General features: G+C 49.8%; 11 protein-coding genes and 1 pseudogene across 25 annotated transcripts in view; 7 read left to right on the top strand and 5 right to left on the bottom strand.

Annotated features, from left to right (window-relative positions):
- ypel5 (yippee-like 5) overlaps positions 1-4,250 on the bottom strand; it is a 6,845-nt gene extending 2,595 nt beyond the window's left edge. Inside the window, exons 1-2 of one of the 2 annotated variants that reach the window (XM_088626038.1) lie at positions 4,079-4,250; positions 870-1,042 (exon numbers count right to left, since the gene is read on the bottom strand). In XM_088626038.1, coding sequence (XP_088482164.1) covers positions 870-1,010 — 141 coding nt within the window. In that variant the 5' untranslated portion in view covers positions 1,011-1,042; positions 4,079-4,250. The remainder of the gene's footprint in view (positions 1-869; positions 1,043-4,078) is intronic. The other variant, XM_088626037.1, reaches the window with a different exon arrangement.
- Positions 4,251-9,890: 5,640 nt separating this feature from the next.
- Positions 9,891-52,253, top strand: plb1 (phospholipase B1). Its single transcript, XM_088625975.1, has 44 exons — positions 9,891-10,089; positions 10,647-10,720; positions 11,770-11,830; positions 12,640-12,692; positions 14,113-14,153; positions 14,710-14,744; positions 16,122-16,197; positions 16,527-16,578; positions 18,322-18,396; positions 18,705-18,770; positions 19,217-19,290; positions 20,656-20,734; positions 22,634-22,741; positions 23,174-23,248; positions 24,030-24,083; positions 24,462-24,623; positions 26,274-26,334; positions 26,961-27,019; positions 28,281-28,354; positions 28,585-28,628; positions 29,272-29,380; positions 29,640-29,691; positions 30,154-30,234; positions 31,053-31,118; positions 31,912-32,012; positions 32,131-32,212; positions 32,492-32,596; positions 33,210-33,305; positions 36,073-36,144; positions 36,585-36,662; positions 36,748-36,808; positions 37,742-37,800; positions 38,023-38,090; positions 38,774-38,817; positions 38,984-39,083; positions 39,427-39,478; positions 40,682-40,762; positions 43,536-43,601; positions 43,736-43,830; positions 44,100-44,181; positions 44,451-44,555; positions 48,963-49,058; positions 49,166-49,240; positions 50,882-52,253. The coding sequence occupies exons 1-44, from the start codon at positions 10,020-10,022 to the stop codon at positions 51,128-51,130; spliced, it is 3,468 nt and encodes a 1,155-aa protein (XP_088482101.1). The 5' UTR covers positions 9,891-10,019; the 3' UTR covers positions 51,131-52,253.
- Positions 12,724-13,974, top strand: LOC148675049 (uncharacterized; annotated as a pseudogene).
- Positions 52,254-53,154: 901 nt separating the features above from the next.
- On the top strand, positions 53,155-65,043 carry ppp1cb (protein phosphatase 1, catalytic subunit, beta isozyme). Its single transcript, XM_088625972.1, has 8 exons — positions 53,155-53,310; positions 55,904-56,035; positions 57,418-57,648; positions 58,093-58,197; positions 58,866-58,937; positions 59,636-59,787; positions 62,873-63,007; positions 63,542-65,043. Exons 1-8 carry the CDS (start codon positions 53,259-53,261, stop codon positions 63,644-63,646), a joined length of 984 nt encoding a protein of 327 aa, XP_088482098.1. The 5' UTR covers positions 53,155-53,258; the 3' UTR covers positions 63,647-65,043.
- Positions 65,044-66,622: 1,579 nt separating this feature from the next.
- bpnt1 (bisphosphate nucleotidase 1) lies at positions 66,623-85,953 on the bottom strand. Of its 2 annotated transcripts, none has more exons than XM_088625973.1 (9): positions 85,801-85,953; positions 80,183-80,310; positions 77,745-77,849; positions 77,406-77,513; positions 69,547-69,595; positions 68,172-68,263; positions 67,817-68,014; positions 67,579-67,684; positions 66,623-67,500 (listed from the first exon to the last, which is right to left on the bottom strand). In XM_088625973.1, exons 2-9 carry the CDS (start codon positions 80,297-80,299, stop codon positions 67,349-67,351), a joined length of 927 nt encoding a protein of 308 aa, XP_088482099.1. In that variant the 5' UTR covers positions 80,300-80,310; positions 85,801-85,953; the 3' UTR covers positions 66,623-67,348. The 2 variants fall into 2 exon arrangements, with proteins under 2 accessions (XP_088482099.1, XP_088482100.1); XM_088625974.1 differs by having other exon boundaries at positions 80,183-80,330; positions 85,801-85,938.
- A 9,181-nt stretch (positions 85,954-95,134) lies between these two features.
- On the top strand, positions 95,135-121,496 carry iars2 (isoleucyl-tRNA synthetase 2, mitochondrial). Its single transcript, XM_088625958.1, has 23 exons — positions 95,135-95,486; positions 97,370-97,492; positions 99,539-99,692; positions 101,088-101,236; positions 102,578-102,627; positions 103,010-103,119; positions 103,678-103,768; positions 104,492-104,607; positions 104,993-105,162; positions 105,658-105,748; positions 107,251-107,402; positions 107,683-107,843; positions 107,981-108,083; positions 110,299-110,392; positions 110,845-110,953; positions 111,477-111,579; positions 113,206-113,331; positions 114,722-114,853; positions 115,271-115,377; positions 116,393-116,538; positions 119,731-119,921; positions 120,018-120,162; positions 120,815-121,496. Exons 1-23 carry the CDS (start codon positions 95,247-95,249, stop codon positions 120,961-120,963), a joined length of 3,012 nt encoding a protein of 1,003 aa, XP_088482084.1. The 5' UTR covers positions 95,135-95,246; the 3' UTR covers positions 120,964-121,496.
- A 207-nt stretch (positions 121,497-121,703) lies between these two features.
- On the bottom strand, positions 121,704-164,983 carry rab3gap2 (RAB3 GTPase activating protein subunit 2 (non-catalytic)). Of its 2 annotated transcripts, none has more exons than XM_088625956.1 (35): positions 164,673-164,983; positions 162,050-162,120; positions 159,798-159,915; positions 159,626-159,707; positions 157,217-157,264; positions 156,921-156,996; positions 152,170-152,271; positions 149,211-149,310; positions 148,550-148,648; positions 148,088-148,236; positions 146,545-146,624; positions 146,267-146,359; positions 143,045-143,184; positions 141,335-141,530; positions 139,992-140,135; positions 139,422-139,504; positions 138,088-138,152; positions 137,730-137,820; positions 137,502-137,620; positions 136,864-137,074; positions 136,673-136,770; positions 135,610-135,715; positions 134,151-134,311; positions 132,989-133,181; positions 132,721-132,894; positions 131,534-131,649; positions 131,270-131,336; positions 131,087-131,157; positions 130,932-130,967; positions 130,134-130,208; positions 129,655-129,873; positions 127,043-127,132; positions 126,256-126,459; positions 124,699-124,857; positions 121,704-122,178 (listed from the first exon to the last, which is right to left on the bottom strand). In XM_088625956.1, exons 1-35 carry the CDS (start codon positions 164,776-164,778, stop codon positions 122,026-122,028), a joined length of 4,095 nt encoding a protein of 1,364 aa, XP_088482082.1. In that variant the 5' UTR covers positions 164,779-164,983; the 3' UTR covers positions 121,704-122,025. The 2 variants fall into 2 exon arrangements, with proteins under 2 accessions (XP_088482082.1, XP_088482083.1); XM_088625957.1 differs by having other exon boundaries at positions 131,543-131,649.
- A 749-nt stretch (positions 164,984-165,732) lies between these two features.
- On the top strand, positions 165,733-169,605 carry saysd1 (SAYSVFN motif domain containing 1). The gene is made up of 2 exons (XM_088625970.1): positions 165,733-166,036; positions 168,026-169,605. Exons 1-2 carry the CDS (start codon positions 165,812-165,814, stop codon positions 168,305-168,307), a joined length of 507 nt encoding a protein of 168 aa, XP_088482096.1. The 5' UTR covers positions 165,733-165,811; the 3' UTR covers positions 168,308-169,605.
- An 805-nt stretch (positions 169,606-170,410) lies between these two features.
- On the bottom strand, positions 170,411-256,510 carry LOC148675041 (dynein axonemal heavy chain 8-like). Of its 6 annotated transcripts, none has more exons than XM_088625954.1 (93): positions 256,375-256,510; positions 247,174-247,358; positions 246,777-246,911; positions 245,967-246,051; positions 244,479-244,630; positions 243,050-243,239; positions 242,520-242,683; positions 240,523-240,699; positions 239,547-239,660; positions 239,337-239,444; positions 236,603-236,704; positions 235,931-236,077; positions 234,914-235,111; positions 233,937-234,013; positions 231,357-231,456; positions 230,928-231,047; positions 229,622-229,757; positions 228,406-228,593; positions 227,709-227,789; positions 224,892-225,008; positions 224,570-224,689; positions 224,005-224,146; positions 222,415-222,515; positions 221,387-221,493; positions 220,752-220,848; positions 218,741-218,906; positions 217,989-218,185; positions 217,740-217,866; positions 216,986-217,221; positions 216,735-216,839; positions 216,182-216,295; positions 214,933-214,995; positions 214,393-214,493; positions 212,704-212,841; positions 212,231-212,471; positions 211,824-212,023; positions 210,608-210,761; positions 209,667-209,830; positions 209,453-209,555; positions 208,925-209,029; positions 208,318-208,479; positions 207,172-207,396; positions 206,790-206,962; positions 205,249-205,427; positions 204,561-204,748; positions 203,930-204,016; positions 203,731-203,838; positions 202,891-203,025; positions 201,579-201,740; positions 201,110-201,356; positions 200,653-200,894; positions 199,958-200,098; positions 199,154-199,385; positions 198,682-198,824; positions 198,321-198,455; positions 197,010-197,132; positions 196,216-196,429; positions 195,715-195,824; positions 194,580-194,743; positions 193,905-194,097; positions 191,722-191,844; positions 191,253-191,383; positions 191,007-191,160; positions 190,423-190,587; positions 190,089-190,315; positions 189,472-189,590; positions 188,312-188,415; positions 187,625-187,801; positions 186,494-186,661; positions 184,477-184,692; positions 184,093-184,230; positions 182,448-182,575; positions 180,907-181,078; positions 179,999-180,154; positions 179,698-179,853; positions 179,201-179,383; positions 178,574-178,679; positions 178,022-178,274; positions 177,272-177,462; positions 176,747-176,868; positions 176,378-176,496; positions 175,998-176,200; positions 175,768-175,841; positions 175,230-175,382; positions 174,990-175,145; positions 174,724-174,840; positions 173,192-173,293; positions 172,928-173,088; positions 172,493-172,649; positions 172,236-172,388; positions 171,490-171,679; positions 171,282-171,403; positions 170,411-170,807 (listed from the first exon to the last, which is right to left on the bottom strand). In XM_088625954.1, the coding sequence occupies exons 1-93, from the start codon at positions 256,418-256,420 to the stop codon at positions 170,520-170,522; spliced, it is 13,950 nt and encodes a 4,649-aa protein (XP_088482080.1). In that variant the 5' UTR covers positions 256,421-256,510; the 3' UTR covers positions 170,411-170,519. The 6 variants fall into 6 exon arrangements, 5 of the variants coding, with proteins under 5 accessions (XP_088482080.1, XP_088482077.1, XP_088482079.1 ...); XM_088625951.1 differs by having other exon boundaries at positions 247,174-247,355; XM_088625953.1 differs by lacking the exon at positions 256,375-256,510 and adding an exon at positions 248,340-249,056.
- On the top strand, positions 249,766-253,817 carry glo1 (glyoxalase 1). 4 transcript variants are annotated; one of them, XM_088625966.1, is made up of 6 exons: positions 249,766-249,920; positions 251,067-251,149; positions 251,799-251,939; positions 252,913-252,980; positions 253,320-253,409; positions 253,517-253,817. In XM_088625966.1, the coding sequence occupies exons 1-6, from the start codon at positions 249,852-249,854 to the stop codon at positions 253,606-253,608; spliced, it is 543 nt and encodes a 180-aa protein (XP_088482092.1). In that variant the 5' UTR covers positions 249,766-249,851; the 3' UTR covers positions 253,609-253,817. The 4 variants fall into 4 exon arrangements, with proteins under 4 accessions (XP_088482092.1, XP_088482093.1, XP_088482094.1 ...); XM_088625967.1 differs by lacking the exon at positions 249,766-249,920 and adding an exon at positions 250,056-250,197; XM_088625968.1 differs by lacking the exon at positions 249,766-249,920 and adding an exon at positions 250,057-250,182.
- Positions 256,511-256,564: 54 nt separating the features above from the next.
- btbd9 (BTB domain containing 9) lies at positions 256,565-271,725 on the top strand. Of its 4 annotated transcripts, none has more exons than XM_088625964.1 (11): positions 256,565-256,707; positions 258,168-258,380; positions 259,257-259,620; positions 261,411-261,675; positions 263,358-263,577; positions 264,231-264,350; positions 266,338-266,447; positions 268,502-268,691; positions 269,124-269,231; positions 270,196-270,274; positions 271,153-271,725. In XM_088625964.1, exons 2-11 carry the CDS (start codon positions 258,196-258,198, stop codon positions 271,351-271,353), a joined length of 1,842 nt encoding a protein of 613 aa, XP_088482090.1. In that variant the 5' UTR covers positions 256,565-256,707; positions 258,168-258,195; the 3' UTR covers positions 271,354-271,725. The 4 variants fall into 4 exon arrangements, with proteins under 4 accessions (XP_088482090.1, XP_088482087.1, XP_088482086.1 ...); XM_088625961.1 differs by having other exon boundaries at positions 256,697-256,830; XM_088625960.1 differs by lacking the exon at positions 256,565-256,707 and adding an exon at positions 256,712-256,842.
- An 8,885-nt stretch (positions 271,726-280,610) lies between these two features.
- The window catches only part of zfand3 (zinc finger, AN1-type domain 3), a 21,781-nt gene continuing 18,121 nt past the window's right edge, over positions 280,611-284,270 (bottom strand). Inside the window, exon 6 of the mRNA XM_088625965.1 lies at positions 280,611-282,148. Coding sequence (XP_088482091.1) covers positions 281,994-282,148 — 155 coding nt within the window. The 3' untranslated portion in view covers positions 280,611-281,993. The remainder of the gene's footprint in view (positions 282,149-284,270) is intronic.

The raw sequence follows: 284,270 nt of genomic DNA, 5'->3' as shown, positions 1-284,270 counted from the left end.
AGAGAGCTCCGTCCCATCACACACCGCTCTGCGCTCCTAGAGAGAGCTCCGTCCCATCACACACCGCTCTGCACTCCTAGAGAGAGCTCCGTCCCATCACACACCGCTCTGCGCTCCTAGAGAGAGCTCCGTCCCATCACACACCAGTCTGCGCTCCTAGAGAGCTCCGTCCCATCACACACCAGTCTGCGCTCCTAGAGAGCTCCGTCCCATCACACACCGGTCTGCGCTCCTAGAGAGCTCCGTCCCATCACACACCGCTCTGCGCTCCTAGAGAGAGCTCCGTCCCATCACACACCGCTCTGCGCTCCTAGAGAGAGCTCCGTCCCATCACACACCGCTCTGCGCTCCTAGAGAGAGCTCCGTCCCATCACACACCGCTCTGCGCTCCTAGAGAGAGCTCCGTCCCATCACACACCGCTCTGCGCTCCTAGAGAGAGCTCTGTCCCATCACACACCGCTCTGTGCTTCTAGAGAGAGCTCTGTCCCATCACACACCGCTCTGTGCTTCTAGAGAGAGCTCTGTCCCATCACACACCGCTCTGTGCTTCTAGAGAGAGCTCTGTCCCATCACACACCGCTCTGTGCTTCTAGAGAGAGCTCTGTCCCATCACACACCGCTCTGTGCTCCTAGCCCACCCCCAGAGACAGCTGTTGTGTCCTTTCACACTGCTCTGCGCTTCAAGCTCAGCGAGCTCCTATCCCGTCACACTCTGCTCAGCTGGTATACTTGAAAAATCCTTCAACAGAACTGCCTTTACTTTCTTCTTAATTGCATTTGTGTGGCAGCATGCTAGTGCCTGGACTACATCAGTGCTCCTCAGTAACTGGTCCCAGCCCTGCGAGGCACGGCGGACGGGGAGGCATGCCTTGTTGAAGAGGAAGGCGCGGCCAGTGGCGCCGGTGAAGCGCGTGGAGATGAGCTCGGAGCGGTTGGTCAGGATGGTGTCGCAGTTGGCGCAGGAGAACAGCCGTGTTCCGCCGATGTGGTCCAGGAAGATCCGCCCCATCGCGCTCAGCTGTGCTGTGGACACGCCTACAGCTGGGGCAGGAAAGGCAAGAGGAAACAGTGAGACAGGAGGGCCACAACCCCAGACTACACCAGCAACACTGCAAAATGTGGCTGCTGCCCTCCGTTCAACACTAGCCAGTTAACAGGAGGCCAAAATATAACTGACTTGCTTCTTTCCAGCTGAGCATAGAAGGAGTGGTTTAATGTGGTCGGCACTACTTTACCCAAAGAGTAGTGGGTGTATGGAACAAGTTACCCAGCAATGTGGTTTCAGCCAATCCTGATGTCACATGAAAGAAAGTAGGACATGTGATCCCGGGATCAGCCCAATACTCAAAACTAAATGGGTCAGATGGGCTGCAGAAATATGTCCCCTGATCTGACAGCTAAGATACGGGGACAGAATAACCCGTAACTTCAGTTTGTAAGCCCAAGTATTTACAAACAACCTACATATATCCCCCCATTATTCATGCTATTAAGACATCCAACAGTAGGTTAAAGGAGCACAACAGTTCATGTTAGACAAGTGGATCAGTTCTGGGCCAGCTGCTCTGGGTGGAGTTTGCACGGTCTCCCAGGTATGTCTTGTTTCCTCCCACAGCCCTGATAAATGCACCACTGGCAGGTTAATTAGTTCTTGGGAGAATTGGCCTTGGTATGAGTGTGTCTGTGGGTGCCCTGTGATGGACAAGCCTCCCAACCAGGGGTATCATGCTTTGCACCTGTTGCTCTATGGGATAGGCTCCAGCTCCCCTCATGACCCTGTACTGGATAAAGCGGTCAAAAAATAGATGGATTAAATCTACATGATTTGCCAACAGAATTAACAAAATCACACATCAGCTGTTACTAATCCTTTCCAGTTGATCCATACAGATGTGTAATCCAGCTTCTATGCCATCACAGAGGAGATGCAGTCACTCCTGGTCCCACTTGTTCACTGGAAGCTGAAGGGAGGAGCAGCCCCACCTGGTCAGAGACTGTCTCTATAAGACTTCAGTTGAGGACAACCCTGCTACTCCAACTAATACCATCTCGGCTCCTCAAAGTGCTACTACTGCCAAAACTAAAACTGAAATAATACTGGTAGCATTTTTTAAAACACTCCAAGGGCCTTACAATACACAAAGCACATGCTTCCCACAAAGTGTTGACAGTGGCAGAGTCTCTAATGGACTCGGGCAGTGAGCTGCACAGACATGTTGCTGCTCCGTCCCCCTGTGTGGAGCCGGTCTTCATCAGGGCGAGAGGCTCTGTCCCCCTGTGAGGAGCCGGTCTTCATCACAGCGAGAGGCTCTGTCCCCCTGTGAGGAGCCGGTCTTCATCACAGCGAGAGGCTCTGTCCCCCTGTGAGGAGCCGGTCTTCATCACAGCGAGAGGCTCTGTCCCCCTGTGGGGAGCTGGTCTTCATCACAGCGAGAGGCTCTGTCCCCCTGTGTGGAGCCGGTCTTCATCAGAGCGAGAGGCTCTGTCCCCCTGTGTGGAGCCGGTCTTCATCCGGGCGAGAGGCTCTGTCCCCCTGTGTGGAGCCGGTCTTCATCAGAGCGAGAGGCTCTGTCCCCTTGTGAGGAGCCGGTCTTCATCACAGCGAGAGGCTCCGTCCCCCTGTGTGGAGCTGGTCTTCATCACAGCGAGAGGCTCTGTCCCCCTGTGGGGAGCCGGTCTTCATCACAGCGAGAGGCTCTGTCCCCCTGTGGGGAGCTGGTCTTCATCAGAGCGAGAGGCTCTGTCCCCCTGTGGGGAGCTGGTCTTCATCAGAGAGAGAGAGACTCTGTCCCCCGTGTGGAGCCGGTCTTCATCAGAGTGCAGATTAAGAAATGAGATCCTGCTGATGCAATAAACCCTGAAGATTGCTTGGGAGTTGAATCACCCTGGCTGCCATTTTGATTTGGGTCTTTAACCGATTTCAGCTCCTTCCCTACAGAAGGCATACAGAGAAGGATCACTACTGAAGCACGAGCAGCCGCAGGGTCAGAGATGCTCGTCTGAGGAGCCAGCGGAGCGAAGCTGCCGTCTGTGGGACCAAGACTGAGGACACCAGAGCCCCCTTGTGCTCCCCCTTTACTTCCTGTACCTGTGCAGTCCTATACTACAGAGCTGTTCACTGCAACTGTGCATCTGGTCTACCTGCGGGCACGACATTGTTCTACCTCTGTGAAAAACACAATTGGGAAAGTGCGGTTTTGAATGCGTCAGCGACACAAAGAGAGAGAGAGAGAGACCCGGGACTCACAGCGGGGCCTCTGTACTAACTGTACCTCTGTGAAAAACGCACTTTTTCCAGTCCTCACAGACACAAAGCCCGAGGGACAGAGACAGCTGACGCAGCGATGATCCTGCGCCCAGAGAGGACTGCTGTCCAGGGCGCTTTACAAACCCACCGCATCCTTCAGGACGGGGACAGCACGGCACGGCAGGGCAGAAACACGCAGTGAAAGCTGCGTTCTCACGAGTCTGTCCCCCCCACTCCACTCGCGGCTGTACACATGTACACAAACACACGCGCACGCGTGACGCGGCCGCCGAGAGGGGGGCAGCCACGCCGCTGCAGCTGACGAACCCCCCCCCACACACACACAATCGACACCCCCAGAAGAAAACTCGACGAAACGACCCGCAGGAGCGGAAGTGCTACACTGCTGTCGTTGTTATCATTAAGCAGCAACAGACAGCCCGTCTCGCACTCTGGCTGCCTGTTGCTGCCTGAAGACAACAGCCGTCTCTGTCCGCCCTTATCAAGCGAAAACACGCACACACACACACACAAGGCCGAGTGGGGTCGCCCGGAGGCGGGGGGAGCTCCACAGACCCCCCCCACTCGGGACTCCACACCAGTGGGTTGTCGCTGGTCCGTCCGTGCGGCTGGAAGCAGGTTAGTACGGCCCTGCCCCTAGGCCACCAGGCGTCTCGCCACACAGCCGAGCCCGACGCTTCGAGCGGATTTACGCCAGCTAGCTGGCTGCCGGGCCCGGATCTGTGTCGATGACCCGCAGCCCCGTCACGGAAAACGGCTCGGAACCAACCCGACAACCAGCGCTGGGAGGTGGGGGCTCAGGACCTCACCTCTCGACGGTGTGTGTCTGTGAGGTCCTGGGCTCGGTGCCGCCCGCTCTCTGGTCGTGTTCCCGCTGTCGGGGTGCGCCGTGAACCCCGGGTCTGTCCGCAGCGTCTTGTTGTGGTCTGGCTCTCAGCTGTTCCTGCTGCCTCCACAACAACATCCGGCGCGCAGCCGCGGCCCCGCCCCCGGCCGGCAGGGCGCTCTTAAAGGGGAGGAGACTGTGTGTGTGGAATTGTCACGCTGTGGGCACGCAGGAGTTCCGCTTGTGCCCAAGGGGACTCATTAGGAGGGCCTGCACACCCACTCTCAGACTTAATTTCTCCTGTCCTGGGGATCTTAACTGGGCCAGCTGTATGTTTAATCAGTACTTAGGAAACGGTTCGGTTCTTTTTTAAGTAGCAGCTGCCGACCTGTGGAAGATCCACACTGATTGCAGGTCCTTCAACACGCAGCCCTCGTCCTGCAGAGAGTAAAGACATGGCCTTTTTACTGAGTGTCTCTGGGGCTGACTGCCAGAGTCCTCCGAGTCCCACCCAGATACGCTCCGTGTTTTTACCACGTCCACAGAGCATCGGCCGGTACTGACCATCCCTGTCTGCTGTAGGAGTGACATCCTGAGTGACAACGGACACGAGCAGGATCAGGGCTCCGGAGCTGGAGACGGGGGCGCTCAGGGTCCAGTGAAATCCGATAGGACATGCTTCATGCAGTTTATAATAATAATAATAATAATTGCTTACGCTTTTATATAGCACTTTTCTGGACACTCCACTCAAAGCACTTTACAGGTAATGGGGACTCCCCTCCACCACCACCAATGTGCAGCCCCACCTGGATGATGACCAGCTCGCCTTCTCTGTACAGAGGAATTAAACTGGAACAGTTTGGCTGTTTATTAAATTATCCAAGTTTGTTTTAATCAGTTCATCAAGAGCATGAGAAAGTTTATGTACAAGAACGGTCTTTCAGCCCACTCAGCTCATTTGGCTGCTAGTAGGCAACATGGCTGGGTGGCTTGTTCCACACTCCCACCACCTTTGGTGTAAAGAGCTTTCAGTTTTTAGTTTTAATGGTCTTTCCAGTGGTTTCCACTTGTGTCCTCTAGTTTGTATTTCACTGTGCTTTTTGAAGAAATCTACTGTTCTCGTTTTGTCAGTGGCTTTGAGAAACTTTGAATACTTGTATAAGCCCCCCTCTGAGTCTTTTCGGTTCATATCTAAATCTCAGTGCCTGCAATCATCCAGGACAAACTGGACACACTGTTCCTCAGTAGTTTGAGGTGAGGTCACTTTATACTTAATACTTGTATGAGGTCTGCTCACAGTCTTCTGTGTTCAAGACTAAAGAAACTCAGTTCCTTATGCCTGTCAGTGTAGGACAGTCTCTTAGTACTTGTATCAGTCTCCTCACAGTCTTCTCTGTTCAAGACTAAAGAGACTCAGTTCCTTCAGCCTGTCAGTGCAGGTCAGGTCCGTAAGCTTTAGAATGTACCTGGTTGCTCTTCTCTGTAATGATTCCAGAGCAGCAATATCTTTCTATAAATGATAACCCTAGCTGAGTTTTACAGGTCACTTTCAGTGTCTTTTTGTTGTTGTAATATTAGATAGTTTAACCTCATTATTTTATAGATGACCAGAGTCATTCCCGGTCACACAAACACGTTGCTCATGAACAAGTTAAAGGAACTAAAGCTCAGTGCTGAGGGTAGGATGAGCTTGATGAAGCTGATCCAGTCTTGAAGGAGACAAGGTCCTGACGCCCAGCAGGATGTTAAGAGAAGGGTGCAGGTCTAGTTGAGGTGTAATATTATATATTAATAATATATGTAATTATATATAGATATCTGGAAATATGACCCATAATCACAGTAATGTTTCAGACACTGTGGATTAACTCTGGTCCTCCCAGCAGACATCCAGCTCCATTCTTTAACCTGACAGAGTTCAAGCTCCACCAAGTCCCTTCTGTACAAAGATAGGACAGCAGGTGGCAGCACTGAGCTGGTCAGGTGTCATGTGACTCTCACGGCGCCTCATATCAGCACTTTATGAACAGCTGTATGAGAGGATGGCAGATGGCAGTACAGGACCACTGGTCCTACCTCATGTTTATCAGGTTCGTCAGGTTTTGTGGGTTGTTTAAAGCAGTGCCATTTGCTTTTAAAATATATTCTTCTTTTCTTCTGCATACTGTGAACACTCCATACCACATCATGAAATGAAATTCTCACTTTTCTCCAAGATTTCTTAAAGTCCCCAAAGTATTTCACAGACAGGAGGGAACGCATTTCATCCCTCACTACACTGGAGCCAGGGAGACACACAGCACCATTCTGTACCAGCAGCCCCACTGGAGACACACAGCACCATTCTGCACCAGCAGCCCCACCTGGAGACACACAGCACCATTCTGTACCAGCAGCCCCACTGGAGACACACAGCACCATTCTGCACCAGCAGCCCCACTGGAGACACACAGCACCATTCTGTACCAGCAGCCCCACTGGAGACACACAGCACCATTCTGTACCAGCAGCCCCACCTGGAGACACACAGCACCATTCTGTACCAGCAGCCCCACTGGAGACACACAGCACCATTCTGCACCAGCAGCCCCACCTGGAGACACAGTGGCCAGTCTGTACCAGTAGATCAGGGAGAGGAGAGAGAAAATGCTACAGCATCTGAATTAACGGGGAAATTTAGGGAGGAGAGACTGGACACCAGGGTGACTAACGCTCCTCTTATGAACAGCAATTGATTCTTTAATGACCAAATAGTCAGTTCAGTTTAAAGAATCTTTAAAAAGTTTTGCTTTTTGCCTGGAGAAAGCAGAAGATTTTGATATGTTATCAGTTTGAAGTGTTGCCAGAGTGGAATCATATAATCAGTGTGTGTCTCCTGTATAATCTAATCTCGGATCAATGACAGCCAGGTCCTTGGACTATCAGTGCAGGGACTCTTCCTGGTGAAAGAGTAAACAGCATCACGGCCTCTTCAGCTCGCTGCTGACAGCAGCTGCTCTCTGCTCCTGCAGTCTGTCCCTGGTCTGTCCCCACTGTCCCACAGCCGGTCCGAGACCCCCAGTCTGTCCCCACTGTCCCACAGCCGGTCCGAGACCCCCAGTCTGTCCCCACTGTCCCACAGCCGGTCCGACACCCCCAGTCTGTCCCCACTGTCCCACAGCCGGTCCGACACCCCAGTCTGTCCCCACTGTCCCACAGCCGGTCTCAGCCTCCCAGTCTGTCCCCATTGTCCCACAGCCAGTCTCAGACCCCAGTCTGTCCCCACTGTCCCACAGCCGGTCCGAGACCCCCAGTCTGTCCCCACTGTCCCACAGCCGGTCCGAGACCCCCAGTCTGTCCCCACTGTCCCACAGCCGGTCCGACACCCCAGTCTGTCCCCACTGTCCCACAGCCGGTCTCAGCCTCCCAGTCTGTCCCCATTGTCCCACAGCCAGTCTCAGACCCCAGTCTGTCCCCATTGTCCCACAGCCAGTCTCAGACCCCAGTCTGTCCCCACTGTCCCACAGACGGTCTCAGACCCCAGTCTGTCCCCACTGTCCCACAGCCGGTCCGACACCCCAGTCTGTCCCCACTGTCCCACAGCCGGTCCGAGACCCCCAGTCTGTCCCCACTGTCCCACAGCCGGTCTCAGACCCCAGTCTGTCCCCACTGTCCCACAGCCTGTCCGACACCCCAGTCTGTCCCCACTGTCCCACAGCCGGTCCGAGACCCCCAGTCTGTCCCCACTGTCCCACAGCCGGTCCGACACCCCAGTCTGTCCCGATTGTCCCACAGCCGGTCCGAGACCCCCAGTCTGTCCCCACTGTCCCAGTGCAGAGATGATGCAGACTGCAGTGACAGGCCAGGAGGGCAATCTGATAAAGACAGCAGCCCTGACCTTGACTGTTTCACCCTTTATCTCTTTATTTCCTTCTCACTCTCAGTCCCCCCACCTTTATCTCACAAGCTGATAAACTCTTGTCATGCCTGTGAGAGATAGAGCTCCTTCCTGGTTCACCGCCAGGTCTCACCGAGCTGAAGACAGCCAGTCATCTTCCCCTCTCTGTGACCAGAGACCCGAGAGTCTCAGTGTGTCAGCCTTTCCCTCCACTCAGCAGTTCTCGATTTTACTGTTTTTTGAGTCGCGATCACGAGTTACTTAGCTTCTTTTCCCAGCTTGTTCTAAGTTCACTCACAGGCGAACCCAGTACCAAGTGGCCCCACCTCAGTTATCCACACTGCCCCCCCCAGGTCAAGAAGAAACTGCACCCCGGGACTCCTAGGTACCTGGACAAACCATCTCCTGTCCTCGATCAATGACAGCACTGCAAGCTCACAGGTGTCCCACACTGCTCAGGCGTCCCACACTGCTCAGGCATCCCACACTGCTCAGGTGTCCTATACTGCTCAGGGGCCCCACACTGCTCTGGTGTCCCAAATTGCTCTGGTGTTCCACACTGCTCCAGTGTCCCACACTGCTCAGGCGTCCCACATTGCTCAAGGGGCCCACACTGCTTAGGCTGAGCAACAAGCTGCTTGTGTCTGGACCTACTGACTTGAAATGGGAATAAACTCAGGTTACTGGTGGGTTGTTAGACGCAGTTACCTCACAGCTCCTGGGTCTGGGGTTTGATTCTGGATCCTGCAGCCCTGGTTGAATGTATATTTTCTCCAGGTGCTCGGGGTTTATGTGAGCTAGGTCAGTTTCCCTTTCCCTGCAAGAGCAATGGACTGGCACCCTGACCAGGACGAGAACAGCCATGTGCTCTAGGGCATTGTGTTGCCTCGGCCCTGAGCAGGATGAAAGTCTTCAGAAGCGTGGGGACAGAGTCTGCCCATCAGCCCCGCAGGGCCACCAGTCCGGTCTCAACTCTGAACGAGTCTACAACAGCAAGGCCACTGGACTGGAGTCTGCTCTCTGCACATGGAGTGAGCGAGAAGCCATCTGTCACATACATTCACACACACATTAACACAATAACACTCACACATTCACACACAGACATACAAAAACACACATTAAAACACATAGACTGACACACTAGCACACTCACACATAGATATTAACACACACACTAGCTTACTCACACATAGATATTAACACACACACTAGCACACTCACACATAGATACTAACACACACACTAGCACACTCACACACATGCAAAGACACTAACACACACACACTGACACAAGTGCTCAGGATCAGTGCAGAGACGGAGACTCCAGTGCCTAGATTGCTGCCGGAGGGAGGAACTAGAAACCATGAAGAATGGAAAAAAGCCCAGCCCCTCCCCAGCCCTCCAGGACACATATATCTAGAGGGAGCAGCAGGCAGAGTCCTCCTCACACACACGCTCTGGAGCAGCTCAGACACACACACTGCACTGTGGAGTACATGGGAGACATACACTGGCCTCTCTGGAGCACCTGGGAGACACACACTGACCTCTCTGGAGCACCTGGGAGACACACACTGACCTCTCTGGAGCAGCTGAGAGACACACACTGACCTCTCTGGAGCACCTGGGAGACACACACTGACCTCTCTGGAGCAGCTGAGAGACACACACTGACCTCTCTGGAGCACCTGGGAGACACACACTGACCTCTCTGGAGCACCTGGGAGACACACACTGACCTCTCTGGAGCAGCTGAGAGACACACACTGACCTCTCTGGAGCAGCTGAGAGACACACACTGACCTCTCTGGAGCAGCTGAGAGACACACACTGACCTCTCTGGAGCAGCTGAGAGACACACACTGACCTCTCTGGAGCAGCTGGGAGACACACACTGACCTCTCTGGAGCACTTGGGAGACACACACTGACCTCTCTGGAGCAGCTGGGAGACACACACTGACCTCTCTGGAGCACCTGGGAGACACACAGTGGCCTGTCTGGAGTAGCTGGGAGACACAGTGACAGATAGTCGGAACACAATGGACCCAACTCACTGTGCAGTACTGGTGGTCCTAGTGTCCTTGCTTGGACATCTGCCTGCTCTCACAGGTAATATTTCAATAGTAGTACAGTCCCAGTGCAGTAGATCAGTCCTGTTACAATAGGAGCTACAGTCCCAGTGCAGTAGAACAGTCCTGTTACAATAGGAGCTACAGTCCCAGTACAGTAGATCAGTCCTGTTACAACAGGGGCTACAGTCCCAGTGCAGTAGATCAGTCCTGTTACAATAGGAGCTACAGTCCCAGTGCAGTAGATCAGTCCTGTTACAATAGGAGCTACAGTCCCAGTAAAGTAGAACAGTCCTGTTACTCAGAATCCCTGCAGATCTCAGCTAGACAAACTTTGCTGATCATGTCCAGTGTTGTGTTTCTACTGTACAGCTCACAGCACTGACTAACAGTCACAGCACAGTCTCTGTCCCCTCAGGAGATTCATCAATATCTCTCATCCCTACTGATATCACAAAGTAGCACTGAAAGCCCCAGGAATGTCTGGGGACAAACGCAGGAGAAAGAGGACTGGTCTGCTCCAGTCTGGACACTCACAGAGGACAGATCTTCCTCTCTCGGTGTCTCATTTCTCTCCTGCTCTCCGTTTCTTCACAGGCTCTCTCCCGCAGTCTGGACTCCAGCTCATTAGAAGGCTGGCCGACCAAGTCTCAGCAGAAGGAGAAGAGAGGGTGAGGCCACTGAGTGTCTGGAAACAGAGAGACACACTGAGACACCTGCCTTGTGACTGTGTCAGTGTGTCAGTGTGTCGTGACAGAGGAGATGTGGAGGCTATATCCATGTGACTTTGTCTGTGTGTCAGTGTTTCGTGACAGCATCTGTTAAACTTGACTGTTTCAGTGTGTCGTAACCGTATCTGTATGACTTGCCAGTGTGTTGTGACAGGGTCAGTATATTGAGACAGACAAAGTGTCCTGACAGTACATGAGACTGACAGTGTGTCGGTGTGTTGTGACATTGTCGATGTGATGAGACAGAGAATGTGTCTTGACAGTAGCTACATGATCTGAAAGTGTATCAGTGTCTCGTGACAGTACCTGTGTGACTTTATAGTTCGTCAGTGTCGTGACAGTACAGTATATGTGTGTGCTACAACGGAGATTGTGTGGTGACAGTACCTGTGTGTTGACAGTGTGGTAGAGATTGTGTGGTGACAGTACCTGTGTGTTGACAGTGTGGTAGAGATTGTGTGGTGACAGTACCTGTGTGTTGACAGTGTGATAGAGATTGTGTGGTGACAGTACCTGTGTGTTGACAGTGTGATAGAGATTGTGTGGTGACAGTACCTGTGTGTTGACAGTGTGATAGAGATTGTGTGGTGACAGTACCTGTGTGTTGACAGTGTGGTAGAGATTGTGTGGTGACAGTACCTGTGTGTTGACAGTACCTGTGTGTTGACAGTGTGGTAGAGATTGTGTGGTGACAGTACCTGTGTGTTGACAGTGTGATAGAGATTGTGTGGTGACAGTACCTGTGTGTTGACAGTGTGATAGAGATTGTGTGGTGACAGTACCTGTGTGTTGACAGTGTGGTAGAGATTGTGTGGCGACAGTACCTGTGTGTTGACAGTGTGGTAGAGATTGTGTGGTGACAGTACCTGTGTATTGACAGTGTGGTAGAGATTGTGTGGTGACAGTACCTGTGTGTTGACAGTGTGGTAGAGATTGTGTGTTGACAGTACCTGTGTGTTGACAGTATGTGTGTGTTGTTCCTCTTACAGACAGACACCCACCTTGGTGTGTCCTGCCCCCGCACTCTCTCCTGGCCCTCGCCTTCCTCAGGTGGGTCTCTCCTCTTCCTCTCACAGCTGCCCTGGCCCTTGAACCCGGGATGTTGTCATGTCTGATGTATATTCTGTAACTATACTGTTGTCCAAGTCAATACCCTGGCTTCTTTCAGAAACAGCTCAGTGAGATCCTCCATCAGGTAGCTATTTAATACCAAATAACGAACTCTGATTTCCAAATTCCTGAGATCTGTGTTCTAATTACCCATGCAGTATACACTGGAGTATTATATGTATTGTGAAGATGTTTAAATATGAGTTTTGACATCCCTGTCAGGTGCTGTCTATCAGTGTTACTGAGCTTGACAGAACCACTGGGCTTGAAAAAATAACCCTTTTTCTTGTGGTGAAGCATTGTGAGCTAGCTAAAACTGTAAAAGTGACAGGTGAAAGAAACACAGTGTGGTGTTTTGTTTCAGGGTCTATCTGTCGGTTTCAGGATTCATCTGTCTTCCTATTCTTTCCTTTTTTATTTATTGTCCCAGGTGGGAAATTTGCTTTGCGGGCAGGTAAAAGACACAACACAATACATGTATCACAACACGAACCCATTAACAAATAAGAAACATTCATGCGGAAGATTAGAGAAACAAGTAGGCAGCTTAAGTAATTTCAGAATTTTGAAAAAAGAAATTGAGTCATTAGTGTGTGAGACAGATAGATAGGCTAAATGCATGATAAAAAAATAAAGTGAAATATACAGTCAGTATTCACGGTGGGTATAAAGCACACAGACTCTGAGCAGTCACTTGTACTGTTAGCACTATCTATGAGTCCGTCTCACTGTCTCCCCTTGCTCTCCAGTTCACAGTCTAAGACCATCGGACATCACTACACTGGCTGCCATTGGACTCCAGGTGAGTCTCAATAATCTCTGAATCAGCACACAGTGTGGTGCAGTATAGTGACACTGTGGTGCAGTATAGTGACAGTGTGGTGCAGTATAGTGACAGTGTGATGTAGCACAGTGACAGTGTGGTGCAGTACAGTGACAGTGTGATGTAGCACAGTGACAGTGTGGTGCAGTATAGTGACACAGTGATCCAGCACAGTGTCAGTGTGATACAGCACTGTGGCAGTGTGGTGCAGTATAGTGACAGTGTGATGCAGTACAGTGACAGTGTGGTGCAGTATAGTGACAGTGTGATGTAGCACAGTGACAGTGTGGTGCAGTACAGTGACAGTGTGGGGCAGTACAGTGATAGTATGGTGTAGTATAGTGACAGTGTGGTGTAGTATAGTGACAGTGTGATACAGCACTGTGACAGTGTACTGCAGTATAGTGACAGCGTGGTGCAGTACAGTGACAGTGTGATGTAGCACAATGACAGTGTGGTGCAGTACAGTGACAGTGTGATCCAGCACAGTGACAGTGTGGTGTAGTATAGTCACAGTGTGATACAGCACTGTGACAGTGTAGTGCAGAATAGTGACAGTGTGGTGCAGTACAGTGACGCAGTGATCCAGCACAGTGTCAGTGTGATACAGCACTGTGGCAGTGTGGTGCAGTATAGTGACAGTGTGATGCAGTACAGTGACAGTGTGGTGCAGTATAGTGACAGTGTGATGTAGCACAGTGACAGTGTGGTGCAGTACAGTGACAGTGTGGTGCAGTATAGTGACAGTGTGATGTAGCACAGTGACAGTGTGGTGCAGTACAGTGACAGTGTGGGGCAGTACAGTGATAGTATGGTGTAGTATAGTGACAGTGTGGTGTAGTATAGTGACAGCGTGGTGCAGTACAGTGACAGTGTGATGTAGCACAATGACAGTGTGGTGCAGTATAGTGACAGTGTGATCCAGCACAGTGACAGTGTGGTGTAGTATAGTCACAGTGTGATACAGCACTGTGACAGTGTAGTGCAGAATAGTGACAGTGTGGTGCAGTACAGTGACGCAGTGATCCAGCACAGTGTCAGTGTGATACAGCACTGTGGCAGTGTGGTGCAGTATAGTGACAGTGTGATCCAGCACAGTGTCAGTGTGGTGCAGTATAGTGACAGTGTGATCCAGCACAGTGACAGTGTGGTGTAGTATAGTGACAGTGTGATACAGCACTGTGACAGTGTGATACAGCACTGTAACAGCATGGTGCAGTATAGTGACAGTGTGATGTAGCACAATGACAGTGTGGTACAGTATAGTCACAGTGTGGTGCAGTACAGTGAGAGTGTGATACAGCACTGCGACAGTGTGGTGCAGTACAATAACAGTCTTATGAAGCACAGTGATTGCTAAGTGCATGCTGTCAGTCTCACTCACTGTCTCTCACTCCAGCCCCCTGTACTATCCTGGCACCCTTGGGATGTGACAGACAGGTAGGTTTTCTACTGAGCTGTCAGAATCACAGTACAATTCAGCAAGTATCCTCACCTCACACAGAGCTGAATTTACTTCTGTCCCACCCGGGGGCTGTGCACTATTGAAAGGCTGAAGTCTTTTATTGGAACGGTGTCTAGAAAAATGAGCTTTAAGGGCAGATCAGCCATGATTTATTATTATATTAATCTCAGTTCCTAAGAAGTAGGTGATTTCAACTTAACGATTTATGATTAACAGGAAAACTGCAACTTTTGAAACCAGCTCCCTCTAGAGGTGAAGATACATAATGACTTACCTGCACTTCAGAGCAGATCAGAGGGTTCAAGAACAGCCCAGGCTGGACTGGACCCCTGGAGCGTTGGCTAGGACAGGAAACGATTGCCAGGGTCTCATCAAGCCCGCTCTTAGTTATGTGAGGGCTCAAAGGAGGGCCGGAGAGCTCTGCGATAGGCTGGGGAGCTGTCCTGTTCCGGCTCAGAGCCTGAGTCTTTATTCCCACCTGGGTCAGCTGGGTCCAGCCCTCACATCCCTTCTCCCTCTGTCCCTGTCCAGGGCTGGGCTCTCCGGCGTGCTGGACCGGCTAGCAGGTAGGTCTCCAGCTCCTGCTCACTAGCACGGCCGTGTGATTGGAGGGGTGCACGGGGGTATTTTGGTGGGAAATCGGGGGCGCCTAGACCCCAGGTTGTCCGGAGAGCAGATCTGTGAGAGACAGCAGCACTGCCCCTGCAGTCAGGAACGAGCCAGGTTAAATCTCTTCTCATTCCTGACGCAGCTTCATTTACCTCACAGGAAAGATGTGTGCATGAGAGATCTCTCCAACTACAGCAGCTTGTGAGGCCTGAGCACATTCAGCTCATGATGGAGGGAGGACAGCAGGGCAGGGAGGATAGGTTCACCAGAACACCAAACAAAACCTATTCTACAACTACGTGACACCAACTACCCCCGTGCACACCCTTTATCTCCCAAACACTCCCAAGCCTTCACCAGTTATCTAATGATGACCTAATTCTCCTCAAGCGTGTCTCTACACAGGTCCCGGGACAGGGCAGGTTCTAGTGGCAGGTCAGCTGGAGCTACAATCCTCACAGCAGCTGGTCTTCTACACTACTTACAAAAATTCCAACACAAAATACAAGACACACAAATGTCCGGTCCAGTTCAGGAGTGATGCCAGTTTCCTTCCAAGACAAGAGCCAATGTTAAAGTGTGAGAACCAGAGACACAGGCTCTGCCTGCTGGGTACTAATTTTTGACAGATCTTTCCTGAAATCTAAAGGAGAGGCTGAAAGAACTGAGCCTCCTTAGTTTATAGTTCAGGGACACAGTCGCCAAGTAAGAGTTGTTGAAACTCCTCTTCCAGCTCTCCTCGTGCTCATGGGGGACTGGGAAGAGGAGGTTCCTAGTTCAGATCCTGGCTGTGCCCCTGCCTCTGTCACCCTGAGTCTGGCTCTCAGAGGTGCATGATGGGATCTCTGGTTAAAAGCTGTCTATGCCACAGTTCACTCCTGTGCTCTGTAAACCTGATAATTTTCATAAGATCAAATGCAAATTAACTGATTATAATCACAGCAATGAAGTTGTTATAATTTTATCCATCAATGTCTGAGATATCTACATTACTAACAAGCAGCTCTTCCCCTGCAATAATAAGTGACTTTGACTCAGGTAGACCTATCTTAAAGCAATTTCACAATATAACCATAAAGATAGTTTGATACTATAACAGTGTAATGTTTCATTTTTATCACAAATGACAGAGATAGATCAAAGCTGCAGTAAAACAGCTCTGATCTCAATCTCTGTCACATGGACAACAGGGCACCACACACCCATGGTAGCCTCCCCTCCTGCGACCTTCAGAGACAGGAGACAGTCTGCATCAGGTGGCATGTGTTTGTAGAAGAGTGTCACATGTAAGTGTGTGTGTATTCAGTTCTCTGACTGCCCTCTCTTTCAATCAGAGCTCCTGGCGCTGTTTAATCCAGACCTCTCCACACTGCAGCCTGACAACACACAACAGCCCCCCTCGCAGTTCAGGTATCACTCTAATCACACTGCCATCCAGCTGGAATAGTCTCTGATCATGGCCAGTAGTGTGTCTTCACGTCAGTACAGTGTGTGTTCAGTCAGTACAGTGTGTGTTTACTCAATACAATCTCTTCACTCTCAGTACAGTGTGTCTTCACTCTCAGTACAGTGTGTGTTCAGTCAGTACAGTGTGTCTTCACTCTCAGTGCAGTGCGTGTTCACTTTTAGTACAGTGCGTGTTCACTCTCAGTACAGTCTCTTCACTCTCAGTACAGTGTGTCTTCACTGTCAGTACAGTGCGTGTTTGCTCTAAGAACGTGTGTGTGTCTGTCCTGCAGGGCCCTGCTGGATCAGGCTGAAGATCTTGCACTCTCTCTCCAGAGCAGTGAGGTAATCACTTCACTTTTTTAACTCAGTCTTTCTCCTTCATTGTGTCTCTCTGTGCCATCTGTTCAGAGAAGAGAGAACAGACTGTCTCTCTCAAATTCAAATTCCAGCAGCAGTACTGGCATTACCGACAAATTACAAAGCGGAACTCAAACATAAATTCAAAGCGGAACCGTAAGTAGGTTCGAATCTGACACGGTCCTGGTCTTGTTTCAATAATTCTGATGAATATAATAGAGATAACATGCTCAATCATTTTACTTTATCTGGCCTTGCTAAGGAAATGACAGTGCTGGTTGGAGATTAGCTCTGTCATATTCCCCCAAAACACAGACACAGATTTCAAACACTAAGGACCAAGGAGAATGTACACGTGGCACGTGAAAACATGTAAGATGCAGTCTTGTGCCTGCTTGAGCCAGTGGATTTGGATGTGGTGCCTGAGAATCTCTGAGAAGCTGTGCGTGACAGAGCTTGAGTCAGTGAACAGGTGGCAACACTAGCAGCTCACAGCAGTAGCAGGACCGGCTAGCTTGAACTGGAGCTCTGCAGTGGGCACTGGAAAACCCTGGGTAATTGGAAGAGTGGGTTAACATGGAAAACAGGAGAGGACTGCTGCTTGTTAAATTTATCTAGATAATAAGAAACGCATTTTGAGATTAGCCCCCGAAAAATTTAATATCAGCTACATGTGTGTCTGGAAGCTTTAGGAGGGGGGAAGAGTTGAGGGCTGACACTGATCAGTTGGACGCCAACTGAGAAAGGAAAGATAAATGGGGGTGAAACTCAACAAGATGCGACAGAGAAGAAACTGCTGCTGTAGGGGGCTGAGTGCGAGGGACAGCATAAGGAGAATGAGGAAGCCTGGGTCTGGCGCAGACTGATACCATGCGCTTCCATCCATGGAGCACATTGGGACTCGGCAACCAGGAGCTACTCCGGAGAGCAGAGGCTGTAGGCTCTAGGCTGTGGCTGTGGGTGCAGTGGGAGTGGGTTGGACAACATGTGGAGAGAGGAGAGGGGAGGAAGGAGAATGGAGCAGGAGAGAGTAGGAAGGGAAAGGTAGAACAATACTGCTGAAGTTGCCTGGAGTTTCTAAGAAGCTTGCTGACATCCAGAGACCTGAAGGAAAACAGATGAAGGTGGGAGCAGAGTCAAGTATTTTGGTGGATGGCTGGGGCAGGCAGGGAGAAAGAGAAAGCGAAACTAAAGATTCACTTGCAGAGAGGGTAGTGGTACTTCAGGTGGGAGTTAAGCCGAACGGAAGAGATTGCAGCACAAGGGGGGAAGTCCAAACAAAGGTCAAATAACAGGCAAAGTTCAAAAACATGAGAAGCAGTCCGAGACAAAATCCAAGGCAATATCAGCACAAGAAGAGACATCTGGAGAACCAGGAGTAACACAGAGCCGAAGTCAGACAGATTTAAAAGCCAAAAGATCAAAACAAACCCTGTAGAACACAACCTAGACCCCAGGAAGGAACTTGGTGCAGACTGAGTTCTGTCTGTATGCATGGCTTCTCAGCTCGTCTGTCATAAAACCTCTGATTTCAGTAGTGCACAGCTCTGGTCCATTCCTCTGGTGTGCTGCTTGCAGGTTCCCCAGCAGGCTCACCGTCTGTTCCTCAGGCTGCATTTCTGGCCAGTTTCTCTGGCCAGGCTGTAGTCACTGAGCTTATTCTCTCTCCTCACAATGGGGGGAGCCGGGCTCTACCCACTGCCCACTGTGTCTGTGCTCTCTCTGCAGGCCATGGACTCCAGCCGGGACTGGAGGCTGATCCTTGTGTTTGGCAGAGTGGAGGTCTGTTCCTGCGATGACCAGGTAGCCTGCTAGCACTGTCCCATCAGCCCTGCAATCCCCAGGCCTCTGTCTGCCTGTCCTGTCTTCCCTCTTCAATCTTAGGGTCCATCTCTTTTTTTAGACTCTGTCTCTGCCACAGTCAGCCTACCTTTCTACCCTGTCAGTCCTGCTGAGGAGGGTTTCAGGTGGAGCAGCAGACCGGCCCAGTAAGAGCCACACCCTTACCCTGCACAGTTAGTCCTGCTGAGGAAGAGTTCAGGTTGAGAAGTGTGGTAGCCTGTGTGGTGCTGCTGTCAGTGTCTCTCTCACTCTGTCTCTCTGTGTCCCAGGTGGGCCCTGTGGTGCAGGCAGCAGTGCAGCAGGTGGCTGATGCCCTGCAGGTGCTCCACAGACAGGTGAGCCTCTCACTTCCTGACAGAGGGCAGATGTTTGGGATGCATCATTTTGTGTATTAATCAGGGCTTCTATCCTGGTCCCCAGGCTCAGATCACAGCAGATGCCAAATCCCACTAAGTCCACAGTCAAAAAGTATTTTTGCATTGTATGCTTTTTGCTTTAAAATAACAATATTGTATGTTTGGGTAATTAAATTTAGATTTTTTGAGCCCTGACTGTGAATGTGGTTTTGACTGCTAACCAGGTGTGTGTCAGTCTAGGAGGGTAGCTGCAGTTAACACACAATTAAACATCCTACCTGCCACAGAATATACAAAAGCCATTATCCCCATGTGGTTTTCTTTGCTATATTGGTTGGTTGGTAGACAGAGTTTCTGTTTGCTGGATGTAATATGGCTGAAAGGCAGTTTAGGGACTTTTAGTTTTGCTGTCTGTGTGTGTCCAGGTCCCATGGGCTCTGGTCACTGTTGTACCATGGACAGGACAGTACCCATCTGGACATCATGGACAGGACCAGAGGTGGGTATAGATATACTGTGTGCTCCGTGTGTTTCACTGCACAGCTGTGTCTGTACAGTTCCCGTGTGCTCTGTGTTTCTGTACAGTTCCTGTGTGTTTCACTGCACAGCTGTGTCTGTACAGTTCCTGTGTGCTCTGTGTGTTTCTGTACAGTTCCTGTGTGCTCTGTGTGTTTCTGTACAGTTCCTGTGTGCTCTGTGTGTTTACTGCACAGCTGTGTCTGTACAGTTCCTGTGTGCTCTGTGTGTTTACTGCACAGCTGTGTCTGTACAGTTCCTGCGTGCTCTGTGTGTTTCACTGCACAGCTGTGTCTGTACAGTTCCCGTGTGCTCTGTGTGTTTACTGCACAGCTGTGTCTGTACAGTTCCTGTGTGCTCTGTGTGTTTACTGCACAGCTGTGTCTGTACAGTTCCTGCGTGCTCTGTGTGTTTCACTGCACAGCTGTGTCTGTACAGTTCCTGTGTGCTCTGTGTGTTTACTGCACAGCTGTGTCTGTACAGTTCCTGTGTGCTCTGTGTGTTTACTGCACAGCTGTGTCTGTACAGTTCCTGTGTGCTCTGTGTGTTTCTGTACAGTTCCTGTGTGCTCTGTGTGTTTACTGCACAGCTGTGTCTGTACAGTTCCTGTGTGCTCTGTGTGTTTACTGCACAGCTGTGTCTGTACAGTTCCTGCGTGCTCTGTGTGTTTCACTGCACAGCTGTGTCTGTACAGTTCCCGTGTGCTCTGTGTGTTTCACTGCACAGCTGTGTCTGTACAGTTCCCGTGTGCTCTGTGTTTCTGTACAGTTCCTGTGTGTTTCACTGCACAGCTGTGTCTGTACAGTTCCTGTGTGCTCTGTGTGTTTCTGTACAGTTCCTGTGTGCTCTGTGTGTTTCTGTACAGTTCCTGTGTGCTCTGTGTGTTTACTGCACAGCTGTGTCTGTACAGTTCCTGTGTGCTCTGTGTGTTTACTGCACAGCTGTGTCTGTACAGTTCCTGCGTGCTCTGTGTGTTTCACTGCACAGCTGTGTCTGTACAGTTCCTGCGTGCTCTGTGTGTTTCACTGCACAGCTGTGTCTGTACAGTTCCCGTGTGCTCTGTGTGTTTCACTGCACAGCTGTGTCTGTACAGTTCCTGCGTGCTCTGTGTGTTTCACTGCACAGCTGTGTCTGTACAGTTCCTGCGTGCTCTGTGTGTTTCACTGCACAGCTGTGTCTGTACAGTTCCTGCGTGCTCCGTGTGTTTCACTGCACAGCTGTGTCTGTACAGTTCCTGCGTGCTCTGTGTGTTTCACTGCACAGCTGTGTCTGTACAGTTCCTGCGTGCTCTGTGTGTGACACAAGCTGGTCACACCTTGCTGACTCTGCTGTGTTTCGGTGCCTCCAGGCTGTGCAGAGGCTGTGACAGTGGCCACAGTGCAGCAGAGATCAGGCTGCAGGAGGCTGTTCTGAGCAAAGCTCTGCAGGTAACCTTCACCTCCTCACAGCTCGATTGTAAACACCCTCCTGGGGGCGCCATGCTGGAAAGAGGGCTCTACTCCCACCATGTAACAGGGGGAGCAAGCTCATGGACGAAAACAAGCAGCACGGTCTCCCGAACCCCGCTCAGCGCGGTTCTGAAGGAGGTTTATTAACTGATGGCGGAACAAACTCAGTGTTCAACTCTGCTCTGGAATACACAGGCATTTACTGGGGCTCAACCTCTTGTGTCACCAGAAATGACACGTTCAGGACAAGGACACAACCGCTGTTACACACAGAGTGTAGAAGGACAGACAGGTAGAAGAATATATTTCAGGATGTGTACCCTGCTGTCCAGGACTGTCACTCTCTCTTTCAGCCAGTTAAACCAGAGCTGCTCGCTGCTGGAGTCCAGCAACAGGTGTGCTGCCTGCCTGCTTTTATCTGCCTGCTTTTATCTGCCCGCTTTCTTCACAGAAAGAAACCTTGTCTGAATGAACTCTACACCAGAAAAAGAGACGGTTAAGAAACTTTTCAAAGCCAATGAATGGTGTGAAAATCCTTTCAGTCCAGTATGCGATTACAGACCTGTTAATGTGTAATAAGACTGCATGAGAGCTTAGTTATCTGAAAAGACAGAACACAGACCACCACGTTTCTCAAGACAAAGAATTAATTACTGTACATCACCGTGAGTTAACGTGAATTATAATACAAAAATGTTAGAGTACACTGTACAGTTGTGCAAATGAGCGTGAATCTTAATGTGAAAATGCTAGAGTACAATGTACAGTTGTGTAAATGAGCGTGAATCGTAATGTGAAAATGTTAGAGTACACTGTACAGTTGTGTAAATTAGCATGAATCGTAATGTGAAAATGTTATAGAATACTGTACAGCACTGTAATAAGTGGTCGCCTTTTAATGCACCTCTGTTAAGCCCAAACCAGTTGGTGGCTGCTTAGTAACAGATCTAGCAGCCATCTAACAGATCTAACAGATCACCAGCAGCCATGTCACCCTGCAACTCACAACCGGCAGCCCACTGAAGCTCAGCAGGTGTGAGCCTGGTCAGTACCTGGATGGGAGACCTCCTGGGAAAAACTAAGGTTGCTGCTGGAAGAGGTGTTAGTGGGGCCAGCAGGGGGCGCTCACCCTGTGGTCCACGTGGGTCCTAATGCCCCAGTATAGTGATGGGGACACTATACTGTAAACAGGTGCCGTCCTTCGGATGAGACGTAAAACCGAGGTCCTGACTCTCTGTGGTCATTAAAAATCCCAGGGCGTTTCTCGAAAAGAGTAGGGGTGTAACCCTGGAGTCCTGGCCAAATTTCCCATTGGCCTCCTAATAATCCCCCTCTATGAATTGGCTTCATCACTCTGCTCTCCTCCCCACTGAGAGCTGGTGTGTGGTGAATGTTCTGGTGCACTATGGCTGCCGTCGCATCATCCAGGTGGGGCTGCACACTGCTGGTGGTGGAGGGGAGTCCCCATTACCTGTAAAGCGCTTTGAGTGGAGTGTCCAGAAAAGCGCTATAGAAGTGTAAGCAATTATTATTATTATCACAGATGATGTTGTGAGAAAGGGGGTGTCAGTTATTTGACAACATGAAAGTGGAACAACATGATAATAATAATAATTGCTTACACTTCTATAGCGCTTTTCTGGACACTCCACTCAAAGCGCTTTACAGGTAATGGGGACTCCCCTCCACCACCACCAATCATATAGCGTCGGAGTAGATCTATATACTGTAAATCATTTTACCGTGGATTACCAGATGTTTTTCTCAATAATGTACAGCCAAGCACCTAGCTAGACACACCGACACTAGAATGAAACGTGAATGAAATATTAATTATGTGGTTTTTTAATGTTAATTATGTGTGCCCGGTGTCTGCAGGAGGCTCTAGAGCACCACCTGCTGGAGAACAACTGGTATAGCGACAGAGAGGACTTCACTGTTGTGCTCCAGCCTCCTCCCGCTGCCTCAGGCCCATCTCACACCCTGGTGAGGGACAGACAGCAGACTGCCAGGCAGTCAGAACTCAGCGCAGCCCAATGCCATGGCTGTGTGAACCTTCTGTATGGAGTTTGACAGTTGTTTCCATGTTCATGTGAGTTTTGTTCAGGAGACAGAAGTGCCTCCCAAGGACATGCTGGATGCTGCGATTCTAGATTGTCGCCCATGGGTTTGGTGTTATTTATTAAAAAGGCAGATGCTTTCATCCCTAAGCAATTTACAGTGATTACAATTACTTCTTTTCTTTATATTCCAATTATTTATTTTCTGTACATACAAAAAATGTGGGCATGTTTGCCAGTCAAAAATATGCAGGCAGATTCACATACAGGCAGGTCTTTATCAAGAAGAGAGACAAACCAGCACAACACTCTGCAGTTTTCTCCTCAGGAGCCTCACAGCTTCCTCTCCTCTGTGCAGGGAAGGAAGGACCCCCCCGTGGGACACAGCGCCCCCCTGTCGGACAGCCTGGTCCTGCAGCTGTGGATGAGCCTGGTGAGTATGTGCATGGACCCCTGGAGGTACACACTGACCCCTGCAGGGCAACACTGGCAGGGCACCTGGATCATACTAGATCACTGAAGGGAGAGAATCCACAGACAGTAGCAGCCAGTGGAGGCCATGTGACCTGCTTGTCTATTTAACGACTCAGGAACTCGAGCCTGTAACCTGGTGAAGCTGTATCTTGAAAACTCTCATTACAAAGATCCCGGAACATTAAAGTAGATCCCAGTTGATTGGATTGGATCACATTTAATTGAATTAGATCATAGAAGGTCAGATAAAAACATAAGGACTATCGAATATCAGAAGAGGTCATTTGGCCTACCTGGCCTAACTATTAATGAATCACCCAGCTGTTTCTTGAAAGGAAGCAGGGTATCGTTTCTCCACCATGGGTGGGGAGCTTGTCCCACACTCCCTCCTGACGCAGTTTTAATGCTCTTCTCTGGGGTTTCCACTTGTGACCTCTGGTCTATTGTCAACAAAACACATCAGATTGAGGTAGATGGGATGCTCAGGCTCTTGCTGGTTCACACTATCTTGAACTTGAACACAGAACAGCATTGAGTGGTATGACAACACTTTTACCACATCTTACACTAGGGCACAAGGCATAGGCTGAGGACGACAGGCAGATGTGTGCAGTAGCTCTGACCACAGGACTTCAGGAGAGAGTGAGACAGGGATTACTGGGTAGCCTGAGCAAAGTTCATGTGCCCACCTTGCCTGTTTGGTAGTTAACAGTTAATTACAACTACATGGTCTCTTCCAGCTGCAGCCTGCCACAGAGGACAATGACATCAGCCCTGTTCAGTGCCCCAGTGAGGTGAGACTGATGGTGTGTGTTCATAATATTGAAGCCTGTTCTCTCTTTTCAGACTCTTTTTCCACCTGCTTCAGAAGCTTAATTCCTCAGACAAGCTACAGGTGTGGAAATAGAGCTACGTAAAATAGGAGCTGATCTACAGCTCTGGGAGACCAGCCCTGGACAGTGAGAGAGTCTGGGCTGCTCTACAGCTCTGAGTGTCCAGCACTGAACAGTGTATTCTGCTGTGCACTGGTACTGCTGGAGCAATAGAGCTACAGTGGTCTCTCATGTGAATTAATTCCATCCCCTTCAGTACATGACAGACTTCAGTGCCCTTTGGAAGAATGGCGCTATATAAATGCTATTAAACATTTCTCATTTTTACCTGTTTCTCAGGATCGGCCATACCTCCGGACTCACAGGAACACACACTCAGAACGCGAACAGCTGATGCTCCAGGGCAGCAGAACAGTGACCCCCACAGCTCCGACAGGAGGATACACTAGCACACCCACTCCCACAGTGACACGGACACCTACACCCAAGCCCTTGGACCCCGTGAGTCTGTCTTTCCAGACCTGTGTGACAGTGCAGGAGTGCAGTTTGAGCACTGGTGTGTGCCTGCAGACCAGCACAAGTCACTACCAGAGAGCACGCCCACTACCCCTCCTGCCAGGCTGTAGTCCAGACACAGACTGAAGTCTGTTTTCTTTTCTTATTTTGTACAAAATCAACACACAATCCTCTTTTCTTTTACATAGACACAATAACAAGTGTAACGCTTACGGCCGACAGGCACTGTGTAAGAGCCGGCGTACCAGAGCAGGTGACGTCACTGCCCTTCCCTGTGATAGCAGGACTACAGCTACTGGGCTGTAGAGAGATCTCTCTTTAGCTCACGGGGCTGGGTCGCTGCAGAGAGACGCGGGAGTCCCGGGTTCGAGCCCCCGACGGTGGGGGGCCGACCTAATGCGGCAAGGGCGCCCGCCTGAGCCCCCGTTGCGTTACACAAGCATAAAAAAATTCAAATTCTCACATTATATTCCCCCAAATCCTGGGTGGAGTCTGTCTCTGTCCCTCGATTCCCCAGATGCACTGCGACCTGGAGACAAGACTTCCTTTCCCATCAGCCTTCAGGGCCTCTGGCCAGTGACACCCCCTCCCTCTACTGGGCAGGATGGCTCACCTTTCCTGGGCAGATTACACCGCACAATACCAGTCAGCACTGGGGTTCCCAGTCACTGAAGCAGCCCCCCGCAAAGCATCTCTCCGTGGGCAGGCACACTTGCAATAGATCTCCTCACCCAGGTGCTGCTGGGAACTGCAGTCCAGGAACTGGAGGTGTGGTTGTGGGCAGGTGATGGGCAGTGAACAGGTGTGCTGTGTTTGTGCAGGTGATGGCAGTGAACAGGTGTGCTGTGTCTGTGCAGGTGATGGCAGTGAACAGGTGTGCTGTGTCTGTGCAGGTGATGGCAGTGAGCAGGTGTGATGTGTTTGTGCAGGTGATGGCAGTGAACAGGTGTGCTGTGTCTGTGCAGGTGATGGCAGTGAACAGGTGTGCTGTGTCTGTGCAGGTGATGGCAGTGAGCAGGTGTGCTGTGTTTGTGCAGGTGATGGGCAGTGAGCAGGTGTGCTGTGTTTGTGCAGGTGATGGCAGTGAACAGGTGTGCTGTGTCTGTGCAGGTGATGGGCAGTGAGCAGGTGATGGGCAGTGAACAGGTGTGCTGTGTCTGTGCAGGTGATGGCAGTGAACAGGTGTGCTGTGTCTGTGCAGGTGATGGCAGTGAACAAGTGTGCTGTGTTTGTGCAGGTGATGGCAGTGAACAGGTGTGCTGTGTCTGTGCAGGTGATGGCAGTGAACAAGTGTGCTTTGTTTGTGCAGGTGATGGCAGTGAACAGGTGTGCTGTGTCTGTGCAGGTGATGGCAGTGAACAAGTGTGCTGTGTTTGTGCAGGTGATGGCAGTGAACAGGTGTGCTGTGTTTGTGCAGGTGATGGGTAGTGAACAAGTGTGCTGTGTTTGTGCAGGTGATGGCAGTGAACAGGTGTGCTGTGTTTGTGTAGGTGATGGCAGTGAACAAGTGTGCTGTGTTTGTGTAGGTGATGGCAGTGAACAGGTGTGCTGTGTTTGTGTAGGTGATGGCAGTGAACAGGTGTGCTGTGTTTGTGCAGGTGATGGGCAGTGAACAGGTGTGCTGTGTTTGTGCAGGTGACGGGCAGTGAGCTGCTGTGTTCTGATCGCAGGCCATCTGACACGTCCCCATCCTCAGGTAAGGATCGACTTGCACTGTCATCAGACAGAGAGACAGTGTGCAAGGTACAGAATGAGTGTGAGGGTGGGATACATTTGGAGTAAATGGAGGAAAAGTCCAGAGCTACAGCTCTTGGAAGAACATGATTAAGATGGTGCTGCAACTTGGTTTGTGGTGTTTTAGCTGTGCTGTCCTGAGGCTGGCTGATGTCAGTGAGCCTCAGGACCAGCTGGCTCAGAGGGCTCTTTGTTGGGCTCAGCTCTTGGCTCAGCAGGGCTTTGTGATAGTAGGAGTTTTGGTCAGTATTTTATAGATGTAGACAATACTTTATTACTCTGTTCTGTATGTTTATTAGTAATGGCTTTGGCCTAATTCGGCACTGCACACATTGTTAGTTTTTCTCTGCACACAGAGGCTGTTTCTACAGATCTCCATGTGCAGAGTTTCTGTGGGCTGTTTGGCCCATTGAGTGTACTCCTGGTCTGTGAGGGGACCCCACACTTCACTGCCGTATAGGGCAATGGGATGGATTACTTTCAAATATTCACAACCAGTTCCTGTCATCACTCTCCTGTCTCCATGTCCCACTTTCTCCTGTCTCCATGTCCCTCTCCTGTCACTCTCTCTCCTATCTTTTCTCTCAGTTCACTCCCTGAGGCCAGGAGATGTGAGGGTGGTAGCAGCTGTGGGCGACTCTCTTACAGTGAGTAACTGTCAGCCTGTATGTCTGTGTGTCTCCCAGCGTGTCTCTCTGTAAGTCTGTACTGTGTGTCTGTGTGTCTCAGCATGTCTCTCTGTAAGTCTGTACTGTGTGTCTCTCAGCGTGTCTCTCTGTCCTGTGTGTCTGTGTGTCTCTCAGCATGTCTCTCTGTAAGTCTGTACTGTGTGTCTGTGTGTCTCTCTGTAAGTCTGTACTGTGTGTCTGTGTGTCTCTCTGTAAGTGTTTGGTGTGTCTGTGTGTCTCTCTGTAAGTCTGTACTGTGTGTCTGTGTGTCTCTCTGTAAGTCTGTACTGTGTGTCTGTGCGTCTCTCTGTAAGTCTGTACTGTGTGTCTGTGTGTCTCTCTGTAAGTCTGTACTGTGTGTCTGTGTGTCTCTCTGTAAGTGTTTGGTGTGTCTGTGTGTCTCTCTGTAAGTCTGTACTGTGTGTCTCTGTGTCTCTCTGTAAGTCTGTACTGTGTGACTGTGTGTCTCTCTGTAAGTCTGTACTGTGTGTCTGTGTGTCTCTCTGTAAGTCTGTATGGTGTGTCTGTGTGTCTCTCTGTAAGTCTGTACGGTGTGTCTGTGTGTCTCTCTGTAAGTCTGTACTGTGTGACTGTGTGTCTCTCTGTAAGTCTGTACTGTGTGTCTGTGTGTCTCTCTGTAAGTCTGTATGGTGTGTCTGTGTGTCTCTCTGTAAGTCTGTACTGTGTGACTGTGTGTCTCTCTGTAAGTCTGTACTGTGTGACTGTGTGTCTCTCTGTAAGTCTGTACTGTGTGTCTGTGTGTCTCTCTGTAAGTCTGTACTGTGTGACTGTGTGTCTCTCTGTAAGTCTGTACTGTGTGTCTGTGTGTCTCTCTGTAAGTCTGTATGGTGTGTCTGTGTGTCTCTCTGTAAGTCTGTACTGTGTGTCTGTGTGTTTCTCTGTACGTCTCTCTGTAAGTCTGTATGGTGTGTCTGTGTGTCTCTCTGTAAGTCTGTATGTTGTGTCAGTGTGTCTCTCTGTAAGTCTGTACTGTGTGTCTGTGTGTCTCTCTGTAAGTCTGTATGGTGTGTCTGTGTGTCTCTCTGTAAGTCTGTACTGTGTGTCTGTGTGTCTCTCTGTAAGTCTGTACTGTGTTTCTGTGTGTCTCTCTGTAAGTCTGTACTGTGTTTCTGTGTGTCTCTCTGTAAGTCTGTACTGTGTGTCTGTGTGTCTCTCTGTAAGTCTGTACTGTGTGTCTGTGTGTCTCTCTGTAAGTCTGTACTGTGTCTCTGTCCCACAGGCTGGTAATGGTGTTGGAGCTGCACCTAACAACCTACTGGACGTCCTGAAGCAGTACAGGGGTCTGTCCTGGAGGTGAGACAGGGAGGGAGGGAAAGGGGCCAGAGGAGGCAGGTGGGAGACAGAGGGGGGAGGAGAGGGAGATGAAAGAGGGATAGGGAGAGGAGAGAAGGAGGAGGAGAGGGAGATGGGAGATAGAGGGATAGGGAGAGGGGAGAGGGAGGAGGAGAGGGAGAGAGAGAGAGAGGAGTAAGACCAGGAAATGTGGTCACACCTGAGCAGTGTCATTATTCTGTCTGTTTCAGCATTGGAGGAGAAGAGACCCTGAACACTGTCACCACACTGCCCAGTGAGTGACAACTTCTGTCTCTTTCATTAATCTTTCATTTCATTAATCAGATGGTGTGCCAGTCTCTGTGTGTCCGTGTGTCAGTCAGATGGTGTGCCAGTCTCTGTGTGTCAGTGTGTCAGTCAGGCGGTGTGCCAGTCTCTGTGTGTCAGTGTGTCAGACAGGCGGTGTGCCAGTCTCTGTGTGTCAGTCAGGCGGTGTGCCAATCTCTGTGTGTCAGTGTGTCAGTCAGATGGTGTGCCAGTCTCTGTGTGTCAGTGTGTCAGTCAGGCGGTGTGCCAGTCTCTGTGTGTCAGTGTGTCAGTCAGGCGGTGTGCCAATCTCTGTGTGTCCGTGTGTCAGTCAGATGGTGTGCCAGTCTCTGTGTGTCAGTGTGTCAGTCAGGCGGTGTGCCAGTCTCTGTGTGTCAGTGTGTCAGTCAGGCAGTGTGCCAGTCTCTGTGTCAGTGTGTCAGTCAGGCGGTGTGCCAGTCTCTGTGTGTCAGTGTGTCAGTCAGGCAGTGTGCCAGTCTCTGTGTCAGTGTGTCAGTCAGGCGGTGTGCCAGTCTCTGTGTGTCAGTGTGTCAGTCAGGCGGTGTGCCAGTCTCTGTGATTGAGTGCTTCAGCTGGTCAGTCCTGATGTCAGTGTCCATGTGCCTGTCCAGATATACTGCGGAATTTCAGCCACTCTTTGACTGGTTTCTCAGTGGGCACTGGAGATGCCAGCTCACCCAATGCCTTCTTCAATCAGGCAGTGCCTGGGGCCAATAGTGAGTGAGTACTCTGATCTCTCTCAGTACTCCCAGTCTCTCCCAGTCCTCTCCTGTCTCCCAGTCTCTCCCTGCCCTTTACTCTCCCAATCCTCCCAGTCCTCTACTGTCTCCCAGTCTCTCCCTGTCCTGTACTCTCCCAGTCCTCCCAGTCCTCCCAGTCTCTCCCTGTCTTGTATTCTCCCAGTCCCCCCAGTCTCTCCTCTGTCCTCTACTGTCTGTCACTTTGTCCCATGTCTGTTTTGACATGCCTGTTTCTGCAGTGACATGCCTGCTCAAGTGCGCACTCTGGTGGACATGATGAAACAGGACACGGTAAGACTTCAAGCACAGTTAGCTCTCATTCGGGCACAGACACCAACACCGATGTGCTCACACCCCCACGTGCACTCCCACACTCCTGTACTCTGGTACACTGCAATATCCACTGCTGGGGAGTGAACCAAGCAGGGGCCCGCTGCTGCACAGATAAGCCCAAGAGCAGCTGAGGAGAGAGGCAGAGCAGCAGCGAATGGGCAAGCTGACACGAGACGGGTCTCAGCTCGGAGCTCTCCCACTCTGGCGCGGCCTGGGTCTTGGGACAGCCTTGGGACCTGATATCTCTCAGTTTGGGACAGCCCTGAGCTCTGATACAGTTCAGGAGAAAATGCAACTAACTACATCTTACTGATGGTACCATGGGAATAGGAGCACAGTGTGGCCATCTGGTGGTCAGTATGGGGAATTAAAAACTTGTCTCATTACCGTTACCTTATTCTCCCTCTCTTGTCTTCACAGCGTATTGAGTTTCAGAGCGACTGGAAAGTAATAACTATGTTTGTGGGAGGAAATGACTTATGTGACTTCTGCACTGATTCTGTAAGTACAGATTGTGACACGACTCTCTGTTTCCTACACTAGACAGGGGACAGGGCTGGGACAGTGTTGGTCCTGGGTAGGGAAACTCTGTACAGAGGACAGGGGACAGGGCTGGGACAGTGTTGGTCCTGGGTAGGGAAACTCTGTACAGAGGACAGGGGACAGTGTTGGTCCTGGGTAGGGAAACTCTGTACAGAGGACAGGGGACAGTGTTGGTCCTGGGTAGAGAAACTCTGTACAGGGGACAGGGGACAGGGCTGGGACAGTGTTGGTCCTGGATAGGGAAACTCTGTACAGAGGACAGGGTTGGTCCTGGGTAGGGAAACTCTGTACAGAGGACAGGGGACAGGGCTGGGACAGTGTTGGTCCTGGGTAGAGAAACTCTGTACAGAGGACAGGGGACAGGGCTGGGACAGTGTTGGTCCTGGGTAGAGAAACTCTGTACAGAGGACAGGGGACAGGGCTGGGACAGTGTTGGTCCTGGGTAGGGAAACTCTGTACAGAAGACAGGGGACAGGGCTGGGACAGTGTTGGTCCTGGGTAGGGAAACTCTGTACAGAGGACAGGGGACAGGGCTGGGACAGTGTTGGTCCTGGGTAGGGAAACTCTGTACAGAAGACAGGGGACAGGGCTGGGACAGTGTTGGTCCTGGGTAGAGAAACTCTGTACAGAGGACAGGGGACAGGGCTGGGACAGTGTTGGTCCTGGGTAGGGAAACTCTGTACAGAGGACAGGGGACAGGGCTGGGACAGGGTTGGTCTTGGGTTAGGAATCTCTTTAACAGGAAACTCAATGTTCTCTCCTCTCTGGTGCTGCAGGTTTATTTTTCAGCAGTGAATTTCAAAGCTCGACTCCAGCAGGCTCTGGACATCCTACACAAAGAGGTACAACTCTGCTGACCACTCCCTGGACTGAAACTCTTGCAGTATTGTACCTGTCTCTATGTGTCATATTCTTTTTCTGCGTAGTACTTGTCTGTCTTTAACTGTGGTGCCTGTGTGTTACTGTGATATACCTGTCTGTCACTCAGTGTAGTACCTGTCTGTCTCTCAGCACAGTACCTGTGTGTCTGTCAGTGATGCTGCCGTCTGTCTCCCAGCACAGTACCTGTGTATCTGTCAGTGATGCTCCTGTCTGTCTCTCAGTGTAGTACCTGTCTGTCTCTCAGCACAGTACCTGTGTGTCTGTCAGTGATGCTCCTGTCTGTCTCTCAGTGTAGTACCTGTCTGTCTCTCAGCACAGTACCTGTGTGTCTGTCAGTGATGCTCCTGTCTGTCTTCCAGCACAGTTCCTGTGTGTCTGTCAGTGATGCTCCTGTCTGTCTCCCAGCACAGTACCTGTGTATCTGTCAGTGATGTTCCTGTCTGTCTCTCAGTGTAGTACCTGTCTGTCTCTCAGCACAGTACCTGTGTGTCTGTCAGTGATGCTCCTGTCTGTCTCCCAGCACAGTTCCTGTGTGTCTGTCAGTGATGCTCCTGTCTGTCTCTCAGCTCAGTACCTGTGTGTCTGTCAGTGATGCTCCTGTCTGTCTCTCAGTGTAGTACCTGTCTGTCTCTCAGCACAGTACCTGTGTGTCTGTCAGTGATGCTCCTGTCTGTCTCCCAGCACAGTTCCTGTGTGTCTGTCAGTGATGCTCCTGTCTGTCTCTCAGCACAGTACCTGTGTGTCTCCTGCCAGGTGCCCCGAGTGTTTGTGAACCTGGTGGAGCCCCTGTACATCATCCCTCTGCGGAAACTGCACCAGGACACCTCTCTGGGCTGCCCCACATCACTCGTCAAGTAATTGACTAAGCGATGAACTCTGATTATGCTGCTCTGGTCAATAAAGCCAATCCCAGCACATTTCTGACAAGGCCCTCCCCACCTGTCCTGCATTAACTTGGTCTCTCCCCCCCAGACTGCTGTGTCGCTGTGTGCTGTCACCGAAGGAGGGCTCAAGGGAACTTCAGACATTGATTGACACGAACAGAGCCTATCAGGTGAGAGTTCCTCTGCAGCTGAGCCACAGTTGGCCAATCAGGTACTAGACGTGGGAGACCAAGTGAAAACACATCCAATCAGGGAATGCACACAGTGGGTGTGGAGAGTCTCAAGCTGCTCAAACTGTAATTGATTGGTATGAGTGCACCACATCCTGACCCTTGCAAGGGCTTTAAAGATGACTGTTGAGCACATGTCCGGGGTGGGCGGCTGAATCTGGAGCCTGGGCAGTGTGGGAGTCCCGGGTGTGTGACCTGCGCCCTGTGTTGCCGTGGCAGCGGGCGGCGCAGGAGCTGGTGGACTCTGGGCGCTACGACGCGCGCGATGACTTCACCGTGGTGCTGCAGCCCTTCTTCAGGCAGCTGGAGCTCCCCCTGCTGGAGGTGAGGTCTCCGTCCTCCTGGTGCTCCTCGAGCTGCTCTCTCCACCCCTTCTCACCACCTCCCTCTCCCCTGTTTCTCCTCAACCTCCCTGCTCTCCTCCTGTGTCCCGTCTCTCAGTCTTTCACTCTCCTCCACTGTGCACCTGTCTGAATTCAACCCAAGTCAAATCTTATCTATCTATCTACAATCTACAGACATTTACAATAAAGATACATCATAAGACATTTACATACAAACATATGGAGCATTATCGAGAGACAGGCTCACTGTTCCTCAGGCTGTGACAGGAGATCACATACTGGGCTGCCAGTTCCACTGAGTTCCCTCCTCCCTCTCCCAGTAGGATTGGGAGTTGTTGTGATTCTGGCAGGTGTGGGAATTCTGGGATTAGATTTGTAAATTTGGGGAAGACTGTTTGTCACAGTGCAGTAGGAAGTGCACCTCTGTCTCTGTTTCTCTCTGCTGACAGTAGAGTCTCTCCTTATTCTCTCTCTCCTTGACCTCTCTTTCTCCCTGTGAGTCCAGAATCCAGCCTGTCTCTCCCTCTCGGGACGTGTCCGTCTTTCTGTTTGCGGTTTGCTAATTCTGTCCCCCTGTCTCCCTGCCTGTCCAGGATGGACGCCCTGACCGCGCCTTCTTCACGCCAGACTGTTTCCACCTCAGTCAGAGAACACACGCCATCATGGCCCGAGCACTCTGGAACAACATGGTGAGACACAGACACACTGGTGCACTGAAGTACAGACACACTGACCTGACCTGCTGGTGTACAGACACACTGACCTGACCTGCTGGTGTACAGACACACTGACCTGCTGGTGTACAGACACACTGACCTGACCTGCTGGTGTACAGACACACTGACCTGACCTGCTGGTGTTCAGACACACTGACCTGACCTGCTGGTGTACAGACACACTGACCTGCTGGTGTACAGACACACTGACCTGACCTGCTGGTGTACAGACACTGACCTGACCTGCTGGTGTACAGACACACTGACCTGCTGGTGTACAGACACACTGACCTGACCTGCTGGTGTTCAGACACACTGACCTGCTGGTGTACAGACACTCTGACCTGCTGGTGTACAGACACACTGACCTGACCTGCTGGTGTACAGGCACACTGACCTGCTGGTGTACAGACACACTGACCTGACCTGCTGCTGTACAGACACACTGACCTGACCTGCTGGTGTTCAGACACTCTGACCTGCTGGTGTACAGACACACTGACCTGACCTGCTGGTGTTCAGACACACTGACCTGCTGGTGTACAGACACACTGACCTGACCTGCTGGTGTTCAGACACACTGACCTGCTGGTGTACAGACACACTGACCTGACCTGCTGGTGTTCAGACACACTGACCTGCTGGTGTACAGACACACTGACCTGACCTGCTGCTGTACAGACACACTGACCTGACCTGCTGGTGTTCAGACACTCTGACCTGCTGGTGTACAGACACACTGACCTGACCTGCTGGTGTTCAGACACACTGACCTGCTGGTGTACAGGCACTCTGACCTGCTGGTGTACAGACACTCTGATGTGCTGGTGTACAGACACTCTGACCTGCTGGTGTACAGACACACTGACCTGCTGGTGTACAGACACTCTGACCTGCTGGTGTACAGACACACTGACCTGCTGGTGTACAGACACTCTGACCTGCTGGTGTACAGACACACTGACCTGCTGGTGTACAGACACACTGACCTGCTGGTGTACAGACAGAATGACGTACTGGTGTACAGACACACTGACATGCTGGTGTACAGACAGAATGACATGCTGGTGTACAGGCACACTGACCTGCTGGTGTACAGACAAAATGACGTATTGGTGTACGGACAAACTGATGTGCTGGTGTACAAACACTCTGACGTGCTGGTGTACAGACACTCTGACCTGCTGGTGTACAGACACTCTGACCTGCTGGTGTACAGGCACACTGACCTGCTGGTGTACAGACACTCTGACGTGCTGGTGTACAGACACTCTGACCTGCTGGTGTACAGACACTCTGACGTGCTGGTGTACAGACACTCTGACCTGCTGGTGTACAGACACACTGACCTGCTGGTGTACAGACACACTGAAGCACTGAAGTACAGGCACACTGACGTGCTGGTGTACAGGCACACTGACGTGCTGGTGTACAAGCACTCTGACGTGCTGGTGTAATCACACTCTGACGTGCTGGTGTACAGGCACACTGACGTGCTGGTGTACAGACACTCTGACCTGCTGGTGTACAGACACACTGACCTGCTGGTGTACAGACACACTGAAGCACTGAAGTACAGGCACACTGACGTGCTGGTGTACAGGCACACTGACGTGCTGGTGTACAAGCACTCTGACGTGCTGGTGTAATCACACTCTGACGTGCTGGTGTACAAGCACTCTGACGTGCTGGTGTACAGGCACACTGACGTGCTGGTGTACAAGCACACTGAAGCACTGAAGTACAGGCACACTGACGTGCTGGTGTACAGGCACACTGACCTGCTGGTGTACAAGCACTCTGACGTGCTGGTGTAATCACACTCTGACGTGCTGGTGTACAAGCACTCTGACGTGCTGGTGTAATCACACTCTGACGTGCTGGTGTACAAGCACTCTGACCTGCTGGTGTACGGACACTCTGATGTGCTGGTGTACAGGCACTCTGACCTGCTGGTGTACAGGCACTCTGACCTGCTGGTGTACGGACACTCTGATGTGCTGGTGTACAGACACACTGACCTGCTGGTGTACAGGCACACTGACGTGCTGGTGTACAGACACTCTGACCTGCTGGTGTACAGACACACTGACCTGCTGGTGTACAGACACTCTGACCTGCTGGTGTACAGACACTCTGACCTGCTGGTGTACAGACACACTGACCTGCTGGTGTACAGACACACTGACGTGCTGGTGTACAGACACTCTGACCTGCTGGTGTACAGACACACTGACCTGCTGGTGTACAGACACTCTGACCTGCTGGTGTACAGACACTCTGACCTGCTGGTGTACAGGCACTCTGACCTGCTGGTGTACAGACACTCTGACCTGCTGGTGTACAGGCACACTGACCTGCTGGTGTACAAGCACTCTGATGTGCTGGTGTAATCACACTCTGACGTGCTGGTGTACAAGCACTCTGACGTGCTGGTGTACAGACACTCTGACCTGCTGGTGTACAGGCACACTGACCTGCTGGTGTACAGACACTCTGACCTGACCTGCTGGTGTACAGACACACTGACGTACTGGTGTACAGACACACTGACCTGACCTGCTGGTGTACAGGCACACTGACGTGCTGGTGTAATCACACTCTGACGTGCTGGTGTAATCACACACTGCCACATTGTCTTGCTGGCAGTTTTACAGTGGCTGTACGTGCCTGTCAGGGCCATGGTTGCCTGTTAGTTCTTTATCTCTGCCCTTCAGCTGCCTGTCTCTCTTTCCCAAAGCTGGAGCCCCTGGGCAGCAAGACCTCCTCCCAGAACTTCTCCACATCTGTGGTTCTGCACTGCCCCTCCCAGGTGAGTGACAACAGCACTGCTGGAGTCCCCTGGGCTGACACTTCAACGCGATTTACACAGACAAGACACTGGATAGGACTTCCACACAACACACACTCTGAGAGCAGTTTCCCACAGCACATACAAACTATAAAATAGGTATACTCTCTGTGTGTATGGGCTATGTAGGATCTAGTGCAGTTCAACATTCCTGTTACAACAGGAGCTACAGTCCCAGTACAGTAGAACAGTCCTGTTACAATAGGAGCTACAGTCCCAGTACAGTAGAACAGTCCTGTTACAATAGGAGCTACAGTCCCAGTACAGTAGATCAGTCCTGTTACAATAGGAGCTACAGTCCCAGTACAGTAGAACAGTCCTGTTACAATAGGAGCTACAGTCCCAGTACAGCAAGAGTGTTGTAAGCTGTATAGAATTCTATCTTCTTGTTGTTGGTTTAGATTGTGCCTTTCTTGAGGACTTATCAGAACAGCAATTACACCTATCCTGGCCCTCCCCCAACACAGCCACCTATCAAGGTAAGAAAGCTGGCTGACGTTTCAACTCTGCTACAACCGCTGTTTAACCACCCTGACACTCAGATCAGTGAATCTGTTCTCACAGAACTGGGGTAGTGACCTCGCCTGCACTGGCCTCGCACCCTCGGACTCAGTACCCACATCAGGTGAGGCAAGGAGGCAGTGTGGGCTAGTGGTTAGAGCTGAGGCACTGGGAGAGAGAGAGAGAGGCAGTGTGGGCTAGTGGTTAGAGCTGAGGCACTGGGAGAGAGAGAGAGAGGCAGTGTGGGCTAGTGGTTAGAGCTGAGGCACTGGGAGAGAGAGAGAGAGGCAGTGTGGGCTAGTGGTTAGAGCTGAGGCACTGGGAGAGAGAGGGAGGCAGTGTGGGCTAGTGGTGAGAGCTGAGGCACTGGGAGAGAGAGGGAGGCAGTGTGGGCTAGTGGTGATAGCTGAGGCACTGGGAGAGAGAGAGAGAGGCAGTGTGGGCTAGTGGTTAGAGCTGAGGCACTGGGAGAGAGAGAGAGAGGCAGTGTGGGCTAGTGGTTAGAGCTGAGGCACTGGGAGAGAGAGAGAGAGGCAGTGTGGGCTAGTGGTTAGAGCTGAGGCACTGGGAGAGAGAGAGGCAGTGTGGGCTAGTGGTTAGAGCTGAGGCACTGGGAGAGAGGGAGGCAGTGTGGGCTAGGGGTTAGAGCTGAGGCACTGGGAGAGAGAGAGGCAGTGTGGGCTAGTGGTTAGAGCTGAGGCATTGGGAGAGAGAGGGAGAGAGGCAGTGTGGGCTAGTGGTGAGAGCTGAGGCACTGGGAGAGAGAGAGAGGCAGTGTGGGCTAGTGGTTAGAGCTGAGGCACTGGGAGAGAGAGGGAGAGGCAGTGTGGGCTAGTGGTGAGAGCTGAGGCACTGGGAGAGAGAGAGAGAGGCAGTGTGGGCTAGTGGTTAGAGCTGAGGCACTGGGAGAGAGAGAGGCAGTGTGGGCTAGTGGTTAGAGCTGAGGCACTGGGAGAGAGAGAGAGAGGCAGTGTGGGCTAGTGGTTAGAGCTGAGGCACTTGGAGGGGAGGCAATATGGTCAGTTTTGGGATACAGTGTGATATCAGTCTCTCTCAGTTCACAGGCTACGTCCAGGAGATGTGAAGGTAGTAGCTGCACTCGGAGACTCTCTCTCTGTGAGTATGTCTGTCTCCTCTCTCACTGGACTCCTCTCTGTGCCTCTCTTTCGTGTCCTTCCCATTTCTTATATACCTCTCTGACAAGGTGACAGATCACACTATTAATATTATTATTATTATTATTATTATTATTATGGCTCACTGTCTGTTCCTCAGATCATACCCTAATCTATAATTAACTCTGTGTGTGTCTGTCTCTGTATGCACGTCTCGTTCCAGGCAGGGTTTGGAGCTAAGGCGACCAGCATCCTCAACCTGCGGACGGAGTGGAGAGGACGGTCCTGGAGGTGAGGGGTCAGGCGTCAAAGGTCACTCGCAGTCGGACATGTACACCTCGTCCTGGACAGAGAAAGGGCTTTCAGGGATCTTAATTGTAGAATAAACCAATTTCAGGCTTAACCGCTTATAACAGGGCAACTGGGACTGGTCTGTAGAAACCACCAGGGGGTGGCGCTGCAACTGAATACTTTCCTCCCGATCTCACGAGGAAGTTAGGGAACTGGCTGCCCCTGGGGACACCCTCTCCCCGTACAAACACTCACTGGGGAGACAGACGAGTCTGACCAGACCCTCACGGTCACTCAGGACAGTGAGATTGTGTGTCCTCAGGGTGAGACCTCTGGGGAAACCTTCTCCAATGCTGCTCTGTTGGGGGTGAAAGTGAGGTTACGACTATTCCTATTGGGTAGCAGCCTAGTAGGGCGCGAGTTTGGCCAAGCAGAATCGACTGGGTGAGGAACTTCCGCTGCTACTGGACTCCACCAGGGAGCTCATCACACAGATAGAAGGGCGACTACAGGGGAGGAAAGGGAGTGTGACATCGGGGTGTTGAATCTCCCTGATCGGGCTGGGTTTGTGTGCAGATCCCCCTGCTGTGCTGCAATCAGACCCACTGACTAGACCTGCTGACAGACCCTGTGTGCTCTGGCTGTAGTGACTGGGACCTGAGTGTGTGTTTGTGTCTCTGCAGTATCGGGGGAGATGAGAGCCTGGAGAAAGTCACCACTCTGCCCAGTGAGTGCCACCCTCACCTCTCACCTCTGACCCTTCACCTCTCTCCTATGCCCCTTGTCCACTGCAATCCAGCTCTCGGTCATTTGTGGATCTTTATTTGGTGTTTTAGTTGAACTGTCCATGTGGAGTTCTCAACCTTCCCCTCTCTCCCGTCCTGCTCTCCCAGATATCCTGCGCAAGTTCAGCTCCTCTCTCTACGGCTTCTCGCTGGGTAGAGGAACAGCCAACAGCCGCTTCAACATGGCAGTGAGCGGCGCCAAGGCTGCGTGAGTCTCCCAGACTTCCTGTCGGTCTCTGTGTCTCTGTGTGGGCAAGGCTGTACGAACACAAGACATGTCACAGACAAGAGGAGCCGTTCGGCTCCGCCAGCTCATCTGGCGGTGTGTTTGAGAATTTTGAATACTTGTATCAGTCTCCTCATTGTCTCCTCTGTTCAAGACTGAAGAGATTCAGTTCCTTGAGCCTGTCAGTGTAGGACAGCCACTTAATACTTGTATCAGATCTCCTCACAGTCTACTCTGTTCAAGACTGAAGAGTCTCGCTGAGTGAGTGGGACTGTAGGCTTGTCTATCCTTCTGCTATATCCTCACTGTGTCTGTCTCTCTGCAGTGATATTCCACAGCAGGTACAGAAACTCATCCAGGCCATGAAGGACAACAAGGTAAGTCACCGTGTCCTGACTCTTCCCTCAGACCTGTGTCTCACACTGTCTTCATTTAAAATTCTTTGAAAAAGCTTTATTGGTGTGACCAATGAACATTTTGCAAAACATTTAAGACTTTAACAGCAATAAAATAATATCATCATTAGACAGACTCCCTGTCTGTTCCCCAGGCTGGGACAGATCACACACTGTATTATTATTATTGAGAGTCAAGCTCACTGTCTGTTCCTCAGGCTGGGACAGGAGATCACACACTGTATTATTACTATTGAGAGACAGGCTCACTGTCTGTTCCTCAGGCTGGGACAGGAGATCACACACTGTATTATTACTATTGAGAGACAGGCTCACTGTCTGTTCCTCAGGCTGGGACAGGAGATCACACACTGTATTATTACTATTGAGAGACAGGCTCACTGTCTGTTCCTCAGGCTGGGACAGGAGATCACACACTGTATTATTACTATTGAGAGACAGGCTCACTGTCTGTTCCTCAGGCTGGGACAGGAGATCACACACTGTATTATTACTATTATTATTATTATTATTATTATTATTATTATTATTATTATTATTATTATTATTATTATTATTGAGAGACAGGTTCACTGTCTGTTACTCAGGCTGGGACAGGAGATAACACACTGTATTATCATTATTGAGAGACAGGCTCACTGATAATCTAATCACTTCACCTAATCACTTGAGGTTAACTCTATTGAGTTTCCTCCTCCAGTAGAATTGGGAGCTGCACTGATTCTGGCAGGTGAGGAAATTTTGGGAGGAATGTTTATTGTGGAGGAATGTTTATTTAATCTCAGAGTATTTCTCACATTGCATCTGAAAGTGCATCTCAGTCTCCGTTTCTCCCCGCTGGCAGTGGGAGCACAGCCTGTCCTCTCTGGGCAGCCAGGTCTGCGTGTGTCGCCCAGTTTCTATGGCCAGGCTGTGGTCACTGGGCATGTCTTCTGTGGACAACCAGGTTTGTCTGTATCCTGGTTTCTGTCTAGACTGTGGTGCCTGTCCTCTCTGGACTGTGTCCAGTGTCCATGGTCAGGCTTTGGTCACTGAGCCTGTCCTCTCTGGACAGCCAGATTGGTCTGTGTCACCCAGTTTCTCAGATTCAGGCTCACAGTGCTTTGTCGCCATTAACAATTGCAGTTGGAATATTATTGTAATTCCTATCCCTGTCTCTCCCAGGAGGTGGATTTCCAGAATGACTGGAAGATGGTGACTCTCTTCATTGGGGGGAATGACCTGTGTCAGTACTGCCTGGACCGGGTGAGGGCCAGTCTGCAGAGAACAGAGCCAGAAGGTTACGTGTAGAGAATTGTGTAGCAGGTGAATTCAAAGATGCTGCACTTAGGTGTTATAAGCTGTAACAGGATGAGCAGGAGTTATAGTGTAATATTTTCAATAAGCATGACAGGAACAGAGGGTGTTCTGGGTTCACGAAGGTGTTCCAGGTACATGACGGTGATCCAATTGAAGGACTAGGTGAACATGTATTGTTCTAGGTGTACGAGGGCGTTTCCAGTACACAAGGATGTTCCAAGGGCATGAGGGTTCCAGGTGTACAGTAGGAGGTGTTCCAGGTGTACGAGGGTGTTCCAGGTGTAAAAAGGGTGTTCCAGGTGTACAGTAGGGGGTGTTCCAGGTGTACAGTAGGAGGTGTTCCAGGTGTAAAAAGGGTGTTCCAGATGTATGAGGGTGTTCCAGGTGTACAGTAGGTGTTCCAGGTGTACGAGGGTGTTCCAGGTGTAAAAAGGGTGTTCTAGGTGTACGAGGGTGTTCCAGGTGTACAGTAGGTGTTCCAGGTGTACGAGGGTGTTCCAGGTGTACAGTAGGAGGTGTTCCAGGTGTAAAAAAGGGTGTTCTAGGTGTACAGTAGGAGGTGTTCCAGGTGTACAGTAGGAGGTGTTCTAGGTGTACGAGGGTGTTCCAGGTGTACAGTAGGAGGTGTTCCAGGTGTACGAGGGTGTTCCAGGTGTACGAGGGTGCTCCAAGTGTACAGTAGGAGGTGTTCCAGGTGTAAAAAGGGTGTTCTAGGTGTACGAGGGTGTTCCAGGTGTACAGTAGGGGGTGTTCCAGGTGTACAGTAGGAGGTGTTCCAGGTGTACGAGGGTGTTCCAGGTGTACAGTAGGGGGTGTTCCAGGTGTACAGTAGGAGGTGTTCCAGGTGTAAAAAGGGTGTTCTAGGTGTACGAGGGTGTTCCAGGTGTACAGTAGGTGTTCCAGGTGTACGAGGGTGTTCCAGGTGTACAGTAGGAGGTGTTCCAGGTGTACGAGGGTGTTCCAGGTGTACGAGGGTGTTCCAGGTGTACAGTAGGTGTTCCAGGTGTACGAGGGTGTTCCAGGTGTACAGTAGGAGGTGTTCCAGGTGTACAGTAGGAGGTGTTCCAGGTGTAAAAAGGGTGTTCTAGGTGTACGAGGGTGTTCCAGGTGTACAGTAGGTGTTCCAGGTGTACGAGGGTGTTCCAGGTGTACAGTAGGAGGTGTTCCAGGTGTACGAGGGTGTTCCAGGTGTACGAGGGTGTTCCAGGTGTACAGTAGGAGGTGTTCCAGGTGTACGAGGGTGTTCCAGGTGTAAAGTAGGAGGTGTTCCAGGTGTACGAGGGTGTTCTAGGTGTACGAGGATGTTCCAGGTGTACAGTAGGAGGTGTTCCAGGTGTACGAGGGTGTTCTAGGTGTACAGTAGGGGGTGTTCCAGGTGTACGAGGGTGTTCCAGGTGTACGAGGGTGTTCCAGGTGTACAGTAGGAGGTGTTCCAGGTGTACGAGGGTGTTCCAGGTGTACGAGGGTGTTCCAGGTGTACAGTAGGAGGTGTTCCAGGTGTACGAGGGTGTTCCAGGTGTACAGTAGGAGGTGTTCCAGGTGTACAGTAGGGGGTGTTCCAGGTGTACAGTAGGAGGTGTTCCAGGTGTACGAGGGTGTTCCAGGTGTACAGTAGGAGGTGTTCCAGGTGTACGAGGGTGTTCCAGGTGTACAGTAGGAGGTGTTCCAGGTGTACGAGGGTGTTCTAGGTGTACGAGGGTGTTCCAGGTGTACAGTAGGAGGTGTTCCAGGTGTAAAAAGGGTGTTCTAGGTGTACGAGGGTGTTCCAGGTGTACAGTAGGAGGTGTTCCAGGTGTACGAGGGTGTTCCAGGTGTACAGTAGGAGGTGTTCCAGGTGTACGAGGGTGTTCCAGGTGTACAGTAGGGGGTGTTCCAGGTGTACAGTAGGAGGTGTTCCAGGTGTACAGTAGGAGGTGTTCCAGGTGTACGAGGGTGTTCCAGGTGTACAGTAGGAGGTGTTCCAGGTGTACGAGGGTGTTCCAGGTGTACAGTAGGGGGTGTTCCAGGTGTACAGTAGGAGGTGTTCCAGGTGTACAGTAGGAGGTGTTCCAGGTGTACGAGGGTGTTCCAGGTGTACAGTAGGAGGTGTTCCAGGTGTACGAGGGTGTTCCAGGTGTACAGTAGGAGGTGTTCCAGGTGTACAGTAGGTGTTCCAGGTGTACAGTAGGGGGTGTTCCAGGTGTACAGTAGGAGGTGTTCCAGGTGTACAGTAGGTGTTCCAGGTGTACAGTAGGGGGTGTTCCAGGTGTACAGTACGAGGTGTTCCAGGTGTACAGTAGGTGTTCCAGGTGTACAGTAGGGGGTGTTCCAGGTGTACAGTAGGTGTTCCAGGTGTACAGTAGGGGGTGTTCCAGGTGTACAGTACGAGGTGTTCCAGGTGTACAGTAGGTGTTCCAGGTGTACAGTAGGAGGTGTTCCAGGTGTACAGTAGGTGTTCCAGGTGTACAGTAGGGGGTGTTCCAGGTGTACAGTACGAGGTGTTCCAGGTGTACGAGGGTGTTCCAGGTGTACAGTAGGGGGGTGTTCCAGGTGTACAGTAGGAGGTGTTCCAGGTGTACGAGGGTGTTCCAGGTGTACGAGGGTGTTTCAGGTGTACGAGGGTGTTCCAGGTGTAAGAGGGTGTTCCAGGAGCATGAGGGCGGACCAGGTGTAGGAGGGGGAAGAGGGTGCTGTGCAGACTATATTGTGACAGTGTTGCTCTCTTTGTCTCCCTGGGCAGGAGACTTTGTCAGTACAGAACTACACCAGACACCTGAGAGACAGCCTGGACCTGCTGTACCGGGAGGTGAGAGTCAGCTCATCCAGACCTGTTCAGACATAGTCAGCATCCTGAAACCTGCACCCTGCCTTCAATAGCCCTTTCTCCTGCCTGCCTTCCTCCTCATCTGCTTCTCCCACCTCCCTCTCCTGTGTGTCCAGGTGCCACGGGTGTTTGTCAATGTCCTGGAGATCCTGCAGATTGAGGGGTTGCGGAGAATCAGGAGCGACACCCTGGGCTGTTCTCTGCTGCAGAGGTGCGTCTGTTATGCTCAGTTATGTACAGCTGTGCCCCATTTGGGTTTTGAACCTGCAGGCATTCAGAGTGTTCAGAGTGATGCCTTTGCTCTACACTGGACTCTCTGTCTGCTGGCTTGTCTGTCTGACTGTGTCTGATTGACCTGTCTGATTGACTGTGTGTCCATATCACTGTTTATACTGTATGTCTTCTGGACTGTCTATATTTGTGCCTGATAGTCTTTGTCCCTCCAGGAACTCCTGTCCATGTTAGTCTTTGTCTCTCCAGGAACTCCTGTCCATGTTTCCTGATACCAGGTGAAAACTCCCTGGAGCTGACTGAGATCAAGAGGATCAACCAAGAGTACCAGGTCAGTGAGGGGCATGCCGGGTCACAACATATGACTTCTTGTATATCAGTGTGTACTGGTGTGTTAGTGTGACTTAGCGAGTATTGGAGTGTGTAGGTGTGACTCAGTGTGTATCAGAGTTTGTTTGTGTGTATGGGTGTGTAGTGGAGTTTTTCTTTGTGACTCAGTGTGTACTGGTATGTATCAGAGTTTATTAGTGTGACTCGGCGTATATTGGAGTGCATGGGTACACAGTGTGTCATTGACTCTCACTCTCTCTTCCTGTCCAGGAGGAGACAGAGAGGCTAGTCTCTGGGGGGCGCTATGACGACAGAGAAGACTTCGCTGTGGTCACTCAGCCATTCCTGAAGAACTCTATCATCCCCCTGGCAGCGGTCAGTCACATGGCACACACTGATGCAAAGTGATAGGGGACAATTGTGTAAAAGGGTGTTTAAAAAAAGTTTGGGATATATCCTCTGTGTACCATGAAGCTCACTGTGATGACATTAATGATTGGAAGAGTTACAGGACTTCCAGAACTCTCCTGGAGCAGGAGTGTGGAGCTCTGCTCTAGAGAGGTGTGTCAGTGATGGAGGGGTCTCTATCTCTTCTGGAGCAGGAGTGTGGAGCTCTGCTCTAGAGAGGTGTGTCAGTGATGGAGGGGTCTCTCTCTCTCCTGGAGCAGGAGTGTGGAGCTCTGATCTAGAGAGGTGTGTCAGTGATGGAGGGGTCTCTCTCTCTCCTGGAGCAGGAGTGTGGAGCTCTGCTCTAGAGAGGTGTGTCAGTGATGGAGGGGTCTCTCTCTCTCTCCTGGAGCAGGAGTGTGGAGCTCTGCTCTAGAGAGGTGTGTCAGTGATGGAGGGGTCTCTCTCTCTCTCCTGGAGCAGGAGTGTGGAGCTCTGCTCTAGAGAGGTGTGTCAGTGATGGAGGGGTCTCTCTCTCTCTCTCCTGGAGCAGGAGTGTGGAGCTCTGCTCTAGAGAGGTGTGTCAGTGATGGAGGGGTCTCTCTCTCTCTCTCCTGGAGCAGGAGTGTGGAGCTCTGCTCTAGAGAGGTGTGTCAGTGATGGAGGGGTCTCTCTCTCTCTCTCCTGGAGCAGGAGTGTGGAGCTCTGCTCTAGAGAGGTGTGTCAGTGATGGAGGGGTCTCTCTCTCTCTCTCCTGGAGCAGGAGTGTGGAGCTCTGCTCTAGAGAGGTGTGTCAGTGATGGAGGGGTCTCTCTCTCTCCTGGAGCAGGAGTGTGGAGCTCTGATCTAGAGAGGTGTGTCAGTGATGGAGGGGTCTCTCTCTCTCTCCTGGAGCAGGAGTGTGGAGCTCTGCTCTAGAGAGGTGTGTCAGTGATGGAGGGGTCTCTCTCTCTCTCCTGGAGCAGGAGTGTGGAGCTCTGCTCTAGAGAGGTGTGTCAGTGATGGAGGGGTCTCTCTCTCTCTCCTAGAGCAGGAGTGTGGAGCTCTGCTCTAGAGAGGTGTGTCAGTGATGGAGGGGTCTCTCTCTCTCTCCTGGAGCAGGAGTGTGGAGCTCTGCTCTAGAGAGGTGTGTCAGTGATGGAGGGGTCTCTCTCTCTCCTGGAGCAGGAGTGTGGAGCTCTGCTCTAGAGAGGTGTGTCAGTGATGGAGGGGTCTCTCTCTCTCCTGGAGCAGGAGTGTGGAGCTCTGCTCTAGAGAGGTGTGTCAGTGATGGAGGGGTCTCTCTCTCTCTCCTGGAGCAGGAGTGTGGAGCTCTGCTCTAGAGAGGTGTGTCAGTGATGGAGGGGTCTCTCTCTCTCTCCTGGAGCAGGAGTGTGGAGCTCTGCTCTAGAGAGGTGTGTCAGTGATGGAGGGGTCTCTCTCTCTCCTGGAGCAGGAGTGTGGAGCTCTGCTCTAGAGAGGTGTGTCAGTGATGGAGGGGTCTCTCTCTCTCCTGGAGCAGGAGTGTGGAGCTCTGCTCTAGAGAGGTGTGTCAGTGATGGAGGGGTCTCTCTCTCTCCTGGAGCAGGAGTGTGGAGCTCTGATCTAGAGAGGTGTGTCAGTGATGGAGGGGTCTCTCTCTCTCCTGGAGCAGGAGCGTGGAGCTCTGCTCTAGAGAGGTGTGTCAGTGATGGAGGGGTCTCTCTCTCTCTCCTGGAGCAGGAGTGTGGAGCTCTGCTCTAGAGAGGTGTGTCAGTGATGGAGGGGTCTCTCTCTCTCTCTCCTGGAGCAGGAGTGTGGAGCTCTGCTCTAGAGAGGTGTGTCAGTGATGGAGGGGTCTCTCTCTCTCTCTCCTGGAGCAGGAGTGTGGAGCTCTGCTCTAGAGAGGTGTGTCAGTGATGGAGGGGTCTCTCTCTCTCTCTCCTGGAGCAGGAGTGTGGAGCTCTGCTCTAGAGAGGTGTGTCAGTGATGGAGGGGTCTCTCTCTCTCTCTCCTGGAGCAGGAGTGTGGAGCTCTGCTCTAGAGAGGTGTGTCAGTGATGGAGGGGTCTCTCTCTCTCTCCTGGAGCAGGAGTGTGGAGCTCTGCTCTAGAGAGGTGTGTCAGTGATGGAGGGGTCTCTCTCTCTCCTGGAGCAGGAGTGTGGAGCTCTGCTCTAGAGAGGTGTGTCAGTGATGGAGGGGTCTCTCTCTCTCCTGGAGCAGGAGTGTGGAGCTCTGCTCTAGAGAGGTGTGTCAGTGATGGAGGGGTCTCTCTCTCTCTCCTGGAGCAGGAGTGTGGAGCTCTGCTCTAGAGAGGTGTGTCAGTGATGGAGGGGTCTCTCTCTCTCTCCTGGAGCAGGAGTGTGGAGCTCTGCTCTAGAGAGGTGTGTCAGTGATGGAGGGGTCTCTCTCTCTCCTGGAGCAGGAGTGTGGAGCTCTGCTCTAGAGAGGTGTGTCAGTGATGGAGGGGTCTCTCTCTCTCCTGGAGCAGGAGTGTGGAGCTCTGCTCTAGAGAGGTGTGTCAGTGATGGAGGGGTCTCTCTCTCTCCTGGAGCAGGAGTGTGGAGCTCTGATCTAGAGAGGTGTGTCAGTGATGGAGGGGTCTCTCTCTCTCCTGGAGCAGGAGCGTGGAGCTCTGCTCTAGAGAGGTGTGTCAGTGATGGAGGGGTCTCTCTCTCTCTCCTGGAGCAGGAGTGTGGAGCTCTGCTCTAGAGAGGTGTGTCAGTGATGGAGGGGTCTCTATCTCTCCTGGAGCAGGAGTGTGGAGCTCTGCTCTAGAGAGGTGTGTCAGTGATGGAGGGGTCTCTCTCTCTCCTGGAGCAGGAGTGTGGAGCTCTGCTCTAGAGAGGTGTGTCAGTGATGGAGGGGTCTCTCTCTCTCTCCTGGAGCAGGAGTGTGGAGCTCTGCTCTAGAGAGGTGTGTCAGTGATGGAGGGGTCTCTCTCTCTCCTGGAGCAGGAGTGTGGAGCTCTGCTCTAGAGAGGTGTGTCAGTGATGGAGGGGTCTCTCTCTCTCCTGGAGCAGGAGTGTGGAGCTCTGCTCTAGAGAGGTGTGTCAGTGATGGAGGGGTCTCTCTCTCTCCTGGAGCAGGAGTGTGGAGCTCTGATCTAGAGAGGTGTGTCAGTGATGGAGGGGTCTCTCTCTCTCCTGGAGCAGGAGCGTGGAGCTCTGCTCTAGAGAGGTGTGTCAGTGATGGAGGGGTCTCTCTCTCTCTCCTGGAGCAGGAGTGTGGAGCTCTGCTCTAGAGAGGTGTGTCAGTGATGGAGGGGTCTCTCTCTCTCTCTCCTGGAGCAGGAGTGTGGAGCTCTGCTCTAGAGAGGTGTGTCAGTGATGGAGGGGTCTCTCTCTCTCCTGGAGCAGGAGTGTGGAGCTCTGCTCTAGAGAGGTGTGTCAGTGATGGAGGGGTCTCTCTCTCTCCTGGAGCAGGAGTGTGGAGCTCTGCTCTAGAGAGGTGTGTCAGTGATGGAGGGGTCTCTCTCTCTCTCTCCTGGAGCAGGAGTGTGGAGCTCTGCTCTAGAGAGGTGTGTCAGTGATGGAGGGGTCTCTCTCTCTCTCTCCTGGAGCAGGAGTGTGGAGCTCTGCTCTAGAGAGGTGTGTCAGTGATGGAGGGGTCTCTCTCTCTCTCCTGGAGCAGGAGTGTGGAGCTCTGCTCTAGAGAGGTGTGTCAGTGATGGAGGGGTCTCTCTCTCTCCTGGAGCAGGAGTGTGGAGCTCTGCTCTAGAGAGGTGTGTCAGTGATGGAGGGGTCTCTCTCTCTCCTGGAGCAGGAGTGTGGAGCTCTGCTCTAGAGAGGTGTGTCAGTGATGGAGGGGTCTCTCTCTCTCTCCTGGAGCAGGAGTGTGGAGCTCTGCTCTAGAGAGGTGTGTCAGTGATGGAGGGGTCTCTCTCTCTCTCCTGGAGCAGGAGTGTGGAGCTCTGCTCTAGAGAGGTGTGTCAGTGATGGAGGGGTCTCTCTCTCTCCTGGAGCAGGAGTGTGGAGCTCTGCTCTAGAGAGGTGTGTCAGTGATGGAGGGGTCTCTCTCTCTCCTGGAGCAGGAGTGTGGAGCTCTGCTCTAGAGAGGTGTGTCAGTGATGGAGGGGTCTCTCTCTCTCCTGGAGCAGGAGTGTGGAGCTCTGATCTAGAGAGGTGTGTCAGTGATGGAGGGGTCTCTCTCTCTCCTGGAGCAGGAGCGTGGAGCTCTGCTCTAGAGAGGTGTGTCAGTGATGGAGGGGTCTCTCTCTCTCTCCTGGAGCAGGAGTGTGGAGCTCTGCTCTAGAGAGGTGTGTCAGTGATGGAGGGGTCTCTCTCTCTCTCTCCTGGAGCAGGAGTGTGGAGCTCTGCTCTAGAGAGGTGTGTCAGTGATGGAGGGGTCTCTCTCTCTCCTGGAGCAGGAGTGTGGAGCTCTGCTCTAGAGAGGTGTGTCAGTGATGGAGGGGTCTTTGTCTTTCTGTCTCTTCAGGATGGGGAGCCAGACCTGAGCTTCTTCTCCGTGGACTGTTTCCACTTCAGCGAGCGTGGCCATGCGGAGATGGCCATTGGGCTGTGGAATAACATGGTGAGACAGCCAGGGTCAGAGGGCAGGGTGAGAGTTCGTGTGTCCCTGAGTGAGAGGCTCTGAGAGGGCGTGAAGTGTGTGTAGTTAAGGGTGTTGTGTTGTTGTAGCTGGAGCCAGTGGGGAGGAAGCAGAACTTCAACAACTTCACACACGACCGGAACAAGATCCGCTGCCCCAGCCAGGTGAGACTCAACACACAAATACACACACTGATATTGACGCAAACATACACATGCACTGCTACACAAATACACACACTGATATTGACACAAACATACACATGCACTGCTATACAAATACACACACTGATACTGACATAAACATACACACGCACTGCTACACAAATACACACACTGATATTGACACAAACAAACACACACACTGCTACACACATACACACAGTGATACTGACAAAAACATACACATGCACTGATACACAAATACACACACTGATACTGACATAAACATACACACACACTAATAGACATACTCTGACACACAAATACACACTGATATACAGACTGAGACACAAATACTTACTGACACAGACACAATGATACACAAAGTGCACACAAAAATGACATACAGATTGATGCATGAATACACAAACTGTTACAAACCACACACCTACTAACTCTAAACACAGAATGATACACACAAAATAAGATACATATATGCACATAAACAGTAACATGCATAAGAACAAAAACATAATGTGATACTCACACATGCAAAGTAACACAAACTCACACAGATGAAAGCACACTGACACACAATTCTATAAGTGATGGAGACCGTAGAAGAGTGAGGCTGTATTGGAGTGACATTACAGAGGAGTAAATCTGTAGGGAGTGAGATTGAAATTATTGAGGCTGTAGGGAGTGAGATTGAGATTATTGAGTCTGTAGGGAGTGGGATTGAGGTTATTGAGGCTGTAGAGAGTGGGATTGAGGTTATTGAGTCTGTAGGGAGTGAGATTGAGATTATTGAGGCTGTAGGGAGAGATTGAGATTATTGAGGCTGTAGAGAGTGAGATTGAGGTTATTGAGTCTGTAGGGAGTGAGATTGAGATTATTGAGGCTGTAGAGAGTGAGATTGAGATTATTGATGCTGTAGGGAGTGAGATTGAGATTATTGAGTCTGTAGGGAGTGGGATTGAGATTATTGAGGCTGTAGAGAGTGAGATTGAGGTTATTGAGTCTGTAGGGAGTGAGATTGAGATTATTGAGTCTGTAGGGAGTGAGATTGAGATTATTGAGGCTGTAGAGAGTGAGATTGAGATTATTGATGCTGTAGAGAGTGAGATTGAGGTTATTGAGTCTGTAGGGAGTGGGATTGAGATTATTGAGGCTGTAGAGAGTGAGATTGAGGTTATTGAGTCTGTAGGGAGTGAGATTGAGATTATTGAGGCTGTAGAGAGTGAGATTGAGATTATTGATGCTGTAGGGAGTGAGATTGAGATTATTGAGGCGGTAGGGAGTGAGATTGAGATTATTGAGGCTGTAGAGAGTGGGATTGAGGTTATTGAGTCTGTAGGGAGTGAGATTGAGATTATTGAGGCTGTAGAGAGTGGGATTAGAGGGTTGAGATGAGGTCTGAAGGCTTCTTTAAGAAGACATAAGTGTCCAAACTTTGTGGACATAGTCTTCAGGCTGTTGAGCACAAGGCTATACAGACACAGATGATCTGTACAGAGAACCAGAGAGGTAATTGTGCACTCTTACCTCTCTCTAACACAGCACTGTCGAACCCCACAATGAGTGAGTTTCACCACGACCTCTCTCACACCCCGACACCCCCTTCCTCTCTCCTCTGTCTCTCAGGATCAGCCCTATTTCTTCACCAGGATCAACAGCTTCCCCATCCAGCTGACCACGCCTCCTGCCACCTCAACCCCGCCCACCCTGCCTCTCCAGCCAGTCAGCACCGTGCCTCTGTGGGCACCCATAGTGACGGCTCTGGGGGGGCTGCTGATTGGCTGGGCGGCCACATGGCTCCTCCTCTCGAGGAGAGTGCGGCAGAGACTGGGGGAGAAGGAGAAGAAACTGGAGATGAAGGGCACTTCCTTTTGACACCCTGTCCTGCCAAACAAGACCCCCAAAATTATTGTAACTCCCACCCAATAATAAAAGGCACACTGAGCTGAAAACTGGAAGAGATCTTGGAATCATTATAGGGCAACTAAATGGGATGGATGGGCCAAATGGAGCTTCACGTGTTTCCCTTCTGGGGTTCCTGTCCCCCAACAATCCCGCTCGTAAAGAGTGCCTCCCCAAGGAGCAGGGGTTGTGCGAGGGCAGGGTCTACATGCCCCTGAAAGCCCTGCCCTATCTGCCCTGCCCTGCCCTGCCTTGCCCTGTCCTATCTGTCCTGCCCTGTCTTCTCCTGCCCTGCCCTGCCCTATCCTGTCCTGCCCTGTCCTTTCCTATCTGCCCTGCCCTGTCCTGTCCTTTCCTATCTGCCCTGCTGTGCCCTGTCCTTTCCTATCTGTCCTGTCCTGCCCTGCCCTGTCCTGCCCTGTCCTTTCCTATCTGCCCTGCCCTGTCCTGTCCTTTCCTATCTGCCCTGCTGTGCCCTGTCCTTTCCTATCTGTCCTGTCCTGCCCTGCCCTGTCCTGCCCTGTCCTTTCCTATCTGCCCTGTCCTGCCCTGTCCTGCCCTGTCCTTTCCTATCTGCCCTGCCCTGTCCTGTCCTTTCCTATCTGCCCTGCTGTGCCCTGTCCTTTCCTATCTGTCCTGCACTGTCCTGCCCTGTCCTTTCCTATCTGTCCTGTCCTGCCCTGCCCTGTCCTGCCCTGTCCTGCCCTGTCCTTTCCTATCTGCCCTGCTGTGCCCTGTCCTTTCCTATCTGTCCTGCCCTGTCCTGCCCTGTCCTTTCCTATCTGCCCTGTCCTGCCCTGTCCTTTCCTATCTGCCCTGTCCTGCCCTGTCCTGCCCTGTCTTTCCTATCTGCCCTGCCCTGTCCTGTCCTTTCCTATCTGCCCTGCTGTGCCCTGTCCTTTCCTATCTGTCCTGTCCTGCCCTGCCTTGTCCTGCCCTATCTGCCCTGCCCAGGCCTGCCCTGCCCACAGAGACACGCCAGGAGAGGCGATGTGGTGACAGGTGATCACCCATCATGCTCTGCTCTCCAGCCTGCCGGACTGTTCTCAGTAGTGATGGTGTCGGGTTGATGGCGATGAATAAAGTCAGAAATGAGCTCCCTGTGTCCTGGTTTGTGTGCGATGCTGCCCTCTCTGTGCCGGGCGGACATTGACAGCCCAGGGGCCCAGCTGCTGACTTGGAGATCTGCTCGGGGTTCTGGCCCATGCAGGACTGGCTGAAGACGGTGCCGTGGGTTGTGGGTCAGACGGACGGGCCCGGTGCTCTCCTGGCCCGTCCCATGAGTGTGCAGGTGTGGCAGAGAGCTCCCCAGTGTCACTCCCCCATCAGGTTAGTTCAATGGGGGGAGAGACCAATCGCTCCTTCACAGCACAGCAGGCCACAGCAGACCTGGACATTCCTCCAGGCAGCCATGTTATTTTATCATATAGTTTAAAATATCTTATAGTAAATCACATATCACAGAGTATATTGGAGAGTTTACTGTATATATCATATAGTTAGCATATTATATATCATATAATTGTAACCTAACAGCTGCTCATCACCTATGTGGCTGAAGGAACTGAGTCTCTTCAGTCTTGAACAGAGAAGACTGTGAGGAGACTGATACAAGTATTAAGGGACTGTCCTACACTGACAGGCTGAAGGAACGGAGTCTCTTTAGTCTTGAACAGAGAAGACTGTGAGGAGACTGATACAAATATTAAGGGACTGTCCTACACTGACAGGCTGAAGGAACTGAGTCTCTTTAGTTTTGATGTGTCATGAACCAGGAGTAGCAAGCAGGAGAGTACACCCTTCTTGGAGTACAGGGCTGTCCACCTGATCAGGGTATCCTGGACAGAATATATGCTACACTGGGCCCACATTACTAAACCACTCAGCACACTGGACACTACCTGCCTGAAGACTGGGAGTGCCCTGTCCACTCTGCTCCCAGACGCCAGTCCCAGTTTCACCCCCGCCCCCGACTCACTCTGTGTAGGAGCCGTACGGGTGACGGGGGCGCACTCGTGCGGGAGCGGCGCTGCGCCGTTTACTTTAGCGCGGTTTTTGGCGCCGTCTGGCGGTGAGCGGGCACAGCTTTTCGGCTGGGAAGATGGCGGAGAGTGACCTGAATGTGGACAGCCTCATCTCTCGGCTCCTGGAAGGTAGGAGAATCGGAGGGTCGGGGCCTCCGTCTTTGTAGCGGACACCGTGAAGGGCAGTACGGACAGGTGTGCAGTATGTAGTGTGTCAGCCCCGTCTCGCTGTGCCTGTGTGTCGGGACACGGAAACTCAGGTACGGGGGGTTGCTGTGTTCACAGCGGCTCACGGACACAAACTCCCACTCGGGAGCGCTTCCCGGCCACTCCGTGTAGTGTACTGGGTGTCTGCCCACGCACCGAAGCTGGTTCTGACGACGTTAGCCGCGACCGGGCCGGTAGACCGGGCTAGACCGGACCGAGCTGGTGGAGCCTGTGGAGCCAGACGGCACCGCCAGAAGCCGGTTTAAACCCGTCTTCTCCCCGGACGCGGAACAGAGAAATAAACACAGGACACGCACCGCAGCTGCAGTGTTTTACAGCAGTTTTACTGCTGCTCGGGACGAATGTGAGGGTAATCGCGTGTAAAATGGAGTCGCGATATAAGACTGTAGGAGGCGATATTTTGTGTTTATAAGTGGCCACTTGTTAGTGTATCGATGGCGACGGAGGACTGTGGTCCGTGACGCAACAGGGCAGGGATACGCTAACAAACACGGCAGGGCCCTGGACTGTAAACACCAAGCAGATGGTCAGGGACAGACTGGACACGGGCAGACCTAGCTGTCCAGAGTGGACCTGTGGTAGCCGCGTTAACCTGTCTCTCCGTGTTGAGCTGTTTTAAGCCCTCTCTTTCTGTGTATTAACCTCTCGCAGTGCCTTGCTGTGTTACCTGTTTCTGCTCTCTCAGTACTTGTTAACTTGTCTATGTATTAACCTGTCTCTTCCTGTTGTAACCTCTCTGTGTTAACCTCTCTCTCTCTCTCTCTGCATTGATCTCCCTCTCTCTATGTTAACCTGTCTCTCTCTCTGTTTCAACCTCTCTGTGTAGTAACCTGTCTCGATTCAATTCAATTCAAGGTGCTTTATTAGCATGACCGATGGGTACAATCAGTGTTGCCAAAGCAAATAAAATAATGAAATTCAGATGAAACAACAAAAAATAAAAGTAAAATAAAATCTAAAGACATATTACAGATATTTACAACAAAGACATATTATAAAATATTGACATATACTGTAGGCGAATGGAGCATTATTAAGAGACAGACTCACTGTTCCTCAGGCTGTGACAGGAGATCACATACTGGGCTGCCAGTTCAGATGCGTTCCCTCCTCCCTCTCCCAGTAGGATTGGGACCCGTTGTGACTCTGGCAGGTGTGGGAACTCTGGGATTAGATTTCTGAATTTGGGGAAGAATGTTTCTCTAATCCCAGAGTATCTGTCACAGTGCAGTAGGAAGTGCACCTCTATTTCTCCCCGCTGGCAGTGGGAGCACAGCCTGTCCTCTCTGGGCAGCCAGGTCTGCCTGTGTCGCCCAGTTTCTATGGCCAGGCTGTGGTCACTGAGCTCTCTCTCTGTATGTTAACCTGTCTCTATTCACCTGTCTCCCTCTCTCTCTGTGTAGTAACCTGTCTCTCTCTGTGTAGTCACCTGTCTCTATGTTAACCTGTCTCCCTCTCTCTCTGTGTAGTAACCTGTCTCTCTCTGTGTAGTAACCTGTCTCTCTCTGTGTAGTCACCTGTCTCTATGTTAACCTGTCTCAGTTCAGTTCAGTTCAAGGTGCTTTATTAGCATGACCGATAGGTACAATCAGTGTTGCCAAAGCAAATAAAAATAATAAAATTAACATAGAACAAAACAAAAATAGAAGTAAAATAAAATCTACAGACATGTTACAGACATTTACAACAAAGACATATTATAAAATATTGACATATACTGTAGGCGGCTGGAGCATTATTGGGAGAGGGACTCACTGTTCCTCAGGCTGTGACAGGAGATCACATACTGGGCTGCCAGATCAACTGAGTTCCCTCCTCCCTCTCCCAGTAGGATTGGGACCTGTTGTGGTTTTGGCAGGTGTGGGAACTCTGGGATTAGATTTCTGAATTTCGGGAAGAATGTTTCTCTAATCCCAGAGTATCTGTCACAGTGCAGTAGGAAGTGCACCTCTGTCTCTATTTCTCCCCGCTGGCAGTGGGAGCACAGCCTGTCCTCTCTGGGCAGCCAGGTCTGCCTGTGTCGCCCAGTTTCTATGGCCAGGTTGTGGTCACTGAGCCTGTACTTCGTCAGGGTCTGTTTCTGTTTGTTATTTTTTATTTTGGTCAAATATTCAGCTAGTGTGTATTGTCTATCTAGGGTTCTGTAGCATTCCAGTTTATGTTGTGTTTGTGTGTGTGTGTACCAGTGTGTGAGATATTGCTGTTTGATCTGTGCTGTGATGTGGTTGAGTCTGGGTTGTGGTGCTCTAGCAGTGCTGTCCTGAGGCTGGTTAGTGTTGGTGTGGCTCAGGTCAGTGAGCCTCAGGACCAGCTGGCTCAGGGGGCTCTGTTTTGGGCTCAGCTCTTGGCTCAGCAGGGCTTTGTGGTGGTAACCTGTCTCTCTCTCTCTGTGTAGTCACCTGTCTCTGTGTTAACCTGTCTCTCTCTCTGTGTAGTCACCTGTCTCTGTGTTAACCCGTCTCTCTCTCTGCGTGTCCTCCTGTCCCTGTCTCAGTGCGGGGATGTCGCCCAGGGAAGATCGTACAGATGACGGAGGCGGAGGTGCGGGGCCTGTGCCTCAAGTCCAGGGAGATCTTCCTCAGCCAGCCCATCCTGCTGGAGCTGGAGGCCCCCCTGAAGATCTGTGGTCAGTGGACTCGCACTCACACTCAAGACACGGACGACGAGTTACAGTGTTGCCCATTAACACAACACTTACAGACACCTCACTGGACTGTCATTTACTGTACATCACATAAAACATTATTGAGAGACAGGCTCACTGTTCCTCAGGCTGGGAGAGGAGATCACACACTGTATTATTATTATTGAGAGACAGGCTCACTGTCTGTTCCCCAGGCTGGGACAGGAGATCACACACTGTATTGTTATTATTGAGAGACAGGCTCACTGTCTGTTCCTCAGGCTGGGACAGGAGATCACACACTGTATTATTATTATTGAGAGACAGGCTCACTGTCTGTTCCTCAGGCTGGGACAGGAGATCACACACTGTATTGTTATTATTGAGAGACAGGCTCACTATCTGTTCCTCAGGCTGGGACAGGAGATCACACATTGTATTAATATTACTGAGAGACAGGTTCACTGTTCCTCAGGCTGGGACAGGAGGACACACACTGTATTATTATTATTGAGAGACAGACTCACCGTCTGTTCCTCAGGCTGGGACAGGAGATCACACACTGTATTATTATTATTGAGAGACAGGCTCACTGTCTGTTCCTCAGGCTGGGACAGGAGATCACACACTGTATTGTTATTATTGAGAGACAGACTCACCGTCTGTTCCTCAGGCTGGGAGAGGAGATCACACACTGTATTATTATTATTGAGAGACAGGCTCACTGTCTGTTCCTCAGGCTGGGACAGGAGATCACACACTGTATTATTATTATTGAGAGACAGGCTCACTCTGTTCCTCAGACTGGGACAGGAGATCACACACTGTATTGTTATTATTGAGAGACAGGCTCACTGTCTGTTCCTCAGGCTGGGGCAGGAGATCACACACTGTATTATTATTATTGAGAGACAGGCTCACTCTGTTCCTCAGACTGGGACAGGAGATCACACACTGTATTGTTATTATTGAGAGACAGGTTCACTGTCTGTTCCTCAGGCTGGGACAGGAGATCACACACTGTATTGTTATTATTGAGAGACAGGCTCACTTTCTGTTCCTCAGGCTGGGACAGGAGATCACACACTGTATTATTATTATTATTATTATTATTATTATTATTATTATTATTGAGAGACAGGCTCACTGTCTGTTCCTCAGGCTGGGACAGGAGATCACACACTGTATTGTTATTATTGAGAGACAGGCTCACTCTGTTCCTCAGACTGGGACAGGAGATCACACTGAATTATTGATCAGCTCTGTGTGCTATCTCTCTCTCTATGTTATTGATCATTTCTATGTGCTCTCTGTGTGTGTGGTATTGACCAGTTCTGTGTGCTCTCTTTGTGTTATGGATCAGCTCTGTGTGTTCTCTGTCTCAGGTGATATCCATGGTCAGTACACAGACCTGCTGCGGCTCTTCGAGTACGGCGGCTTCCCCCCTGAGGCCAACTACCTGTTCCTGGGCGACTATGTGGACCGGGGCAAGCAGTCCTTAGAGACCATCTGCCTGCTGCTGGCCTACAAGATCAAGTACCCTGAGAACTTCTTCCTGCTGCGCGGCAACCACGAGTGCGCCTCCATCAACCGCATCTACGGCTTCTATGACGAGTGTGAGTCACGGGGCGTGAAACTGGAGCTCACGTCTGTCTGGTGGCAGGGTGCACAGGGAGCTGGGTGTGCAGTGTGTGGACAGGGTACCCCCAGTCCTCAGGCAGGTAGTGCCCAGTGTGCTGAGTGGTTTAGTAATGGGGGCCCAGTGTAGTGTATGTTCTGTCCAGGATACCCTGGTCAGGTGGACAGCCCTGTTCTCCAAGAAGGATGATGCATCAAAACTAAAGAGACTCAGTTCCTTCAGTCTGTCAGTGTAGGACAGTCCCTTAAGCCCCAGATTATATCTGGTTGCTCAAGTCTGGATTGATTTCAGAGCAGTAAGATTTCTTCTAAAACATGGTGACCAAATTGTACGCAGTATATAAATGAGGCCGTACCAGTCCGTTACACAGTTTTAACCCTTTGAAGTGGGAGGTTAATGTCCATCTCTCTCTGCCTCCTAGGCAAGCGCAGGTTCAACATCAAGCTGTGGAAGACCTTCACAGACTGTTTCAACTGCCTGCCCATTGCCGCCATCATCGATGAGAAGATCTTCTGCTGCCATGGGGGTTAGTGCGTGAACGACTCTTACTTCCTGTCCAGTCGTGTCCAACGTCCTGTCCCGTCATGCTGTGGTCTCTTCTTGTAAACTTGTGCGAGCAGTGAGAGGACTGACTGCCTCAAATTCAAGAGCTGTATTGCCATGATCAATGCCTGAGACAGGAGATCACACACTGGGCTGCAACTGTATTGAATTTCCTTTCCCAGTAGGTTTGGAGCATTGTTTGATTCTGGCAGATGTGGGAATTCTGGGATTAGATGTGTTAATTTGGGGAAGAATGTTTCTCTAATCTGTCACAGTGCAGTAGGAAGTGCACCTCTGTCTCTATTTCTCCCCGCTGGCAGTGGGAGCACAGCCTGTCCTCTCTGGGCAGCCAGGTCTGCCTGTGTCCCCAGTTTCTATGGCCAGGCTGTGGTCACTGGGTCTGTACCTTGACATGATCTCTGTTTCTCTTTGTTGTGTCTCACCCTGTTCGGATACTCAGTGTGTTTTCTGTTGTTGGTCTGGTAGCATTCTAGTCTGTGTTGTATTTGTGTGTTTGTCCCAGAGGGTAGGGTATTGTTGTTTAACTTGTAGTGTGATTTGGTAGACTTTGATGCCCATTGGTTTAGTTGTGTTGTTGGCATCTCCCTCTCCAGGCCTTTCTCTTGACTGACTCTCTCTCTCTCCCTCCAGGCCTCTCTCCAGACCTGCAGTCCATGGAGCAGATCCGACGCATCATGAGGCCCACAGACGTCCCGGACACAGGTGTGTGAGGACCAGGCCGGGTAAGAGGCTGTGTGTCTGAGCCAGGACACAGGTGGAGTGTGTCACAACTCCTACCATCACCAGAGAAGAGCCCCCTCAGCCAGCTGGTCTGGAGGCTCACTGACACCAGCCAGCCTCAGGACAGCCCTGCTACAGCAACACGAATCAAAATCAACCACATCACAACACCACCTCACCCACTGGGACACACACAACACAACACAAACTGGAATGATGCAGGACTCTTAAACACAAGAGCTGAGTATTCAATTCAATTCAAGGTGCTTTATTAGCATGACCGATGGGTACAATCAGTGTTGCCAAAGCAAATAAAAATAATAAAATTAACATGGAACAAGACAAAAAATAGAAGTAAAATAAAATCTACAGACATGTTACAGACATTTACAACAAAGACATATTATCTGACTAGGGTAAGAGACAGCGAGCTCAAATATTCTGAGATTAGACAAACATACCTCTCTGAAATAACAAATCTAATCCCAAGATTCCCACACCTGCTAGGGAGGAAACTCAGTAGAGCTGCAGCACAGTGTGTGATCTCCTGTCACAGCCTGAGGAACAGAGTTAGCCTCTGTTTCTGATGTAAATGTTGTGTTTCTGCCATGGCAGCAGTGTAATTCATCAGTCATGGCAGCCAGGCAGTGTCTCAATAAAAGCCCCTCTCTCTGTCCCAGGGCTGCTGTGTGACCTGCTGTGGTCAGATCCCGATAAGGATGTCCAGGGCTGGGGGGAGAATGACCGCGGGGTCTCCTTCACCTTCGGGGCTGATGTGGTCAGCAAGTTCCTTAACCGGCATGACCTGGATCTCATCTGTAGAGCACATCAGGTGTGTACAGACATGTGTATATATATCTCCACTGTGTGTGTACACTGGACAGCATCTGTAGAGCACATCAGGGATGTACAGGTGTGTGTGTGTGTATATATATCTCCACTGTGTGTGTACACTGGACAGCATCTGTAGAGCACATCAGGTATGTACAGACATGTGTATATATATCTCCACTGTGTGTGTACACTGGGCAGCATCTGTAGAGCACATCAGGTATGTACAGATGTGTGTGTGTGTATATATATCTCCACTGTGTGTGTACACTGGACAGCATCTGTAGAGCACATCAGGTATGTACAGATGTGTGTGTGTGTATATATATATCTCCACTGTGTGTGTACACTGGACAGCATCTGTAGAGCACATCAGGTACAGTGCCTTGCGAAAGTATTCGGCCCCCTTGAACTTTTCAACCTTTTGCCACATTTCAGGCTTCAAACATAAAGATATAAATTTTTTATTTTATGTGAAGAATCACCAACAAGTGGGACACAATTGTGAAGTGGAATGAAATCTATTGGATTTTTGAAACTTTTTTTAACTAATAAAAAAATGAAAAGTGGGGCGTGCAAAATTATTCGGCCCCCTTGCGTTAATACTTTGTAGAGCCACCTTTTGCTGCGATTACAGCTGCAAGTCGCTTGGGGTATGTCTCTATCAGTTTTGCACATCGAGAGACTGAAATTCTTGCCCATTCTTCCTTGCAAAACAGCTCGAGCTCAGTGAGGTTGGATGGAGAGCGTTTGTGAACAGCAGTTTTCAGCTCTTTCCACAGATTCTCGATTGGATTCAGGTCTGGACTTTGACTTGGCCATTCAAACACCTGGATACGTTTATTTGTGAACCATTCCTTTGTAGATTTTGCTGTATGTTTGGGATCATTGTCTTGTTGGAAGATAAATCTCCGTCCCAGTTTCAGGTCTTTTGCAGACTCCAACAGGTTTTCATCCAGAATGGTCCTGTATTTGGCTGCATCCATCTTCCCCTCAATTTTAACCATCTTCCCTGTCCCTGCTGAAGAAAAGCAGGCCCAAACCATGATGCTGCCACCACCATGTTTGACAGTGGGGATGGTGTGTTGAGGGTGATGAGCTGTGTTGCTTTTACGCCAAACATATCGTTTTGCATTGTGGCCAAAAAGTTCGATTTTGGTTTCATCTGACCAGAGCACCTTCTTCCACATGTTTGGGGTGTCTCCCAGGTGGCTTGTGGCAAACTTTAGACGAGACTTTTTATGGATATCTTTGAGAAATGGCTTTCTTCTTGCCACTCTTCCATAAAGGCCAGATTTGTGCAGTGTAAGACTGATTGTTGTCCTATGGACAGACTCTCCCACCTCAGCTGTAGTTCTCTGCAGTTCATCCAGAGTGATCATGGGCCTCTTGGCTGCATCTCTGATCAGTCTTCTCCTTGTCTGAGCTGAAAGTTTAGAGGGACGGCCAGGTCTTGGTAGATTTGCAGTGGTCTGATACTCCTTCCATTTCAAGATGATCGCTTGCACAGTGCTCCTTGGGATGTTTGAAGCTTGGGAAATCTTTTTGTATCCAAATCCGGCTTTAAACTTCTCCACAACAGTATTACGGACCTGCCTGGTGTGTTCCTTGGTCTTCATGATGCTCTCTACGCTTTCAACAGAACCTTGAGACTATCACAGAGCAGGTGCATTTATACAGAGACTTGATTACACACAGGTGGATTCTATTTATCACCATCAGTCATTTAGGACAACATTGGATCATTCAGAGATCCTCGCTGAACTTCTGGAGTGAGTTTGCTGCACTGAAAGTAAAGGGGCCGAATAATTTTGCACGCCCCACTTTTCATTTTTTTATTAGTTAAAAAAGTTTCAAAAATCCAATAGATTTCGTTCCACTTCACAATTGTGTCCCACTTGTTGGTGATTCTTCACATAAAATAAAACATTTATATCTTTATGTTTGAAGCCTGAAATGTGGCAAAAGGTTGAAAAGTTCAAGGGGGCCGAATACTTTCGCAAGGCACTGTATGTACAGATGTGTGTGTATATATATATCTCCACTGTGTGTGTACACTGGACACCATCTGTAGAGCACATCAGGTATGTACAGATGTGTGTGTGTGTATATATATATATCTCCACTGTGTGTGTACACTGGGCAGCATCTGTAGAGCACATCAGGTATGTACAGATGTGTGTGTGTGTATATATATATCCACTGTGTGTGTACACTGGACAGCATCTGTAGAGCACATCAGGTATGTACAGATGTGTGTGTGTGTATATATATATCTCCACTGTGTGTGTACACTGGACAGCATCTGTAGAGCACATCAGGTATGTACAGATGTGTGTGTGTATATATATCTCCACTGTGTGTGTACACTGGACACCATCTGTAGAGCACATCAGGTATGTACAGATGTGTGTGTGTGTGTGTATATATATATCTCCACTGTGTGTGTACACTGGGCAGCATCTGTAGAGCACATCAGGTATGTACAGATGTGTGTGTGTGTATATATATATCCACTGTGTGTGTACACTGGACAGCATCTGTAGAGCACATCAGGTATGTACAGATGTGTGTGTGTGTATATATATATCTCCACTGTGTGTGTACACTGGACAGCATCTGTAGAGCACATCAGGTATGTACAGATGTGTGTGTGTATATATATATATCTCCACTGTGTGTGTACACTGGACAGCATCTGTAGAGCACATCAGGTATGTACAGATGTGTGTGTGTATATATATCTCCACTGTGTGTGTACACTGGACAGCATCTGTAGAGCACATCAGGTATGTACAGATGTGTGTGTGTGTATATATATCTCCACTGTGTGTGTACACTGGACAGCATCTGTAGAGCACATCAGGTACTGTACAGATGTGTGTGTATGTATTTATATCTCCACTGTGTGTGTACACTAGATAGCATCTGTAGAGCACATCAGGTACTGTACAAAAGTGTATACAGTATATCTTCACTGTGTGTGATGTTGTGTAGTGTTGTCTATTGTTGTGTTTCTATGTTGCAGAAGACAGGTGTGTATTGAGCAGTGACTTGATGTACAGTGTTGTGTGTTGTGTTTCCAGGTTGTGGAGGATGGGTACGAGTTCTTTGCGAAGAGGCAGCTGGTCACTCTGTTCTCGGCTCCTAATTACTGCGGAGAATTCGATAACGCGGGTGGCATGATGAGTGTGGACGAGTCGCTCATGTGCTCCTTCCAGGTGACCAGCACACAGGGCTCAGTCAGCGATGGGGGAGGGTAGAGGGCAGAGGTCAGGTTAGGAGTTAGTGACAGGGAGAGGTCAAAGGGGAGAGGTCATGTCAGATGTGCAGGTGTGATAGTGACTGGGATTTCAGAGGGGAAAGGCCATTTGTGACAAGGGGAGATCAGAGGGGAGAGGTGAGATTAGGTGTGACAGTGACTGGGAGAGGTGAGATTAGGTGTGACAGTGACTGGGAGAGGCAGAGGGGACAGGTGATATTAGGTGTGACAGTGACTGGGAGAGACAGAGGGGACAGGTGAGACTAGGTGTGACAGTGACTGGGAGAGGCAGAGGGGACAGGTGAGATTAGGTGTGACAGTGAGAGGGAGAGACAGAGGGGACAGGTGAGATTAGGTGTGACAGTGACTGGGAGAGGCAGAGGGGACAGGTGAGATTAGGTGTGACAGTGAGTGGGAGAGGTCAGAGACTGTTGCTGTCAGTAAAACCTTACACCTTGACAGGAGCTGCTGACCCCTGCTCTCTCCTCCTCAGATCCTGAAGCCATCAGAGAAGAAGGCCAAGTACCAGTATGGAGGAGTGAACTCGGGGCGCCCTGTCACGCCACCCCGCACTGCCAACGCCCCCAAGAAGAGGTGAGCGGTGCGGCCAGACCGCCGCCCCTCTTCCTCCTCTTTTTCTTCAACCCCAGACATGTGCTGCACCCCGACAGTCTCCGCTCCAGTCGGGGCGTGTCGGCGCTGCTGGGGGAGCCGTGTGTCCTGCCCTTGCTGACTGACCAATTGACTGCTCTCTGTTGCTGTCTGGGCACCCTGCTCCTCCTCGCCTGCTCTTCCTGCCTGTACAGACACGCTGCTGAGACCATGTCGGTTCTGCGTTTCTCCTTTGGTACTTCATCAATTCAGCTTCTCAGCCCAGCAGGGAGAGGCACCTCTGACCCTCTCCACCCTGTGGCCTCAGGGCAGCTGCGGTAGTTAGTGAGACTGGAACCTGTCCCCGGCTGGGCAGGGGCTCATCCTGGCCAGTCTCTGCCTTGAGCTGTATTGAGGTCACAGTGTCTTTGTGAATGAGGGGTCACTTGAGTCACACAGGGGTCTGTGGGCTCTGAGGCCCAGAGAGACGGAGACAGGGCTGGGAGGTGTGGGACAGGTGACGGGGGACGGGGACTGAGAGGGTGAGGAGATGACAGGGTGAGGAGAGTGAGGAGTTAGGGGGGTTAGGGTGAGGAGTCAGGGGTGACGGGGCCTGAGAGGATGAGGAGTCGGGGGTGTCAGGGTGAGGAGTCAGGGGTGACGGGGACTGAGAGGGTGAGGAGAGTGAGGAGTCAGGGGTGACGGGGACAGAGGGTGAGGAGTCAGGGGTGTCAGGGTGAGGACTCAGGAGAGTCAGGGTGAGGAGAGTGAGGAGTCAGGGGTGAGAAGGATTGAGAGGGTGAGGAGTCAGAGATAATGGGGTGAGGGGGAGTGAGGAGACACTGGGAAGGGGAGAGAAGGGTGGGAGAAGTTGTGTGAGGGTGTGGTGGGGAGACAGTGTTGAGGTAGTTGTGGTACAGTGAGAAAGCTCCTGACTGACGCTCTGGCCCTCAGAGCCTGCTGTGGAAGTGTGTGTCTGAGAGCTGTGGGCTGGCAGCAGGACGTTAGCCTGCACTGGTGCGGGGAGAGCGTGGCAGAGAGAGCTGTCCCATCCAGGGCAGGAGGAGACACCCCTGGCTCCTGTGTGACCAAGTGTCCGGGCCGAGCGAGACAGAAGTGTTCAGTGTTCAGTGTTGTTGACTTCCTGAACGGGCCCGCGCCTCTTCCTGGCCCCTGTGCTCTCTCTGCCTCACGTCAAGAGTCAGAGACGTCGGCCTGGGTTGTGTCTCGCGCAGCGTGCAACACCAACAGCGACCATCCCACTGCGTTATGTTTCTTCACACACTTTGTCTTGTTTGTGTTTTTGGATTTTTCTGGGGGTGAACTGTAAGAAACCCTGTTTTGAGATTTGTACCAGTTAGTTTTGAAGTCTTTGGTTTCAATAAATGTAACAGAGTGGGGTAAGACTGCCTGTCGGCTCTTTTATTTCCGGATGGCCTGTCAGTGTGCACACAGCAGATACAGCCCTGCACGTCTGCAGACACCCTGATCTCCTGCCCTGCTCTACAAGGCCAAGAGCTTGCATACAGTCTTATCCATCGCATTCCCACTTCGAGCTGTTACACTACACTACAGAGAGATACAGTCACCCCACTGCTCTGTCCTGTAGGGGAGAGAGACAGTCACCCCACTGCTCTGTCCTGTAGGGGAGAGAGACAGTCACTCCACTGCTCTGTCCTGTAGGGGGAGAGAGACAGTCACTCCACTGCTCTGTCCTGTAGGGGAGAGAGACAGTCACCCCACTGCTCTGTCCTGTAGGGGAGAGATAGTCACTCCACTGCTCTGTCCTGTAGGGGGAGAGATACAGTCACCCCACTGCTCTGTCCTGTAGGGGAGAGATACAGTCACCCCACTGCTCTGTCCTGTAGGGGAGAGATACAGTCACCCCACTGCTCTGTCCTGTAGGGGAGAGATACAGTCACCCCACTGCTCTGTCTTGTAGGGGGAGAGATACAGTCACTCCACTGCTCTGTCCTGTAGGGGGAGAGAGACAGTCACCCCACTGCTCTGTCCTGTAGGGGAGAGATACAGTCACTCCACTGCTCTGTCCTGTAGGGGAGAGATACAGTCACCCCGCTGCTCTGTCCTGTAGGGGAGAGAGACAGTCACCCCACTGCTCTGTCCTGTAGGGGGGAGATACAGTCACCCCACTGCTCTGTCCTGTAGGGGGGAGATACAGTCACCCCACTGCTCTGTCCTGTAGGGGAGAGAGACAGTCACCCCACTGCTCTGTCCTGTAGGGGGAGAGAGACAGTCACTCCACTGCTCTGTCCTGTAGGGGAGAGAGACAGTCACCCCACTGCTCTGTCCTGTAGGGGAGAGATAGTCACTCCACTGCTCTGTCCTGTAGGGGGAGAGATACAGTCACCCCACTGCTCTGTCCTGTGGGGGAGAGATACAGTCACCCCACTGCTCTGTCCTGTAGGGGAGAGATACAGTCACCCCACTGCTCTGTCTTGTAGGGGGAGAGATACAGTCACTCCACTGCTCTGTCCTGTAGGGGGAGAGAGACAGTCACCCCACTGCTCTGTCCTGTAGGGGAGAGATACAGTCACTCCACTGCTCTGTCCTGTAGGGGAGAGATACAGTCACCCCGCTGCTCTGTCCTGTAGGGGAGAGAGACAGTCACCCCACTGCTCTGTCCTGTAGGGGAGAGATACAGTCACCCCACTGCTCTGTCCTGTAGGGGGGAGATACAGTCACCCCACTGCTCTGTCCTGTAGGGGAGAGAGACAGTCACCCCACTGCTCTGTCCTGTAGGGGGGAGATACAGTCACCCCACTGCTCTGTCCTGTAGGGGAGAGAGACAGTCACTCCACTGCTCTGTCCTGTAGGGAGAGAGATACAGTCACCCCACTGCTCTGTCCTGTAGGGGAGAGAGACAGCTTGTCTCCAGCTATTACTATTGAGCAACTTTACTACGAAACTTTTATTCAGCAAGTGGCAAAAGCAATGAAACACATCCCGAAACAAAAATAATGAATTATTCCTGTAAACAAATTTGGTCCTTTATTAACATAAAAGTTCAATAAGCGAGAGCAGGCAGATTCCAGAAGGTGCACATGAAATTATCATAATCATTAAAGTCACAGTGTCTTCTGTTGCTGTGAAGGAGGATGAGAATAAGGGACTGTTCTCAGTCAAGAAAGGGGTACAGGTCCTGCAGACACATTCTGCCTCGAGCCAGGGGCACCAGGGGACCAGACAGGGGTGGAGGTCAGAGGGGTCAGGCGTAGGGCCCAGGGCTCAGTGACAGCGGTCAGTCAAGGGAGAAGGGGTCAGGGGTCAGGCCCAGGGTTCAGTGACAGTGGTCAGTCAAGGGAGAAGGGGTCAGGTGTCGGGCCCAGGGCTGAGTGACAGCAGTCAGTCAAGGGAGAAGGGGTCAGGGGTCAGGCCCAGGGTTCAGTGACAGTGGTCAGTCAAGGGAGAAGGGGTCAGGTGTCAGGCCCAGGGCTCAGTGAAGTGACAGTGGTCAGTCAGGGGAGAAGGGGTCAGGGGTCAGGCCCAGGGCTCAGTGAAGTGACAGTGGTCAGTCAAGGGAGAAGGGCTCAGGGGTCAGGCCCAGGGCTCAGTGAAGTGACAGTGGTCAGTCAAGGGAGAAGGGGTCAGGGGTCAGGCCCAGGGATCAGTGAAGTGACAGTTGTCAGTCAGGGGAGAAGTGGTCAGGGGTCAGGGGTCAGGGCTAGGGCCCAGGGCTCAGTGACAGCGGTCAGTCAGAGAGCAGTGCTTTCTTGACAGCCTCCGGCACACGGCTGGTGTAGTACTCGTGGTTCCGCAGGGTGGCCAGCACCCCCGTAGAATTCATGTGCTTCACGTGGCGGTCGTACCGATACGCTTTGCCATGGATATCGGTCAGCTTCCCTACAGAGGGAGAGAGAGGGGTCAGCACTGAGCTGAGGGCCGAGGGCCAGGGAGACGCAAACAGCAGACGTGTCTCACCCCCCACGGCGTGCAGGATGGCCTCAGGGGCGCAGGTGTCCCACTTCTTACATCCCGGACTGGCAAACACATAGGCAGAGGCCTTGCCCTCCACCAGCTGGATAATCTGCAGAGAGGCAGGGAGAAGAGGCTTCTACACACAGGCACCAGACTCAGAGAGGTCAGGGCGAGGGAGGGGCTCAGAGAGGGTCGTGACTCCTCCCACAGTGGAAATAGAGCTCCGCCCCCGGCACCTCACCTTGTTTCCTGCCCCGCCCACTCTGATCACATCATGCGGCTGCATGGCTTGGACACACTCCGTCACCAGCTTGTTGCTATGGGAACGGGTCGTTGTGATGATGCGCTGCCCTCCCGGCACCTCCTGCAGCTGGAAACCGAAAGAGCCCAATCCCAGCATGCCCCACAGTGTCCGCCCGAGCGCAGCTCCTGGGCCCAGCTACAGGGAGAAGGAAGGGCACGGGGATCAGGGTGGGGAAGAGACAGGAGATGATCACAGCAGAGCACTGCAACAGTGAGAGAGACCGGTGGGTGTGTCTTCCTCTGGCTGGAACGCTGCGAGTATCTATCTGGAGCCCCCAGAGCAGCTGCTGTACCTGATAGTTGTAGAAGGGCTGGTTGATCACTCCAGCGATGGCTGTCCCATTGTATGCAATACCAATCAGCACGGTCACGTGATCCAGGAGTCCTGGAACACAGTGTAACATCATCACGTCAAGTGAAGGATCCCTCACCCACCCTGCTCGAACCCTTCTCACCCAGAGTGCACCCACCCTGCTCGAACCCTTCTCACCCAGAGTGCACCCACCCTGCTCGAACCCTTCTCACCCGGACTGCACCCACCCTGCTCGAACCCTTCTCACCCAGACTGTAGGCACTCTGCTCGAACCCTTCTCATCCGGACTTGTCAAGGCTTGTCAAGTGTAGTCTAGTATAGTGTTGTGTATTGTTGTGTATTGCTGTGTTTCCAGGTTGTAGAGAATGGGTGTGTAGTGTTGTGTATTGTTGTGTTTCCAGGTTGTAGAGAACAGGTGTGTATTGTTGTGTATTGCTGTGTTTCCAGGTTGTAGAGAATGGGTGTAGTGTTGTGTATTGCTGTGTTTCCAGGTTGTAGAGAACGGGTGTGTAGTGTTGTGTATTGTTGAGTTTCCAGGTTGTAGAGAACGGGTGTGTATTGTTGTGTATTGCTGTGTTTCCAGGTTGTAGAGAACGGGTGTGTATTGTTGTGTATTGCTGAGTTTCCAGGTTGAAGAGAACGGGTGTGTAGTGTTGTGTATTGCTGTGTTTCCAAGTTGAAGAGAACGGGTGTGTAGTGGTGTGTATTGCTGTGTTTCCAGGTTGTAGAGAACGGGTGTGTATTGTTGTGTATTGCTGTGTTTCCAGGTTGTAGAGAACGGGTGTGTATTGTTGTGTATTGCTGTGCTTCCAGGTTGTAGAGACAGCTGTGCTCTTATTGTGTGTGTCGAGACAAGGGGGCACAGTGTCCTCTCCCCCCCCGCCCTGGGCTCTGATCACAGCACTAGAGCTCACTGCAGCACAGCAGGGACTGGAGGAGACAGCGAGGAGACCCCAGCACCCCAATCACAGACCCCCGTCTTCACTCCCACCAGGGCTCCCCCAGACACAGGCTTTCAGCCCCAGTCATGCCTGAACGTCACTATTCCACTCCTGACACGCAGACAGACTGGATCTTTCACCAGCTTTTCACCAGCTCTCTTCACCAGGAGCACGCAGCACACCGGTCTCACAGAAACCTGCAGAGACACACTCAGGCTCCTGACAGCTGCTGACTGCAGGCACGGCCAGGGAGACTGGAGTCCGCCCCTGTTCTGCTGCAGGTCCAGTCTGGTCCGGATAACGTCCCCGTGAATGCCCTGGGTCCCCACAGCTCGCAGGCGCAGTGGGTGATGATGAATACTGTCCTCTCCAGGAGAGGCGCTATATAAATAAGAGCTGATGGATCCAACTTACCCTCAGTGTACTCCTTGGTGCCATCCAGAGGATCGACCCACACCACCAGCTGAGAGAGAGAACTGGAGTGAAACTGCTGAACTCTACAGCACACTGTTCCCCTCTCTCACTCTCTCACACTGCTGTACTCTACAGCACACTGTTCCCCTCTCTCACTCTCTCACACCGCTGTACTCTACAGCACACTGTTCCCCTCTCTCACTCTCTCACACCGCTGTACTCTACAGCACACTGTTCCCCTCTCTCACTCTCTCACACCGCTGTACTCTACAGCACACTGTTCCCCTCTCTCACTCTCTCACACTGCTGTACTCTACAGCACACTGTTCCCCTCTCTCACTCTCTCACACCGCTGTACTCTACAGCACACTGTTCCCCTCTCTCACTCTCTCACACCGCTGTACTCTACAGCACACTGTTCCCCTCTCTCACTCTCTCACACCGCTGTACTCTACAGCACACTGTTCCCCTCTCTCACTCTCTCACACCGCTGTACTCTACAGCACACTGTTCCCCTCTCTCACTCTCTCACACCGCTGTACTCTACAGCACACTGTTCCCCTCTCTCACTCTCTCACACCGCTGTACTCTACAGCACACTGTTCCCCTCTCTCACTCTCTCACACCGCTGTACTCTACAGCACACTGTTCCCCTCTCTCACTCTCTCACACCGCTGTACTCTACAGCACACTGTTCCCCTCTCTCACTCTCTCACACCGCTGTACTCTACAGCACACTGTTCCCCTCTCTCACTCTCTCACACCGCTGTACTCTACAGCACACTGTTCCCCTCTCTCACTCTCTCACACCGCTGTACTCTACAGCACACTGTTCCCCTCTCTCACTCTGCTGTACTCTACAGCACACTGTTCCCCTCTCTCACTCTCTCACACTGCTGTACTCTACAGCACACTGTTCCCCTCTCTCACACCGCTGTACTCTACAGCACACTGTTCCCCTCTCTCACTCTCTCACACCGCTGTACTCTACAGCACACTGTTCCCCTCTCTCACTCTCTCACACCGCTGTACTCTACAGCACACCGTTCCCCTCTCTCACTCTCTCACACTGCTGTACTCTACAGCACACCGTTCCCCTCTCTCACTCTCTCACACCGCTGTACTCTACAGCACACCGTTCCCCTCTCTCACTCTCTCACACCGCTGTACTCTACAGCACACTGTTCCCCTCTCTCACTCTCTCACACCGCTGTACTCTACAGCACACTGTTCCCCTCTCTCACTCTCTCACACCGCTGTACTCTACAGCACACTGTTCCCCTCTCTCACTCTCTCACACCGCTGTACTCTACAGCACACTGTTCCCCTCTCTCACTCTCTCACACCGCTGTACTCTACAGCACACTGTTCCCCTCTCTCACTCTCTCACACCGCTGTACTCTACAGCACACTGTTCCCCTCTCTCACTCTCTCACACCGCTGTACTCTACAGCACACTGTTCCCCTCTCTCACTCTCTCACACCGCTGTACTCTACAGCACACTGTTCCCCTCTCTCACTCTCTCACACCGCTGTACTCTACAGCACACTGTTCCCCTCTCTCACTCTCTCACACCGCTGTACTCTACAGCACACTGTTCCCCTCTCTCACTCTCTCACACCGCTGTACTCTACAGCACACTGTTCCCCTCTCTCACTCTCTCACACCGCTGTACTCTACAGCACACTGTTCCCCTCTCTCACTCTCTCACACCGCTGTACTCTACAGCACACTGTTCCCCTCTCTCACTCTCACACCGCTGTACTCTACAGCACACTGTTCCCCTCTCTCACTCTCTCACACCGCTGTACTCTGCAGCACACTGTTCCCCTCTCTCACACCGCTGTACTCTACAGCACACTGTTCCCCTCTCTCACTCTCTCACACTGCTGTACTCTACAGCACACTGTTCCCCTCTCTCACTCTCTCACACCGCTGTACTCTGCAGCACACTGTTCCCCTCTCTCACTCTCTCACACTGCTGTACTCTACAGCACACTGTTCCCCTCTCTCACTCTGCTGTACTCTACAGCACACTGTTCCCCTCTCTCACTCTCTCACACCGCTGTACTCTACAGCACACTGTTCCCCTCTCTCACTCTCTCACACCGCTGTACTCTACAGCACACTGTTCCCCTCTCTCACTCTCTCACACCGCTGTACTCTACAGCACACTGTTCCCCTCTCTCACTCTCTCACACCGCTGTACTCTACAGCACACCGTTCCCCTCTCTCACTCTCTCACACCGCTGTACTCTACAGCACACTGTTCCCCTCTCTCACTCTGCTGTACTCTACAGCACACTGTTCCCCTCTCTCACTCTCTCACACTGCTGTACTCTACAGCACACTGTTCCCCTCTCTCACTCTCTCACACCGCTGTACTCTGCAGCACACTGTTCCCCTCTCTCACTCTCTCACTCCGCTGTACTCTGCAGCACACTGTTCCCCTCTCTCACTCTCTCACACCGCTGTACTCTACAGCACACTGTTCCCCTCTCTCACTCTCTCACACCGCTGTACTCTACAGCACACTGTTCCCCTCTCTCACTCTCTCACACCGCTGTACTCTACAGCACACTGTTCCCCTCTCTCACTCTCTCACACCGCTGTACTCTACAGCACACTGTTCCCCTCTCTCACTCTCTCACACCGCTGTACTCTACAGCACACTGTTCCCCTCTCTCACTCTCTCACACCGCTGTACTCTACAGCACACCGTTCCCCTCTCTCACTCTCTCACACCGCTGTACTCTACAGCACACCGTTCCCCTCTCTCACTCTCTCACACCGCTGTACTCTACAGCACACCGTTCCCCTCTCTCACTCTCTCACACCGCTGTACTCTACAGCACACCGTTCCCCTCTCTCACTCTCTCACACCGCTGTACTCTACAGCACACCGTTCCCCTCTCTCACTCTCTCACACCGCTGTACTCTACAGCACACCGTTCCCCTCTCTCACTCTCTCACACCGCTGTACTCTACAGCACACCGTTCCCCTCTCTCACTCTCTCACACCGCTGTACTCTACAGCACACCGTTCCCCTCTCTCACTCTCTCACACCGCTGTACTCTACAGCACACTGTTCCCCTCTCTCACTCTCTCACACCGCTGTACTCTACAGCACACTGTTCCCCTCTCTCACTCTCTCACACCGCTGTACTCTACAGCACACTGTTCCCCTCTCTCACTCTCTCACACCGCTGTACTCTACAGCACACTGTTCCCCTCTCTCACTCTCTCACACCGCTGTACTCTACAGCACACTGTTCCCCTCTCTCACTCTCTCCCACCGCTGTACTCTACAGCACACTGTTCCCCTCTCTCACTCTCTCCCACCGCTGTACTCTACAGCACACTGTTCCCCTCTCTCACTCTCTCACACCGCTGTACTCTACAGCACACTGTTCCCCTCTCTCACTCTCTCACACCGCTGTACTCTACAGCACACCGTTCCCCTCTCTCACTCTCTCACACCGCTGTACTCTACAGCACACTGTTCCCCTCTCTCACTCTCTCACACCGCTGTACTCTACAGCACACTGTTCCCCTCTCTCACTCTCTCACACCGCTGTACTCTACAGCACCGTTCCCCTCTCTCACTCTCTCACACCGCTGTACTCTACAGCACACTGTTCCCCTCTCTCACTCTCTCACACCGCTGTACTCTACAGCACACTGTTCCCCTCTCTCACTCTCTCACACTCCTGTACTCTACAGCACACTGTTCCCCTCTCTCACTCTCTCACACCGCTGTACTCTACAGCACACTGTTCCCCTCTCTCACTCTCTCACACCGCTGTACTCTACAGCACACTGTTCCCCTCTCTCACTCTCTCACACCGCTGTACTCTACAGCACACTGTTCCCCTCTCTCACTCTCTCACACCGCTGTACTCTACAGCACACCGTTCCCCTCTCTCACTCTCTCACACCGCTGTACTCTACAGCACACCGTTCCCCTCTCTCACTCTCTCACACCGCTGTACTCTACAGCACACCGTTCCCCTCTCTCACTCTCTCACACCGCTGTACTCTACAGCACACCGTTCCCCTCTCTCACTCTCTCACACCGCTGTACTCTACAGCACACTGTTCCCCTCTCTCACTCTCTCACACCGCTGTACTCTACAGCACACTGTTCCCCTCTCTCACTCTCTCACACCGCTGTACTCTACAGCACACTGTTCCCCTCTCTCACTCTCTCACACCGCTGTACTCTACAGCACACTGTTCCCCTCTCTCACTCTCTCACACCGCTGTACTCTACAGCACACTGTTCCCCTCTCTCACTCTCTCACACCGCTGTACTCTACAGCACACTGTTCCCCTCTCTCACACCGCTGTACTCTACAGCACACTGTTCCCCTCTCTCACTCTCTCACACCGCTGTACTCTACAGCACACTGTTCCCCTCTCTCACTCTCTCACACCGCTGTACTCTACAGCACACTGTTCCCCTCTCTCACTCTCTCACACCGCTGTACTCTACAGCACACTGTTCCCCTCTCTCACTCTCTCACACCGCTGTACTCTACAGCACACTGTTCCCCTCTCTCACTCTCTCACACCGCTGTACTCTACAGCACACTGTTCCCCTCTCTCACTCTCTCACACCGCTGTACTCTACAGCACACTGTTCCCCTCTCTCACTCTCTCACACCGCTGTACTCTACAGCACACTGTTCCCCTCTCTCACTCTCTCACACCGCTGTACTCTACAGCACACTGTTCCCCTCTCTCACTCTCTCACACCGCTGTACTCTACAGCACACTGTTCCCCTCTCTCACTCTCTCACACCGCTGTACTCTACAGCACACTGTTCCCCTCTCTCACTCTCTCACACCGCTGTACTCTACAGCACACTGTTCCCCTCTCTCACTCTCTCACACCGCTGTACTCTACAGCACACTGTTCCCCTCTCTCACTCTCTCACACCGCTGTACTCTACAGCACACTGTTCCCCTCTCTCACTCTCTCACACCGCTGTACTCTACAGCACACTGTTCCCCTCTCTCACTCTCTCACACCGCTGTACTCTACAGCACACTGTTCCCCTCTCTCACTCTCTCACACCGCTGTACTCTACAGCACACCGTTCCCCTCTCTCACTCTCTCACACCGCTGTACTCTACAGCACACCGTTCCCCTCTCTCACTCTCTCACACCGCTGTACTCTACAGCACACCGTTCCCCTCTCTCACTCTCTCACACCGCTGTACTCTACAGCACACTGTTCCCCTCTCTCACTCTCTCACACCGCTGTACTCTACAGCACACTGTTCCCCTCTCTCACTCTCTCACACCGCTGTACTCTACAGCACACTGTTCCCCTCTCTCACTCTCTCACACCGCTGTACTCTACAGCACACTGTTCCCCTCTCTCACTCTCTCACACCGCTGTACTCTACAGCACACTGTTCCCCTCTCTCACTCTCTCACACCGCTGTACTCTACAGCACACTGTTCCCCTCTCTCACTCTCTCACACCGCTGTACTCTACAGCACACTGTTCCCCTCTCTCACTCTCTCACACCGCTGTACTCTACAGCACACTGTTCCCCTCTCTCACTCTCTCACACCGCTGTACTCTACAGCACACTGTTCCCCTCTCTCACTCTCTCACACCGCTGTACTCTACAGCACACTGTTCCCCTCTCTCACTCTCTCACACCGCTGTACTCTACAGCACACTGTTCCCCTCTCTCACTCTCTCACACCGCTGTACTCTACAGCACACTGTTCCCCTCTCTCACTCTCTCACACCGCTGTACTCTACAGCACACTGTTCCCCTCTCTCACTCTCTCACACTGCTGTACTCTACAGCACACTGTTCCCCTCTCTCACTCTCTCACACCGCTGTACTCTACAGCACACTGTTCCCCTCTCTCACTCTCTCACACCGCTGTACTCTACAGCACACTGTTCCCCTCTCTCACTCTCTCACACTGCTGTACTCTACAGCACACTGTTCCCCTCTCTCACTCTCTCACACTGCTGTACTCTACAGCACACTGTTCCCCTCTCTCACTCTGCTGTACTCTACAGCACACTGTTCCCCTCTCTCACTCTCTCACACTGCTGTACTCTACAGCACACTGTTCCCCTCTCTCACTCTCTCACACTGCTGTACTCTACAGCACACTGTTCCCCTCTCTCACTCTCTCACACTGCTGTACTCTACAGCACACTGTTCCCCTCTCTCACTCTCTCACACTGCTGTACTCTACAGCACACTGTTCCCCTCTCTCACTCTCTCACACCGCTGTACTCTACAGCACACTGTTCCCCTCTCTCACTCTCTCACACTGCTGTACTCTACAGCACACTGTTCCCCTCTCTCACTCTCTCACACTGCTGTACTCTACAGCACACTGTTCCCCTCTCTCACTCTGCTGTACTCTACAGCACACTGTTCCCCTCTCTCACTCTCTCACACCGCTGTACTCTACAGCACACTGTTCCCCTCTCTCACTCTCTCACACCGCTGTACTCTACAGCACACTGTTCCCCTCTCTCACTCTCTCACACTGCTGTACTCTACAGCACACTGTTCCCCTCTCTCACTCTGCTGTACTCTACAGCACACTGTTCCCCTCTCTCACTCTCTCACACCGCTGTACTCTACAGCACACTGTTCCCCTCTCTCACTCTCTCACACTGCTGTACTCTACAGCACACTGTTCCCCTCTCTCACTCTCTCACACTGCTGTACTCTACAGCACACTGTTCCCCTCTCTCACTCTCTCACACTGCTGTACTCTACAGCACACTGTTCCCCTCTCTCACTCTCTCACACCGCTGTACTCTACAGCACACTGTTCCCCTCTCTCACTCTCTCACACTGCTGTACTCTACAGCACACTGTTCCCCTCTCTCACTCTCTCACACTGCTGTACTCTACAGCACACTGTTCCCCTCTCTCACTCTCTCACACTGCTGTACTCTACAGCACACTGTTCCCCTCTCTCACTCTCTCACACTGCTGTACTCTACAGCACACTGTTCCCCTCTCTCACTCTCTCACACTGCTGTACTCTACAGCACACTGTTCCCCTCTCTCACTCTCTCACACTGCTGTACTCTACAGCACACTGTTCCCCTCTCTCACTCTCTCACACTGCTGTACTCTACAGCACACTGTTCCCCTCTCTCACTCTCTCACACTGCTGTACTCTACAGCACACTGTTCCCCTCTCTCACTCTCTCACACTGCTGTACTCTACAGCACACTGTTCCCCTCTCTCACTCTCTCACACTGCTGTACTCTACAGCACACTGTTCCCCTCTCTCACTCTCTCACACCGCTGTACTCTACAGCACACTGTTCCCCTCTCTCACTCTCTCACACTGCTGTACTCTACAGCACACTGTTCCCCTCTCTCACTCTCTCACACCGCTGTACTCTACAGCACACTGTTCCCCTCTCTCACTCTCTCACACTGCTGTACTCTACAGCACACTGTTCCCCTCTCTCACTCTCTCACACTGCTGTACTCTACAGCACACTGTTCCCCTCTCTCACTCTCTCACACCGCTGTACTCTACAGCACACTGTTCCCCTCTCTCACTCTCTCACACTGCTGTACTCTACAGCACACTGTTCCCCTCTCTCACTCTGCTGTACTCTACAGCACACTGTTCCCCTCTCTCACTCTCTCACACCGCTGTACTCTACAGCACACTGTTCCCCTCTCTCACTCTCTCACACCGCTGTACTCTACAGCACACTGTTCCCCTCTCTCACTCTCTCACACCGCTGTACTCTACAGCACACTGTTCCCCTCTCTCACTCTCTCACACTGCTGTACTCTACAGCACACTGTTCTAAGCCAGGGTCTCTCACTCTCACCTCCTCCTCTCTCAGGCCGCTGTACTCTGCAGGACAGTGTTTCTTCAGGACCTCCTCAGACTGCCTGCTCTCAATCAGGTCCTCCTCCACCTCCTCAGGAGGAAGATCCTGGACAGATGGAGAGAGGGGCAGAGTTTTATGGTTTTATCTGATTCTACGCGTCAAACCTTCACCAGATTAATCTGGAATCACAATTACTCTGAAGTCATTTGGCTGATAAGACAGAGGTGAGGCAGAGAGATCAGTCACTGGGAGACAGAGATCGGATCAGCAGAGACTCATACAGAGAGTGATGAAAAACGAATACATTAATATACACTAATAGGCAGACGGACTGACCTCCTCTCCGATGATGGTGATGGTGGGGAAACTACGAGACAGCGAGGCGACGATACTCTTCTGAACCAGTCGATCAGCCTGAGTCTGCAGGTCACTGGCCCCAGTCTGAGAGGACAACAGCAGGAGCACAGCTGTCTGATCAGTCCGCACATAACAGGATTTTCAAAGCAGGACAGCAGCTAACTGCCCCAGTCTGGCAGGACAGCAGCTACCTGCCCCAGTCTGGGAGGACAGCAGCTAACTGCCCCAGTCTGGCAGGACAGCAGCTACCTGCCCCAGTCTGAGAGGACAGCAGCTACCTGCCCCAGTCTGAGAGGACAGCAGCTAACTGCCCCAGTCTGATAGGACAGCAGCTAACTGCCCCAGTCTGGGAGGACAGCAGCTAACTGCCCCAGTCTGATAGGACAGCAGCTAACTGCCCCAGTCTGGGAGGACAGCAGCTACCTGCCCCAGTCTGATAGGACAGCAGCTAACTGCCCCAGTCTGGGAGGACAGCAGCTAACTGCCCCAGTCTGGGAGGACAGCAGCTAACTGCCCCAGTCTGGCAAGACAGCAGCTAACTGCCCCAGTCTGATAGGACCAGCTACCTGCCCCAGTCTGGCAGGACTGCAGCTAACTGCCCCAGTCTGATAGGACAGCAGCTAACTGCCCCAGTCTGATAGGACAAGCAGCTACCTGCCCCAGTCTGACAGGAGGCAAGACAACAGCTAACTGCCCCAGTCTGACAGGACAACAGCTAAAGATTAGCTACAATGACTTAAACACACAATTAACAATGATAAATCTTAAGTAAAGGATCAAGGCACATAACACAGACATGGGGAGAAAGAAAAAAAAGATATCCATCCAGTTGATAAAATGATCCATTCTCTCATCTTGAAAGTGTTTTATCCAGTACGGGGTGTGTGGGGAGACCGAGCCTGTGCTGCCAAGCAAGGCAGGAGACACAGGGCACACACACTCACTCACACACACTCACACACACTCACACACACTCACACACACTCACACCAGGGCCACGTCTACCTGAAGCCAGCATGTCTTTGGACTGCAGGAGGAAACCCATGCAAACACAGGGAGAACAAACAAACTCCACACAGACAGCACCCAGGAACTGAATCCAGGGCTCCAGCACTGTATGGCTACAATGCGAACAACTTACCAATACAATTGTAACAAATACCTTCATTTTGTGGAATTTAGACAGAAGATATACAATTCATTTTTTCCACACCAAAGACCTTCCTTAATCCCTTCTTCCCTCTCCCATCCCCCCTCCCAAATCCCTCGTTCCCTCTCCCAAATCCCTTCTTCCCTCTCCCATTCCCCCTCCCTAATCCCTCCTTCCCATTCCCCCTCCCAAATCCCTTCTTCCCTCTCCCATCCCCCCTCCCAAATCCCTCGTTCCCTCTCTCATTCCCCCTTCAAAATCCCTGGTTCCCCCTCCCAAATCCCTCCTTCCCTCTCCCATTCCCCCTCCCAAATCCCTCCTTCCCTCTCCCATTCCCCCTCCCCAAATCCCTTCCTCCCTTCCTCCTCCCTCCTTCCCTGTCACTCTCCCATTCCAAATCTCTCTGAGCTCTACAGGGACACTGAGCCCTGATTAACACCCTTACTGCAACCTGCTGTAAATGAAAGGACATCTTAGGACACAGCCGACTTGGATTTCGGAAGGGAAGGTCTTGTTTCACTGCTTTGTCAGAATTCAGGAGATAACACAACTGCAGCCAGGTTCATTTGTTTGCCCGGGTTGCAACTGTGATCAGAGCCATTGGCACGGATTCAATCCGCTTCTTGTCTGGGCTGGAATGGCCACACAGGAAGCAGGTGCCCATGGTGATGTCACTGTGTCAGGCACACACACACACCCACGCACGCACACGCACACGCACAGACACACACGCACAGACACACACGCACGATGTCTGAGGTTCTCCACCTCTGTCCCATCACACAGCTCCTGCCTGATGACGTCACAGATCGAGTATCTGACAAGAGACATGAGTCTTCGTGGGGATGCTGATGTGTCCTCATCAAGACAATGTGGAGAAGCAACTGAACCTCAAACTAAAAGCTTGGTGAAAGAGCAGTGATCCAGTGATCCTCTACCGCTACAACACACTAGAATACAATAACCTCAATTAGAGCACCGCGTCCAGTTTTGGTCATCATACCATGAAAATGATAATACTAGAAAGAGTTCAGAGAACAGCAACAATGACTGCTGGTCTCGGAGGACAGCAGAATACCGACAATTTGTACCGTTGTTGAGAACAGAGGAGATTGAGAGATCTAATCAAATTCAGGAGATCTTTCCAGGAAGTTTCCAGGTTTACCGAAGCTAAATGGGAGTCCATTAACAATGAGAGTGGGAACACACGTGTGTCATGTACCGCGGGCTCCGACAGCTGTGACGGCCTGTGTCCTCTCCCTCTCACCTTCTCCACGATGCCCAGATCTCCGCTGTGCAGCACCTTGCGCACGATGCTGCCGGCTCTCTCCGCCACCATGAAGGCCGAGGCCACCACCCGCATCACTGCCGGACTGGACGCCATCCTGAGACACACTGAGAGACAGCCAGGTCAGCTGGAGAGGAGGGCGGAGGAAAGATCATCTTCAGCAGCACACAGCACACAGGGACACCGCAGTACGGGACACTGCACAGAGCTGACACCGCAGTACAGGACACTGCACAGAGCTGGCACCACAGTACAGGGACACTGCACAGAGCTGACACCACAGTACAGGACACTGCACAGAGCTGACACCACAGTACAGGACACTGCACAGAGCTGACACCACAGTACAGGACACTGCACAGAGCTGACACCGCAGTACGGGACACTGCACAGAGCTGACACCGCAGCACAGGGACACTGCACAGAGCTGGCACCGCAGTACAGGGACACTGCACAGAGCTGACACCGCAGTACGGGACACTGCACAGAGCTGACACCTCAGCACAGGACACTGCACAGAGCTGACACCACAGTACAGGACACTGCACAGAGCTGACACCACAGTACAGGACACTGCACAGAGCTGACACCACAGTACAGGACACTGCACAGAGCTGACACCGCAGCACAGGACACTGCACAGAGCTGACACCACAGTACAGGGACACTGCACAGAGCTGACACCGCAGCACAGGACACTGCACAGAGCTGGCACCACAGTACAGGGACACTGCACAGAGCTGACACCACAGTACAGGGACACTGCACAGAGCTGACACCGCAGTACAGGACACTGCACAGAGCTGACACCACAGTACAGGACACTGCACAGAGCTGACACCGCAGTACAGGGACACTGCACAGAGCTGACACCGCAGTACAGGGACACTGCACAGAGCTGGCACCGCAGTACAGGACACTGCACAGAGCTGGCACCGCAGTACAGGACACTGCACAGAGCTGGCACCGCAGCACAGGACACTGCACAGAGCTGACACCGCAGTACAGGGACACTGCACAGAGCTGACACCACAGTACAGGGACACTGCACAGAGCTGACACCGCAGTACAGGACACTGCACAGAGCTGGCACCGCAGTACAGGACACTGCACAGAGCTGGCACCGCAGTACAGGACACTGCACAGAGCTGACACCTCAGCACAGGACACTGCACAGAGCTGACACCACAGTACAGGACACTGCACAGAGCTGACACCACAGTACAGGACACTGCACAGAGCTGACACCGCAGTACAGGACACTGCACAGAGCTGACACCACAGTACAGGACACTGCACAGAGCTGACACCGCAGTACAGGACACTGCACAGAGCTGACACCACAGTACAGGGACACTGCACAGAGCTGACACCACAGTACAGGGACACTGCACAGAGCTGGCACCGCAGTACAGGACACTGCACAGAGCTGACACCGCAGTACAGGGACACTGCACAGAGCTGACACCGCAGCACAGGACACTGCACAGAGCTGGCACCGCAGTACAGGGACACTGCACAGAGCTGACACCGCAGTACAGGACACTGCACAGAGCTGGCACCGCAGTACAGGACACTGCACAGAGCTGACACCACAGTACAGGACACTGCACAGAGCTGACACCGCAGTACAGGGACACTGCACAGAGCTGACACCGCAGCACAGGACACTGCACAGAGCTGGCACCACAGTACAGGGACACTGCACAGAGCTGACACCGCAGTACAGGACACTGCACAGAGCTGACACCACAGTACAGGACACTGCACAGAGCTGGCACCGCAGTACAGGACACTGCACAGAGCTGACACCTCAGCACAGGACACTGCACAGAGCTGACACCACAGTACAGGACACTGCACAGAGCTGACACCACAGTACAGGACACTGCACAGAGCTGACACCGCAGTACAGGACACTGCACAGAGCTGACACCACAGTACAGGACACTGCACAGAGCTGACACCACAGTACAGGACACTGCACAGAGCTGACACCGCAGTACAGGGACACTGCACAGAGCTGACACCGCAGTACAGGACACTGCACAGAGCTGGCACCGCAGTACAGGACACTGCACAGAGCTGACACCGCAGCACAGGACACTGCACAGAGCTGACACCGCAGTACAGGACACTGCACAGAGCTGGCACCGCAGCACAGGACACTGCACAGAGCTGACACCACAGTACAGGACACTGCACAGAGCTGACACCGCAGTACAGGACACTGCACAGAGCTGGCACCGCAGTACAGGACACTGCACAGAGCTGGCACCGCAGTACAGGACACTGCACAGAGCTGACACCTCAGCACAGGACACTGCACAGAGCTGACACCGCAGTACAGGACACTGCACAGAGCTGACACCGCAGCACAGGGACACTGCACAGAGCTGACACCGCAGCACAGGGACACTGCACAGAGCTGGCACCACAGTACAGGGACACTGCACAGAGCTGACACCGCAGTACAGGACACTGCACAGAGCTGGCACCGCAGTACAGGACACTGCACAGAGCTGGCACCGCAGTACAGGACACTGCACAGAGCTGGCACCGCAGTACAGGACACTGCACAGAGCTGACACCTCAGCACAGGACACTGCACAGAGCTGACACCACAGTACAGGACACTGCACAGAGCTGACACCACAGTACAGGACACTGCACAGAGCTGACACCGCAGTACAGGACACTGCACAGAGCTGACACCACAGTACAGGACACTGCACAGAGCTGACACCACAGTACAGGGACACTGCACAGAGCTGACACCACAGTACAGGGACACTGCACAGAGCTGACACCACAGTACAGGACACTGCACAGAGCTGACACCACAGTACAGGACACTGCACAGAGCTGACACCTCAGCACAGGACACTGCACAGAGCTGACACCGCAGCACAGGGACACTGCACAGAGCTGACACCACAGTACAGGACACTGCACAGAGCTGACACCACAGTACAGGACACTGCACAGAGCTGACACCACAGTACAGGACACTGCACAGAGCTGGCACCGCAGTACAGGACACTGCACAGAGCTGACACCGCAGTACAGGACACTGCACAGAGCTGGCACCACAGCACAGGACACTGCACAGAGCTGACACCACAGTACAGGACACTGCACAGAGCTGGCACCGCAGTACAGGACACTGCACAGAGCTGACACCGCAGCACAGGGACACTGCACAGAGCTGACACCGCAGTACAGGACACTGCACAGAGCTGACACCACAGTACAGGACACTGCACAGAGCTGACACCGCAGTACAGGACACTGCACAGAGCTGACACCACAGTACAGGACACTGCACAGAGCTGACACCGCAGCACAGGGACACTGCACAGAGCTGACACCGCAGTACAGGGACACTGCACAGAGCTGACACCGCAGTACAGGACACTGCACAGAGCTGACACCACAGTACAGGACACTGCACAGAGCTGACACCGCAGTACAGGACACTGCACAGAGCTGACACCGCAGTACAGGGACACTGCACAGAGCTGACACCACAGTACAGGACACTGCACAGAGCTGACACCACAGTACAGGACACTGCACAGAGCTGACACCACAGTACAGGACACTGCACAGAGCTGACACCGCAGTACAGGACACTGCACAGAGCTGACACCACAGTACAGGGACACTGCACAGAGCTGACACCACAGTACAGGACACTGCACAGAGCTGACACCGCAGTACAGGACACTGCACAGAGCTGACACCACAGTACAGGACACTGCACAGAGCTGACACCACAGTACAGGGACACTGCACAGAGCTGGCAGACAGTATAGTGACCTTGGGTGTGAGGTTTAAATCTATTGTGGTGAAATCGGTGATTTGCAATCACAGTATAGTGATGATTACACACTGACCACAGCATCTCCTGTTTCTCAATGGTGTGTGTGTGTCCGTCAGTGGAACCCCACAGACACACAGCTCTGAGCTGCTCCTGACTCTACACACAGGAGACACACTGTCTACAGCAGACACACAGCTCTGAGCTGCTCCTGACTCTACACACAGGAGACACACTGTCTACAGCAGAGACACAGCTCTGAGCTGCTCCTGACTGCACACACAGGAGACACACTGTGACACACTGTCTACAGCAGAGACACAGCTCTGAGCTGCTCCTGACTACACACACAGGAGACACACTGTCTACAGCAGAGATACAGCTCTGAGCTGCTCCTGACTGCACACACAGGAGACACACTGTCTACAGCAGAGACACAGCTCTGAGCTGCTCCTGACTGCACACACAGGAGACACACTGTCTACAGGAGAGACACAGCTCTGAGCTGCTCCTGACTGCACACACAGGAGACACACTGTGACACACTGTCTCCAGCAGAGACACAGCTCTGAGCTGCTCCTGACTGCACACACAGGAGACACACTGTCTACAGGAGAGACACAGCTCTGAGCTGCTCCTGACTGCACACACAGGAGACACACTGTGACACACTGTCTCCAGCAGATACACAGCTCTGAGCTGCTCCTGACTGCACACACAGGAGACACACTGTGACACACTGTCTACAGGAGAGACACAGCTCTGAGCTGCTCCTGACTGCACACACAGGAGACTGGTGAGCATGAGATCAGGCTTCATTCCTGGGGTTCTGTCAGACTTGTCTCTGACTCCTGTGACAATCGACTACTGTCAGCCTTGTGTCTTCAGTGACCATAGCTCTCAGACACCTGGAGGGACTGATCTCTTCTGAATTGTTCAACAAACGATTAGCTTTCTAATACTCGTACGGCACGTTTTCTCAGGTCCTTACAGCCAATTACTCGAATCATTCCCATCGTTTAAGGTACAGTCGCCTATAAACACCCCAGAGCCTCGTTAGAACTACAACCGTGCCATGAGTTAAATAATCATACCAGGTCTGTAACAGAGAGCTCAGGAAGTCCAGTGCAGAACACTCCTCGCCCTCCAGAAGCCCTGACCCGACCTGTCGGCACAGCGCAGAGACCCGGTTTAACCCAGACTGTGTTCACACTGCCTGGACCTCCTGAGACCCTCCAGACACTTCAAACTGAGAAACTCCGTAAAAACACTGGAGGTTTTAAGGAAGAAAAGGAGGTAAAACCACAGTTGAGTTATTTTACATTTTATGTAAAAATCAGTTTTTGCATTATAGAAACTTTAAGCAAATCAAGATAGACCACGTAAATTTCTTGAGGGGTTTCCTGTACTTTTACAGGTCCAGCACTGTGTGCGTAGTTGTGTCGGACTGACGACTGTATTTAGTATCTGAAAACGGATTGACGATTGACTCTGGACGCTGGACTCACTCGCGGTCACCGTGCTGACGGACAGGTGCGCTGTAGCCACGGAGCTTCTCGCTGGCCATCCCGGGCAGCTGGGCACCAGGAGCAGTGACCCCTGCCGAGAGGGCCGCCCGGAGGTAACAGGTCAACACCTGCTGCCTTCAGGTCCACCGGACCTGCTCAACACCTTATCACACTACTTCGGCACCGCAGTGTATCTATTTCACCGTGACACCGCGCTATCCCACAGTAATCGCGCTGTCCTGTGGGTGTAAATAAGGAAAACTCACCGAGTTTGCAGACTGCAGTTAGAGACTTGATATAGGGAGCCGATCGATGCTGATCCGGGAGAGTCCGGGCTGTTAGTGCCGGGAGCGGCACTCATAACCACAGTCTTAGTTCCCAGCCGGAAACTGTACCGAAGGGGACTGCGCAATCACAAACCAGCTTCCCGTCACTTCTCCGGGTCCTAATGTTAAAAGTGTCACTGCAAATCTCGCAGCAGCTGTCGGTACTGTATATTTCTATTTTCGACGGACATCGAGTCTTAGTGTTTGTTACAATTGCCTTAAAAATGAAAAAAAGAATATCCCGTACATGGGACAGCATAAAAACAAAATCTGTTACAAACCAAAGAGACTATTCGGATCATCTAGCCTTTCTGTATTGAGAAATTAATCGATCCCTGTCACCCATCAGTTTCTGGGATGAAGCAGGGTATCGGCTTCAACAACACAGTAGAATAAACCGTTCCATACTTCCACAACCCGTTGTGTGAACAAGTGCCACCTGTTCTCACTTTTAAATATACAGTAACTCTCCTGTGTCTGCTGTAGACAGTGTGTCTCCTGTGTGTGTAGTCAGGAGCAGCTCAGAGCTGTGTCTCTGCTGTAGACAGTGTGTCTCCTGTGTGTGTAGTCAGGAGCAGCTCAGAGCTGTGTCTCTGCTGGAGACAGTGTGTCTCCTGTGTGTGCAGTATGGAGCAGCTCAGAGCTGTGTCTCTGCTGTAGACAGTGTGTCTCCTGTGTGTAGAGTCAGGAGCAGCTCAGAGCTGTATCTCTGCTGGAGACAGTGTGTCTCCTGTATGTGCAGTCAGTAGCAGGTCAGCGCTGTGTCTCTGCTGGAGACAGTGTGTCTCCTGTGTGTGCAGTCAGGAGCAGCTCAGAGCGTTGTCTCTGCTGGAGACAGTGTGTCTCCTGTGTGTGCAGTCAGGAGCAGCTCAGAGCTGTGTCTCTGCAGTAGACAGTGTGTCTCCTTTGTGTAGAGTCAGGAGCAGCTCAGAGCTGTGTCTCTGTTGGAGACAGTGTGTCTCCTGTGTGTGCAGTCAGGAGCAGCTCAGAGCTGTGTCTCTGCTTGAGACAGTGTGTCTCCTGTGTGTGTAGTCAGGAGCAGCTCAGAGCTGTGTCTCTGCAGTGGACAGTGTGTCTCCTGTGTGTGCAGTCAGGAGCAGCTCAGAGCTGTGTCTCTGCTGGAGACAGTGTGTCTCCTGTGTGTGCAGTCAGGAGCAGCTCAGAGCTGTATCTCTGCTGTAGACAGTGTGTCTCCTGTGTGTGGAGTCAGGAGCAGCTCAGAGCTGTGTCTCTGCTGTAGACAGTGTGTACTGTTGCCTGTGTGTAGAGTCAGGAGCAGCTCAGAGCTGTGTCTCTGCTGTAGACAGTGTGTCTCCTGTGTGTGCAGTCAGGAGCAGCTCAGAGCTGTGTCTCTGCTGGAGACAGTGTGTCTCCTGTGTGTGCAGTCAGGAGCAGCTCAGAGCTGTGTCTCTGCTGTAGACAGTGTGTCTCCTGTGTGTGCAGTCAGGAGCAGCTCAGAGCTGTGTCTCTGCTGGAGGCAGTGTGTACTGTTGCCTGTGTGTGGATTCAGGAGCAGCTTAGAGTCAAATGTTTAAAAAGTCAATATCAGGTCATCATCGTCAGGTGTCACAGTCCATCAACACAGTACTGAGCATATGCTGACTGTAAGAAAGTGGGTTAAAAAGTATGTCCGTAACATTTTGTTTTTAATGAGACAACATATATTGTTATTGTTAGACAGCTTCTGAATGTTAAACTGTACAGTAACACAAACAGCTTTTAACTGAGCACCACTGTGTGAAACATTGTAGAAAATCCTGATCATTCTATACTGTAAATGTACCACCCAGATTGAATGCTGAATTCAGAATGGATTCCTTTATACCAAAAGTGGTGGCTGTCTGGGGCAAATGACCATGCACCTCGTAGCTGAAGGTGGTTCAGCTCAATCTGTCGGTGACATGAGTATCTGGGAGCAGCAGTCAGAGGGCTGTCACTGTGTGGCACAATATGTCTTTCCTGTGATGTGATTTGTCACTGTGTTGATGGTGAAGACAGAGCTGGACTTGAGAAACTCTGTGGTCAGGAGTGGTGACTCCTGCTTCCTGTTTGTTCAGCCTGCGGTCTGCAAGATGTAGAAATGGAGCTTGAGAAACCTGTACAGCTAATCTGAGTCCAACTGACTGTCCCATCTCACAAAGCCCTCAGTGTCTCTGAATCATCTCACAGAGCCCCCAGTGTCTCTGAATCTCATCCACAATATCTTCAGTGTCCCTGAATCTCATCTCACAGAGCCCTCATCATCTCTGAATCTCATCCCTAAGAGCCCTCATCATCTCTGAAGCTATCAGAGAGCCCTCATCATCTCTGATTCCATCCACAGAGCCCTCAACATCTTTGAATCCATCCACAGAGCCCTAAACATCTCTGAATCCTATCCACAGAGCCCTCAGTGTCTAAATCTCATCCACAGAGCCCTCAATATCTCTGAATCCATCCACAGAGCTCTCAATATCTCTGAATCCATTCATAGAGCCCTCAATAACTATGAATCCATCTCACAGAGCCCTCAATATCTCTGAACCCATATACAGAGCCCTCAAAAGCTCTGTATACATCTATTGATCCTAAACATCTCTGAATCCATCTACAGTGTCTCAGTGTCTCTGAAGTCCTCCACAGTGTCCTCAGTGTCTCTCAATCCCATTCACAGTATCTTCAGTGTCTCTGAATCTCATCCACAGTATCCTCAGTGTCTCTGAATCCCTCCACAGTGTCCTCAGTGTCTCTGAATACTGTCCACAATGTCCTCAGTGTCTCTGAATCCCGTCCACAGTATTCTCAATGTCTTTGAATCTCATCCACAAAGCCCCAAGCATCTTTGAATCTTATCCACAGTGTCCTCAGTGTCTCTGAATCCCGTCCACAGAGCCCTCATCGTCTCTGAATCTCATCCACAGAGCCCTCAACATCTCTGAATCCCTACACAGTGTACTCAGTGTCTCTGAATTCTGTCCACAATGTCTTCAGTGTCTTTGAATCCCGTCCACAGCATCCTCAGTGTCTCTGAATCTCATCTCACAGGGCCCTCATCATCTCTGAATCTCATCCCTAAGAGCCCTCATCATCTCTGAAGCTATGTCACAGAGCCCTCATCATCTCTGATTCCATCCACAGAGCCCCCCATATCTCTGAATCCATCCAGAGCCCTAAACATCTCTGAATCTTATCCACAGAGCCCCCAGTGTCTCTAAATCTCATCTACAGAGCCCTCAATATCTCTGAATCCATCTCACAGAGCCCTCAACATCTTTGAATCCATCCACAGAGCTCTCAATAACTATGAATCCATCTCACAGAGCCTTTAAAATCTCTGAATCTGTCTATTGACCCTAAACATCTCTGAATCCATCTACAGTGTCTCAGTGTCTTTGAATCTCATCCACAGTATCCTCAGTGTTTCTGAATCTCTCCACAGTGTCTTCAGTGTCTCTGAATCCCATCCACAGTATCCTTAGTGTCTCTGAATCTCATCCACAGTGTCCTCAGTGTCTCTGAATCCCATCCACAGTATCCTTAGTGTCTCTGAATCTCACCCACAGTGTCCTCAGTGTTTCTGAATCCCGTCCAGTGTCCTCAGTGTCTCTGAATCCCATCCACAGTATCCTCAGTGTCTCTGAATCACATCCACAGTATCCTCAGCGTCTCTGAATCTCATCCACAGTGTACTCAGTGTCTCTGAATCCTGTCCACAGTGTCCTCAGTGTCTCTGAATCCCGTCCACAAAGCCCCCAGCATCTCTGAATCTCATTCAGTGTCCTCAGTGTCTCTGAATCTCATCCACAATATCCTGTGTCTGAATCTCATCCACAGTGTCCTCAGTGTCTCTTAATCTCATTCACAGTGTCCTCAGCATCTTTGAATCCCTCAAGTGTTTATACACCAGAAAATACAAAAATGTGTATATACACAGTGCAGCACAGGGATCAGCACACAGGCCTCAGAGATGGAGACACAGATACTCTATGCAGATTATACACTCAGCACACAAACACTCTGTGTTTCTCTGTATTACAATGTGTCTCTGTGTGTATACTTTTTGCCACAGTGTCTCACTGTTTGACTAACACAAAGATCTGCAACCCTCAAAATAAAGTTAAATGCAATTATAACAGATCTCAATTCAGATATTACAGTTACATCACTATTGACAAAGCATTTACAGTAACGTCCAGCCCAGCACATTAAGCAATAAGCATATGGTAATTATACTTTTTAGAGAGTGGTTGCATACAGAGAAATCAATTTAAAGTCTAGAATGATTTTCAGTATCTCTGTAATAAATGTAGTTCTGCTTACAGTTGCTGCTTACTGTGGTAAACAGTGCATATACGTTACAGTATGTCACAGGGTGTCAGTGTGATATACCCCTGTGTGTCACAGGGTGTCACAGGGTGTCAGTGTGATATACCCCAGTGTGTCACAGGGTGTCAGTGTGATATACCCCAGTGTGTCACAGGATGTCAGTGTGATATACAGTACCCCAGTGTGTCACAGGGTGTCAGTGTGATATACCCCAGTGTGTCACAGGGTGTCAGAGCGATATACCCCAGTGTGTCACAGGATGTCAGTGTGATATACCCCAATGTGTCACAGGATGTCAGTGTGATATACAGTACCCCAGTGTGTCACAGGGTGTCAGTGTGATATACCCCAGTGTGTCACAGGGTGTCAGTGTGATATACCCCAGTGTGTCACAGGATGTCAGTGTGATATACAGTACCCCAGTGTGTCACAGGGTGTCAGTGTGATATACCCCAGTGTGTCACAGGGTGTCAGTGTGATATACCCCAGTGTGTCACAGGATGTCAGTGTGATATACAGTACCCCAGTGTGTCACAGGGTGTCAGTGTGATATACCCCAGTGTGTCACAGGGTGTCAGGGCGATATACCCCAGTGTGTCACAGGATGTCAGTGTGATATACCCCAGTGTGTCACAGGCTGTCAGAGCGATATACCCCAGTGTGTCACAGGGTGTCAGTGTGATATACCCCAGTGTGTCACAGAGTGTCAGGGCGATATACCCCAGTGTGTCACAGGGTGTCAGTGTGATATACCCCAGTGTGTCACAGGGTGTCAGGGCGATATACCCCAGTGTGTCACAGGATGTCAGTGTGATATACCCCAGTGTGTCACAGGGTGTCAGGGCGATATACCCCAGTGTGTCACAGGATGTCAGTGTGATATACCCCAGTGTGTCACAGGCTGTCAGAGCGATATACCCCAGTGTGTCACAGGATGTCAGTGTGATATACCCCAGTGTGTCACAGGGTGTCAGAGCGATATACCCCAGTGTGTCACAGGGTGTCAGTGTGATATACCCCAGTGTGTCACAGGGTGTCAGAGCGATATACCCCAGTGTGTCACAGGGTGTCAGAGCGATATACCCCAGTGTGTCACAGGCTGTCAGTGTGATATACCCCAGTGTGTCACAGGGTGTCAGAGCGATATACCCCAGTGTGTCACAGGGTGTCAGAGCGATATACCCCAGTGTGTCACAGGGTGTCAGTGTGATATACCCCAGTGTGTCACAGGATGTCAGTGTGATATACCCCTGTGTGTCACAGGGTGTCAGTGTGATATACCCCAGTGTGTCACAGAGTGTCAGTGTGATATACCCCAGTGTGTCACAGGGTGTCACAGGGTGTCAGAGCGATATACCCCAGTGTGTCACAGGATGTCAGTGCGATATACCCCAGTGTGTCACAGAGTGTCAGTGTGATATACCCCAGTGTGTCACAGGGTGTCAGAGCGATATACCCCAGTGTGTCACAGGGTGTCAGAGCGATATACCCCAGTGTTTTCACAGGATGTCAGTGTGATATACAGTACCCCAGTGTGTCACAGGATGTCAGTGCGATATACCCCAGTGTGTCACAGAGTGTCAGTGTGATATACCCCAGTGTGTCACAGGGTGTCAGTGCGATATACCCCAGTGTGTCACAGGGTGTCAGTGTGATATACCCCAGTGTGTCACAGGATGTCAGTGTGATATACCCCTGTGTGTCACAGGGTGTCAGTGTGATATACCCCAGTGTGTCACAGGGTGTCAGTGTGATATACCCCAGTGTGTCACAGGGTGTCAGTGTGATATACAGTACCCCAGTGTGTCACAGGGTGTCAGTGTGATATACCCCAGTGTGTCACAGGGTGTCAGAGCGATATACCCCAGTGTGTCACAGGGTGTCAGTGTGATATACCCCAGTGTGTCACAGGATGTCAGTGTGATATACCCCAGTGTGTCACAGGGTGTCAGTGTGATATACCCCAGTGTGTCACAGGGTGTCAGTGTGATATACCCCAGTGTGTCACAGAGTGTCAGGGCGATATACCCCAGTGTGTCACAGGATGTCAGTGTGATATACAGTACCCCAGTGTGTCACAGGGTGTCAGTGTGATATACCCCAGTGTGTCACAGGGTGTCAGTGTGATATACCCCAGTGTGTCACAGGATGTCAGTGTGATATACAGTACCCCAGTGTGTCACAGGGTGTCAGTGTGATATACCCCAGTGTGTCACAGGGTGTCAGTGTGATATACCCCAGTGTGTCACAGGATGTCAGTGTGATATACAGTACCCCAGTGTGTCACAGGGTGTCAGAGCGATATACCCCAGTGTGTCACAGGGTGTCAGTGTGATATACCCCAGTGTGTCACAGGGTGTCACAGGGTGTCAGAGCGATATACCCCAGTGTGTCACAGGGTGTCAGAGCGATATACCCCAGTGTGTCACAGGGTGTCAGTGTGATATACCCCAGTGTGTCACAGGGTGTCAGAGTGATATACCCCAGTGTGTCACAGGGTGTCAGAGCGATATACCCCAGTGTGTCAAAGGGTGTCAGTGTGATATACCCCAGTGTGTCACAGGATGTCAGTGTGATATACCCCTGTGTGTCACAGGGTGTCAGTGCGATATACCCCAGTGTGTCACAGAGTGTCAGTGTGATATACCCCAGTGTGTCACAGGGTGTCAGAGCGATATACCCCAGTGTGTCACAGGGTGTCAGTGTGATATACCCCAGAGTGTCACCCCTGTGTGTCAGTGAGATTTCATTAGTCATTAATTACAGTTAATTATTGCTCTGGTTACCTGCATACCTGACTCTACACTTATACAAGTCAGTTGTTGGCTGACCAAAGATGGCCACCAGAGCAACTCTGGGAGACAGGAGGAGAAACAGGAGAGCGAGGGGAGATGGGAGAGCTAAACTAGGAGACAGGAGAGTGAGAGGAACAGTGCTGGAAGGGAGAGGGAAGACAGGAGGAGATGGGAGATTGAGTGCAGGTTACATCCCCCTACTTTGTACTCTGAAGACTCTGGGTGAGACACCATCAGTCAGACAGCATCTTCGTCCTCTGGAGTCTGGGTGGGACACCATCAATCAGACAGCATCTTCATCCTCTGGAGACTGGGTGGGACACCATCAATCAGACAGCATCTTCATCCTCTGGAGACTGGGTGGGACACCATAAATCAGACAGCATCTTCATCCTCTGAAGATGCTGGGTGGGACACCATCAGTCAGACAGCATCTTCGTCCTCTGGAGACTCTGAGTGAGACACCATCAATCAGACAGCATCTTTGTCCTCTAAAGACTCTGGGTGAGACACCATCAATCAGACAGCATCCTCATCCTCTGGAGACACTGGGTGGGACACCATCAATCAGACAGCATCTTCATCCTCTAAAGACTCTGGGTGGGACACCATCAGTCAGACAGCATCTTCATCCTCTGGAGACTGGGTGGGACACCATCAATCAGACAGCATCTTCATGCTCTGGAGACTGGGTGGGACACCATCAATCAGACAGCATCTTCATGCTCTGGAGACTGGGTTGGACACCATCAATCAGACAGCATCCTCATCCTCTGGAGAGTCTGGGTGGGACACCATCAATCAGACAGCATCTTCATCCTCTGGAGAGTCTGGGTTGGACACCATCAGTCAGACAGCATCTTCATCCTCTGGAGACTCTGGATGGGACACCATCAATCAGACAGCATCTTCATCCTCTGGAGACTGGGTGGGACACCATCAATCAGACAGCATCCTCATCCTCTGGAGACTGGGTTGGACACCATCAATCAGACAGCATCTTCATCCTCTGGAGAGTCTGGGTGGGATACCATCAATCAGACAGCATCCTCATCCTCTGGAGACTGGGTGGGACACCATCAATCAGACAGCATCTTCATCCTCTGGAGACTGGGTGGGACACCATCAATCAGATAGCATCTTCATCCTCTGGAGACTCTGGCCGATGGCAAGAACTGCTCATTAGTATCCTCCTTCTCTGGACTCTCTGTCTGCCTGATAAACTGTCCCCACTGTCATCACTCTGGATAGGGCTAGTCTGTCTGTCCCCACTGTCCTCAGACACTGGACTGGACTAGTCTGTCTGTCCCCACTGTCCTCAGACACTGGACTGGACTAGTCTGTCTGTCCCCACTACCTTCACAGACTGGACTGGACTAGTCTGTCTGTCCCCATACTGTACAGAGAAAACCAAGCAAAGTCTAAATTTTCCTGGAGAAGTCATTTCTTCTCCAGATGTAAATTTAGATTTTTTCAGTGTTCCACAACACTATTTTTGGCAATAATGAAAAGTGTACTATTTAAAAATCTCTTAATCTGCTAACATAATTAATATTATGTACTAAGAATATTAGCACTATGCTTTCTTTAAGAGTAAAGAGTGTCCTGCACAGTGAGAAACATTCTTCCCTAAATTCAGAAATCTAGTCCCAGAGTTCCCACACCTGCCAGAATCACAGCGGGTCCCAATCCTACTGGGAGGAGGCAGCCCAGTATGTGATCTCCTGTCACAGCCTGAGGAACAGTGAGCCTGTCTCCCAGTAATGCTCAATATGTTTACAGTATATGAAAATATTTTATGATATGTCTGTAGATTTTATTTTACTTTTATTTTTTGTTTCATGTGAATTATTTTTATTTGCTTTGGCAACACTGATTGTACCCATCGGTCATGCTAATAAAGCACCTTGAATTGAATTGAATTGAATTGAATTGAGTGTGTGGTTACGTGGCACCAGAAAAACAATATTTCTGTCCACTTTAGAGAACAGGTGATTGTCTCTGGCAAAGCGAACACCTCTTGGAATCTTCGGCTCCAGAGCTCGGTCTGGACTGTGCTCGTTTCTCTCACTCACTCTGCGGTGCAACAGTCGAACAACGCGTTTTTTTGGGGCCCTGGTGTTCCGCACAGCAGCGAGAACTCGGACTGTCCTTAGCGGCTCTCCGTAGTTGTGCTGCTGATTAATTCTTCCGGCTGGAACCTGTGAAGACCAGTGAAGTAACAAGCAACGGAGGCCGATCGACAGGAGTCCTGACTTTCCCGAGAAGTCGCTCTTAGTCCCTGTCATGCTGCTGTGCCGGGCCGCTGGGGCGCTCAGACAGGGGGTGCGCTGGGGGCCGTGTGCTCGCAGAGGCGCCCTTCATCGCGGCCTCGTCTCCAGCCCCTCACAGACTGGCGACACCGCCGGACCCGCGGTCGCCCAGGGAGATGGGCGGTACCGCGACACTGTCCTGCTGCCCCGGACCGATTTCCCCATGAAGCTGAGCGGTCAGCAGCTGTTGGACAAGGAGCTGGAGATACAGCGGGTAGAGTCTCGGTACCGGTACCAGTTTAGTGTGTGCGCTCAGGGGAGCGTGAGTCTCGGTACCGGTACCACTTTAGTGTGTGCGCTCAGGGGAGTGTGAGTCTCAGTACCGGTGCTGAGTCTCAGTTTAGTGTGTGTGTGCTCAGGGGAGTGTGAGTCTCGGTACCGGTACCAGTTTAGTGTGTGTGTGCTCAGGGGAGCGTGAGTCTCGGTACCGGTACCAGTTTAGTGTGTGTGCGCTCAGGGGAGCGTGAGTCTCGGTACCGGTACCGCTGTGCGCTCAGGGGAGTGTGAGTCTCGGTACCGGTACCAGTTTAGTGTGTGTGTGCTCAGGGGAGCGTGAGTCTCGGTACCGCTACCAGTTTAGTGTGTGTGTGCTCAGGGGAGCGTGAGTCTCAGTACTGGTACCAGTTTAGTGTGTGTGCGCTCAGGGGAGCGTGAGTCTCACTATTGGTACCAGTTTAGTGTGTGTGTTCAGGGGAGCTTGAGTCTGGTGGTGTGTCTGGTTGTGTGGGTGTGTTGCCTCTGTGTGTCAATACAGGTGTAGTGTAATAAAAGTGACAGGACGGGTGGACTGTCAAGGACTGGTAGATGTGAGCCCCATTGTTCTACTGCTGCTGTAAATGGTAACATCTCTGTGTCGTGCTCGTACGAATGTGTGACAGTGTACAGGTGTGTGATGCTGGGCGGGGTGTGACAGTGTGCAGGTGTGTGACAGTGTGCAGGTGTGTGACAGTGTACAGGTGTGTGATGCTGGGCGGGGTGTGACAGTGTACAGGTGTGTGACAGTGTACAGGTGTGTGATGCTGGGCAGGGTGTGACAGTGTACAGGTGTGTGACAGTGTGCAGGTGTGTGACAGTGTACAGGTGTGTGATGCTGGGCGGGGTGTGACAGTGTACAGGTGTGTGATGCTGAGCGGGGTGTGACAGTGTGCAGGTGTGTGACAGTGTGCAGGTGTGTGACAGTGTACAGGTGTGTGACAGTGTGCAGGTGTGTGACAGTGTACAGGTGTGTGATGCTGGGCGGGGTGTGTGATGCTGGGCAGGGTGTGACAGTGTACAGGTGTGTGACAGTGTACAGGTGTGTGATGCTGGGCAGGGTGTGACAGTGTACAGGTGTGTGACAGTGTGCAGGTGTGTGACAGTGTACAGGTGTGTGATGCTGGGCGGGGTGTGTGATGCTGGGCAGGGTGTGACAGTGTACAGGTGTGTGACAGTGTACAGGTGTGTGATGCTGGGCGGGGTGTGACAGTGTGCAGGTGTGTGACAGTGTGCAGGGTGTGACAGTGTACAGGTGTGTGACAGTGTACAGGTGTGTGATGCTGGGCGGGGTGTGACAGTGTGCAGGTGTGTGACAGTGTGCAGGTGTGTGAGGGTGTGCAGGTGTGTGATGCTGGGCGGGGTGTGACAGTGTGCAGGTGTGTGATGCTGGGCGGGGTGTGACAGTGTACAGGTGTGTGAGGGTGTGCAGGTGTGTGATGCTGGGCGGGGTGTGACAGTGTGCAGGTGTGTGACAGTGTACAGGTGTGTGATGCTGGGCGGGGTGTGACAGTGTGCAGGTGTGTGATGCTGGGCGGGGTGTGACAGTGTACAGGTGTGTGACAGTGTGCAGGTGTGTGAGGGTGTGCAGGTGTGTGATGCTGGGCGGGGTGTGACAGTGTGCAGGTGTGTGACAGTGTACAGGTGTGTGATGCTGGGCGGGGTGTGACAGTGTGCAGGTGTGTGATGCTGGGCGGGGTGTGACAGTGTACAGGTGTGTGACAGTGTACAGGTGTGTGAGGGTGTGCAGGTGTGTGATGCTGGGCGGGGTGTGACAGTGTGCAGGTGTGCTAATAGGCGGGGTGTGATGGTGCGCAGGTGTCTGACAGTGATCTCTGTGTGCAGCGCTGTGGCTTCTCAGAGCTGTACTCCTGGCAGAGGGAGAGGAAGGTGAAGAAGGAGTTCTGTCTCCACGATGGTCCACCCTATGCTAATGGAGACACACATGTTGGGCATGCCCTCAACAAGGTACTGTATACTCTCACCCCCAAACTCTGAACCCCAGCTGCTCATCCCTGCTGTCTGACACCACGTCAGAGCTGGTGGCTCTGTGTGAGAGTGTCTAGGAGCTCAGTGTTGTGTTGACTCAGGACTGTGTGTGTTGACGGAGCTGGTGGCTGTGTGAGAGTGTCTAGGAGCTCAGTGTTGTGGTGACTCAGGACTGTGTGTGTTGACAGAGCTGGTGGCTCTGTGTGAGAGTGTCTAGGAGCTCAGTGTTGTGTTGACTCAGGACTGTGTGTGTTGACGGAGCTGGTGGCTCTGTGTGTGAGTGTCTAGGAGCCCAGTGTTGTGGTGACTCAGGACTGTGTGTGTTGACGGAGCTGGTGGCTCTATGTGAGAGTGTCTAGGAGCTCAGTGTTGTGTTGACTCAGGACTGTGTGTGTTGACAGAGCTGGTGGCTCTGTGTGTGAGTGTCTAGGAGCTCAGTGTTGTGTTGACTCAGGACTGTGTGTGTCGACGGAGCTGGTGGCTCTGTGTGTGAGTGTCTAGGAGCTCAGTGTTGTGGTGACTCAGGACTGTGTGTGTTGACAGAGCTGGTGGCTCTGTGTGAGAGTGTCTAGGAGCTCAGTGTTGTGGTGACTCAGGACTGTGTGTGTTGACAGAGCTGGTGGCTCTGTGTGAGAGTGTCTAGGAGCTCAGTGTTGTGTTGACTCAGGACTGTGTGTGTTGACAGAGCTGGTGGCTCTGTGTGAGAGTGTCTAGGAGCTCAGTGTTGTGTTGACTCAGGACTGTGTGTGTTGACAGAGCTGGTGGCTGTGTGTGAGTGTCTAGGAGCTCAGTGTTGTGTTGACTCAGGACTGTGTGTGTTGACGGAGCTGGTGGCTCTGTGTGAGAGTGTCTAGGAGCTCAGTGTTGTGGTGACTCAGGACTGTGTGTGTTGACGGAGCTGGTGGCTCTGTGTGAGAGTGTCTTGGAGCTCAGTGTTGTGTTGACTCAGGACTGTGTGTGTTGACGGAGCTGGTGGCTCTGTGTGAGAGTGTCTAGGAGCTCAGTGTTGTGGTGACTCAGGACTGTGTGTGTTGACGGAGCTGGTGGCTCTGTGTGAGAGTGTCTAGGAGCTCAGTGTTGTGGTGACTCAGGACTGTGTGTGTTGACAGAGCTGGTGGCTCTGTGTGAGAGTGTCTAGGAGCTCAGTGTTGTGTTGACTCAGGACTGTGTGTGTTGACAGAGCTGGTGGCTCTGTGTGTGAGTGTCTAGGAGCTCAGTGTTGTGTTGACTCAGGACTGTGTGTGTTGACGGAGCTGGTGGCTCTGTGTGAGAGTGTCTAGGAGCTCAGTGTTGTGGTGACTCAGGACTGTGTGTGTTGACGGAGCTGGTGGCTCTGTGTGAGAGTGTCTAGGAGCTCAGTGTTGTGTTGACTCAGGACTGTGTGTGTTGACGGAGCTGGTGGCTCTGTGTGTGAGTGTCTAGGAGCTCAGTGTTGTGGTGACTCAGGACTGTGTGTGTTGACAGAGCTGGTGGCTCTGTGTGAGAGTGTCTAGGAGCTCAGTGTTGTGGTGACTCAGGACTGTGTGTGTTGACAGAGCTGGTGGCTCTGTGTGAGAGTGTCTAGGAGCTCAGTGTTGTGTTGACTCAGGACTGTGTGTGTTGACAGAGCTGGTGGCTCTGTGTGAGAGTGTCTAGGAGCTCAGTGTTGTGTTGACTCAGGACTGTGTGTGTTGACGGAGCTGGTGGCTCTGTGTGAGAGTGTCTAGGAGCTCAGTGTTGTGTTGACTCAGGACTGTGTGTGTTGACGGAGCTGGTGGCTCTGTGTGAGAGTGTCTAGGAGCTCAGTGTTGTGTTGACTCAGGACTGTGTGTGTTGACAGAGCTGGTGGCTCTGTGAGAGTGTCTAGGAGCTCAGTGTTGTGTTGACTCAGGACTGTGTGTGTTGACGGAGCTGGTGGCTCTGTGTGAGAGTGTCTAGGAGCTCAGTGTTGTGTTGACTCTGGACTGTGTGTCAGTGTTCAGACTGTGCTGTGCTGTGTTATTGTGCAGACTGTGTATGAACGGTGCGTGTGGCGCTGTGTTGCAGATCCTGAAGGATATCCGGAATCGTTTTGAGGTTCTGCGTGGGCGGCGTGTGCACTTCGTGCCGGGCTGGGACTGCCACGGGCTGCCCATCGAGCTGAAGGCCCTGGGAGAGCTGGGCACCACCGGGCTCACGCCCCTGCAAGTCAGGCACAAAGGTCAGGGGTCACTCTTCACACTGTGGACACACCCCCTGAGTTACCCTGCCCCCACGGCACCTTGCATTTCAGCCTGTGTGTGTGTGTAGGTGTCGGGCTGTACTGAGTCTGACTGTCAGGATGCCTGGGTGTGGGGGTGGGGGTCTTGGGCTGTACTGAGTCTGACTGTCAGGATGCCTGTGTGTGTGTGTGTGGGTCTCAGGCTGTACTGAGTCTGACTGTCAGGATGCCTGTGTGTGTGTGTCTCGGGCTGTACTGAGTCTGACTGTCAGGATGCCTGTGTGTGTGTGTGTGTCTCGGGCTGTACTGAGTCTGACTGTCAGGATGCCTGTGTGTGTGTGTGTGTGTGTCTCGGGCTGTACTGAGTCTGACTGTCAGGATGCCTGTGTGTGTGTGTGTCTCGGGCTGTACTGAGTCTGACTGTCAGGATGCCTGTGTGTGTGTGTGTGTGTGTCTCGGGCTGTACTGAGTCTGACTGTCAGGATGCCTGTGTGTGTGTGTGTGTGTGTGTGTGTCTCGAGCTGTACTGAGTCTGACTGTCAGGATGCGTGTGTGTGTGTGTGTGTGTGTGTGTGTGTGTGTGTGTGTGTGTGTGTGTCTCGAGCTGTACTGAGTCTGACTGTCAGGATGCCTGTGTGTGTGTGTCTCGGGCTGTACTGAGTCTGACTGTCAGGATGCCTGTGTGTGTGTGTAGGTGTCGGGCTGTACTGAGTCTGACTGTCAGGATGCCTGTGTGTGTGTGTGTCTCGGGCTGTACTGAGTCTGACTGTCAGGATGCCTGTGTGTGTGTGTAGGTGTCGGGCTGTACTGAGTCTGACTGTCAGGATGCCTGTGTGTGTGTGTAGGTGTCGGGCTGTACTGAGTCTGACTGTCAGGATGCCTGTGTGTGTGTAGGTGTCGAGCTGTACTGAGTCTGACTGTCAGGATGCCTGTGTGTGTGTGTGTGTGTGTGTGTGTGTGTGGGGCTGTACTGAGTCTGACTGTCAGGATGCGTGTGTGTGTGTGTGTGTGTGTGTGTGTCTCGAGCTGTACTGAGTCTGACTGTCAGGATGCCTGTGTGTGTGTGTAGGTGTCGGGCTGTACTGAGTCTGACTGTCAGGATGCCTGTGTGTGTGTGTAGGTGTCGAGCTGTACTGAGTCTGACTGTCAGGATGCCTGTGTGTGTGTGTGTGTGGGGCTGTACTGAGTCTGACTGTCAGGATGCCTGTGTGTGTGTGTAGTTGTCTGACTATCAGGGGGCCTGTGCGTGTGTAGGTGTCAGACCTTGTCTCAGATTAGGACCTGACCCTGACCAGATATGTGCCAGGGATCATTGTGCAAGTAGAGTCCTGTAACACTTTTCTTACCCCTCTGTCTGTCCAAACCCCTCTCTCTTGCCCTCTTGCCCTGCTCTAGCCCGGGAGTTTGCGGAGGCAGCGATCTCAAGACAGCGCGCAGCGTTTCAGCGCTGGGGGGTGATGGCGGACTGGGACCAGTGCTACTACACCTTTGAGGGGCAGTACGAGGCCAGGCAGCTGCGTGTCTTCCAGGACATGCACAGCAAGGCAAGAGACTGACTCATTCGTTCACAGGCCTGCAGCACAGAGGACATTTGCTCCAGCTCGTTTCACCTGGATGTCCAACACCCCTGTCATTGTTCAGTGACACCGCTGGATGGGTCATTCCCAGGGAAGCCCGTGTTCAGTGACACGGCTGGTTGGGTCATTCCCAGGGAAGCTTGTGTTCAGTGACACGGGTGGATAGTTCATTCCCAGGGAAGCTCGTGTTCAGTGACACGGTTTGATAGTTCATTCCCAGGGAACCCGTGTTCAGTGACACGGCTGGATGGGTCATTCCCAGGGAAGCTCGTGTTCAGTGACACGGCTGGATAGTTAATTCCCAGGGAAGCCCGTGTTCAGTGACACGGCTGGATAGTTCATTCCCAGGGAAGCTCGTGTTCAGTGACACGGGTGGATAGTTCATTCCCAGGGAACCCGTGTTCAGTGACACGGCTGGATGGGTCATTCCCAGGGAAGCTCGTGTTCAGTGACACGGCTGGATAGTTAATTCCCAGGGAAGCCCGTGTTCAGTGACACGGCTGGATAGTTCATTCCCAGGGAAGCTCGTGTTCAGTGACACGGGTGGATAGTTCATTCCCAGGGAAGCTCGTGTTCAGTGACACGGTTTGATAGTTCATTCCCAGGGAACCCGTGTTCAGTGACACGGCTGGATGGGTCATTCCCAGGGAAGCTCGTGTTCAGTGACACGGCTGGATAGTTAATTCCCAGGGAAGCCCGTGTTCAGTGACACGGCTGGATAGTTCATTCCCAGGGAAGCTCGTGTTCAGTGACACGGCTGGATAGGTCATTCCCAGGGAAGCCTGTGTTCAGTGACACGGCTGGATAGTTCATTCCCAGGGAAGCTCGTGTTCAGTGACACGGCTGGATAGTTCATTCCCAGGGAAGCTCGTGTTCAGTGACACGGCTGGATAGTTCATTCCCAGGGAAGCTCGTGTTCAGTGACACGGCTGGATAGTTCATTCCCAGGGAAGCTCGTGTTCAGTGACACGGCTGGATAGTTAATTCCCAGGGAAGCTCGTGTTCAGTGACACGGCTGGATAGTTCATTCCCAGGGAACCCGTGTTCAGTGACACGGCTGGATAGTTCATTCCCAGGGAAGCTCGTGTTCAGTGACACGGCTGGATAGTTCATTCCCAGGGAAGCTCGTGTTCAGTGACACGGCTGGATAGTTAATTCCCAGGGAACCCGTGTTCAGTGACACGGCTGGATAGTTCATTCCCAGGGAAGCCTGTGTTCAGTGTGTTCAGGGTGTTACTCTTTGTTTTGGTGCATGCTGGGGCGCTGTGCTGGTAGGGTCAGTGTGTGACTCTCTCTCCTCTCTCACAGGGCCTCATCTATCAGGACTACAAGCCTGTGTTCTGGTCCCCCTCCAGCAGGTAAGACTGAACAGGGGAGGAGCAGGGGTGAGGCCGTCAGTGTGAACCAGACCCAGCTGGAGAAGTGTGGGAGTGATGGGAATGAATGACTGGACCCCACACTTCACTGCCGTATGGAGCAATGGGTTGGATTACACTTTCAGATATATGCAGCCAGAATTTTGTGGGGTGAGGGGGGTTGGTGTTGTCGACCCTCCTTCTAATGATGTAGGAAACCCTGCTCGCCTTCTCCTTCAGTGCCAGGTTCAAACTCCCGGATGAACTGGTGGTCAGTCTGGGGTATGAGTACCTGCTTGTGTTCCAGTGTGTTGTTGTTCAGTGTGAAGTGGTACCTGTATTTCTCTCACCAGGCTCCTGTCTGTCTCTCCCCCTGTCTCTGTAGGACAGCGCTGGCTGAGGCGGAGCTGGAGTACAATCCCAATCACGTGAGCCAGGCTGTGTACACCACCTTCCCTGTGATCACGCCCCCTCCCAAACTGGCCTCCGCCACAGGTGAGAACAGACATCTGTACTGCAATCCTGTACTGTCTGGACCCCTCTGCACACCTGTACTGCACACCTGTACTGTCTGGACCTCCTCTACACACCTGTACTGCACACCTGTACTGTCTGGACCCCCTCTACACACCTGTGTTGCCTGTACCCCCTCTACACACCTTTACTTCACCCCTGTACTGCCTGCACCCCATGTGCACACCTGTGCTCCACCCCTGTACTGTCTGCACCCCATGCGCACCTGTACTGCAAGCAGAGCTCCACTGGCTCAGCCACCCCAGTCAGGATGAGACGAGCTGCCCCTGAGTCCCTGCGGGGGTACACTGTGAAATCTTGCTTCAGTGAGGTCATTACATAGAGTGCATTCCCTGCCTGGTAATGTGCTTACTTTCTTGTTTATTTTAATTTTATTCCTTTTCACCCAATGCCACAGTTCCAGGAAACAAGCTGTTTCCTTACTGCTTGTTGTGTAAACATATGTACTGTAGGAAATCCAGTTGTTATTCTAGTTCACTGAGTGGGGGGCTGTTCATGTAAAGACTGTCTCTGCTTCAGAGGACTGGTGCAGTGTGGGAGTTTTGGTGTGGACCACCCAGCCCTGGACCCTCCCTGCCAACGAGGCCATCTGCTACATGCCCAACGCACAGTGAGTCTCGGCTGCGCACTGTCTATACACTGCACGCTGTACTCTGACTGTACACTGCCCTGGGACTGGCTAAGTCTGAGCTGGAGCGAAGCTGGACAGTTCTTGTCTGTTGAGCTCCAGAGCTGCTCAATGAATGAATGATTTGACCCACAATCCAACACGCATAGACCACACAGTAATGAAAGAAAAAAGCACAAAGAGCTTCCATGCTGAGTGTTTTGTATTTACACACATTGTATTTACACCACACTGTACACTGTAGCCTGACAGTGAGCAGTGTGTAATCAGGTACAGAGCACAGTGCCCTGACTGTACACTGTAGCCTGACAGTGAGCAGTGTGTAATCAGGTACAGAGCAAATTGCCCTGACTGTACACTGTAGCCTGACAGTGAGCAGTGTGTAATCAGGTACAGAGCACAGTGCCCTGACTGTACACTGTAGCCTGACAGTGAGCAGTGTGTAATCAGGTACAGAGCACAGTGCCCTGACTGTACACTGTAGCCTGACTGTGCACTGTTCCTGATTATACACTGCTCACTGCGTCCTGTCCTGTGGACACTCCTTCAGTCTGTACTCTGCACCTCAAATAGACAGTGGGTGGTCAGTGCACATACTGCAAGCACTCCATACTTCCTGGCAGCTGTCAGTACGAAGGTATGCCTTCACGTTGTTTTAACTGTGTGTGCTGTGTGGCCTGACTGTTTTTCTGTGCTTGGCCTCAGGTACTCAGTTGTGAGGAGAGCTGACAACTCACAGCTCCACCTGGTGGCTACTGAGCGTATTGCCAGCCTTGCCACCCTGCTGGGCACCCAGCTGGACACCACTGCCTCCTTCACAGGTAACACAGCGCCCTCTGCTGGCCAGCTGCTTTCTCCCTCTGAAGGAGACCCATGAGCCCCGTATCATTAAGCAGGAGGTAAACTGATGATGAGCAGATCTTAATGTCTTCCAGGCTAGTGTCCAACTCCAGCCCTTAATAAAAGCAGCTAGCACCTAGTTCTACTTCTGGGCTCTCACCAATATGAATACAAGTCCTTATCCCGCTAGGCTGGAGCTTTTTTATTTTTCATCTGCATTCTATACCTGCTGGGCTAGGAGAAGATTCACGAGCTGAGAGAAGGCGATGCCCGTCTGTTGATCGGTTCTCCAGACAGCCTGTATGAGTACTGAGCATGCTCCTGGGCACAGGAAGTGACCTCGCTGCCACTGCGTGTCGTCTGCAGGGTCCGAGCTGGAGGGTGGGGTTTGCAGCCATCCCTTCATCCCTGGCAAGGCGTCTCCACTGCTGCCCGCCAACCATGTGACCATGGGCAAGGGCACGGGATTGGTGCACACCGCGCCCGCCCACGGCATGGAGGACTACAGCGTCGCCTCGCACTTCAGGCTGCCCGTGGTACGTCGTGGTCACCCATCCGCCTCGGAAACGCAGTGCTGGCTCCCAAACGCACCTTCCTGCAGCTGGCTCAACTCTTTCACACCCCCGCCTCCCTGTCTCTCTGTTGGACCTGCCCCATTGCTCTGCCCTCTTCTGCCCCTTCACTGTTTTCCGCCATCTGTCTCCTCGTTTATTCTCCTCCGGTCTCTTTCTTCCTCTCTTCCAACACTCTTATTGATCCTCCCTGGCATGTCCTGCCTGCTTTGTCCCTCTTCTGCGGCGGCGTGACTCCCATGGTGCAGCAGTGTGGCCCGGCTGTGAGCTGCAGAGGAAGGGCTGGATGCTGTGATTGGGGAGTTAGTGTGCACAGGCATCGTGGTTGATAAAAGCACCGGGCGTTGTCACTCTGTTCCTCTGCCAGTGAAGAGGGGCGGAGGGCTGGTGGCCGGTTCTCTTCATGGGGCTGTGTCCCTGGGTTAAACGGCTCCGTGTCCTCCTGCCTGTCCCTGTCAGGTGTGCCTGGTGGATGAGGAGGGCCGGTTCCTGGAGCAGGCGGGGCCGGAGCTGTGCGGCAAGGAGGTGCTGGACCAGGGCAGCCGCACAGGTGAGTGTGGCAGTGCAGGCGTTAACAATCTGAAGGATACAGGAGCTCTGGTCCAGGAGGAGCAGTGTGTGTGTAACTGTGTGTCTCTCTCTCAGTGATCTCCATACTGAAGGATACAGTAGCTCTGGTCCAGGAGGAGCAGTGTGTGTGTAACTGTGTGTGTCTCAGGGTCCAGGAGGAGCAGTGTGTGTGTAACTGTGTCTCTCAGTGATCTCCATACTGAAGGATACAGGAGCTCTGGTCCAGGAGGAGCAGTGTGTGTGTAACTGTGTCTCTCAGTGATCTCCATACTGAAGGATACAGGAGCTCTGGTCCAGGAGGAGCAGTGTGTGTGTAACTGTGTCTCTCAGTGATCTCCATACTGAAGGATACAGGAGCTCTGGTCCAGGAGGAGCAGTGTGTGTGTAACTGTGTGTGTCTCTCTCTCAGTGATCTCCATACTGAAGGATACAGGAGCTCTGGTCCAGGAGGAGCAGTGTGTGTAACTGTGTGTGTCTCTCTCTCAGTGATCTCCATACTGAAGGATACAGGAGCTCTGGTCCAGGAGGAGCAGTGTGTGTGTAACTGTGTGTCTCTCAGGGTCCAGGAGGAGCAGTGTGTGTGTAACTGTGTGTCTCTCTCTCAGTGATCTCCATACTGAAGGATACAGGAGCTCTGGTCCAGGAAGACCAGTGTGTGTGTAACTGTGTGTGTCTCTCTCTCAGTGATCTCCATACTGAAGGATACAGGAGCTCTGGTCCAGGAAGACCAGTGTGTGTGTAACTGTGTGTCTCTCAGGGTCCAGGAGGACCAGTGTGTGTGTAACTGTGTGTGTCTCTCTCTCAGGGTCCAGGAGGACCAGTGTGTGTGTAACTGTGTGTGTCTCTCTCTCAGGGTCCAGGAGGAGCAGTGTGTGTGTAACTGTGTGTCTCTCTCTCAGTGATCTCCATACTGAAGGATACAGTAGCTCTGGTCCAGGAGGAGCAGTGTGTGTGTAACTGTGTGTGTCTCTCTCTCAGGGTCCAGGAGGAGCAGTGTGTGTGTAACTGTGTGTCTCTCTCTCAGTGATCTCCATACTGAAGGATACAGGAGCTCTGGTCCAGGAAGACCAGTGTGTGTGTAACTGTGTGTGTCTCTCTCTCAGTGATCTCCATAATGAAGGATACAGGAGCTCTGGTCCAGGAAGACCAGTGTGTGTGTAACTGTGTGTGTCTCTCTCTCAGTGATCTCCATACTGAAGGATACAGGAGCTCTGGTCCAGGAAGACCAGTGTGTGTGTAACTGTGTCTCTGTCTCAGGGTCCAGGAGGACCAGTGTGTGTGTAACTGTGTGTGTCTCTCTCTCAGGGTCCAGGAGGACCAGTGTGTGTGTAACTGTGTGTGTCTCTCTCTCAGTGATCTCCATACTGAAGGATACAGTAGCTCTGGTCCAGGAGGAGCAGTGTGTGTGTAACTGTGTGTGTCTCTCTCTCAGGGTCCAGGAGGAGCAGTGTGTGTGTAACCGCGTGTGTCTCTCTCTCTCAGTGATCTCCATACTGAAGGATACAGGAGCTCTGGTCCAGGAGGAGCAGTGTGTGCACAGTTACCCATACGACTGGAGAACCAAAAAACCTGTTGTCATCCGACCCAGTAAGCAGTGGTTCATCAACACTGCCAGCCTGAAGGACCGGGCCCAGGTCAGCCTCACCTGCCGAACCGTGATACTACAGTGACTGTTGTGTGGATCAATGTACTGACGCACTGCTGTCATTGTACTGACATTGTCACTGTACTTACACAGACACAGACTTTGTGTCCGGTCTGTATCTGGGACAGTGTCTGTCTGGGAGTGTGTCCGGTCTGTATCTGGGACAGTGTCTGTCTGGGAGTGTGTCCGGTCTGTATCTGGGACAGTGTCTGGTCTGTGTCTGTCTGGGAGTGTGTCTGGTCTTTCACTATCTGTGTCCCCATCTGCAGGAGCTGCTCCAGAAAGTGCGCGTGATGCCTGAGTCTGCGCGCAGCAGCCTGCTGGCCATGCTGGACAGGAGGACCTACTGGTGCATCTCACGCCAGCGGAGCTGGGGTGTCCCCATTCCTGTATTTTATCACAGAGTGACTGGAGAACCCTTAATCAACAGGTATGAGCTCTTACATTTCACAACCAGGGCACCCCAGAACACCCCATCAACAGGCCACCCCGAAAGCCCAGTGTGCGGTATTGACAGTGTATTTATAGTGCGTGACGGTGTTGACACTGTGAGCTGGTGTGTTGCAGGCACACAGTCTCCCATGTGGCGGCGCTGTTCTCTGAACAGGGCAGTGACTGCTGGTGGGAGCTGTCCATGGACCAGCTGCTGCCCCTGGAGGTGCTGAAGAAGGTGAGAACGTGGGGGTCGCTGACCTGCCGCGGGACTGTGAGGATGAGGTGTGGTGTGGACTCGCTGACCTGCCGCAGGACCGTGAGGATAAGGTGTGGCGTGGACTCGCTGACCTGCCGCGGGACTGTGAGGATGAGGTGTGGCGTGGACTCGCTGACCTGCCGCGGGACTGTGAGGATGAGGTGTGGTGTGGACTCGCTGACCTGCCGCGGGACCATGTGGACTCGCTGACCTGCCGCAGGACCGTGAGGATAAGGTGTGGCGTGGACTCGCTGACCTGCCGCGGGACTGTGAGGATGAGGTGTGGCGTGGACTCGCTGACCTGCCGCGGGACTGTGAGGATGAGGTGTGGTGTGGACTCGCTGACCTGCCGCAGGACCGTGAGGATAAGGTGTGGCGTGGACTCGCTGACCTGCCGCGGGACTGTGAGGATGAGGTGTGGCGTGGACTCGCTGACCTGCCGCAGGACCGTGAGGATGAGGTGTGGTGTGGACTCGCTGACCTGCCACGGGACTGTGAGGACTCGCTGACCTGCCGCGGGACTGTGAGGACTCGCTGACCTGCCGCGGGACTGTGAGGATGAGGTGTGGCGTGGACTCGCTGACCTGCCGCGGGACTGTGAGGATGAGGTGTGGCGTGGACTCGCTGACCTGCCGCGGGACTGTGAGGATGAGGTGTGGCGTGGACTCGCTGACCTGCCGCGGGACTGTGAGGATGAGGTGTGGTGTGGACTCGCTGACCTGCCGCGGGACTGTGAGGATGAGGTGTGGCGTGGACTCGCTGACCTGCCGCGGGACTGTGAGGATGAGGTGTGGCGTGGACTCGCTGACCTGCCGCAGGACCGTGAGGATGAGGTGTGGTGTGGACTCGCTGACCTGCCACGGGACTGTGAGGACTCGCTGACCTGCCGCGGGACTGTGAGGACTCGCTGACCTGCCGCGGGACTGTGAGGATGAGGTGTGGCGTGGACTCGCTGACCTGCCGCAGGACCGTGAGGATGAGGTGTGGTGTGGACTCGCTGACCTGCCACGGGACTGTGAGGACTCGCTGACCTGCCGCGGGACTGTGAGGACTCGCTGACCTGCCGCGGGACTGTGAGGATGAGGTGTGGCGTGGACTCGCTGACCTGCCGCGGGACTGTGAGGATGAGGTGTGGTGTGGACTCGCTGACCTGCCGCGGGACCGTGTGGACTCGCTGACCTGCCGCGGGACCGTGTGGACTCGCTGACCTGCCGCGGGACCGTGTGGACTCGCTGACCTGCCGCGGGACCGTGTGGACTCGCTGACCTGCCGCGGGACTGTGAGGACTCGCTGACCTGCCGCGGGACTGTGAGGACTCGCTGACCTGCCGCGGGACTGTGAGGATGAGGTGTGGCGTGGACTCGCTGACCTGCCGCGGGACTGTGAGGATGAGGTGTGGCGTGGACTCGCTGACCTGCCGCGGGACCGTGAGGATGAGGTGTGGTGTGGACTCGCTGACCTGCCGCAGGACTGTGAGGACTCGCTGACCTGCCGCAGGACTGTGAGGACTCGCTGACCTGCCGCAGGACTGTGAGGACTCGCTGACCTGCCGCAGGACTGTGAGGACTCGCTGACCTGCCGCAGGACTGTGAGGACTCGCTGACCTGCCGCAGGACTGTGAGGACTCGCTGACCTGCCGCAGGACTGTGTGGACTCGCTGACCTGCCGCGGGACTGTGAGGATGAGGTGTGGTGAGGACTCGCTGACCTGCCGCGGGACTGTGAGGATGAGGTGTGGTGTGGACTCGCTGACCTGCCGCGGGACCGTGTGGACTCGCTGACCTGCCGCGGGACCGTGTGGACTCGCTGACCTGCCGCGGGACCGTGTGGACTCGCTGACCTGCCGCGGGACCGTGTGGACTCGCTGACCTGCCGCGGGACTGTGAGGATGAGGTGTGGCGTGGACTCGCTGACCTGCCGCGGGACTGTGAGGATGAGGTGTGGCGTGGACTCGCTGACCTGCCGCGGGACTGTGAGGATGAGGTGTGGCGTGGACTCGCTGACCTGCCGCGGGACTGTGAGGATGAGGTGTGGTGTGGACTCGCTGACCTGCCGCGGGACCGTGTGGACTCGCTGACCTGCCGCGGGACTGTGAGGATGAGGTGTGGTGTGGACTCACTGACCTGCCGCGGGACCGTGTGGACTCGCTGACCTGCCGCAGGAGTACGTGACCTCTCTGCTTCTTCATCCCACAGAGTAAGGTGGGCACCGCGGACGACTACGAGCGCGGTCAGGATGTGCTGGACATCTGGTTTGACAGCGGAGTGTCCTGGGCCGCAGTGCTGGACGGTGAGTATCTCGCACAAACGCACTCTGGCCTTTCTCAGGTGACCCACAGGCAGCCTTAAGCTGGGAGGCAGACAGGAGGCAGGCTCTGCGGGGAGGTCAGGGTTAGAAATCATGCCTCCGATTTTTCCCGACTCCTGTTTCTTTTCCCCAAGGCCCTCCATGGAGATGTACCCTGACTATACTGAAATGTTGATATGAATGATTGATGCAAAGTGAGTCCTCGCACAGGTTTAGAGCTGATGCTGTGTCGGAGAGTGCCCAGATTGGGTTTCTCAGGTCTGTATGTCAGTGTGAAATAATCAGTGTGTTCATGTGCGCCTGTGTCACAGTTTCACAAATCCCCCTGTGCGCTCTTGTTGCACATGTCTGCCCAAACCAGCCTGGATCCTCTTGCAGGCTGACCCCTGTCTGGAGGGCGTCGTGGATGACCGTGTGTCTGCTCTCTCCCGCAGACTCGGATCCGCAGGCTGACGTCTACGTGGAGGGCAAGGACCAGCTGGGCGGGTGGTTCCAGTCCTCCCTGCTGACCAGCGTGGCTGTGCGCAACAAGGCCCCCTACAGGTCAGGCCTGGCGCTCGCCAGTGCCCGTGCTGTCAGCAGCATTTGTTCTAGTTATATTAGTGTTAATGTTGTTGTTATTCTCAGTATTGTTAGCAGTGATTCTAATATTGTATTATTCTCAGTATTTTACAGTTGTATTCAGTTCCCGTTTTGTATTTTAGTGCAGGAAAACCTTAATCAGGTGCCATAACCTGCTTCCTGTCAGTGATGTGTGGCTTTTTTGTGTGTTTTTCTGGGTCACTGCACACAAACATTCTCTTGTGCATCAGTGTACGTGTGAGGCTGTGTTTGTTGGTGCAACATTGTCAGGTTTATCTCTGTGTCAGTGTGTGTATGTCAGCATATTGCTGTGTGTGTCTCATTGTGTCAGTGTGTGGATGTCAGTAGGTCATTGTGTTTATATTTGACACTGTGTGTGTTGCTGTATGTGTATAGCAGTGTGCCAATATTCCTTATATATTAATGGAGAAAACATCGGTGAACTGTGACTAACACTGTCCTTCTCTGTCGCCCCCTGTGGCAGGTCGCTGGTAGTGCACGGTTTTGCTCTGAGTGAGCAAGGGGAGAAGATGTCCAAGTCTCTGGGGAACGTCATGGACCCCGACACGGTCATCAATGGGGGCCCGGTGAGGACGGACACGGTCTCTCACACATTCATCTCTCAAGCCAGGTTCTCTCCATGAACCCCCACGCTAGAGGAGGGGTGTCTTCAGAGACAGATATGCAGAACACATTACACAGCATGAGCAGGAGGTGATGCCGCTATCAGATGGATGTTTTCCGCAGCTGATTACTAAGCAAGGAAGGAAGCGGCTATATCTACCCTGCGGCTCACAGCCGGCAGCCCACTGAAGCTCAGCTGGTGTGAGCCTGGTCAGTTCCTGGAGACCTCCTGGGAAAAACTAAGGCTGCTGCTGGAAGAGGTGTTAAGAGGGTCCAGTAGGGGGCGCTTACCCTGCTGTCTGTGTGGGTCTTAATGCCTCAGTATAGTTTCATAAATAAGCATACTATTTAAAAAAACGGTGCCATCTTTCAGATGAGGTCTGAGGTCCTGACTCTGTGGTCATTAAAAATCCCAGGGCGTTTCTCAAAAAGAGTAGGGGTGTTAGCCCGGTATCCTGGCCAAATTTCCCGTTGGGCTTTACCAATCATGGCCTCCTAATAATCCCCATCTCTGAACTGGCTTCATCACTCTGCTCTCCTCCCCACTGAGAGCTGATGTGTGGTGAGCGTTCTGGCGCACTATGGCTGCCGTCGCATCATCCAGGTGGGGCTGCACACTGCTGGTGGTGGAGGGGAGACCCCAGTACCTGTAGAACGTGTGTCCAACAAAGTGTTATATAAGTGTAAGCAATTATTGTTCTTTAAAACCACACACACAGTAATGAACAGTCTCAGCAGAACAAGACGAGTGTCACATGGACTGCGCGGAAACCAGCCTCGGCTCCGTCTTTCCATTCTGAGCTTGAGCAGTCTAGAAATAAATGGATCACCAAAAGAGTTAGATCACTTAATGAGACGGTTGAATATTAATTAGGACCTGTTAATTAGGATCTTGAGTCAAGCGCTTAAGGCAGACGTTCCCCTTGTTTGAAGCGGTTCAGTTTAGGTATAGGGTAACGTATGTACAAGAGCTTGGGGTTAGAAAGGACCGGCCTTATTTCTGTACCTCAACATTGATTGGGTGTGGACTCGCCTTCCCTTTTGGGAAGGTATCAAAATACAGACATTCAAGGCTGGAAACTGTAAAGTGTGTCTGGGGGTTGAGAAGGGATATGCCAGGTAAGAAAGAGGCCTGGTATCACACGGATCTGTACTGGGTCCCCTGTCCTTTCTTATCTTTCTACTGTGAGATACACACACCTGTGATCACAGGACATCATTGCACACACTGACTGACCCTCTCTCCTGCTCTGCACACGCCTGTGATCACGCGACATCATCGCACACACTGACTGATTCTCTCTCCTGGTATGCACATGCCTGTGATCACACAACTTCATCACACACACTGACTGACCCTGTATCCTGCTCTGCACACGCCTGTGATCACACACGCTGACTGACGCTCTCTCCTGCTCTGCACACGCCTGTGATCACACGATATCATCACACACACTGATTCTCCTGCTCTGCACACGCCTGTGATCACACGACATCATCGCACACACTGACTGACTCTCTCTCCTGCTCTACACACGCTTGTGATCACACGACATCATCACTCACTGTCTGTCTCCTCTCCCCTTCAGGACCCCTCAGCCGCCCCCCCCTACGGTGCAGATGTGTTGCGGTGGTGGGTGGCTGAGTCCAATGTGTTCTCTGAGGTCCAGATTGGTCCCAGTGCCCTCAGGTCAGCCCGAGACAGCATTGCCAAGGTCTGTCTGTCACTGCAGTTGTCTCTCACTCTGTCACGAGTGTCACTGTGTCAGTCTGTCGCTGCTGTCATCTCTCACTGTGTCTGTAGCTGCTACACGGGTGTCAGTCTGTCGCTGCAGTCGTCTCTCACTGTGTCAGTCTGTCGCTGCAGTCGTCTCTCACTGTGTCTGTAGCTATTACACGGGTGTCAGGGTGTCAGTCTGTCGCTGCAGTCGTCTCTCACTGTGTCAGTCTGTCGCTGCAGTCGTCTCTCACTGTGTCAGTCTGTCGCTGCAGTCGTCTCTCACTGTGTCAGTCTGTCGCTGCAGTCGTCTCTCACTGTGTCTGTAGCTGCTACACGGGTGTCAGGGTGTCAGTCTGTCGCTGCAGTCGTCTCTCACTGTGTCTGTAGCTGCTACACGGGTGTCAGGGTGTCAGTCTGTCGCTGCAGTTGTCTCTCACTGTGTCTGTAGCTGCTACACGGGTGTCAGGGTGTCAGTCTGTCGCTGCAGTCGTCTCTCACTGTGTCTGTAGCTGCTACACGGGTGTCAGGGTGTCAGTCTGTCGCTGCTGTCGTCTCTCACTGTGTCTGTAGCTGCTACACGGGTGTCAGGGTGTCAGTCTGTCGCTGCAGTCGTCTCTCACTGTGTCAGTCTGTCGCTGCAGTCGTCTCTCACTGTGTCTGTAGCTGCTACATGGGTGTCAGGGTGTCAGTCTGTCGCTGCTGTCGTCTCTCACTGTGTCTGTAGCTGCTACATGGGTGTCAGGGTGTCAGTCTGTCGCTGCAGTCGTCTCTCACTGTGTCAGTCTGTCGCTGCAGTCGTCTCTCACTGTGTCTGTAGCTGCTACATGGGTGTCAGGGTGTCAGTCTGTCGCTGCAGTCGTCTCTCACTGTGTCAGTCTGTCGCTGCAGTCGTCTCTCACTGTGTCTGTAGCTGCTACATGGGTGTCAGGGTGTCAGTCTGTCGCTGCAGTCGTCTCTCACTGTGTCAGTCTGTCGCTGCAGTCGTCTCTCACTGTGTCAGTCTGTCGCTGCAGTCGTCTCTCGCTGTGTCTGTAGCTGCTACACGGGTGTCAGGGTGTCAGTCTGTCGCTGCAGTCGTCTCTCACTGTGTCAGTCTGTCGCTGCAGTTGTCTCTCACTGTGTCTGTAGCTGCTACACGGGTGTCAGGGTGTCAGTCTGTCGCTGCAGTCGTCTCTCACTGTGTCTGTAGCTGCTACACGGGTGTCAGGGTGTCAGTCTGTCGCTGCAGTCGTCTCTCACTGTGTCAGTCTGTCGCTGCTGTCGTCTCTCACTGTGCCTGTAGCTGTTACACGGGTGTCAGGGTGTCAGTCTGTCGCTGCAGTCGTCTCTCACTGTCAGTGTCACCGCCATCTTCTCTCTATGTCTATATCTGCCCATGTCTGCAGCTGAGGAACACTCTGCGCTTCCTACTGGGGAATCTCCAGGGGTTTGACCCCCAGACCCAGGCAGTGGAGCCCAGAGACATGTACTACATTGATCAGTACCTGCTGCATCTGCTCCGAGAGTACAGCATCAAGGTCTGTGGAGTGTGTGTGTGTGGTGTCTGGCTGGCTGTGTGTTTGCTGTCTGTGGAGTGTGTGTGTGTGGTGTCTGGCTGGCTGTGTGTTTGCTGTCTGTGGAGTGTGTGTGTGTGGTGTCTGGCTGGCTGTGTGTTTGCTGTCTGTGGAGTGTGTGTGTGTGTGGTGTCTGGCTGGCTGTGTGTTTGCTGTCTGTGGAGTGTGTGTGTGTGGTGTCTGGCTGGCTGTGTGTTTGCTGTCTGTGGAGTGTGTGTGTGTGGTGTCTGATTGGCTGTGTGTTTGCTGTCTGTGGAGTGTGTGTGTGTGGTGTCTGATTGGCTGTGTGTTTGCGGTCTGTGGAGTGTGTGTGTGGGTGGTGTCTGATTGGCTGGCTCTGTGTGCGTGGTGTCTGATTGGCTCTCTCTGTGTGTTTCCCAGGTGACAGATGCCTACAGCGTGTTTGACTTTGGCAGGGTGATCCGATTGCTGCAGGGCTTCATCAGCAGGGACCTGTCCAGTTTCTATTTCAGCATCGTTAAGGACAGGTACCGAGTGCTGCTGCTTCAGATTACACCAGACAGTCTGATAGTCTCGATTACACCCTAGTGCTCTGCTACCAGGTGCTCATTGATCCCAGGTTCTTAACCAGGCGTCTTTTGAATAAAGCAAGGTATCAAGCCTGGGGAGCTTGCTCCACACTCCCACAACCCTTTGTGTGAAACAGTGCTTCCTATTCTCAGTATGAAATGTACTTACACATAGTCTCCAAGTTTCCACTGTGTCCTCTGATTTGTGTATGCCTGCTCATTCGGAGGAAATCTTTAGAATGGAGATGGGTTGACTTTTTTAGTGTATTTGAGGATATTGAATACTTGTGTCAGGTCTCCTTACAGTCTTTTCTGTTGAAGACTGAGGAAACTCAGTTCCTTCAGCCTGTCAGTGTACATTACGAACAGGCAAATCTCTTCTAGCTCAGTTTTTTCCATGTTGTATTTAGTTATTTTTTACTACCTGAATGGAAAACCCTGCACTTGTGTGTACTAAATGTCACCTTGCACATATGTGCTCAGTCACGAAATGTGATTGAAATTCTTTTTTAATTTCATTTGCTGCTACTGCAGTGTTTGCTGATCTAATTTGGTATCACCTGTAAAATTGACCTGTTTCAATATTATTCCATAATCTAGATCATTGGTATAAATTAGGACGAGCAGTAGTGCCAGTATCAGTTCAGGCAGACGGATCCCTGGGATGACAGGGATTAGATCCACTAATTACATCACCCTAATATGAACATTTAACCCTTTTCTGTACACTGGGTCCTATTCATGAAACAGTTCTCAATTCAGTTGTACACATTTCCCTGAATGCCTTCCGCCTGTGTTAATCATATGCTCTGTGTGTGTCATTGGTCGCTGTTGCTTCTTCAAAGAGCCCTTTAACACATGAATCTGCTTCCTTTCTTTAACCACCTTCGCCTTCTGCCATGTTGACTATCCCCTAGAAAAGGCCGGCTGTGCCTGAGGGATTTCTGTTTCACCCTGTGCCACTGTCTCTTAGGCTGTACTGTGATCCTGAAAGCTCGTTGGGTCGGCGTTCTTGCCAGACAGTACTGGAAGAGATTCTAGATGGGGTGACGCATTCTATCGCCCCCATCCTTCCACACCTGGCTGAGGAGGTGTACCTACACTCACCTGGACGCACAGGTACAGCACACCTGCACACGGACACCACGTAAATACTGACACACCCGGACACAGGTACAGCACACCTGCACACGGACACCACGTAAATACTGACACACGCCCGGAGACAGGTACAGCACACCTGCACACGGACACCACGTAAATACTGACACACCCGGAGACAGGTACAGCACACCTGCACACGGACACCACGTAAATACTGACACACACCCGGACACAGGTACAACACACCTGCACACGGACACCACGTAAATACTGACACACACCCGGACACAGGTACAACACACCTGCACACGGACACCACGTAAATACTGACACACCCGGACACAGGTACAGCACACCTGCACACGGACACCACGTAAATACTGACACACCTGGACACAGGTACAGCACGCCTGCACACGGACACCACGTAAATACTGACACACACCCGGAGACAGGTACAGCACGCCTGCACACGGACACCACGTAAATACTGACACACACCCGGAGACAGGTACAGCACACCTGCACACGGACACCACGTAAATACTGAAACACGCCCAGACACAGGTACAGCACACCTGCACACGGACACCACGTAAATACTGAAACACGCCCAGACACAGGTACAGCACACCTGCACACGGACACCACGTAAATACTGAAACACGCCCAGACACAGGTACAACACACCTGCACACGGACACCACGTAAATACTGACACACACCCGGACACAGGTACAACACACCTGCACACGGACACCACGTAAATACTGACACACACCCGGACACAGGTACAGCACACCTGCACACGGACACCACGTAAATACTGAAACACGCCCAGACACAGGTACAGCACGCCTGCACACGGACACCACGTAAATACTGAAACACGCCCAGACACAGGTACAGCACGCCTGCACACGGACACCACGTAAATACTGACACACACCCAGACACAGGTACAGCACGCCTGCACACGGACACCACGTAAATACTGACACACACCCAGACACAGGTACAGCACGCCTGCACACAGACACCACGTAAATACTGACACACACCCGGAGACAGGTACAGCACGCCTGCACACGGACACCACGTAAATACTGACACACACCCGGACACAGGTACAGCACGCCTGCACACGGACACCACGTAAATACTGACACACACCCGGACACAGGTACAGCACGCCTGCACACGGACACCACGTAAATACTGACACACACCCGGACACAGGTACAGCACGCCTGCACACGGACACCACGTAAATACTGACACACACCCAGACACAGGTACAGCACGCCTGCACAGGGACACCACGTAAATACTGACACACACCCGGAGACAGGTACAGCACGCCTGCACACGGACACCACGTAAATACTGACACACACCTGGACACAGGTACAGCACGCCTGCACACGGACACCACGTAAATACTGACACACACCTGGACACAGGTACAGCACGCCTGCACACGGACACCACGTAAATACTGACACACACCAGGACACAGGTACAGCACGCCTGCACACGGACACCACGTAAATACTGACACACACCCGGACACAGGTACAGCACCCCTGCACACGGACACCACGTAAATACTGACACACCCAGACACAGGTACAGCACACCTGCACACGGACACCACGTAAATACTGACACACCCAGACACAGGTACAGCACACCTGCACACGGACACCACGTAAATACTGACACACACCCAGACACAGGTACAGCACACCTGCACACGGACACCACGTAAATACTGACACACACCCAGACACAGGTACAGCACACCTGCACACGGACACCACGTAAATACTGACACACACCCAGACACAGGTACAGCACACCTGCACAGGGACACCACGTACATACTGACACACACCCAGACACAGGTACAGCACACCTGCACACGGACACCACGTAAATACTGACACACACCCAGACACAGGTACAGCACGCCTGCACACGGACACCACGTACATACTGACACACCCAGACACAGGTACAGCACACCTGCACAGGGACACCACGTAAATACTGACACACACCCAGACACAGGTACAGCACACCTGCGCACGGACACCACGTAAATACTGACACACCCGGAGACAGGTACAGCACACCTGCACACGGACACCACGTAAATACTGACACACGCCCAGACACAGGTACAGCACACCTGCACACGGACACCACGTAAATACTGACACACCCAGACACAGGTACAGCACACCTGCACAGGGACACCACGTAAATAGTGACACACACCCAGACACAGGTACAGCACACCTGCGCACGGACACCACGTAAATACTGACACACCCGGAGACAGGTACAGCACACCTGCACACGGACACCACGTAAATACTGACACACGCCCAGACACAGGTACAGCACACCTGCACACGGACACCACGTAAATACTGACACACCCGGAGACAGGTACAGCACACCTGCGCACGGACACCACGTAAATACTGACACACACCCAGACACAGGTACAGCACGCCTGCGCACGGACACCACGTAAATACTGACACACCCGGAGACAGGTACAGCACACCTGCACACGGACACCACGTAAATACTGACACACGCCCAGGCACAGGTACAGCACACCTGCACACGGACACCACGTAAATACTGACACACCCGGAGACAGGTACAGCACACCTGCGCACGGACACCACGTAAATACTGACACACACCCAGACACAGGTACAGCACACCTGCACACGGACACCACGTAAATACTGACACACACCCAGACACAGGTACAGCACACCTGCACACGGACACCACGTAAATACTGACACACACCCAGACACAGGTACAGCACGCCTGCACACGGACACCACGTAAATACTGACACACCCGGACACAGGTACAGCACACCTGCACACGGACACCACGTAAATACTGACACACCCGGACACAGGTACAGCACACCTGCACACGGACACCACGTAAATACTGACACACACCCAGACACAGGTACAGCACACCTGCACACGGACACCACGTAAATACTGACACACCCGGAGACAGGTACAGCACGCCTGCACACGGACACCACGTAAATACTGACACACACCCAGACACAGGTAGAACACAGGTACAGCTCTTCCAAACCTCTGGAAGAGCTCCGCAGTGTGTGCTGCAGTGCATGATGTCTTGGTGTCTGTGTTCCAGAGAACAGTACTTTGTTCCAGAGTGGCTGGATCAAGGCCAGCCCTGTGTGGAAGCGTCCTGGCCTGGAGGAGGTGGTAGAGGGGGCATGTGCTATCCGTGACTCCTTCCTGTCTTCAATTCCCGGCCGCAACGCCGCCGAATACGAGCTTATCATCGCTATCGAGCCCAGCCTGCTGTTCGAGCTCATGGAGGTACACCCGACAGGCTGGCTGCTTGACCGTATGTCCCGAGTGGTGTTGTCTGCCAGTGACCTGTCAGCACCTCAGTGCTCTCTCCCTGTCCCGCAGTCTCTGCAGGATGAGCCCAGCTCCAGCTCGTCCCAGCTGACGGAACTGATGATGTCATCGCGCACCACCCTGCTGAGCGCCCTGCCCCGCGATCTGCCCCCCAGCGCTCTCACCAGTAGGGGGACCTTCCTCATCAACCTGGAGGGTGAGACGCCTCACACAGCGCCACACACTGGCTAGGGGGGGCACACTGCACTGACAGTCCCTGTACAGTGCGCCAGTCAGTCTCTCCGAAAGTGGTCAGAGGGACACATTGCATTGACTGTACCCCTACACCGTCCCTCACTGTGTCGTACACAGACCAGGGAGCCCCACCTTGCCTGTACCCCCACACTGCATCACATTCTGACTGGAAGCGCCGCATTAAATGTGACCCCACATAGCATATTCCACCTATGTACTTTACTGAGAAGGGAGAGCAGTGACAATATGAGAGCTAGACAATGGAAAAATATAAAATTGAGTCACATAAAGTAATTGGTCAAATGTTTATTTGAGGACTTCGGTCCTAGGATTTCTGTTTTTGCTTTGTGCTAAAAATATGTTTGTTTAATGGACTCGGCTCTGTCCACCCATCCAACAGCTGGATGAGATTTGGGGATCTATTAACTACTGACCGCAAACCGGGCGGGAGGAGAGGCTGCTGGGCAGGGGGCCTGTCTTGTGCTCTGAGGGGAAGTCTGGGAGCCCGGCACAGCCCTGGCTCCGCTCACCGCAGCACCAAGGGGCTGACCGGCCCTGCAGCGTCTGCGATCGCTGGGCGATGTAGACCAGTAACGTCCTCTCCCCTCTCGCAGGTGGGGACATCCGGGAGGAGTGTGGGTACAGTGTGGCCGCCCTGCCCTCCTCGCTGCTGCGCTGCCCGCGCTGCCGCCGGTACGCGGCCGAGTCGCCGGACTGCCTCTGCCCTCGCTGCCAGACTGTCGTCACGGGACTGGGACACTAACGGGGCATCACTCCTGCTCCCGCCCACGACTGATGGAGTGCCCTGATGCTACCCATCTTGTCCCCCACCTTCTGATCCTGCCACCTTTCTTGGCTGCCATATTGCTCCTGTTTCTCTGTCTTGCACCCTGGTCCTTCTAGAAGCTCTGCGCATGGACGTCGCCGATCCCAGCAGGGCAGGAAGAGTGAGCGCTGCTGATAGGCTGACAGCAGTCTCCTCCCCCAGCCCGGCCAGGAGCTCTGCCAATCAGGCCAGGGCAGGAAGAGTGAGCACTGCTAGTCGATAGTGCCTCCACATGCATGGACAGTGTTGGTGCAGTAGAGGGTGTGATTGGCTGCTGAGAGCAACACCCCCCCAGACACACAGCTCTGTAATGTGCCTGTTTTATGTATAATACAGAAAAGGTGTCTGATCAGAGGTGGTTAAGGTTCCTGTGTGATATCTATACATTCAACGTGTGCATACATTCTGTGGCTATATTATGTATATAGAGTTTACCCTTTCCAAAGAAAGGCAAATAAAATTTGAATCAACTTCGTGTTAGTGTGCTGTAACGTATTCTGGCGTGGCCTGTAGTCTGTTATACTCATCTAGGTGCAGTATCATGTTCTGCAGTCTTGTGTATTGTGTAGCGTGCAATATAGTATATGATGTTAGCTGCAGTATTGTTCTCTACATTATTCAGACGCAATGACAGTACAGCTTTCTTACAGTATATAAATATAGAAGACAATCAAGGAAACGTTTGAATATTTTTATATAATACACCATTTAAGTCTTAGAGTACAGGGATAGACAGAGACAGGAATAAAGTATACAAAAAATCTCATGCCCATCAACTAACAGGAGACAGCTGGCACATTTTTTTTATGCCGGCTTCAGGCTCCCCGCCGACCGATGCATACAGCTCGCAGGACGTGACTGCAGGCCCCACACATTCCACCACGAGGAGGGGCAGGTGTGGCCATGGCCCCCACCCACTCCAAACTGTAGCAGTCCTCTCCCTCCTCCTCCTCCTCTCTGCCCCTTGCTGCCTCTGTCCCCCTCTCCGCTCCCCCCCGCTCAGGTGTCAGTGTCCAGGACCTCCACGGCCTCGAGCAGGTGCAGGGCCAGGCTGTACTGGCCGTGAGTCTCGGGCAGGACCTCAATCAGGCGGCTGACCAGGCGGCTGGTCTGGGACAGGGGCACTGAGGGACAGCGCAGCTCCCCGGGGTCCTGAGGGAGGAGCAAGAGAGAGTGAGCGTTACTGATACATAGTACATACTCTCACTGGCGCTGTACAGGGGCAGTACGGTCAGTACAGCAAACCGTCTTCAAGGACACAGAGGACACTGTGTACAGTCCGCTGTAGCTCACAGTGCCGTGTGTATACAGTCCGCTGTAGCTCACAGTGCCGTGTGTATACAGTCTTCTGTAGCTCACAGTGCCGTGTGTATACAGTCCTCTGTAGCTCACAGTGCCGTGTGTATACAGTCTGCTGTAGCTCAGTGCCGTGTGTATACAGTCCTCTGTAGCTCACAGTGCCGTGTGTATACAGTCCTCTGTAGCTCAGTGCCGTGTGTATACAGTCCTCTGTAGCTCACAGTGCCGTGTGTATACAGTCCTCTGTAGCTCACAGTGCCGTGTGTATACAGTCCTCTGTAGCTCAGTGCCGTGTGTATACAGTCCTCTGTAGCTCACAGTGCCGTGTGTATACAGTCCTCTGTAGCTCACAGTGCCGTGTGTATACAGTCCTCTGTAGCTCACAGTGCCGTGTGTATACAGTCCTCTGTAGCTCACAGTGCCGTGTGTATACAGTCCTCTGTAGCTCACAGTGCCGTGTGTATACAGTCCGCTGTAGCTCACAGTGCCGTGTGTATACAGTCTTCTGTAGCTCACAGTGCCGTGTGTATACAGTCCTCTGTAGCTCACAGTGCCGTGTGTATACAGTCTGCTGTAGCTCAGTGCCGTGTGTATACAGTCCTCTGTAGCTCACAGTGCCGTGTGTATACAGTCCCCTGTAGCTCAGTGCCGTGTGTATACAGTCCCCTGTAGCTCACAGTGCCGTGTGTATACAGTCCGCTGTAGCTCAGTGCCGTGTGTATACAGTCCGCTGTAGCTCACAGTGCCGTGTGTATACAGTCCTCTGTAGCTCAGTGCCGTGTGTATACAGTCCTCTGTAGCTCACAGTGCCGTGTGTATACAGTCCGCTGTAGCTCACAGTGCCGTGTGTATACAGTCCTCTGTAGCTCACAGTGCCGTGTGTATACAGTCTGCTGTAGCTCAGTGCCGTGTGTATACAGTCCTCTGTAGCTCACAGTGCCGTGTGTATACAGTCCTCTGGAGCTCACAGTGCCCTGTGTATACAGTCCTCTGTAGCTCACAGTGCCGTGTGTATACAGTCCGCTGTAGCTCAGTGCCGTGTGTATACAGTCCGCTGTAGCTCACAGTGCCGTGTGTATACAGTCCTCTGTAGCTCAGTGCCGTGTGTATACAGTCCTCTGTAGCTCACAGTGCCGTGTGTATACAGTCCGCTGTAGCTCACAGTGCCGTGTGTATACAGTCCTCTGTAGCTCACAGTGCCGTGTGTATACAGTCCTCTGTAGCTCACAGTGCCGTGTGTATACAGTCCTCTGGAGCTCACAGTGCCGTGTGTATACAGTCCTCTGGAGCTCACAGTGCCGTGTGTATACAGTCCTCTGTAGCTCAGTGCCGTGTGTATACAGTCCGCTGTAGCTCACAGTGTCGTGTGTATACAGTCCTCTGTAGCTCACAGTGTCGTGTGTATACAGTCCTCTGTAGCTCAGTGTCGTGTGTATACAGTCCTCTGTAGCTCACAGTGCCGTGCGTATACAGTCCGCTGTAGCTCAGTGCCGTGTGTATACAGTCCTCTGGAGCTCACAGTGCCGTGTGTATACAGTCTGCTGTAGCTCAGTGCAGTGTGTATACAGTCTGCTGTAGCTCACAGTGCCGTGCGTATACAGTCTGCTGTAGCTCAGTGCAGTGCGTATACAGTCCTCTGTAGCTCACAGTGCCGTGTGTATACAGTCCTCTGTAGCTCAGTGCCGTGCGTATACAGTCCTCTGTAGCTCACAGTGCCGTGTGTATACAGTCCTCTGGAGCTCACAGTGCCGTGTGTATACAGTCCTCTGGAGCTCACAGTGCCGTGTGTATACAGTCCTCTGGAGCTCACAGTGCCGTGTGTATACAGTCCTCTGTAGCTCACAGTGCCGTGTGTATACAGTCCTCTGGAGCTCACAGTGCCGTGTGTATACAGTCCTCTGGAGCTCACAGTGCCATGTGTATACAGTCCTCTGTAGCTCACAGTGCCGTGTGTATACAGTCCCCTGGAGCTCACAGTGCCGTGTGTATACAGTCCCCTGGAGCTCACAGTGCCGTGTGTATACAGTCCGCTGGAGCTCACAGTGCCTTGTGTATACAGTCCTCTGTAGCTCACAGTGCCGTGTGTATACAGTCCTCTGTAGCTCACAGTGCCGTGTGTATACAGTCCGCTGTAGCTCACAGTGCCGTGTGTATACAGTCCTCTGTAGCTCACTGCCGTGTGTATACAGTCCTCTGTAGCTCACAGTGCCGTGTGTATACAGTCCTCTGTAGCTCACAGTGCCGTGTGTATACAGTCCTCTGTAGCTCACAGTGCCGTGTGTATACAGTCCTCTGGAGCTCACAGTGCCATGTGTATACAGTCCTCTGGAGCTCACAGTGCCGTGTGTCCACTGTAGTGCTGCGCTCTCTTACCATGGCCTTGAGCCAGGTGCAGAGGACAGGGGGCAGGCGGGCGAGCAGCTCCATGCCAGGTCGGGTCTGGGTGTGCAGCAGGGCGAAGGAGAGCCTCTGGCCTGTGAGAACTAGCAGCTGGGAGCCCAGAACCTCTCGATCCTCCACCTCCAACATCACCTGAGACACCAGGGAAGGTAAAGAATGTGTTATTAGTGTACAGTGCTTTAATGGGTACATCATCATCAGGGTGAGAGTCCTGCTGTGGTACAGTAGTGTCAGAGTGATTGTTGCTGGGGTACGGTAGTGTCAGGGGAGAGTGTTGCTGGGGTACGGTAGTGTCAGAGTGAGAGTGTTGCTGGGGTACGGTAGTGTCAGAGTGAGTGTTGCTGGGGTACGGTAGTGTCAGAGTGAGAGTGTTGCTGGGGTACGGTAGTGTCAGAGTGAGTGTTGCTGGGGTACGGTAGTGTCAGAGTGAGAGTGTTGCTGGGGTACGGTAGTGTCAGAGTGAGAGTGTTGCTGGGGTACGGTAGTGTCAGAGTGATTGTTGCTGGGGTACGGTAGTGTCAGGGGAGAGTGTTGCTGGGGTACGGTAGTGTCAGAGTGAGTGTTGCTGGGGTACGGTAGTGTCAGAGTGAGAGTGTTGCTGGGGTACGGTAGTGTCAGAGTGAGAGTGTTGCTGGGGTACGGTAGTGTCAGAGTGAGAGTGTTGCTGGGGTACGGTAGTGTCAGAGTGAGTGTTGCTGGGGTACGGTAGTGTCAGAGTGAGAGTGTTGCTGGGGTACGGTAGTGTCAGAGTGAGTGTTGCTGGGGTATGGTAGTGTCAGGGGAGAGTGTTGCTGGGGTACGGTAGTGTCAGAGTGAGTGTTGCTGGGGTACGGTAGTGTCAGGTGAGTGTGCTGCAGGAGTACGGTAGTGTCAGAGTGATTGTTGCTGGGGTACGGTAGTGTCAGAGTGAGTGTTGCTGGGGTACGGTAGTGTCAGAGTGAGAGTGTTGCTGGGGTACGGTAGTGTCAGAGTGAGAGTGTTGCTGGGGTACGGTAGTGTCAGAGTGAGAGTGTTGCTGGGGTACGGTAGTGTCAGAGTGAGTGTTGCTGGGGTACGGTAGTGTCAGAGTGAGAGTGTTGCTGGGGTACGGTAGTGTCAGAGTGAGAGTGTTGCTGGGGTACGGTAGTGTCAGAGTGAGTGTTGCTGGGGTACGGTAGTGTCAGAGTGAGAGTGTTGCTGGGGTACGGTAGTGTCAGAGTGAGTGTTGCTGGGGTACGGTAGTGTCAGAGTGAGTGTTGCTGGGGTACGGTAGTGTCAGAGTGAGTGTTGCTGGGGTACGGTAGTGTGGGGTGTTGGAGAGAACGATTATAGAAAGGGGAACAGTGTAGCTGGTACACTGCTGTGAGGAGCAGCGATGGTGATTTGCAGTACCCGATACAGTATGCTCCTCTCATGATGTTGTTCAAGAATGTATAGTGTATAAGACCTCAAGAGCTGTAATACTGCTGGAGTTCAATGAGACAAAGCATTAACAGGGTTACTGGGAACTGATCATTCTGGGTCATGCCACGGATCTCACAGGAACAGTACCTCCTCAGCCCGTCGATCCAATCCCTGGCTGTACAGCTCACACACCAGATGTCGGCGCAGAATGTCGGGGTTCACCTGCAGGAGGGGGCCCAGATCCAGGACCAGTGAGGGCCACAGCTCAGCTCCAGGGACAGAAGAGGGAGCAGACTCCTCACCTGTCTCCCCAAGAGACTGAACCCACCCACTCAGCACCTTCAAAAGAAACTGAGAGAGAGAGGGGTCCTGTAACTCCACTCCACACCTCCCCCTGCACCTACAACAGCACTGAGGAGGAGTCCTGATTCTCCACTCCACACTTCACCTAAGAGTGAGGATTGAGGGAGAGGAGAGAGGAGCAGGAGGAATGAGGGAGAGGAGAGAGGAGCCGGTGGAATGAGGGAGAGGAGAGAGGAGCCGGTGGAATGAGGGAGAGGAGAGGGGAGCCGGAGGAATGAGGGAGAGGAGAGAGGAGCCGGAGGAATGAGGGAGAGGAGAGAGGAGCAGGTGGAATGAGGGAGAGGAGAGAGGACCTGGAGGAATGAGGGAGAGGAGGAGAGGAGCAGGAGGAATGAGGGAGAGGAGAGAGGAGCAGGTGGAATGAGGGACAGGGAGAGGAGCAGGAGGAATGAGGGAGAGGAGAGAGGAGCAGGTGGATGAGGGAGAGGAGAGAGAAGGGGCAGATAAGCAGGAATGAGGGATGCGAGAGAAGGGAGACGGGAAAAAGGAAGAGGAAGAGAGAGACATCAGCAAAACACACTGGGGCTCTACAGAGTCATTCCCCGCACCTGCCAGCGGGGGGCGCTCTCACCTCCTGCCTCAGCGACACCAGGCTGGGGTCCACGTCTCCGCTGGGCAGCAGCTGGATGGAGGTGAGGTCCTTGAAGAAGGCGTTCTTGCCCTGGAGAGAGGAGTGGAACAGTGAGCAGACTGGGCCTCAGGAGCTTGGGTACAAATGAGGTCCTACTGCCCCAGTCGACCCGGGGGGGCTTCTTCCTGGCAGAAACTGCCCATTACTTGGCAAGAAGGAACGACTGTCCGCTCGGACAACTGTGACGGTGGGAAGAGGTACCAACAAGAAGGAAACTAGAACAGTTGCCACAGCAGCCTCACCTAGGACAGTCATTTCTGCCTGCAAAAGCCTCATCCAGCGCATCATGTTTCACTACAGTGCGTCAATAACTGCTCTGACTCTGGATAGGAAACTAAACAGCTTTACTGGAAGATGAAGCCAGTACAGATCTGGGCCGCGAGTCAGTGTGACAGTCGCCTGTCTCTGGGGTCACGATCTCGTGTGACAGAACTGGGCCGGGGGTCAGTGTGACAGTCGCTGTGTCTCTGGGGTCACAATCTCATGTTGTTACAGATCTGGGCCGCGGGTCAGTGTGACAGTCGCCGTGTCTCTGGGGTCACGATCTCGTGTTGTTACAGATCTGGGCCGGGGGTCAGTGTGACAGTCGCCGTGTCTCTGGGGTCATGATCTCGTGTGACAGATCTGGGCCGCCGGTCAGTGTGACAGTCGCTGTGTCTCTGGGGTCACGATCTCGAGTTGTTACAGATCTGGGCCGCGGGTCAGTGTGACAGTCGCCGTGTCTCTGGGGTCACGATCTCGTGTGACAGAACTGGGCCGCGGGTCAGTGTGACAGTCGCCGTGTCTCTGGGGTCACGATCTCGTGTGACAGATCTGGGCCGCGGGTCAGTGTGACAGTCGCCGTGTCTCTGGGGTCACGATCTCGTGTGACAGATCTGGGCCGCGGGTCAGTGTGACAGTCGCCGTGTCTCTGGGGTCACGATCTTGTGTGACAGAACTGGGCCGCGGGTCAGTGTGACAGTCGCCGTGTCTCTGGGGTCACGATCTCGTGTGACAGATCTGGGCCGCGGGTCAGTGTGACAGTCGCTGTGTCTCTGGGGTCACGATCTCGTGTTGTTACAGAACTGGGCCGCGGGTCAGTGTGACAGTCGCCGTGTCTCTGGGGTCACGATCTCGTGTGACAGAACTGGGCCGCGGGTCAGTGTGACAGTCGCTGTGTCTCTGGGGTCACAATCTCGAGTTGTTACAGATCTGGGCCGCGGGTCAGTGTGACAGTCGCCGTGTCTCTGGGGTCACGATCTCGTGTGACAGAACTGGGCCGCGGGTCAGTGTGACAGTCGCCGTGTCTCTGGGGTCACGATCTCGTGTTGTTACAGAACTGGGCCGCGGGTCAGTGTGACAGTCGCTGTGTCTCTGGGGTCACGATCTCGAGTTGTTACAGATCTGGGCCGCGGGTCAGTGTGACAGTCGCCGTGTCTCTGGGGTCACGATCTCGTGTTGTTACAGATCTGGGCCGCGGGTCAGTGTGACAGTCGCCGTGTCTCTGGGGTCACGATCTCGTGTGACAGAACTGGGCCGCGGGTCAGTGTGACAGTCGCTGTGTCTCTGGGGTCACAATCTCGAGTTGTTACAGATCTGGGCCGCGGGTCAGTGTGACAGTCGCCGTGTCTCTGGGGTCACGATCTCGTGTGACAGAACTGGGCCGCGGGTCAGTGTGACAGTCGCCGTGTCTCTGGGGTCACGATCTCGTGTTGTTACAGATCTGGGCCGCGGGTCAGTGTGACAGTCGTCGTGTCTCTGGGGTCACGATCTCGTGTTGTTACAGATCTGGGCCGCAGGTCAGTGTGATAGTCGCCGTGTCTCTGGGGTCACGATCTCGTGTTGTTACAGATCTGGGCCGCGGGTCAGTGTGACAGTCGTTGTGTCTCTGGGGTCACGATCTCGTGTTGTTACAGAACTGGGCCGCGGGTCAGTGTGACAGTCGCCGTGTCTCTGGGGTCACGATCTCGTGTTGTTACAGAACTGGGCCGCGGGTCAGTGTGACAGTCGCCGTGTCTCTGGGGTCACGATCTCGTGTTGTTACAGAACTGGGCCGCGGGTCAGTGTGACAGTCGTCGTGTCTCTGGGGTCACGATCTCGTGTTGTTACAGAACTGGGCCGCGGGTCAGTGTGACAGTCGCCGTGTCTCTGGGGTCACGATCTCGTGTTGTTACAGATCTGGGCCGCGGGTCAGTGTGACAGTCGTCGTGTCTCTGGGGTCACGATCTCGTGTTGTTACAGAACTGGGCCGCGGGTCAGTGTGACAGTCGCTGTGTCTCTGGGGTCACGATCTCGTGTTGTTACAGATCTGGGCCGCGGGTCAGTGTGACAGTCGTCGTGTCTCTGGGGTCACGATCTCGTGTGACAGAACTGGGCTGCGGGTCAGCGTGACAGTCAGTTCTTCTCTGGGGTCAGAAGAACGAGCCACAATTATTAACTACAGAATCGCAATCGTTCATGTGTTTCATGTGTTTCACTGCCTCTTGACCCCAACCTGAGGGCTGGGATCTCACTCCGAGCAGAGAACAGACCTCAGATTAGCCAGCCCACAGACCCCCTCCTCCGCCACTGACCTTGCTGTCGAAGAGTCCGAGGGGCCGCGCGGACCGGAGGTTGAAGGTCATGGCGGCGTGCAGCAGGGTAGCCAGCAGCACGTGATGCTGGACCAGAGGGTAGTGTACTGGTCGCTGCTCTAGGGCCAGCTCCGCCAGTGAGCTGCGGCCCTCTGCACCCCCCCACACCTCCTCCACTGCCAGCGCCGGGGGAGGCACCTCGTCACGCCCCACGTCCGCCTGCAGGGAGACAGAGGCCAGAGGTCAGGAGCCTGGACACTGCACTGGGCAGGAGGAGAGGGCAGAGTGACCGGTCCAGTATACAGAGGGGTCAGAGGTCAGGAGCCTGGACACTGCACTGGGCAGGAGGAGAGGGGAGAGTGGAGAGATGGAAGGGTGGAGAGAGGGCAGAGTGATTGGTCCAGTATACAGTCTTTCCCAGGGGTGTATGACAGGAGAACAATCTGCAGCAGTGATAGAAACAGTATTTGCAGAGTTACCTCCATCAGGATCTGCAGCAGCTGAGTGCACGACCCCAGGAATGATGTCATGGCAGTGTCACCCATCCCCACATCCTGCAGACAGATATAGACCCAGTATTAGTCCAGCACAGCACTACCATTACTATGACAGCCACACCCACACTGCACTGCACCCCTCTTCTACTGGCCACACCCACACAGTAGGGCACTCCCCTTCTACTGGCCACACCCACACCACAGGGCACTCCTCTTCTACTGGCCACACCCACACCACAGGGCACTCCCCTTCTACTGGCCACACCCACACCACAGGGCACTCCCCTTCTACTGGCCACACCCACACCACAGGGCACTCCCCTTCTACTGGCCACACCCACACCACAGGGCACACCCCCCTTCTACTGGCCACACCCACACCACAGGGCACTCCCCTTCTACTGGCCACACCCACACAGTAGGGCACCCCCATTCTACTGGCCACACCCACACCGCAGGGCACTCCTCTTCTACTGGCCACACCCACACCACAGGGCACTTCCCTTCTACTGGCCACACCCACACCACAGGGCACACCCCCCTTCTACTGGCCACACCCACACCACAGAGCAACTCCCTTCTACACAGGGCACCCCCCTTCTACTGGCCACACCCACACCGCAGGGCACTCCTCTTCTACTGGCCACACCCACACCACAGGACACTCCCCTTCTACTGGCCACACCCACACCACAGGGCACACCTCTTCTACTGGCCATGCCCAAGACAGAATGAGGACAAGCTGAGAGGCGACATGGTGTGTTGGGAACTGAAACTCACCCGCCGACACAGTCGATCCTTCGGAGCCTTGCCCACCTATAAAAGACACAAAATGTGAGGGCAAACACACACAGAGGTCAGAGGTCACAGCATAAGCTGAGAGGGTAAGAGTCACAAGAGAGCTGAGGGCAAACACACTGTCTCTCTCTGCTGACCTTTTCCATGAGGAAGGCTGCAGCAGAGAAGCGCTTCACGATGAATGTGCTCCACATCATCACCCCGATCCCTGAGAAGGAGGAGAATGAATAAATGAGTCATCTCCGAGACTGTGTGTAGTTACAGTTGGTGCTGAGGCACTGGGCGAGCCTGTGACTGCTCATCCCAGTCGTCTGGCTCACCGTGCTGGATGTGGGGGTTGCTGATCTGTCTCAGGTGCTCCACTGCCCAGGACAGGTATTGCCCCACCTGGCGAGAGAGAGGAAAACCCCTCACCAACATCAGGAGGTGGACGTTTCCCATTTGCTAGAATGCTTGAAGAAAACCTGCACTACTTGAATATCTGCTTTTCCAAACCTCCAGATCCAGCAGAGGCAGAGCTGAGACAGCAGCGCTGGGCACTGCCGGCACGCCTGCCAGGAGAGAGAGGGGCGTGACTCGTTCACCTGGCTCACCTCAGGATCCTTGTTCCACTGCACCACGTACTCCCAGCAGCAGTGAGCCGACAGCAGGTCTGGGGACATAGAGCATGGGAACCGCTGGAACACAGCAAATAGCAGCTCTGGAACAGAGAGAGACACCCCCCCAGTTAACACAGCTCTGAAACACAGAGAGAGACACTCCCCCAGTTAACACAGCTCTGAAACACAGAGAGAGACACCCCCCCAGTTAACACAGCTCTGAAACACAGAGAGACACTCCCCCAGTTAACACAGCTCTGAAACACAGAGAGACACTCCCCCAGTTAACACAGCTCTGAAACACAGAGAGAGACACTCCCCCAGTTAACACAGCTCTGAAACACAGAGAGAGACACTCCCCCAGTTAACACAGCTCTGAAACACAGAGAGACACCCCCCCAGTTAACACAGCTCTGAAACACAGAGAGAGACACTCCCCCAGTTAACACAGCTCTGAAACACAGAGAGAGACACTCCCCCAGTTAACACAGCTCTGAAACACAGAGAGACACTCCCCCAGTTAACACAGCTCTGAAACACAGAGAGAGACACTCCCCCAGTTAACACAGCTCTGAAACACACAGAGAGACACTCCCCCAGTTAACACAGCTCCGAAACACAGAGAGAGACACTCCCCCAGTTAACACAGCTCTGAAACACAGAGAGACACTCCCCCAGTTAACACAGCTCTGAAACACAGAGAGAGACACTCCCCCAGTTAACACAGCTCTGAAACACAGAGAGAGACTCCCCCAGTTAACACAGCTCTGAAACACAGAGAGAGACACTCCCCCAGTTAACACAGCTCTGAAACACAGAGAGAGACACTCCCCAGTTAACACAGCTCTGAAACACAGAGAGACACTCCCCAGTTAACACAGCTCTGAAACACAGAGAGAGACACTCCCCCAGTTAACACAGCTCTGAAACACAGAGAGAGACACTCCCCCAGTTAACACAGCTCTGAAACACAGAGAGAGACACCCCCCCAGTTAACACAGCTCTGAAACACAGAGAGAGAGACACTCCCTGCGGTTATCTCCTCTCCACAGATTCAGAGAGACACTCATGTTAGCACACTTCTGGAACAAAAACAGGAGTGGGGACACAGTGAGACAGTAGTGGGGACACAACTGAGGGACACCATACCATCTGAGCCCACCGGCACTGACCTGCGGCTGTCTTCAGCCCAGCGTCCTCTTGGCTCTCCTCGTCCGCCCCTGGCTCTGCTGCGCTCTGCTCCTGGCTCGCTCTGTCCGCCCCCCCGCACCGCAGCAGCTGTCCCAGCTGCCCGGGGGCCAGGTCCTGCAGGAACACCCACTTGGACACGCTGTCCGCCACTCCCCCTGCAGAGCGTTCAGCACAGCAATCACTCACCCCCGTAAACCCCTCGCGGCAACACAGACGTGAGACGGGTAAGAGAGAGGCGGGGCGCAGTACCTCTGCCGGCCTCCAGGAGCGCTCTGACAGTGAGGCGGGTCACCGCCGCGCCCCCTGGGGGTGGGCGAGGGGAGGGCAGGGACAGCAATGTCTGCAAAGCCAAGCAGTCCTCCAGCTGTCTGAGACACACGGCCCACTGCTCCAGCTCCAGAGACACTGCCTCCCATGAGTCAGACAGGCACTCAGTCTGGAACTGAGAGAGAGAGTAAGAGTAATTGCTACACCTAAAAAACAGCGACCAAAATTCCTACCACCACAAAGCCCTGCTGAGCCAAGAGCTGAGCCCAAAACAGAGCCCCCTGAGCCAGCTGGTCCTGAGGCTCACTGACCTGAGCCACACCAACACTAACCAGCCTCAGGACAGCACTGCTAGAGCACCACAACCCAGACTCAACCACATCACAGCACAGATCAAACAGCAATATCTCACACACTGGGACACACACACACAAACACAACATAAACTGGAATGCTACAGAACCCTCAACAGACAATACACACTAGCCGAATATTTGACCAAGATAAGAAACAGCAAACAGAAACAGACCCTGAGGAAGTACAGGCTCAGTGACCACAGCCTGGCCATAGAAACTGGGCGACACAGGCAGACCTGGCTGCCCAGAGAGGACAGGCTGTGCTCCCACTGCCAGCGGGGAGAAATAGAGACAGAGGTGCACTTCCTACTGCACTGTGACAGATACTCTGGGATTAGAGAAACATTCTTCCCCAAATTCAGAAATCTAATCCCAGAGTTCCCACACCTGCCAAAACCACAACAGGTCCCAATCCTACTGGGAGAGGGAGGAGGGAACTCAGTTGAACTGGCAGCCCAGTATGTGATCTCCTGTCACAGCCTGAGGAACAGTGAGTCTGTCTCCCAATAATGCTCCATATATTTACAGTATATGTAAATATTTTATGATACGTCTTTGTTGTAAATGTCTGTAGATTTTATTTTATTTTTTGTTTTGTTCCATGTTAATTTTATTATTTTTATTTGCTTTGGCAACACTGATTGTACCCATCGGTCATGCTAATAAAGCACCTTGAATTGAATTGAATTGAGAGAGAGAGAGAGAAACAGGCTCAGGCTCTCAAGGACCAGTAAGACAGAAAGAGGAGTGTTGAGAGATCACCACAGTCCTCAGAGCTGTAGGCTCACCTTCTTCTGCGCCAGGCTGTTAATGCATTTCTTGGCCACACTCTGCCCCACCAAACCAGCCAACAGGGCGGCGCCAGAGTTCTCAGACTGTGAACACACAGTGCGCACCTGCTGCCACCAGGGGGAGACGGTCTGGAGGTCCCAGGACTCCTCCACTGCCCCTGTAACAAACACTGACACTGAGACGCAGAACTGTCCACAGCACTCAGAGCACTGACCCCCCACACTGTCCACAGCACTGACCCCCACACTGTCCACAGCACTGAGAGCACTGACCCCCACACTGTCCACAGCACTGAGAGCACTGACCCCCCACACTGTCCACAGCACTGAGAGCACTGACCCCCCACACTGTCCACAGCACTGAGAGCACTGACCCCCACACTGTCCACAGCACTGAGAGCACTGACCCCCCACACTGTCCACAGCACTGAGAGCACTGACCCCCCACACTGTCCACAGCACTGAGAGCACTGACCCCCCACACTGTCCACAGCACTGAGAGCACTGACCCCCCACACTGTCCACAGCACTGAGAGCACTGACCCCCACACTGTCCACAGCACTGAGAGCACTGACCCCCACACTGTCCACAGCACTGAGAGCACTGACCCCCCACACTGTCCACAGCACTCAGAGCACTGACCCCCCACACTGTCCACAGCACTGACCCCCCACACTGTCCACAGCACTGAGAGCACTGACCCCCACACACTAACAAGCTGCCCAGCCATGATGTTGTACTAGCTGTATGAGTGGATGAGTCTTTGGGATCAAGCAGTCCTGACAGCTCTGTGACCTGTCCTGTGTCGTCAGTGCAATAATAATAATAATAATAATTGCTTACACTTATATAGCGCTTTTCTGGACACTCCACTCAAAGCGCTTTACATGTAATGGGGACTCTCCTCCACCACCACCAATGTGTAGCATCCACCTGGATGATGCGACGGCAGCCATAGTGCGCCAGAACGCTCACCACACATCAGCTATCAGTGGGGAGGAGAGCAGAGTAATGTAGCCAATTCATAGAGGGGGAGTATTAGGAGGCCATGATTGGTAAGGGCCAATTGGAAATTTGGCCAGGACACCGGGGTTACACCCCTACTCTTTTCGAGAAGCGCCCTGGGATTTTTAATGACCACAGAGAGTCAGGACCTCGGTTTTACGTCTCATCCGAAGGACGGCGCCTGTTTACAGTATAGTGTCCCCATCACTATACTGGGGCATTAGGACCCACATGGACCACAGGGTGAGCGCCCCCTGCTGGCCCCACTAACACCTCTTCCAGCAGCAACCTAGTTTTTCCCAGGAGGTCTCCCATCCAGGTACTGACCAGGCTCACACCTGCTTAGCTTCAGTGGGTTGCCAGTTGTGAGTTGCAGGGTGATATGGCTGCTATCAGTGCAGTCATGTCCACTGGGCTGGACTGTAAGGCTGTCCTGCCAGAGCCACACACCTCTCATGCAACTGAGCTCAGTCAGCAGGGCGCGCAGGCGGGACACAGCCTCCGGATCCCTCAACACCGCCCTCTCGCGGGACAGCCACATACTGAGGCACAGGGCCTGCGCAGCAGGAGGGGGAGAGGAGAAGGACAGGAGGAGATAAGGAGGACACCAAGAAGAGGGAGAGGAGGAGAACGGAGGAGAGGGAGGAGAAGGGTGTGGGAAAGGAAGGGGAGACAGTTTAATTCACTGCAAAACACAGGCATGCCACTTTAAACCCCAGCTTTCCTCCTGTCACCATCCCTCTCCTCTTCCTGCTGCTCTTCCTCCCCTCCTCACAGCCCTCATTTCTCCTCTCCCTCCCCTCCTCACACCCCTCCCTGCTCCTCTCTCTCTCCTCACCTCACACCCCCTCCCTGCTCTTCTCCCTCTCCCCCATCCCTCCCTGCTCCTCTCTCCTCTCCTCACACCCCTCCCTGCTCCTCTCCTCTCCCTCCTCCCTGCTCCTCTTCCTCCTCACACCCCTCCCTGCTCCTCTCTCTCTCCTCTTCTCACACCCCTCCCTGCTCCTCTCTCTCTTCTCACACCCCTCCCTGCCCCTCTCTCTCTTCTCACACCCCTCCCTGCCCCTCTCTCCCTCCTCACACCCCTCCCTGCCCCTCTCTCCCTCCTCACACCCCTCCCTGCTCCTCTCTCCTCTCCCTCCTCTCCCTGCTCCTCTCTCTCTCCTCACACCCCTCCCTGATCCTCTCTCCTCCCCACAGCCCTCCCTGCTCCTCTCTCCCTCCTTACACCCCTCCCTGCTCCTCTCTCTCTCCTCACACCCCTCCCTGCTCCTCTCTCCTCTCCACACCCCTCCCTGCTCCTCTCTCCCTCCTCTCTCCCTCCTTACACCCCTCCCCGCTCCTCTCCCTGCTCCCCTCTCCTCACACCCCTCCCCGCTCCTCTCCCTCCTCACACCCCTCCCCGCTCCTCTCCCTCCTCACACCCCTCCCTGCTCTTCTCCCCTCCGCACACCCCTCCCTGCTCCTCTCTCTCCTTACACCTGTGTGAGTTTCTGCCATTCCCCTCCCTCACCAGTAGCTGCTGTGGGCTCACACCAGCGTCCTGTAGTCTCTGACACAGCCTGCGGGGCGAGCTGTTCCTGCTCACACACGCCCAGAACAGGAAGCTGCCTGCGGGGCAGAGAGAAGGCCGGAGTCAGGAACGCTGGACCCAAGCCTGGAGACACAGGACCCCACACAGACCCCCGCACTCTGCGGCCATACCCAGCTGCGTCCAGTCGCTGTCGGGACCCTTCACCACCTGCACCGCCCCGCCCTCGCACTCCAGCTGCGACAGGAAGCTGCGCACAGGAAGTTGGCCTCCCGGCTCCTGGGCGAATGACACCGAGGGGCGGGAGTTGAGTTCCGAGTATCGCTGTAGCGCTGGCCGGAGGCGAGCCAGCTCGCTGTCACTATCCACATCGCAGGACTCTGCCTAAGAGAGGGACTGAGATGAGTTTCTCTTCCACAGCATTTATCAGACGTCAGGCTACGTGTACATGTGTATCTCTCAGAGTCTGAGCTGGGCTCCGGTGCCTCAGTGTTCAGTGTCAGTGCTGCATCTCTCAGTGTCTGAGTTGGGCTCCTGTCCCTCAGTGTTCAGTGTCAGTGCTGCATCTCACAGTGTCTGAGTTGGGCTCCATTGCCTCAGTGTTCAGTGTCAGTGCTGTATCTCTCAGTGTCTGAGCTGGGCTCCTGTCCCTCAGTGTTCAGTGTCAGTGCTGCATCTCACAGTGTCTGAGTTGGGCTCCATTGCCTCAGTGTTCAGTGTCAGTGTGTCTCAGTGCTGCATCTCACAGTGTCTGAGTTGGGCTCCATTGCCTCAGTGTTCAGCGTCAGTGTGTCTCAGTGCTGTATCTCACAGTGTCTGAGCTGGGCTCCGGTGCCTCAGTGTTCAGCGTCTGGATGTCAGTGTAGAGCTGCAGCAGGCTCAGCTGGGTGGAGCAGAGCTGCAGGAGACCGTCGTCGATGCTCTCTGGATCTGAAACACACACAGCAGTACTGGTCATGTGGTATCACACACTCGCGTCACGCCTGGATAGCGACAGACCAGCCCAGGGGCAGGTGGCTCTGGCCCGGTTCTGGCGTACCTTGGTCCTTCAGGCTGTCCAACAGAGCCCGAGTCACACTGGTCAGAGATGACAGAGGGGCGTTCTTACTGGTCAGCAGGGACTCCAAGGCCTGTCAGTCAAACACAACATCTCCATCAACAACCAATGAAATCAGGCATGGCCCCTCCCCCATCACTCTCCCACTCCGCCCTGCTCTCTCCTCCTGTCTCATGCTGTTCCAATGTCATACCACCCTCTTCCTACTTTCTGGTTCTCCCGGACCCTTCTCTGCTTATCTCCCTGTCATAAGTGTCCCTCAGTGATGCCTGCGTCTCAGCAGTGTCGCCTGTGTCTCAGTGCTATCCGTGTCTCAGTGTCGCTCGTGTCTCAGTAGTACCTGTTTCCGGATGGCAGGGTGCTTGATGTCCAGCAGTATGTTCTTAGCATCACTCTCCAGGGTCTCTGTTTAAAAAAAGTTCAAGGGTTAAGAGGTCAGGGGTCAATGGCAGTGGTCTGATCCCAAAGAGTATCATATTATTATATTATATGGAAGTTCAGGAAATACACTGTTCTATCTCACTGCTCCCACTCTCTTTTGACTCCACTCAAATTCAGATTCAAAGAGCTTGCAGTGTTGCAACATACAATTAACAAAACATTTACAAATAGGAAAATAATTAACACTATGGACAGACAAACTCACTGTTCCTCAGGCTGGGACAGGAGATCACACACTGTATTATTATTATTATTATTATTATTATTATTATTATGGAGAGACAGGCTCACTGTCTGTTCCTCAGGCTGGGACAGGAGATCACACACTGTATTATTATTATTGAGAGACAGGCTCACTGTCTGTTCCTCAGGCTGGGACAGGAGATCACACACTGTATTATTATTATGGAGAGACAGGCTCACTGTTCCTCAGGTTGGGACAGGAGATCACACACTGTATTATTACTATTGAGAGACAGGCTCACTGTTCCTCAGGCTGGGACAGGAGATCACACACTGTATTATTATTATTGAGAGACAGGCTCACTGTCTGTTCCTCAGGCTGGGACAGGAGATCACACACTGTATTATTACTATTAAGAGACAGACTCACTGCATGTTCTTCAGGTTGGGACAGGAGATCACACACTGTATTATTATTATTGAGAGACAGGCTCACTGTCTGTTCACTGGCCAGTTTCTATGGCCAGACTGTGAATACTGAGCCTGTCCTTTTTGGGCCCTGTGCCTAGTTTCTATGACCAGGCTGAGGTCGCTGAGCCTGTACTTCGTCCTTACTGTTTCTTACCTGGGTCAGATACTTAACTAATGTGTTACTGTCATTTTAGGGTTCTGTAGTATTCCACTTTGTGTTGTGTTTGTGCATGCAAGTCCCAGTGAGTGAGGTAAATTTGTCTGACTTCTGTTGTTCTTAGTCTGTGATTTGTGTTGTTTTACTGTTGTCCGGGTGTAAGCAATATTTGTTTGCTCTCTTCTGTATATTGATTAGTGATGGGTATTGGCCTCAATCAGCCGTGCACATATTGTTTGGAGTTTTTCTCTGCGCAAGGATGATGTTTTTACTGAACTCCGTGTGCAGAGCTTTTGTGGGGTGTTTGCTCTATTTTAGTGTAATCCTGGTCTGTGACTGAACCCTGCGTCCCGCTGTCACAGAGGGCACTGGGGATTACATTTTTCTGGCTGGGGTCGATAGTGCAGAATTCTCTCTCTCACCAGGCTGTGCGTCTCTGGTCTTCAGCAGGGCGTTCAGTCTCTTCAGCAGGTGCATGTCCCGGGCACGCTCACTCTTCTTGTCACTGGCAGAATAACACACCACAGCATACTCTTACCCACTGACTCACGGTAACACTCCGCAGCGCACTCCCACACCCCACACGGCAGCGTTACTTTGCCAGCGGTGGGGCAGTGTGTTACACCCTTACAGGCATTAGAAACAGGGCAGCGTGTGGTGCAGGCGTAAGGAGTGGGGAGAGGATGTCACACAGAGTTTGGGACAGGTATCAGAAGTCTGATTGTGCTACAGTGTGTGGGACAGGTTGTACAGCACGTGGGATAGGCGTCAGCAGTAGGAAAGCGTGTTACACAGCGTATGGGACGGGCATGAGATATGAGCAGTGAGATAGCGTGCTACACAGTGTGTGGGACAGGCGTCGGAGAGGGACAGGGTGTCGGAGTGTGAGGGACAGACGTCAGCAGTGGGAAAATGTGTTACACAGCGCGTGGGACAGGTGTTAGCTGTGGAATAATGTGTTACCCGCTCTAAAAGGCAGGGGGCGCTCTTACCTTAGGGCCAGGTGGAAGGGCACGGTCACTGTCCTCAGAGCTCCACTGGCAGGGTCTAGCAGACATACCTGCTGTGTGGGGAGCTGCCAGCCCTGACTGGTTACACTGGTCACCCCCATCAGCTTGTATCCGGGGTACAGCAGCCTGAAAGGGGAGGGAACGGAGTAACAGTTTGTGATTTGGGGATGACTCGGTGCACTGTGGCAGTGTGAATTATCGGGGTGTCTCAGTGCGCTGTGACAGTGGGAGGTCTCGGGGTGTCTCAGTGCGCTGTGACAGTGAGAGGTCTCGGGGTGTCTCAGTGCGATGTGACAGTGTGAGGTCTCGGGGTGTCTCAGTGTGTTGTGACAGTGTGAGGTCTCGGGGTGTCTCAGTGTGCTGTGACAGTGTGAGGTCTCGGGGTGTCTCAGTGCGCTGTGACAGTGTGAGGTCTCGGGGTGTCTCAGTGCGCTGTGACAGTGTGAGGTCTCGGGGTGTCTCAGTGTGCTGTGACAGTGAGAGGTCTCGGGGTGTCTCAGTGCGATGTGACAGTGTGAGGTCTCGGGGTGTCTCAGTGTGTTGTGACAGTGTGAGGTCTCGGGGTGTCTCAGTGTGCTGTGACAGTGTGAGGTCTCGGGGTGTCTCAGTGTGTTGTGACAGTGTGAGGTCTCAGGGTGTCTCAGTGCGCTGTGACAGTGTGAGGTCTCCGGGTGTCTCAGTGTGCTGTGACAGTGTGAGGTCTCGGGGTGTCTCAGTGCGATGTGACAGTGTGAGGTCTCGGGGTGTCTCAGTGTGCTGTGACAGTGTGAGGTCTCCGGGTGTCTCAGTGTGCTGTGACAGTGTGAGGTCTCGGGGTGTCTCAGTGCGATGTGACAGTGTGAGGTCTCGGGGTGTCTCAGTGTGTTGTGACAGTGTGAGGTCTCGGGGTGTCTCAGTGTGCTGTGACAGTGTGAGGTCTCGGGGTGTCTCAGTGCGCTGTGACAGTGTGAGGTCTCCGGGTGTCTCAGTGTGCTGTGACAGTGTGAGGTCTCGGGGTGTCTCAGTGCGATGTGACAGTGTGAGGTCTCGGGGTGTCTCAGTGCGATGTGACAGTGTGAGGTCTCGGGGTGTCTCAGTGTGCTGTGACAGTGTGAGGTCTCCGGGTGTCTCAGTGTGCTGTGACAGTGTGAGGTCTCGGGGTGTCTCAGTGTGCTGTGACAGTGTGAGGTCTCGGGGTGTCTCAGTGTGTTGTGACAGTGTGAGGTCTCGGGGTGTCTCAGTGTGTTGTGACAGTGTGAGGTCTCGGGGTGTCTCAGTGCGATGTGACAGTGTGAGGTCTCGGGGTGTCTCAGCGCAATGTGACTGAGTGTGAGATCTTGAGGTACCTGCAGTGTTTGCCCACAGTGAAGGCCCCCACTCTGGGGCCCTGCTGTGTCCCCCACACCTCCAGGATGCCCCGCCTTGGGGCATAGATTACCAGGAACTGAGCATGTCGCCGTGGGAACGAGGGGGATCTGGGCGCCTCCCCCTCTCCCCGGCCTTCACACACCTGTACCCACCCCAGCTGGGCGTCCCGGTACCCTGAGACAGGGAGAGACGGGGAGACACAGGGAGGAACACGGTGAACCTCTCTAGTGAGGAAGATACAGGCTTGCAAACTGTTTCTGCTTTTGCAATACTCAGTCAAGCCAACAGAGCTCAAACTGGAATCACAGGAGGAGAGAGGAAGAGGAGGGGAGAGAGAGGACACAAGTGAGGAAGAGAAAACGGTTGAAGATAAGCGGTGATGGACAAGGAACAAGAGAACGATAAAGATGCTGCAGGAAAACCAAAGAGAAAAAGCTGGTTCATACCAGACGTCTGTCACCCTACCTCTCCCAGTGCCTCAGCTCTAACCACTAGCCCACACTGCCTCTCTCTCTCTCCCAGTGCCTCAGCTCTAACCACTAGCCCACACTGCCTCTCTCTCTCTCCCAGTGCCTCAGCTCTCACCACTAGCCCACACTGCCTCTCTCTCTCTCCCAGTGCCTCAGCTCTAACCACTAGCCCACACTGCCTCTCTCTCTCTCTCCTAGTGCCTCAGCTCTAACCACTAGCCCACACTGTCTCTCTCTCTCTCCCAGTGCCTCAGCTCTCACCACTAGCCCACACTGCCTCCCTCTCTCTCTCCCAGTGCCTCAGCTCTCACCACTAGCCCACACTACCTCTCTCTCTCTCTCTCCCAGTGCCTCAGCTCTAACCACTAGCCCACACTGCCTCTCCCTCTCTCTCCCAGTGTCTCAGCTCTAACCACTAGCCCACACTGCCTCTCTCTCTCCCAGTGCCTCAGCTCTAACCACTAGCCCACACTGCCTCTCCCTTTCTCTCCCAGTGCCTCAGCTCTCACCACTAGCCCACACTGCCTCCCTCTCTCTCCCAGTGCCTCAGCTCTCACCACTAGCCCACACTGCCTCCCTCTCTCTCCCAGTGCCTCAGCTCTAACCACTAGCCCACACTGCCTCTCCCTCTCTCTCCCAGTGCCTCAGCTCTAACCACTAGCCCACACTGCCTCTCTCTCTCCCAGTGCCTCAGCTCTAACCACTAGCCCACACTGCCTCTCTCTCTCTCCCAGTGCCGCAGCTCTCACCACTAGCCCACACTGCCTCTCTCTCTCCCAGTGCCTCAGCTCTAACCACTAGCCCACACTGCCTCTCTCTCCCTCTCTCTCCCAGTGCCTCAACTCTAACCACTAGCCCACACTGCCTCTCCCTCTCTCTCCCAGTGTCTCAGCTCTAACCACTAGCCCACACTGCCTCTCTCTCTCCCAGTGCCTCAGCTCTCACCACTAGCCCACACTGCCTCTCTCTCTCTCCCAGTGCCTCAACTCTAACCACTAGCCCACACTGCCTCTCTCTCTCTCCCAGTGCCTCAGCTCTCACCACTAGCCCACACTGCCTCTCTCTCTCTCCCAGTGCCTCAGCTCTCACCACTAGCCCACACTGCCTCTCTCTCTCTCCCAGTGCCTCAGCTCTAACCACTAGCCCACACTGCCTCCCTCTCTCTCTCCCAGTGCCTCAGCTCTAACCACTAGCCCACACTGCCTCTCTCTCTCTCACCCTTCCACATGCGGATGGCGATCCCTCTCCCCACGTCCAGGAGTGTCACACGTCCAAAGTCATCAGTCACTCCGGCCAGCGTGTTGCAGGGGGACAGAACGATGGCCTCGCCATGACGACGGGAGTCGGGGAGGCCGAACCTGCGAGGGGGCAGATATGAGAAAAGGAGGGTGAGTTGGGAGAGAGATGTCAGGGAGGAGATGGTCCCTGACTGATGCAACACCAGAATGGGAGGAATTGTACCAATGGAGCACAGAGATTGGGGAATTTTCAGTTATTTATGTGCCATCACAGTTGCTCTGGTCAGAGTCCTCACAGTAATGTTGGATAGAGGTCACACTGTAATTACAGTCACTGGACAGAGTCATCACAGTCGCTCTGCAATTACAGTCACTGGACAGAGTCATCACAGTCGCTTTGCAATTACAGTCACTCTGGACACAGTCATCACAGTCTCTCTGTAATTACAGTCACTCTGGACAGAGTCATCACAGTCACACTGTAATTACAGTCACTCTGGACAGAGTCATCACAGTCGCTCTGCAATTACAGTCACTCTGGACAGAGTCATCACAGTCACACTGTAATTACAGTCACTCTGGACAGACTCATCACAGTCGCTCTGCAATTACAGTCACTGGACAGAGTCATCACAGTCGCTCTGCAATTACAGTCACTGGACAGAGTCATCACAGTCGCTCTGCAATTACAGTCACTCTGGACAGAGTCATCACAGTCGCTCTGTAAATACAGTCACTCTGGACAGAGTCATCACAGTCGCTCTGTAATTACAGTCACTAGACAGAGTCATCACAGTCGCTCTGCAATTACAGTCACTCTGGACACAGTCATCACAGTCTCTCTGTAATTACAGTCACTCTGGACAGAGTCATCACAGTCACACTGTAATTACAGTCACTGGACAGAGTCATCACAGTCGCTCTGCAATTACAGTCACTGGACAGAGTCATCACAGTCGCTCTGCAATTACAGTCACTCTGGACACAGTCATCACAGTCGCTCTGCAATTACAGTCACTCTGGACAGTCATCACAGTCGCTCTGCAATTACAGTCACTCTGGACACAGTCATCACAGTCGCTCTGTTATTACAGTCACTCTGGACAGAGTCATCACAGTCACTCTGTAAATACAGTCACTCTGGACAGAGTCATCACAGTCGCTCTGTAATTACAGTCACTCTGGACACAGTCATCACAGTCTCTCTGTAATTACAGTCACTCTGGACAGAGTCATCACAGTCACACTGTAATTACAGTCACTCTGGACACAGTCATCACAGTCGCTCTGCAATTACAGTCACTCTGGACAGAGTCATCACAGTCACACTGTAATTACAGTCACTCTGGACAGACTCATCACAGTCGCTCTACAATTACAGTCACTGGACAGAGTCATCACAGTCGCTCTGCAATTACAGTCACTCTGGACAGAGTCATCACAGTCGCTCTGCAATTACAGTCACTCTGGACAGAGTCATCACAGTCGCTCTGTAAATACAGTCACTCTGGACAGAGTCATCACAGTCGCTCTGTAATTACAGTCACTAGACAGAGTCATCACAGTCGCTCTGTAATTACAGTCACTCTGGACACAGTCATCACAGTCGCTCTGCAATTACAGTCACTCTGGACACAGTCATCACAGTCACACTGTAATTACAGTCACTCTGGACAGACTCATCACAGTCGCTCTGCAATTACAGTCACTGGACAGAGTCATCACAGTCGCTCTGTAATTACAGTCACTCTGGACACAGTCATCACAGTCGCTCTGCAATTACAGTCACTCTGGACAGAGTCATCACAGTCGCTCTGCAATTACAGTCACTCTGGACAGAGTCATTACAGTCGCTCTGTAATTACAGTCACTAGACAGAGTGATCACAGTCGCTCTGCAATAACAGTCACTAGACAGAGTCATCACAGTCACTTTGTAATTACAGTCACTCTGGACAGTCATCACAGTCGCTCTGCAATTACAGTCACTCTGGACACAGTCATCACAGTCGCTCTGTTATTACAGTCACTCTGGACAGAGTCATCACAGTCACTCTGTAAATACAGTCACTCTGGACAGAGTCATCACAGTCGCTCTGTAATTACAGTCACTCTGGACAGAGTCATCACAGTCGCTCTGTAATTACAGTCACTCTGGACAGAGTCATCACAGTCGCTCTGTAATTACAGTCACTCTGGACAGAGTCATCACAGTCGTTCTACAATTACAGTCACTCTGGACAGTCATCACAGTCGCTCTGTAATTACAGTCACAATGGAGAGAGTCACCACAGTGGCTCTATAACTAAATTCACTCTGTAGAGAGTCATCGATCTGGGCAGCATCATCACAGTTGTTCTATATTTACAGTCACACTGCAGAGAGTCATCACAGTTGTTCTATAATTACAGTCACACTGGAGTCATCACAGTTCCTCTATAATTACTGTCACTCTGTAATTACAGTCGCTCTGGGCAGTCTTCAGTCATTCTGGGTAGCACAGACTCAAGGACATGTTTCAGTTGTATGTAAGACATTGTTTCTCCTAACACCACTAACTAGAGATCTCTTCACAATGCTACAAGAGATCAGAGAGGGACAGAAACTGGCTGATAATGCATCTTTGAGCCTCAACCACATGGCTGAGACATTCCAGACAACCCCTTTTAATTGAAATGGATTCCCTGCGACTGAGATGACTAGACGGGGCTCCTGGCCTCAGTGGATCAGTGGAAGTCTTAACCTGTAAACTGCAGAGTGAGGGGGTCGCGCTGAGGTTAAGACTGACATTACCTAACCCCGATCCTAACCCCACTGTGGCTATTTTCCCCTGTGTGGCATCACTATTAGCCCTTCGTCTTTGGGGAAGGAGCCATAATCCTGAAACAAACAGTCCTGGAGTCGCTGCACTGGCTCCCCGTGGAGTTTCAAAGTCCACTTTAGGAAGGTTTGTGCCGCTCCGCTGTGCCTGGCCTCTGGTGTGGGAGGCTGCAGCTGGAGAGTGGTGTGATGTTGCAGCTTCCTGTACACTGTCCGAGCTCCGTCCATAGCTGTCACCAGCGTTACAGGAAAACCAGTAACAGACACAGTGATAGAGCGGTATGATGACGTTCCAGCACAGAGAGAGAAATCAGTGACATCACTCTCTGGGCTGCAGTCACACGGAGTCACGAGGATGCTGGGGTACAGTGGTTTTGGGGTACCTCACTGCTAGTGGGGTAGCTGGCTCCACTTTGGGCTTTTGCTTCTGGACAGGTTCCTCCTCCTGCTGCTTATTCTTCCAGCCCAGCCAGCCACTGAGAGAGGGAAGAGAGCCGTGAGAGTATTTCAGTTCTATTCATCGGGTTTTACTGGCATGACCGGTCCATTGCAGTGCTGCCAGAGTGTATTACAATTAGCACCACATTTACAATACCCCAACGCACACTGGGAGAGACAAGAGAGCAGTGAGAAAGACGCAGACGCAGACCGTCGGCCTTACCTGGCTGCGCTGAAGAAGGCGGATGTTAATTTACTGGCCACAGCCAGGGCGACGTGGGACAACAGGGGCTGGGAGCTGCCCTGGGGACAGAGACAGGGGTCAGGAAACATAGTTAAAACACAGCATTAGTAAAATCAAAGAGTAAAACTATATTCTCAGTGGCCTAGACACTAAAAGCTCTCCATGATCACAGATACAAGCTATGTCACTAGTCCACTGGGACCGGGACTGAGACTAGCAACACTCTTGTCAGAGCTGAGACTCCAGTACAGGGCCGTGTCTCCTGTGATGTGTTGAGAGATAAGGGGACTGGGGACACTCCTGTCCTCTAATCAGACCTGAGCCTACAATATGGGGCTGTGTCTCCTGTGATGAGATGAGATAAGGGGACTGGGGACACTCCTGTCCTCCTATCAGACCTGAGCCTGCAGTATGGGGCTGTGTCTCCTGTAATGAGATGAGATAAGGGGACTGGGGACACTCCTGTCCTCTAATCAGACCTGAGCCTACAGTATGGGGCTGTGTCTCCTGTGATGTGTTCAGAGATAAGGGGACTGGGGACACTCCTGTCCTCCTATCAGACCTGAGCCTGCAGTATGGGGCTGTGTCTCCTGTGATGAGATGAGATAAGGGGACTGGGGACACTCCTGTCCTCCTATCAGACCTGAGCCTGCAGTATGGGGCTGTGTCTCCTGTGATGAGATGAGATAAGGGGACTGGGGACACTCCTGTCTTCCTATCAGACCTGAGCCTGCAGTATGGGGCCGTGACGTGCTGAAATAAGGTGTACCCCCTGAAGCCACTCTCACTCCCTTGACAGAACAGAACCCCTGCAGTCGGCACCGCGAGCCGCAGTGTTTAGGTCATGCTGAAGCCCCTGGGCCTCAGTGCAGGGCCTCACACTACACAGCCTGGGCTCTGTGCACAATGCGAGACCCCTTCCTTGTCCATACCACTCTCTCATACTGAACAGGCAGAGTCAGGCAAAAAGACAGGCAGGGAGACTGGGAGCAGGCAGACAGTCCCCAGTCCGGGGGGAGTGGGCAGACAGACAGTCCCCAGTCCGGGGGGAGTGGGCAGACAGACAGTCCCCAGTCCGGGCGGAGTGGGCAGACAGACAGTCCCCAGTCCGGGCGGAGTGGGCAGACAGACAGTCCCCAGTCCGGGCGGAGTGGGCAGACAGTCCCCAGTCCGGGGGGAGCAGACAGACAGTCCCCAGTCCGGGGGGGAGTGGGCAGACAGACAGTCCCCAGTCCGGGGGGAGTGGGCAGACAGACAGTCCCCAGTCCGGGGGGAGTGGGCAGACAGACAGTCCCCAGTCCGGGGGGAGTGGGCAGACAGTCCACAGTCCGAGGGGAGTGGGCAGACAGACAGTCCCCAGTCCGGGGGGAGCAGACAGCCAGACAGACAGTCCCCAGTCCGGGGGGGAGCAGACAGACAGACAGTCCCCAGTCCGGGGGGGAGCAGGCAGACAGACAGTCCCCAGTCCGGGGGGAGTGGGCAGACAGACAGTCCCCAGTCCGGGAGGAGTATAGCAAGGTACCTCGATGGCGTAGTAGAAGCCGGTGAAGGGCCCTGAGCCCACAGCGATATACTGGCTCATGGCCGGAGGGCTGCCCTTCACGGTGGCGTGGAAGCCCCCCAGGATGGAGGCGTTCTTCATCTGGTCAAACGCACACAGGGTCATGATTCCTGCCGGGCAGAGGAGGGAGCAGCGTTAGGCGTCATTAACACTGCAGGGCCAGCAGCACCAGCTGAAGCTGAACAGCACCGCGCTCCTCTTTCGGCCCGGTCAACACTGTCCGCAGCCTCTTCCTCCGCCCCCTCTCTCCATCCCGTCTTCTATCCTCTCCCTCTCCCTCCCTTTCTGCATCCTCTCCCGAACACCTCCCCCTCTTCTCCCTTTCCTCTCCCTCCCTAACCCCTCCCTCCCCATCCCCCCTGCCATCCTCTCCCCTCCCTCTCACAGCCGACAGCCTCTCCTCCCCTGCTGGCCTCCTCTTACCCACGCTGCAGTGGTCCACGATGGAGTCCATGTCCAGCAGACCCCACTTCTTGTAGGCTAGAGGGGGCGGCTGCACACTCTCACTGCCTGCTGCCGCCGCTGGACAGACAGGAGGAGAAACAGGGAGTCAGGGATCACACACACACACACACACACACACACACACCTCTGTCCCTCTCTCTCTCTCACACACACACCTCTGTCCCTCTCTCTCTCACACACACACACACACCTCTGTCCCTCTCTCTCTCACACACACACACACCTCTGTCCCTCTCTCTCTCACACACACACACCTCTGTCCCTCTCTCTCTCTCTCACACACACACACACACCTCTGTCCCTCTCTCTCTCACACACACACACACACACACCTCTGTCCCTCTCTCTCTCACACACACACACACACCTCTGTCCCTCTCTCTCTCACACACACACACACACACACACACACACACCTCTGTCCCTCTCTCTCTCACACACACACACCTCTGTCCCTGTCTCTCACACACACACACCTCTGTCCCTCTCTCTCACACACACACACACACCTCTGTCCCTCTCTCTCACACACACACACACACACACACACACACACACACACACACACACACACACACACACACACACACACACACACACACCTCTGTCCCTCTCTCACCTCGGGCCACCTGGTTGCGACAGGCTCGCAGGGACTGGAAGAGGCTGAAGCCGTCGATGGTGACCAGCGCTGCAGGGTACAGGATGCTGAGCTCCTCGTGCTGAAGAGAGAGACGGACATTTCTGGACAATGATCACACACCTGTTGCTGTTCGATCACAGGGCCTCTGACACAGATTTGAATTACAGTGTAACAGCGCAGACTGCTGTGTTCAAGACTTACAGTACCTCGTCCAGAAAATAATCTGCTTACATTGGTCACTGTTCCTCCACTACAGAAGTGGTCAGATCTGTTGTCCCACTGGGCAGTGTTCTTGGCACAATTCTTTTCAGTGTCTGTATGGTACCTGTGTGTTGGACTCCTCACATGTATTACATCAGCTTTAATTCCTATACTGATTATCCCAAATTTTCTTTATATGAAACCTGACAATTAAACTGTGTCTGCCTTCCCACACTGCTCAGATTATGCTAAAACTGTTCCTCAGACCCTTTTACATCTGAACTGTGACAAGACTGAAGTCATGGTGATTGTCTCTCCTTATCAGCTCCACAAAAGTATCAACCTAAGTTTAACTGCTGATGGTCCTGGAGTCAGGGCTGGTTCTCCAGTCAGGAATCAGAGTCACTCTGACCTGAGTCTTCAGGAGGTCATGTTGACTGGCTCTCCTCAGTGTGACTGCTGATGGTCCTGGAGTCAGGGCCGGTTCTCTGGTCAGGAATCAGAGTGGCTCTGACCTGAGTCTTCAGGAGGTTGTGTTGACTGGCTCTCCTCAGTGTGACTGCTGATGGTCCTGGAGTCAGGGCTGGTTCTCTGGTCAGGAATCAGAGTGGCTCTGACCTGAGTCTTCAGGAGGTTGTGTTGACTGGCTCTCCTCAGTGTGACTGCTGATGGTCCTGGAGTCAGGGCTGGTTCTCTGGTCAGGAATCAGAGTGGCTCTGACCTGAGTCTTCAGGAGGTTGTGTTGACTGGCTCTCCTCAGTGTGACTGCTGATGGTCCTGGAGTCAGGGCTGGTTATCTGGTCAGGAATCAGAGTGGCTCTGACCTGAGTCTTCAGGAGGTTGTGTTGACTGGCTCTCCTCAGTGTGACTGCTGATGGAGTCAGGGCTGGTTCTCTGGTCAGGAATCAGAGTGGCTCTGATCTGAGTCTTCAGGAGGTCATGTTGACTGGCTCTCCACAGTGTGACTGCTGATGGTCCTGGAATCAGGGCTGGTTATCCAGTCAGGAATCAGTCACTCTGACCTGAGTCTTCAGGAGGTCATGTTGACTGGCTCTCCTCAGTGTGACTGCTGATGGAGTCAGGGCTGTTCCTCCAGTCAGGAATCAGAGTCACTCTGACCTGAGTCTTCAGGAGGTCATGTTGACTGGCTCTCCTCAGTGTGACTGCTGATGGAGTCAGGGCTGGTTCTCCAGTCAGGAATCAGAGTCACTCTGACATGAGTCTTCAGGAGGTCATGTTGACTGGCTCTCCTCAGTGTGACTGCTGATGGAGTCAGGGCTGGTTCTCCAGTCAGGAATCAGTCACTCTGACATGAGTCTTCAGGAGGTCATGTTGACTGGCTCTCCACAGTGTGACTGCTGATGGTCCTGGAATCAGGGCTGGTTATCCAGTCAGGAATCAGTCACTCTGACCTGAGTCTTCAGGAGGTCATGTTGACTGGCTCTCCTCAGTGTGACTGCTGATGGAGTCAGGGCTGGTTCTCCAGTCAGGAATCAGAGTGGCTCTGCCCTGAGTCTTCAGGAGGTCATGTTGACTGGCTCTCCACAGTGTGACTGCTGATGGTCCTGGAATCAGGGCTGGTTATCCAGTCAGGAATCAGTCACTCAGACCTGAGTCTTCAGGAGGTCATGTTGACTGGCTCTCCTCAGTGTGACTGCTGATGGAGTCAGGGCTGGTTCTCTGGTCAGGAATCAGGGGGTTTCCACTGCTCTTGGGGTCAGTGTTGTATTTGAAGCTCATGTCCAGTGTTGTGAAGGTGTCTTTTATTCATCTGCGTGACACTGCATGTATCTGTACACATCTTTCCCAGCTGGACACAGAAAAGCTGAAGTCTGTCTTTTCCAGACTAGACTGCTGTAAAGTAGTGTTTGCTGGAGTCTCTAGACACGCTTGCATGTGGTGTGAGGCCCTGAACACTGGGACACACCTGGAGACTCTGGTGCTTTTTCTCCTGCTGCTCCAGGGCTGTGCAATGATCTCCAAGCTCATATCAGGTCTGGCAAATCAATCAGCAGTTTCAAATCCTGTCTTAAATCTCACTTTTACACTTTGACTGCATTGATCACTGCACACCTGTTTCACAGTGCAGAACCTGGTGATGATGTACTATAAAAGGCAACATACTGAATAAGACAAATATTGCTGCATTAACAGTATTAGTTATGACTAACATTAAGGCATTAATTGCACTACAATAATAACTGCAGAAGACTTCAATGGTGGTTTCCATCACTGTGTGTCCTGATGGTGCCAGAGTGGAGAGATCTGCAGCTGTTGCCTTTGAGTTTAGTTTCCTCCCAGACTTGTCTCTCAGCCTGTAGAGGTCAGACACACTGCTGTCCTCCTGGCAGGGTGGCCACTGGACCAGGACACCTAGATGTCTTAGTAATGGACAGTACAGGGGAAAGTGGTGATTCAGCTCATTTTTGTGGAATCTTTTATATTCATCTCCAGCTTGTCAAATTCAACGACCACCAGCCTGCAGCCTTGAAGAGTCTCTGATTTTAATCAAGATGCTGCTGCTCCTACTGAATGTCCTCTGTGTGTCACCTCCTTTTATATCCCAGAAACACAGGAAACCTGTTATATAGTTCAAGAAGCATTTCCAGAGAGCAGAATGTAATCGACAAACTCTATTGAAAAAAAATACACAGGGGTGTGAATGCAGGGGACCCTCTTACTGCCTGCTGACGATCCAGGCCTTCACACTCACAGGGGACAGGTGTTGGCACGCTACCTGCTCTGTGACTCCGTGATGTCTTGGCTGCTCATAGGTGCGACACTTGAGCTGCAGGACGGGGTCCTCATTCAGGAGCTGAGCCAGGAGAAGGACCCCATTCTGTCAACAACAACAGCAACAGCGCTATCACAGACTGGATACCTCCTTCCTGACAACAACAACAGCTGCAGAAACACCATCACACACAGGACCCCCCACTCTGACAACAACAGCACCATCACACACAGGACCCCCCACTCTGACAACAACAGCACCATCACACACAGGACCCCCCACTCTGACAACAACAGCACCATCACACACAGGACCCCCCACTCTGACAACAACAGCACCATCACACACAGGACCCCCACTCTGACAACAACAGCACCATCACACACAGGACCCCCACTCTGACAACAACAGCACCATCACACACAGGACCCCCACTCTGACAACAACAGCACCATCACACACAGGACCCCCACTCTGACAACAACAGCACCATCACGCACAGGACCCCCCACTCTGACAACACCATCACACACAGGACCCCCCACTCTGACAACAACAGCACCATCACACACAGGACCCCCCACTCTGACAACAACAGCACCATCACACACAGGACCCCCCACTCTGACAACACCATCACACACAGGACCCCCCACTCTGACAACAACAGCACCATCACACACAGGACCCCCACTCTGACAACAACAGCACCATCACACACAGGACCCCCACTCTGACAACAACAGCACCATCACACACAGGACCCCCACTCTGACAACAACAGCACCATCACACACAGGACCCCCCACTCTGACAACAACAGCACCATCACACACAGGACCCCCACTCTGACAACAACAGCACCATCACACACAGGACCCCCCACTCTGACAACAACAGCACCATCACACACAGGACCCCCACTCTGACAACAACAGCACCATCACACACAGGACCCCCACTCTGACAACAACAGCACCATCACACACAGGACCCCCACTCTGACAACAACAGCACCATCACACACAGGACCCCCACTCTGACAACAACAGCACCATCACACACAGGACCCCCCACTCTGACAACAACAGCACCATCACACACAGGACCCCCACTCTGACAACAACAGCACCATCACACACAGGACCCCCACTCTGACAACAACAGCACCATCACACACAGGACCCCCACTCTGACAACAACAACACCATCACACACAGGACCCCCACTCTGACAACAACAGCACCATCACACACAGGACCCCCACTCTGACAACAACAGCACCATCACACACAGGACCCCCACTCTGACAACAACAGCACCATCACACACAGGACCCCCACTCTGACAACAACAGCACCATCACACACAGGACCCCCACTCTGACAACAACAACACCATCACACACAGGACCCCCACTCTGACAACAACAGCACCATCACACACAGGACCCCCACTCTGACAACAACAGCACCATCACACACAGGACCCCCACTCTGACAACAACAGCACCATCACACACAGGACCCCCACTCTGACAACAACAGCACCATCACACACAGGACCCCCCACTCTGACAACAACAGCACCATCACACACAGGACCCCCCACTCTGACAACAACAGCACCATCACACACAGGACCCCCCACTCTGACAACAACAACACCATCACACACAGGACCCCCCACTCTGACAACAACAACACCATCACACACAGGACCCCCACTCTGACAACAACAGCACCATCACACACAGGACCCCCCACTCTGACAACAACAACACCATCACACACAGGACCCCCACTCTGACAACAACAACACCATCACACACAGGACCCCCCACTCTGACAACAACAACACCATCACACACAGGACCCCCCACTCTGACAACAACAACACCATCACACACAGGACCCCCCACTCTGACAACAACAGCACCATCACACACAGGACCCCCACTCTGACAACAACAACACCATCACACACAGGACCCCCCACTCTGACAACAACAGCACCATCACACACAGGACCCCCACTCTGACAACAACAGCACCATCACACACAGGACCCCCACTCTGACAACAACAACACCATCACACACAGGACCCCCCACTCTGACAACAACAGCACCATCACACACAGGACCCCCCACTCTGACAACAACAACACCATCACACACAGGACCCCCCACTCTGACAACAACAGCACCATCACACACAGGACCCCCCACTCTGACAACAACAACACCATCACACACAGGACCCCCACTCTGACAACAACAGCACCATCACACACAGGACCCCCCACTCTGACAACAACAACACCATCACACACAGGACCCCCACTCTGACAACAACAGCACCATCACACACAGGACCCCCCACTCTGACAACAACAGCACCATCACACACAGGACCCCCACTCTGACAACACCATCACACACAGGACCCTCCACTCTGACAACAACAGCACCATCACACACAGGACCCCCACTCTGACAACAACAACACCATCACACACAGGACCCCCACTCTGACAACACCATCACACACAGGACCCCCCACTCTGACAACAACAACACCATCACACACAGGACCCCCACTCTGACAACAACAGCACCATCACACACAGGACCCCCCACTCTGACAACAACAACACCATCACACACAGGACCCCCACTCTGACAACAACAGCACCATCACACACAGGACCCCCACTCTGACAACAACAGCACCATCACACACAGGACCCCCACTCTGACAACAACATCACACACAGGACCCCCACTCTGACAACAACAGCACCATCACACACAGGACCCCCACTCTGACAACAACAACACCATCACACACAGGACCCCCACTCTGACAACACCATCACACACAGGACCCCCCACTCTGACAACAACAACACCATCACACACAGGACCCCCACTCTGACAACAACAGCACCATCACACACAGGACCCCCCACTCTGACAACAACAACACCATCACACACAGGACCCCCACTCTGACAACAACAGCACCATCACACACAGGACCCCCACTCTGACAACAACAGCACCATCACACACAGGACCCCCACTCTGACAACAACATCACACACAGGACCCCCACTCTGACAACAACAGCACCATCACACACAGGACCCCCACTCTGACAACAACAACACCATCACACACAGGACCCCCCACTCTGACAACAACAACACCATCACACACAGGACCCCCCACTCTGACAACAACAGCACCATCACACACAGGACCCCCACTCTGACAACAACAGCACCATCACACACAGGACCCCCACTCTGACAACAACAACACCATCACACACAGGACCCCCCACTCTGACAACAACAACACCATCACACACAGGACCCCCCACTCTGACAACAACAGCACCATCACACACAGGACCCCCCACTCTGACAACAACAACACCATCACACACAGGACCCCCACTCTGACAACAACAGCACCATCACGCACAGGACCCCCCACTCTGACAACACCATCACACACAGGACCCCCCGCTCTGACAACAACAGCACCATCACACACAGGACCCCCACTCTGACAACAACAGCACCATCACACACAGGACCCCCCACTCTGACAACAACAGCACCATCACACACAGGACCCCCCACTCTGACAACAACAGCACCATCACACACAGGACCCCCCACTCTGACAACAACAGCACCATCACACACAGGACCCCCACTCTGACAACAACAGCACCATCACACACAGGACCCCCACTCTGACAACAACAGCACCATCACACACAGGACCCCCACTCTGACAACAACAACACCATCACACACAGGACCCCCACTCTGACAACAACAGCACCATCACACACAGGACCCCCCACTCTGACAACAACAGCACCATCACACACAGGACCCCCCACTCTGACAACAACAGCACCATCACACACAGGACCCCCACTCTGACAACAACAGCACCATCACACACAGGACCCCCCACTCTGACAACAACAACACCATCACACACAGGACCCCCACTCTGACAACAACAGCACCATCACACACAGGACCCCCCACTCTGACAACAACAGCACCATCACACACAGGACCCCCCACTCTGACAACAACAGCACCATCACACACAGGACCCCCCACTCTGACAACAACAGCACCATCACACACAGGACCCCCACTCTGACAACAACAGCACCATCACACACAGGACCCCCCACTCTGACAACAACAACACCATCACACACAGGACCCCCCACTCTGACAACAACAGCACCATCACACACAGGACCCCCCACTCTGACAACAACAGCACCATCACACACAGGACCCCCACTCTGACAACAACAGCACCATCACACACAGGACCCCCACTCTGACAACAACAGCACCATCACACACAGGACCCCCCACTCTGACAACAACAGCACCATCACACACAGGACCCCCACTCTGACAACAACAGCACCATCACACACAGGACCCCCCACTCTGACAACAACAGCACCATCACACACAGGACCCCCCACTCTGACAACAACAGCACCATCACACACAGGACCCCCCACTCTGACAACAACAGCACCATCACACACAGGACCCCCCACTCCGATGATGACGACAACAACACAATCACACACAGGCAGCGAGTACCAGAATGAGGTACAAAGACAGAATGACACAGCGAGATGGACAGACCCCAAGGACACTGGTGACACAGAGACAGTGTGACAGAGCCGTACCTCAGTGTAGAAGCGCACATATCCTGAGGTGAACCCCACCACTATACAGGTCCAGTCTGGACGGCCTGTGGAGCTCCTGAACACAGAGAGAGAGAGATACAGGTGTGTCGTCAGCACCGCCACTGACACACAGAAAGAGAGAGAGAGACACGCCTGTAATCACTGCTGTGTCTAACGCAGGCATAAGAGACAGGTGACACAGAAAGACACCACTGGCATGAAGACCACCCCTCCCAAATTAAAGGAGGAAGATAAAAGTGGAAACGTAGTAAGAGAGCATAAAACAGGTGCCTTACCTCTTCTGACTGGCCAGAGGAATGCAGATCACACTGCTAACACATTCCCTGCAAACAGACAGGACACAGTTACAGCACATACAGTACAAGTCCACCCACCCACCAGATTCTCTCTCCCAGTGCCTCAGCTCTCACCACTAGCCCACACTGCCTCTCTCTCTCTCTCCCAGTCCCTCAGCTCTCACCACTAGCCCACACTGCCTCTCTCTCTCTCCCAGTCCCTCAGCTCTAACCACTAGCCCACACTGCCTCTCTCTCTCTCTCCCAGTCCCTCAGCTCTCACCACTAGCCCACACTGCCTCTCTCTCTCTCCCAGTCCCTCAGCTCTAACCACTAGCCCACACTGCCTCTCTCTCTCTCTCTCCCAGTCCCTCAGCTCTCACCACTAGCCCACACTGCCTCTCTCAATTCAATTCAATTCAATTCAAGGTGCTTTATTAGCATGACCGATGGGTACAATCAGTGTTGCCAAAGCAAATAAAAATAATAAAATTAACATAGAACAAAACAAAAAATAGAAGTAACTCTCTCTCTCTCCCAGTCCCTCAGCTCTCACCACTAGCCCACACTGCCTCTCTCTCTCTCTCCCAGTGCCTCAGCTCTAACCACTAGCCCACACTGCCTCTCTCTCTCTCCCAGTGGCTCAGCTCTAACCACTAGCCCACACTGCCTCTCTCTCTCTGCCAGTGCCTCAGCTCTCACCACTAGCCCACACTGCCTCCCTCTCTCTCTCCCAGTGCCTCAGCTCTAACCACTAGCCCACACTGCCTCTCTCTCTCTCCCAGTCTCTCAGCTCTAACCACTAGCCCACACTGCCTCCCTCTCTCTCCCAGTGCCTCAGCTCTAACCACTAGCCCACACTGCCTCTCTCTCTCTCCCAGTGCCTCAGCTCTCACCACTAGCCCACACTGCTTCTCTCTCAATTCAAGATGCTTTATTGGCATGACCAATGAGCAGATTCAGTGTTGCCAAAGCAAAACAAATACAATTAACATAAAACAAAAATCTACAGACATTAACAATAAAGACACAATCATAAGATACTTAGAAACATATGGAACACTATTGAGAGACAAGGTCACTGCTCCTCAGGCTGTGACAGGAGATCACATACTGGACTGCCAGTTCAACTGAGTTCCCTCCTCCCTCTCCCAGTAGGATTGGGACCCGTTCTGATTCTGGCAGGTGAGGGAACTCTGGGATTAGGTTTCTGAATTTGGGGAAGAATGTTTCTCTAATCCCAGAGTATCTGTCACAGTGCAGTAGGAAGTGCACCTCTGTCTCTATTTCTCCCCGCTGGCAGTGGGAGCACAGCCTGTCCTCTCTGGGCAGCCAGGTCTGCCTGTGTCGCCCAGTTTCTATGGCCAGGCTGTGGTCACTGAGCCTGTACTTCGTCAGGGTCTGTTTCTGTTTCTGTTTGCTATCATTTATCTTGGTTAAATATTCGGTGTGTATTGTCTATCTAGGGTTCTGTAGCATTCAAGTTTGTGTTGTGTGTGTGTGTGTGTCCCAGTGTGTGAGATATTGCTGTTTGATCTGTGCTGTGATGTGGTTGGGTCTGGGTTGTGGTGCTCTAGCAGTGCTGTCCTGAGGCTGGTTAGTGTTGGTGTGGCTCAGGTCAGTGAGCCTCAGGACCAGCTGGCTCAGGGGGCTCTGTTTTGGGCTCAGCTCTTGGCTCAGCAGGGCTTTGTGGTGGTAGGAATTTTGGTCAATGTTTTTTAGGTGTAGCCAATACTCTAATACTCTTTTCTGTATGTTTATCAATAGTGGGTACTGGCCTAATTCGGCCCTGCACCCGTTGTTAGGAGTTTTTCTCCGCACACGGAGGATGTTTCTACATTTCTAGTTTCTATGGGGTGATTGTCCAATTTAGTGAAATTTAGTGTGAGGGGACCCCACACTTCACTGCCGTATAGGGCAATGGGTTGGATTACACTTATTGTGTAGAAAGCCACGAGTGTCTTCTCCCTCAGTGCCTTCACTGCCAGGTCAAATATTCCCTGATGAGCCGATAGTCAGACCAAGGCATGTGTAGCTGGTTGTGTGCTCCAATGTGTTGTTGTTGTGTGTGAAGTGGTACTTGTTTCTCTGAGGTCTGGATTTCTTCTGGAAAAGTATAAGTATAAGTATGGAAAACCATGACTCTGGTCTTGTCTAGATTGACTGTCAGTGCCCAGGTCTGACAGTACTGCTCCAGCAGTGCCAGGCTCTGCTGCAGCCCCTGTTCTGGGTCCAGATGGGCTGGCAGTGCCCAGGTCTGACAGTCCTGCTCCAGCAGTGCCAGGTTCTGCTGCAGCCCCTGTCTTGTGGGCGACAGCAGGACCAGGTCATCAGCACAGAGCAGAAACTCTCTCTCCCATTCCCCCTGCTCTCTAACACTGGGTCTCTGTGGCACAAGGGGGGACTCACCCCTCCTCTGCACTCAGAGCACCACTCCAGCTGACCGTCAGGGTCATCTCCTCTTGTCCCCCCTCGTCTGTTCGCCACTTCGCTGCAGAAAGAGAGACAAACAGTGAGACCGACATAGAACCCGGTCAACAGTCATACAGAGAGAGAAACACCTCAGAGAGCATGAACTCACCAGAGAGAAACACAGCCCTGTGCTCACGGGCCACCACCAACAGGTCAGAGCAGGGAGACAGGGACACTGCACACTCCTGCAGCCAGGGGGCGCCCTGGGAAACACTGTCCTCCTCCACCTGAGAGACAGACAGAGAGCAGACCAGTCATACAGGACCGAGACATGCAGGCAGACACAAACCACTACCGCAGGACAGACAGAGAGACAGTGACACCGGTCACACAGGACAAACACACACCACTACCGTAGGACAGACAGAGAGACAGCGACACCGGTCACACAGGACAAACACACACTACTACCGCAGGACAGACAGAGAGACAGCGACACTGGACACACAGGACAAACACACACCACTACCGCAGGACAGAGAAAGAGACAGACACTGGTCACACAGGACAAACACACACCACTGCTGCAGGACAGCCAGAGAGACAGTGACACCGGTCACACAGGACAAACACACACCACTACCGCAGGACAGAGAAAGAGACAGACACTGGTCACACAGGACAAACACACACCACTGCTGCAGGACAGCCAGAGAGACAGTGACACCGGTCACACAGGACAAACACACACCACTACCGCAGGACAGAGAAAGAGACAGACACTGGTCACACAGGACAAACACACACCACTGCTGCAGGACAGCCAGAGAGACAGTGACACCAGACACACAGGACAAACACACACCTTTAATGCAGGACAGACAGAGAGACAGTTTTACCAATTACACACAACAGAGACAGAGCGGTCACACAGGATGGACCGAGAGGTAAGGACAGGCTCTTTCCATCTGAAACCGTGTAGAAAATGGTTTTTCGACACCCGCCATCCCAGAATGCTCTGAAATGATCTATATAGTTAGAGAGAGAGATAAGACAAGCATCCCTATAATGTTATTTGTAAAAATTAAGTGAATTGATAGCACCAAGAAGGACACTACGATAGGGCTGTAATCACAAAATATTTTGTAATAATAGTTTCCAACATCTTATCTTTCCCTGAAAATGATTAGGACATGAGGAATGCAAAAATAAATGGTTCATGAGTACTCTTCTTACTCCGATAGAAGATGTCCTGAAGAGAAAAAAAGTCACAAGAAGAGCAGTCATGGACAAAAGTTTTGATTTTCCTTACATTTCCTTCGAAACCTAGAATCTGTTGAATGTAAAGCTTTAAAAATATTGAGGCCATTTTTTTACTTTCACTTTTTCACACCTGGGAATAGTGACACCTGGAGGTCAGAATGTGTTAATATTAAGTGACATTACACAAAAAAATATCTGTCATGTTTCATTAACTTGTGCTGGAGAAAAAAGCCATCACCTTTTAAATAATAATAATTGCTTACACTTATATAGCGCTTTTCTGGACACTCCACTCAAAGCACTTTACAGATAATGGGGACTCCCCCCCACCACCACCAATGTGCAGCCCCACCTGGATGATGTGACGGCAGCCATAGTGCACCAGTACACTCCCCACACACCAGCTCTCAGTGGGGAGGAGAGCAGAGTGATGAAGCCAGTTCATAGAGGGGGATTATTAGGAGGCCATGATTGGTAAGGGCCAATGGGAAATTTGGCCAGGCCTCCGAGGTAACACTCCTATGGGAAATACACCTTTTCGAGAAACGTCCTGGGATTTTTAATGACCATGGAGACTCGGGATCTCAGTTTTATATCTCATCCAAAGGACGGCTCTTTTTACAGCATAGTGTCCCCGTCACTATACTGGGGCATTAGGTTCCACCCAGACTGCAGGGTGAGCGCCCCCTGCTGGCCCCACTAACACCTCTTCCAGCAGCAACCTTAGTTTTTCCCAGGAGGTCTCCCATCCAGGTACTGACCAGGCTCATACTGTACCTGCTGAGCTTCAGTGGGCTGCCAGCTGTGGGCTGCAGGGTGATATGACTGCTGGCCATTTTCTCTGGGAATACTTCAGAAAGATTGGAGAAATAATATTCCAAGCCCCAGCGTCGCCCTACTTGTCCATCATAGAGAGCTAATGTTACACACTGTGATATGGGTGGGCTCAGGGTAGGGTGTGGGGGACATTTACCCATTTATTTGTATGACTTATGTTCTAATCATTTTCGGGGAGGGGTTTGGTACAAAATGGACGTTGGAAAATAACATTACAGGGAGGGTGTCATGGTGTGTGATTTGACATGGAATGACCTAACAGGCAGAGACAAACAAAGCGACAGAGACAAGCAGGGGGACAGTGTGTCCAGTTCCACTCACAGGGCCCCTGTCCTTATCATCATGGTCGTCCCAGGAGCCCCAGTCCACATCGTCCCAGTTCAGCTCCTTATCTGGAGAGAGACAGGAAAGGATACACTCCTAACACCACAGCATGGACACAAACCTGGCTGTCCAGAGAGGGCAGGCTCAATGACCACAGCCTGACCATGGACACTGGACACAGGCAGACCTGGCTGTCCAGAGAGGACAGGCTCAATGACCACAGCCTGACCATGGACACTGGACACAGGCAGACCTGGCTGTCCAGAGAGGACAGGCTCAATGACCACAGCCTGACCATGGACACTGGACACAGGCAGACCTGGCTGTCCAGAGAGGACAGGCTCAGTGACCACAGCCTGGACACCAACAATGGACAAAGACAGACCTGGCTGTCCAGAGAGGACAGGCTGTGCTCCCACTGCCAGCAGGGAGAAACAGAGACAGAGATGCACTTCCTGCAGTAGTGTGAGAAATACTCTGGGATTAGAGAAACATTCTTCCCTAAAATAGTGAATCTAACCCTGTGTTATGATCTAAAAGGAAAGAGATTGTTAAGTTTTGGTAGCAGTTAACCCAGCAGTAACCCAGTCCAGTGAAAGCCCAGTGTGGGGCATCAGAGAGCCCACATTCGCAGAGTGTGTGACCTCTCTCTCTCTCCTCCCCACTAGAATTCAATCTCACATTCAAGAGCTTTACTGGCATGACTGATGAGTTATAGTGTTGCCAAAGAAGACACAATTCACGCATCTACAGATGTTTACAATAAAAACAAAACAAATTATCGGACAGTTACTGTACATACATCACAGAAAATACAACGCATTCATGAGAGACAGGCTCACTGTCTGTTCCTCAAGCTGGGACGGTGGTTCAGAGTAATTCACACATTGCAGTAGTCAATTCAATTCAATTCAATTCAAGGTGCTTTATTAGCATGACCGATGGGTACAATCAGTGTTGCCAAAGCAAATAAAAATAATAAAATTAACATGGAACAAAACAAAAAATAAAAGTAAAATAAAATCTACAGACATATTACAGACATTTACAACAAAGACATATTATAAAATATTGACATATACTGTAGGCGGCTGGAGCATTATTGGGACACAGACTCACTGTTCCTCAGGCTGTGACAGGAGATCACATACTGGGCTGCCAGATCAACCGAGTTCCCTCCTCCCTCTCCCAGTAGGATTGGGACCTGTTGTGACTCTGGCAGGTGTGGGAACTCTGGGATTAGGTTTCTGAATTTAGGGAAGAATGTTTCTCTAATCCCAGAGTATCTGTCACAGTGCAGAAGGAAGTGCACCTCTGTCTCTATTTCTCCCCGCTGGCAGTGGGAGCACAGCCTGTCCTCTCTGGGCAGCCAGGTCTGCCTGTGTCCCCAGTTTCTATGGCCAGGCTGTGGTCACTGAGCCTGTCCTTCGTCAGCATCAGTTTCTCTTTGCTGTTTCTTATCTTGGTCAAATATTCAGCTAGTGTGTATTGTCTGTTGAGGGTTCTGTAGCATTCCAGTTTATGTTGTGTTTGTGTGTGTGTGTCCCAGTGTGTGAGATATTGCTGTTTGATCTGTGCTGTGATGTGGCTGAGTCTGGGTTGTGGTGCTCTAGCAGTGCTGTCCTGATGCTGGTTAGTGTTGGTGTGGCTCAGGTTAGTGAGCCTCAGGACCAGCTGGCTCAGGGGGCTCTGTTTTGGGCTCAGCTCTTGGCTCAGCAGGGCTTTGTGGTGGTAGGAATTTTGGTCGCTGTTTTTTAGGTGTAGCCAATACTTTAATATTCTTTTCTGTATGTTTATCAATAATGGGTACTGGCCTAATTTGGCCCTGCACCCGTTGTTAGGAGTTTTTCTCTGCACACGGAGGATGTTTCTACAGATCTCCATGTGCAGAGTTTCTGTGGGGTGTTTGTCCCATTGGGTGTACTCCTGGTCTGTGAGGGGACCCCACACTTCACTGCCATATAGGGCAATGGGTTGGATTACACTTTCAAATATTTGGAGCCAGATTCTTGTTGGTGGGTTGATGTTGAAGAGCCTCCTTCTTATTGCGCAGAAAGCCCTGAGTGCCTTCTCCCCCAGTGCCTTCACTGCCAGGTCAAAACTCCCGGAAGAGCTGATGGTGAGACCGAGATATGTGTAGCTGGATGTGTGCTCCAATGTGTTGTTGTTCAGTGTGAATTTGTACCTGTTTCCCTGAGGTCTGGCTTTCTGTCTCTGTTTCTCCCTGCTTGTGTGTGTGTGTCCCAGTGGATGAAGCAGTGCTGCTCAGCTTGTGTCTGTCTCTGCCTCCCTCTCTCTCTGCGATGACTCATATACTGCACAGCCCCCAGCGCATGTCGGTGCTGCAGGCGCACACACAGGGACGGACAGAAAGACAGACGGACACAAAGAGACACGGCTATGATCTCCGTCACCCCTACTTTGCAAGAGCTGTTCCCCCCCAGCCGTTCCTCGTCCCCCTTAGCGCCAGGAAACCGATCACAAAACGGCAAGACACCCCAGAAATATAGACCCGCAAACCGGGCGCAGCACCGCGGGTGAGCGGGGATCCCGCGGCGGTGTGACGTCAGAGGCGCAGGCTAGGGAGAGCCCAGTCGGTTCCGAGCTGCCTCTTCCTTACCTGTCTGGTTCTTGTTGGTGTCGGCGGCTCGCAGGCTTGGGAACAGGAACTCGCGGACCGTCCGCAGGTCCTGGACCCGGCAGAACTCGAGCAGACAGCAGGACATACCGAGCCGAACCGAACCGGGTCGGGAGAGCAAGAGCCTGGACTGCCGATGTTACAGACAGGTGTCCGAGCCCGTGTGCCTCAGTGATACCGCCGGGACTCCGCACGATCACAATCCGCCCCTCGGTGTCTACAGCTGAACCCCAGTACGAGGATGTTGACACGGCGCCGCTCTTCAAGACAACCCGGAGCTCCTGACAGCCTGCAGCAGCGGCTGCTCTCCCTCACGCCGCCCCCTAGCGGCCGGCTGACCGCCAGCCTGCGAGGTTCGACCTGCCGTGTGGAGATCAGTGCGTGTTCACGGGTGGGCACGGAGAACAAACTCCAAAACAGAGCATCCTCCCAGGAGAGAACCCAAGTTCTAAATATCGTAACACCTGCAGGTCTGCCAACAACGATCCCCTGCGGTCGATCAGATCATACACCCACCTGTACTGAACTGGTCTATGTTCATAAAGAGATCTGTGCAGCAGCGCAATACTGATGGGTTATTAGACAATCTAGACAACAAGTGAACACTTCCAGCCAGGATCTCATCCAGACAGTTCTTGAGAGAAACCTCGGTATGACTGAGGCCTCATTTAGAATAGAAAACATATAGCTGCTCATTCCTGGGCTTAAGGTAGTGTCCTACACTGACAGACTGAAGGAACTCAGTCTCTTTAGTCTTGAACAGAGATCTGATACAAGTACAGGACTCAAAATCCATAAACTAATTGTATTTTTGTGACAAAATGTGACCATAGTCTGAACCATGAGCTACGGCAGCTTGCTCAGTTTTTGTTTTATAAATGTATTAAAAGCTAAGTTTATTGTGGTGAACAGTTCGCATACAGTAGTTAGAAGCGGTGCTAGGCAGCTTGTGCCGGCAGAGGGCGCTGTCTACCGCGCGGCTGTAATGTCCGGAAGACGTCTGCGATCAGGGGAGACTTCCTTCTTCTCTCTGCCTTGTATCCGCCCCGCAGAGTCTGCCACGCAGGCTTGTTTTGACTGTGTTTCCGCCCCGCACTTGTGTTGTGAGAGTGCCGCCGCCGATGATGGAGCAGCGGCTGGAGGAGTTCAGAGCCCTAAAGAGAAGGCAGCAGCCGGCGGGCCAGCCCGAGATGCGGACCCCGGCGGTGGAGTCGCAGAGCCCCGTCACGGAGTGCTGCACTGCCGGAGCGTCTGAGAGAGGCAGCCCAGCCTGTGATCCGCCACAACCTGCGGAGCAGAGAGTGAGTCCCCCAGAGAGCAGTAATACCAGCCGGGCTGCTCCCGCTGTAAGTTCGTCGGCCGAGTTCAGCCCTCACAGCGCGCCGGGTCCGTCTCAGACTGAGTGCAGTCCGGTCCGGTTTCGGGAACCCGGCTCCGCTGTTTTCCTTTGGACTTAATAATTCTGTTTCTATTTCTAGGGTCTGTGATTGTGTAGTTGGATGGTTGTGTGTGTTGATGAAGCTGTGTACATGGAACAGAGCCCTTCCACCTGAACTCCCTAGTGCTGGACCTGTCCTCAGTAGCCTGACCTCTCTCCCCCCTCTGCAGGCGGAGAGCCCAGGCTGGTTGGGGGCCACTGTCCTGTAGCTGCTGTACCTGTCCTCAGTAGCCTGACCTCTCAATTCAATTCAATTCAATTCAAGGTGCTTTATTAGCATGACCAATGGGTACAATCAGTGTTGCCAAAGCAAATAAAAATAATAAAATTAACATAGAACAAAACAAAAAATAGAAGTAAAATAAAATCTACAGACATGTTACAGACATTTACAACAAAGACATATTATATAATATCGACATATACTGTAGGCGGCTGGAGCATTATTGGGAGACGGACTCACTGTTCCTCAGGCTGTGACAGGAGATCACATACTGGGCTGCCAGATCAACTGAGTTCCCTCCTCCCTCTCCCAGTAGGATTGGGACCTGTTGTGGTTTTGGCAGGTGTGGGAACTCTGGGATTAGATTTCTGAATTTCGGGAAGAATGTTTCTCTAATCCCAGAGTATCTGTCACAGTGCAGTAGGAAGTGCACCTCTGTCTCTATTTCTCCCTGCTGGCAGTGGGAGCACAGCCTGTCCTCTCTGGGCAGCCAGGTCTGCCTGTGTCGCCCAGTTTCTATGGCCAGGTTGTGGTCACTGAGCCTGTACTTCGTCAGGGTCTGTTTCTGTTTGTTATTTTTTATTTTGGTCAAATATTCAGCTAGTGTGTATTGTCTGTTTAAGGTTCTGTAGCATTCCAGTTTATGTTGTGTTTGTGTGTGTGTGTCCCAGTGTGTGAGATATTGCTGTTTGATCTGTGCTGTGATGTGGTTGAGTCTGGGTTGTGGTGCTCTAGCAGTGCTGTCCTGAGGCTGGTTAGTGTCGGTTTATAAACTACTGAGATTGTTTTATAAACTACTCCAAAGTGGCATAGGGGGCAAAGTGTACGACATAATTAAATCAATGTATTCAGAGAGCAAATGTGCAGTGAAAATTGGAAACAAAAGGACTAAATTCTTCACCCAAGGCCGCGGGGTGAGACAGGGCTGCAGCCTGAGCCCAACACTGTTCAATATCTATATCAATGAATTAGCAGGAATGTTGGAGCAGTCTGCAGCTCCTGGTCTTACACTACACGACACAGAAATCAAGTTCCTGCTCTACGCAGATGACCTGGTCCTGCTGTCGCCCACAGAACAGGGGCTGCAGCAGAACCTGGCACTGCTGGAGCAGTACTGTCAGACCTGGGCACTGCCAGCCCATCTGGACCCAGAACAGGGGCTGCAGCAGAGCCAGGCACTGCTGGAGCAGGACTGTCAGACCTGGGCACTGCCAGCCCATCTGGACCCAGAACAGGGGCTGCAGCAGAACCTGGCACTGCTGGAGCAGTACTGTCAGACCTGGGCACTGCCAGCCCATCTGGACCCAGAACAGGGGCTGCAGCAGAGCCTGGCACTGCTGGAGCAGGACTGTCAGACCTGGGCACTGCCAGCCCATCTGGACCCAGAACAGGGGCTGCAGCAGAACCTGGCACTGCTGGAGCAGTACTGTCAGACCTGGGCACTGACAGTCAATCTGGACAAGACCAGAGTTATGGTTTTCCAGAAGAAAGCCAGACCTCAGGGAAACAGGTACAAATTCACACTGAACAACAACACATTGGAGCACACATCCAGAGACCTCTCTCTCTCTCTCCTCTCTGCAGGCGGAGAGCCCAGGCTGGTTGGGGGCCACTGTCCTGTAGCTGCTGTACCTGTCCTCAGTAGCCTGACCTCTCTCTCTCCCCCCTCTGCAGGCGGAGAGCCCAAGCTGGCTGCGGGCCGCTGTCCTACTGCTGAAGCTGGCTCTGTGGCTGGCCCTGCTGGGGCTGTTCTCGGAGCTGCAGTTCGGCCTGCCCTTCTTCCTGCTGTCTCTCTTCTACTGGCTGTACGAGGGGCTGCGCAGCCCCAGGCAGCGCCAGCCTGGCGAGCTGAGCGCCTACTCCGTCTTCAACCCGCAGTGCCAGCCCCTGCTGGGCACCCTCACTGCCCAGCAGCTGGAGGGCGAGATGGGCTACAGGCCGCTGGGCGACAGGTAGCTGGGTGAGGAGGACACTGGGCTGCACGGGGCAGTCAGAACCCGCCGCACGGGTCCGACAGCGCCGCAGGACCGGGCCTGCTCCCTCTGACTCTTCACACTGCAGAGCCCTGTGCAGGACAGTCAGAACCGCACGGGTCCGACAGCGCCGCAGGACCGGGCCTGCTCCCTCTGACTCTTCACACTGCAGAGCCCTGTGCAGGACAGTCAGAACCGTCGCACGGGTCCGACAGCACCACAGGACCGGGCCTGCTCCCTCTGACTCTTCACACTATAGAGCCCTGTGCAGGACAGTCAGAACCCCACGGGTCCGACAGCGCCGCAGGACCGGGCCTGCTCCCTCTGACTCTTCACACTGCAGAGCCCTGTGCAGGACAGTCAGAACCGCTGCACGGGTCGGACAGCGCCGTAGGACCGGGCCTGCTCCCTCTGACTCTTCACACTGCAGAGCTCTGTGCAGGACAGTCAGAACCGCACGGGTCCGACAGCGCCGCAGGACCGGGCCTGCTCCCTCTGACTCTTCACACTGCAGAGCCCTGTGCAGGACAGTCAGAACCGCACGGGTCCGACAGCGCCGCAGGACCGGGCCTGCTCCCTCTGACTCTTCACACTGCAGAGCCCTGTGCAGGACAGTCAGAACCGCACGGGTCCGACAGCACCACAGGACCGGGCCTGCTCCCTCTGACTCTTCACACTGCAGAGCCCTGTGCAGGACAGTCAGAACCGCACGGGTCCGACAGCGCCGCAGGACCGGGCCTGCTCCCTCTGACTCTTCACACTGCAGAGCCCTGTGCAGGACAGTCAGAACCGCACGGGTCCGACAGCGCCGCAGGACCGGGCCTGCTCCCTCTGACTCTTCACACTGCAGAGCCCTGTGCAGGACAGTCAGAACCGCACGGGTCCGACAGCGCCGCAGGACCGGGCCTGCTCCCTCTGACTCTTCACACTGCAGAGCCCTGTGCAGGACAGTCAGAACCGTCGCACGGGTCCGACAGCAACACAGGGCCGGGCCTGCTCCCTCTGACTCTTCACACTGCAGAGCTCTGTGCAGGACAGTCAGAACCGCACGGATCCGACAGCGCCCTGGGACCGGGCCTGCTTACTGCATGGCACACCGTGCTATCCAGGCCCATGTCAAGTTTAGGATGAGTGATTTTTTGCTCCCATCTCAAATTTCTGTTTTCGGAATCTCTCTGGTGCCTGGATGGCGCAGTTCACCGTGCGGTAATTGTATCCATAAACTGAGTTCGTTGGATCAGAAGTTGTGACCAAAGATGATTAAATCCAATTCACTTGCAAGAGCTGTGATCAATGGTCTTGATTGTTTCCCACTCATACTTTTTAGTTCTGGAACATGTCAAGATCCGAAGCTCAGAGACATTCCGATATAGATCGGGGAAATGCTCAGTTTTGACCTGACACCGAACGTACTGAAGGAGAAGGCGAGCAGGATATACAGTATCAACCCCCATTTACAGTATACCATATATTGTTCTGAATAACTGAGAATGGCATTGTGATTAATGAGTGATGGAAAAAAATACCACCAAAAGTCTGTTGGTTATTACTATAGAAACTACCACATGATTGGTCAAGCTTCTACGCCTTCCAGACACCAAACAACTCCTTAGCTTGAGAGCCCTATCACCAATACCAGCCAGCCTCAGGACAGCACAACTAAAAGAACACAAAGCAAAGTCAGCCAAATCCTAGTACAAGCCAAACAACACTTCTTCACCCACTGGGACACACACACAACACACACTGGGATGTGAACAGGAAATACACGCTGAATGAATACCTGATCAGGGTGAGACGCAGCAAAGAGAAACAGACCCTGAAGAAGTACAGATCATTCAAAATCCGGCCACAGAAATTGGACACAGGCAGACCTGGCTGTCCAGAGAGGACAGGCTCAGTGACCACAGCCTGGACAGAGAAACTGGGCGACACAGACCGATATGGCAGTCCAGAAAAGACAGGTTCAATGACCACAGCCTAATTTTTAAGGCTTTTATGTGCCCTGTGTATACTTGATTTATTAGAGCACTTTCTTTCTTTCTGACTCTTGTACTATTAAGCTGTACCCCAAGAATGACGTCCATTCAAGTCAACACTCGATTTTATTGGCTTGTTACAAGGGATAAAACAGTGTGCTTTGAGAACAGAACCAGGGCTGCCAGTGGCTGTCTCAGCAGGACTGTGTGCAGACCTCACTTGATGTCGCACAGCAGGGCCACGCCGCGCAGGATCCAGTGGTCAGGGGGCTGGGTGGTGCGCAGGCAGATTGGGGTGACATAGGTGAGGTCGGTGCGCCGCGGCTTCTTGTAAACGGGGCAGATGTAGAGCTTGGGGTCCTTGGGGGCGGTGGAGTTGATGGCGAACATGTGCACCACGGGCAGGGGCGTGAACAGCACCTTGGGGGTGGACTCGATCAGCCGGCAGTTCCTCCTGTCCCAGCCGGCCCCATCCAGGTACAGGCCGTAGATGTACACGCCCTCCTGAGGGAGACACACAGATAGGCTGGCTCTGCCATTCCTGCCCACGCGTGAGGGGTGGCTAGGGGATGAGTGGGCTTCACACTGGGCTTGAAGTTGGGGGTTACATAGGCAATTGATCAAATTATAAATTAAAGCTTTAAATTGATTTACTGTTGCCATTTATCTGAATATTGTGAGTGAACTTCAAGCTGACTGAGCAGAAAAAAGCTTATTTCTTTTTACATAAGCTGAATATGGCGCTAGATCTAAGTTTTGAGGGTGGCAGACAGAATTACACGTTTAAAAAACGGGTTATGAAAAACACATGGTCCTAATCTTGGTGCTTCCTGAAATGAAACTATAATGAACACACAGAAACCTGTAGAATTTACAGATGGACAGTAATGAAATAATCCATCGCTCTTCCTGGTGCTAAACGAGGAAGAGAGATCCTTGCAGCAGACTATTCAAAGAGCAGAGTGTCAGGACACATACCGCAGGGGGCGCTGTGATCTCCTCCCGGGTCTGTTTCAGCACCTCGTTGTGCAGGGTGACCGTGTCCAGAGCCCAGCCCTTGTGTGCTCTCGTCACCTCCTGCCTCATGGCCGTCAGGAACCCTGGAAACACACAAGTGCAGTTCGGAGAAAGAAACAGGCCTCCAAACCTCAGTACAGTATCCATAAGTGTCCGTCTCAATCCTCACCCTGGGGGTTGAAGAAGCCAGTCATCCAGAAGGTTTTGGGTCTCCCCTCGAAGATCCAGCTGCTGAACTGCGTGTTCCTCTCCAGCAGCTCTGTGAACCAGAACCCCAGTGTGGACGAGTCCCAGGAGATCTTCTTCCACAGGTTAGGCACACGGGCGTCGTACATGTTATCCAGCGCGTCGCGCAGGTTCTGTAGAGGGACATCATCCAGAGTCAAAGGAGGACAAGGGCTTGCTTGAGATCATGATGATGGGTCAGAGGGAGGAGTGGGAGGAGAAACCTGTGGCAGTGATCTCGCTCAGGAGCTCATGATGACGGGTCAGAGGGAGGAGTGGGAGGTGAAGCCCGTGGCAGTGATCTCGGTCAGGAGCTCATGATGATGTGTTAGAGGGAGGAGTGGGAGGAGAAACCTGTGACAATGATCTTGCTCAGGAGCTCATGATGACGGGTAAAGGGTGGACTGGGAGGAGAAGCCTGTAGCAATGACCTCGCTCAGGAGCTCATGATGATGGGTCAGAGGGAGGAGTGGGAGGAGAAGCCTGTAACAATGATCTCGCTCAGGAACTCATGATGACAGGTAAGGGGTGGACTGGGAGGAGAAGCCTGTAGCAATGACCTCGCTCAGGAGCTCATGATGATGTGTCAGGGGGAGGAGTAGGAGGAGAAGCCTGTGGCAATGACCTCGCTCAGGAGCTCATGATGACGTGTCAGAGGGAGGAGTGGGAGGAAAAGCCTGTGATCCTGACCTCGCTCATGATGATTGTGCCCTCGATGGCCAGTTTGAGGTCGCTCAGGCTGCTGCGCACCAGGCTGATCACCCTTTGCATGCGGTCTATTTCCTGCCTCAGGAAGATATTCATTGAGTTTAAGGCTCCCATTTTCACCAGACGGGCTCTGACCTGAACAGTACCACATAAATAACATGATGCACGTCAGTATTTGTCCATAAGTGTCTGGTATTCAAGGCTGTGATTAGTAGTATTGCATGTCTCGGCACACTGACTTCATGTGGGAGGTAGTTCGGGGGCAGTTTCTCCAGCATGTCATGTGCCAGCCTGTACACTATAGTCTCTCTGGTCTCTCCTGCTCCCCCTCCACTCTCTTTTGGCTGAATGTTGGTGATGGTGTCCAGCACCTCTGCTGATGTGTTACTCTGATACCTAAAAGCACACACTCAGAAAGCTCAAATGCACTGATGCTATAACAATGGAACAAACAGAGCAAAATCAGTATGATTGCAAGCCCACCCTTGTGTCTTCCTCCTTTCAGTTCCATTCACGGCAAGCAGACCCTTTCTCTGTCTGTCAGGAGAAAAGGCCTGTCTGCCCTCGCATCAGAGAGTAGTATTCAAGTACCTCTTGAGAAGATCGTTGCTGGACAGTAGTGAATTGTTATGGGAAAAGCTGATGGAGTGGAGGACTGGGGGTTTCAGTCTTACGTGATATCAGCGTTGGGGTGCAATCCAAAGACCTGGGGTGAGTCGACAGCAGGCAGTGTCTGGATGTGCTCCAGGTACTGCTCTACTGTCTTACACACTGGCACCTTGTAGCCTGTGTAGAAGCAGAAGGTTGGCTCAAATATCTTCTCATTGAACCACACCTGAGAGAGGACATGGGGACAGAAAGGAACATGAACCTCAACACACAGAACCAGCACTCTCCTCTCCCTAAGACTAGCCCTCAGCCCTGTTACAGAAACCTACCCGTGAAAAGCAGTTGAGGAGCCGTTTGTCATAGTCATCAGTGACCCTGCCGCCATACTGCACCTCTCCCAGCATGTAGCGCACAGTGGTCCAAGAGACACCCTGTAGGCAGACACACAGGAAGCAGGACTCTGAAACCATTACCTATGTTTTCTTCTCGGACATCCTTTATTCTTTCCCAGGGGTTTCTAACACCTAACACCTAACAAGTTTAGAGAAAACAACACCATTTTAAGAGCTATCTTACATGAATTCAGAAAGAGGTCTTATAGAATTATTTGAACAAGCAACAGGAGCATTAGAGTACATTATGTATGTGACCATTTTATACTGTTTTCATAAGGTCACTCATAAAATGTTGGTTCTCAAATAAAAATTTAGAAGAACCTAAGGTAATCTTTATACATGGATGTGGGACTGGCTAATGAATTTAGAATCACAAGAAAAGCTAAAAATGAGAGGTGGCTAAATAGCCCATCCAGACCACTTAATAGTAAGGAGCTAATTCATCCAATTTCTGGATCTCATCCAGCTGTTTCTTGAAAATGTCAAGGCTTTGGCTTCAACGTGACTAGGTAGCTCGTTCCACACTCCCACAACTCTTTGTGTATAGATGTGCCTCCACTTGAGCCCTCTGATTCATTTTTCACTGTTCATTCTGCAGAAATATGCTGGGTTGACTTCAGTGTCTATAGATTTTGAATACTTGTACAGGTCTCCTCACATTCTTCTCCGTTCAAGACTAAAGAGACTCAGTTCCTTCAGCCTGTCAGCGCAGGACATTCCCTTGAGCCCCAGAATGTATCTGATAGATCATCTCTGGACTGGTTTCAAAACAGCAATATATCAAATTCAAATTCAGAGGTTTATTGACATGACCAATGACCTACCGTACTGCCAAAACAGATACAATTAACACAACATTTACAGTTAAAACATATAGGTATTATAATGGGCTGACCAGAACTGTATACAGTGTTCTAAATGAGGCCTTTCTTCACAGGTTCACAGGAAACTAAAAGGGAATTAATTTAGGACAGACAAAAAGAAGGAAAGAGTTGTGGAACATCTGGAACAGGCTTCCAAGGCAATTGTTTAAGGCCCAGACTCTGGGGACCTTCCAGAAGAGGCTAGAGAAAATTCACTAACCATCTAAACCACCAGTTGAGGACAAAAGGCTAATTGTCCTCCTCTCCTCTGAAACATTCCTGAGGTCTCACGTTCATGTAGTAGTCAGGCAAACAGTGCACTGGGATATAGTTCAATCCATAGTGCGGGCAGTCAGTGCTGTACTTACCAGCTTTCTGCTTGCTTATTGACTTTTCTTTTTGCACCTCTGTTTTGCTTCTTTTTCCTCTTGTGTTTAAAATTGAGACATGGTTTATTGCTCACACTGAAATGTAACAGTTTGGAAGAATGTAATCCCAGTGAATTACGCACGAGTACCTGTGAATGATCATATTAAAAGTCCACCGACAAGCACAAGAACAGTGCAGGATGACACGGTGACCTGTAGCTGTTAGTCGGCTTACTTTCTTGGCGCTGCATTCATCCAGGTGGTTCTGCACGAACTGCACGCTGGCTGTGAAGTCTGCGGAATTGAACTCGTAGGGAATGTTCCAACCCAGGGGGCCAAATTTACGACGCTCCTGCATGAGAAGAACAAAGGCAGCGCTGTGGCCTTTCAGCTGGCCCGCTCACTAGGAGTCATGACGCACAGTGCTGTGAACGGTGATAGTAAATAAGGAGCTCCCAGTCTGCACAGCTCCCCTGTGTCTACTGGGTGGAGCTCTGTTACCTGTACCACAGTGTGCAGGAAGGCCACGTTGTACAGCATGGGCTTCCACATGGGCAGGTTGCTGACGTCCAGCTGGTCCTGGCTGATTCCCGAGAAGGTGCGCTTCAGGCCGGCACGCACACCCTGAGGGGGCTCGTTGGTGAACTTGATGGATGACTGGAACACAAACGGGCAACGATGCAAGACAGCCCGGGCAGGGGTGAGGACGCCCCCCAATGCGGCGCGCGGACACGGGCGGACCTGCAGCAGCGTGATGGAGAAGCGCTCGTGGGCCTCGGTGGTGATCCACACTCGGAAGCCCTCGTTCATGGACTCCACAGTGGTGATGGTCTCCAGCAGCTCGTCCATGAACTCCAAGCCCAAGTGGCAGTTCTGCAGCAAAACCCAGCCGCCCTGCACACACACACAGGACGGGCTGTCAGAGCTGCTCTTGAAAGCACACCGATTTAACATTCAACCAGAACACCCAGTACCAGACAGTAACCACACAGCTAATGGGTTAAAGTGTCACTGACTCATTATAAAAGGTAGTTCTATATCTCCTGGATAAAAGAATAGAGGTATTTCTATAAATAGAATTGCTTTTAAATTACTTCATGGATCGCTTTTAAATATTGAGAAATCAACTTTTTGTCAAGGTACAGCAAAGTTCACATTTTGAAACACTGATAATGGGTAACAACACAATGTTAGTGTTTCTTCACTTTTACCATCCAGAACAGCGCGAAGTGTCAACACGGAGCATCTGAGAGCAGGGGGCAGTCGGAGCAGCACTCACCTGCTGCATCGACATCTGGATGAGCCTCCTGGCGTGCACCTCCTGCCCCTGTCCCATTGAGATAGCCCGACACTCTGGAAACGAGCACAGGTCCAGTCAGAATCACCCCTGCCCACGAGCCCCATCAGACAACACCCGGGTGTCCGAGTGCGACCCTTCAGCCACACGTAGGTTCTGAGCCTCCCAGCAGAAACAGTGTAAGCGTGTAAGATCTTGCAGGCTGATCTCACCCAGCCGCAGCCTCTTGGCCAGGGCATCTATCTGGTTGGTGGGGTCGGAGCCCATGGACAGGAAGCAGATGAGTGGCGTGCCCATGTCGCTCTCCTCCCAGGTCTTCTCTAGGCTGAGGATGACTGGCTCTGCAAACCGTACGCCCATCGAGTCTGCGATGTATTTCCTGGCCTGAGTCAGGGTGCGGTCTGGACACCACGATCTGCCTTGGGACACACATCTTTCTAGTCTTGAACAATACACTGTATTTAATTACATATCAATGACGCCTAGGGCACAGTATACTAAATATTTTTAATTATGACGGTGTCTCAGGCCTCCTTGTTCAAAGATGGGAGAAGAGAACTCTGTGTGAGCTGGAGTGTATCTAGGCTCTCACCGGACCAGTAGCAGCCTGTGGAAAGTGTCCAGAGAATCATTGTATCCATCAGGAATCACCCCCTCCTCTGGAGCATCCATGTCAAACCACACTTTCCAGCCCTTCTCATTCCGAGACACCTGCACATGCAATAACAGGACTTCTGTTAATGTACAAACAGCTATGAGTATGGCTCTTCGGTGTCAAAACAGTGCATCCACCAGTGGGAGATCAATTCACAGTCTACCTACAGTTCACTCAATTACAGTTCTGGTGCTCTATTGAAAGGGATGAGTAGAGAAACACATTTTGAGCTGTATAATACAGAAAAGACAGATGTGCAATTACAGGGCTAATGCACAGATGTGTCGGCTACTCTAGAGACCCGACCTGGTTCATGATCTCGCTGAACTGGGACAGCTTGCTGAGCTCCACCAGGTTCAGCCAGGTCATGTCCAGAATCCAGCGGAAGGGCTTTGCAGGACAGGCCTTCAGGTCCAGGGCGGCTCCCCCTTCACAGACACAGAGCACATATCGGCACACTGGGGCACTGGATATGGCCCTGTGGGGTACTAGCCTCACTTAACTGCCTGTAGTAAAAGTGTGATTTTCTGAGACGTTCCATGCATATTAATCAGGAAATCAGGTTTCTAGTTTGAAAAATGGAAGTTGCAACTTCAATATTTTAAACAAAAATACTGGAGTGTTCTCGGTCACCCATATGACAATATTATTGAACAAAATATAAAACAACAACACTGACATACACATGCCTCAGTGTGACATTAAAAATCAGTTAGCATGTTTCCATCTGCATTTCCTCTAGACCTGGCTGCAGAAAACCAGTACATGATCAGCTATCTTGATTACAACAATCCTCTCTGTTCTGCACATTCGTTGGCTTGTGATCTGTACCTTTGATGAGGGTCTGAAACTCATTGTGTTTGACTTTGCCTTTCTGCATGTCTATCTTGAGGGCCAGCAGCATAGTGAAGATGAACTTGTGGTTCTCATACAGCCCCCTGACGCTGTACCTGAACACCTCAAACGTCAGGTAGTCAATGATGTTACTGATGCGCTTCTGTGCCAGAGGGGATTTCTCAGATCTGCAGAACAGCAACACACACTTCTTACAGGAGGGTAGCAGCTTCAGCTTCTGCTTCAGTAACTGTATACAGTTCTGTATGTACAGTATATGAATAATGATTAAGTGTGAAGCCATCTCAAAATATTAGATACATTTCTAAAAGTTAAATATGACAGTGTTCTACTTCACTATCTAAATTATTCCTACTGCAAAATTCAGTTCAGAATAAGCAAATCAAGCTGGTGTCCTAGTCTGTGTGCTGAGAGGATGGGGTGCAGAAACAGGCAGGTGTGTCAGGCTGCTGTCCCAGTCTGTGTGCTGAGAGGAGGGAATGCAGAAACAGGCAGGTGTGTCAAGCTGCTGTCCCAGTCTGTGTGCTGAGAGGATGGGGTGCAGAAACAGGCAGGTGTGTCAGGCTGCTGTCCCAGTCTGTGTGCTGAGAGGAGGGAATGCAGAAACAGGCAGGTGTGTCAAGCTGCTGTCCCAGTCTGTGTGCTGAGAGGAGGGAGTGCAGAAACAGGCAGGTATGTCAGGCTGATGTCCCAGTCTGTGTGCTGGGAAGAGAGGCAGTTCAGTACTTGGCCATGGAGATATCAAAGATCTTGAGGAACTGGGCCAGGGAGGTCTGGTACATGACGTTGACCATGCTCATCTCAGTGATGAGGAAGTACAGGATGCTTCCACGGGAGGCAGCAGGGCGGTATTCCTCCTGCGCAGTGTTGATCTTCACCTCCGTTTCTGCTGCCACATGCAGCTTCTCGCTCACCTCCCCTGCCGTCTGCTTTGTAGTGCTCAGGATCCCGATCATGGACTCATCATCCACCAGGGAACCTCAACACAGAGCACACAGCACCATCTCAGGGCTCTCCCAGCACAACACCGCTCACTCTACAGCAGAGCAAATTCTACCCTGTAGAAGCCCTAATCACAGCTCTGAGGCACAACTACATACCAAAAAGAATGCAGCGAGAGAAATTACTGAAGAACTAAAGTGACACCTTTAAGAGGCTCCCAGTTAACTCCCATCCGAGGACAAACAACTCCTCAGGGAGATTTTAGAAAAACAGAGCATGTGTCTCATGAGCGGACGCGCTGTGTTTATGAAGCAGGGGAGGGCAGTGGCAGGATACCCTTGGTGGTGCTGAGCTTGTACAGTAGGTTGTCCTCCAGCTCCTTCATCTTCCTCTTGTTGGCGGTGACGTCCTCCATGAGCTTCACGCGTTCTGCCTCCAGCTCCTGCAACACAGCACTCCCAGACGTTACTCAAGAAGCAGGCCTGTACTTAAGATGGAAGAGGGGAGGCGTTTTTTTCTTGTAATGTTCATGGAAGGGTCAATTTGATAAAAGTTCAACCAATCTTGAGTGACAGCAAATGAAGCAATACAAAAATGGGTGTATCTATGTCAAAGCAGCTGAACCTTCCAGCATGCGAGCAGACAGAAAACAGCAGGGAAGTCCTGTTTGCACGCTGCTGGAGGGCATATGAGTACAGTGCACCAGAGGGGCTGTTCAAGTGACACTCGTAAACAAGCCATCAAAGTTCGCCATTTCCATTCTCAATGGGGACAGAATGCAATGCAAAGGGCTATAATGTATCATGTCAAATGCTTCAGAGCTGTAGCCTGTTCCCACAAGACTGTAAAACTATCTCATCAAACCCCCCACCCTTATCGAAAGCCATCTTGGTTTTCTCTTGAAATGCATATGGCTCTGACATTAAGGAAAACGTGGCTGTCCGGCCCGAATGGGTGTCTTACATATTTTTCCGTCAGGATGACTCTGCCCAGCAGCTGGTTTTCCAGGCCCTTCATGGTGACAGTGAAGTCTATGATGGAGGTCTTGGCACTGATCTCTGGAGTGTACGCTGGATTCGGCAGCTTAGTGGTGATGTAGAGCCTGAAGCCATCCATTATATCTGTCTCTTTATCTCCCACTTTCACCTGCAGTCACAGAACCAGAGACTTTTCTACTGGGTTTAATCCTAAAAGCCAACATGTTACTCTGTACGCTGTACTTAATCACTATAGTGCTCCATTTTCTAAGCCATCATGCATTTTCACACTAAGCATAGAAATTCACACTGAGGTCAAATCAAGACTCAAATAGACACGAATACATGGAGTGTTCATAATTTTATCATGAAAAATAAAAGAGGAGCAAAATGAGCTGTTATAAACATAAATCATTAGAAGGACTCATTTACATATACGTTTCCTGTGAAGTCCTGTCAGCTTGCTATGGAAGAGTCTCTCACCTTGTAAGTGGAGCCTGACTTGATGTAGTTCTTCTCCAGCACGTTGTCCAGCGCGGGGTCCAGCTCCTCCCGCACATCCTCAATCAGTAACGGCCGTCCTAGAGACAGGCTGTCCTCCAGGTGTGTGCGGAAGAACTTGTGGTTCAGAGAGGTTACCTGGAGGGGAAAGGCCACCTAGTGAATCACTTATCAAACACACAATAAGCACTTCCCACCCTGGACCCCTGGACCCCTTTCACTGAGGAACAGACCCCAAAGAGTGAGGTTTTACTAGAGGTACAGCAGAGTGCCGACAGCCCACCTGTAGCTCGTTGTTCTGCTCTTTCTTCTTGATCCAGCTCTTGCCCTGTGTCTGAGGGTCAATGAGAAGTGGAAAGCGGGTGGCCTTTGTCACAATGATGCCATTCTGAACAGAAAGGTCGTCCCCTGGCAAGCCCTGCAGATTCCATTCACTAATCTGGAAAAGGGCAGAATTTGTCATCAGATACCACTGCTCTCGTGTCATCTGTAAGACATCCTTCATCCATCCTTCATCCATCCTTCATCCATCCAGCAGCCATATCACCCTGCAACTCACAACTGGCAACCCACTGAAGCTCAGCAGGTGTGAGCCTGGTCAGTACCTGGATGGGAGACCTCCTGGGAAAAACTAAGGTTGCTGCTGGAAGAGGTGTTAGTGCGGCCAGCAGGGGGCGCTCACCCTGCGGTCTGTGTGGGTCCTAATCCCCCAGTATAGTGATGGGGACACTATACTGTAAACAGGCGCCGTCCTTCGGATGAGACGTAAAACTAAGGTCCTGACTCTCTGTGGTCATTAAAAATCCCAGGGTGTTTCTCGAAAAGAGTAGGGGTGTAACCCCGGCGTCCTGGCCAAATTTCCCATTGGCCCTTACCAATCATGGCCTCCTAATAATCCCCCTCTTTGAACTGGCTACATTACTCTGCTCTCCTCCCCACTGAGAGCTGGTGTGTGGTGAGCGTTCTGGCGCACTATGGCTGCCGTCGCATCATCCAGGTGGATGCTGCACATTGGTGGTGGTGGAGGGGAGTCCCCATTACCTGTAAAGCGCTTTGAGTGGAGTGTCCAGAAAAGCGCTATATAAGTGTAAGCAATTATTATTATCTAATGACATATCCTTCCCTCGCCCACGCTAGTTAAACTGACAGTGGGCTGAGAGTGCTGGCAGGCTCTCAGTGCAGCAGATGTACCGTGGCGGGGTCCACCAGCATGGAGATGAGGTTGAGATTTTCCGTGAAGGGGATCTTGCGTCTACGCAGCTCCACCTCCCAGATTTCCTTCAGCAGCATGTTGCGGAAGTTCTGGTTGAAGGGGCCACAATAGGACAGGAATCCTGTGAGCTGCAGCACATCTCCCACCAGCCTACAGACAGAGGGATTAGGTTCACCAGAACGTAAGTATTTACCTGTTCGAAAGAGGATTAAATACTCTGTTAGACTTCAGACCTGAAAAGTCCTTTATATAAAAGTCAAGGCCATAACACATGACCACATAATACAGCTCCTAGTAAAGGTATTCACCCCCTTCCATTGATATCCCATTTGGTTGAATTCCAAATCCTATGTACACATTTTCCAAATCACAAATTACAGCTGCAAGTCATTTTGATTATGTCTCTAGCTAGGATGGCGCGATTCCCGCTCATTCGTCTTTGCAGAGTTGCTCTAGCGCTGTCAAGCTGACTGAAGATTGTTAACGAACATCTGAAATCTTGCCTCCGACTTACTATTCATTATTTACTATTTAATTTTCTATTGATTTATATACCATTCATTATTTACTAGTCAGGACTTCGACTGGGTCACTCAGGGACAATCACTTTCCTATTCTAAAGCCACTCCACTATAGCTTTGCATCATTAACCTGCTGAAAGGTGTATTTTTGTTCCGAAGCAGGTCTGAAGCAGGCTTTCCTCTATGTTTAGCAAGTCCTCTGCTCCATTTATGTTACCCTTAGTCTTGACAAGCTTTTCCATCCCTGCTGATGAGAAGCAGAGCTATAACATCGCCCTGTCACCACCATGCTTTTCTTTGTAGAGTGACCTTATTGTTGACTCATAACGACAAAAGTCAAGTTATAAACAAGAGAAGACCATTCAGCCCCTCTCTCTACAGCTGACAGCTCTTTTATCTTCATGGGTGAATCTTTACTTGCAATTTGCTATCTGACTGAGGAACCTTCTAAGAGAAAAGTGTATGAATTCTCAAATCACACAAAACCACAATGGTCATGGTTTATTGTGCACAGAGGACATTACACTAATTGTGAGACTTGAAAAAGTAATCACGTGCACCCACACTAAACTAGGTTTGCTAGGTGTGAAAACGTATGCATTCAACATGTCTTAGTTTGGGTTTTTTCTTTTCAGTTTTCCCTTCACTGGAATGGGGTGAATACTTCTGCACAGCAGCCTTATATACAGTAGTAACACCAATATTAATCTGTCTCCTCTCCAACTTCATTATTAGGAATTTTTAGAAAGAAATTTGTCATACTGACCATTGGTTAATGGATTCAATTTGATCATTTTTTTGTCAGGTAAACATGATCAGTCTATTACTGATATTTGTGAAACATTTTTTTACTTAATGCAATTTCTTTTGAACTATAAAAACTATTTTATTTTTACGTTAACAGTTTCTTTTATTAGAATTGCCTATAAGCATACAATGTACTTGTTATTTGGTGTGCAGAACACTTTGCTCCCTTTTGAATTGTCAGAAACACCTGCCTGTTGATCTGGGCTTTAAATTCTTTGCTCTGCTCAGTCCAGCGAATTTTCTCTCCACTCAGGCCATCAATCAGGGCAGAGGCTGCCTGCATCTTCCTTCGGCAAGTCTCGGCATCATTCAGCAAGTCCTACACAGAAACCAATCGCTCTCCAGTCTGAAAACACTCCACCAGTGTAAATAGCAGTTTTTCCTGTGATCATGCCCATGCGCACTCTGCTTAATCTCAGGAGGTGGAAAAAAAACACTTTCAGTCTGGCATTTTATGATTATTTTAACAGTTTGCAACAATTCTCAACCCTGGTCCTGGAGGACATCTATGTCTTCCAGACAAGTTATTAAATTAATATTAATTAATTAAGTTAATAATAGACTAATTCATTCATAGTTTTTTTTTATTATTATTTGGGGTCTATTTTTGAATATGCTTTCAGATCTTAAAATGTCAAATTGGACTGGTACCAATTTCTGAATTCCAGGACGCCATATTCCAGGTATGTTAACTAAAATGACCAATTTCACCACTGGAAAAGTGCCAGCAGCCATATCACCCTGCAACTCACAACTGGCAGCCCACTGAAGCTCAGCAGGTGTGAGCCTGGTCAGTACCTGGATGGGAGACCTCCTGGGAAAACTAAGGTTGCTGCTGGAAGAGGTGTTAGTGGGGCCAGCAGGGGGCGCTCACCCTGCGGTCCATGTGGGTCCTAATGCCCCAGTATAGTGACGGGGACACTATACTGTAAACAGGTGCCGTCCTTCGGATGAGACGTAAAACCGAGGTCCTGACTCTTTGTGGTCATTAAAAATCCCAGGGCGTTTCTCAAAAAGAGTAGGGGTGTAACCCCGGCGTCCTGGCCAAATTTCCCATTGGCCCTTACCAATCATGGCCTCCTAATAATCCCCCTCTTTGAATTGGCTACATTACTCTGCTCTCCTCCCTACTGAGAGCTGATGTGTGGTGAGCGTTCTGGCGCACTATGGCTGCCGTCGCATCATCCAGGTGGATGCTGCACATTGGTGATGATGGAGGGGAGTCCCCATTATCTGTAAAGCGCTTTGAGTGGAGTGTCCAGAAAAAGCGCTATATAAGTGTAAGCAATTATTATTATAAAAGGGAAAGGAAGCTCATTGTGGGAGTGTCTGATTGTCATCCCCACCTGTGTCTGTTTGCCTGTTAAGATCACCTGTTAAGAACTGTTTAGTCAGGTTAAAAGGTAAATAAGGTGGGGGGGGTGAGGCTGTCTTAAACTCCAGGTTTTGAGGCTTCAAGCAGCAGTCATCCGTTCTAGTGATGCTCTGCTGCAGGAGTGACACTCCTTAGAACAACAGAACTGTAGTTTGTGTCTGGCCATGGCTGAGAAGCCAGTGGGGTGGAGCTGTCATCTGTGAGAATATGACTGAATCCCCCTAAAAGGTAAGCTTGATGTGGTATTTTTGATAATCAGGACTGTGTGCAGAAGCAAGTGGTTCAATTAAAGTCATTGATTAGCCTGCGGATTTGGAGCTCAACTGGAATGTAAACCAGCAGATGCAGTGGGCGGCCAGGACTATGGATGGGAACACAGATTGGTTGCTGAAGTGATAATGAAATAGATCTCTGCTTGTTTGCCTTCTCTCCACACACTACTGAACAAGAGTGAGCCTCACCATCTTCTCCTTCATAGCTGCATCAAACTTGGCCTGCACTTTGTCCAGCTCAGCCTGCTTGTCGTCCAGCTGGGCCTGCGCCTCGTTCAGCTCTGCATTGGCCACAGCCAGACGGCCCTCCTGCACGACCAGGTTAGCCTGCGGGACACAGCACACTTGCACATCAGGACCCCTGGGGCAGGACGGCACAGCAGGTCAGGACAGACACACAGGGATTATTTCTGGATGAAAGCCTGAACCGGCTCATGTTTCAGAGGCATATGAAAATCAAAGAGAGAGAGAGTGAATCTATACAGTATATTGTAAAGATAAAGTGATTCCACATACTGGTTTGGAACAGGCAGAATGAAGGGATTGCTAGTGGGGCGGCAGGGGAAGGTTTACCTTGAGGGGCAGCACCTCCTTGTTGATTCCAAAGAAGATGGCCATGGCCTGGGTCCAGGCCAGCAGACCGGCCACATTACCACACACCTTCTTGGCATTCTCAAGAGTGTAGTCCTCCATGAGGAAATACGGCTGCAGCAGCTCCACCATCTCCTCATTGATGGTGTCCTTGGGGAACTGCTGGAGGGACTGCATGAACCCGCTGGCACTCATTAGCTGAGGAAGCCAGACAGACACAGACAATAACTTAGCTGTCCCAAGGCGTGTAAACTCACAGAACTGGTTACAGGTAACCTTGGTTCTCTGAGACATACTGTTTCCATTATAGACAGCTCAACCTTCCCCACTTTAACCCCCTTGTGGTGGAGACTGAAGTCCAAATGAGTCTGCGTGATGTATGGTGACTGGGTTTCCCAGACAAGCTGTATCACTGTAGGGATAATGACCAGACCAACCTTTTCTTACCAAGGGTGCGTAGTGAGGAACACAGCGTCCTTGGAAGTTCCAAATAGTATAGTATTGTATTTCAGGGAAGCAAGGTTACCTACTGTAAGTAACCAGTAGCTTCCTTTTCACTAGCAGGTGTTACCATTACCAAACAGGTGTATATCGTAAGGGAATTTGCCACACTGTCCGGAAGATGAACCACTGTCACCCAGGCACTCATCACCAAGGACGCCCTGACCTTGCCAGCACTTTCAGAGGAGGCAGGGAAAGCGGAGTTGTGGATAACAGATGACGCCCAGGAGGCAGCTCAAGAATTTGTGAGTTTCAGATTCTAGAACTTAGAAAAGTAAGCAGGGACGACCACACTGCGACATGGGAGATCTCCTGCATGGACTACCCACAAAACTGCCCAGGAAGTCGCAGTGCTACCGGTCAAGTCTCCAGTGACCCTTGTAGTTGGATTTGAATCCAGTAGTTGTACAGTAGCTTCAACAATCACACATGAACATAAACAGCTTGGACAAACTATATTCCTGATGCTGAGTGACATAGCTCTCAAACAACAGATCTATCACAAGCAGGGAGGCCTAATGTATCCTAGAGCACAGGAAGGGCTTTCAGTTTGTCTCTATTATAACTCTATTAGCAGATGTAATTGAGAAGAGAAAAAAACTCTTTGCAAGGAAAGATACTTAAAAAAGCAACACGCAAAAGCTCAAATGGGCGTATCACGAGGTCTGTCAAAACCATGTTAAACCTCCTTTGCAAGACAGGGAGGCTCAGTCTATGCACTCCATGGATGAACTATTCAGGCAGGAAATGAGAAGCCGTGGACAAAGAGTCATTTTTAGCAACACTGAAAAGCATCTGGAGAAAATGAGAGAAAATAACATACTATATCATAAGCAAATTTTAGACACCAGTCTTCGAAGATCTGTATGCCGATGATCTACAGGAAATGTGGGGAAAAAAGAGCTTTGGCATTGACAAATTCCTCCGTGATCTTTTCAGACAGTCTGGGAAGATCTAGGAGTAAATGTTCTGCTACACTTGCATTTAAAATGAGAGTGGTTTCAGGCCATTGAATGCACCTCCTGAACATAACATGAGCTGCTTATTCCCAACAAGAGTTGTGGGAACCCGAAGCCCTGGAAATCTTGGAAACATGGGAAACGAGGCGAGACTACACCCTGGAAGGTTAGCCTAGGATGGAATTAACTCAGCCAGCATATATTCGGATCATATTAGAAAATCCATCTTAAACTTCTCCGGTCCAGAACAACTACATGGCTATTAATAAGTATTTCACTGAATTTTCTCAAACTGCTGTTTTCATTCATAAAGCTATTTCATGCAGATTATTTGTTACATGCTTCCTTGCTCTTTTCAGGCGTGATGTTTTCAGAGTTGTGCTACTGGTTGGAACAATGTCCAGCACCCAGTATTTCATTTGGCTCACTTTGTGAAACCCATTGAGCCCCACAATCAGAAAGGTTTCAGTGAAGAGGTGTAGAGGCGTTCTGGTGGAGTTCTTGGCCACAGTGACCCTTTGGCCTCAGCACACACTAACCTTGAGGGCCTCGCCCCAGGAGGGCTTGATGCAGGGCCGCTCTGGGTCCTGGGTGACAGCTTCCAGCCTTTTTTGGAACAGAAGGAGGCAGCAGTCCATGATTCGCATAATAAGATGTGGTGGCTTGGCCAGCTTCCGCACAGTAGAAATGTCTGCTGGTTTAATAGTCTGTCGGAAAAAGAAAATGCATCAATTATATTCTTGCTCAAAGTGCGGCTCCTGTGCTGTTATTTCATAGTAATAAACTAAATATAAATACATTAAAAAACCAGAAAAAGAAGTCTGTAACAGCCAAGAGGACAGTCTTTTTTCAAATTTAACTGTTGCACAGATGTAAGTGTACAAGACTGCCTGACCATACTGGACTATAATACAGGGACACTTTTGAGAGGTCAAAGAAATACATAGCAAAACACATGACACTTCATGTTAGGAATGGCACAGACCTCAGGAACACTATGACAAAATGTAAGAAGGATTACAAGTGAGAGGGGGCTACTTGGTCCACATATCTCAATCTGGTAGATAGTGGCTAATTGATTCCTGGATCTCACCCTGCTGTTTCTTGAAAGAAACCAGGTGGGTATTAACAGTATCACTGTGCAGCTTGATATGTACTGTACTCTCACAACACTTTGTGTAAAGCAGCCCCTCCTGTTCTCAGTGTTAAATGCACTTCCACACAGTATCCATTGACTGTATGTCTTCTTGTTTGTGGTTCACTGTTAATTATAAGGAATCTTATGACAACATTATTTTTTTTCATAAGATTCTTTACAAAAAATCAGTTTGACAAATTGTAGTCCTTAAGCACTCAAGGAAATGCATGTTAAATTAAAATTAAAAATCTAACGTATGATAATGCTACCCCTCATTAAAACACTTTTTTAATTAATTGATTCCTTTTGACCAGAAACCAATTTGGCACATCGTATTAGCAAAGAGCATTACTCTGCAGCCCCTCTTCAGAGTGTTTCTTACTTACAACTCAATGGGCTGACCAACCTGCTGAGAGATCACCCTTCATGATTGTTTTATCACTCTGTATTATAACAGACATACATCAAGATTTCATAAACAGAGCTGAAATATCCACCACACTCACAGAAGAATCTGCATCTCCATACTTACATTTAAGGCAGCTTCTGCATCCTCTAAGGCAGGCTTGGCAGCTTCCAGTTTCACTTCTGCAACTGCCTTTTCTTTTCCAATCCCCTCCACGATTTTCTGCGCCTTGTCTTTCACCACCTGCACCTCATTCTTCACCTTGGCGGCAGCCTCTGCGCTCACGGTCACTTCGGCCAACACCTGGAAGAGCAGAGGCCGAGAGCTGAGAGGGAGAGGAACGCCAGCCTCAGGCCAGCTCAGAAGACAAGTCTTCTGTAACTGCAAGTACAGCAGTACTTGGCCAGCACATAAGGGAACAGCAGCAATGACCCCTAGAATCCGCTTTGACTTTATTCAAACAAGCCAGCCTTTATTTAGGAAGGGAAGACAACTGAGAATCTTATTTTATAAACTGAATAAAACACAGTAAGAATTTTTCACCCCACTGTCAAAAATACAGTATGGATACCATATCTATTATTGGAACTGAATATGCACCCATCGTCAGAATGCAGGGCACTTCACTCTGTCAATATGTACACAGACTGTAGGTAAAGTAGTTCAGGTGGGTAGCTCACACCTGAAGAAGGCTCCACGGCCGAAATGTTGTGTTTTCTTTCTTCTTTTTTTTCAGCATGGAATAAACCTATTACTTGTTCTACTGTAGGTAAATACTAAGCAAAGGGTTTGATAAGGAAAGTCACTGTGTACCTTATCTGCCTTCACAGATGCCACAGCCAGCTCCTTCTCCTTCACAGCGAGCTCTTTGGACAGGTTGACTACAGACTCACTGGCTTCCATCAGCTTAGACAGACCTGCCGAAGGAAAACACCCATACAGCTCATTCAGTGTCTCAGGCATCCTGCCTTTAATGAGTACAGTCATACAAGACACGACTCTCCTGCAGGAGTGAAAAATGAAATCTCAGCCTGATAAGATTGGAGGACCTACATTACTATAGTCCTCTACACGTGAATATAGAGAGTATGTCAGAACAACCCAATGTTATTTATTCAAAAACATCATAATATGCTCCACTACCTTTCACTGTTTCACTTTCCCTAATCTGGTCTTAATCTACTCTAATTAAACTCCCAGTGGATCAAATCTGGCCCAATATACAGACTTAACCTTTAGTCTGTAGACACTCAGACACAGCAGGCATTGGGGAGGTTTAATTTCCCTGTCTGAGTATAAAAGACTTTACAGAACCTTTATTCTTTAGAATAAATTGGTATAATCTATCCTGAGATTTGATTGTTGCATTAATTATTGCAAATAACTGGCAGATCCTGTCTGACCCGAGGTTGGGACTGAAAGTGGGTCAACAGATTGGACACAGCAACTACAGTATTGATGTATTCTGGTTGCCCAATTTGTATGACCCAGATTTTGCGGCTCCTTGCAAATAAATGCTACCATGTCTCACCTGAGACTTTACTGTTCTAATTCCCTGGGAGCAGACAGTCTCTGTCTGTTTTGGTGCTCTTTCACAGTGAGAGACATCCGCTCACTGCAGGTGCTGCTGATCTCTCTATCATGTGTAGAATGTGAACTGACATTTATTTTGTTAACCACTCCCTTCAGCAGTCTGAGCTGATTTCAACACTCCAGATACCTCTGCTGCATAACGCTACCAAACAGGCTAGATGGGCCAAATAGCTTCCTGTCAGTTGTTAACTGTTAAATTGTTCAACTAGTAAATTGTGGATGCGTTCACTGCTGGGGCAGCCTTGACCAAAGTACTTCACTTAGACTGCTCCAGTCAGTAACCGGGTACAATCATTAAAAGTATATGTGAAATAATTAATAATATTATTTCTTGGTCCTGGAGAAGCACGACAGGTGAAGGAGCAGCTCCTGGGTCTCACCTGTGTTCATCCGCTCTGCCAGCTCGTTGATGTAAGCATGCTTTTCAGAGTACACAGCTTTGTAGCCATTGATGAAAGACAGGTAAGACTTTGGAGTGACATGTGTTCGACGCCGAAACCTAAAATAACAAGTACTTGATTTCTATCTAGGATTGAATCCACTACAGCATTTATAAAAGACTACGTTGTTTACTAATTTAAGAAGTTTAACAGACATCAACCATCCATCTTCTCATCCATCAGCCATCTACGTTTGAGGGTTGTGGGTTAACTAATATAATCAAGTAAAAACATAGTTTCACAAGTTCAGCCATTGCTATCTAATTCCTGCTTAAAGATAAGTAAGATAAATATGTTAGCTGGTTGAAACAGAAATGGTCTGGCTGGTTAGACCAATCTGATAATACACTCTCTGCTTGGTTTTCTTACAATTCATACTGTATATTGAGGGATGCTGAGGGACAGCAGAAACTAGCAAGTGTTGGCAGGTTCTTGACTGCTGCACACCCTGAAGCTGGAAAGGAAACGGGCAGGCGATACTGGGCCAGCGATTCAGACCCACGCCTCTGTGACCGAGGCAATGCGTATGTTTCGAGGAGGAGCTGAGATGTGTGTACCTCTGGAAGTAGCTCTCACAGGTGGAGGACACCTTGTCATGGTAGATCCCCATCGTCTGCACCACCTGGGCCTTCACCTCAGAGGAGCAGACCATGTGGAACTCCGACAGGAAGTACTGGGACACGGCCACAAGAGCCTCCTTGGGCCAGGGAGTGAACCAGTCCATGGTGCAGCCTGAAATCAGCCCAGGGAACTTCAGAGACCGTGTGCGAAACTTCTCACCAACCTAGAGCAGGGAAGCAGCAAGAATAGTGTTATTTGGATTTCAAAATAGTAGAATCCCTGAAGAGCTGGAATATTAAGGGATTTCAGGCACTCTGGACTCTGTCTCACCGGAGAGAAGCACAAAACCACGTGCAGGTTCCTTCGGGCTCGAGAGATGAAATACTCGTAGAGGTTGTCAAATGTGGGAGGATGGCGGGGCAACTCCTTCTTCATCACTGAGATCAGCCCTTGAGTGATCTCGTCCAGCTCATCACGGGCAAACAGGTTGGACACCTGCAGAGTTGAGGCTTTAGCTTCATCAAAAAATGCCCAAAATTCATCACAGTGATTTGTCAAACTATGAAAAGGTTTTACTTTAAACTATGGATTTCAGTCTGTTTTGTTGTCCCAACACACGCTAGTCCATAGCCTGACACGTAAGATATAACACAACGTTACACAGAAGAGGGCACATGAAGAGAGCAATGTAAAAAATGATCTTTAAGCTAGTTCATGCTTTAATAGAGTTAATGTGAGAGTTTGGTACTCTACTTATCTCTAACTAATAAAATGACTTTCAAAGGAACTTCTAACTTCTGTGTTTCTAGGTTTGATTCCCTGTATCACCTAATCTGCATTACTTTCTCATTCAGTTTGAAACCATAACTTCACACTTGATTTCATGTCCTTAATCTGCTGTGTCTGTGCCTCACCTCGCCAGATGACAGTACATTGTTGAGGTACTCGAGAAAGGCTTCGTCCTTTATCTCATTGTCCGTGAAAATGAAGGTGATGCCTTTTCCATCTGCTCCCGCAGTTCTGTACAGCAGCTTCAGGTCATCCATAAGGTTATTGACACCGTATGTTCTAGGGAAGCCACAGAAGATAACTATTCGATACACACCACAGTCTAGGCAGTGATGTCAGCTGACGTGGAGTCAAGAGAAATGACTGCTCACCTGCTTAATGTGATCTGGAATATTCTGTATCCTGCTATGAAGGTTGCCAGCCGGGTGAGGCTCTGTTTCCCTGATCCCCCCACTCCCACAAGCAGAGCATTCCCACAGGATGTCCTGATGATACGAGAGATCTGTAGAGGACCACGGACAGACACAGCAGTGAGACTCTGCTGTGCATGTTATGTATTTGTTGATCAGTGATACAAGCCTTCCCTAATCTAGCTATGCAGAATCTACCATTGCAGGCTTAAATGCAAAAAACTTAAACAGTGAGTGAGAAAAAGGCACATTTGTTCCAGTATAAGTGTGTATAAACTAAGGGCACTCATAGTGAGTAGAATCAATAGTGTCCCTTACACTATATTAAAAAATATTTGTCTACACTTTAGAATCTTAAGCAGGAAAATGGAGATTTGTGTGAAAGTGCAATTCCATTTCCCTGGTATAGTCGACATTTAGGCGAGGTGACCTTGATGAGGTGAGTCATGGCGTCGGTGAAGAAGACCAGGTCCAGACGGGAGCCCCTGACAGTGTCATTGTACTGCCTCTGATACAACTGGAGTCTTTCACACAGGAACTCAAAGCTGGGTACCTAAACGACAGGAACCACACAGAACCACACTCAGAACGAATTCAGGGCAATCAAATGTGACCATGAAAGAGACACAGACTGTGTGTAACTGGCCTGTTTTAAGAAACTTAACATGTTTCATCAGATATGGAGTTCTCACAGGGTTCCTGGTATTCCCATGTCTCTTCATTACTGCCCCCACTTAGCTCTCATTAAGACTAATTGATCTCTAGATAGAAAAACTCTTTCTCAATTATTAAGAAGTTAAATTATTAATTTATATTTACCCAGAGCCCTCATAAAACTGTGTAGAACATAACTAATGGGACAGGTGCTGAAAAGAGTTGTGTTTTGTGGGATTGCCTGATACAGTGTGTGATGCCATTAGAGAAATAATCTTAGAAGGATGGTACTTTCCCTGAAGCATTATCCTCTTAAAAGAGGCGGTTTTCTGTAACAAGATGCCCAAGAAAAAATGCCAAAAAATAAAAAGGTGTTTTCCGGCAACTATTCCCTGTTCCAGTCTACATAAATTGACTACCGATCCAGTAGTGTGGTGTGGTTACTCTCTTGGGAAAAAAGTGCAGGGTGGATGAAGGTACCAGTTGTGTACCTAGCGAGGTCCAGATGAGGAAACTAAATTCTGAATGAACACTCTTGAGGCCAATGGACTGCAAGTGTGGAAAAATCCTTTTCTGTTTCAACTTTAATAACAGCGTTTCGAAACCTAAAGAGAGGTTATTTAAACACACCAAAAAGCTAGCTTCCTCCTTGATGGGAGAAGACAAAGTCATTTACGAGCCTGACAAAGACTTTGGTGTATTTATGTTTGTTATTTTATTTTTGTTTGGTTTACTAAACAAAACAAAACACCATGTCAACTGGGTTCCTATCAGCTGTTCTCCCCATGTTTGCATGTGTTTTTGTTATGAACTTCCTGTTTCATTCCACTGTCCAAAGACATACTGGTGGTTAATTGGCTTCTGGGAAGACTGACCCCGGTGTGAGTGTGTGCATGTCTGTGTCTGTGTGTGAACTGACATCCCATCCAGGATGTATCCGCCTTGCACCCCCAGGCTCTGGCTCCCCCATGACTGTGACTGCAGATAAAGTGGTTAGAAAATGGGTGGATGGATCATTAATCGATCAACTGTAAAGATCTTCTCTGAAGAAAGAAGGGAGAGGCCATGCACATATAACCTCAGTGGTAATAAGGAATCATTGGAAAGTATCCAGAAGACACAGGTGTGCTCCAGGACCAGGGTTAAGAAAGAAGAGGAAAAGAGTTGTTTTGTATTTTGCTGTGTCCTATAAGTACACTATATACTAATATCGTTGCAAAGATGTCCTATATTTTTAAAACCAAAATGATAAGAAAGCAATTCTATAAGTATTTTAAAATCCATCTATTTCTTGCCAGTAAAGATAAGCAGCAGAAACGTAAATCGTGTAAATAAACATGCTTTCTGTGCAATGTATTTAAAGTCATCCGGGTTTTTATTTACAGGGAACTTGGTGTCAAACTAGATTCCTTGTCCTCATCAAAACGATGTGAGGAGGTAATGAAAAAGCTGAGAGCTTGGGTATAGAGCACAGAGTGTGGAGTTAAAATCCAGAAATAATACTTGAGCTCTGCAATACATTAGTTAGGCCTCATCTAAACGACTGTGTTCAGTTTTGGTCGCCACAGAATAGTACTCCTTAGAGAGCAACAAGAATGATTCCTGGTCTCAGGGAACTGTTCTATACTGTTCATTTCTGATGCATTTTTAAAAAGGCAAAGCAATACAAAATATACTATAACTCCAGAATAGCCTAAAGGATTATAACTTACACAACATGATTAATAAATATAAATATAAATCATAATATAATATATAATACAAATATAATATAATAAATAAATAAAAGTAACTATAAATAATTTGCTTCACTGTTCTTTTAGCAGAAAGTTCTGCACCTCCAAAAGCTGAATCATTGTTTTCATTCTGGCGTTCTGAATTTAAGACCTGTCCGATCCTTCTTTAAAAAGCTTTACAGGCGCATTAAGGTTAGAGGCCTGAGTGTCCGCTGTGCTATACCAGTTCGTAGACTTTGGGAGCTTCCAGACTCGAGTCCTCGGGCTCATCTCCGGTTGGCTCTGGAGCCTCCCTCAGGAAGTCCACAAAGTAGGGGTCGGGATGGAGCTGGGGTGCAAGGCTGGGGTCCACATGCTCTTGGACCACCCGTGTTATAGACTTCTCAAACCACACCTTATCCTCTGCGCTCACGAACCTGGGCCACAGACACACAGACAGAGCCTTCATCAAGCATTAATCAGTATTAATCACTCTCAAGTAACCTTTCATAGCGCTATCGGTTCCCTTTAAATAAAATCAATAAGTAACTAACTAATAAAGTTCAATGGTGTCATTCTTGTTTGACACATTGTCTGTTCTTCCCAAGTCTCCATCAGGAATAAGCCCTCAGTATAATCAATGTTCATTTCCCTAGCCTGGCTTGCAATTCAGTTTTTCCTTGCTGTGCTCTTTTTCATAGGATAATTAGAAATAAGGGAATAGTTGACTTTTTCTAACCCCTGCACTGATAAGAAACACAGATGTTGAGCAGCCACACAACATCTGGTGAGGAGGTGTAACATGGTGTACAGTATATGCTTGAACAAGGCTGTGGGCATCCATCCCCATTCTCAGGTCAAACAAAAACCTTGGCACAAATGTACAAAAACCATTAAAAACCATCAGGAAATAACAGACCTGTCAGCAATAACTCTTGTACATTCGTTCTGAAACAAGGCCAGCAGAGTCTGCAAATCCTCACATTCCTCTGCCTTGATGTTCAGCATCCCCTGCCAGATCCTGGACAGGTCCCGCAGATTGAAAATGTAGTGAAACTTGGACGGGGTGGGCAGCATCTTTGTCTAAGCAACACAGCAGGGTAAATTTGTAAACACACATAAGGCCCTTAGCAGCTGTGGGGAGATACGAAACTGACCATATTATTCTGATCTGATTTAGACGCTAGAGCTGTGCTTTCATTGAAGTCCATTGCTCTCTTTCACTCAAAGGGTCACAGGTTAATACACAATATCAGTATCCATGCCTCCTGGTACAGTTCATGCATCACTATGTCAGAGTGTGCACATTGTTTAAGGGAGGAATTCATCTGAACAGGAGGTTTTCATATAATACATCTCCACGTCTCATTTGAAAAAGCAGGCTACTGAAAGCACAGCATTCTCAAGATTATTGAAATAGTCTTGCTTTCATTTTCATTTTTAGAATTCTAGCTCAAAGAGGTCTTGTGATAGTAAACAAGATACTGTGCGTGCTTCACAGTTTGTGCTTAAACTTCATGATTATAGAAAGCCCTGTATACACCACACCCAGTGCTTTGGTAAAAAAGAAGTCACATTTCAACAAACTATCATGAACAGATAAAATGTTTCAAAACAGTGATTATAAAAGTGGGATTGATTATAAAAGGAGAATAACTTTATCTGATACACGAAAACAGTTTATTGTAACAGCCAAAACATTTCTTTGCAATGTGCATCTATAACAAACTTAACTGCAATATTTACCTGTCAGTTTTAAATAGGATGTTCAGTAAACAATACAAATTCAGAGCAATTCGTTTTTATGAATGTGAGAAACACTGGAATAATTAATAAATTAATTTCAAGGAAATCATCCACATTACTTTAAGATTATGCATCTCCTCCTTCAGTTCTTTGGGAAACATTTCCTAGAAATATCACGATAGGTAGGAGAATTTAAGTATTTCAGCGTGGGCCTTTGCAAAATTCCAATGCCTACAGTGCCTTATAGTATCTACGATCCATAGCCTGCATCTTTTTCACGGGTATATTAAAGATATACAAGAGGTTACCTTGGTCCACTGCCAGAGGATCCTGCTAGCTGGGACCAGAATCTTGATCATATCACAGATCTCAGGCCTGAAGTCTCGACAAGCATGGAAATACCCACAGCCCATTATCCCTAAGGAAGGAATAACAAATTTACCCATCACAATTCATTCACAATCATTCAACTCAGCTGACTACAGTGCTTTCCTTGACGTCGTGTCAAATAACAAAGAAGTGAATAAACCCATGCTAAGCCCAAAGGCAAAGTATCCCCACGCTATATATGCTCGAGGGGTTCATCTCTCATGTCACCCATCCAAACTTCAAAACGAATGTAGCAAATAAGAATAATCTGTGTCCAGAAACGATTCACTTTTTCCAGAACTCACTATTGAAAAGGGTTTGTGTGAGGAACAGCTGAGAAATAACCAACGTGTCCAGAAGTGCCGTGCCAGCTGCAGCCTCTCAGCCCTGACATCATGCTGTCCTAAAGCCCCTCAGACGGGAGAACAGAAAGCAGGTACCAAAGATCTTGTCGATGGACGTGTTGGCGGGCAGGGTGCAGTTGAAGACGGTAAACTGTCTCTTCAGTCTCTGGGGGATGTCATTCCTCCCTCCACCAGGGTGAATCATGGCCGCCATCAGCTGCACGTCCATGATGGTGGTGAAGTCCCCAGGCTTATCCAGGCTGTACATTCCAGACATCTCCATCATCTGACGCACTATCTCATTGGTGATCTGCACACAGGAGCAGGTTTCATAGCCAGGACTTTTACCAACTAGGCTCATATCTATATAGTATCAGTTCAAAGAGGACTCAAGACAAAGGGAAATGCTTGTGTTTGTAGAAAGCAACTGAACTGGAACTCTGTGAACTGCAGTCACTTGTTTCTGATTGTTGAAACTGGAGGACACTTCCTACTAGCACCTGCGGTTATAGTCGGAGTTACGCTTGTAAATAGCTGTATTGAGAAGTGGATACTCACTGAGTCAACCGCAAAATGTCAGAAACTATGTAGATGTTTTTGAAAGCTTTTAGCTCCAAATGCAAATTTTCCACCAATTTCCTGAAAATAATTTTAATGTTTAAAGCTGTGTTTCTAAGAAAAGACAAGTCAGGTTTGACACGTCTGGAAGAGAGAAATACAGCCTTTTCATTTAAACACAGCCTGGAGGATAAGCTTTTCACGTGCTCAGACACTTTGACAGCTCTGCAGCAGTGTAGTGTGTACCGTGTCATGGTTGTATAAAGCAATGTTGTTCAGACTGCGTCAGTGTTTCAGCAGCTGGGATCCACTGTGCCCGTACTGCACTGTACCTGATCACCCCACTCGTTGATCACTGGCATGTTGATGTCGTCAATAAACACCGTCATTCTGCGCCCCCCCGGTGGCCCATAGGTGCTGCCCATCCGCTTTTCGATATAGCTCTCAATCGTCCTCTACAAGCACAGCACACAGTGAGAACTGCATATCCAAACACTTTGTCTGTCAAACACCAGCAATGTAATTATTCCTGTCCAAGAAGGATCTAAACTTCTCTGATGAATAATGAGAAGCTGGGTTTACAAATCAAGCTAAGGAAGACTGGTTGCTTATGTCATGATGTGAGAAATGCCCTGTTACACATCACATTGTGAATTGACTCTTTTAATTGTTACATGTACAGTAAGTGTTTGAATTACTCTATGACACCTTGCACTGACTTTGATGCAGTCATGAGTTGCTTCTTTGCTCAAACATAAAGAGTAATAGTTAATTATATTTCCTTACAAAGATACACCTGCATGAAACTTTCTGAGGGCAGGATTTCCTTAGGTTTTGTAAGGGAGAGGTGTGAAACAAAGCTGTGGACTTGTAGAGTATTGAGGTGCTCAAAAGTATGTTTACAATATAGAAAGGGATTAAATAAACTAATAATTTGTTTCCAGACCTAGCAGCTATTATTTTAGCATAGATGCCTGTTGACGTGGAAATTACTATTTGCTAAATTATATATTGCTCTTTTGCAACCACAGAAAACAGAGACAGGTGCGTTTTAAAGTGATACTGATCTAGAGACAAAGGAAAATCATGTTTTTGGAAGAACACCAGAATTAAAATTTAATTTGCATTAATTACTGAACAGAAAAGCACATCTGGTCCACAATTCTAACCTCTGCTGGATCCAAACGCTCTGTGTTTAATGCAGCATGTCACACTGCCAAATCATGTTACAGTTCCTTCCATACTAATTTACAGTATTTACTAATTTACTAAGTTGTTATTGTATTCAAATGTCTGCATGTTAGGGACTACATTAAAAAAACCTCCCTTTTACCATACAAAATTTGATCAAATTAACCAATTAATTATACCTGTAACAAAGCCCTTCTGGTGAAGGCTACACCATGTGTTAGATGGTCTTTACTACCATTAATGTCAATACACCTGACTCCACTTGAGATTAGCTACCACATGCTACACTTCGTCGACAGGCTCTGCCACTTCAGTGGGACATCTGCTCTTCGATATAGCTCTCAGTTGTCCTTACTTACTTTTTACATCAGCAGGCTACATCTTCCTCTCTGCCACAAAAATGCAAGCCAACATCGGAAAAGCTGCAGCCCAGGTGATCAAAGAGTGATTACCTGGAACATCATGGGTTCAGTGGCAGATGAGAAGTTTAAAGATTTGGACAGGTCCGTTTCGGGGTCATATTTCTTCATGTATCCTTTAATCATCACAGTCTTTGCAGTTCCTTGCTCTCCAATCAGCAGGACAGCCTGTAGATCACACAGACGTAGATATAGTCTGTACTATTAATTAGTTTAACTAGATTAGATTTAAAAAAATTATTGTGAAGTTCTTTTGCCATTGTCATTTTGATATTCAAGACATCTTGCCATCTGACTCATACCATGACCTGTGGGTTTTGAGAATGATGATTTAGTGTCAGGCTGAATCAGCCTGATTCAGCACCACCGCTGTGGACCAGTGCCAAACACTTACCTTGTGCTGTTTGGCTATCGTTTCCATCAGGAAACTGGTCCTAGTGTTATCCACATTGGGCACAAGGATGGAGGCATACTCTGGCACATGGTCTGTTGGGTAATCATACTCCAGCACACGGCTGTTCCAGTGTTCCCAGGCTCCTGGCATGGAAAACACGCATCTGTCACTCTCTCATTCTCACAATCACTGGGAAATGGTCTCTGAGGTCCTTAACTGTAGGGATGAAGGCATCATGCCATAGACTGTTCTGGATCTGTTTTTCCTTACTGACTTTCCTCTGAATTTATGCCAAATCCTCTAAATCATTTGTACACTCCATGAACATGTGAAAGTTTCAGAGCCACCAAAGCCTTGTAGAAGACTCTCTACCTCTATCAGTATCTAATAAAACTGTATAGGCACTGGTGCATGGTGCAGGTTGAGAGGACTTGTGGTCCCGGCGTGGTGGAGCAGGGGGATGAGAGGTTACCGTTCTGGCTGACGAGGTACTCAAACATGGTCTCCCCTGACTTCACGGGCGGCAGGTTTAGCTTGCTGCTGTGGTTTCTCAGGAACTGCTCCAGCTTGTCCCTGCTGTCCAGCTCCAACAGGGAGCCCACACTCCACATCAGACAGAACACAAAGAGCTGCTCCACCTGCACAGCACTCATGTTTCCCCCTGCCTCCTTCATGGGAAGGAGCCCCTCCAGCAAGTTAATGGACTGAAAAAAGGCGTAAAAATGAGGTAAGGATGACCAGTGCTAGGTTTATTAATCATTTTAATTATACAGCTGATAGCTTTGTGATGCATTTCTTTAATCCATTCTCTCCTAGGTTTGTTATCACCTTTGTAAAACATAATTAGGGGACCCAAGCCCAAACTATGGGGAAGTGATTTCAACAGAATACACTTCTTTACCCAAGAGATTGGGGGAATGTGGAACAAGCTACCTTCAAGAGTGAATTTAGTCTGGTCCCTCGGGTTAACACCCATAATCCTACAGCTTCCTGGACTAATGACAAAGCAGTCAGAATTTCAGTTTATTATCTTGTCACATGTTTAGCGCTTCCTGCTACCCCACAGTATCTCCAGTCTCCATACAGGAGCACTGCAAAGGAATTCTGCTCCAGGGGGAAGTGCCCCACCAACATCACTAAAAGTACAGGTTTCCCTTCCCAATACTGACCAAGAACAACCTTGCTTAGCTTCTGAGATCTGACCAGACTACAAGACCATAATGTTGAGGCCATATTGTCAGGTGAAACACAAACATGGCACACACGCTACACTTACCTGCATGATGTAGTTACACTCCAAGAGCTGCATCTTAGGTTTCAGATTTATCTTCATGTATGTGTATGCATCCTCAAACACTTTGTCATACAAGTTCTGTAGTATATCAGCTTCCTGAGGATTGCGCTTGTTAAGCCAGGCCTGAAATGCAGAGGAACCAGTCAGAAGACTTTCAAAGCATGGTGCAAGTGTAGCACTGTCTTTAATATTTCTGTGACACTGGTCTACAATCTCACAACTTTCATTGGCATTAGGAGTTTCTTAAATCCTGGAATTTAAAATCTCTTATAGCTTTTAACATGCGCAATCAGTCTACTATCTTAAAGAATCAGGAGAGAAGAGAAGTCTAAATTATTTGCAATGGTATCCCCTTTAGTTCTGAACTCAAACATTCATATAAAGAATATTTGTGTGACAAAATATTATAAGACAGTGTTTCTTGATATTTCAATGTAGAGAAAACAATATTTTTTTCCAAAGAATAATGGCCTGTAACAATAGACAGAAGTCATAGCCCAATAAAGCACCTTAAAGCAGCTGTTTTTCAGCTGGAGAGCAAACCTCACTGTTAATGAAGAAAGAAGCTGTGTTTTTTTTTTAAGAATAGAAAAAACGCTCAGGAACTCAGAAGCACGGTGACAAACAGGCTGGAGTTCACGGGGCACTGGGCATGATGGTATTGGAGGGCAGCATACCTTCAGTATGGGCTGCCAGCTGAGTGCTGAAGAGCTCATGAAGACCATGCCCACTCGAGAGACAGTGGCTGGAGATGCATTGTCGATGTTGTGGACCTCAAAAAGCAGCTTGCAGGCCGGAGACATGGTGATCCGATCTCCATTAGCTAGAGTCAGAGTCTTGTTATCATCCAAGACAGAGTTGAGGTTCTCAATCCAGATGGCATCTACTGGCCCATCCAGGATAATCCACACATTTTCCCCTGAGACCAGAAAATGGGAAGAGACAGCTGTCTATTAACTGGTCCCTCAACAAAATGTATACATTTTTAAAGCACTTACACAGTAAGTGCAGCAAGCTAAAGAGGACGTGCTTAATCGAGGCAGCCCCTTTAAGAAGATGCAATGGCTTTAACCAGCTTTCCTCCATTACAGATGTGCACTGTTCCTGTACTTGAGCCCAAAGAGAGTGACCCACCCTTCTTGGCCTTCAGTGTCTTCCTCCACAGGGTCGAGAAGATGCCATCAGTCCAGTCGTTTGTGGCGGCGTCCAGGCGGCCGAACATCTGGGGGGCCGTGATGGCCTTGGGATTCATGCGCATTTCCCTGTGCGGGGAGCCACACTCGGTCATCGCCCGCATCAGGATGTTAATGACTACGGTCTTCCCAGCGCCACTGGGGCCCAGTGTCATCAGGCCATGGCGTACCCTCGCCGTCTCGAACAGCTGGCACACACAACATGACATCAGCACCACCGCAAAGGCACAGCCACACAAGCATGCCATAAGTTATGTATATATATCAGAGATGCACAGTGGACATCGTATGTCCTAGACTGTTTTACTGTCTCTATCACCCAGCAAGGCAGTAAGACTGCTATGTGGAGCGGAGTGCCAGAGAACGTGCTCCTTCAGACACATCACAACTGCGACTGAAGAGCAGGGTACCTGCACCAGCTTCAGATTCCAGGGGGGGTGATTGACAACGCCGGCAGCCTCCACCTGATTGGTCACAGCAGCCTGGAGCTCAGCATAGGTGCTGCTGTCCAGCTGTATTCCTGGGAAAAGGTCACTGATCAGGCTGAGGAACAGTGGCTCATCTTCATCTACCTGCAATGAAGCACAGGCCAGTCAATCTCACCACCCCAGTGCTGCCAGGTAACCACTGGGTCTTCCTGTGATTCTGGAGGAAGTTAGAGGCACAAACTGCAAGCAGTCTCAAACACATGGCCCATCTGTCCAGGAGCTGTCTTTCACTTCTCAAGGTTAAAATCAATCAAAAAGACTGCCAATATCGACTTCTTTCTTAACTTTAGCGTAAGTTTTGTTTTGCATTTGTATACAGTTATTTTGAGTGCAGTTACCTATTGCTTTGTTGATTTTTATGTAATGGGAAGAATTTTCTAATTGTCGTCTTTGCATTTGCAAAATATTAGACAATATTCCTCAATGTCTAAGGTGATAACAGCTGCAGAATGTTATGGCGTTGATTCTTCAAGAACGTTATTTGCAAATATCCCTGGAGATAAGGGGCCAACACTCAGACAATCGCAGACAAGTCAGTCTCCGACTGTTGCTTCCTGAAACTCTTGTCTCTCAGCCTATGGAGGTCAGACACACTGCTGTCCTCCTGGCAGGGTGGCCACTGGACCAGTAGACCTAGATGTCTTAGTAATGGACAGTACAGGGGAAAGTGGTGATTCAGCTCATTTTTGTGGAATCTTTTAGATTCATCTACAACTTGTGTAGTGGTTGAAGAGTCTCTGATGTTATCCATTATGCTGCTCCTTCTGAATGTCAGTGTCACCTCCTTTTATACCCCATGAAGACAGGAAACCTTCAGAGGCCTCTGTGAATTTCCAGAGACTTCCATTGCATTTCCAGAGAGCAGGAAATTAGTTAATTTGTTAATTTGTTAATTTGATTTTCATTTGTTTTTTTTAATTTAAACAGTATATAAATGTGCAAATAAATGTGATCTTGTATCCTTGTGTTTTCTGGAATTAATTTGGACAATTATGACTTTTCTCTGTGCAAAGTTATTAAGATTATAGTATTAAGATATAATAAACTGCTAACTGCTTGAGTTGTATCATGCCAATCCTCCAATTAAACTGCAGATTGAAAATGATGATATGTGTTAATGGAACTATTCTGCTGGCCCACTCAGACGGACAGACTACGGAGTCTAACAGACTGAATCTGAAGTATATACAGTACAGAGTATATGACGGAGCAGCTGTTGTCATTTGTCAAGTACCAGTTTGGACAGGTTCATGTCCCGCAGGACTCTCATCACGATACTGGATTCGCTGTCTCCAGGCCGAGCCCTCTTTTGTGCCCCCAGTGTCCGCAGCACCGACAGAATGTTCCTCAAACCGAAGTCGTAGTGGACCTGGGGACAGTGAAAGAGCACAGTCGCGCTGGCCAGCACAAGCAATGGAGAGGAAGCGAGCACCTTTGCTAAAGGCACTGGGAGAGGTGGATAGTGCCCTGAATTCCTGAGGTAAGAAAAACTGTGTGAGGATGCAGCTGCTCCCTTGAGTAGAGTAGTTTTACCCAGATTGCTCTGGGTAAGACTCTTTTTTTCCTATCATTGTACTACTGTACATTCCATTTAGTGTTTCATTTGTTAATATGTGTATTTACGGTATATGAATTGTGAACAAATGGCGGATATTCAGTTCATACTCTGCTTTCTTTTGCTAGTAAGCAAATGCAATGGAGACCAAATGCCTGGTAGTTACATCTGTGCAGTATTATGATCACCTAGCAGGTTTCCTTGTTTTACACTGGACTATGATTTTTCATTTTATTTCTGAAAGTATCCATCTCAAACTAATACAATTTGTGATTTTGCTATAATCACTAAAGGGATCTCATAAATATGTTCAGAAATAATTTCATACCAGTTAACTAATTTAACTCATGTTAAGTGAGCAATTAGCTAGTGTTCACCAATACTTCTTTTTATATTAAAGAATCTGGTGACTTAGAGGCTCAAAATACCAAGGCTTGTAGAAACATATGAAAATAAATAACAAAGTAAATGAAATCATGAAGACCATCAGGAGCAACAGCTCTACAGCAGCTGTGTTACCTGTTTAGTCAGCTGTTCCTCACACAGCTTGTACAGCACATAGAACTTCTGGGCCAGGATGATGTTCTCGATGAACCCACAGCTGGCCAGCTTCACCCTCATGATGATCTGAAACACAGTGGTGGCAGGGACCACAGATGTCAGCAGCAGGGCTGGGGTGAAAGCAGGGCATGTGGAGAGCTCTGAGAGGACTGACTACCTGTCTGTCTGGGACCATCATTGACACAGTCCGGAACTGAACTTTCAGGTTTTCTGGAAGCTCCTGACGGCCAGCGTATCCAGGGTTCTGTGGCACAAACATAATATCATTCACTGCAAAGCTCAGAGGTTATGTTTTCAGAGTCACAGTCTAGTGCAAACAGTCCCAGGATTACTTTGTGATGCAGCGTTATACTGACTTTAAATTTTTCAGCTTCCAACTTGTGAAAACAAGTTACATTTTAAAAAGATTCTATATAACCTTTTGAGCTTTCTCAAAATGAAATCTTCTCCTACATGAAACAATCAGCTTGTTGGTATATTTTTCCTATTTCTAAAAGCAGTTGGTAGCTACCTTTTTAACTGCTGATGATATTGTCACTATTGACTGAATGGATATGTGTGTGTCCTGTGATGGACTGGTGTGTATAATTGCCCTAATGGCTTGAGAGAATTAATGTAATCTTGAATTGAAATTTCAGTCAGTAATGAAGGAAACTGTTGCTAGTACTACAGTATGTATGAAAGAAAATGAGAGATAAGCAGACAAGGTAGAGATGCAGAGTAGGGTCTCTTTCATCTCTCCAGGTACTGAGGGGCTCATTGTGTGCTACAGTATGAGCTGAACTTGCCATAGTAATGAAAAGGCCAAATTCTGGGTTCAGGTCTACACAGTCCCCGTCAGTGAAGACAAACTGCTTCTTGTGCTCCTTGCGCGCAACCAGGACAATGTAGATCTGCTGGGCAGCCACAGACAGCACAGGCAGCTCGATCCTGTTAAACTCATCAAAACAGCCCCAGGACCCAGACTGAGCAAGGCCTGTAAGAGGAAAGTAGCACATTACAGAAGAGCACTTCAGAAATCACAAACGAGCAAATAAACACTTATGGCATTTAGAACTCATTTAGATCAATCTCAACAGGGCAGTTGTGCCCTGTTTTTATTTAGAGTTTTTAAAGGGAAGAAACAATCCTACCTAAGATAATAACTGATAAGTACTGCACCTTGAGAGAAGCTTTCAAAACAACAGTAAATGATGAGCTCCAGACACAAAGTATATATATAGCACTCTGGATTTATAGACTGTGCTTTTAATATTACATGTTTTAAATAATGATATGCCACTTTGAATTTATGAATGGGAAACCCTCTGATAAAGGATGCAGGCAACACACCCCACTCAGACTCTGCTAAATTTCAATGAAGAACTCTTTTTCCTTCAGTAGCGTCCTCCTCTCTAGTTAGATTTTAATGTGTGCAGCAGAATTTTGTCACCTGTTAAGCACACTGCGACCTGGGTACAGCCTATGATTATTAACCTTTGTAAATCCTGCCAAGCCCTCTGAAGTCCATCTGGTCCGAGCAGTTGAAGACCACCACATACTTCCCCAGCGCCCTGCCCATGTCCTTGGTGGTCTCAGTCTTCCCGGTGCCAGCTGGCCCTGCTGGAGCGCCACCCATACTCATGCCCAAAGCCTGGGCCAGGGTAATATAGCACCTAAACCGCACACAGCAAGTCAGTCAGCTTTCATTTTCATAACTAGCACCAGTTCCCAACACTGCTACAAATGATCTAGGACACAGTATTACTCAATAACCATTGAACACAGTAAGGGGAAGAGTCGTGATGGGTAGGCACATTTCATATCACAAACAAGTAAAGGCTAATTCCACACTCGTGGGAAAAGACTGTACAGCCCAAACGTTTCTCTTTTCTATTTTTCAGTGTGGAAGTAACCTTAAGTTAGAAGCCAACCCACACTGACGCAGCTCCCCACTTGAAAATCTTATACTGGCAGGTAAGGCAGATAGCTATGAGATTGACTTGGGAACTACAAGCCCCAGAAACCTCAGTCTCAAAAGCCAAACTGCTGCCCATGTGCAGAGGCGATCACCATATTAAAATGACTGACACAGGCTGGGGGTGAGTGTTTGTCAAGGAATCCTAACCCCTGGGCTGTAGGTCTGCAATCCCATCAAGTTTCAGAGGTCTCTTTAAAACGGCAGCCCCTGACGAGGAGGGGTAGTCTGATAAACCACTCCAATCGATATGATAATCAGATCAATGGGATCCTAAGGGTTATGTTGTAAAGGAGAACCTGGAGGACAGCAGCCCTTTGGGAACGGGTTATGAAGCCAGTGGTATTTGGCCTGCTGCAAGGCTCTGGAGTGAGACACAGAGAAGGGCTTTAAATAAATACTTTGGAGCTCCGTTTTGAGGAGAAACTGAACTAAACATTGACCTTGACTTTTGTCAAGTTTTCATCACTTGTCTGTCTTTTCACATATGCATGCTAGTAAACCGACGTAGTTGTGCTGTCTCAACTGGGAATCTTGAAAACATTAGCTAGGACTAAAAAAAGGACTAGGCTTTCTGTTTTCTATTTTGTTTTTCTTGCCTACACTCATGTTTGCATTAATAAAGTACTGAAAAATTATGCTTTTGTTATGCTGTCATACATGTGCCCTGCCATCAGAAGACACCACAATAACACCATTCTCTCCAGTGTCTCACACCGTTAATGTAAAGAATTAAAACTTCAAGCACAGGGCATTCACATTTTGTACATAGGATGCACTTGACAATAACCTTGTGAAAGACAACTGTATATACAGTAATTGAGGGTATTAATGTAATTAACTGAAAGCTAATTGAAAGTGCAAGAGGAACCTGTGTAAATGCTTTCTCAAACATTTATCCATTCTTTCTTTTGAAGTATTGTATGTCTGTATTGTATTTACAACAACAGGGTGAAATTTAATATCATGATCCAACTCTGTAAAAAACAAGTGGAAAAATGAAAAACATAATCCAGCAAGACGGAAAGGAAACGTAAAGGCTAGTGTAATGTCTCCTTGCCTGTCTGTTAAAGGGGTGATGACCAGACGGTCTGTGCAGCCAAGAAACTCATTCTGATATACGAAATCTACATCTGTAATAGACACAATGACTTGGTCTAAATCTTCCTTGAAATAAAATCTGCTTTGCTTGAGCCATTCAAAGTCTGACACAGACTTGATATGCAGTTTCACCTGAAACACAGATGTAGAGTGAATAGGTTAAACGCCACCTGTCACCCACAAAAGACTGCACAACTATGACTTCCACACTCAGACTCTGATTGTCTAACAACGAAGAAATCAAATATCTACTGTAGATATGCTCAGAAAGGCACTATGTAAGAATAAAACTGATTGACTCAATAAAAGGATATTCAAATTGAAATTGAAATTTACTCTACCAGTTCGTCAAATATGTCCCTCTGGTGCACATGGATGGTGACTAAAGTCTCGAACTTCACTCTTTCAAATTTGGTCAGATCTTGTGTAGTCTGCCCAATCAGAGTGTTGAGCAGGTCCAGGAACCTCTGGTTGGTAATCTGCATGACCTTCTTGTCATCCCTTGCATTGCGCAGAGCTTCCTCTGAGTCCCGTGTCCACAGCATCTGGATCCCCAGCAGGCCGACCTGGCCCAGGGAAAACAACACGATGCATTGAGCACTTCAGCATGATTGCTAAGCCTCATGTTCAAAGTTCTTTAGCTGTAGCAGCTGTTTTTTTTTAAGGATGGGGCTTCTTGGCCACTACAATATTCAGAACATCACCTGCACAATTCAGAATTTTGAAATGGAAATCATGCTAAGTTGTATAGCTGAGAGCCAATCAACCTCAGTTTCTCATTAGAATATGGACCACACTTCATAGCCGATATCCTGGTTTCTTTTGAGGAACAACTGGGTGAGATCCGGGATCAGTTAACTACTAACCCCCAGACAGGCTAGATGGACTGAATTGTCTCTTCTCGTTTGTAAACTCAATACAGGCTCAATACAGGAAATATGAACATACTACTTTTTTATGTGATGGATTGATCTTGGCTGGCCAAAGTTATATGTTTCTCTTGGCAAATAAACTCTTGCAATGAGTAGGACTGCGATAAGGAAATGAACTTCAGCACTAGAGGTTTTCCTGTTAACTCAAAACATAGGTTCTGTTTAAGACTGAAGAAGGCAAATTCATTTTCCTTTTATTTAATAAAGATCAAGGAGATGGTGTTAAGGATACTACAGTACAATATTACTTTGCTTAAGGAACCTCACACATAGCAGGCTAATGACACTACCCAGCTATATATCAAGGATGACCTTTTCTTTAAACATTGTATAATTCACCAGAATGAAAGCCTGGCTGGAAAATAAGAATCTGTTTTAGGCATTAAACTTCACAGAAGCTAGGCTATTGAAATTCACAGTGTCTCAGAGGTGATGAAGGCAGACCGTGCTGATGGAGCCTGGGAATTGTTGACGTGCACATCAACAATGGTAGATTTCAACTCTAGGTCTTGAGCTAGCGGCTGAGTGATTCTTACTCCTAGTGTGCCTGCCCACCTGCGCTGGGAACTGCGCGAGGAAGCTGAGCAGCTGGAAGCCGGAGTCGTTGATCTGCATGTCCCCGGCTCTGATGACGGAGTGCAGGGAGCTCTGCTGCTGCTGCAGGAGCTCCCCCAGCCACAGCTCCACTGGCCCCCGGGCCATCACGGGACTGTCCAGCTGGAAGACACACACAGCACCCACGCCATGGAGCTGGGGGCTCTCATGGGCGCAGTGGTGGCTCTGTGGCTAAGGATCTGCGCCTGTGACTGGAAGGTTGCCGGTTCAAATCCTGCGGCCGGCAGAGCTATCCTACTCCGTTGGGCCCCTGAGCAAGGCCCTTAACCCTAACTGCTCCAGGGGTGCTGTACAATGGCTGACCCTGCGCTCTGACCCCAAGCTTCTCTCTCCCTGTCTGTGTGTCTGTGTCTCCATGGAGAAAAGCTGGGGTATGCGAAAAGATGAATTCCTAATGCAAGAAATTGTATAGGGCTAATAAAGAAACATTATCATACAGACCTTCAGCTTAAAAGCTTCAATTTGTAACATTGGACGAACACCTTTGAGGCAAATTTGGAAAAGTCTCTTGTGAAAAGTGAATTCAAAGGTTTGAAAGCAGGCCTACTGGTATTTTCTCTCCTTCTCTTGAAATCACAGCCAGTATCTTGTCGTAGTCCTTGGCATGGAACTCCACCTCGTTGACATTGTCGAAAACTCCCAGGAGATGAGACTGAAAAGACAAACCACAAGGTCATTCCTGAAAGTAATATTTCTAATATTCCAGTTACTCCCTCTCAGTTATTCCTCTGAGTTTGTCAAAGTACAGTTCAAATGTGAATGGTACTGTAGATCTCAGAAGTCTTTCTGCGTAACATCCACAATTACTGACAAATCACACTGCCAAGGCACTCCAAGCTCCTTTATATATAAGCACGTACATCCAGATACAACCTGCACCGAAGTTCGAAAAGCTACAGCAACATAACATCTATCAACAGATGATCTGGAGAAAGAGAGCTGCAGTCAGACACCCGGTGTGCAACGGCAGATCCTTGGGTCAGATTTTCTCAGTTGCCTGTGAGAGAGCTGAGATAGTTCATAGTCAAGAATCAAAGAAATGAGAAGTTTCTCCTTTGAGCCACTGTGAAAATACCTGTATGGTGTGCGAGTCGCTGGCTTGTCCCAAAATCTCCAGGAGAGCCGGGTCAGACACAAAGAAGAATCTGGGGAACTGCAGCCTCTTCTTCTCTAGATAGCTGTAACATCAAGCAAATGCTGGTTATGACAGAGCTGAAGTCTCATCTCAGGTATTCTACAGAGCCCAAGAGCAGAAAGAGGGTTTTAGCTGTCTGGGAGACGAGCTGTACCCTGTGAGAGACTTCTGGCACAGCTCTAGCTGCTCCTGCAGGTGAGGCAGCAGCTGTCCCATGGTCTCATCCCCCACACAGCACTGAACGACATTAGGGATTTCATGTGCACGCTGCATGATCTTAATCCAAGACTTGTCAATGTTCTGGAAACGCTTGGCTTCCTGTTAACAACAAAGAGAAACTATTCACACTAGGAGTCTGATGGCACAATCCAATCCTTACTTCTGTAAGGAGACTGTTACTACAATCTAGCAAAAGGAAAGCAGCATTATGTTGAAGTCGTTGCTCCAGGTTGCATAAACATGAGGCTTCAAACTTGGGAGGTACTGTAATTGTTTTTCAAAATGCATTACATTTCCCTAAAGTGACTTTAATTATTATAATTATGGACATGCTGACCATTTTAACAGCAGCTCTGTTTTAAGAAAAACTGAACTTCTCCTGGATGAAAATGAAGTGCTAGCATGAAACGCTATCTGGGAGTTTGTTTCATTAATGATACTTCATGCTAATGCCTCTAGTATCTTACAGTATATCATAATATATGTGTTGGAATTCATTCTGCTGCACACTGCTCAGTGTACCAATTCTAGACTAATCTGGGGAAACTGGAATTAAAATTGACTTGTATACTGATGTGAGTGCAGTTTACATACAACAGTGTTTTATGCACGTTTTTTAAAGATTAGCATGTTTAATGCCTAATGCAGTGAATAAAGAAATTTATCCCATTGGCACAATAGGTCTTTGTAGCAGCAATTTCTTGCATTCTTCTGCCCCCAATGACATGTACACACTTCAAGGCTATTGATATCCAATGCATATTAAGACATTCTGAAAGAATTTACAATTGCAATATTGCAGAGAAATCTATGTATCTTTGTAAATAGCTTGCAGTAGAAATACTTTCTGACACCCATGCTTATATCGTGGCTCACCTGCGGAAGCTGCTTTGCGATGTCTCCCCCTACAAAGACAGCCTCCAGGTACACCCAGAGATTCTGTACGATCAGCCACTGCTCAATTATGTCTGTGGACGTGCTCAGCTTGAAAACCCAGTTCTGGATGTCCTTCTTAAAAGGAGCATTATATCTGTTCAACCAAGCAATTCATGTTAGACAAACCCATTCATTCACAAACAATAGTGCAGACAGTACACAGATGCACCCATGTAGAATGAGCATAAAAACTGCTGTTGGTGGTAAGCAAACTGCAGTGTAATGTGCTCTGTTTCAGCAAACTCCATTTAGCACCTCAAACTTTGTTTGTTCCTCATGCATCAAGAATGATAAAAAGCATGCAGTTTCTATATTTTAGTTTTCTGTTTTTAAGGACTTGTATCCACTGAAAATTGGTGCTCTTTTTTTTGTGTTTGAAGTGTGGAGTTCTTAAGTTGTTCAGAAAAATTAACAAGACAAATGTAATAGTTATAAGTAGTTACAGATTGTTAAAAAAGCTATTAATAACGTTGCTAGGTTTGGGTTTGGGGATGTTTTGTGGTGCTCTTCCTTGTGTGTGGAGTTCCTCGCAGTGGAGGTACAGGGGGTGAGTTACACCCCTTTATAATTCTTCATGTGAGAAAGAGCACAAACTGCTTTCATGTTGTAAAGCTAGCTTTGTGGCTCTGGAGCAGATTGCAACCATGTTTATTTCCTATATGATGTCACTTTGAGGTGTTATGGAAAATGAAACTAGTTGTCAGTAAAACTACCACTAGGCCAGCTAGAGGAAAGGAAATGAAAGCTCTTTACAAACACTTTTCAAACACTGGATTTTTCCCAGGGTGACTGTTTGTGTGGCATTTATGTTGCTTCTTCTGTCTCCCACTTCTTGGCTCCTAGTTTTGAATGTGTGTCTGTTGTGCCCCAAATCAGGGCATTCTGCTGACTTATCAAACCATTATATGAAAAATATGTGATGAATTTTAATAAAACGTTTAATAAAAAGTATGTTCTTCTCAATATTTTGATACATCCCCAACATAAATGCTGAAGCACAATACTGTGAAACACTTCTGTGACCTGGGCAGCTGGGCAGAAAATAATCCATACGGTACACTAGCCAGTTGCTCCTTTTTTAAAAGATTACTGGAGCCTAACACATCTCTTGGGCACCTCGCAGTGAATTTTGAGAGCTTGCCGTAAACAGCCATACCTGTTGCTGAGTAAAGAGCCTAGAACCATCAAGCTGTCCTCCATCACCATGACGATCTCCGAGGTCTCTGCCCCCTTCAACATGAGCTCTCCTCTGCCCTTGAAGGCATGAAAGCTCAGAACCTGACTGGACCAAACATCCACCACCTGAGCCAGCCTGGCCTCAATATCCTTCTCCTTGACAGCTGAAATACAGATATCCTGGAACAGGAAAACAGGCAGTCACTGTAGAAAACATCTTCCTTCTGGGAAGAGTGTGCTGCTGCCCGGGTCACTTCAGGAAGAAGGCTGAAGGGCAACCCTATGGACAGGAACTGTTGTCTGAAGATGCTGTGAAAGTCAGTGTCTCATTTGAACAAAAAGTTCAAGTTGATCAATCTCACCACCCACTCACAGGATCACACTGACCTCTATGTCTTCCTTGTATTTCAGAAGTGGTGCTTCCATGATGTTCTGCAGACAGAAACTATCTGAGTCCACATCAAACCTATGCTTAGTGAGGTCTGCAATGCGATCCCAATGTCTCTGTTTCATTGCTTTATTGGCCATCATTTCCAGCAGAGGACAGGACTCGCTGAAATCGTCAATCCTCTTTTTCAAGTCTAGGAAGGCCTGCCAGTCTTTCAAACCTTTAGGCAGCTTTCGGCACCTGAACACAACAACAAAGATCGCTGTTGTCACCCGTCACCTTAAACACCTTTCTAGACATGCAATGTGTTATTGGAGCAATATCTTTAAAGGTGTACATTAGAAATGTCCACTATGCAAATTCTTTATATGCATTATTTAAACATCAACAAAAGATGCAACTGGTTAAAAATTACACTTTTTGGAAAACTGGTATTTTATTAATCAAGTGTTTCATAAGGCCTGTGTATTACCTGTTCTGAAACTCCAGAAGCTCAGCATTGATCTTCTCGATATCTACGTCTGTCCACAAAATGTCGTAATAGCCACTGATATTGTTCATCACTGTGTCATAAAGGCCATACAGCTTCTGTAGGAGACCCAGCTCTTTTCTAAGAGTAGATCAACAGTAATAACACATCACTCAAAACTATAGGAGAAAGTTAAGTCGGTATGTCAGCACTCTATTGACTTTTCTCTGTTTTACAATGCTGATGACAAATATTGTACAGCAGCTTATAACAGTAATAGAAATTGAAGTACAGTATATCATGCAGTTATGTTTCCTGATTTCCTGGGTAAAATAAAAGGTATTAGTTCAAGTGTTATGATGGGGAGCACTACAGTTAAAGCTGGTTTAGTGTTTTGGGATCAGATTCTGGCTGTTTTCTTTAGTATTTGCAATGTGTTTTTTATAAGGATAAATGTTTGATCTTTACTGACAGACTTATGACTCCAAAACCCAAAGGAGAACTGGTGCTTGTTTACTTTGTGAAGAACTACAGTAAAGCTTTTGTTTGTTTCAAAGTATTGTTTGATTCACTTGTAAGGTTGTGTTCCCCATACTTTGGAGTTTCTAATTCTTTCACCTTTTACTTTACTTTGTTCTTTTTCACCTTCGGCTTGGTTTATTGTCTTGTGTTGATCACTCACTCTTAAACCCCCCCTAATTTTCTGCACTTGACTTTCATGACTCGCCATCGGGAGACAAATATACTCGTGTACAACTTCTCAAGCCCCGACTAGCACAGGTGGTAGAGCATGAGACTCATAACCTCAGGGTAGTGAGTTCGTGTCCCATGTTGGGTGCAAGGTTCTCTAATAACCCTGGGCAGCAGCAGTATGGGGCGGTGGTGGCGGCAGAGGGTCACATATCTGTGACAACGGCAGCAACACTTGCACTATCTGCGCGGACGAAAGGACTGGCGAACTACTTCCGTATCTTGTAATGAGAACTCTATGGATAGTGATGGTGGAACTGGCCATAGGGTCGCCATGAGTCGATACCGACTCGACGGCACTCAACCACCACCACCACCACTACAAGGTTCTCATGCCTGAGCCAGTTACAGACCCCTCTGAAATCTAGACAGTGCGGAACCCTGCTGTGGCAGAGGATAGGTCTGTCTTTTGGCACGGAGCAGTTATCTGCTGTCTAAGGAAATGGCATTGGACATGCTTGCATCCTGCAACAATCAGGATCGAATCCCGGCAGGGGCAGGGAAAGCTGCACCCCTTGTACTTGCAGGAAAGCAGGAGGGAGAGGGGGATTGGAGGGATGGCAGGGATTATGGAGGCAATTGGAGGGCAGAGGTGGAATTAAAGACTGGATTAGATAAAGAAGGAACTAAGGTTTGTTTTAGGGGAATCCAGCACAGAGTCTAGCAGAAAAGTGGCAGGAATGGTCATGGAGGAATGGAAAATTCCATTCTGTAAATGACATTTCCTAGGACTAAAAGAGAAACCAAACCCTAAGGCAGTGCAAGAAGTAAATGTGAGCTTCAGTTGTGTGATATGGATGGGCTGAACAAACTGATGAGTTGGTATGGCTACAGCTGCAAATTGGACACTGGAGGTGTTGACGTAGTGGCACTATCACTATTTCAGAGTGACTACTAGTGCCACAGAAAAAAAAAGAGTGCAATGCAAATGTTTTGGGGTACCTGGTTCTTTGCAGACTTTCATAGTCTGTGACTGGCAGTCCAAAAAGCTGTTCACCTGAGGAGTATGTTATAAATTTCCTCCAAAGGTCATCAAACCTGGCCTGAAGAAAAGATAATAAAATAATAACCTTATGTGTAACCTGATCCCAAAAAATGTCTCTTTTAGGAATTAAGATCATATTTTTGAATCCACAAAGTCTGCAAATATCTTGATTTTATTATGCCAAATCTGCACAGCTATCAAGTACAAAATGTTGTCTAAGAGTCACGTACAGTTGTGGGGAGAGCAGGTCACACGTCCAGACCAGCAAGGGCTTCATTAGTCCGCTCCAAAAAATAATAGTTGTATCTCAGGCAGCTTAGGAAATGAGAGGCTCATATCTAAGTTTCTTTCTTAAAATTATTGTTCATAAATATATGCTTCTATCAAGGTAGATGGTTCATCCAGAGCACTGTATTGTCCAGACTATACAGTGATATGAGATATGATATGATCAGATATGATCACTGATATGAGAGCACGGCCCATGTCCATACTACCTGGCAGATCTGGAGTCTTGTGCTGGCCTCCTGAGGGGGTATTCCTGGAACCATCGGCCCTTCCTACAGGTGACACAAACATTGACCACAGCTGCATGGGACGCCTACAATATTACACATGTGAGCTGATCTGCAGAATCTATCAGTGTCGTTTTATCTCCGCAGAGGACAAAGGACACTTGCTATCTTTTTTTCAGAATTAGGACAGTGAATTAACATGTGAGCAAAGGAGAAAGTGAACGTTAATTCCACACTCAAAAGTAAAAAGAAAGAGCAAAATGTACAATGTTTTTCCTCAGGAGTGTAAAGAGAGAGGAAGGACAGGAAGAAGAGGAGAAAGAGAAGTGGGGAGAAGAAATCAAAATAAAGAAAAGGGGAAAAAGACAGGGGTGAGGTAAAGGAGGACAGTGAGACAAACTGTGGAAAAACTTACATGGGGAAATATAAAGGCAGCAATGTGTGACTTTCAAACCTCAGCCTATCTCAGATTTTCATGCCATTTGTATTGTTTGTTCACTCTGTAATTGTTTTTTAAGATGCTTATGTAAAGTCACCTGGTAAAATTGCCAAATAATCAGATTGTACTGATGCAAACTGACAGGAACAGAGTCTTGCCCAGTCAGGCATCAAGTGCACCTACACTATAAAGTCCCTGTGGAGACCCTTAACAACAACATGGTCTACCAGAGCTGCGTTTTTGTGATTGGGAGAACAATATGAAAACAGTGCAACATTGTTTTAATTTGTGAAACAGACTTAAACTCCTATGGGAAAATGTATGCAACTCCACTTCATCTCGAGGATATTTTGTATGTTTAGGAAAAGAGTAGCAATATTTTGTGCTCAGTATATAGGAGACTAATTTATCTTGTAGATATTGCCCTGAGTCTTGTTAAACAACTGACTGTTTCGAGTTCTAGAGGCAGAATCAGGGCTAGACCCAGTATGAGCCACTAGCAAACCAGCACTGGGAGTTCTGGTGCTCCAGTGGATGGGTAGGATATAAATAAGTGGCTCCAAACTCCCACTTGCAATTCCACATGTATACAATACCCAGTAGCTGGCAGAGAAGTGATTATTATGATTTATGTGAAACCTGTGTTTAATACCACATATAGCCTGTATGGTCAATGAAAACATTTTTCTTTGTTGAAAAACGCAGGATCCAAGTCTGAATATGAATTATATCTGTTGCACATCTACATTTATAGTATCTTGTAACAACAGGTCACTTCTGGCAGATAATTACCGTGTCATACTGGTCTACAAATGCTAAGACATCCTTCTGGAAAACTGTTACTGATTCCAACAAGTTTGCTTTAAACTTGGGCTGCACACGTACTAATTCATCTTGCACAGATCTCTGGTGAGAAAAAGAAAATCAAATCCAGTCTTCATGTGTGGACACCTTCCTTCTGACATTTTCGATAAGCAGTTTTCTTTTATTCAAATGATCATATAGAAGCATCTTTCAGACTATCTGTAAAGTAACAGTTTGTCTGAATGCATAGCAGGCCCTCCCCACATAGCAGTGTACCCACCCAGGGGAGGCAGGCTCCCTGGAGAGCCTGACACAACGCCACGTGCTCAGCACTGATTGGAGGAGATGTGCTCCCTCACTGGCAGCACCGCAGGCCTGCCAGCGCTGCAGCCACACTGTGGTCACTGTGTGGCTGGAGGCCAGGGTAGGTCTGGCAGACTAATTCCACCTCATCCTCACTCACTGGGACTCGGTCACTTGTCTTCCCCCAGCTCAATCGATCGACATCAATGCGCATGACTTCCCAACCCATCACACTCACGGCTTTGGATTGTAATTTGATGAAAGAGTATCTGAGAGTGTCGACTCCTTCAGCCTCCTCTTTAGTCACTTCCACTTCAAATCTGTTCAGGATCCCATAGGCTTCCTGTCAAGCAAAAACATGCTGGTATGAAAACAGAAGTTCCAAGACAGTCAGGAATTATTGCATATCATCATTTTTTGCAAACTGTGAAGACCACATGTTGTATCTTATTACTCCTCGTACTATAAAGACGTGTAGTGAACCCTTACTTCAATGGGTCCCAGGGTCATGTCTATCTGGATCTCTGATTCCCGTACGTTTGACAGAGCTTCCATTGCCAATCTCACGTCATCCAGATCCTGAATTGGTCGAGAGAGTTTTTTAAGATGTTCCCCAATGAATGTTGAGATATCTGCCATTTTCTTCTTATACTCCTCATTCAGGTATTTGCACAACAGCATCTTCCAGGCCTTAGCCTCCACTGTCAAGGCCAGCTTCAGTGGTGCTGTAAAAGTAAAGCCAGTTGCACAACTGTCAGCGCTGTGGGGACAAAGCACTGCCTTTTATTCCACAGTATGGCAGGTGTTCCCAGTAACAGGCATTCGGAAATGGTTTCAGCTGGAAATGGCGTGTAATTAAGTCACTGACTGGGTTATTGCTTGATTGAATGAAACGCATACATTTCCACATGGAAAGGATGTCTCAGTGTTAACTGAGGACTAGTGCTGGCATGGCAGACTGGAGTGACGCCAGTAGTACAACAATAGGAATCTGAAGGCAATTACAGGACCTAAATGTTTGTTCAAATTAGGAGAATGACGTGTAAAAAATGTTCTTATAGTGGAGAAAGAACATGTGCCTTCAGATAAAGGACAGTCTAGTTGTACAAGCGCAAATCTCAAACCTGACCTGAGCTCCCCGGTCTGAGAGGTTGTATATTTCTTGGAGAAGAAGTCTACTAAATGAATTACACTTACAGTAAATGATGTATATATTATTTTCAAGACAATAAGTAATAAGTACCTGTAGACAACTCAATTGATCCTAAAATGGTTGTGGGCTTGATTTCTTCAATCTCTTGCTCAAAAGCCACATAGTGCAAAATCTCAGATTTTATCTGTGTCAGGTATGAGTTACTTGCCATAAATTCCTACAAAATAAATGACAAGAATCAAACAATATTCTCATATTTTTAGAATTCTGTATATGAACTAACCAATGCAGAAATGGTGTAAGAAGACCGTTTGAACCCAACAATTGCAGTTCACAGACCTTGACCTTGGCATCCCTGTCCTCTGCCCAGATGCCCTTAAACCTGTGGAACTGCTGGAGAACGTCACTGGCCGGTTTCCTCAGGGAGTTGACTGCAGAGGTCAGCAGCACCACAATCTTACAAATGTCCTTGTGCTCCGATACGCTGTGATAAAAGTTTTTTAGCTTCTTTACAGGAATGTCTTCATCCGTGGTTCCTAAAGTGCCACCAGCAAAAATCAAGATTTAAAATATATTCAATGAAAAAACATGAATACAAATGTATCACAACCAAGTATTTTAAGTCCCAATCATAAGTGTCATTCTTTTATAACTGGTATTTTTTGTGAACAATATTGTTTAACAACATACCCAGTATATGGCGAGACCTACTAACCACAGTATATTTGTTTCAACATCAAAGTTTACATTTTTGTTAAGAAGTATTTAACTAGGTAAGACCTGCAAAAGAAGGTTTTACTAGACAAGTTCGAAAAATATAAAAAATATATATTTTAGAGAGGAAATATTTCATTTAGTTTGCATTTTTCTGTTGATACAGCAAGTGTTTTTCTCTGAGTATTTAGTTTTCTGTCCTTTTTGGACTGATAAAACTAAGGTCTGTGTGGTGCCTGAACGCTGCAGGTATCTGAACACCAGGAATTAAATCCGGAGCCAGCTGCATCACGCGTGTGTTTAACGTGGCAGAATGCTGTGAGTAAACCCCAGCGGCGCGCAGGAACCTGGGCAGCCGCTGAGGGCGGCGTTCTTACTGGAGCGCTGTGTGCCCTTGGCCCCGCCGAGGCTGACTTCCAGGGCAGCGGGGCCCCTGTGCCTGCCCGCCTGGCCCCACTGCGCTATGCCGCGGCTCACCTCCAGCACCAGATGCACCAGCCGGTTGATGGCCTGCTGGATGTCATCCAGGCTGGGCTGCATGACCTGCACCATGGCCAGCACAGGAAGGGTTAAAGTCATCATCATGTCATGGCATTGGAAGCCAAGACTCCTGCTTCCCCGCTGTGCTATCTCATTATTGTGATGGAAGGCAATACTGTTAAAAAGCCCATTTCCCCTCATTTGTATACACTGATTCAGAAAAGGGTTAGAGAGGGTAAATGGTTTTACTGCCCGTTGTACCTTGCTGGCAAGAACCACATAAATTTGCCAGAGGAAAAAATTAAATGTTATATTATTCCATTTTCACGTGATTATTGTGTCAGTATCAGATAGAGTATCAGATCTGTCAGATATCTATTAGTGATATTAATAAACCATTTGATTTATAAGCACTTTTCAACTGTCCATAAGCACTTTACGATAGCTCATATAACACACAACAGATGTAAAAAAGTGGAAAACATATTGACTGATGGAAAACCAAGAGTAAAACTAAACTCCACACTGTGAAGAGACACATCTGGAAATCTACTGGGCTTTGAAAGCAATGAAAGTCGCAGTCTCTATGTGCAACAGACACATGGAGAGAGGCAATGTGCAGATGTGCTACACAAATTGACATATGGTACAGTATATATCACACATGTGCGTTGCTATAACAGTGATGTAGTGACAACCGAGAGCACTGTTTATTTCTGATGGTACCCATTCTACAACCCCCTCTACAATATGACAACTTATCGAGAGAAAAGGCATTGTTCAAATCTTTCAACTTGATCTTGTTCGACCAAATTATCCTAAAAGATCTTTAAAATGATAATTTGATCATTAATCCATTTCTGATCATAACACAAGACAAAGGCTGCAGCACAAAAGACAACACAACTTCAAGTCTTTGTGAGGAGTTGCACAGATAAATGAAGAGCAAAAGCTTGCAGAGCTGTGCAGTTCCTGTTCATGCAAGATCGCCCTGGATGTTGGCTTGTAGGAGACGGGGACAAGCTGCACAGCTATGTTGTTGAAACTGAAACACACATTATTTTCAATGGCTGGATAAGATTCTCCTATCAATTAGCTTCTATCTACTAAAGGAGACTGATGATAGAAAGATATTCTAAGATACTAAATAATGCCCCCCTCTCATTTGTATCCTTTCTTATGTTCTTATAGAAATGTGGAATATTTACAGGGAATGGACATGGAATTTTCACACAACACACAAATCCATTGTTTAGGACAATGAAACAACAATTCAAAAGCACCTCTGCTTTTGTAGTCTGAAACAGCCATTATCAGCGGGTACTACTGCTGTCTAGCTCTAATGTGTTCATACACACCTTAAGATTTTTCTGTTTTTCTTTCTCACTCATGTAGGCAAATGTTAAAATGTCAGGGCAACTGTTTTATCCTTCATTGAAAAAGTGTAAATACACGTTTCACACATTGTCATGCAAAGATGGGCAGTCGGATAATTGTCAGTCCAAGATCTCGCATAGAGGATTTCATCTGTATTTGCCTTTCACTTATTAATTTGGATCCCAGAAGCCATTACTGCAGTTCACTTTATCATCAGCTCCTGTCGATCATCAAGCTGGCTTCTGTTGCTTGCCTGACACTTGCAGGGGTCTTTCTGTCAAACTGTATATTGACTATCATGTCATTTATTTTGACAGTGCTTTTATGAAAGAGGTGAAGAGTCATCAAGGTGTCTCAATGGGGTGATTTTTATGAAAGACTCAACACAGGTTCGCATCACAGTGTGGCAGAGACTGCTTCCCTACAAAAAAGATGTAGGAGGCCACCCAGCAAGAAGCACACTCCAAAGGGGGTACAGAGTCCAAGAGAACCCTTGAACCTTTAACACTTTGTGACAGAAGAATTACTTACCACATTAGGTATTGCCAGGTGCATTTCTGATTTTAAAAAGGTAATTAATTCCTCTGATTTACTTGACTGACTGAAGAGCCCTTTTCTTGCAGACAAGCTAAAAGTAAAGAAATTAATACATAATGTACTGTATTTCAAGGCACAACAGCACTGATTTCTGACAATTCTTATATAACCTTCTTTCAGCATAACCTTCTTTTTCTGTCCAGCAACTGAAATGTTACATTTTCCAGTCAACCAAGAGGTCAAAAGAGACACAGATGAATAAGTAAAGGTTACATACATGCTGAAATGTAGAAAGAAAAAAAAAGATTTCTGCTATAGAACATCTTCAGGAGATCCTTCCTCACACCTGAAGAACCTGAAGAACACCACTTTTCTTCTTTCTACTTTTCATTTTACAATTAGCCTTTACTTCTTCCTTTGTAGTCAACTCACCCTAAAGTAGCTCCCTTACACAAACATCTTCACAAGAGACACAATATTGACAAAATTGTAACACAAAATATATATTGGTTGTTTATGTAATTCCATTATGATACTCAATCTATATATATATATGTATCTTCATTAAAAACATTATTATATGGTTACTTTGAGGATAGGTCTTATTCTTGAAGCATGTTTCTACTCACACAGAGACAAAAATCCTTCTTTTTAAGGTGTCCAGAGACAAGCGTGTCGATTTGAGCAATGCATCTAACAGCTGATGGCTAAAGTAAGCATACATCTCCTTGCACTCCTGGAATAAATAAAAACATTGGCATCCCAACAGTGTCTCCAAGATGTAAATTACATGTCAGCTTTAAACCTACATCGTTTTTATAAGTATTTGGTGGTTCCATATTTGAATCAGAATGTCTCTTCAGTTCAGAGCTTATCCCATTTTCCACAATGTTAAGAGAACAGACAGAGCATGACTCTCTCCTGTAAAGGATGCCGGTCCATCACAGAGCCTACCCCTAGTAAATACTGGTCCCGATTTACACAGCTTGTTGGACTGGAGCAGCTGGGGTAAGATATAACAGCAGTGTCTATAGCACAGACTCGAACCCACAACCCACCAGTAAAGAGTGCAGGAAAATACCCTCTACGATATACTGTTACCTGTCTTTTTCATACATACAGCAGACTCTTTCATTTCCATTTTATGTTTTCCATTTTGCATTTATAATTAATGTTACCTACAAGCAAAACCCTGCGTGCTATATTAAATGTCATCTAACAGGTGTTTGCCTACTCCTCAATTTAATCTAAATTTAACTGACTGGTTTACTATAACTGACTATTCCGGAATCTACATCATCATTATAAATTAAGAAGTGTCCTCTTTTATTTGCCTAGTGTACAGCTCACAATTTTGTCTGTCTCCTCGTAATTCTCTGCCATTGATTTCCATTTGCCACTCCCCCTACGTTGTGTGATCTGTAAATGTAACTAATTTTCCATCTCGACCTCAAGCAACACATATCAAAAGCTACCAAAGACTGTGCGCAGTACAATGAAGAGAGCTATTCCAACAATTCTGATGTCCAAGTAGTGTCAGAGTAGTTCTGACCACTACCCTGGGCAAGTTTCTACGTCTGTGTCACCTGACACTGCTGTTGCTGTATTTACAGGTCTTAGTTTTCTCTTGGTGATATATTCCAAGCGGACCCCTTACCTTCTCAAACTCATCCCCTTTTTCCGCTTCCTGGTGCTCTGTGGTGTGGCTGTCTTCATCGTTTGGAATAGTGTCCTCTGTGAATGCTACACGCTTACGTTCTTAAATAAGAATTGGTACAGACATTTTAGAAAACAGATGTTTTTACTTTTAATATAGAAGAGTGGGTGATATCACTATATCTAATAAGCATCAAAAGAAACATATAACTACAGAGTATATACAGAAAGATAAAGTATATGGATTAGATTATGCATAATTGATCATGATACCTTAAGTGACTTTCGCTGTTTTGTGAGCACAAAGTTGTACAGTGTTAATTGTGCAGAGGAGATGATTAGTTTAACCTGTCAGATGTCGAGCTTGATTAAAATCAAGAAAAACACAGAAGACCTGTCAATGTTAGACCAGAACCTGGGATCCATAGGTCACGCCATTTCACCTATATCGATAGAGAGGTCTAACTGTGATGGTCTGGGCAGGAGCGTTGATGTGCTATAGAACTCCACTTGCAGGGACTGATGTCAAGTCAGGTCACCATGTGTCTACTAGGGCTCAGAGAGCAGTGAACGGGCACATCCTGTAGGAGAGGTCTGGGACAGAGTCTCACAAGACAGTATCTCCACCTGGTGCAAAGCAGGAGTGACAGATATACAGCTTGTCCTGCTTCCAGCAGCAGACACATGCTACCAGCCTGTAACTCCCTCAGTAGAACCCGTGCTGATTACAAATGTTAATCAGAATGATGAATTTATCTGTGTCATGTCTGGCCAGTAAAATGTTAGTGCATCTGCTACAAAAAACATTGTTATTATTCTGATACATTTCTAAACTTCTTGCAGTTACTGTATAAGTGATAAGTTTCTTTTGATACTCAGTTTATTCAATAGTGAAAACAGGTGATCATGAAGATTGATTTTAGATGCAGGGTCTAATCAGTTTTAACATTTCTAAATTAGTTTAACTTTAAGTATACATACTGACCTGTTTGAATTAGCCATATATTTTTATCAATATATTTTAGCAATATGGGAGTGGACCTTCTTCACCACTTTATCAGTCCTGCCTGTTCACTCACCTGAAGAGACACAGCAGCCCCACTGCACACAGATCAGAGAAACTGCTCCAGCAGACAGAGTAAGGGGGAACTTTAGGGAAACCACACTGTTCAAGCCTAGATTAGGATTTAGTCAGGACACTGGGATTTAAACCCCTACTGTTGTGAAGAGCCATGGAATTTTTCATGAGCAAGGAGTCAGGACCTCAGTTTAACATCTCATCACACGGACAGCACCTCCTACAGACAGCGAAAGTGTCCCTGGTCACTGTACTGGGACACTGGTGTGGACCCTGTTAAGCTGGTGTGGACTTTCTGAGATCTGACTAGACCAGGTTACAAGATGTGAAAACTGTCAGTTTCACAGTCACTTTGTGACAAGACACTTTGTGTCCATTTCAGACATATCAAAAAGGTAAAAATATGTCTCCAAGTCTGTTACTACCAGGAAATAGACCATGTACTGTACAGTATGTTGTTAGCTGGTGGAATTTCGCACTGGGAAAGAAAGTGAAATATTTCAGTGCACAAACCTGGCACAGTGGTTTCCTCTACTATTTTCTTTGTTTCCTTGGACTCATACATTGCTTTAAAAATGCCAATCAGCTCCTTCACAGACTCTTCTACACGTCTGCTCTTGTGGTTCATGCTGTCTGCCCACTCCTTTGAGCGACTCTGAAAGATAGTATCTATGGCAGTTTTATTCCAAACCCACATAGTTACCCAGCCAAGTCGCTCCAAACTATTTCACCTCTTCTCGCTCACTGAGACATTTTCACAATATTGTCAGGGTCTCTGTAAAAAGAAGATAATTGAACCCGGAAAGCAGCATTGTCACATCATTCCCACCACCTAATCAAGACTGTTCTAAACTGGGAAGAGTATGAGCAGAAGGATTAATCTGAACTGAACAAGGAAGCTGCAGAGTTTTTTCTTTTCGGAGACAGCAGGATGGTTTTTATCTGTTGTGAAGGGAGCTATACCAAACACAATGACTGACTGATTGAACTTTGGTATTGTTCATCACACACAGAATGAGACATGTAGCTTTTACTGTAATTAGACACATTAAAGGCTCTGACGGTCACTCCTGCATACCTCATTTTTAACAATGATGTCCTCTAGTGTGGTGGGCCCATCCTCAGGCAGGTCTACCAGGACAGTTTCTGAAATGTCCTGCAGCGCAGCTTCAATGTGCATCTCACATATATCCCTCACCTGGAGAAACGATGTAGAGCAGGGTACTCTAATTGTGTTTAAACACTCAGTTTAGACTTTCCTTTGAGTCAGAGTCTTTCATTGAACTCGCTCTCCCATGTTTCCTTTCAAACGTATATTCATCAACCTATCATCTTCTTTTGCAATCCAAACACTATGTATAGAAATCAATCTGATCAAGACCATGCCTAAGTGCCTGTACCTTCTTAAGCAGCTGATTTAAATCAGACAAAGCCATGTCCACTCTGCAGAAGAAGCTGTCCAGGATGAGGGAGGACCAGTTTAGTATAGTCAGTCCATGTCGAAGCACTGCCTCCACCTAAAAAAACACACAATATTTCTTCCACACACAGGACAGAACATCTAACAAAGACAGGAGCTCTTCAGCTCTTTACAGTGACATGAAAGCCCTGGGCTGATGGTGCTGATGCTGAGAAAAGCAACAGGTTTAAGAGAACAACTTTGAAACAGGTCAAATATATATCGTACCCCCAGGAATTACAATTTTAAATAAAAATAATATGTATTATATTAGGGTTGTTTTACTATTTATCTGAGGAATGAACAGTTTGGAATTGACAAGTTTAAATAATATTTAAGTTAAAATAACAAAGTTTAAATAACAAGTTCTGGTGTGAATGTGTGCGTGTCTGTGTGTGTGTGTGCACTGCGATGACCTGTTATCTCTTCCATGATGTATCTCACCTTGCACCCACTGGGATGAATTACGTTAGAATAAATGTATTATAAGACAGGTCTAGAATTACATGTTTATATAAAATGCCAAGGCTTTGCCAAGACCTGTTAATGACCCATATGTCCTTGAACAGGACACTTCAGAACATCTGGCTATTTGTTTAAGTTTGTAAGCTCCATTAAGTAGACTTGAGGACTCATTTATGGTTTACAATTTCATACTGGGTGGCATTTTATATTGTTAAGCTACAGTAAATATTAAATATTAAAAAGGCCCTCAATTTATTTGATTCTATGGTAACCAGATTTGTACTTAAAAATCCTTTTGGTGCAAATCCAAATGGAAAAAAAACATGTTGATTTACTTACCTTCAAAACATACTCAACACAAAAAAGCATAAAGAAATGCATTGACTGTCACAAAGTCAGGGGCTTTGGGGACGATATTTAAGGAAAGGAAGAGAAATCCTGGAACCTCTATTTCCATTATTTATAATCTCCTAACTGCAGTGAAAAACAGTACTCTAGAACAGTCTGCAATATAATATAATAATGTTATGAGTCTTTTCAATCTAAAATTGATAACACCTGGAGTCAGATTGTACCATAGGATTGTTCCACTAGTTCACCATTTCTCTCCTTGTCAGCTCCACAACAGTATCAACCTCAGTACAACTGTGAATGGTCCTGGAATCAGTGTTAGTCCTCCAGTCAGGAATCAGAGTCATTCTGACCTGAGTCTTCAGGAGGTCGTGTTGACTGGCTCTCCTCAGTGTGACTGCTGATGGAGTCAGGGCTGGTTCTCCAGTCAGGAATCAGAGTGGCTCTGACCTGAGTCTTCAGGAGGTTGTGTTGACTGGCTCTCCTCAGTGTGACTCCTGATGGAGTCAGGGCTGGTTCTCCAGTCAGGAATCAGAGTCACTCTGACCTGAGTCTTCAGGAGGTCATGTTGACTGGCTCTCCTCAGTGTGACTGCTGATGGAGTCAGGGCTGGTTCTCTGGTCAGGAATCAGAGTCACTCTGACCTGAGTCTTCAGGAGGTCGTGTTGACTGGCTCTCCTCAGTGTGACTGCTGATGGAGTCAGGGCTGGTTCTCTGGTCAGGAATCAGAGTCACTCTGACCTGAGTCTTCAGGAGGTCGTGTTGACTGGCTCTCCTCAGTGTGACTGCTGATGGAGACAGGGCTGGTTCTCTGGTCAGGAATCAGAGTCACTCTGACCTGAGTCTTCAGGAGGTCGTGTTGACTGGCTCTCCTCAGTGTGACTGCTGATGGTCCTGGAGTCAAGGCTGGTTCTCCAGTTAGGAATCAGAGTCACTCTGATCTGAGTCTTCAGGGGGTCATGTTGACTGGCTCTCCTCAGTGTGACTGCTGATAGAGTCAGGGCTGGTTCTCCAGTCAGGAATCAGAGTGGCTCTGACCTGAGTCTTCAGGGGGTCATGTTGACTGGCTTTCCTCAGTGTGACTGCTGATGGTCCTGGAATCAGGGCTGGTTCTCCAATCAGGAAACAGAGGGTTTCCACTGCTCTTGGGGTCAGTGTTGTATCTGAAGCTCATGTCCATGTGTTGTGAAGGTGTCTTTTATTCGTCTGCATGACACTGCATGTATCTTTACACATCTTTCCCAGTTGGACACAGAAAAGCTGAAGTTTGTCTTTTCCAGACTAGACTGCTGTAAAGTAGTGTTTGCTGGAGTTTCCAGACATGTTCTTAAAAATGTTCAACACATTCAGAGTTCGGCTGTTATGATCTTAACTAAACCTAAAACACTCCAGGACATACTGCCTGTTTCAGCTTGCCTGTTTCTTGGGAGACACTGGTAGACCCCATGGAGCTTGTTGTGCTGTTGCTCCAAGACTGTGCAATGATCTTCCATCTCATGTTAGATATTGCAAATCTTTCATACTCCGAGTTTTCATTCTCCCATTTTCACTGTAGTTGTAATTGTTTTCCTGTGTTTTTTTGTTGATTGTTTTATTGTTAAGAGCTTGGAGATGATGACATAGTGAAAAGTGCTATATAAAAAATATTATCACTCCTATTATTGTTTGTTGTCACTCATTTCTCCCACAATGTGTATAGCTTGATATCATATTGAGACGCACTAGTATACTTGCATTGTCTGAGTATTCATCTGCTTCTTTTACATTACAAGGTACACTGATTCACTTTACGAAACCCCATGCACAGTGGATGAATGTAAAAGCAGACAGTCTCTAGCTGAACACCAGCATTTTTTCTTATACTGTAGTTTTCAAATGCACAAGAACAATTATTATTAATGGACGATATACCAACCCTACTTACAGTAGTAACTTTACATACCTTTTTAATCTTTGAGGCCAGCAGATTAACAAACACTGCTGGTATTTTTTCACAGGTTGTCTCATAATTGTTAAGAAGAGTCTGAAATGTACAAAAAGGCATTATTTATATATATTATATATATGCATGTAAATATGTAAAGGACAAGTAATAGGTTTATTCCATGCTGAAAAGAGAAGAAAGAAAACACAACGTGAGCTCGGCCATGAGCTCACACCTGAAGAAGGCTCCACGACCAAAACGTTGTGTTTTCTTTCTTTTCTTTTCAGCATGGAATAAACCTATAACTTGTTCCTTTCCAGCCTACGCATGCTGACGCAGCTACCCACCTGAACTATGTAAATATGTATTTGCATGTTATCATTCATGTCCTATTTATGTTTCCCTGTTATATCCTGAATCGTTGCGGTGCTTCCTATAATATGTGTCTGATGGAATCTTTTCCTGTTTCTTCCTACAGCACACAGCATGGAAAGCACACCCTCAGAGCTGAGCTCCTGTAATTTGCCTCACGAATCATTTGGAGCAAAATAAGGATAGATGATTGTGCAAGTGCAAGTACAGACTTGTCAGAATTCAGTAATACTTCTCACATGAATGTTAAACTGTTTCTTAACAGCTTTGTGGGTTTTTGCATTGTGCTGATAATCTGCCCAGTTCTTAGCACTGTTGATCGGCTGCTGACGGGATTCTTTACCTCTAAGCGGAATCGATTGGCTTTCATGGAGCTCTCTGCCTTCACCAGCCTCAGTGTTTGCTCTGGGACCTCCAGGCCCATCTTCAACATGCACTTTGTCTCTCTCACGATTTCAGAGATCTTGGGATCAAAGTTTACAAGCAGTTTTCCTGTCTCTGGGTGCCGAACCAGCAGGGTAGCTTGCAATGCTGGAGTAAATGTAAATGAACAGCACAAAGGGCCTGCTTTACTTGACACTGGCCATCTGGGCATCACATGTGCAGTGCAAATGGACATCAGTCTGTATGACCACACCCGCCATCTAACATCCTAATCTAAACTGAACTAACAGGTTCAGCAGTGCAGCATGTCAAACTCATAATAGACATAAAATCACTGCAGAGTCATAAGGGTGGTATTGATTCGCTACAAATAAAGTTGCCTACCAAGCAATGGAGCGAGGCATATAAGCATGTAAAGCTTTTTCTTTTTATTTCAGAGTCAAAATGTTTATTACAATGTAGGTTCATATTTTAAAGTACTGTGCAATGTCTGCATTTCAGTATTTGAAATACATATGATCTACACATAAAGTATATCTAATGAAGATGTAAGGAATTGACAAATGTATTGCTTAAGGGTTTTAAAGCAGTACAGGACCTGAAAGATTTTCTTATTAAGTATATGAATATTTAATGGATTATACAGTTTAAATATGGCAGTAAGCTTCATCACATAACAGTATTTAAAGAAAATACTGAATAATGAGCAGGAGCTGAACTTAGAACAGAATAGCACTTATTCCAGATCAGAATCCATGATGGAAGCACAGAGACGGACATCAGTCAGTTGCAGGGCACACACAACCACACGTGGACAATGTGCAGACACTAATTATCCCATATCTTTGGGAGGTGGGAGCAAACTGAAGCACAAGATGAAAACCCACAAAGAGACAGTGAGAAATCTAAACACCACAAAGATGGCATCTAAGCCAGGGATGAATTGAACCCAGGGTTCAAGAGCGAGTGATAGTGTAGCATGGGATTCAAAAAGGTTCAGATTAAAAAAAAAACGAACTGGGAAGCTGGAATCAAATTACAAAGAGAATCCCAATTTCCCAACCTGACTTCATACTTCACGTCAACAGGACTCCTGAGCCTGACCGCTCTGTACTCAGATCTGAAGTCTCACTGGCACAGGCCTGCTCAGGACTCTGGACTGTAATGATACTCGCCATATTGCAGCTGTGAGACCTCCCTGATCCAGGCCCTGTGGTACAGAATCTCAAACTCCACAAACACTGCTGCAGCCCTGTTGTACATCTTCACAGCATCCCTGCCCTCTGGACATGACAGGACGTCACTGTTGCTCTGTAAATCACATGTAGGATATCACATAAAAAATAGAAATCCTATCTGCCCCAGTGCTTCTGTAGTTTCTACCAAACCTTTTTAATAAATTTTACATCTCTCAAAAATCTCCCCATATTTTACTTGATCATATTCATCACTGCAAGATAATGGCAGCATATTGTGAATATCTGCTCAGCCTTAAAATAAATATGTTTAAAGAGGTATCGGGGAAAAATCAGAGTGTTTTTGTAACAGATGTAGAGATATTTTCCTGATGAGACATGACACTGGTAAATTCATTATGCAGATGTCACCAACATGGGCTTTACTATGGCTTCTGTTGGAATCAGTACACACTGTATACCTGTGACTTTTTTCTATATATAATCTATATAATTTTGTAGCAGATGCACTAACATTTTACTGGCCAGACATGACACAGATAAATTCATCATTCTGATTAACATTTGTAATCAGCACGGGTTCTACTGAGGGAGTTACAGACTGGTAGCATGTGTCTGCTGTTGGAAGCAGGACAAGCTGTATATCTGTCACTCCTGCTTTGCACCAGGTGGAGATACTGTCTTGTGAGACTCAGTTCTAGTAGTCTCATAGGGTTGGGACAAGCCTCTTCATTGCTCTCTGAACCCTAGATGACACAAATACCAGCTCATCCCACTGGTGTTAAATGGGGCTGTAATCTGTTGTAGAGGGCATCTACTACAAAACAGTTAAATTCTCATCTTAGAATATGATTTTTTTTCATCCTAGAAGAACACTGCTGTTTCATAAGTAGCATAAAGACACATCAGATAGTTGTCACATCAGAGTGAGCCTGCAGTTGTTAAAATGACATGTTGCTCCATCTTATCATATCACAGAGGAATGCAATGTCCTCTTTATGAATGGGTCATTCTGGTTCCTTTCCGTATATGTCTTTATTTTCACCAGGATTGACATTCAACATCTAAAATCACTCAAATATATCATGGCTATGATCAATTAAATAAAATATTGCCTAAAATACTTCATCAACACCAAAAACCCTGAACTGTATACTTATTTTTCAAAAACATACATGCATAAACAGAGTAATATGTTTGTTCTGATGCTTGGTACAGTATATTAGGTTTGTCTCTGTACAGTCATTAATTATTGTGAAATCCAGGGAGGTAAATAAGTACTCACATCTATGTACTCAATGGGCTCCTGTATTCTCCTGAGGAGCTGCCTCACCCACAGTATCTTACCAGCGACAGGAGGCATGTTTCGGGCCAGAGGAGGGTTCTCTCTATGGGCCTGATAGAGCTGTGCAGAGAGAGACAAAGGGGGTAAAAATGTGCTGGGTTTCCAGAATGTTACTTCACTGTACCTGCACTGTAACATCATTTATACAACCCTCACAACAGTTAATAAGAAGAGTTGAGACAATTATTTGTTAAAGAAGATTCAGGCTGAAACTTAGTGGATGTATTCAAATGTATTTTTAATTTGTAATCAAAATATATCAATCAAAAATCTACAGTATATTTTTTTAATATAACATATACTATATACTATACTAAGTACTTTTCACCATCTTAGAAGCAATGATAAGTTCATTTAGAGGTTCTTTACCTTCTTAACAGACTCCAGCTCCGAAACATAATACTGAAGAATGAGTCTGACTATGCTCGAAATTGCAGCCTGAAGACAGGGTATATTCAATTTCTGGAACCTAAAAAGGATTAAAGTGTATTTATTGTGAGGTTTTATGAGAATGTTACATTCAAATTTCCTGGAAGGGGTTTCTTTTAAATTAATCCTGTTCCCTCTCCTTCTCTGAGCATATTTTTGACCTACCATGTCTGTAGAAGATCTACTGCGCGTAAGACTTAAACAGCCTCTGTGAATAGGAGGGTCACAGTGGTTCTCATGCATAAAATCACAGAGACGTTGCCTTGAACTTCCTTGTGGCAGGTCCCCCTTAGACCAAAGTGTGGCATTGGACGAGCTGAGCACATAAAGCCCTGTCAGCAGGGTCCTCACACCATACCTGCTGTAACCTTTATTCATGAATGAATGAAACCATGGGGAAAACTGAAACCAGAGCTGAGGCCAGCCCAGTCCTGCTGATAATAACCGTACCGCCCTGACCCCTGTAGTGGTCAGTTTAAATGACGGGAGAGGTGACTCGAGAAGGAAAAAAAAACGGGCTTCTAAGCATGGGAAATTGCAGAAAATTACAACCAAAACAAAAGAGAAACATCTGAAATCTGTTGGTTGCCTCAGTTTTCAGACCCGTGATTTCTATATTTGGTGGGAGCACCTCTGACAGTAATGACAGCCACATGTCTTTTTGGATGAGTCTCCACCAGCTTTGCTCACCATTCCCCATTCTGCTTGCTAGTGTTGATCCAGCTCTCTCAGGTTGCTTAAGGATCCTTTAAGGACATACGTTTTCTAGTCTTTCCACAGATTATTTATTGGAGTGAGTCACAACATTGACTGGGCCAGTCAAAAACATTCATTTTCTTATTCTGCGCTCACTCCAGTGTAGCTTTGGCCTTGTGCGGCTGAAACAGCTTTTACTGTAAGATTTGCCACGTTAGCCAGTACTTTGCTCCACTGATGTTCCCATCAGTCTTGACAAGCTTCGCCGTCCCGACTGATGAGGCAGAACTAGAGCACCACCATGCTTGAGAGTATGTATGGTGCTGACAGTGATGCAGTATGCTGGGATCGTGTCAGGTATCAGGTTCAGTATTTAATATTCAAAGATTCTTCTTCAGCTCCATACAATTCTCCTTTGTGGCGTGACCAGGATATAGGTGGCTCCTCGACATCTTCTCTCTTCCACTGAAGCTGCTGCTCTTTCAAAGTCGTTGAAAAGGAAACTGTTGTTTCTTCAAAAGAGCTGCAGTAGCACGAGAGCTGTTGCAGTGGCATCGTTCCCCAGCTTCCTCCTCACCCAGCTGCTCAGTGTGGAGAGACTGCCTGGACTAACCCACGTCTGGGTGCCTTCCACTGTAGCCATTATAGAACCTCTTCCCGGAGTTATTCTGGCAGCTCCTTTGTCTTCGGGGTTGGATCTTGGGCTGAAGTTCACTACCTGACTGAGGAACCTTACTGAGACTGGTGATTTTAGTCTGAACTCACGTAAACCACCACTGCACACAGAGCCTACTCAGCTAATAGTCAAAGTGAGTTTGTGCACCTAAACTGAAGATTTGCCACAGCAAAAGGTTTGAATACTTATGCAATCATGACTTTTCCATTTTTCTGTAACATTAAATATCTATTGGCTTTCTTTTTTTGCTTTGGTTGTGTAAAGTAAGTTGTTGTCTATGTAAAATTGTATTTGCTACTACTATCATGACTTCAAGCTTTAAAGGGGAACTGCAACGCTATTTTTATATTTTGGGGTTAGAAAAAATCGGCATTGATGAGTGCCTTTCAAACCACAATGAAAGTAACATAAAACCTCCAATTTACATCACAAAATAGATGACATTTACAGGTATGTGCAGCACAATATTGCCGTCATTGCCTGCATTTCACAATGAGACAACAAAACTTCCAGTGAAGTGAAGCAGCCCTATTACACCGTAAACAAGCAGGTTTGTGACTCTTCTAATCTGACGGAAATATTGCTCTAGACTTCAAGACAGTTTTGAGGAGAAATACTACTTGTTAACTCTGCACGCAAATCACTTTGGAACATTTCTGCAGTGAAATGTCTGCACTTATTCGCTTGTACATTGCATCACATTAGTCATTACAGTGACTAGTGAGCAGGAAGGGTTGTGTCACATCACAATTTGTGACAACTCTCGCTCTCGCCCCTGGCGAGAACAGGGGTTCGCGACAATGCAGTTCTTTCACAAACTTCGAGATTTTGTGCTTAATTTTGAATTTGTAAAATTCTGTGATACTGTTAATTAATTTATTTTGTTAATGAGCTCTAATAACTGGTCTAGACAATTGGGGCCACAGTTCCCCTTTAGAGAAACAACATATGAAAACTATGAAAGTATCTGAATACTTTTGCAAGGCACTGTTTTTACTAATTCTGCAGTACATAGAAGGCTTCGTGTCAGCATACCTAAATCAAACATTGTCTACATGATGATTTAATAAATCATTGTTAATTTATGCACGTTCCCAGTTTTGAAAAGTACATTCTCCCTTACAAAATATTTTAGTATTACTACCTACCTTTGTAACAAACGCAAGGCTTGCTGAGATGATAGGATTTTACCAAAACAGGAACTCATAAACATCTGCAGCTGATGCTGAAATGTTTAAATGACAAATATTTATAAGAGTTAATCTTCTAATTCCACAATTCTCTACTATTCCAAACTAATTTAATGATGACAAGATAAATGAAGTTGTCTAAATATTTTCTTGAAATGTAAGGAATAATTACTGTTGTTTAATAGTGTATGATGAAAAACCTGTTACACTATAATACAAATGCCTTGTAGTTAATCAGCACCTTTTTATCCTTTGGTATCTTAAAGCTGTTAACATACAGGAGGGGACTCACTTTATCCCCCACTGCACAGCAGATCAGGGGAGGAGAGAGAAACTGTTGCACCAGTTGAACCACCAAATAGTTGAATTAATGGAAAATTCAAAATGTCATTTGGCCACACCTGGTATTTTCTGACTGGTGGTGGCAAAATAAAATCTAACTTTTATAGATTGCTTGTACCCCAGCTGGTCATAGGACTTATATATAATTTGACTACTTGGAAACTTAAAAACAAAAAACTAACACAAAACCAAAACACTTAAAATCAAAAGCTATAAAAAAGTTTTAGTAATGGATGTTGGGTATTAATTTAAAATTATTCACAGAAGGTGAGCTTTTAACATAGAGTGATTTCCAGAGTAACTGGTCCTTAATGCAGAAGAAACCATTCTCCCCTCTGTTTAACTGGTCCTTAATGCAGAAGAAACCATTCTCCCCTCTGTTTAACCAAGCCTTCTGTGCCCAAAGACCATCACGGACAGCTGGCCTTAATGGCTGAAATGTTCTCTCCCTGGCCCCTTGTAAGTGAGGGAGGCTGTGAATTCAACCGAACCAGTGAACTGAAGCTAATCAAGCTGTTACACTTCTAACTTTCCATAAATACCATTAAGAAATCAACAATGTCAATCTATTACTAATCACCAAGAAAACCTACCTCTAAGTTCTGCACTTGGCTCATAAAATCTGTAAAGTCTACATCAAATTCAGTTTTTCTAGGATCCAAAATGTCGTATTGCTTCTTCTTCATAGTGTAGTGTATACTCTGAAATTTTCCAGCTAAGGTATCTATGCCTTCTATCGTTGAGTTATTGAGAGCAGAAAATGTTTTCACTGCCGTGATCATCTGTGTTATCTGTGACAGAGAGAGCTGCAGTCAAATTCAACGCTGTGCTCCACCTGGGAACTTCAGAGGGACTGATGAGTAAGATCTCCATGAGCTTGTTTACATGAGTTAGATTTCTAGCATGGCAATTAGGCCGCTGGCAATGACAGAAGCATGTCGGGACGCACTACAACAATTGCAGAACTAACTGTGAGATGGCGTGATACATAGAACCGTAACTGTGGCAATATCTACTGCCTCTGAAGTATCTAGATTGAGTTGTAAAAAGTAGTTTTGCACTTTTTCACATTAGGAAGGCTTAGGTGAACCCTCTCTAGTCTACAAACACGCTACTAGTGTGTTTGACAATGAAATACCTTAAGCAATTGATGTTCACAAGCCCTCTTTTCAATAAGAAAGACAATGAGAATGACGTTGCATCAAGACAATCTTGTATTGTGCTTGACCAAGAGGTAAAGCTTTGAACTTCAAACTTTTTGCTGTTGGGCTCTATACCTTTTGCATACAATACAATTATATTTATACAAATTCTAATTCTAAGAGCTTTAATGGTATGACCAATGAATTAAAGGGCAAACATAATTTACACCGACCCAATTACAGGATACACTGTTTTCACATGAGGAGCAAAAGTACAACATTAACACTATTACACTATTCATAAAATGCATTTTATTCATGTATCTGGCTTCATTTCTTTGAGGTATGAAGCAAGAACATATTTGCTCTGATCTCAGTTTCAGTCTTGTTCTATATAGAGTTATGTAAATGTGCTAAGTACCTGCTGTATTAAATAAGTAAACTGCAGAGTTCTGCTACAACGCTCACCTTTTCCAGTCTCTTGCAAAAGCCCTCAAACTTGCCAAAGATGTACATCTCTGACACCTCAAATGGCTTTTCTCCTGGAGCGTCCACAGTCTGCCTCTTTGTCTTGTGGAAGCATGCCTGATACTCCCGAAACAAGAAGACACAGTCCTGCAAAAAAGTCTGAAATTACATCTCTCTGAAGCAGCATTAGGAACATTTTTCTAGGTTTTTTCTTACAGTAAAATTGTGTTTGTAAAACTCCCTCTTGAGAGGCCTCTGTGATATGATGTTAGAGGAATATTACCCATTTTCCTCTGCTCAATTCCAGTTTATTTTTCTACAGTCTATAACTCACCGGGCATTCAGGACCCGTTGAAAATAAAATCCTTATACACACTGTTTTTTAATGTGCTTTGTTACACACTCTTGCTATTAATTTTTATAAAATGTACTGATTATATACAGTGAATTACTAAAAATCGAAATTGACATAAGATTGGTTGGGCCTTCGTATTGTAGTTGTTGAGATCTCAAAGAATTGTAATTATACTTAACTAGACATTTCTCTGTTCAGTTCTCTCATGGAGAAATTCAGGAGGAATTAAACAATAAGAATATTACCGTTGTATGTGGAGTTTATAGTAATATTACCTTTAAGAGTGGCCATCTCTCTGAACCCCTTTGAAAACTTACCTGAGTCTTTTTGATAATCTCTGGTGTTTCCTGGTCCCACACTCGAGATGTGCCATTATCAGTGATATATGCTTTGCACGCTGTTACCATCTGGTTTGTCACCTAACAAAATATGGGATGGTTTTAAAAATGAGGAAAAAAGGCACATCACACTTTTCTGTCAGCAGAATTGCAGCATGAACCAGATTACATCACTGACTCCTGCTGGTTGCTGAAAGAAGAGATACAGCTAGGGGGCGCTCCTACTCTGTCCTGTCCCTAGTTTCCTGTGCTCTGCTTGTCCTTCCGGTGTGTCTCTGGGGCTATATATTTCCAGGTCACTCATTCCCTTTGCTCAGCACTGAGGTTCAGATGTCCTGAGACCCGCCTAGCACCAGGTCGCCCCACGTCCGAATATACGGCATTTCCTGAACAGCTGAGCCTGGGCTAACCCCCTCCTGCTGCTACACATAGGGTCTTTTTCCGCTCTCCTGCCATTCCACGGTTCGTCCCTTCTGACATCCGTGGAATTAGGAATCAGGAATTAGAAGGTCCACAGTGTTGAAAGCAGTCACATACAGTACTTACACAATCTGCAGCTTCCCTGAAAACATGTTTCATCTTATAATCATTTCTCATGATGTGCAAACATCTCAATAACAAGCAACCTTGTTTGTTAGATGAAATAACTAATATGGTAGCAAGATCTGAAGTTTCTTAGAAAGATGCAGCAGACAATTAGGATTTGTATATCAAGACGTTAATTGGTCATTTTGATTTTCTGTTTCTTCCCCTTTTTTCTTCCCCGTTCGGAAACATGGGAAACCATTTTTAATGTTGTTAATTTTGTTAATGTTACAATTATGAACATTTTTGAAAATATATTCTACTTTAAAAATGAATTTTAAAAATTAAGTTTCGTAAATGTGTCTATATAAGTGTTTGTAGCCAAGGGAAAGTTAATCTTTTTAGCACAGAAAGGAAGAATCACTTTATAACAAAGTACATGATGGATGATCTGTAACAACATTTGTACTCAAAAATATATTTTTTATAATTAAAAGATAATTAAAAGACAGTTCATTTCTGCATTTTTAATTTCCAGATTATGTTGCTTGAATAGAAAGGCTATTAATGAATACAGCACTCTCCAGATGAATTCATATTCCCAATAAAATAGAAACAAAACACAACATCAGCAGAATGATTTATGGACTGTATCACTTAAACAATTCCTATAATTAAATACTGTAATCATAATATATTACTTAGAGCAAGACAAATTGTCATAATTAATTTAAAATATAAAAGAGGGCCAAATATATTCATACTGCTATGTATTCCCTTAAATAAAATAAAACAAAAACAAATCGACAGGAACATTCTCCACTCTGGAAGTGTAATAAAAACCTCTGGAAGTACAGTATGTAAGTGCTTTCCTGTGTTTCTGGGATGTAAATGGAGGTGACACACAGAGGACATTCAGTAGGAGCAGCAGCATCTTGATTAAGATCAGAGACTCTTCAAGGCTGCAGGCTGGTGGTCGTTGAATTTGACAAGCTGGAGATGAATATAAAAGATTCCACAAAAATGAGCTGAATCACCACTTTCCCCTGTACAGTCCATTACTAAGACATCTAAGTCTACTGGTCCAGTGGCCACCCTGCCAGGAGGACAGCAGTGTGTCTGACCTCTACAGGCTGAGAGACAAGTCTGGGAGGAAACTAAACTCAAAGGCAACAGCTGCAGATCTCCACACTCTGGCACCATCAGGACACACAGTGATGGAAACCACCATCGAAGTCTCCTGCGTGATGTTCACAGCTGGTCTGCAAGGAAGAAGCTTCTTCTGAGGTTGAATCACAGACAGAGGCGACTCAGACTTGACCGACATCATTTTAAAAGACAACTGGAACAATGAAAATAGAGCTGTTTGACGTGCTCATCGGTTATGTTTGATGTAAAAAGCTCATGTTGAGAAGACACTCCTGCCCCCTGTGAAAGTCTGTAGGGGTCTGTTGTGTTTTGGGTTGGTTTTGCATCTCTTGGTTAAGACTGGGGAATTCATGCACCCCAACATGTACCAGGACAGAGCTGACCAGACACCTGGTTCCTTCAGACAAGAAACTCAGTCTTGTCTGAAAATAGACATTCCAGCAAGACAATCATCCACATCTACATCCAGATCTACAAAGAAAAGGCTAACTGCTCTCTGAATAACTGTTCTTGACTGGCCACGTTCAAGTTCACGTTCCGAACTTCTGTCCAATGAAACATCTGGGATTCTGATTCAGGAGAACAGTTGACTAATGCAAACCTAAGAACGTGCATAAACCATTCCACACAAAATGCTAATAAGTGAATAAAGGAGACACTTGTTTTTTCTGATATTCAATAAATGAAAAAGTTATTAATGGCAAATACATCTTTGTTCTGTGATAATATTATAAGAAGATTTTTTAAATGAGGCATTATCCAATTAATTCCTCACTCTGTTATGTAATATTTATTGTTCGTGTTTCAACAGGAGCATGAATTAATCTGGGGAGCACTGTATATTTTAGTTGGAACATGTGTGACATTTCTATAGTGATTTAGATAATCTGGTAGAGTATTACATTTAGGCAATAACACATACTGTACAACTGTTCTCTCATCCTATGAGGGTTCTCATTTGATGTGTAACTCCTGTATTGCACTGAATCCTATAAAACACATAGGATGAATTACTTAATCAACAAAAATCAAGACCTACCTTTATGAAGAGTGATGTTATTCTTTCTGACGTGTTGTAGTATCGTGAGACACTGTGAATCATTCTTATAGCATTAATCAAATTCTGAATACCTTTAGTCATTGTAACCTGCAATGACATACACATTTCCATACATTCTCATGTTAAAGAACCAGCAACAATAGGATGCAGAGGTAAAAACAGTTTCTGAACAAAACAGTGTGCACTTACTGGATCACAGTTGTAGAGAGGCTGACAGACCTTTTCTAAAGTATATAAAAATTTCACATTGTCTTTTGCCTCATTCGCACAATCTGTAATTCTAGAATCCAATTCTCTCCACACCTACAACAGGAAACGGCAAAAAAAAAGTAAGTGATATATATTTTAAATGAAAACCATCAAGGTCTGCTTATTACTTAAAAAACACTTCAAACGAAAACAACTTTTGGAACTTTTCTGTGAAGATTCTACCACAGCAGTATTTCCAATTCATCTTTTGGTCATAACTGCTGTTCTACTGAACGCCAGGTGTTCTTCGGCCCATCACTGGCAGCCAGGGCATTTTCACACACAGATCACCAAGTAATGTGGAATAACCTCTTCAGAGTCACACTTGGTTTGGCGGCTGGGCCTTTTACTTGCTCGCCCCCGTGCCTTGACACCAGACACTAGACTCCTGGAAGAGTGGCTGAGGTGCCTCAGATCGTCACAGTCTTGCCTGCAGCCCTTTGAGTGGAACAGCCGCTCCTCAGGTACGGCCTTGGTCCAGTAGAGAGAGGCTCTGACAAAGGCCGGGCTTCAGTGTGGAACAGGAGAGGTCGGAGGTACTAGGGCCTACCACCGGCAAACAGCAAGCACGACCATCCTGGAACCACGGGCAGTGTTTCTGGGTCTCTGCCACTCTTAGCCAGTGCTTAAGGAAAGGTACGTCCTCATACTGATTGGGGACACCAGAGGGTTACATCAATCACCAGGAAGGCTGTGACCTGCACCTCCAAGAACCCCCCCTTTGGGCACAGAATGAGACTCAGACTCCTATCTGCTCAGCCTGACCAACACCAGCAAAGTTCGGTGAGTAAACAGAGAGAACAGGCTCACAAAGGGCAGGAAGAAAGATTCCCGGGCCCAGAGGATTGTCCGTTACACACAGGTTAAGGGAGATAACTCTTTCCATCTGGAAACTCACAGTCTCTCATTAACTTACTTTAAGGCCCTTGGAGCGACTCATGTTTAAAATGTTGACAACAGTCTTGCACTGGGGGCCCTTAATGTGCTCAATGATGGAGTTGAATTTGGCAGACATCCTCTTCCAGTGCTCCAATTCAGTCAAAGGCCCTGAAGCATCAGCTTCTTTCCTCATCTGGTCACTTTCAGTTAAAACCTAGGAAGATTAAGCAACACATAGGCAATGAGACATGTGACTTGTGAGCTGTACTATAAACCCAGTGCTGCATGTTAAAGTAATAAAAAAGTGCAGGGAACACACTGAGCTGCAGGTCCCAGGTGGCAATATGCATCTGTTATGTATTCAATGTTCAAGAAGGAAATTCATAATAATAATGTTACAGGTATAAAGGCAACCCTGTTCAGTTTGAAATATTTTCAGCATATCAGAGGACGAGTTAAATTGACAAGAACTTCACACTGATACCTCACCTGGACCAGACAATATCTACCCTCTCGAAGTCAGAGAAATGAGGGGAGTACTGTTCATTCACTAGGACATTTCAGATGAAATATTGAGTCAGGAGTGTCCCCTGATAGCAAAATAGCACATTTATTTTGCATTCATTGAACACATAGAACAAAACAGAGGGCTTATATTTCCTTCAGTCTTACCTCAATTACAATAAAGTTATAGGACTGGGAAACTGCATTCTAGGAGATAGTCATTATGCATTTAGAAAAGGCAGATTGTGCCTAAGTAACGTAGATTTGATTCAATTTCTTTGAGTTAGTAACAAGTTTAAAAGGAAACTTTAGGGCGATTGCATGATATATTTGGACCTTCAGAAAGCATGAAATGAACAACTCATCCCCATCCTTTCAATTGAAAGAATCCAGGGTCAAAGTATCCACATGGATGACAATGAGATCAAAGGTGAAGACAGAGGGTTTGGATAAGGGGAGTTACCTCAGGCCTGCGAGGGGTGGTTACTGGGGTTACTGATCAACATCAATGATCTAGGTACTGGTACAGTGAGGGTACTTGACAACTTGACTTGCCACACTTGTGACATTAGTACAAGCAATACAATCCTGTAACTTCCAGTCTTGAATTTCGACTTGGCCCTTGGCAAACAAACTTTAGCTAGTATGTGACTATTCAGAGAATTATAATTTCTTCTACATTTGGGAAGCACTACACCCAAAATTGAGGTACATGTAGAAAGCCAGAATGTGAAATTAAAATATCAAATGTTTGATATTTCACTGGAAAAAAACAATTTGTAAGAAAGCTCTAGGAGTTTATATACTGTATATACCTGTACACAGTACGTTTATCACACCCTCAACGAGACAGGGTGGAGAAGCAATAAAAAAGGCCAACAAAATACTGCTAAGAGTGTAGAACTTAGATCAATGGAAGTCATTTTAAAATTAAAAATACACAAGTGAGAGCACACTTGCAATATTGTGCTCAGCTGCGGACATCAAGCTACAGAAAGACATTGCTGCTCCAGAGGCGGTGCGAAAGAGAGAAACCAGGCTGGTCCTAGAGGGAAACATACTTGAACAGATGAAAGAAACTGAATATTTTTAACTATTCAGGGTCTCAGTTTAATAGTTTATCATTTATCCCAAAGATAGCAATTCCTGCTGTACAGTATCCCTGGTCACCATACTCTAGTATTGATACAGAAATCATGGTCCAGAGATAAGAGTGGCATACCACTTACTGCAGGAGCCTGTTTCTCATTAGAGTCGGACAACCTTTTGAGTTTATTATACTGTAACCTGACGCACAGTATTGTCAAGAACGGTTTCGATACCTGGAGGTATCTGACTATTTCTGATTTGGTCGGCATGCCTGGCCCTTTTCATCTTTTGTTTTTTAATGTTGGGATGAGCAGTAGCTCTTCAAAGATTGCTGTTTAATTTGCATGACAATAACTTAACATTGACAGTTCAGGAAGAAAACAGGCAATGCTGTCACGTTTCTCTAACAGTTCCCAGCTGCTCAGCCAGCACATACTGTACCTGTTCGATCTGCTTGTACCACATCATCAGCACCTCTTCAAGCTGACGCACCATGTCCAGGTCGGAGGCTGCAGCCTTGTGATCTTCAAAGCACTGCAGTCTGGAGAAGTCAATGTGTGTGGGCATCTTTAGTTGCACCATTCCCTTGATGCTTACTTGAGTCCCTGCACAGTCAAACGACAGAGTCAAATTCCCCTCCCAGAAAACCAGTTCCTGTAAAAACACAATGATTCCCCCTGACGGTCCATGCACAGTTCGGCACAGAGACACCTGCAGCAGGAAGTCAGTGAGGATGGAGTGATTGTGTTTGCATGTGAGGGTCATAAAGGGGAAGGTGATTTTCCGCATGACTGCAGATACTTCTGTTTTTACGGTGCCGTTGAGTGCGTCAGGTGCTGTAGAAAGGAAATGCAAACCCCCATTTACTCCCTGAAGACTACCAGTATTACTTGACATATTTCTAACAAACAATCGCAAAGCGAATGATTCGGGCACTGCAGGGTGCTCTGCCCTGTGCTGCACGTCCTTACCGTCTAAGAAAGCTATGTAATGTTGGATAGCTTGTTTAAAGTGTTCTTTCTCCTTCTCTCCGTGCTTGGATTGGCTCAGAGCTCCCCAGTTATCAGTAGCAATGACAGCTGGCAAAAAGACCTGTGATAACATGTTCCTAGTTCCTTTCATGAGACCCTCAGTGGCCTCTAACGTAGAGAAAAAAATCTCCTGCAGAGGGTGCCAAAAAAAGAAAGAGAACATTTACCTAAATCTAGCTCCAAACTGTTCATTACTAAGACATCCACTTTCTATTTAAATGGCCTCAATGTGCATGTTGTTCTTCGCTGTAGCACGTATATTCAATAAATGGCACATCACGCCTGGCTGCAGTACCAGCTACCACAAACATGGGTCTTCTGTCTCTGAAAACATCAATACTGGAACCAAAACTCAGATCGCTCAGGCAACACAAGAGAAAGGACAATTCGTGAACAGCAACTAATGCCTGAGCTGCTCACACACCAGGATTGATATGCATTAAATAAGTCTGGTAAATGCCTTTTTATATGTGTGGGTTATTTCATTGGAACCACAAATTCTTTTTGATTTTCTAACTACCCAATCTGGAGACAGCAATTTTTCTCCAGTTCAGTTAAGAAGGTTTAGCAATAACGGGCTTGTCGTTCCACACATGTGCCAAACAGAGAAGGAGGCCTCGTGTGTGCTCTGACACACCCCGAGGTCAATGCCAGTCGACAAGCTCCAGGTGTGCAGGGCCTTCAGGAGAGGGAGCACCAGTAGCAGCAGAGGCATGTCTCTCGCTACAAGCTCACAGAGGTCACATCTTCCCCACAGCCCATGGATTTTCTGACCCATCAAAGCCCCACTATCCCCTGTGGCACATGGCCATGGACAAGACACACGTCAGCGATGTCTGGGCTGTTGAGCTCCAGAACACACCAGGCTGAGAGAAACACATACTTCCCTTTTGACAAAGCCTGTACGTGGGGCTCACATAAAAACAAAATACTGTTTCATAAGGAAAGGCAGTTAGGACCAGTTCTCTTGCAGATGAAGTCTTTTCATGGCGATGCCTACTGTGAGCCAGACTGAAGAAATTCCAGTACCGACTGATCAACCCTTTTAAATACCAGAACACTGCACAGGTCACAGACAAGAAGAAGCCAGGCGACCCATCCACCCCGTTTGGTGGTTAGTAGTTAACGGATCCCAGGATCTCATCCGGCTGTAATTGGAAAAAACGAGGGTATCGCTACAACAACATGGCCATGTGACTTATTCCACACTCCTGTCACCCGTTCTTCCCAGTGCACCTGTAAAGAAGTACTCCACGTTCTGGGTTTTAAATGTACGTCCGTGTACTTTCCACTTGAGCCCTCTGGTTTGTGGATCACTGTTCATCCCGAATGAATCGATATGGGCATCAAACTAAGAAAGCTTACCTACCTCGTGAATGTTTTTGGGATTGATGGCAGTTTCGTTTCTGCAGCGCACAAAGAACAAGCACAGGCCCCTGAGACACGTCTCGGACAGACTGGCCAGGAACAGTCTCATTACTTTTGCTCCTTTTGTAGCTCCGGGGAAAGTGCGGCCACTCTCTGAAATTATAGTTATAAAGGCAGCCTTACATGTTGAACTCTTCTGCTTGAATTCCACATGAACAAACTTCAAATGATTAACCAAGCAACTTGGGCATTGCACATGTTTCTATTTTCTGCTCTGGAAGTGTTATAGTGTCTTTGCATGATACCAAAGGAAAATCCAAATTTAAGATTTGTATTCTGAGAGAATATATATATGGCTTTGAATCATGTGTGTGGACTAGTAATATTGATGTTCTTGATGACGTGTAAGCTACCACTGACAGTCCTGACGTCTGGAAACACATGAACAGAGAACCCAGGGGACAGAACAGTGCTCATTCTTCTCCACAGCCATGTAACACTCACTAATACTTCTAAATCCTAGAGTTAGAGCTGCACCCATAGGACATAAATCTCAGTTGTAAATTAAGATCTGAATCCGCAGTCAGAAATTAGTACTTTGGAATATCAACTGACAATGCAATCAGACTAAACTATGCCCAGTGGTTCTATTTCATTCCAAGCATTAGTAATGCACATTCATGTGAAAAGAAAAGCAGATCTATTCAATATTAAATAAGGGCATTTTCTTACATGTATGCAATGTTTTGTAACAAAATGATAAAACATAAAACGTCTGTAAGCTTAGCTTGAGGGGTTGTGTAGAGTAGTTAGTGTGTCTCTGGACTCTTGACTGATAGGGTTGTGGGTTTGAGTCTGTGCTACAGACTGTTGTACCTTCAGTGAGGTACCTTAGTCCAGTTCATCCAGTCCATCCAGCTGTGTGACTGGGAACCAGTATTTTCTTGAGGTAACCTCTGTGATGGACTGGCGTTCCTAACTGTGGGGAGTCATGTGCTCTCTGTTCACTTACTGTAACACTGTGGAAACTGGGACAAGCTCTGAGCCGGTGAGCCATATTCAGGCTTGAATATTGAAATTAACTACCGTGAGAGGACAGCCCTGTCAGGACCACATTCCCCAGAACTCTCTGAGGGAATGAGCTGCTGCTTGAAGTTCCTGACATTTTTCATACCTCCCAGCACATACTGGTACGTATCCATTTAATAGTGCTGTTTATTTCTGCAGCTCAGTATGAAAGAGCAGAAGTAATTATTGCATGATTCAGGAACGTGAGGATATAGGATATATATATAGGATATATAATGTAAGTCTAGGAATTACAGTGAAGAGGGGTGAACAATGCTGCGCTCTATAAACTCTGTTTCCAATCTGACACGTTGCAACTTTAAAAATGCAATAACTTGGCAGGCTTAGTGTCAGCTGTGGATGTGTAGAAATGACTTCACATAAATTGGTGTACTCGTTTCTCAAACTCCATGTGACATACCTATTCCTGGAATGTCACTCTCCTGGTAGACAAATGATATGGTTTTACACCCTCCCTTGGCAAAGAAGTTTTCAAATGGTTGGAACTGCAAACAGAATAATACATTTTCACATTTTATCTCTCTGTGTACCTAAACATCTTAATTTTCCAAATGTACCAATATAAACGGCACTTATACATTATCTACAGTCAAACATCAGAAATTGCTGTTATTTAGAAATCGCACTCATCCTCATACATGCTAATCTGTACTACTGTACCTGCTTCTTGTCCATTAACTAGTTCTCAATACAAATATATCCTTAAATGTCAATGCAAGTCTTTTGAAATTTAATTTTTTACAATCCTATCAAATTTAAATTTTAATAAAAGCCTTCTGAAATTCTAAGTATGCCAAATCATTTCCTCTGTCTATAGTATATACATTGCAGTTCCTTGTTTAAATTAATGCTAATACATTACTAAGGCAAAGGCCAAACTTTCAAAATCAATACCGACCAAAATATTAGGATCCCATATTATTCACCAGTTTAGTTTTAATAACTGTTTCTATAACTTTAAATGAATAGAAGTGTTTATTTATACAGTCTTGTCTAAAATTGCCTCAGGTTTATGGATATGGTGCTAATTTAACAATATCTCTGAGACCTGAAGATTTATTATCACGTTTCATATTGTAGCTTTTTGAGATGGTGATAAGCGAAGCTGTATAATAATAAAATCTTGTTTGCCTAAAGCACAAACGTGTCAGCATCATTCAAATAATTCAGCAGTCTGAAGCACTACCATTGACAGAAATTAAAAACTTACAGATGGAGAATCAAGTACAAACTCCTCTACAGTGGCCTGATCCATGGGAAGCCTGTCAGCTAAAATCTCAAAAATGTATTTATGAGCTGCAGTGATCTTCATCTTGCGTGCTTCCCTGGCTTCCTTATATCTGGCCTGGAAAGACACATGGGCATCTCAGCATTGGTACTGAGTGAACCTGCTGAGAAATTCTATAATGATTATTCATTGGCTCAACTGAAGTTTGATCCAAAGCCGGTAACATTTACATCAACTGCCAGTGAACCGATACTGTACAACAGTGTCCCAGCCTGAGAGCTGAACACACGTCCTTCGACCCACTGCTTAGAGTCCTGCTGGAACCCACAACCTTACTTGGCACTGGGAGAACAGGGAGGCTGCTATCCAGCGCACAGACCTGCTTCTCCTTGAGTGTCTCCTGCACAGCCTGCACACTGCTGCCGCTGCGTCGGAACTTGCTGGCCCGCCGGCCACGGTCCATCATGACCGGGGGCTCAGAGAAGTCGCTAGGGTCCCCTTGGCTGGTTTCCCCTGGACCCCCAACTTGAGAGGCTCCACCCGGCTGGCTCATTTTCCTCCCTGCTGGGGTTAGGGTTAGGGTTAGGGTTAGGGTGAGCTCTGGTGCAAGCTGTGTCAGCTCACTACCTGTCTGATCTACACCTCACTGTCACACACACTCGCACACCTGTCCTCACACTGGACTGTCTGATCTACACCTCACTGTCACACACACTCACACACCTGTCCTCACACTGGACTGTCTGATCTACACCTCACTGTCACACACACTCACACGCCTGTCCTCACACTGGACTGTCTGATCTACACCTCACTGTCACACACACTCACACACCTGTCCTCACACTGGACTGTCTGATATACACCTCACTGTCACACACACTCACACACCTGTCCTCACACTGGACTGTCTGATCTACACCTCACTGTCACACACACTCACACGCCTGTCCTCACACTGGACTGTCTGATCTACACCTCACTGTCACACACACTCACACACCTGTCCTCACACTGGACTGTCTGATCTACACCTCACTGTAACACACACTCACACGCCTGTCTTCACACTGGACTGTCTGATATACACCTCACTGTCACACACACTCACACGCCTGTCCTCACACTGGACTGTCTGATATACACCTCACTGTCACACACACTCACACACCTGTCCTCACACTGGACTGTCTGATCTACACCTCACTGTAACACAAACTCACACACCTGTCCTCACACTGGACTGTCTGATCTACACCTCACTGTCACACACACTCACACACCTGTCCTCACACTGGACTGTCTGATCCACAGCTCCCCGTCACACACACTCATACACCTGTCCTCACACTGGACTGTCTGATCCACAGCTCACTGTCACACACACTCACACACCTGTCCTCACACTGGACTGTCTGATATACAGCTCCCTGTCTCCTTTCTTCTTGACTGGGCAATGCAGACTAACTTTGGGTTTTCTGTGGTATCATGTTCTTCATATTACTCGAGAACGGTCCAATCCGTGGTTCCCCCAGAACCGCTTACCCTTTTGTGTTTTCTTGGTGTCAGTTAAGAGGTTGGTGAGCTCGGTCGAGCCCCTCTGGAAATCGATATCAATACCAGCTGTGTCTCAATGCGACGCCGGTTGTGCCGTTGGTCCCGAGAGAGCCGGACTCGCAGCCTCCGAGGTGGCGGTTAATTCAAACTTAACCGCCACCTCCGCGAGCTGCACCGTCGGCGGCGTGGTCCGTTACTCGGGCTCCTGCCTGGGCTGAGTCGGGACTGAGGAGGGAGGCGATGAAAATGGCGGCTGCAGGTGGAAACGCGCCTGGGCTTCCTCTCACCGGTCCCGCTCTACCTTACACCTCCCGAAAACAAACTTGACTGCGGTATTATGGAAACAGATGTTGTATATTTCTTATCAATAAATAAGGACATTGAAAAAACGATATCGCCTTACGTACTATTACAATCACAGAAAAGGGAGGTGCAATAACCGTTTCTGTCTGCATGTCAAGAGCGGCTGGGATAAAAACGGTGTTTAGTGACTTTTATCTTTCATTAGGTCGCGGGGTTATAGACGTTAAAATAACGTCTGTGGCACAAGTATGGAGGGACCAGGAAAGACAATCTTTTCCACAGCCGAAACGTTGTGTTTCATTTCTTCTCTATTCAGCATAGACATTTTATAATCAGTGAACCCACCACCCAGGTCATAAAGGTGCTTGGACTGTGCTGTGAGGGTCCAGACTCTACACGCTGTCTCCTTGTTGATGTGAGTTTCTGATTTTCTGAGAAATAAGTCTTTGTATTTCTTGCAGTGCAGCAGAAAGTGAATCTCGTCTGTTTCTCCCCATTGGCAGTGGGAGCACAGCCTGTCCTCTTTGGACAACCAGGTCTGCCTGTGTCCAGTTTCTCTGTCCAGGCTGTGGTAACTGAGCCTGTCCTCTCTGGACAACCAGGTCTGCCTGTGTCCAGTTTCTCTGTCCAGGCTGTGGTCATTGAGCCTGTCCTCTCTGGACAACCAGGTCTGCCTGTGTCCAGTTTCTCTGTCCAGGCTGTGGTCATTGAGCCTGTCCTCTCTGGACAGCCAGGTCTGCCTGTGTCCAGTGTCCATGGTCAGGCTTTGGTCATTGAGCCTGTCCTCTCTGGACAGCCAGGTCTGCCTGTGTCCAGTGTCCATGGTCAGGCTTTGGTCATTGAGCCTGTCCTCTCTGGACAGCCAGGTCTGCCTGTGTCCAGCGTCCATGGTCAGGCTTTGGTCATTGAGCCTGTCCTCTCTGGACAGCCAGGTCTGCCTGTGTCCAGTGTCCATGGTCAGACTGTGGTCATTGAGCCTGTACTTCATCAGAGTCTGTTTCTCTGTGCTGTCTCTTACTCTGGTCAGATACTCAGTGTATATTGTCTGTCTAGGGTCCTGTTGCTGTGATTGCTTATCGTTTGTAACCCCGGAATTCACCCCGGTCTCACGGCGCTGACGTCACAGCCCGAGGCTCGGGGGCGTGTCCAGGCTCGACTCCCTGCCGGCGCGCTGCAGTCTGGCCGCTGTGCTTCACCATGTCTGACCAGGGGCTCTCAGAGGAAGCGGTAGCAAAATGTTGCAAGGAAGGAAACGCTGTTACCAAGGTCAGTGTCAGAGCAGGGAGCTCTCTGCATGGGCAGGCTCCGAAATGGAGCGCGGAGCAGCTGGGATTTAAAGGGCGCTTTGGTGCTTATTAGGCCGCGGTGCCTCCGCACAGTTTTAACACCGTGAAACTTGCGTGCTGCTGGTATTAGTTATATCAGTGTTAACTGAGCGGCCGGCCGTCTTAGAGCGCGAAGCTTTCATCGTCCGGCGTGTAAGAAGAGTTTCATGAAAAGAGGAGACGGGGCCTGGCCGTGTTTCCCGGTGTGTGATTCCCAGGTGCGGGCGTGACGCCGCGTCGCGTCCCGGGAACCCGCAGCTCGCGGCCAGGATTCCCGGCGGAGCTCCTGACTGTACTGTGCTGCCGTGTCACCTGCACAAGTGCACTGAAATGCGTCTTTGCATGTATGTTCCAATACAAAGACATTAAGGAAACAGCAAAACCATAAACACAGAACAGCAGCAGCAGCAACAACAAGTTAAATAACAAAGTTTTAAAAAAAACATCGGCGTGAGCCAGTGGTAGGGGTAGACTTCAGTCATCTGACAGTCTGTGGGAAGAAACTGTCCAGTCTCCAGCTGGCCAGACTGCACAGTCACTGCTGTTCATGCAGAGGAATGTGTGAGACGAAGCTGCTATCGGTGACTGTGCTGGTTTTGGTTTTTGATGAGTCTTTGATGCTTTTTCCCCCAGTTTCTGGAAGGCCATATATGCAAACTGTGGAATTGCATCTAACAAGTGAGAACAGGAGGCACTTTTTTGACACAAAGTGTGGTCAATGTGTGGAACAAGCTGTCCAGTCATAAGATTGGAGCTGATAATCCTGGTTTCTTTCGAGAAATAGCCGGAGGAGTTCCTCAGATCAATTAACTACTAACTACCAGACGGGCCAGATGTGCTGAATGGCAGTAATTGTTTTTTATGCTGGGACTCTGTTACAATAATACTGTACAGAACTACATGCTCAGAGCTCTAGTCCAGGGCCTGGTGCTTTGCAGGAGAACAGTGATGTCTTGCTGGGGTGTGTAGTCCTCGGCGCTGTGGAGGGCCACAGTGCTGCTGGGGTGTGTAGTCCTCGGCGCTGTGGAGGGCCACGGTGCTGCTGGGGTGTGTAGTCCTCTGATATCCCATTCGCGCTGTATTGCAGGATTTCATGATGCAGCAGACCATGTTAAGGGTGAAGGACCCCCAGAAATCCCTGGATTTCTACACCCGTGTCCTGGGCATGAGGTGAGTCCTGTCTCTGTCTCTCAGCCCGATTCTTGCCCTGCCTTGTGTCTCTCAATTCCAAAGAGATTGAGATTATACACAGGACTGCAAACTTCTGAGTTTCCTCCCCCAGTAGGTTTGGGAGTTGTTCTGAATGTTTTAATGTTAATCCCAGAGTATCTGTCACAGTGCAGTAGAAAGTGCACCTCTGTCTCTATTTCTCCCCGCTGGCAGTGGGAGCACAGCCTGTCCTCTCTGGGCAGCAAGGTCTGCCTGTGTCGCCCAGTTTCTATTGCCAGGCTGTGGTCACTGACAGGATCTGTTTTTCTTTGTTGTGTCTCAGCTAGTGTGTGTTGTCTGTTTAGGGTCCTGTAGCATTCCAGTTTGTGTTGTGCTTGTGTGTGTGTGTCCCAGTGGGTGAGGTGGTGTTGTGATGTGGTTGATTTTGATTTGTGTTGCTCTAGCAGTGCTGTCCTGAGCCTGGCTGGTGTCAGTGAGCCTCAGGACCAACTGGCTGAGGGGGCTCTTCTCTGGGCTCAGCAGGGCCTTGTGTGGGAGGAAATCTGGTCACTGTTTTCGTGGTGTAACCAGCATGTGATTGCACTGGAAAATATTTTGTACAGAATTCTGTTTGCAGAGGTTTCTCTCTCACCCTGCCTGTCTCCACCAGGCTGCTCCAGAAATTTGACTTCCCCTCCATGCGTTTCTCCCTGTACTTCCTGGGATATGAGGACAAGAAGGAGATTCCCGTGGACGTGAAGGAGCGGACAGCCTGGACCTTCTCCCGCCGAGCCACCCTGGAGCTCACACAGTGAGTGCTGCGCTGCGGCCTGCGGTCCGCGTCGCCCCCCGGCCCATGACGGGTCAGGCCAGGACCTCCTTCTGGCATGCGGGATAGTTCATTCATCCGAGGATCTCGGCCAACTGTTTCATGAGAAAAACCAGGGTGTCAGCTACAACTGCATGGCTGGGAAGCTTGTTCAGCACTCCCACCACCGTTTGTGTAAAGAATAACCTCAGTTTTCTCAGGTTTAAATTCTTCCACATAGCTTCCACTTGTCCTCTGGTTTGTGTTTCACTGTTCATTCTGAAGAAGGCCGCTGGGCTGACTCTGTTGGTGTCTTTGAGGATGGTAAATACTTGTATCAGGTCTCCTCACAGTCTCCTCTGTTCAAGACTAAAGAGACTCAGTTCCTTCAGCCTGTCAGTGTAGGACAGTCCCTTGTATCAGGTCTCCTCACAGTCTCCTCTGTTCAAAACTAAAGAGACTTAGTTCCTTCAGCCTGTCAGTGTAGGATAGTCCCCTAAATTCTTGTATCAGGTCTCCTCTCAGTCTTCTCTGTTCAAAACTTAATCTGCCAGTCTTGAATTTAATGTGAATCTTTTTGAATTTCATCTGCTGCTTCTGCCATGTTTTCTAATGTTATTAATTTGGTACCATACTGATGAAGTCGATACTTTAGCTTCTCTCAAGAAACAGCTGGAAGAGCCCAGATGGGCTATTTGGCGTCCTCTCACCTTATATTCCATATCCCACACTCCCTCATCTACCTCTTCTAAGCCCGTGTCAGTCCTGTCCATCTCCTAGGATCTCTCCTCCACACGGCTCAGCTCTTGTGTCCTTGTCCTTCCATGTGACAGGCTCTCCAGGCTTCCTTGAGTCCTGGGTGGGGTCAGAAGGACTGCCCAGGGTCACTGGCTGCTGATAGCCGAGGCTCTGGTTCTGTTGGCTCTTTGTTGCTGCCTGTGCGTCTCTCACAGGTTTTGCCTCCTCTTTCCTGCAGTAACTGGGGCTCCGAGTCCGATGAGAACCAGTCTTATCACAACGGCAACTCCGACCCCCGTGGCTTCGGTGAGGAGAGCAGACGAGCTGTGTAACCAGGGAGGGAGGGCGGTCTGTATGATGGGTGTAAATGTCCAGCGTTTGTAAATGTCTGGAAGTGTTGTGATCATTGTACCTCCTCGGCAACGATTTGTCACTCATTGGTCAGGACAGTGAAGCTGTGAGAGAGGAGACGGGTGAACACCCAGGGGAGAGGAGAGAGAGGGGACGGGGCAGAGCTCTGGGAGGGGGGAGAGGAAGAAGGGGGGGGGTGGACGGGGTGAACACCCAGGGGAGATCAGGGGGGAGGGAGGGGACCCCCAGGGGAACTCCTTTGAACACAGAACAGAATTAAACTCTCTGTTGCAGGTCACATTGGGATCGCGGTGCCTGATGTCTATGCTGCCTGCAAGATGTTCGAGGAGGAGGGGGTCACGTTCGTGAAGAAGCCAGACGAAGGTGAGAGCGGCCGTCCCCCTGCCTCGCTCTGCCTGCGCCTAGCCGCTCTCCTCCCCTTCTCTCCAGCTCTCGCACCCGTGTCTGACAGCACTGTCTCTGTGTTGCAGGCAAGATGAAGGGCCTGGCCTTCATACAAGATCCCGACGGTTACTGGATTGAGATCCTCAGCCCCAACACCATGGTTTCCATCACCTCCTAGAGGAGGGGCAGGGGGCACAGAGAAGAGGGGTCAAGGGGTGGAGAGGGGCGCAGTAGGTCACCTGGGCGGGAGCCCCTCTGGACGCTGGCCAGCCAGAAAGCTGTAGTTGTGTTACTTTTTCAGCAGGAGCTCCGGCTATGTGCCCAGTTCCTGGAGCTCTGTCGTAGCGCCTGTGTACAGTAAATTAAATCTCTGCTGGTGCTGTTGAATGTGCTTCCTTGTGCTGTCTTCATGCCTGTGGCTGGAGCTGAGCTACACAAAACACCAGGGGGAGGTGTGTCAGGGGGGTTGAACACCTGGCTGGGACTCCTTAACGCAAGCAGAGGTATGTTGGGGGGTTGAACACCTGGTTGAGACTCCTGAACGCAGGTAGAGGTGTGTCGTGGGGGTTGAACACCTGGTTGAGACTCCTGAACGCAGGGAGAGGTGTGTTGCGGGGTTGAACACCTGGTTGAGACTCCTGAACGCAGGGAGAGGTGTGTTGTGGGGTTGAACAACTGGTTGAGACTCCTGAACGCAGGGAGAGGTGTGTCGGGGGGTTGAACACCTGGTTGAGACTCCTGAACGCAGGGAGAGGTGTGTCGGGGGGTTGAACACCTGGTTGAGACTCCTGAATGCAGGGAGAGGTGTGTCGGGGGGGTTGAACACCAGGTTGAGACTCCTGAACGCAGGGAGAGGTGTGTCGGGGGGGTTGAACACCAGGTTGAGACTCCTGAACGCAGGGAGAGGTGTGTTGTGGGGTTGAACACCTGGTTGAGACTCCTGAACGCAGGGAGAGGTGTGTTGTGGGGTTGAACACCTGGTTGAGACTCCTGAACGCAGGGAGAGGTGTGTCGGGGGGTTGAACACCTGGTTGAGACTCCTGAACGCAGGGAGAGGTGTGTCGGGGGGGTTGAACACCTGGTTGAGACTCCTGAACGCAGGGAGAGGTGTGTCGGGGGGTTGAACACCTGGTTGAGACTCCTGAACGCAGGGAGAGGTGTGTCGGGGGGTTGAACACCTGGTTGAGACTCCTGAACGCAGGGAGAGGTGTGTTGCGGGGTGGGGGGTTAAACGATCTGGCCTTGTTTCCTGCTGGTTAAAACTGCCCTGGGATGTTTGATAATCACAGACGCGACATCACTCAGTTTAAAGGGGAACTGCAACAATATTTTGATTTTCAGGGTTAGAATCGCCATTGGTGAGTGCATTTCAAACCGTAGTAAAAGTAGGTACACAGAAACTTGTAAAACCTGCAATATACATCACAAAATAGACTGAATGTCCAGGTATGTGCAGTGCCATATTCTGTGATTCAGAATGAAGCAATAAAATGTCCAGTGATATGTTACGGCCTTATTACACTGTAAACAAGCAGGCTTGTGACTACGTCTCTTTTAATCCAATAGAAATATATCTCTACTTTGAAACAGTTTGCTGACAAATACTTGTTAGCTGGATGCAGATCACATTGGAAACCTTCTGCAATAAAATATCTCCTGCTCAACCAGTACTTAATTCACACATACATTGTGTTACATTAGTCATTACAGTGACTAGAGAGCAGGAAGGGCTAGGTCACGTCACAATGTGTGGGAACTGTCACTCTCACCTGTAGCGAGACCAGGGGTTTGAGACAATATGGCGGCTTACAGAACAGAATAAGTGCAAGTGCTTTATTAGAAGGATAAGAGGAAGGGGGACCCCACTCTGTGTCAGGTGTGGGAAGGGGAAAGGGGACCCCACTCGCTGTACAGGACTGAGTTGGTTTGGTGGGACATTCTTCATTACAGGAGCAGGAGATTGATTCAGTATTTATTGGCCTTTATATCCTCAGATACAGAGACGGAACAGAGCACAACATTCATTAGCTGGTGTCTTACAAAGCTAAGGTCTTAACATATCTCCTTCGTTACGACTTCCTGTTGTCCAGTGATCCTGCATCGCTGACACAGGCGTATTCTCTCACATCCTGCTCACCTTTTCTACATCCTTCAGACGTTACTGTGCCAGCTCTGAACCGAATTCTTTGTCAAACATAGAAAACTAAAACCAACTTGTTTTAGGGAAAGGCGTTGAACTGCTGACTGCATGTTTCTTTGCAAACCCTTGTATCGGCACCTCTAACAGTGACTTTACATTATAGCACAGAGTAAGAAATGCAAGTCAAACACCATTTGAGCTTCTTCATCAGCCAATTTTGTACTTTTCTTTCTACTGTATGTATTGATATGCCAGTTATTTTACATGTAAAAAAACCTTCAACGTGTGCCAGTTTGTGTTCCACTTCAGTCAGCTCCTTGGACTTGACATTCAGCTCCTGCCAAAGTGGTGCATCATGGGAATCCTCGGAGTTCAGGTGCTGGGTGTCTTCAAGTCTTGGTTAGATCTGCCTGTTTCTCAGTCCAAGCCATTCTTTTAAAGAGACTGCAGCTCCTGACTGAATTGGGATTCTCTGATTTCTGGGAGAGCACACCATCCTTGACCCTTGGTATTATTCCTGTCATCAACCCAATGGCTCTTGCTCAGACTTGTTGGAATGTGTTCTAAACAGACTTAATTGGTTAAAGAGTGATCAGAATACAGACGTTTTTAAAGGAGTAAAATGGGATAACTTCTAAGCAGTACACCAGAAATGAAAATGAGTGACATAACTGGATGTGCAGTGTGAATACCACAATTGTTCACGGAAAAGGAATTTGTGTTCAATGAATTCGTTGTATTTAGGTTTTCAATTTTTTATGTTAAACTTAAAATTTCCAGTTAAAATTTGGATTATATACCCACCCGAATTGGACTCGCTGTTCTGTCTGTGCAGTTCTTGAATCTGCATTCTGGACGCGATCAGCTCAGCTGGGGGAGACGGTCGCTCCTCCGCTGCACCAGGCGGCGCTTGACTTCCGGCAGAGCTGCCCCAGGCGCTAACTAAACAACATCCGGGTCGCGTCCTGGGTTTGCTGTCGCATTTCTTGGAAGACGGCTCGAGGGAAACTGGCTTGAACGGTATCGACACCGGCCGAACCGAGCCAACCGGGATCGTCAGGACGAAGGCGGAGCAGAGCGGGGTGTCCAGAGAGAGAAAGGAGGAGGGCGGGCCGGGAGAGATTTGGACTCTAGCTGGTGCGTCACCACGGTCATGGCCGTGACCCGCAGTTGTCAGAAACGACACAGTAGTGGTTGTGACACCGCAGCTACACACCGGTCCGGGACGCCCGCGGAGACAACGACTCCGGGGGGTGCCGGGTGTGTTGGCGCGTATGCTGTGTGTCCAGTGAGTAGTGTGTGTGGATACAGTGTGTTTGTGTGCTTGTTGTGTGAGTACAGTGTGTGTAGGTACAGTTAGTGTACTTGCTGTGTGGGTACAGTGTGTGTGTGCTCGTTGTGTGTGATTACAGTGTGTTTGTGTACTTGATGTGTAGGTACAGTGTGAGTATAGTGTGTTAGTGTACTTGCTGTGTGGGTGCTGTGTGTTAGTGTACTTGCTGTGTACAGTGTGTTTGTGTGCTCGTTGTGTATGAGTACAGTGTATGTAGGTATAGTGTGTTAGTGTACGTACTGTGTGGGTATTGTGTGAGTTCAGTGTGTCTGGGTTCAGTGCGTTAGTATACTTGCAGTGTGGGTGTGGTGTGTTTGTGTGCTTGTTGTGTGAGTACAGTGTGTTAGTGTATTTGCTGTGTGGGTACAGTGTGTGTGGGAGTACATTGTGTTTGTGTGCTTGCTGTGGGTACAGTGTGCTTGTGAGAACAGTGTATGTGTGAGTATGGTGTGTTCATACACTGTGTTTGTGTGCTTGTTGTGTGGCTACAGTGTGTGTGTGAGTACAGTGTGTGTGTGAGTGGGCACAATGTGCTTGTGAGTACGGTGTGTGTGTGTACAGTATGTGTGCTTGTTGTGTGGCTACAGTGTGTATGCTGTCACAGTGTATGTGTGTGTGCTTGTTGTGTAAATATAGTGTGTGTGTGAGTGGGCACAATGTGCTTGTGAGTATGGTGTGTGTGTGTACAGTACGTGTGCTTGTTGTGTGGCTACAGTGTGTATGCTTTCACAGTGTATGTGTGTGTGCTTGTTGTGTAAATATAGTGTGTGTGTGAGTGGGCACAATGTGCTTGTGAGTATGGTGTGTGTGTGTACAGTACGTGTGCTTGTTGTGTGGCTACAGTGTGTATGCGTGCTTGTTGTGTGAGTAGTGAGTATGACTTGTGTGGTGTGTGTTGCAATGGAAATGCAAGTGCACTGCTGTCCTGTGCCTTGCGGTGATTCTCCAAGCTGCTCACAGTGGAAGCACTGTGGCTGCTGGAGTTGTCCAGTCAGGCTGCAGGAAGGAGAGGGTGACAGCAGGACGCTGGACACTGCAGGCCTGTCGTTACGAAGATGTTGATTGAATTATTGACACCCGGAGCTCCACCGTTATCAGTTGGGGGTTTTAATGGAAATCCCCTGTTTTAACTGACAGTACAGGTGCTGAGGCTGTGCGGGTGTGGAGCTTAAGAGTACAGTTCCCCTGTGCTGTCAGGGAAACAGATCTTGTTGTGACTGGGCGTGTGCTGAGCCAGCCCTGAGCATGTTTCCCTTCCCTTCAGATGTGCCGAGCGCCCCCTGGCTGTGGCCATGAGTAACAGCCACCCTCTGCGGCCGCTGGCCTCGGTGTCGGAGATCGACCATGTGCACCTGCTGTCGGAGCAGCTCGGGGCGCTGGTGCCGGGAGAGGAGTACAGCGACGTCACCTTCATCGTGGAGGAGAAGAAATTCCCTGCACACAGAGTCATTCTGGCTGCGCGCTGCCACTACTTCAGGTACCCTGACCCTGCACTGACCCTGCCCCACATTAACACTGACCCTGACCCCACAGTGACCCTAAACCCAGATTAACTTTGACCCCACAGTGACCCTGAACCCACAGTGACCCTGATCCCAACACCACATTAACAATGACCTCGCACTGACTCTTATCCCATATTAACAGTGACCCCACAGTGACCCTGATCCCACCGTGAACCTGATCCTGCACTGACCCTGACCACATTAACATTGACCCCACAGTGACCCTGAACGCACATTGACCCTGAAACTACATTAACAATGACCTCACACTGACCCTGAACCCACATTAATACTGACCCACCACTGACCCTGACGCCACATGAACACTGACCCACCACTGACCCTGATGCCACATGTACACTGACCCACCACTGACCCTGATGCCACATGTACACTGACCTCACACTGACCCTGATACCACATGAACACTGACCCACCACTGACCCTGATGCCACATGTACACTGACCTCACACTGACCCTGATACCACATGAGAACTGACCTCACAGTGACCCTGACACCACATGAACACTGACCCCACACTGACCTCACATTAACGCTGACCCTGACCCCACAGTAACACTGACACACTACATCAGGTACACTAACAGAGCGACGCACTGAGTGACTGACACACTGACACTACTTCAGGTACACTGGCAGAGTAACAGGCTACCTGGTCCAGTTTCCTGCCTTGTTTCGGGATCAAGAGGTCTGTTTGGGCAGGTGTTGTTTCCTGTACAGGTAGTTGTGCTGATGGAGGCTCAGTCACGTAGCCTGAGGGGTGAATGGTCTCCTCTGGCATGCAGCCTCTCTGATGTGCACTCCTCTCCCTGCCTCTTCTTGCAGGGCCCTACTGTATGGAGGGATGAAGGAGTCCCAGCCTCAGGCAGAGGTGTGTCTGGAGGAGACGCGGGCCGAGTCCTTCTCCATGCTCCTGCAGTACCTGTACACGGGCCGGGCCAGCCTGAGCTCGGCCCGCGAGGAAGTGCTGCTGGACTTCCTGGGACTGGCGCACCGCTACGGCCTCCAGCCACTAGAGGACTCCACCTCGGAGTTCCTGCGCACAGTGCTGAGCACCCACAACGTGTGCCTGGTGTTTGATGTGGCCAACCTGTACTGCCTGCAGGCACTCAGTGCCGCCTGCTGCTCCTACATTGACCGCCACGCCCCGGAAGTGCTTGCCAGCGATGGTTTCCTGTCCCTCTCCAAGGTGAGAGGTCACACAGGGAGGGGGGCACACTTTGGTTGTCAGTTTGGGTGTGAGGAGTGGCTACGCCTTTAGAGTAAACACTGTTCTCTGTTTCTTTTTCCCCAAAGGGGATCACTTGTGCCCCAGTGCAGCTCTGTGGAACGTCACAGGGTCGCTTGGGTATGCTCTACGTGAGCGTGTAAGAACTTCAGGAGGGGTGACCTTTTAGGGGAGATGCTAACCTGGTGGTGTTCAGTCATAATCCCACAGCCAGGCACAGACACCCGATATGTGAACCTGTGGTTCCTCCCGTACTGTGCAGAATTGCTGTTATAGCAACACTTCATCAATGAAGTATTTCACTCGGGCCTTCACTTAGGAGGAAGTCAGCAGCAGAACAACCATCAAGGACGAAGTAAAATATGTTTACGACTTTAAAGGGAAACATCTAGACGATAAGAGGGAAATGGCTGATTGCCAAACCAGTGTTTCACTCAGATCCTCACTGAGGAAGAATCATCACCAGGCCTCAGGCAGCAGGGGGACAGAGTTCTGTTTTAAACAGCATCAGTACAGAAGAGGGAGAAGAGTTTCAGGTACTGAAGGACTCAAGATTAATACATCCCAGGGCTGGTGGTGTCTTACCAGCTGTAGTCCAGGACATGAGACATGTGATTTAGAAGACAATGAGACAGCTCTTCCAGCTGTCCCTCAAGACAGGGCTCGTACCAGGGACTGGAAAGCTACTGGACAATATAGTCATTGTAGACCAGTAACTCTGACTTCTGTTCCAGTATACTCCCTCAAGACAGGGCTCGTACCATGGACTGGAGAGCAGCTGATGTAGAGCCCATCCACAAGGGTTGACCGGTCCCATTATAGACCAATAAGTTGGTGACATTGATACTAAAAGATGGGACCCAGAACAGCTTGACGTGACCTTGAACTCTAAACCTGGTGCCTCCCGTCTGACGGCTTCTGGAAAGTTTTCCAACCTGTTGGCTGGAGCCAAAATAATTTGCACGTCACCCTGATAGCCTCCTGCCTCTTCTCTGAGACCCTTCCGTCACCTCTGCCCCGCTGAGGGCAGAATCGGCTGTGTCTTCTCCTGAGCTGCTGCCTGTACTGGACCGTGCCAGTCGAATCCGACTCCCTCAGAAGCTTCACACAGTGAAGTTTCCCAATGGTTTTCATGGTCTGAGATGTACAGACATGGGAATGGGGCTGGGAGTGTGGTGATGATGATGATGATGATGATGATGATAGCCCTTTTCTGGACACTCCACTCAAAGCACTTTACAGGTAATGGGGACTCCCCCCCCACCACCACCAATGTGCAGCCCCACCTGCCATAGTGCACCAGTGCACTCCCCACACACCAGCTCTCAGTGGGGAGGAGAGCAGAGGGATGAAGCCAGTTCAGAGATGGGGGTTATTAGGAGGTCATGATTTGTAAGGGCCAAATTTTGAGAAACACCCTGGGATTTTTTAATGACTACAGAGAGTCAGGACCTCAGTTTTACATCGCATCCATTTACAGTATAGTGTCCCCGTCACTATACTGGGGCATTAGGACCCACACAGACTGCAGGGTGAGCGCCCCCTGCTGGCCCCTCTTAACACCTCTTTCAGCAGCAGCCTTCGTTTTCCCAGGAGGTCTCCCATCCAGGTACTGGCCAGGCTCACACCTGCTGAGCTTCAGTGGGATGCTGGTTGTGAGTTGCAGGGTGATATATGTTCTGGGGAGTGTTCATATCACAGTGCAGTGTATTCACCACAGTGCAGTAACCACTCTCTCTCTTTCTCTGCAGTCGGCCCTGCTCACCGTGGTCCGCAGAGACTCCTTTGCGGCTCCAGAGAGGGAGATATTCCAGGCGCTGTGCCGCTGGTGTCAGCAGAACGGAGAGGAGAACGCGGCGGAGGTGATGGGGGCGGTGCGCCTGCCCCTCATGAGCCTGACGGAGCTGCTGAATGTGGTGCGTCCCTCTGGCCTGCTGTCCCCCGACGCCCTGCTGGACGCCATCAAGACCCGCTCTGAGAGCCGTGACATGGACCTCAGCTACCGCGGCATGCTGAGTGAGTCTGGAGCACTCCTGCACATCACCCCACCCACACCTGGACCACTGCACCTGCACAGTGTTAACATTACTGTACACCTGGACCACTGCACCTGCACAGCCCTTAACATTACTGTACACCTGGACCACTGCACCTGCGCAGCCCTTAACATTACTGTACACCTGGACCACTGCACCTGCACAGCGTTAACATTACTGTACACCTGGACCACTGTACCTGTGCAGCCCTAACATTACTGTACACCTGGACCACTGCACCTGCACAGCGTTAACATTACTGTACACCTGGACCACTGCACCTGCACAGCCCTTAACATTACTGTACACCTGGACCACTGCACCTGCACAGCCCTTAACATTACTGTACACCTGGACCACTGCACCTGCACAGCGTTAACATTACTGTACACCTGGACCACTGCACCTGCACAGCCCTTAACATTACTGTACACCTGGACCACTGCACCTGCACAGCCCTTAACATTACTGTACACCTGGACCACTGCACCTGCGCAGCCCTTAACATTACTGTACACCTGGACCACTGCACCTGCACAGCGTTAACATTACTGTACACCTGGACCACTGCACCTGCACAGCCCTTAACATTACTGTACACCTGGACCACTGTACCTGCGCAGCCTTAACATTACTGTACATCTGGACCACTGTACCTGCGCAGCCTTAACATTACTGTACACCTGGACCACTGTACCTGCACAGCCCTTAACATTACTGTACACCTGGACCACTGTACCTGCACAGCCCTTAACATTACTGTACACCTGGACCACTGTACCTGCACAGCCCTTAACATTACTGTACACCTGGACCACTGCACCTGCACAGCCTTAACATTACTGTACACCTGGACCACTACACCTGCGCAGCCTTAACATTACTGTACACCTGGACCACTGTACCTGCACAGCCCTTAACATTACTGTACACCTGGACCACTGTACCTGCACAGCCCTTAACATTACTGTACACCTGGACCACTGCACCTGCACAGCCCTTAACATTACTGTACACCTGGACCACTGCACCTGCACAGCCCTTAACATTACTGTACACCTGGACCACTGCACCTGCACAGCCCTTAACATTACTGTACACCTGGACCACTGTACCTGCACAGCCCTTAACATTACTGTACACCTGGACCACTGTACCTGCACAGCCCTTAACATTACTGTACACCTGGACCACTGTACCTGCACAGCCCTTAACATTACTGTACACCTGGACCACTGCACCTGCACAGCCCTTAACATTACTGTACACCTGGACCACTGCACCTGCACAGCCCTTAACATTACTGTACACCTGGACCACTGTACCTGCACAGCCCTTAACATTACTGTACACCTGGACCACTGCACCTGCACAGCGTTAACATTACTGTACACCTGGACCACTGTACCTGCACAGCCCTTAACATTACTGTACACCTGGACCACTGTACCTGCACAGCCTTAATATATCAGTACACCTGGACCACTGTACCTGCACAGCCTTAACATTACTGTACATACCTGGATCACAGCTTTAGTATTACTGTAAAGTACTGTGCTGTATACTGTGTTGTGCAGCACTGGTTTGTCTGTCTCTGTTCCCCTGTAGAAAGTACATTGATGAGGCATGGTGCCCTGCTCTGTCTTGTTGCTTCATCCACAGTCCCAGAGGAAAATATTGCAACGATGAAACATGGTGCTCAGGTAGTGAAGGGGGAGATGAAGTCGGCGCTGCTGGATGGCGACACACAGAACTACGATCTGGACCATGGCTTCTCTCGCCACCCCATCGAGGATGACTGCCGATCCGACATCGAGGTCAAGCTGGGCCAGCCCTCCATCATCAACCACATCCGCATCCTGCTGTGGGACCGTGACAGCCGGTGAGCAGCAGATCCCTGAGGGCAGACAGTCCCCCGCGCCCTCGCCACACACTCAACAGGGTTTTTGTTCAGTACAGCAGCAGAGGCAGGCTGTGTGTCTCATTGTTCTGTGTCCCCGCACAACTCAGGACACATACTGTACTGCAGACAGATTTCGGCAGGTTGTATTTCCTCTGGGTAACAGCAGAGACAGGTCCTGTGTCTCAGTGCTCTTATTGCATTTTAAAGTCCATCAGTCCTCAGCAATTAAAAAAGTGGGTGTTTCTTCCCATCCTGTTGGCTGTGCTGCAGGGGAATAGTGTCCCAGACTGACTCGTAAGGTTTGGTTGTCTTTACCCCTGGGTGAAGAGCCAGACCCTTTGCAGGTCTGCTATGACCCTCTCGTTCAGCAAACTGCACCGCCTCATTGTCACCACTAGAGGGAGCTGTTGCCAAAGGTTCCTATAGTAAGACGTTCACAGATTTAAATATGCAGCTCAGATTAATTAAGGACTTATAAATTATTAAATAGATTGGTAAGACAAGTGCTTGATGTACAATATATTTTAATTGCTTGAGTGGCAGTTGAACGTAAACAGTGTACATTTACTCCATCTGTTAAATAGCTTGATGTGCATTGCTGTTTTCTCTCGCTCACCCCCGGCTCTCTCCAGGTCATATTCCTACTATATCGAGGTGTCGATGGACGAGCTGGACTGGGTGCGCGTGGTCGACCATTCGAAGTATCTGTGTCGCTCCTGGCAGAGCCTTTATTTCCCTGCCAGAGTCTGCAGGTAAGTGTCTCTCACCTGGCAGACCCGGGCCACCTTCCACAGGCTGAGCCCAGCACCCAGAGCTTCTCCTCTCTCGCCTGAGGCACCAGTGGATTGACGGACCCCAGTTCATGTCAACCAGTCCCACAGTCAAGCCTGTCAGCAGGGCCCTGAGGTGCTGGGCACAGGTGCGCTCTGCATCGCAGGAAGAGCACCTGAGGCTCCAACAGTCTGTCTAGAACACAGGAGAGACAGTGTACCTGGAAACAGACAACACAATCTGACACGCACAGAGCACAGCGCACAGCTGAATGCATGGAAACAGCATATAACTCAAGAAGACAAGATCCAAAGGGAATTACAGAGAAAAAAACAAAACTAGGTAAAGCAGAGCAGAGCAGGAATATGTGCATAACAAGAAACACAGAAGGAAAGATACAAGTGAAAGTGAAACAGATCATTAGTAGATGTAAGCTATGGTTATTAGTTCATGAAACTTATGTCTTTAAGCAGAAAGGCTCTCAGCAGCGAGTCTGAAGATTCCTGCGCTCAAGCCCTCCTGTTCCACACGCAGAGCTCGCTGTTCACACTTCCTCTGCTGTTCTGAGTGCCTGACGTTTACTGAGCGGCTCTGCTGAGAGACTAGTCCGCAGCGATTGGTGGCGGAAATGAGATTTCCACACTGCTGGTTGGTTAGGGCTTCACAGGGCTCTTTGCAGTTTTCGTTATGATATTTTTGTGCGTTTCGGTGAGGGACGGGGGGGGGTTCAAGGAACCCCACCTGGTTTCCATCGGAAACCAGCAGAGCAGACGGCACAGAGCCCGCCAGCTCCAGTTCCGCTCTCCAGACACTGCAGGGGCTGCTGCTCGGCCTTCAGGGCTCTGTCAGGAGTACCTCTCCGTATCGGGCCTGTCTCTCTCTTCCTCTCCTGTCCACTGGTACTGTACTGAGCCGTCGTGCTCCGAGCAGCAGAGAGAGAGACGGCAGCGACGTGAGGGTGATGGAGACATTGCGCGACCTGGCTAAGAGATGCAGTTATTCTGTCTTTTCAGCTTCTGAGACCACATCTAATGCCTTTGCAGCTCTTTTTCTTTCTCTTCTCACTGTGGTGTTGGACAGGCCCTGGGCCTGACCAAGACCAGGCCAACCTGGGTGTTTCTGTGAGTGTCGAGTGGGCTGTGTGTGTCTGCTGGGTGGGAAGACCTGCTGCCTACAATTGACCAGGGCAGACTGATCTGCTGGCTGAAGTGTTTCTGTGTGTATCCTGAGTGGGCCGTGTGTCTGCTGATCAGATGACCTGCTGCCTGGGGTGTTTTTGGGTGTATCCTGAGTGGGATGTACCTCTGCTGGGTGGGATGACCTGTTGCCCCCAGCTTTCTGTGTGTTGAGTGTGGTTTGTGTCTCTGCTGAGTGGGATCATCTGGGGTCTAGGGTGTTTCTGTGTGGATCTTGAATGGGTTATGTGTCTGTTAGATGAGCTGATCTTGTACTTCTGTGTGTATATTGAGTGGGTTGTGGTATGGGTGGACTGATCTGCTGCCTGAGGTGTTTGTGTGTGTTTGTGTGATCGCTGAGCAGGTGACCTGTTGTCTGTGTTGTTTCTCTGTATATTTAGAGTGAGCTCTGTGTTTCTGCAGAGTGAGCTAACCTACTGACCGGGGTGTTTCTTTGTGTATCGTGAGTGAGCTATGTGTGTTTGCTGGGTGAGATGACCTGCTACCTGGGATTTTTCTGTGTGTGTCGTGAATGGGCTTTGTGTGTTTGCTGGGTGAGATGACCTACTGCCCGGGGTGTTTCTGTGTGTATCGTGAGTGGGCTGCATCACTGCTGGGTGGGCTGACTGCTGCCTGGGGTGTTGTTTTTGTGTACCTTGAGTGATCACTCTCTGTCACCAGACACAGTGTTAAATAAGGCCATAGTTTAAATTAATTTGTGAAGTAGAACCAGAACACACTGTTAGGTTGTCAGAGTGTGTCTGTGCTGACTGTTGTGGTTGTGTGGTTGCAGGTATGTGCGCATCGTTGGGACACACAACACAGTGAACAAGGTGTTCCACCTGGTGGCCTTTGAGTGCATGTTCACCCAGCAGAGCTTCACCCTGGATCAGGGGCTGCTAGGTAAGAGGAGATAGGCATTCAGTTTTTTTCCTGGGGATTACTGCCCTGAGAGAGACTGAGGCGTTTCAGTTTATACAGCGAAGTAGTTAAATATAAAGGTGGTAGGTTAAAATTATACAATGCACAAGCAAGACCTAGGTCTCCTAGATGGTTACAAGGTTAAAAAGGTTCAGTTCCTTTTGTCTGTCAGTGGAAGACATTCACTTGAGCCCAGTAATATATCTGGTAGCTCTTTTTTGGACTGCTTCCAGAGCTGCAGTATCTTTTAAGTATTGTGGTTTCTTACATTGAGTGGGCTAAAAAACTGAATTTCATAAGTCTGTTTTATACTGATAGGCTGTAGGAACTGAGTCTCTTTAGTCTTGAACAGAGAAGACTGTGGGGAGACTGATACAAGTATTAAGGGACTGTCCTACACTGACAGGCTGGAGGAACTGAGTCTCTTTAGTCTTGAACAGAGAAGACTGTGAGGAGACTGATACAAGTATTAAGGGACCGTCCTACACTGATATTTGAAGGAGTCTCTTTAGCCTAAACAGCAGACACTAATAAAGTCAGCCCAGCAGATTTCTTCTGACCGAACATTGAAACACCAACCAGAGGACACAAGTGGAAACTGCATAAAAGTGCATTTAAAACTGAGAACAGGTGGTATTTCTTAACACAAAGAGTTGTGAGAGTCTGGATCAAGCTGCATCCTCTAGCGTCCCCTCATTAGTGGTGTGTCTGAGGTTCTTATTCAATTGCTCTGAAGTTTATTAGTCCTCCCAGATGGCAGAATAACTTCAGATATGTGTGTCTGTGTCCCCTACCCCTCTGTCCCACAGTTGATACCCCCCTCAGCTGTGACCTCTCTGTCAGCCCCTCTGTCTTTACCCCCACTGTGTCCTCAGCTAACAGCCCCTCTGTCTTTACCCCCACTGTGTCCTCAGCTAACAGCCCCTCTGTCTTTACCCCCACTGTGTCCTCAGCTGACAGCCCCTCTCTTTACCCCCACTGTGTCCTCAGCTAACAGCCCCTCTCTTTACCCCCACTGTGTCCTCAGATAACAGCCCCTCTGTCTTTACCCCCACTGTGACCTCAGATAACTGCCCCTCTCTTTACCCCCACTGTGACCTCAGATAACTGCCCCTCTGTCTTTACCCCCACTGTGACCTCAGATAACTGCCCCTCTGTCTTTACCCCCACTGTGTCCTCAGCTAACAGCCCCTCTCTTTACCCCCACTGTGTCCTCAGATAACAGCCCCTCTGTCTTTACCCCCACTGTGACCTCAGATAACTGCCCCTCTGTCTTTACCCCCACTGTGACCTCAGATAACTGCCCCTCTGTCTTTACCCCCACTGTGACCTCAGATAACAGCCCCTCTGTCTTTACCCCCACTGTGACCTCAGATAACAGCCCCTCTGTCTTTACCCCCACTGTGACCTCAGATAACAGCCCCTCTGTCTTTACCCCCACTGTGACCTCAGATAACAGCCCCTCTGTCTTTACCCCCACTGTGACCTCAGATAACTGCCCCTCTGTCTTTACCCCCACTGTGACCTCAGATAACTGCCCCTCTGTCTTTACCCCCACTGTGACCTCAGATAACAGCCCCTCTGTCTTTACCCCCACTGTGACCTCAGATAACAGCCCCTCTGTCTTTACCCCCACTGTGACCTCAGATAACTGCCCCTCTGTCTTTACCCCCACTGTGACCTCAGATAACTGCCCCTCTGTCTTTACCCCCACTGTGACCTCAGATAACAGCCCCTCTGTCTTTACCCCCACTGTGTCCTCAGATAACAGCCCCTCTGTCTTTACCCCCACTGTGACCTCAGATAACAGCCCCTCTGTCTTTACCCCCACTGTGTCCTCAGATAACTGCCCCTCTGTCTTTACCCCCACTGTGACCTCAGATAACAGCCCCTCTGTCTTTACCCCCACTGTGACCTCAGATAACAGCCCCTCTGTCTTTACCCCCACTGTGACCTCAGATAACTGCCCCTCTGTCTTAACCCCCACTGTGACCTCAGCTGACAGCCCCTCTGCCTGTGCCCCTCTGCCCCTGCAGTGCCCAGTGAGAATGTGGCGACCATCGCCGCCTGCGCCAGTGTGATCGAGGGTGTGAGCCGCAGCCGGAACGCTCTGCTGAACGGCGACACCCGGAACTACGACTGGGACTCGGGGTACACCTGCCACCAGCTGGGCTCCGGCGCCATCGTGATCCAGCTGGCCCAGCCCTACATGATCAGCTCCATGAGGTCAGGCAGGGCGCGTGTGCGTGTGGACGCTTGAATTCAACAGCTACTGCTGTTTTTGCAAATCCTGGGAGGTGTGAGGTGCGCAGTCAAGACTGGCAGCACAGCAGGGGTCTGCAGACCTGCACCTGCAGACCGGTTCAATAAAGCTCTGCCACAGGAAAGAGGGAGAGGAGGGAAAGAGCTGAGGGCTGGGGCGTGTCTGATTGTGTTAGTGTGTTTGTGCTCTTTCCCTCAGTCTCAGTGCAGTGATGTAGTGTTCAGACTGTGCTCTCTCTCTCTGTGACAGTCCCAGCGCAGTGATGCAGTGATCTGGCTGCGCTCTCTCTCTGTGATGGTCCCAGTGCCAGCAGTAATACAGTGATCGTGCTCAGCCTGTAAAGGATGGATACCTGTTTTCGTGGTTACTCAGTTTGACCTTTAACCCTGGTTCAGGTTGTTACTGTGGGACTGTGACGACCGCAGCTATAGCTACTACATTGAGGTCTCCACCAACCAGCAGCTGTGGACAAAAGTGGTGGATCGGACAAAAGTGGCCTGCAGGTCAGACAGTCCTCTCTTTAAACCTATTTCTCTCTACCTCTGGGGCTCTTCTCCCCCTGATCCTGTCTCTGTCTCTCTACCCCTAGGGCTGTTCTCTCCTCTCTCTGATCCTGTCTCTCTGTCTACCCCTCTGGGTTGTTATCTTCTCTCTCTGATCCTGTCTCTCTCCCTGCCTCTGTGGGGCTGTTCGCTCCTCACTTTGATCCTGTCTCTGTCTCTCTGCCCCTCTGGGACTGTTATCTTCTCTCTGATCCTGTCTCTATTCAGTTCAATTCAAGATGCTTTATTGGCATGACCACTGAGTAAAACCAGTGTTGTCAAAGCAAAACAAATACAGTTAACATAAAATAAAAATTTAGAGACATTAACAATAAAGACACAATCATAAAATACTTAGAAACATATGGAACATTATTGAGAGACAAGGTCACTGTTCCTCAGGCTGTGACAGGAGATCACATACTGGGCTGCCAGTTCCACTGAGTTCCCTCCTTCCTCTCCCAGTAGGATTGGGACCCGTTGTGATTCTGGCAGGTGTGGGAACTCTGGGATTAGGTTTCTGAATTTAGGGAAGAATGTTTCTCTAATCCCAGAGTATCTGTCACAGTGCAGTAGAAAGTGCACCTCTGTCTCTATTTCTCCCCGCTGGCAGTGGGAGCACAGCCTGTCCTCTCTGGGCAGCCAGGTCTGCCTGTGTCGCCCAGTTTCTATGGCCAGGCTGTGGTCACTGAGCCTGTACTTCGTCAGGGTCTGTTTCTGTTTGCTGTTTCTTATCTTGGTCAAATATTCGGCTAGTGTGTATTGTCTGTTTAGGATTCTATAGCATTCCAGTCTGTATCTCTACACCTGGGGCTATCCTCTTCTCTCTCTGATCCTATCTCTTTCTCTGCCTCTGTGGGGCTGTTATCTCTACTCTCTAAACCTGTGTTCCCCCTGTCTCTCTGACTGGCCTTGTGTCCTGCAGGTCCTGGCAGACGCTGACCTTTGATAAACACCCAGCCTCCTTCGTTCGCATTGTGGGGACTCACAACACTGCCAACGAGGTGAGAGGATGGAGGGGTTCAGGAGGGAAGTACTCTCAGTACTGTTTCACATTCCCCAAGCTTTATTGGCATGACCCATGAACAATTTAGGACAGTAACGCAGTATTGTTATTCGGGAGACAGCAGATCACATACTGAGCTGCAGCTCTGTTGAGTGCTCTCCCCCAGCAGAACTGAAAACTGTTCTGATTCTGGCACTTGTGGGAATTCTGAGATTATTTTAGGGAAGAATGTCTAATCCCCAGAATATTTCTCACAGTGTATAGCAGAAAGCACAACTCTATCTCTGTTTCTCCCTGCTGATAGTGGAAACACAGCCTGTCCTCTCTCGGCAGCCAGTTTCTAAGCACTTTGTGTTGTGCTTGTGTGTGTGTCCCAGTGGGTGAGGTGGTGTTGTGATGTGGTTGATTTTGATTTGTTTTGCTCTAGCAGTGCTGTCCTGAGGCAGGCTGGTGTCAGTGAGCCTCAGGACCAGCTGGCTGAGGGGGCTCTTCTCTGGGCTCAGCTCTTGACGCGGCAGGGCCTTGTAGCGGGAGGAGTTCTCGTCGCCACTTTTTTAGGTGTAGCCAATAGTTGATTGCTCTCTTCTATATGCTGATTAGTAATGGGTATCAGCCTAATTGGACCCTGCATGCATTGTTAGGTGTTTTTCTCTGTACATGGAGGATATTTTTGCAGAACTCTGTGTACAGGACTTCAATGGCCTGTTTGTCCCATTTGTAATCCTGGACTGTGAGTAGACCCCACACTTCACTGCCATACAGGGCAATGGGTTGGATCACACTTGCAAATAACTGCAGGCAGGCGTTCGTGGGGGGATTGCTGTGTTCATTCTTGTGTCTTTGCCTCTCTCCTGCCCCTGCTGTCTCCGTGTCCAGGTGTTCCACTGTGTGCACTTTGAGTGTCCAGCCCAGCTCGACGTGGAGGTGAAGGAAGGCAGTCCTGGGCAGAGCTCACCTGAGTCGGGCTCCAGCTCCCAAGAACCGCAGCAGTCCCGCCCCCCCAGGCCCTCGCGGGCTCAGAATCTCCTACTGGCTCCTCCCTCCTCCCCAGGCTCCTGGACGCAATCCCAGCACTGAGCGTCGTGGACACACGGACTCTGGAAAACATGAAGGCCGCTTCTGCAGCACACGTCTGGCCACAGTGCTGTTCGTCCTGGCCTCAGCCTGGGACTCCCGGACTCCAGAAAGCACCGCCGCGTGCTCCTGGATTCCCAAACTGCTTTCCCGGTTCTGTGTAAAATCAGGCCGTGTCTCAATCCAGTGACTCACTGCGTGTGGCTGAGCTGTACAGTAACCGTGCTTGTCTGAATGTATATATGCTCCAGGCTAACACACTGATTCCTGTGTTATAGAAAGAATGTGAACTCAGGCCTGCTGGTACTTAATCCAGTCCTTGCTGCACAACGCGTGCAATAAAACACATGCAGACGCGTGTTTCTCTCTTGTGAAGGAAGAGTGCTTTAGAAAATGGTTTAAAGAAACAACATGGCCCAGTTAAAGATAAAAAGATAAAAATATTAGAAAGGAGGAGAGAGATGGACATTAATATTGCAATCAGGCTAAAACAAAATAGAATTTCTTTCACTATAACTGCAAAACAACCATCAAGGATGAAGTCAGATGTGTTTGAGGCAGTGATGGGGAAACTTGTAGACAACAAGAGGGAAATGGCTGATTGCTAAACCAGTGTTTCACTCAGATCCTCACTGAGGAAGAATCATCACCAGGCCTCAGGCAGCAGGGGGACACAGTTCTGTATTAAACAGCATCAGGACAGAAGAGGGAGAAGAGTTTCAGGTACTGAAGGACTCAAGATTAATAAATCCCAGGGCTGGTGGTGTCTTACCAGCTGTAGTCCAGGACATGAGACATGTGATTTAGAAGACAATGAGACAGCTCTTCCATTACAGTCCCTCAAGACAGGGCTCGTACCAGGGACTGGAGAGCTGCTGGTCATTATAGTCATTATAGACCAGTAACTCTCACTTCTGTTACAGTACAGTTACTCAAGACAGGGCTCGTACCAGGGACTGGAGAACTACTGGTCATTATAGACCAGTAACTCTCACTTCTGTTACAGTACAGTTACTCAAGACCGGGCTCGTACCAGGGACTGGAGAACTACTGGTCATTATAGACCAATACATTTAACTGACATCTGTTATATACAGGGTTATGGAAATGGGAACTAGAGGATCTTCTGTACGGAAGTAACACCCTAGGGAATATGGGATTTAGAAATGCCTGATCAACTCGATAAGAGATCCTCTCACACTGTGAGACGACACCCACTAAGCAACAGTAGTAATGCAAACGATTGTGAAACTCTCACACCAGCAGCACTAAGCAGGGGACTGCGAGTGTTGGGTTAGAGAACTGCTCACTAGAAAATTTAAGGTCGCCAGCTGTACCTCTCAGACCTCAGCTCACAGCTCCCTGCGCCCCCACACACGGGGGAGGAAGAGGAAGAGCCAAACATGTCTTCCTCACCTTCGAGACCTTCACTTGTTCACATTGCATTCGCACACACTCATACTCTCGCACTCATATTCAAGCACTCACGTGCACTCTCACACTCCTGTACAGGTGTACGCAGACGTGTGGGCACCCCTGGCCAAATGACATGTCTAGTAAGTGAAAAGAAGTTAACCTCTGCAGCGAACAAACTTAAACTGAACATATTTCTGCAAATTTTAATGCACAGTCGCTATTTATTTGCTGAATTGGACAGATAAAAAAAAAAACAGTAGATGTGGCATGTGGAAACGTTTGGGCACCCTATTGGTCAGTACTTAGTAGCCAGCTACAATCCAGTCCTCGAGCGGTATAATCAAACAGCGGAGTTAGCGGAACCTTATGTATACGTGCATACCGTGTCTCTCTGTCACACACACACACGTTAAGCAACTATTACCAAGGCTGTCGAACGCTACTGTGCCACGGTGGACACACACAAATAAAGAAAATAAGTGCCTACCTCTGTTGTGAGGTTTTGGGTATTTTAGACCAGACGCAGGCGTCGGGGCTTGGAATTGAATATGGAGATAATCTCATCACTGTCTAGAGTCGGCAAAGTCAAATGACAGCTAGTTTGCAAAGGTCTCTCAGGACTTTGTCTTTAGCTAAAGAAAAGCTGCAAGAGCTCATTTTCACTTGTTGCTTGTAACAGTCTCAAGTATTTCGTATGCCTGCTATTAGATTGCTCAGTAGTTTTACGAGTTACTCTGAAGTTTATTTTATTAATATTTAATTTTATTGCAAAACGCAAGATTCGAAATCCGTCCGAAATGTTGTATTTAAAATACCATACAGGGTTTACCTTGAGCTCCGTGACGTTGGCCCCCCTACAGACGGCACACACGATGAAACCCACCTCACTCGTTAGTGCTTCGTTTGAGCCGTGGAAAGTAACTCCCCAGCTTCTTTCTTTCCCGAGATATAGTGCCTTCTTTTGGGGGGGGGGCTGTGACGTCACTCAGCCCCCCTACAACATCGTAGGGGAACCAGACCGGTCTCAATCGTTTGTGCTGTTGAAAGTGGCGTTTGTGCTGCTGTCGTTCCCGAAATATAGCGCCTTGTTTTTTCCGGTGATCACGTGACCATTCACAGTGACTTTGACCTCCAGTGACCCCGTCTGCAGAGTTCAAGCGTCTGTTACCGGTGCAAGGGTAACGGTTCTGCAATTTTGTTTCTCTGTTTGCCTGGGTGGGGGGCAGCGGTGGATTTTGCATTTAATATCAGTGTCTTCTGTGCGTTTGTGTGAGCAGGAAAATTAAATTTGTCACGAATATCACAAACCCTAATCAGAAGAGTTGCGGGTGTAGTCTCAAAAGGCGAACAGTAGCAAACAATTGCATGTTCTTACCAAGAGGCTTTAACAAGCACGTCTTAATACTTCGTAGCGGTGTGCTTTTTTAAAAACCTGAAGAAGTGAGCAGTTTCTCAGTTTCCTTCTTAAACACGCGCACGTGTAAAGAGTCGACCCGTCAGTCGAGCCACGTGTTCAAAAAGGCTTGAATCTGCAACCTTACGAACAACAAGACCACTGTTGCAGTTTTTATGCAAATCACATTCGTTAACGTGAAAAAGAACCAGGGTGTTTTTTAAGGGGCTCGTACAAGGTTGTCGCGGGTAGTAAATAACACATCCGAGAAGCAACACTGGAAAGTCCACCGTCTCACACCTGCGGACCGCGGCAAAATTGGAAACTTTTTTTTATTTTCACATAACAGAAGCGAACATATATCCGAATTCTTTAATAAACTGTCATTATCCGTGTTTGTATTTACAGGGGTCTTATGCGCAAACATGAGATGAGCTCACAGTCCTTCAATCTTTGTGTTTCCGGACAGTCCTTGGTGTGTAGAATACACCTGCCCTCTGAAGACACAGGTATGGGCGCCTGTGTTAGATCCTCGGGTGAAGTCGAGTCTCCTGCAGTCTGCAATGCAATGACCCAGACATGTTTGCTTGTCCTGCTCCATGCCCACCCGCCCGTCGAAAAGAACAAACGACGAAACTCACCGCAATCGTTAGTGCTGCGTTTGTGCCGGTTTGTGTCGCTGTGAGTAGCGTTTGTGCTGATTTCGTTTCCGAGATATAGCGCCTTGTTTTTTCGGGTAATCACGTGTCTACCTACAAGGACGTTTACAGGTACCGACAAACTCTGTACTTGAACTGATTGTGATGGGAAAAAAAGGGGCAATACGTTTTCCGAGTCTGTCTGGTCGGGTGGGGGGGATGTTTCAATACATTTTAATATAGCGCCTTCTTTTCCTGCCTTGTGACGTCACTCTGTGACGTACAAAACAGCACAGTCACGACCACCAGATCTTTCAGTTGTGATCTTTTGATCAGTTGACCCCAGACTTTGCAGCCTTTACACGAATAAACAGTCTTAAATTTAGAGAGGAGTTTCTATGTTAGTTCATTGGGTTAGGTGTTTTCTTTTAATTTTTAACCATGTTCTCGAAAATGTATTGCTTGTGTACTCCTTTCATTGGTGAAGAGACACCAGTTTCCAAATCACCGCTGGTACAACACGAGAGCCCATATTCACAATTTTAGGTATTCGTTTCAAGATAGATATAATTTAACAAAAAAAATGAAAGCACGAGCATAACAATATAATGATCATAGACTTTACATTTCTATTCATTTTTGAAGTACAAAGCGGAAGGTGTTTCCCCTAACTTGAATATACGATTAAAATTGTTCAAATACCATGTTTTCATTACAGAAAGCAGCGGATACAGTTATACTGCAAATAAAAAAATGATTTATTCCGAAGAGTACGGGACATTGTGAATCAATAAAGACGTTTAAAAAAATAAGCCGATGTAGTTATTTTGCAAATAAGTAAAGCATTTTTAGAACAGATTCTCATCGACAGTAAACAAGCCGATCCACCTGGCGCTTCTAGCTTGAACAGCTCTCAGACCCGTGATTGGTTAAACCCCCGAACAGCTCGGGCCGCAATTGGGTGAAGAGTGAGAAGCGATACTCTGATTGGGTGAAGCGCCACAGCGGAAGTTCCGAGAACATGTAGATGCACAGGTGATGGGTGTTTAACCGGTTAACCGTGTGTGCTGTATGAGCACGCTGGATATACAGTAACACATCCATTGTTTTTCAATTATTTATCAATCTAAGAGAAGTCGCACTGAGGTCAAAACTGAATAGCAGACAAAGAATGTCATGGCATCCACAGCGCGTTCACGACTCCGATTGCATATCACGATAGTAGTGCGCGCATCATGATCACATCGCGATATGACGTACCCCGACAAAACGCCCCGTCCCCATGTCGCGACATGGAGTCCGCATATTGTGATACGGCGTACCCCGACAAAACGCCCACCCCATGTCGCGATATGACATGCCGAGCCAAAACGCCCTCGCCCCCATGTCGCGACATGAACCCCGTATATCGCGATATGACATACTCCGACAAAATGCCGCGTCCCCATGTTGCGACATGGAGCCCGAATATCGCGATATGACATAATCCCCGACAAAACGCCCACCCCATGTCGCGACATGAATCCCGCATATCGCGATATGTAATACCCCGACAAAATTCTCTGCCTCCATGTCGCGACATGGAGTCTATATTGCAATATGACATACCCTGACAGGATATGCTGACCCCATGTCGCGACACAAAGCCCATATATCGCACTCAACACGTCCTATCTGGGTATCTCATGTCCTGATACAGTATCTTTGTTGCGACAGCGGTGCCAGGGTGGCATGGAAGCAAGGCGCCAGTCGTGATACACACTGCAGCGATATACATGGGGTCCCTATCATGACATGCTGCGGAGGTCTTGTCGCGATGGTATCCCACAGTTATGCGTTTGGCAACAGCGTGTCACGGTAGGGAAAGTAAAGGAAAACGTGATATGAAAATAAAAACCATAGATCTTACCATCACGGTGATTTTATGTGCATTACAACCACTGGTTTATGTCATAGATGGTTAACTTGTTGCCACACGTCATTTCTAAGTACTGTAACGTCACCGCCCTTCCCTGTGAATAGCGGGTACCTCAGCCTATCTCCCTTTAGCTCAGTTGGCTGGTTTCCTGTCGAGTCCCCAGCGGTGGGGAGACCTGAGGCGGTAGCGGCAAGGGCGCATACCCACGTGAACCCGAAAGCGCTACAGTATTCTTCACATCTAAGGAGGCTCATATGTTTATGGATATTGTCTTTAAAATGTTAAGAGTACGATCCAAACTGTAACAGAGCGCTCGAACTCGGCAGACGGGGGTCAAGGGAGGTGACCAGTCACCGTGCATGGTCTCGTGTTCACCGGAAAACCAAGCGCTATATCTCGGGAACGGAAGCAGCAAACGTAGCACTAACGAATGAGACCGGTTTGGTTTCCCTACGACATTGTTGGGGGGCTAAGTAATGTCACGACCCCGAAAAAACAAGGTGCTATATCTCGGAAACGAAAGCGACACAAACGCTACTTTCAACTGCACAAACCGGCAACAACGTAGCACTAACGAATGCGGTGGGTTTCATCGTTTGTGCTGTCTGTAGTGGGGGCAACTTCATGGAGCTTCTACCTTGCCTTTAAATACTCAGCGGACTTGAGCATAACATACATTACCAGAAGAGCGCACACGCACGGATGGGTTTCAGAGGTTGGAGTAATGCCTCGCCCCAAGGGTTATATAGAGTGAGGCGCTGTGAGAATAAAAACTGCGAAGGTATTAAAATATTAAGTTCTGAAGATCTTGTTTGATCCTTAATGATGCTTTTAAACTTGTATGAAACCCAGAAATTAGTATTCTATTTTCGATGCCAAAAGACACCTAAATGGGAATTTTGTGACTTACTTCCCACAAGACAACACTGAATTGTTATAATCGTATTACAGTGCTAACCAATTCATCGTACTTTTAATTGCGAGAGTGGTCTGCTAATAAAAGCTTCAAATATATACTTTGGATGTATTTTAGCTCTGTAAACGTCGTTCACTTAAAAATACTGCAGGGCATTTAGAGGCGATCTGAATAGTTCTCTGTAAAACTGAGGGTGGAGTGGTGGCTCTGTGGCCAAGGATCTGTGCCTGTGGCTGGAAGGTTGCCGGTTCAAATCCCACGGCTGGCAGAGGAATCCTACTCCACTGGGCCCCTGAGCAAGGCCCTTAACCCCAACTGCTCCAGGGGAGCTGTACAATGGCTGACCCTGTGCTCTGACCCCAAGCTTCTCTCCCCGTCTGTGTCTCCATGGAGAAAAGCTGGGGTATGTGAAAAGATGAATTCCTAATGCAAGAAATTGTATAGGGCTAATAAAGAAACATTATTATTAAAATGCACACTCGCATCTACCCGTCAATACTATCTTAACATTATTCATGCATTCCAAAACTTGTCATTTGTTTATAGCTGCTTAGAGGAGCCCATGGTTGTTGAGTGTAAGCACAGCTTCCTGAGAGGTTCGAAGAGTCAGAGAATTTATGAAGTTCTGGAATTGTCATCACCTGACTTAGATTAAGACCTAACAAATCAATTAAGTTCTGAGACTTTACAAAAAAATAACACTAGTGGATCAACTGGAAGGGTGCCCAAACTTTTGCACATCCCACATTTACCGTTTTATTTTTTTCAATCTGTTCAGTTCAGCAAATAAATAGCAACTGCGCACTACGATTTGCAGAAATATGTTAAGTTTGAGTTTGTTTGCTGCAGAGGTTGTGTTAACTTCTTTTCACTTCGAAAATCAACAAAACGTAGCTTGGCCAGGGGTGCCCAAACTTTTGGATACAACTGTACTCACACTGCAAGCTGTATCTTCAAGAGCCCAGATAACTCGTCCCACCTACGCTCAGTGGCATTCAGCTCCACCACCTGGGGAATCATGCTCACGCTCGGCTGGAAACATCAACCAGGTTCGAACCCATGTTCGCAGAGCTCAACTTGGGGGCGTCCGGTTTGGAAGATCTATGGCCAGTCCAGTTTCCAGGGTCCGTACCCAGCTAGCCAGGGGTCGGGAGTCAGCAGGAAAGATGCAGCAGTGAGTTTAGTAGGAGCTACAGCCCACTCTGTGTGTCGACCCCAGTCAGTCTCTCCACTAGAGCCGTGTGTGTGTGTGTGTGTGTGTGTGTGTGTGTGTGTGTGTGTGTGTGTCTCACAGGACTTACAGAGAAAGTGAGGAGAGGTTCGCGAGGCCACCTTGTTCCTCCACCCGGCTGTCAGCTGCTGAGGATATGAAGACACACAGAGAACCGTGGATCCTCTCGGGGCCAGACCTGGAGTTCAAATCATCAGGGTTCTATGTGTTTGTTCCTGATCCATTCTGTACTGCTGTGTGAAGCTGATCGATTCTGCGCTTGGTGTTGTGTCTCACAGCTTTTATGTCTGGGCTGATTACAGTAGGTGGCAGGACAGTGCTGTGGTTGGCTGGTGCAGTATGAAGGGACCATCATTATATTCTAGTGATGGCTGAATTCCTAACAGCCGACATTCATCAACACACTCAGTTGCCCTCACCCCACTCCCAACACTGATCTGGGTTCACAACCAAGACCCTCATCAGGCTGGGTGCTAACGAGCAGCTGCCCTGCAGGGTGCTGCGTGTGCAGTGAGGAATCAGGCATGGGGAGGGTGTGCTCCACAACTGATTGCCCTGCAGTGTGAGGGTGCACAGTTGATTGGAGGGTCGTGCTCTGACCCCTCAGTGGCCCTGTGAATACACCTCTAATTGCCTCTAATGAAGCAGGAGTGGGCAATGTACCAGGGCTGCTGGGGCCAACGAGTGGGTGGCTGTTAGCTCTGTGCAAGGAGCAGGGTTGACTTAATTTGAGCACACAGCCAGACATCACAGAAATCCATTACAGTTTATTGCCATCAAGTGTTCTCAGCCAAGACACTATTGGGCTAAACTGACACCGGCTTTCTCCTGGCTCCTGGAGGAAAGATCTCTGTGCTGACAGGCTGTGATTCTATACAGACAGGCCACTCTATCCTAATGCAGATCTGCTCCTATATGGTGCCTTCCCTACTGAAAGATCTTGGGACACCTTACAACAGGGGATTCAGTTCCAGGTCACAGAAGGCAAATGTACTGTATTCCGCACCTTCCATTGGGTCTCTGGCTCTACCAAATGTTGACACAAGGGCAATGAATGGTTTCGATGTTGTGTTGATCAATGGCAAAAAATCCCAACAGATACACTTCGATTTCATTTTGTAATAATAAAATGTGATACGCTCCCAAAGGGGGGTGAATACTTCTGATAGGCACTCTACATCAGAAAAAGATCCCTGCGGCACCACTGGCCAGGTCTGCTAGGTGAGGCTCCACCCCATCAGACCACACTTGTTTCCTGTTTGAAAACCAGTTCTGCCCCCCCACTGCCGAATGTATCTTGAATTCCTGTGACTTTTAATGTGGAAACCAACCTTCTGGCAGGGACCTTATCAAACTCCTTCTGAACAGATCATGACATGTGCCCTTGTGTTGTGCGATGTACTTATGTCCCATGCTTGTTTGAAGAGCTCAATAAAGTTAGAGAAGCCCCCCCTGAGCCCACATGGCCGTCTCTGAACGAGCCTTTGTTCCGTACCGTAGCCCAAACTCTCACTTCCAGAGCCCCCCCAGGGCAGCTGTGAGACAGGCCTGCGATGTCCTGGGGCGGTTCTGCACCCTGCTCTGGGAGTCTCCACCCGGGGGCGCCCCTGCTCTCAGGGAGCTAATGTAGGCTGAGACCCCATCTCTGGTCACAGGGTACCTGCAGAGCTATGTGCTGAGCGCACCCCAACATCCACGCCTCAGGGCTCACTGTGCACAAGGCCAACAGACCGCACACGGCACCAAGATCCTCTAATCCGTTTTATTGTTTTTGAGCAAAAAAGGAAAAAAAAAAAAGAAAGAATAGTTACAGAATTATTTTATCCATTTTTTTTTACAATGTTAAACTAAAAACGCAGCTCTACGCTAGAGTGTAAGTAATTCTGAAACACAACAGGGTTAAATAAGAGTTTCTTTAAGATACAGGATGATACTTCTCTTCAATTTTAAACAGAGAACAGCTCTTAAGGTAGAAGCACCCACAGTTGTAACAACCTCCCTGGCCCGCGCCCCGCGCCCCGCGCCCACGCGGAGAGACCGAGACCGAGTCCGTGACTGGGCAGAGCCTGCAGCGTGGAGCGCGGCGCTGGGCTGGCGCCGGAGTCGCAGCGCGGCCCGGGGTCTGCCAGCCCAGAGCGGCGCTCCCAGCTCCCGCCGCAAAAACCAGGAGGCAGCACTGTGATTCCCGGGAAGCACTGGAGTCACAAATCCCTGATATATCCCCCCCTCTCGCCACAGCAGGCCAGAGGCAGAGCCCCTCCCCGTGACACTGTCCCGGCTGGGGGTTCCCACGCTCCCCAGCCCCGGCGGCCTCTGCCTGCTCTCCCCGCGGGCCCAGCTCAGGCAGGGGAGGGCGGGCCGGAGAGCTCTCGACCAGTCTGCTCCAGTAACCCAGACCTCAAGACTGCCACCGACCAGCAGACGCCATTCTGCCCGTCTTGCTTCCGGTTCAGATCCAGCCCTGTCCTGAGGAATTCCAGGGACTCCGCTAAACCGGACTAACGGACACAGGGAATCTCAGTCTGAGAGGGAACCCGGACCCGCTATGCGCTGTTGGGGGGGGCTGGGCCAGAGGCTCAGTCACAGAGATGGGGCTCCTGCTCTATGACATCATAGCGAGACAGAGGAACTTAAGGCTGCACGAGTGAGCGAGACACGGCCACTCTGGGCTGTACTGGGGTCAGTATGGGTTCGCTTTGGCTGTGCTGGGATCAGAACTGCCATACAGTGGTCAGCTTGGGCTGTACTGGTGTTGGTGTAGGCATCTTGGGGTCAGTATTGTACTGTACTATGGTCTGTGAGAGTGGACTGGGAACAGTGGGTCTGTACCATGGTCTTTGAGAGTGTACTGGGAACAGTGGGCCTGTACCATGGTCTGCGAGAGTGGACTGGGAACAGAGGGCCAGCACCATGGTCTGTGCGAGTGGACTGGGAACAGTGGGCCTGTACCATGGATTGTGCAAGGGTACTGGGGGAGAAGTATGGCCTGTCCTGGGGCTACAGAGCCTACACTGGGGGCGGTGTGGCCTGTACTGGGGTCACTGGGGACTGTACTGGGTCAGCGAGGTTCTGGGACAGGTGTGGGCACTGTGTCGGTGCGAGGCTCCCCTCCGGGTGCGAGCGGGGCATGCTCAGGAACACTCCTCGCCGATGCGCTGGCACGAGCGCCCCACCTTGCGCTCCAGCTTGACCATCTTGAGGACAGCCTCCTCGCGGCCGCGGCCCAGGTGGTCAAACAGGCAGTCGTGCTGCTCGGGCAGGCGGTGCAGCATGCAGAACACGTAGCCTGAGAAAGCAAGGGGGAAGAAACACGAGACAGCGTTCAGAGCAAACTACAGAAGGACACCGAGCGCCCCAGACCTAGCTCAGAGCGCAGAGAAAACCACAGAACAATGCCTCTGTTTTCATTTTGCGCCACAAACGCTATGTACTCTGTTTTGGTCCTAAACGCAAGACTAGGTGTAGCAGTGGCCAGCAGACAGCGGGACTGAGAAAGCACCACTGGCAGCAGTGTTGAACCAGCCCCAGCAGCTCTAGCGGTGGAATTAGCATTTCACAGCCTCAACTAACCACAGATTACATGCCGACACCCGTCATATACTCGTTATCCTTCTAATGTATTAATTAATGCACATAATATTCCTGACATCAATGAGCACTGATTAAAAGCTTCGCATGACAAGCAGGCGTGCGTCAATTAAACTGATCAAAATTAAGTGCTGGTTAAAAATAAAGACTTAATATTGCTGGCGGCGCTCCAGGTGGGTTAAATGCATTCTAACTGACAGCACTCCAGACTTCACTCACTGACAGGTCTGCTGTGACGGCCAGGGGCCTGCAGGAGGCGCACATGCACACACCACAGCCCCATGTCACACTTCCTACCGCCCTGCGGGGGCCACACACACACACCACAGCCCCATGTCACACTTCCTACCGCCCTGCGGGGGGGGTGTGCACACACACCACAGCCCCATGTCACACTTCCTGCTGCCCCACGGGGGGGGGTGTGCACACACGCCACAGCCCCATGTCACACTTCCTACTGCCCCACGGGGGGTGCGCACACACACACCACAGCCCCATGTCACACTTCCTGCTGCCCCACGGGGGGTGTGCACACACACACCACAGCCCCATGTCACACTTCCTACCGCCCTGCGGGGGCCACACACACACACCACAGCCCCATGTCACACTTCCTGCTGCCCCACGGGGGGTGCGCACACACACGCCACAGCCCCATGTCACACTTCCTGCTGCCCCACGGGGGGTACGCACACACACGCCACAGCCCCATGTCACACTTCCTACTGCCCCACGGGGGGTACGCACACACACGCCACAGCCCCATGTCACACTTCCTACTGCCCCACGGGGGGTACGCACACACACGCCACAGCCCCATGTCACACTTCCTACTGCCCCACGGGGGGTACGCACACACACGCCACAGCCCCATGTCACACTTCCTACTGCCCCACGGGGGGTGCGCACACACACGCCACAGCCCCATGTCACACTTCCTACTGCCCCACGGGGGGTACGCACACACACGCCACAGCCCCATGTCACACTTCCTACTGCCCCACGGGGGGTGCGCACACACACACCACAGCCCCATGTCACACTTCCTACTGCCCCACGGGGGGTGTGCACACACACACCACAGCCCCATGTCACACTTCCTGCTGCCCCACGGGGGGTGCGCACACACACGCCACAGCCCCATGTCACACTTCCTACTGCCCCACGGGGGGTACGCACACACACGCCACAGCCCCATGTCACACTTCCTACTGCCCCACGGGGGGTGTGCACACACACGCCACAGCCCCATGTCACACTTCCTGCTGCCCCACGGGGGGTACGCACACACACACCACAGCCCCATGTCACACTTCCTGCTGCCCCACGGGGGGTGTGCACACACACGCCACAGCCCCATGTCACACTTCCTGCTGCCCCACGGGGGGTACGCACACACACGCCACAGCCCCATGTCACACTTCCTGCTGCCCCACGGGGGGTACGCACACACACGCCACAGCCCCATGTCACACTTCCTACTGCCCCACGGGGGGTGCGCACACACACGCCACAGCCCCATGTCACACTTCCTGCTGCCCCACGGGGGGTACGCACACACACGCCACAGCCCCATGTCACACTTCCTACTGCCCCATGGGGGGTACGCACACACACGCCACAGCCCCATGTCACACTTCCTGCTGCCCCACGGGGGGTGCGCACACACACGCCACAGCCCCATGTCACACTTCCTACTGCCCCACGGGGGGTACGCACACACACGCCACAGCCCCATGTCACACTTCCTACTGCCCCACGGGGGGTGCGCACACACACGCCACAGCCCCATGTCACACTTCCTGCTGCCCCACGGGGGG

Source organism: Lepisosteus platostomus, chromosome 3 (assembly GCF_059453375.1).
Source record: "Lepisosteus platostomus isolate fLepPlt1 chromosome 3, fLepPlt1.hap1, whole genome shotgun sequence".
In the NCBI taxonomy this organism is placed as follows: Eukaryota; Metazoa; Chordata; class Actinopteri; order Semionotiformes; family Lepisosteidae; genus Lepisosteus; species Lepisosteus platostomus.
This window is presented reverse-complemented; position numbering and strand designations above follow the sequence as displayed.

Bases quoted from the DNA above. Each gene is read 5' to 3' on its own strand.
- plb1 (XM_088625975.1), top strand. From the start codon at position 10,020: ATGGACCCAACTCACTGTGCAGTACTGGTGGTCCTAGTGTCCTTGCTT. The intron at 18,397-18,704 runs GTAGCCTGCTAG...TCTGTGTCCCAG, and splicing joins TCTGTTCCTGCGATGACCAG to GTGGGCCCTGTGGTGCAGGC. The intron at 44,182-44,450 runs GTCAGTGAGGGG...CTTCCTGTCCAG, and splicing joins GGATCAACCAAGAGTACCAG to GAGGAGACAGAGAGGCTAGT.
- ppp1cb (XM_088625972.1), top strand. From the start codon at position 53,259: ATGGCGGAGAGTGACCTGAATGTGGACAGCCTCATCTCTCGGCTCCTG. The intron at 57,649-58,092 runs GTGAGTCACGGG...TCTGCCTCCTAG, and splicing joins CTACGGCTTCTATGACGAGT to GCAAGCGCAGGTTCAACATC. The intron at 58,938-59,635 runs GTGTGTGAGGAC...TCTCTGTCCCAG, and splicing joins CACAGACGTCCCGGACACAG to GGCTGCTGTGTGACCTGCTG.
- bpnt1 (XM_088625973.1), bottom strand. From the start codon at position 80,299: ATGGCGTCCAGTCCGGCAGTGATGCGGGTGGTGGCCTCGGCCTTCATG. The intron at 77,850-80,182 runs GTGAGAGGGAGA...TTGTCCTCTCAG, and splicing joins ATCTGGGCATCGTGGAGAAG to ACTGGGGCCAGTGACCTGCA. The intron at 67,501-67,578 runs GTGAGACACGTC...CTCCCTCTGTAG, and splicing joins CATCCTGCACGCCGTGGGGG to GGAAGCTGACCGATATCCAT.
- iars2 (XM_088625958.1), top strand. From the start codon at position 95,247: ATGCTGCTGTGCCGGGCCGCTGGGGCGCTCAGACAGGGGGTGCGCTGG. The intron at 104,608-104,992 runs GTAACACAGCGC...TGTCGTCTGCAG, and splicing joins CACCACTGCCTCCTTCACAG to GGTCCGAGCTGGAGGGTGGG. The intron at 114,854-115,270 runs GTCTGTGGAGTG...TGTGTTTCCCAG, and splicing joins TCCGAGAGTACAGCATCAAG to GTGACAGATGCCTACAGCGT.
- rab3gap2 (XM_088625956.1), bottom strand. From the start codon at position 164,778: ATGTCCTGCTGTCTGCTCGAGTTCTGCCGGGTCCAGGACCTGCGGACG. The intron at 131,650-132,720 runs GTCAGTGCCGGT...TCTCTGTTCCAG, and splicing joins TGGGCTGAAGACAGCCGCAG to AGCTGCTATTTGCTGTGTTC. The intron at 130,968-131,086 runs GTCAGCAGAGAG...TGTCTTTTATAG, and splicing joins CAGCCTTCCTCATGGAAAAG to GTGGGCAAGGCTCCGAAGGA.
- saysd1 (XM_088625970.1), top strand. From the start codon at position 165,812: ATGATGGAGCAGCGGCTGGAGGAGTTCAGAGCCCTAAAGAGAAGGCAG. The intron at 166,037-168,025 runs GTAAGTTCGTCG...CCCCCTCTGCAG, and splicing joins CCAGCCGGGCTGCTCCCGCT to GCGGAGAGCCCAAGCTGGCT.
- glo1 (XM_088625966.1), top strand. From the start codon at position 249,852: ATGTCTGACCAGGGGCTCTCAGAGGAAGCGGTAGCAAAATGTTGCAAG. The intron at 249,921-251,066 runs GTCAGTGTCAGA...GCTGTATTGCAG, and splicing joins AAGGAAACGCTGTTACCAAG to GATTTCATGATGCAGCAGAC. The intron at 251,940-252,912 runs GTGAGTGCTGCG...TCTTTCCTGCAG, and splicing joins GCCACCCTGGAGCTCACACA to TAACTGGGGCTCCGAGTCCG.
- LOC148675041 (XM_088625954.1), bottom strand. From the start codon at position 256,420: ATGCAGATTCAAGAACTGCACAGACAGAACAGCGAGTCCAATTCGG. The intron at 201,357-201,578 runs GTACCCTGCTCT...TGTGTGTGCCAG, and splicing joins GGAATCTGAAGCTGGTGCAG to CTGTTCGAGACGGCGAGGGT. The intron at 191,161-191,252 runs GTGAGCAGTCAT...TGGCTTCCCTAG, and splicing joins TTCCAGATCACATTAAGCAG to AACATACGGTGTCAATAACC.
- btbd9 (XM_088625960.1), top strand. From the start codon at position 256,724: ATGGCCGTGACCCGCAGTTGTCAGAAACGACACAGTAGTGGTTGTGAC. The intron at 264,351-266,337 runs GTAAGTGTCTCT...GTGTGGTTGCAG, and splicing joins TTCCCTGCCAGAGTCTGCAG to GTATGTGCGCATCGTTGGGA. The intron at 270,275-271,152 runs GTGAGAGGATGG...CTCCGTGTCCAG, and splicing joins CTCACAACACTGCCAACGAG to GTGTTCCACTGTGTGCACTT.